This window comes from Pinus tabuliformis, chromosome 8, assembly GCF_031772625.1.
Source record: "Pinus tabuliformis cultivar Carrire ecotype Pingquan chromosome 8, CPIR1, whole genome shotgun sequence".
Taxonomy (NCBI): domain Eukaryota; kingdom Viridiplantae; phylum Streptophyta; class Pinopsida; order Pinales; family Pinaceae; genus Pinus; species Pinus tabuliformis.
Window position 1 is genome coordinate 251,484,958 of NC_142294.1, and position 288,358 is coordinate 251,773,315.

The 288,358-nt window shown below is 38.3% G+C and overlaps 1 protein-coding gene and 1 pseudogene across 1 annotated transcript; one reads left to right on the plus strand and one right to left on the minus strand.

Annotated features, from left to right (window-relative positions):
* Positions 1-78,952: 78,952 nt before the first annotated feature.
* Positions 78,953-81,940, minus strand: LOC149235097 (WAT1-related protein At5g07050-like). Its single transcript, XM_089461289.1, has 7 exons — positions 81,493-81,940; positions 81,217-81,279; positions 80,964-81,080; positions 80,606-80,864; positions 80,078-80,236; positions 79,756-79,907; positions 78,953-79,567 (listed from the first exon to the last, which is right to left on the minus strand). The coding sequence occupies exons 1-7, from the start codon at positions 81,675-81,677 to the stop codon at positions 79,366-79,368; spliced, it is 1,137 nt and encodes a 378-aa protein (XP_089317415.1). The 5' UTR covers positions 81,678-81,940; the 3' UTR covers positions 78,953-79,365.
* Positions 81,941-187,937: 105,997 nt separating this feature from the next.
* Positions 187,938-188,990, plus strand: LOC149235098 (transcription factor MYB44-like; annotated as a pseudogene).
* Positions 188,991-288,358: the final 99,368 nt, after the last annotated feature.

Below are 288,358 nucleotides of genomic sequence, written 5' to 3' on the forward strand. Positions count from 1 at the left end.
GACTATAGGGACATTAATCGAGCTTGTCCAAAGGACAACTACCCAACGCCCTATATCGATCAAATCATTGATGATTGTGCCAGCAGTGAAATATTTTCCTTTATGGACGGTTTTTCCGGTTACAATCAAATCAATATTCTACCTGCCGATCAACCAAAAACGGCTTTCATTTGTCCATGGGGGACATTTGCTTATTGCAAATTAGCTTTTGGGCTTAAAAACGCCGGACCAACTTTTCAAAGGGCAATGTCTTATGCGTTTCATGACATCAAACACATTGTGCAACCGTATCTCGATGATTTGCCCGCTCATTCATTACATCGATCTGATCACCTTGTCCACTTACGAGCAATCTTCATGAGGTGTAGGCATTATCGTATTCGGTTGAACCCACACAAATGTGTCTTCTGTATAGAAGTGGGACGATTGCTAGGATTTGTAGTTTCGAAAGCCAGCATTCGCGTCGATCCCTCGAAGGTAGAAGCTATCATCAAATTGCCTCCTCCTTCGAGTCTTCGCCAACTCCAAAGTTTGCAGGGGAAAGCAAACTTTTTACGACGATTCATTCCTAACTACGCCGAGGTTACAAAGGGTTTTACAAGGTTGTTGAAACAGAACGCTCAATTCTCTTGGGATGAGATAGCTCAGAAATCTTTTGATGCACTCAAACACGCGTTGACCCATGCACCGTTGTTGCATCCTCCCAAGTACAACCAGGATTACTTTTTGTACCTCGCTGCCTCCCATTCCACCACTGGAATGGTCTTAGTTCAGGAAGATGAATTCGGAACAGAACATGTGATATATTACCTTAGTAGGACATTAAATCCCACTGAGCTAAAATACTCACATGTGGAGAAATTGGCATTGGCAGTCGTTCAAGCTGTCCAACGTTTTCGTCACTACATTTTACTCCGTAAAACTACAGTCATTTCGGATTGCAACCCTATGATTTACATTTTGACTAAACAATTGCTAGGGGGCAAGTACTCCAAATGGATTGTTATCCTGCAGGAGTTCGACTTGGAGTTTGAGAAATCTAAGTCTAAGAAATCTTTAGTTTTTGTAGAGTTAATGTGTGACTTCCCGCGTGCTGACACGAAAACTGTGGCAGAGGAGCCCATTGCGGATGAATCTTTGTTTCTAATCAGCACTTTAGGTCCGTGGTATGGGGATATCATCATCTATCTCCAGACTCAATCCTTTCGGCCCGAAGCTTCAAAGTCGGAACGTCGGAAAATTTGATTCTAGTCCCAACAATACAAAATTATTGGAGATACTTTTTATCGCCGTGGGGCGGACTCTATCTTTCGACATTGCTTAACTCACGAAGAGGTAGAAAAGGTTCTAAATGACTGTCACTCTGGAGCGTGTGGCAGTCATATGTCTGGGTATGCCACAGCCCAAAAGGTTTTGCGTGCTGGCTACTTCTGGCCATCCTTGTTTAAAGATTGTATTACTGCGGTCCAAAAATGCCACAGCTGTCAAGTGTTTGATCGAAAGATGCGCGCTCCACCTACTCCTCTCCACCCTATAATTGCCGTTGGTCCTTTTGCCAAATGGGGTATCGATTTTATTACATGTAACCCTCACTCGGCTGGGGGGCATGCGTATATCATCCTTGCGGTTGATTATTTTACTAAGTGGGCCGAGGCGATGCCTACATTCGAGGCAAACGGCAAGACAACTGCAATTTTCATATTCAATCACATAATTGCTAGGTTTGGTGTCCCACAAGCGATAATCACTGACCATGGGCACCATTTTCGAAACGTTATGATCACAGAACTTACAGGCCAGCTTGGTTTGCGTCACGATAGTTCAACTCCTTATTATCCACAAGCGAATGGTCTGGTTGAATCTATCAACAAAGTTTTAGTTATCATGATCCGACGAATCATTGGTATTCATCGGTCGAATTGGCACAACATGTTATTTTCAACGCTTTGGGCGTACCGAACCTCAGTGAAAACATCAACAGGGTTCACTCCTTTCCAACTAGTTTATGGTTTGGAAGCTGTGCTACCCATTGAATGCGAAATCCCGTCACTGCAAATGGCCATCGAGTTACTTCCAGCTACTTCCAAAGAGGAGAAGCATTTATTATACTTAGCTCAATTAGATGAGAAACGACGTGATGCCGCATTGGCAATCGAGACTCACGCAAAATGGATGAAAGCTCAGTATGATCGAAATGTGACCCCTCGAAATTTTTCGGAAGGAGACTTAGTGTTATTATATGATCAAGCTAATCATAAAGTAGGTGCTGGAAAATTCGTTCTTATGTGGCATGGGCCCTATATTGTCAAGCGAAAGCTAGCAAAATGGGCCTATGAGCTGGTAGACTTTGACGGGGACTCTTTGGGTAAACCCAGAAATGGACTTTACCTGAAGAGGTATTATGCTTAAAAGATGGGTATGGAGATTTTAGTTAGGTTAGTTTTCTTTCTAGCTGGTGTGTTTGTTAGTTTAAACAGTGTGCTTAGCTTAGAAAGTGTGTTTTCGTCGTTATTCTGGCTTATCTTGGTTTTACTCTTGATGATGCAGATGTCGATGCCTCTACAAACATACATTGGTTTCGCTGATGGTGCTTGTCATAGTACACGGAATATCTCTTCCGCAGCTTCAGTTATCTATTCGCCCTCTGACGAGTTAGTTTCTATGCATGGGGTGAGCCTCGGTCAAATAACAAACAACATTGCAGAATACAGTGCAGTGATTGAGTTATTGTCTGAATCTATTTCATTTGGGATTCGGAGTTTGATAGTGAGGTTAGATTCTGAACTCATTGTATTACAGCTTAATAGAGTGTATGCCATTAGAAAACCAGTGTTATTAAGGTTATTTTTGAGAGTGCGTCTCTTGGAACGTGAGTTTGATTACATTGAATATCAACATATTCCAAGGTCTTTAAATACATTAGCAGATGCAATTGCTTCTCGAATGTTAAATAGACATTTGCAATAATCATCATGTAAATTTAAAAACATTCCATAACATGATTTACAAAATAAGCCGGTAATAATGATATATATAGATAGGAGTGTGTCAAAAAATACATCGTCTTCGATCATAGGTTGAAAAACACCTTATGATCGGCAAAAATGATAAGTACAAAAAACCAAAATGTCACGTGTCTACAAAAACGACCATCCAATCACTGGTGATGATCTCTATATGACACCATTGCACGGGCTACCCTACACAAGAACCTCCTAAAAGGTCCTAGGACCCCGACTACAAAGCGCTGAAGCCTGATAGGAATATCATCTATGGTAGTCTTCGGTATGTCTGCTGTAAGATGCTCTAGGTCATGCTCCAACTCAGCTAAAGTCTCTGTGGCCTCGTCCTGTGGGGCCGGTGCCGCTGCAACTGGTAGTCTCCTCTCGAAAGGCTAGAGATTGGCTGGACGATGTGGGCCTACATCTGCATTTTGAAAATTATTACTATCAGTTTTGAGACGATATAAAAACAAAAAAATACATAGTTTAAAACTTGTAGAAAATGAAGTTACCTGTATCATCCCATTGTTCTCCCGGTGGAAGAATCATGTCCGGATCTCCACGAAAATCAACTCCGGCATAAGGAAAATCCTGTATAGAAAATACCTGGTCCTCTAACCAGTGAAAGTACTCCGGAGTAAATCGAAGAACCTCCGTTCCCTCATCAGGATGACGGGCCATAACCGCAACCCATCGCATCAATTTGGGCTCTCGAGGAAACCCAACACCAACAGTGAGCTGCTGTGGGATCAGCATCGGAACCCTCTCTAAGCCAAAACTGACAACTAAAGGCCCATAACCGAAAGTCTTCAGCTGTCCGTTTTTGGCTTGAGTTAATTGTCCTTTTACATTGGCCAACACAGCATCACACCAGTTGAAAATGGTACCTCGATAGCAATCAATCGCCATTCGCATCTGGGACGCGGTGGCAATGTGCAAAGCGGTAGCCCTGCAAAGTCTGGTAACTGTAAAGGAAATCACCATAAGTTCAGGGCAGGATATAGTTTTGATCTCTATCCCCTTCTCCTGGTTCTGAGTGTTACAACACTCTAGTCAGAGACTAGCAATGGACTGGCCACCCGGCCTAGTCCCGAACAGAGTCAAGTGTTCGCCTCTCTTGGGCAAACCAGTGAGAAAGTAAATATCTGAGGGCTCTATCTCGAGCTGGTGCCCTCCAAGGTAAAAACATTGGTCCTGAATGTTCCACCTTTCTACCAACCACTCTAGAAATCTCACTTGGGCCCTCATGCCAGGTATGGCCCAGTATTTATAAAGGTCGCATGCCTTCAAAGCATCAATTGACGGTTGATGATTAATGGCAGCCAAATCAACATCTTCGTGCTCTCTCTCACGCCAATCAAGCATGGTGGGCAATCTACACACCAAAAAACATCTGTTAGATTCCATAAAATCAAAAAAAATTGGTCCATTTTGAAGAAATTGGGGTTTGAAAACTCGTTTTGCAGGGTAAGCACCCCGCCTTTATGAACAGAGCATGGGTACGCGGGTTCCCTTAAGGCAAGGTGCATACGCCCAGCATTTTCCCAATCGAGAAAATTTCGAGGTACGCGGGTCACTAGTGGAGCACCTGCGTACCCCGAAAGGCGGATCTTGAAACCCCAAAGCCTCCAAAAAATGAAACTAGGGCCTAAAAACGAATTCCAAATGGATGAAAATGAAGAGGAGGATGTTGTAGACTACCTGAAAGAGACGGCGTTCGGTTTCGACGGTCGGATTCTCCGCAATGTCCATGGGAAATTTCTTGCCAAAAGCCCTTTTTCTCTCCTCAATAGTAAAATGGTAAAAATGAATTGGTAAAAGCCCTTTTTATAGGTTTTTTGGGTAAATAAATGGTAAATTTGTTTATTTTTCACCATGAAAAGGTATTTTTCAAAGTATTTTTATCTATCGTCAATAGGTATGAGTAATGTGTTGGTTTTTGTGCAAGATAAAGGATTTTCAGGGAAAATTGTCATTTTTTACAAACAAAAACATCAGAGTCATCTTTAAGCCCTTTTCTGACTCCTAAAACATGAAAAGATTGTTGAGCGTTTCTTTTACACTCGTTAAAACGGAATTAAAAGACGGTCCTCTTATAGCCCTTTTCTGACCGTAAAAACATGAAAGGATTTCCGGATTTTTGTCGTTTCAAATTCGATATTGGAAATAAAACGACGTGTGCTTGATCGCTTTTTACTTTTCAGGTCAAAGACACTAATCATGAAAGTACTCCTTGGTCATAAAGATCAAGCGGTTCTCTCAAGTATTATTTTATACTTTTTCGGGCTTGGGAGACACAAACTTACGAAAAAGGTCAACCCTGGAGTCTTCTTAAGTTTTTCAGACTCTCTAAAATTGAAAAACGCCAAGTTTCTCCTATACTGGACTCGTTAAAAATTCACAGTAAAGGACCTGTTCGATTACAAACAGGAACAAACCACTCCTTCTTAGGGTTCGAATCTAAACTAAGATGGACTCATCCGAAGGATGAGCTTATAATCAAGCAAATGTTATCCTCCTCAAGCTTGTAAAAAATAAAGAGGTACTTGCCAGAAATGGTGGGGGAAAAGAGAGAAAAATGAGCCTATTTGTTATCCTTTGTCTCAGAGAAACCTTATCACCGCTCTTGAACATGACACTTTTCATTCACCTGGGTTGGGAAATCCTTTGCCTCACAGTTGATTAAACCACATTGAAAGTCTTCAGCTGGGTATTAACTTTGGGTCAATTGTCACCAAACCATCTGTCGTGTCGTTATGTGTTCAAGAGGTCACTGCAAATAAACCATTCATCTGCAAAATACCTGTCATCCATCTTGACCATCCCTGAGTCAGTCCTTACAGCTACATTTCTTCAACTTGATCTGTGATTTCGTGTTGTGGGTTTGCCTACGACAGATTGCTTTCTATCGACATCAGCACATTATCTAGAAAGATGATCTAGAAATCGTCAGTACCTTGAAGTCTGCATGCATCAATGGCAGGTTTCTCGCCTTTGACGACAGTTTACATCATTGACTTTCGATCAAAGGATTCCATGACATGTTCGACATCAACACATTCATTCACATCTCATGGATTGTACTGGGTACTTTGAGAACCATTGACATCACTGGTGGTCTCTCTCACACTTGTTAACAATTTACATCATTGACTGGTAATCAAGTGGTTTCTACCATGTTCGACATCAACTCATTTATTCGCATGGATAGAATCGTACTATTTCGGGAAATAGAAATGAAGACCCTGGATCTAGTTTCCACCATCCAGGCTGCGAGGAGTTTTGTATTCATTATATAGTAGAATAATTATAAACAGATGGCTGCGTCCATATTGTGTCTACATGAGTCTATGATTATGATGTACTGCGAAATCATTCCTGTATTAGAGCAGTAGTTAGTTTGTTAGTTAAAGTTTTTGATCTGAGTATGGGAATGCCTACCTCAGCGATGATATGATCTCATACATGTATTTTGTGTCGAATATTTGCAGGTTCCGACTGGGCTTCACCCTTCCTAGATGATATGAAACCCTAATCTACTACAGGCTTCGCACTTTAGGGGGCAATCTGTTACATTAAAATTTGTCACCATGACTATTTGCAGTTAGTATGGCTCCATCAATAGTCATACTGTCCTCCTTGGCAAGTCTTATACCTCTGCTCCTCATGTCAAACTCCAAGAAAGAGAGAAAGTCCTTAAAAGTCAATATAACTCTGGTTACGCAGTTTCTCTTAGCCTTACCTGCGTGTACGCATCTCAAGTTCATAACACCTGCATACTTGTATGCTCTGTCTGTAAAGGGGTGGGTGCGTACTCCTGTAAAGGTCAAAAGGCGCAAGTTTTACTCCAAAAAAGTTACTTGTGGTCGATTCTAGAGCATTCTAGAAGATGGTTTGACGTGGATTGAGCGCCTCCAGATGGTTCATGCATTCCTATGAAAGAGGAACTTATCCCAACAAGAGGGGAGCTATCCCATTGAAATAGGGGCTTATCCCATTGATGGTGGACCTGATTAACTTCCTCCAAAGCACTATAAATACAAGCATTGGGCCAGAGGGAGAGGAGGTTGAAAGTTGAACATTCCTAAGGGTAGATGCTGTTGAAATTAGGACTCCCTTTTAGAGCTTGAGAGGAGAGATTCCAATCCTTTCTTAGCTTCATTTGGAAGTGGGTGAGCTGATCAAAGTAAAGGAGAACTCTTGCTGGACCCTGGGAGGGACCTGCACAACACCAAGGCACTGGTTGTAATGGTTTCTTTTGTTTCCAATTAATACAATTAAGTTCATTTTTCTCAACAAGTTGTTATATATAATTTGTTTCATAAACTCCTTGGTCTTTATGATGAATATGTTTTATTATATGAGTTATTCAGGTGCTATGTAATCGTTTGCTTGTTAGTGAATGCAGGCTTCAAGGAGAAGGAGCTCATCTGGATCAGAGAGGCTGGACTACAACAAACAAGCGTTGGACTAAAGGTAAGCCTTAAACACCTGGTTGCTTTTATTTTAAATGCATATTTAGGGAAAGATAGTGCTTGATTGTTTTGTTTGTCACTAGAAAGCCTTATCTTCTAGGGAGGTCGGTTTTGTTCGCAAAATTGACTCTTTCCGTAGTACTCTCCTATGAAAGAGGAACTTATCCCATCAAGAGGGGAGCTATCGCATTGAAAGAGGGGCTTATCCCATTGATGGTGGACCTGATTAACTTCCTCCAAAGCACTATCTTTCCCTAAATATGCATTTAAAATAAAAGCAACCAGGTGTTTAAGGCTTACCTTTAGTCCAACGCTTGTTTGTTGTAGTCCAGCCTCTCTGATCTAGATGAGCTCCTTCTCCTTGAAGCCTGCATTCACTAACAAGCAAACGATTACATAGCACCTGAATAACTCATATAATAAAACATATTCATCATAAAGACCAAGGCGTTTATGAAACAAATTATATATAACAACTTGTTGAGAAAAATGAACTTAATTGTATTAATTGGAAACAAAAGAAACCATTACAACCAGTGCCTTGGTGTTGTGCAGGTCCCTCCCAGGGTCCAGCAAGAGTTCTCCTTTACTTTGATCAGCTCACCCACTTCCAAATGAAGCTAAGAAAGGATTGGAATCTCTCCTCTGAAGCTCTAAAAGGGAGTCCTAATTTCAGCAACATCTACCCTTAGGAATGTTTAGCTTTCAACCTCCCCTCCCTCTAGCCCAATGCTTGTATTTATAGTGCTTTGGAGGAAGTTAATCAGGTCCACCATCAATGGGATAAGCCCCTCTTTCAATGGGATAGCTCCCCTCTTGATGGGATAAGTTCCTCTTTCATAGGAATGCATGAACCATCTGGAGGCGCTCAATCCACGTCAAACCATCTTCTAGAATGCTCTAGAATCGACCACAAGCAACTTTTTTGGAGTAAAACTTAAGCCTTTTGACCTTTACAGGAGTACGCACCCACCCCTTTACAGACAGAGCGTACAAGTACGCAGGTGTTATTAACTTGAGATGCATACATGCAGGTAAGGCTAAGAGAAACTGCGTAACCAGAGTTATATTGACTTTTAAGGACTTTCTCTCTTTCTTGGAGTTTGACATGAGGAGCAGAGGTATAAGACTTTCCAAGGAGGACAGTATGACTATTGATGGAGCCATACTGACTGCGAATAGTCATGGTGACAAATTTTAGTGTAACAATATGCATCTTTGTATATAGTAAACCTGCATGTATAACCTGCGTGTATACCCTACTTGGTATATAGTGAACCTATGTATATACGTGACTTGGTACATAGTGAACCTGCGTATAACCTGCATATGTACGCGACTTGGTATATAGTGAACCTGCGTATATACTCTTCTTTCTTCATTCTTTGTAGTCCGATCATCAACTCTTCGCTACTGACCTGCTGCAATATAATCTGTCATCTTGCCATCAAGGACAACACTTGTATCATAATGCCAACAATCTCCCCCTTTGGACTTGATGGCAAAGCTAACTTGTCATACTGAGAACTGTCATCTGATTCCTTCTTCTGTAGATTCATCTAGATATATATATATATATATATATATATATATATATATATATATATATATATATATATATATATATATATATATATATAAGTGAGTTGTTCTTCTACGAGTGGGTTGCCATCAAGTACAATACATGCATCATAATGCCAACAATCTCCCCCTTTTGACTTGATGGAAACAACACTAAATCACTCTCCCCCTTTGACATCAAGGGCAAAGGGAAGACCAAGATATTCTCTTTCCTTGATAAACATTCCACTGTCCGTACTCCCCCTGAGTACCTGCTGAAGTGTCTAAATGAGCTCCCCCTTTGTATATGCCAAGGTGTACCAATCTGTCCATGCTCGCTCTGAGTACATTCTGAAGTCTTTGCTCTGCTGAAGTGTGATGTTCATGCTCCCCTTGACTGCAAGAAAGGTCAAAAAGATGTTCTACAACAGGAGCATGACACTATACATCATAAATGACCTTCCTATCACCAAAGACTCATACATACATCAAAGTGGGGATATACCAAAAGTTTACATGTGATAATACAAAGGTACAACATCACTCATCCCAGGCATAGTGGGGAAACCAAGATAGGTCGTTACATGACCTTCATAAGAAAGAAATACATGACTAAACTATTACATCATCCTCCCCATGCATAGAGGGGGTACAAATTACATCATGAGTCTTGATATGACCTTTACATGACATTTATAACAGAGACCAAACATCTAAATAAGATCATGATAGTCATCAGCAACTATCATACACAATATATGATCTGCTCCATAATCATCTAACAACAGCATCTAGACCAGCAACAAGGTATGTCTGCATCAACTCATCCTTTTGAATAGAATTCTGCATATGACATACAGAATCATTCACATTATATCATATGTGAAAAACACCATAGCCATCTCATCAACATCAAGATCTGCATGATCCAAGTATCATCACATGGGAACATTTGCATCAATCAACATATGTAAGTATCAACCTATCATCATATAGGTAAGAACTTATCATCATCATGTCTCCAACAATGCAACTTTGAGTAAACATTCATGTATCCAGCACTAAGTATCTTGAGCTCAATATCATTTGTCAAGACTTCTTGATATCATCAACAACAACAATCCTCATCCACATGAGCGTCAAGAACTATAGGAATCCTGCATCATAATTGTATTATATGATCTTCATGCATATGACGGCAGCAGCATATGTGATTTTGTCATGGACAACTCATAACCATATCATAGAAAGATGTATCATTTAGCCATATAAGCATCATCACTAAGGACTACTAACCATAATGCCAACAATGTATTATCAAAAGCATATGCTCCCCCTGAACCTGTGCCATCTTGCTTACTGTCAGATCTGATCATGCATATATCAGCAAGAAGTATCATCATCCACAAGTTAAGATCAAATCATTCCTAAACATCTTACAAGTATCAAGACATTTCCACACAACATCAACAAATTGTAACCATTATGAAACAAAGCAAATAATGGACTAAATCATATCAGACCCCTTTTCCTGAGCCTGTCCCATTTCTTTTCCTCAAACTAACATATACGCGACTGTGCAGTAACCAACTCGTGTATATACGCGACTTCCCTTTATGAAACTTGCGTATGAGATTTAGGACACCGAAGTTTTGCACTTTTAGGTCCCTCTGAGTCTGTTATGTTTGTATATTGTGCTGTGCCACATCTTTCTGACTGTAATTCCTTCTTCTTCCATATCTTCAAGTGTGATGATGTTTTCTCCTTTTGGTATGGTGCCCGTACTTTGTTCCTGCATTCCTTTGCTATATGTCCAAGCTTGTTACATGCATAACACCTTACATGTTTCATATTCCTTCTATAGCAATCAACATCTTTGTGACCAAACATATTGCAAACAAAGCAATATCCCTAAAAGTACCTAGAACGTGATGATCTTTCTGTGTGATGGACTTGAACCATTCTTCTTCTGCATCTAGCTGCAACATGTCAAAGATTATGATATACATAACATTCAACATTATTCATCGGAGGAGTGAAATATTTTCTTTGAAGATTTTCTTTTCTTGGCTATTGATGGGCTTGTCTTCTCATATCCTTGTTAATCATTTTGGATTTTACATTAGAGTTCCTTGCCTCTCCTTGTGAGCTAGATTCATATTCAACATATTCATAAAAACCAACGCCAGTTTTGATAGTAGGATACCTTTGACTACTAAGAATATCATCCAAGATCTTAGTACTATCTTGAAATTGTAAGAGCTTATCCTTTTCTTCTAAGTTATCTTTTAGAATATTTACCTCAGTCTGATGTTGCTATTCCTTTTCACGATACTATTTCTTCATGTTTTCTTCCTTCTTCCAATTGATATCTTAATTCAAGAACTTAGTTTTCTTGTTTTTCAAGAGCTTGGAGTAGTCCTTTATTTTGCTTATTTGATTCTTCAAGATCTTCTTTTAGTGAGAGGATCGTAGCTTCAAGACCTACATAGTAACTGGATCTTTCTATGAGTTTCTTGATTTTTGTGCTCCTTTCATTTACTTCATTTCTTAATGATGTCACTTCATCCTGCAACTTTTGACATTTTTCCTTGAATAGCTTCCTTACCTTGTTCCCTTCCTCTAGTTGAGCTTTTAGTTTGGTAGATTCTTCTTTGAAGGCACATTCCCTTTTGTTCAACAGATCTTGTTGATCCCTAATTTTGTTTGTAAGCCTTTTAAATTCTGCCTCTATTTGATATCTTTCTTGCTCACCCATAAGAGAAAATTCAGTTGTTTCGCTATCACTTTCATCATCTTCACATGGATGGATAAATGTATCACCAGAGGATAACAAATTCATACCTGATAGTTCTTGTTCATCTTCATTCTAAAGTGATTCTGAATTTGAAGTGCTTCTTCCACATATTCCCCAATCGATGCTCCCACTGTCATAGTTCTTCTGAGATGTCTTCTTCTTCTTAGGCACTTTCTTCTTAACCTTCTTTCCCATTGATCTACTGATCTCCTTCAAGCGATCAAGCTTCTACCAAATTACCTGCTCTGATACCAATTGCTGGAAATAATACTGAGAGGGGGGGGGGGGTGAATCAGTATTATTAAATCAATAAAACTTTTTCATTTCCATACTCAGATACATATATGCTACTTCAGTTAATAGAACACACGTGTATACGCAACTGTGTCTAATGCAACTAGCGTATATCCAGAATACTTATGATTCAGTTAATCCTTTAAATGTTGATCTTTAGTTAGTGCATCAAAACTTCATTAACCATATGAACAGTAAGCAGGTGCAGTAAGAAAGAATAGATCATCACACACAAGAAGCACACATGAACACCATGATATAAGGTGGAAACCCAATGTGGGTGAAAACCACCTGCTGCAAGTCGTCTCTATCTTCTTTTAATAAGAAACTTCATTTTACAATATTTCTGTACTGGTGCAGTATTATACCAGTACACAGGCTTCTACCTGCAGAAGGCTACAACCTTCTCTCATTCTCCAAACTCTCCTGGAAGGGAGCTACAACCCCCTTTGCTCTCGTACTAGCTGATCCATTTACTAGTACATAGGTGTTGGCCTACAGAAATGCTCCAACCTTTACTCGTTCTTCAGCTGCTACTGCAAGGGAGCTACCACCCCCTTTTCTCTTGTACTAGACGATGTACTAGTACATAGGTGCTGACCTACAGAAGGCTACAACCTTCTCTTTCATCCTCCAGGTACCACGTTTCATAAATTTTCAGACTGGATACTCCTGAAGCACAACACCATAATCTGAAAGGCCACGTTTCATCCAATTTTGATACTGGACCCATCAATATCATTGAAGCACACTATCAATCAACACTAGCATCATCAATCTCTAAATCACCCAATACTTAATCACTAAAACCCTGTCAACAAACTCAGTCAGCAAAACATAGAGCAGACAACAGAACTCTGCAATAACAATCAGACCCAACTGCAACTTCAAATATCATACTTCATAATGTATACGCTACTACGATGAACCAAACCTGCATACATACGTGCTTTTACCAAAGCTAACCCGGCGTACACATCTGAAAATATTAACTCAAAGCTTTGCAGCTGTTCTAGACATCAGTCATACCCAAATCATAACATTTATAGAGCATTACATGCATCAGTATAAAGATCTAGACTAAACAAGATCAAACCGTATAGAGACGATTCATTCCACGTCATTAGATCTCGATCTATCCTTAGATCTTGTTCTCCAACAACCATTGAGATTCCTCCTTAGCTTAGATTAAGCAATGCATCATAAACCCATAGCCTGCATACTGAATCTCATACTTCATTGGATGTTCAAGACTTTCTCAATACCTTTGCCTAATGATCTTCTTCTCCTTTTATAGTGTTAGGCCTTACTCAATACCATGGTCCAAAACCATTTAGAACCAATACTAGGGACCCAATACCTGGGTTCAACACTTCGGATGCAATACCAAGGTCCAAAACCATAAGTCTAAATACCACAGACCCAAAAGTAAGCTTTCCCACATGTACGCGCTTTTCCATGCATGAAAGTGCGTGCATACGCACATGCGAATTTTGATCAGCAATCTCGCGTGTATACGCGTCTTTGTATATAGTAAACCTGCGTGTATAACCGACGTGTATACCCTACTTGGTATAGAGTGAACCTGCGTATAACCTGCATATGTACGCGACTTGGTATATAGTGAACCTACGTATATTGTTGGGTCCCTATAATACTAGTGATTACCCCATTACTATTGTAGTTATACCCTTTTTAATATTCTTGTGCCCCGATTGCCCCCATATTGTTATTACTGTGCTCCATAGAATCCCTCTATTGTTATTTTTGTGGCTTTATATTATTATTGTTAGGTCGGCTGGATTATATTGTGACTCCTTAGACTCCTATATATAGAAAGTAGGTTTTGTCATTTGAATCATCCAAGAATTGTTCATTTATGTAATGTAAAGGAGGTTGCCCCCTCGAAGAGGCTGAAGTCTAAGGCATTTATCTATCTTTTCTATCTTTTCTTGAGCTGGTTTCACAAGATTTGGTATCAGAGCTTTGGATTCTAGGGTTTCGCTGCTCCAAACAGGTCATCGTGGAATTTTCACTATAACTTTTTTTATGGCATGTTTCAGAAGTTGCAAAAAAAACCCATTTGAGAAGAAATCGTAGTAAATCTGGGATCCAAATTTCAGAGATTTTCGCACTATATTTGAGGAGATATGATCTGAGGAAGTTGGTCTTTTTGCAGACTCCTGAATTACATTCCAAACAGGTGACCTGGGGAAAATCGTCATAACTTTCTCTCTAGAGATCGGATTGAAATTTCATAAGAAGGTACAGAAAGAGGATGGACTATAGTTTCTTTTATGCATTTTTCAGATCCAAAGGTCAAAACAGTGACTCGTGGCACGTCGTACAAGTTTGCTCTACTGAACTAGTCTATAATCAAGTCACTGTGGGAGATTTCGCATAACTCTTCCTTGGAGAATCCAATTTGGGTCAGACTAGTGGCATTGGAAAGAGGACATAGAAGGCTACTACAAGTCACAAATTTTGAACTGGATGATCTAAAATTACAGAGATACATCAGATTCAATATCGGGCTTCTACAAAGTGAAAAAAGGTGTGTAGTTTTTTTTTTTTTTTAAATTTTTGCGTAAGCTTGGTTTGAAGGAATTCAAAGGGCATAGTAAAGCATTATTATCGGTAACTGATGCCCCGAGGAAAGAAAATGCAAACACCTAGTAAGGAACCTGAAAGCTCTAGCATGACTCATGAAGAAGAGGAAGAAATGCTACATGATATATCAAAATTACAAGAACAAGTGCAACAAATGTCACGCTCACAAAAGCTAACAAAAGCTAAGATAAATGGTGCGGAATCTAAGATAAATGGCGTGGAATCTAAGATAAAGGGCATGGAAGCTAAGATGGATGATTCAAAGACAGATTTGAAGAGAGACATGGCAGATTTGAAGACAGATTTGAAGACAGACATGGCAGATTTGAAGACAGATTTGACAAATTGTCTACAAGAAATACTTACTAATGGTGAAAAGGTTGTAAAGGAAACTCATGATGTGAACAAAAAAAATGTTAATCATGATTCCATAGACTCTAATGTTGGATCGAAGACCCACCATATTCCAAAAATCGATATGAGGAAGTTTGATGGCAAGGATCCCGCCACATGGATATTACAGATGGAGCAATTCTTCGATCTCAATAATGTGCAAAACACACAAAAGGTACGTATGGAAACTTTATATTTGGAACCAAATCAGTTTGTATGGTATCAATGGCTTTTCTCTCGTAAACAATTTATCACTTGGGCAATTTTTACGGAAGAATTGATAGCACATTATGAGGATACAAAAAGCAACACTTTTTTTAGCCAATTGATAAGTCTCAAACAAAAGGGTTCAATAATGGAGCACATTGAGGAGTTCCAAAAATTGAACATAAGGGTAAAAGATATTCCAGAGGAGCATAGGATTGATGTGTTCATAGGGTCTTTAAAGGATAATATCCAACATGATGTTCGCCTTTGGGAACCTGATTCATTAGAGAAGGCATTCAGGTTAGCAAGAAAAATGGAAAGCAAAATTATGGCAACCAGGAAGCATACCACTCACAACTATAAAGACGGAAGTGTTGTTGCCCCTAGTCTTCCACAACCTATAAGGTTGACACCACAACAATTGGAAGAAAAAAGAGCAAAAGGGCTTTGTTACAGTTGTGATAGCAAATACACTAAAGGTCATAAGTGTGCTGAGAAGAAATTATTCTACATAGATTGTGAAGAGGAAGAAGAAAAGGAGCAAGAAAGGTCAAAAGAAGAGGATATACTCCAGGAACAAAGCCTAGATGAAGAACAAATAAATCCGACCATATCTTGTAATGCATTGGCGGGAATTACCACTCCTCAAACCATCAAGATAGAAGGACAAATCAAGAAGAAAAAGGTAATAGTGTTGATTGATTCAGGAAGCACCCACAATTTTATTCATTGTAAGGTAGCAAAAGAATTGAATTGCTTCCTATATCCAGCACCAGAGTGTCAAGTGATGATTGCAAATGGAGGAACAATAAATTGCTCTGGAAAGTGCCATAATATCAAGCTATCCATGGGAGAATATGTATTGACTAGCCCAATGCTTTCCATTCCAATGGGAGGTGCTGATGTTGTACTAGGAGTCCAATGGCTACAATCCTTGGGTACAATAGCTTTTAATTTTCAAGAACTTTTCATCAAATTTTCTACGAAAGGAAAGGAAGTTGAATTAAGGGGTATTGCAGGGAAACCAGGAAAGATAATCAGCTCTAATGGTATGACAAAGCTTCTAAAAAAGGAGCAAAGAGGTGTAATTGCACAATTATGTTCGCTAGATGTTTCCACATTGGAATCATCTATTTCTCCAGATCTCCAAAAAGTCCTGGACAATCATTCCAAGGTATTTGAGACTCCCAAAGGTCTCCCACCTATGCGTGATCATGATCATGCTATTCATCTGATTCCAGGAAGTGTTCCTCCAAACATCAGGCCGTACAGATATCCCTATGTCCAAAAGAGTGAAATTGAACGTATGGTTGCAGAAATGCTAGAGGCTGGTATAATTCAACCGAGTCAAAGTTCTTTCTCTGCTCCAGTAGTATTGGTGCACAAGAAGGATGGATCATGGCGCATGTGTCCAATTATAGGGAGCTCAACAAGCTCACTATTAAAGATAAGTTCCCCATTCCTGTCATTGATGAATTACTGGATGAATTGCATGGATCAATTTACTTCACCAAGTTGGATCTTCGTTCAGGATATCATCAAATCAGAATGAAGATTGAAGACATTCCGAAAACAGCATTTAGAACTCATGAGGGTCATTATGAATTTTTGGTCATGCCTTTTGGCCTTACCAATGCACCTTCAACATTTCAAGGTTTGATGAATTCAATTTTCAAACCATTCCTTAGAAAATTTGTGTTAGTATTTTTTGATGATATACTAATCTACAGCAAGTCTTGGAAGGATCATGTTGAACATGTTGACAGGGTGCTACAACTATTGGAGGAGAAACAATTATATGCAAAAAGATCCAAATGTTTCTTTGGAGTCCAGGAGGTGGAATATTTGGGTCATATTGTATCTCATGAAGGAGTTAAGGTAGACCCTAGCAAAATTAAAGCCATTAAGGAATGGAAAATCCCCACATCCATAAAGCATCTGCGAGGATTTCTTGGGTTGACAGGGTATTATCGCAAGTTTGTTAAGAATTATGGGAGAATAGCAGCACCTCTAACAACATTATTGAAGAAAGATGCATTTTCATGGACTCCAGAAGCAACAAAGGCCTTTGAACATCTTAAAGAGGCAATGTGCCAAGCACCGGTCTTAGCTACACCGGACTTCACAAAAACCTTTATTGTGGAATGTGATGCTTCAGGAAATGGAATTGGTGTTGTTCTAATGCAAGATGAAAGACCCATTGCTTTTGAAAGTCGTCCAATCAAGGGAAAGTTTTTAAGCAAAGCTATTTATGAGAAGGAAATGTTGGCAATACTCCATGCACTTAAGAAATGGCGACCCTACCTAATGGGAAGACACTTCAAGGTAAAAACGGATCATGATAGCCTTAAATACTTTTTAGAACAAAGATTATCCTCTGAAGAGCAACAAAAGTGGGTCACAAAGATGTTGGGTTATGACTTTGAAATCATCTACAAAAAAGGGAAGCAAAATGTGGTGGCAGATGCACTCTCAAGAAAGGATGAGGATGTGGAAGCATTGTTGTGCGCCATTTCTATTATCCAACCAGATTGGATAAATGAAGCAAGGGAGGAATGGAAGAATGACGAAGAAGTGTGGGCACTTATTCGAAAGTTACAACAAGATTCCAGTATGTTTGATACATTTAGCTGGCAAAATGATTCGTTATGGTACAAAGATCGCTTATACCTCTGTAAGAATTCCAAGCTAAAACAAAAGATTCTTATGGAATTGCACACTTCTCCCTTAGGAGGGCACTCAGGATTTTTAAAAACTTACCACAGGGTTAAGAAGGAATTTTTTTGGGATGGCCTTAAATCAGATATTCAAAAGTTTGTGGCGGAATGTTTGGTTTGCCAACAAAATAAAGTTGAAACAATTAAGACACCGGGTCTATTACAACCTTTATCCATTCCAAGCCAACGTTGGGAGGAGGTTTCAATGGATTTTATCACAGGTTTACCCAAGTCTGAGGGAAAGAGTGTCATCATGGTGGTAGTTGACAGACTTACCAAGTATGCACACTTTTGTGCATTATCACATCCATTTAAAGCCAGTACAGTTTCTACTGCATTTATGGAAACAATTCAAAAGCTACATGGAAACCCAAAGATTATTGTAAGTGACAGAGATCCCATTTTCACTGGAAATTTTTGGACAGAATTATTTTCTTGTCTTGGTACTCAGTTAGCTCATAGCTCATCTTATCATCCTCAATCTGATGGGAAAACTGAGATAGTAAACAAATGTTTGGAAGGATATCTTCGTTGCTTTGTATCTGATAAACAGACACAATGGGTCAAATGGTTGCCTCTGGCTGAATGGTGGTATAACACTTCCTTCCATACAGCAACAAAAATGACCCCATTTATGGCACTTTATGGGTATCAACCACCATCCATCACATCATATTTAAGAGAAAATTCTAAGGTTCAGGCAGTGGAACATCACATCGAACATCAACAACAAGTCCTCCAACTCTTAAAGGATAACCTCGTGTTGGCACAGAATAGAATGAAACAACAGGCAGATCAACATCGCAGTGAAAGAAGTTTTGATGTAGGTGATTGGGTATTCCTACGGCTACAACCATATAAGCAAATGTCCCTCAAGCAAGCTAAGAAGGATAATAAATTATCACCAAAGTATTATGGTCCGTACAAGGTGTTGCAAAAGATTGGTACTATGGCATACAAATTGGAGCTTCCTGCAGCTTCTCGATTGCACCCAGTTTTCCATGTTTCATGTTTAAAGAAGGTTATAGGTGACAAGCTCCCAGTTCAAACAATATTGCCAGAACTTGACGAGGAAGGAAAAATTATATTGGAACCGGAAGCAGTCATAGAAACAAGAACTCGACAGCTACGAAATCGATCAATTTCAGAGTATCTTATCAAGTGGAAGAACTTATCTGCTGAAGATTCCATGGGGGAGATGAGAATTTTATGCAGAAGTATCCAAAACTACTCAAGCGTTGAGGACAACACTTTTTTGAAGGAGAGGGGCATGTTGGGTCCCTATAATACTAGTGATTACCCCATTACTATTGCATTTGTACCCCTTATTAATATTTTTGTGCCCTGATTTCCCCCATATTGTTATTACTGTGCCCCATAGAATCCCTCTATTGTTATTTTTGTGGCTTTATATTATTATTGTTAGGTCGGCTGGATTATATTGTGACTCCTTAGACTCCTATATATAGAAAGGAGGTTTTGTCATTTGAATCATCCAAGAATTGTTCATTTATGTAATGTAAAGGAGGTTGCCCCCTCGAAGAGGCTGAATTCTAAGGCGTTGATCTATCTTTTCTATCTTTTCTTGAGCTGCTTTCATAACATATATACTCTTCTTTCTTCATTCTTTGTAGTATGATCATCAACTCTTCGCAACTGACTTGCTGCACTATAATCTATCATCTTGCCATCAAGGACAACACTTGTACCATAATCCCAAAAATCTCCCCCTTTGGACTTGATTGCAAAGCTAACTTGTGATACTGAGAACCGTCATCTGATTCCTTCTTCTGTAGATTCATCCAGATATATATATAAGTGAGTTGTTCTTCTACGAGTGGGTTGCCACCGAGTACAATACATGCATCATAATGCTAACAATCTCCCCCTTTGGACTTGATGGAAACAACACTAAATCACACTCCCCCTTTGACATCAAGGGCAAAGGGCACACCAAGATATTCTCCTTCCTTGATAAAAATTCCGCTGTCCATACTCCCCCCTGAGTACTTGCTGAAGTCTCTGAATGAGCTCCCCCTTTGTATATGCTAAGGTGTACCAATCTGTCCATGCTCCCTCTGAGTACATGCGGAAGTCTCTGCTTTGCTGAAGTGTGTTGTTCATGCTCCCCTTGACTGCAAGCAAGGTCAAAAAGATGTTCTACAAGAAGAACATGACACTATACATCATAAATGACCTTCCTATCACCAAAGACTCATACATACATCAAAGTGGGGATATACCAAAAGTTTACATGTGATAATACAAAAGTATAACATCATTTAGCCCAGGCATAGTGGGGAAACCAAGATAGGCCATTACATGACCTTGATAAGAAAGAAATACATGACTGAACTATTACATCATCCTTCCCATGCATAGAGATGGTACAAATTACATCATGAGTCTTGATATGACCTTTACATGACATTTATAACAGAGACCAAACATCTAAATAAGATCATGATAGTCATTAGCAACTATCATACACAATATATGATCTGCTCCATAACCATCTGACAACAGCATCTAGACCAGCAACAAGGTATGTCTGCATCAAGTCATCCTTTTGAACAGAATTCTGCATATGACATACAGAATCATTCACATTATATCATATGTGAAAAAGACCATAGCCATCTCATCAACATCAAGATCTACATGATCCAAGTATCATCACATGGGAACATTTGCATCAATCAACATATGTAAGTATCAACCTATCATCATATAGGTAATAAGTTATCATCATCATGTCTCCAACAATGCAACCTTGAGTAAACATTCATGTATCCAACACTATGTATCTTCAGCTCAAGATCATTTGTCAAGACTTCTTGATATCATCAACAACAACAATCCTCATCCACATGAGCACCAAGAACTATAGGAATCCTACATCATAATTGTATTATATGATCTTTATGCATATGACGACAACAGCATATGAGTGACTCATCATCAAGTGTATTCAAGCTTTGTACTTCTCTTTATCCTTATGAATATCACCATGTAAGCACCATATATGCATCCATAAATCTGATAAGAACACCAACTATGTAAACCCAAGAATCATATGTGATTTTGTCATGGACAACTCATAACCATATCATATAAAGATGTATCATTTAGCCATATAAGCATCATCACTAAGGACTACTAACCATAATGCCAACAATGTATTATCAAAAGCATATGCTCCCCCTGAACCTGTGCCATCTTGCTTACTGTCAGATTTGATCATGCATATATCAGCAAGAAGTATCATCATCCACAAGTTAAGATCAAATCATTCCTAAACATCTTACAAGTATCAAGACATTTCCACACAACATCAAAAAATTGTAACCATTATGAAACAGAGCAAATAATGGACTGAATCATATCAGACCCCTTTTCCTAAGCATGTCCCATTGCCTTTCCTCAAACTAACATATACGCTACTGTTCAGTAACCAACTCGCGTATATACGTGACTTCCCTTTATGAAACTTGCGTATGAGATTTAGGACACCGAAGTTTTTCACTTTCAGGTCCCTCTAGGTCTGTTATGTCTGTATATTGTGCTGTGCCAGATCTTTCTGACTGTACTTCCTTCTTCTTCCATATCTTCAAGTGTGATGATGTTTTCTCCTTTTGGTATGGTGCCCGTACTTTGTTCCTGCATTCCTTTGCTATATGTCCAAGCTTGTTAGATGCATAACACCTTACATGTTTCATATTCCTTCTATAGCAATCAACAGCTCTGTGACCAAACATATTGCAAACAAAGCAATATCCCTTAAAGTACCTGGAACGTGATGATCTTTCTGTGTGATGGTCTTGAACCATTCTTCTTCTGCATCTAGTTGCAACATGTCTAAGATTATGACATACATAACATTCAACATTATTCAGTGGAGGAGTGAAAGATTTTCTTTGAAGAATTTCTTTTCTTGGTTGTTGATGTGGTTGTCTTCTCATATCCTTGTTGATTATTTTAGATTTTCCATTAGAGTTCCTTGCCTCTCCTTGTGAGCTGGATTCATCTTCAATACATTCATAAAAACGAAGGCCAGTTTTTATAGTAGGAGACCTTTGACTAATAAGAATATCATCCAAGATCTTAGTACTATCTTGAAATCGTAAGAGCTTATCCTTTTCTTCTAAGTTATCTTTTAGAATATTTACCTCAGTCTGATGTTTCTCTTCCTTTTCATGATACTGTTTCTTCATGTTTTCTTCAGCTTTTCTTCCTTCTTACAATTGATGTCTTAATTCAAGAACTTCATTTTCTTGTTTTTCAAGAGCTTGGAGTAGTCCTTTATTCTGCTTATTTGAATCTTCAAGATCTTCTTTTAGCGAGAGAATCGTAGCTTCAAGACTTACATAGCAACTGGATCTTTCTCTGAGTTTCTTGATTGTTGTGCTCCTTTCATTTACTTCATTTCTTAATGATGTCATTTCATCCTGCAACTTTTGACATTTTTCCTTGAATAGCTTCCTTACCTTGTTTCCTTCCTCTAGTTGGGCTTTTAGTTTGGTAGATTCGTCTTTTAAGGCACATTCCCTTTTGTTCAACAGATCTTGTTGATATCTAATTTTTTCTGTAAGCCTTTTAAATTCTGCCTCTATTTGATATCTTTCTTTCTCACCCATAAGAGAAAATTCAGTTGTTTCGCTATCACTTTCATCATCTTCACATTGATGGATAAATATATCACCAGAGGATAACAAATTCATACCTGATAGTCCTTGTTCATCTTCATTATGAAGTGATTCTGAATCTGAAGTGCTTCTTCGACATATTCCCCAATCGATGCTCCCATTGTCACAGTTCTTCTGAGATGTCTTCTTCTTCTTAGGCGCTTTCTTCTTAAGCTTCTTTCCCATTGATCTACGGATCTCCTTCAAGCGATCAAGCTTCTACCAAATTACCTGCTCTGATACCAATTGTTGGAAATAATACTGAGAGGGGGGGCGTGAATCAGTATTATTAAATCAATAAAACCTTTTCATTTCCATACTTAGATACATATACGCTACTTCAGTTAATAGAACACGCATGTATACGCAACTATGTCTAATGCAACTAGAGTATATCCAGAATACTTATGATACTGTTAATCCATTAAATGTTGATCTTTAGTTAGTGCATCAGAACTTCATTAACCATATGAATAGTAAGCAGGTGTAATAAAATAGAACAGATCATCACACACAAGAAGCACACATGAACACCATGATATATGGTGGAAACCCAATGTGGGTGAAAACCACTTGCTGCAAGTCGTCTCTATCTTCTTTTAATAAGAAACTTCATTTTACAATATTTCTGAACTGGTGCAGTCTTATACCAGTACACAGGCTTCTACCTGCAGAAGGCTACAACCTTATCTCGTTCTCCAGACTCTCCTGCAAGGGAGCTACAACCCCCTTTGCTCTTCTACTAGCCAATCCATTTACTAGTACGTAGGTGCTGGCCTACAGAAATGCTCCAACCTTTACTCGTTCTCTAGCTGCTACTGGAAGGGAGCTACCACCCCCTTTGCTCTTGTACTAGATGATGTACTAGTACATAGGTGCTGACCTACAGAAGGCTACAACCTTCTCTTTCATCCTCCAGGTACCACGTTTCATAAATTTTCAGACTGGATACTCCTGAAGCACAACACCATAATTTGAAAGGCCACGTTTCATCCAATTTTCATACTGGACCCATCAATATCATTGAAGCACACTATCAATCAACACTAGCATCATCAATCTCTGAATCACCCAATACTGAATCACTGAAACCCTGTCAACAAACTGTAGTCACCAGAACACAGAGCAGACAACAGAACTCTGCAATAACAATCAGACCCAACTGCAACTTCAAATATCATACTTCATAATGTATACGCTACTACGATGAACCAAACCCGCGTACATACGCACTTTTACCAAAGCTAACCCGCGTACACATCTGCAAATATTAACTCAGAGCTTTACAGCTGTTCCAAACATCAGCCATACCCAAATCATAACATTTACAGAACATTACATGCATCAGTATATAGATCTAGAGTAAACAAGATCAAACCGTATAGAGATGATTCATTCCACGCCATTAGATCCTGATCTATCCTTAGATCTTGTTCTCCATCAACCGTTGAGATTCCTCCTTAGCTTAGATCAAGCAATGCATCATAAACCCATATCCTGCATACTGGATCTCATACTTCATCAGATATTCAAGACATTCTCAATACCTTTGCCTAATGATCTTCTTCTCCTTTTATAGTCTTGGGCCTTACTCAATACCATGGTCCAAAACCATTTAGAACCAATACTAGGGATCCAATACCTGGGTTCAGCACTTCGGACACAATACCAAGGACCAAAACCATAGGTCTAAATACCACAGACCCAAAAATAAGCTTTCCCACATGTACGCGCTTTTCCGTGCATGAAAGTGCATGCATACACATACGCGACTTTTGATCAGCAATCCCGCGTGTATACGCGTCTTTGTATATAGTAAACCTGCGTGTATTCCCTACTTGGTATATAGTGAACCTACGAATATACGCGACTTGGTACATAGTGAACCTGCGTATAACCTGCATATGTACGCGACTTGGTATATATTGAACCTGCATATATACTCTTCATTCTTCATTCTTTGTAGTCTGATCATCAAGTCTTCGCTACTGACCTGATGCACTATAATCTGTCATCTTGCCATCAAGGACAACACTTGTATCATAATGCCAACAACATGCACATTATTACCTACAAATAAACAAATATTTTCTTCCCTTACTTTTTGTTGTCAAAACTTCCTCTTGTGCTCCCTTGCTTTTTCCTTGCTTCGTTCTCCCTTGATTGTTCTCTCACTCTTGGAATTCGATTTCTTCCTTCGCAAAATTAAAGATTTCAAAGATGTAAAATCATCAAAATCTTTCAATTGTTTCTCAAGTGTCTTTTTATCATTGATGTCTAGTTTCTCTTCCTTTCCCTTTCCTCTTTTATTTCATTTTGCTTTATTTTCTATCCATTTTCCCTTGCATGCATATTCTTGTCTTTTCATCTTCCTTTTCTCCTATTTTCCTTTATTTCTTATATTAAATTTCCATTTATTTCCTTTTCCAATGCAAATTCCAATTTCCATAGCCATTAATTAACCATAAATGACCCACACTGTGATGTTTTTCTCCTCATTCAGCTTGGAATATGTGTTCCATGTGTTAGAGTCCTATAGTGATAGGATTCATAATTTTGAGTTGGCTAAGGTTAAGCCTTGTAATATAGTACATATCTTTGCTTTTTGCAAATGTTTTCCATATTAAAAATTAAAAAATGTAAAGAGGGTATGTCCTAAAAGAAATATCAAAGGACGAAAATAATAAGAAAAGATAAAAAAAAATGAAAATATATGAACCCCAAAAACAAAAATATATCATGAAAGTGTGCAAGTTAAATGCCACTACTATTTTACCACTTCAATGTTTTAAATAATGGTTGTATGCAGCTTGTCATACATGCCACAACCCATGGTAGTCAAACTGCTTAATCTTGACTATTTCATGCTTTGAATTTTATGTTTACAGTTAGAGAATAAAATCTGACCAAGCAGTTAAATCTTGGCAGATCATTAGATAGGTAGAGAAAATAAAAGGAGCTCATTAGTTTAATCTAAGCCCTTGGATGATATAAGGTTAGAAGTAGATAGTTTGTTTTATAAAAGAAAATGATAAGGGTCTGGTAACCTAAATGAACCGAAATAAATGAAGAAAAAATGTTAGGGTAAGTAATGGGTAAGTAGAAGAAAGGTTTCTAAAGTATAAAGTTGATTGGATAAAAACACATTTATCATGCTTAACCATATCTTTCAATGTGCATGATCAGTTAAAAAATAAAAATAATGGTTTACAACTTGATTTAATTAACTCACCCTCACTGATTTCATCCCTTTATTTACTAATTTCCCTTCCACAAGTAAGTTCTAGTACTAAAAATCCTTCAAGTCATAAAGGCTCAGAGCATTTCTCTAACTTTTGGTGGGAGCAGACCCTCAGCTTAATGACTTATGGACATCAAGTGTTAGAATTCACATCATAAAATTCATTTCCATTATTTCCTTAATAAAAACCCTTTTCCTAAGGGTAAACTTCATTTGCCTATGAAAAGTAAACAACCCCATGTTGAATTCCATTTCGTTCAAAATACCCACAAAAATATTTTATCCTAGGTATGAAGTGTATGTGAATAAAATGTGCAAATATTACATTTATGCTTAAGGGTGTGTTCACTCCCCTCATTTCATTTCATATTAATTCTTAATATAATACTATAGTTCCCAATATACCTTTACCCGAACCCTTCATTAGCTATAAACTATACTTTTACCCCATATTCCCGACAAAACCCACTTAATTCACCACTTTTAAATAAAGCTAAAGTAATCCCATCATTAAGCCCTGTCCGATCATTTAATCTGAGGATTAACTCGTAATTATTCCCAAACTACCAATGATTAAAGCCTTGGGCCCCGCGAAACCTATGCTCGTATCATCTACACACATTTGTCGCTTGATTACCATCCGATCATCATTGCCTACATCCGATGGTCCATAGCCATATCGAGTTCACCCGATTTCCAACCTTTACTCACCTGATAAACTGGTTTTACCTGGCCCCCCATCTTCTACGTGTCAAGCATTGGCATAGATCGGGTGACCCCTCCAAAATATTGCCTCCTCCATAAAAGTAGTACGATGGTTTGGAAAACCATCTCCTTGCCCAACCCAAAAAATGCCCACTGTTAATTTGTAATTTCCTGCTAAAAAGTGAGTGTTGTTCAATAAAAAGGCCGAGAAGCCCTATTTCGCCTTTTTCACTCATTTTTCTTTATAAACCTCTAAAAACCATTGTGACACCTGCAAATGCTGAAATGACCAATCGACCTCAAATTCCATTCTTGAAGAAGTTATAGAGATCCCAATCAAGCTCTCAATCTATACCAAAGCCATTCAAACTTATGCAGTTGCCGAGAACACTAAATTTGAAGCTAATTCACCCAAATTCTAGGTATTTGAAAACAAATTACCAGACACCCTTTCAAATTTGAAAACATCTAGCCTTTAAAGTGTTTTAACTAAGTAAAATTAATTGAAATTACTTTAAATTTAAAGAGCATACCCAAACCCTTCTGAAAGCTTCCAGTTTCTTGCAAAACCTTTGAATAAACCAGTATTGCCAAAATTCAAATCCACAAGAACTAAATTATGGCTGCCCCCATCGCTATGGATGTCAGACCTATCACAACTCCCCATTTGGACCTTGACCACCTCCCCCTGGCGGAAAGGGATTTTCAAATCAGACACAAGTTCCTATCAACTCCTGCTCAAAATTCATTGTTTGAGTAAGGACATATATCTAAACAAGTCTAATGCCATTGGCCTTTGGGACTCCAATTTTCCCAAATAACAGTTTCCACAAGTGCATATTTTTCCTGATTTTTTTCATATGTGCCATGCCTGTTACATTCCCAGCCAGAGAGCTATAATGTCCCCTGACCAAAAATTCTTATTTACTGTTATAGCTAAGTCAATCAATGAAATTTTACAAGTCCAACTAGGTCCAAACCTGACCCCACTCTCCATTAGGGATTTGTTAGACTAGTACACCAAATTTTGTCCATCTAGACTGGCCCAAGTATTCCAAACTTTCATTGTAGAAGAGCAACACATTCCTAAAGATGCCCCTCCATATGCTTTTGCCATTTTCTCTGAAAGGGGAAAGAAAATTATAAGCATGATATCATGCATTCTAGGCTGTACCACTGATGAATTTGCTGATGAGCTCATCCTGGCCTTCATTTCCATTTTCACCCCAAGAAAGCCTCCTGTGACTTTGTACAATTATGCCTAATTCATAGCTGAGAGGATGCATCAACAGTTTACCAGAATGGACAATGAAAGAGTATTCAAGTACTCATCTGTACTATACCACATGTTTTTGTATTATTAGTCAGACAGATTTCCCTTCACCATCCAGAAGTTGGATACTAAAGGCCAACCCAGGTCTGTCATATTTTGGACACCATTATTCCATAGGTGTTCTTCACCATACACTTACACAGACTTCATTGGCTCTTTTGTCCATCCAGTCATGACCATTCTGACAGGAAGTCCTCCACCCTGGATAAGCCAAGAAATCAAAAGAGTGCTCCAATTATCCAAGCAAAGTAAGGTGGGAGATTGGTACCTTTACCAAAATCACACCGAAATAAAAATCTATGGTTGGCAGCTTGCCCCATACAAACTGCCCAAACACCTCCCCATGAGGTTATTTTATCTAGAGTATTATAGGCTGATAATGAACTCTGATGAAGTCAACTTTGTCTCAAGCAAGAAAAGAACTCATTTCAAGGTAAAAAATTAGTTAGGCCCTTTCATTTGCAGTTCTAGAGAAGCAGGGTAGGAAGCAAATCAAATGTTGCAACAAATGAAGTTCCAAAACAGTTTCATGTGGAGGTATGATCCCTAAGGGTTTATGACCAAACTAAGACAAAAGGTCAAATTGGGACCTTACATTCATCACCCAATACCAGAGATAGAGAGATACGCCAATCAATCTGAGTGGTTAGAAAACACTCTTAGACAGGGATAGCACAAAGGTAGATGTTGAAAATACCTTGTTTGATTTAGAGAGACAACTTGATGAAAGTTCATTCTTGCAGGTACCAGAGCAAGAAGGAACCATGAGTACCCCTACTATTTTGCAGACTCCTCAGAATGAGGAAAAGAATCCCAAGAGGAATAGAGAGGGAGCCTCTAGTTCAGGTATGGACACATCCAATGTACAATATGAAGCCAGCCAGAGCAAAAGGCCAAGACTCAATCCTGTTTCAGAACAGGAAGACACAAAAGGCTCAGTAGAAATAACTGATACTGAGTTAAACATGAGCAAGGGCACAACTCCATCTGGGGAAACACAGGAGCCATCTACTTCACAAACTCAAATGTTGGAAAGGCAGCTCAGTGTAGAAGTCTCCTCATTTAACAAACCTACTGATAGAGATAAGGACATTAAGGATAGGTTCAAAGAAATCAAAATGAGAAATGAGAAACTAAACCAATAGTCTTATGAAAAATATCTCAAACTTACACCCACCAATCAAACTAGTTTGATGTCATCTTTTGACATCAATGAAGGAAATATGAAAATGTCCTTCATAAAGCCAACTATACAACAAGCAAGGACATCATCATATTTCAAGAAGATCGATTTTGAGGTATTGGCAAGGGATATCCATCCCATTGACCAAATTGAATTTGACAAACAGGTTAGAGAAATTATTTACTCCACCCTTACAGTGAAATCCATAGCTTCCCATCAACTGCAGAATTCATTGAACAACATTTCATCCCAGTATTAATTGGAAAAGGCCTCCTCACAGGCCAAAGACACTAGAATCAAGTCTCTGGAAGACGTGGTAATTGAATTGTTTCACGATCCCAAAGACATCAAAGCTACTGAACAATTGATCAAGAAAAAGAATGATGACATTGCAGCACTCAAGAAGTAATTGAAGATACCTCAGCTGCAACATCCCCGGACATGGGAAGTAGTGGAAAACCAAACATGACATGAAGAGTTGATGGACTTAGCCCTTAAACTAAATGATCAATCGAGGGGAAAAAAAAAGGAATTGGATAGCTTAATCCAATTGAAGCAAAGTAATCTTGGCACTACATCAGTGAACATCATCCTAGCAGTTACTACGGTTGTTCCTTCCACATTGGCAACCTCATTGGCTCCCACAGTTCAAATGGCGACAACACAACTAGTTTCCATAGAATCTACATAAGCAATAGGTACATCAGGTGAAGAATCAACAAGGTTGGTTAAATATATGGAAGAAATTTCCATACAGACAACAAAGATGAATAAGCTCAAAGAAAAGGTGACAAGCTTGGAAACTGATTACAAGCTTGGCAAAGTCATGCACAAAAAAGAAGTGCAAAAATCTACCAGGATGAGTGAGAGATTGAAAGCGATGGAGAAGAACCTAACACTAATGGAACCCCTTGGGTAGGCTATGGAACTACAATGGGCCAATATCATTGACTTTCTCAATGATATTTGGCCATCCATTCAGGTGATTTTTGAGAAAGTAGCGTTAATAAAGATGGGTACAGAGGCCATCCAAAGAGTAAAGGAAGAATTAGGAGAAATGCCAGAAGAAGCTACCAGAATTATCAAGTTCCTTAACATAAAGAATAAGTATGAGCTTTAGTAATCGGAAATAGAGGATAGAACAGAGACAATTTTGGAGGTTAAAAAGGTCCTCTCCAAGAGAAACTTAATGCAAAACTTGGAAGACAAGTGTCAGAATATGCAGGTAGCCATTAATAGATGTTGGGTTGTGTTATATTCTTTCCACGACTAGCCCACATAGTTAACTGGGGGGTTAGAAGGGGGTAGATCCCCCTTCATTGCGTCGATTGTGTAGCGCAGGGAGTCACAGGGGGTTTGAGGGGTGCAAGTAACCCCACTCTATGGGGTTCGGGGTAGCGCCCCTGAAAATTTTGGTTTTGGACCCTATATTAGGTTGGGTGGACCTACATATGGTTTTGTGCATGTTTTTCAGTCATGGTTTTGGATGTGATGGTTTTTGGTCCATGGTTTTGGACGCGATGGTTTTCGTTCCATGGTATTGGATGCTTCGGCATGTACAAATATGTATTGTAACATTGAATGGAACATAATGAAAAATCAAGCTGGTAGTCTCGGTTTTGGGATCCAGGGGAAAATCTCTGTGTATATGTGTTTTATGTGTTATGTTCTCACATTGTTTATTTTTTGTTTTTTAGAATTCGTATGCAGGTAATTTATGTATGGGATTAAAACCTACATTTGGTATCGGAGTTGTTTTGGCTTCAAGGGGATGCCTTTGTTGATGAGGGGTTTCGCTCGGGCCTGTGGTAGACCCTGTTCAGTGGGAGATCTGCTAGATCAATTCTAGCGGTGAAAGAAGATGGCAAGTTGTGGAAAGATAGAGATCGGGAAATTTAATGGTCAGAGTTTTGAGTTGTGGAAACTCAAGATGGAGGATCTTTTAGTGGACAAATATCAGTGGATCGTAGTAGATTCAGGTACTAAACCAATAGGAGTGTCTGATGAAGAATGGAAGAAGTTGGATTGGAAGGCAAAGAGCACAATACGATTATGTGTCTCAGATTCAGTATTGCTAAATGTATTAAGGGAACCTACAGCTAAGGCTTTGTGGGACAAGTTAGGGACTTTGTACCAATCTAAGTCTCTACTGAATAAACTGTTCCTACAGAAAAAGTTGTATAACCTGAGGATGAAAGATGGAGACTCAGTGACAGAGCATTTGAATGCATTTAATATTGTTGTAAGTCAGTTATTATATGTCGATATTAAAATTTCAAATGAAGATAAGTGCATCAGTTTGTTGTGATCTCTACCAGATTCGTGGGATAGTATGGTTATCATAATACGTAGCAATACAACTACCTTGCAGTTTGATGAAATAGTCTCATACTTGCTGATGGAGGAGATGAGATGGAAAAATATGGAGAGCCAAAATGGTGATGCCTTGTCTGTATGAGGACGGTCCCAGAAAAGAAACAAAAATAAGTCATCAGGTGGGAGATCTAAATCTAGAGGGAGATCTAAATCTCTAGGAAAACCTACAAAGGTGGTGTGCTGGAAATGCAGAAAGGAAGGGCCCTACAAAGGGGATTGTAAATCTAAACCTCCTAATAAAGGACAGGGATCTAATGATTCTCCTTCTACAGAGGCATAAACCACCTCAGATGAAGGTGGGGATGTGTACTTGGCTTCTTCAAGTACACATGTAGATCACTAGGCATGGTTGATCGACTTAGGTGCATCCTTTCACTTCACTCCCCATAGAGAGTGGTTCTGCGAGTATGAGAAATATGATGGTGGTGATGTCTTCTTAGGGGATGATAGGAAGGATAGAATCATTGGTCGTGTAAAAGTGAAGTTGAAGTTGCAAGGTGGAAGGGTTAGAACACTTTCGGGTGTTCTACATATTCCTGCATTGGCCAGAAATCTGATTTTTGTAAGCAAGCTAGATGATGCAGGTGTAAAAACAGTGTTCAAGAAGGATACCTGCAAGATGGTTCAGGGAGCACTGGTATTGATGTGGGGAGTTCGGATTGGAACTCTGTACAAGTTGCAAGGTAGCACTATTGTTGATGGGTGAAATAGTTTTGTAGTTCCTGAAAGTGGAGTAGAAAATCTAGTGGTCTCTGGAGAGAAGACCATGTTGTGGCATCAAAGGCTTGGACATATTGGAGAGAAGGGCCTTTGAATACTTCATAGTAAAGGTATGGTAGAAGGTATGAGTAATAACTCTCTGGATTTTTATTTCTATGAAAATTGTGTATATGGGAAGCAGAATCAGGTGAGTTTCCCCTCTGGTGGTAAGAGGGTGAAACAAATATTAGAGCTTGTGCACAGTGATGTGTTTGGACCTATGAAGGTTCCATCACTGGGTAATTCTATGTAATATGTATCATTTATATATGACTTCTAAAGGAATACATGGATATATTTCCTTAAGAAGAAATCTGAAGTCTTTGAAAGGTTTAAATAATTTAAGGTTCTGGTGGAAAACTAGACAGAGAAGAAGATAAACGTGCTGAGGATAGATAATAGTGGAGAGTTTTGCAGTAAGGAATTTGAAGAATTTTGTAAGAAGTGTGGTATAGCACAGCAGAGGACTAATCCATATACACCTCAACAAAATGGAGTTTCAAAAATAATGAACAAAATGTTGATGGAAAGGGCATGAAGCATGCTCAGTGGTGTCGGGTTAGGACATGAATTTTGGGTAGAGGCGGTGGAGACAACATGTTACCTGCTCAACAGATCATCTTCATCAATGTTGGAGGATAAGACTCCACTACAGGTATGGACTCGTAAGAAGCCCTCTCTTTCACATCTGAGGGTATTTGGATGTGATGCATATGTACATGTTCCAAAGGAGAAATGAACCAACTTGGATAGTAAATCTAAAAAGTGCATCTTTATTGGGTATAAGAATGGTTTAAAGGGTTATAAGATTTGGAACCCGGTAACAAGGAAGGTTGTGTACAGTTGGGATGTGGTGTTTAGAGAGGTAAAAGATGTTATTAAACGTGAAGTCAAACCAAAGGAACTTGAAAAGATAGAGTTTGAGCTAAAGGAGGAAGAATCAGACTCTACAACAGAGAAGGAATCAGAAGTTGAAGAGCCACAAACTCTGGGTGCGAGAAGATCAGTTCGAGAAAGAAGGCAACCAGAAAGGTATAGTCCATCTGCTTTCTATTCAAATTTTTCTTTGTCTATTACTGATGATGATCCCAAAACTGTGAAGGAAGACCTAGATTCAGAGGATAGAAAACTCTGGAAAGAGGCCATGGTTTATGAAATGACATCTTTGCACAAAAATGAGGCTTGGGATCTGGTGGAGTTGCCGGCTGGAAGGAAACCCATTGGCAGTAAATGGGTGTTCAAGAAGAAGACAGTTGCAGAAGGAAAGGTGGAGAAATACAAAGCTCAGTTGGTGGAAAAAGGTTATTCCCAAGTGTCAGGAACTGATTTTGGTGATATTTTTTCTCCTGTTGCCAAGGTAACTTCTATTAGATTACTTTTATCTATTGCTGTTGCTTTTGATCTTGAAGTAGAACAGATGGATGTGAAGACAACATTTATTCATGGGGATATGGAAGAGGAGATCTACACGAAGCAACCTGAAGGCTTTGCAGTGAAGGTTAAGAAAGAACTGGTATGCAAGTTAAAGAAGTCTCTGCATGGGTTAAAATAGTCACCAAGGATGAGGTATCAGAAATTTGATACATTTATACAGGGACTTGGCTTCACTAGAAGCAAGGAAGATCACTATGTGTATTTTAAATTAATTGGTGATCGTGTTATTTATCTGGTCTTGTATGTGGATGATATGTTGCTAGTTGGAAATGACAAAGAAATTATCCAGGATTTGAAGACCCAATTGTCCTCCAAATTCGACATGAAAGATCTTGGTGCTGCAAACTATATTTTGGGCATGGAAATTAAAAGAGATCGGACAAAGAGGAGGTCTGGTTAAACCAGAGGAAGTATGTTGAGACAATATTGCAAATGTTTAATATGCAAGATCGTAAACCGGTGAAGGTTCCTATTCCTCTATATGTAAAGTTATTTGTTGAATAGTGTCCCAAGACACAAGAAGAGGAAGAGGACATGTCCAGTGTTGCATATACAAGTGTAGTTGGTAGCTTGATGTATGCGATGGTTTTTACTAGACCAGACATTGCACATGCAATGGGAGTATTGAGTAGGTTTATGTCAAAACTAGGGAAGGAGCACTGGAGAACAATGAAGCAGGTTTCCAGGTATTTGTGTGGCACTAGTGATTATGGTTTGTGCTACCAAGGAATACCAGGATTGGAAAGAGAGTTGGATACTCGTGGCTTTGTTGATGCAGACTCGGCTAGAGATTTGGATTAGAGAAGATCTACAAGTGGGTATGTGTTTAACCTATTTGGAGGTGCAGTCAGTTGGATGAGTAAGAAACAATGTGTAGTGGCACTATCAACTATAGAGGTAGAATACATGGAAGCTGCTCATGCAAGAAAGGAAGCAGTTTGGTTGCAGAGATTGTATTCAAGTATGGGGTTAGTACAGGGAGCTATAAGGACAGACTGTGATAGCCAAAGTGTAATTCTCTTAGCAAAGAACACTGCATATCATTCAAAAACAAAGCACATTGATGTTCAGTATCACTTTGTGAAGGATATGATAGAAGACAAAAAGGCGTTCCTAGTAAAGGTGGACACTTTGAAGAATACTACAGATGCATTGACAAAATCTGTGAGCTCTGAGAAGTTCTCTTGGTGTAGAGAAACAATGGGCATTGTAGGGCTAGATAAATGACTAAGCTCTCTTGTGTCCCCCTGTGGAAAGAAAACAACAAGTGGGAGAATGTTGGGTTGTGTTATATTATTTCCACGACTAGCCCATGTAGTTAACCAGGGGTTAGAATGGGGGCAAAGCCTCACTTCGTTGCGTCAATTGCATAGCGGGGGGAGTCACATGGGGTTTTAGGGGTGCAGGTAACCCCACTCTATGGGGTTCGGTGCAATTTCCTATGAAATTTTGGTTTTGGACCCTATATTAGGTTGGGCAGACCTACCTATGGTTTTGTGCATGTTTTTAACACATGTTTTTAACACATGTTTTTGGACACGATGGTTTTCGGTCCATGGTTTTGGACATGATGGTTTTCAGTCCATGGTATTGGATGCTTCAGCATGTATAAATATGTATTGTATCATTGAAAGGAACATAATGAAAATTCAAGCTGGTAGTCCCGGTTTTGGGGTCCAGGGGAAAATCTCTGTGTATATGTTTTTTATGTGTTATGCTCTCGCATTGTTTATTTTCTGTGTTTTAGAATTCGTATGCAGGTAATTTCTGTATGGGGTTAAAACCTAAAATAGATTTATGGCTAAGTTCCAAATTTTGAGAGAAAAGGGATTACCCAATCCCTTAGTGATAAATGAGAAGCTCATGACACAGGACGATTACAACAAGAAAATCAGAGAGGTAGCAAAGGATCGGGTGAATACATCATCAATGAAGGCATTACCAACAAGCAAAGTACTCTACCAGACATTTGAAAACTTGTTTTACCTCCAACATGAGGTAAAACACTTGTTTGTCAATAAGCCTACTTTTGCCAAATACAGCAAGGCAGATGAAATATATAGGAGGATGCTAAAAATCCAATTACCTGATGCTGAAACGTGGGAGAAATTGACTGATTTACTATAGAAATATCTAGTAAAAAGGTTAATGTACAGTAAAAGTAAAACATCATCGTAAAAGGATGAAGACAGATCAATAATTTCAAAGTGTATCAGATGAAAGACTAATGTAAATGAAGCATCAGCATAAAAGATCAAACAACAAAGTAGCATAAAGGGCTAAAAATCAAAGCATAATAGCCAGCATTACCAAAATAAAAGGGACAACATGAAATAGTTCAATAACTGTCTCTATCTTCTTGCAAGAAGATATTTTTATTTCCTAGATTAAATCTCAAATTAGTTTGAGATATTTTGTAATAAACTTTTGTATAAATACTTCACAATTCGAAGTATGTAGTGTGTATTCTATTTGAGATTTATATAGACTTTTTGATCAAGAAGACCCAGAAGGTTATTGTATCAATTGATGAGCCAGCAAGATGGATTGATTAATAAAGATCATACTTTTCCAAGGATTCATGCATTGGGCGAATTTCAGACAAGTATTTTCTTGTATTATTGTCATTTTTCTCAAAGTTATTCATAATCTTATATCTATTTCAATCTAAATGCTATAACTAGAATAATATTTCACAACTTGTTTAAATCACACTCCATCTTAATAGTTAAGCATTTGAATGTTTCTTATGATATTTAAATTAAAGAATTCTTAATTTCTCTTTGGTTTAGATTGATTTCATGAATAATCCAGGTTAAAGGATTCTTAATTTCCCTTTGATTTCGATTACCCCTTCCTTCCTCATTCATTATCTGGGTCTGAGAACCCTTAACTTCGCTCTCACCCCGAGAAAAACCCTTTCATCCCTCTCTCTCAAACATTTGAAATACACTCTACTATCTTGCCCTTGGAACATCTCCTTTAGTGAGTTAATCCAGTTTTGCTTCCTTATTAGTTTACTCCATAGCCCAATGGTCTAAAAGACATCGATTTATCCACCTGTCTAAGAAGATCCCACCACCCAATCTCAAACAAAATAAAAAACCCTTTGAACAATCATAGCTAGCCTAAAACCATTTTAACTAAAACAAAGTAAAATCTTAAAGAGAGAGCCCTCTCTGAGCATTAGGAAGGCTAGGTCCTGATCTCCAAACAGGATAGTGGTTACCTTGGTCATTCCTTCTTATTACTTCAAAGGAATTATCAGAGTGATAACATTTATGGCAACCATACTGGGGACTTTGATCCTCAATCTCATAAAACTTTAAGGAAACCTTCAATCAAATCTTGAGCCCCTTAAGGTCATTACCTGAAGTAAGTTTTCGAATTTTTTTATAAAAATAGTTTAAAACTTAAAAAGTTGGCTCCTAAAAAGATTCACTACACTAGGGCCAACCCATATCCAAACCCTGCAACTGTAGTGGATGACCCAGAGAGGATTTTAAGTCAACCTAGAACAACAGAAATGCAAGCCAGTAATAGCCAGCTAGACAGAGCCAATTCACTCCCTGAGGTGTTTTTAACTTTAGAAGAAGCCCCTTTCGATTTGTCATTTGACTTCTCACTACTTAGAACCAAATTTGAGAATGATATCCACGAAACAATTTTAGCCCCTAAGTTTACTCAACTCATTCATCCAAATTTGGATAAATTTGTCTTAGACGCTTTTGACAAGTTAGAATCCTTGACCTCTATGTTGATTATTAATATAGATAGTGCTTACCTTCAGAAATCTGTAGAGCTAGTTGCCTTACTGCTGTTGCATCTCAAATTTCTTCACAGTCTTCACTCACTGTAAATCCACCTTCCTTTACCACAACTTCATCAATTGTATCTACCACAATTCAATCACCTAAATCACTTATTAATAAGTCATCTTCATCATCATCTAGTTCACCTCCATCAGTTTTAAGCCCTTCTTCAACCACCACAACTTTACCCGCAAGTCAAACTAGAATCACAGCAATGGAAAACAGGTATGCTCCTCTTGTTTAACTTGCCCAACTCCATCCCATGCCTGCAGATTATCAGAGTAAGATTTTCCTGTTTGATGCTACTAGTCATTACATTGCCCAACAACATGTAAACAAGATGTGTGATTTTTTTAATTACATGAAATAGATGAGGCAGATGTCAAAATGAGACTGTTTGCCCAAACTTTAATTGATGATGTCATGAAATCGTTCAAAGCCTTTCCTGCCAACCATATTGTAGACTTAGCAGATTTTCAAAGGTTATTTATTGATAGGTGGGAAACAAAGAAGAACCCATTGCAAATAATGTTTGAATATGACAATATTAGGAGAGCTCCCAATGACTCAGTTCAGGACTATTGCACCAGGTTTAATAATATCTATAATGCAATTCCAACGAACATTAAGCCCCCACCTAACCTAGTATTAATTAAGTTCCCTGATGGTTTTGATGCTGACATGTCATACCAGCTAAGGGGGAGAAATCCTAAAACACTTGAACAAATGCAGAGTAATGTTGTCAGTGTAGAAGCCAACTTGTTAGCTAAGAAGGCATGAATGAGGAATGAAAAGAAAGTTGTATTTAAATAAGAAGCTTCAACTTTAGATGGAAAAGTAGATATTTTAGCTAAAATTTTAGAAAGAATTATGGATAGGTTAGATAACATGGAGAGGAAAAATCAATGGGAGAATAAACAACAAAAACCCCTAATAAGAAACCCAAATTTTAGGAAGAACCCTAATACTGCAAAAAATGCTACACCAGACCAACAAATTAGGCCACCCTTCCAAGAAAACTATGTTGAAGAATCACAAAACCGAGAAGCAGAGGATGATACCCAAATTAACTTACAGGAAACCACAGAGGAAGACATTGTTTTTCTTACTCAAGAAGAATAGGAGTTATATATGCTTCAGTAGTTACAATCAGTTACTAGTGAATCTTTTGATTTTAAGCAGGGATATGAATCAACTATATATGAGGTACATAAAAAATATAGCTTGAGAAGTAAGAAGAATAACGAGACTCCCATTAAAAGATCCATCCAAACTCAGACTAAGATAATAAAAGAAGTTTCAGTTTAAAAAGTATTTAAAATTCTCCCTAAGGGAACACCTGAAACTTCAACCCCTAGGATTGTAGATATAACCTCCACTGAAACCCAATCAGAGACAATAATTGAAAACAATAAAGATAAAAGAAATCAAGGTAAAATAGTAGAAACACAGACTGAAATTCCTACCACTGAGAAACACGATAAAGACAATCAAACTATGCACATTAAGGAATATTTGAATCAAACAAACAAACCTCAGCTCCCTTTTAATATTAAAAATGAAGTATCTAAATTAAAGATCAATTCCTCTGACCGAAATGGTAAAGAATGAATCTTAGAGGTCACAAATAACTGAGACTTTGAACATAGGAGAGGGAGAGGATTATGTTAATTTGAATGATGACTAGCCTGAATTGTTGTTTGGCCCTGAGGCCAATGGATTTCATTAGCAATGGGGAGTTCCTCCTTTTCACATAGGCCTAAATATTCATGATAAAATTTTGCATAACGCTATGTTGGACTCAGGAGCATCCCACAATCTCATGCCAAGGGAAATAATGGAAAGACTGAACCTAGACATTAGCATGCCTTATAAGGATTTATTTTCTTTTGACTCTAGCCAGGTTAAATGCCCTCGTCTAATCAAAGACTTATGTGTGACTCTTGTCCAGTGCCCTGCAATGAGGATTCTAATGGACATTGTAGTTGTAAATATCCCACTAAAATATCGAATGCTACTATCTCGCTCATGGGGAGGAAAACTGCAAGGATCTTTGCAATTGGATATGTCTTATGCCACCATATCTGTTTTTGGACAACCAAGAAAATTATATAGGGAGACCTTAATGAAGTACACGGTCAATAGTGAGGAAAAGGCCCAAAATTTTCCCATATACTCCATGCATTCATATATTGATTCTTTCATCTTATACAATGCAGAAACTAATAAAAAGGAAATCCCAACCAAAGACCTTAAGTACAAAATCGCTAACAGTGAGAACATATTCCATGAGTCACTTTGGCATTTAGACATTGATGGGTCTGTAAATAGGTTGGGGGCTGGTGTGAGAGTGTGGATCCATAATATGGAAAATAACCATGCTGAGGGACATGCTTTCAGGTTAAACTTCAAATGCACCAATAACATGGCTGAATATGAAGCCCTGATTCTAGGGTTACAATTGGTTAGGAAATTGGGAGCCAAAAGAGTTTCTATCATGGGAGACTCAGAGCTGATTATGAAACAGATCAGTGGTGAATATTTTGTCAAAAACCCTAGGCTTGGTAGATATAGGGATGCTATTGTAGACTTGGTCAAGGACCTCCTGGAATCAAACTTTGTTGCCATTCCCAGGAAACAAAACATGCAGGCCCACAGTCTGGCTACATTTGCTAGTAGTTGTAAATTGCCATTTCAACCAAACCACCAGTACACTACAGAAGTCAAACAAAAGCCTGTTATACCAGATAACCTTAAGTATTGGTATATGTTTTTTCTAGGACTCTCATATCTATGATTTCATGAACAATTAAGGTGAATTTCGGAACTGTAAGATAGATACTGACTATACAATAAACAGTAATGTAGAAAGCAGCTTAGATGTAAACTTTTTTGATATATGTTGGGCCATTAATATGTCATTATTATTATCACTTTTTAACCCTTGTTTCATCCATTTCTACTCTTCTTTATCATGCTATTTATCATGATTTATCATATAATTCCATCTTATAATTATTTATGGTCTTATGGATAAATATTATTTCTTCTCCTTTATTTTTCATAAATTTATTATTATGCATGTTTTTACCAATGATGGTTTATTAATAAATTTGTTCACCATTCTAGCCTCCAAGATATTTTTCAGATTGAAGATTTGATCTCCAGCTCATCATTAAATATTCCAACTCAAAAATTTGCTGGAATAAGAAGTGACAATTTTGCAGTGGACATTTTGGGCAAATGGAGAAGAATCTGGAAAATATGAAACATGAGTTTTGTCCAGAATGGAGAAAATTAGTTTTGTAATGTGTCGTTTTCCCAAATTCGTCTGTACTAAGAGAAATGGAAGGTTCTCTGAAGACATTTTTCTTAGATTTGTTGTTGTGGCCGTTTTCAAAAATATCTCAATTGCAATGCCAAATTCGACATGTTCCTGTTGAATGATTGATGAAGAGATATTCCAAATAGGATCTTGTTTATCAATTTGTTGTGAGCAATCCAATTTTGTAATGAGAATCATATTATAATCATCTCTGTTGTAACTGCTCTCTGCTCTCTCTATATTTTAAATGAAAACAGAGATCAGAGAAGGGGATTCAAGATTCATGATTCATGATGGGATAGATTATGAGAGATTAAGTTAGGGATTATTAGAGATAGGATAGGATAGGATAGGAGGAAAGGGGGACTGTTGCATTACCATTGTAATTCTCAAGGCTTTTGTTGTTGTAATGATTTCATAGTTTGATGATTAATATATAATTTGGAGGTTCCTGTTCATTCCCTTATCTGAAGTAGCCCAATAGCATTCACTGGCGGCTAAGGGCCCTGGTGGATTAAGCTATTGCTCTATATTATATCTTTCTGATTTCTGCAAGTGTAGTTTGTTTAATGATTACCTTCTGCAATTGAATCCTGTTGCCATTTTCTTCCATCATAAAAAGATTATTATTCATTACAACTTAAATTGTTATGTTGTTCATTTTGGTTATAAAGCTTCGTTGTTGACTTCAGATTCTACCGTGCATTACAGGTTGCTGCTTATTTAGTATTGCTGCTCATTTCTATTAATTTTGTAGTTCTGTTCATTTCCATTTAGTATTGTTGTTCATTTAGCTTTGTGGTTCATTTCCATTTAGCATTGTTTTTCATCTTCAATAATTTAGTATTACTATTCCTTTCCATTAATATTTCATTTCTGTAAGATGAGTTTTGGTGTTCAATTCATTTTTGCTAAAGTTAAGCTTTGTTGTTCAACTTTTCAATACACTTAGTCATTCTTCTTTTCTGCAAGGATTTGATTTCAGCTTTTAATTGATATTGCAGCAAGTGTGTTTTAAGCATTTCCAATTGAATTGTCATTTCCAGTTATTTGCTTTAGTGTGGATTGAAAGATCAACAACTGTAAAGAACATTGACTATAGCTGTCTAAGTTCTCAGATTGGAGATCTTGCCTATGATTTATTTTCATTTGCATCAGTTTACAGGGGAGAGAGTTATCATTACAGAGTCGTCGACTGATGATTGTTTGAGTAAATGATTTAGTTCAAAACATTTCAGTTTCTTGCTGTTCCAATTAGATTTTGTTTCCAACATTCATTTATATTTGCATTTTAAAGCACTATACTACAAAACATTACTCTTGAGAAAGTGACTGCCTCAGACTGAGTACACTTTTGAGATAAAAAATTGTCCCTGGGTTGACAACTAATGTGAAGATAATTAGGAGTTAAAAAGACACCTTTTATCACTCAACATTTTAGCACTGTTACTGGGGAGAGTGTAGCCATTTTTAAAAGAGTAGTGTGCATATGATATGTGCCTGTTAGGAAATAATTGGGTATTAAAAACAAAAGGTAAGAACCTGCATACAGAGCATGTAAAAGCTTTGCTCTCCCGCTTGCTTTCCAGCAGAATTGTTAAAGAACTTAGGGTAGAAATAGATGTTTGAATTTCTGTGTGAATGACTAAGAAAAAGATATATATATATATATATAGATATATATATATATATATATATATATATATATATATATATTGAAAAACCAATCTCATGATTTCACTCAAGTGGTGATGTAAGCACCACCCATTTCACTAACCAATTGACAGGAAAATTTGAAAAAGGAGCCTCGAAGAAACACATGAAGAACATTTTCTATTATGGTAAGAAATGGCTCACATTTCTACTTTTGAATTCCCTATCAAAGATCTAGGAGGAGTGACACAAATGCACATAATTCCCCCATCTTCTCTACTAAATTTTCAAGGTTTGACAAATGAGGATCCAAATATATTCTTATTTGAGTTCGAAATACTTTGTAGAGGATATGATTATTATACTAACAATCAAAGGTTGAAAGTGTTTCCTCTTACTCTAAAAGGATCAACTCTCCGATGGTTCATGAGCCTAGGTGGGAACTGCATCCAAACGTGGGAGGACATGAAGAACATATTCTTGAAGAAGTACCAAGACTATTGCAAATCCAATGAAGATATTTTTGATATGATGCAAGGGGAAGATGAAAGCTTTGAGGACTATGTAGAGCGATTTCATTACAACCTTCAAAAATCAAAGCATAAGTATTTGGAAAAACAGATCTTAAAAACACTTCTTCTTAAAGGAATCAAAGATGAATTTTTAGAACTCTTCAATCTGATAGGAAAAGGTGATGTTTTTCAGTTATCATATGATAATGTTTGTGAATTGTGCATAAGGTACTCAAGAGGAATCTCCAAGGCTAGTAAGAATTCTAGAGACATTTGTTTTTTCTTTTCCAAATCTGCTACAAGAATAGGAGATATAAGAGCTGAAATCAATGTTTTATTTGAAAACTTTAAATTTGATTTTATTAGCTCTCTAAACTCAAAATTGGATGTTTTGCAGGTTCAGAAAAATCAAGAATTTTATGAAGTGTTTTTCCCTCATTACCAAAATGAGCATCCCATATATAGTTGTTCTAAGTCCTTATCTAGGATGGAAGTATCATTTCAAAGAGATGAAGAAGCTACAACAAGGTCAAAACCATGGAAATCATGGCCTACAGGTATGGTTCAAAACACTTCTTCTCCATTCTCTTATTTGAATAATCCATTATGGAATATTAATGTGTTAGGGCAACCATGTCAAACTCAATATAACCACCACCAATCTTGTCTACAATTTTGGCATGGTTCACCTTATGATTGCATGACTACTCTCCCTCATCTTGTAGCACAAACATATTCTCCATATTCTTCACCAGCTCTTCCACAACATCCTGCTTGCATATCAAAATCATCCACTCAACCCAATCATCTACATCATCAAAATGCTCCATTCCGTACACAATTTCCTGCTCAACTCATTCCACACCCTCACTATAATAAACCATTACAATATGCTTACAGTGTTGAACTGTAAAATTTACCCACCCTTCCCACCTATTCTATCTCACATGTGCCACTAGAGAAAACTTACAATGAGATTCAGAATGTTTCAAATTCAAAAATTGTAGAAGTTATGGAAAAAAATGAGGTTTCTCCTAGTTTGCATCGACAAGCCATTTTAAAATCTCAAGAACTTCATGATATGATAGCTATGGGAAATCAATAAAGTAAAGGATATGTTGAAGATTGGTTTCACTCCATCACTTGTTTGCAGCATCACTCCATACTTCAACAATTTTTGGCACCATCTTTTCAAGGAAAGTTGGCTTCTCATACCCTAATATTTATTAACATGCAATTTTCAAATTTGGGTATGTGCATACTTGAAGCCCTATTTTGAAAATGTTTCCACTAGAAGTACTCTTATACGTAATCATATTCATTTTTCAAATCAAAATAGGTTAGTGTAGAAAATAAAATAAACACATTTTTTTAATGTAAAAATAGTTGTTCTTGTCGCAACATGCTGTGGAAATCAACATTGGTGATAAGAGTTTTAATTCATTTGTGTATTTAGATAAATTATAATGGAAATAATATTTCTACAAACACTGATATTAACTTTTATCACCAATTTGGAAAAAATGCTTGAATATCATATTTTTTGGCTTGTAGGCTTAACGAAATTTCTGAAAACACAGTCGGGACAGTCATGTTTTGAGGGGCCAAAAGGGAATATTTTTAAAACATATTTCCATTCTAGGTAGACCTTGATGTATACTTTCCAACTCAATTTTAATTACTCAATTTTGAGTTGAAACAAAAAAGTTAGAACCAAAACATTGACAGGGTGTCTAGCGGGCAACTCAGGAACAGAGTTGGGATAGTCAATTTTTGGAGGCCTAAATGACCATATTTTTAAAACATATTTCTATGGTAGATTCCTCTATGAATATAGTTTACAATCCAATTAGAATCACTCATTTTTGATATCGTATGAGGAAGTTATGATCAAAATATTGATTGTCTATCGTAAATCAACATTCTTAAAACTCTGTCTTTCCAGCTGTTCCTTAGAGTATTTGACCTATCAATTATTATTGTATTCAAAACCTATTTCTATTGGAGATAAATAAATGAATATAGTTTCATTTTCAATTTGACTCATTCGAATCTGACATCAAACAAAGAATCTATCCTTAAAATATCAACTGTTGTTCTAAGTGGGGTAATCGAAAATGACTCTGTTATGTAGGTTGTTCTAAGTAAAATTGACATATCATATCATTGAATTTTTAAAACCTATTTATATTGGAGATATACCTTTGAATTAGCTCTCATATCACTTTGGAATCACTCAATTTGGACGAAAAACAAAAAAGTTGTGATTAAAACATTGCAGGTTAGCATGATTGGCCATTGCTCTTCCGCAAGTGACAAATAAATTTTACTTTGTTATTTTCTCCGTGCATTTGTTATAAAAAGTAACTAATTGTTATTTTTTTGAATAATTCTTGGATTAGGGGAGCCCGATCACCTTTCTTTCTCCATGATTTAATGTTTTATTGCAGGTAGACACTCATTTTTTTGGAGGTCCTAGGGGAATAAACAAGGTCAATTTATGGACGAGCGATTCTTGAAAGAAATTTTAACGAAACAAGGGAATTTCATCCAACTCATTACTCAACAGATTCATAATAGAAGAAATTAAGAATTGATTTCCATTTGAAGATTCATGTCATGTCACTGCTACCAAAACATTTTTCAAAGAGATCATTTTTTTCCTTGCCTTAAGAAATAACATCATAGTTGTTGTAACTTAATTTACATACTGTTTTTAAATAAAATGTTGTTTCTTTTCTGATTTCTCTTACATTTTTGTGTTTCACGTGTTGCTTCCTTCAAAATGTAACCCATCTTTAGCATTGATGCAGTGAACAACTAATTCATTTTTTGCGTGCCTTCATTTTAAGATTATGCATTTTTGCTGTTCCTTTTCGAAGGAACAACACTTTCACATTTTTTCTATTCCTTTTGTGAAGGAATAACACTTTCAAACTTTTGCTATTCCTTTCAAAGAAACAACACTTTCGCACTTTTGTTGTTCCTTTCAAAGGAACAACACTTCCGCATTTATGTTGTTCCTTTCAAAGGAACAACACTTCCGCATTTTTGTTGTTCCTTTCAAAGAAACAACACTTCCCCATTTCTGTTGTTCCTTTGAAAAGAAAATCACTTTCACATTTCTACTATTCCTTTGAAAGAAACAATGCTTTCACATTTCTGCTGTTCATTTCAAAGGAACAACACTTTTTGGGCAAACTAGTCAAAATGCAGCGCCACTTTCCACCTACTTTTGGAGGCCATTCCCTTAGCCAAATTGAGTGCACAATAGCTCGTTGGAAAGCTTGTCAAGTTTACCTTCCAGACCATCTTGAATTCTACAATTTGGAGTTAATTTTCTCTATCAAAACTCCAATCTCCCAAGACTGGTAAAAAATGAGCAGAATGAGGTTGCCGAAATACATAATGATGTTGCAGTCAACCTTTTAAGGCCTTCCTCAACTCCAAATTGAACTCATAATAGCTCATTGGAAATATATTTGTGTCTAATTATCAGTTGACTCATCAAGAAAGTCATTTGGGCATCTCATATAGGAGAAAATTTGATTTTACCAAGGTCACTCCAAAGGTGCACTAACCCTCCTAAGGCAACTGATGTTTCCGATATTTCTCCCAAACCATGAAACCTGTATCAAAAATAAAAGAGGTTTTTTATCGTAAGTCAATAATGGACAAAAAAATCTCTCACTTTTCTCAAATTCATCTTTTCTTGCCCAGAAACACAGTTTGAAGAAAGTTGTCCTTTATGTGTGTTGAATGGCTTGTTCCTTGGAATGACTTCTCGACAAATGATGGAGACCTAATGTTTGATAATATGAAATAGCCTCATAACTTCTGATATCCATCATACCTCCTCTACTCAGATATATTTGAACAACACTTTTGCGTGTATTCTCCTTTACTGTTACCTACAAGGAACAACACTTTTTTGAGTCTTTTTGTTGTTCCTTCAATGGAGAAACACTTTGGGAGTATTTTCGAGAACAATCCTTCCTCCCTCCTGTGGGATTATTCCTAGCTCATCTCAACCACATTTTATTGATTCCCCATCATGGCATGAAGTACACTACTTTTATGAGGACAAGAATTATGGATTCTATTGAAACAAGTTAATATCATTCATGTTATGATCCTTAACAGGACAACTCCTTGATGATAGATTCTTTTCAAAAGGGACACAATTATTTATATACTACTTTACAGCATTGTTTTCTGTTGAACATGATATTGATTGATAATCTTAATACCATGTTCATTCCACCCTTCCTGGTTATAATCTTCTCTGTCTGTAATAAATGAGATCATGGGTATATTTTTTTTCTATTGACATGTTCAACTTCTTCCACCATCCCTGCTCTTAAGGAGTACTGTGCCTCCCTCTTTTTTGTGTAATAATTGTAAAATTTTGTTTGCAGATGAAGGATAGGGGGTCTCATTATGAGCCATCCTACCATGTTCATAAGGCTGTAACAAAGTGACATTGCCATTATGGCCACCACACCAGGGTTATGATCCATTGCATAGCCAAATTATCCTTGGAACAGGAGGTCTCATCATGAGCTGGCCTAATCACTTTTGCTACATCCCAGTGAATGGCAGGGTGGTTATCTGGTTACCACGAGAGCACATTGATCTCTTCTGTAGAACAACACTGGAACTCTCTAGTTATAAATTGAGGATCCTGGCTCATATGGGTTAAAAAGCAACCCTGCCGAGGCTGTGGATGCCTGCTGACAGCAGAGGCTCTGCTTATAGTATTGAATTTATATCTTATCATCAGTTATTACTATAATACCATTTTCTTATTCTTACTTTTTATCAGAGAAGTTATTTCCTTAACTTTTTCCCTTTTTTGAACCTTTATGCATGAGAAATTGTTTTCAGATTAATCGCAACATTTTCAGCTAGAATACCCTCAGCAAAGCCTCTTTTTGGCATATTGCTGTCCTTTTTCTTTTCCGCATAACTTATCATCAATCCAAAGCATCCTATCTCTTATTAATAACTATCTTACCACACTCTACTCTCATTATAACCATAACTCTTGCTGTCCAATCATTGATATGTGTACTCTGCTTCATTTACTACTGTATTGTTCATTCCCTTGCCAGCACAAACATATTCTCCATATTCTTCACTAGCTCTTCCACAACATCCTGCTTGTATATCAAAATCATCCACTCAACCCAACCATCTACATCATCAAAATGCTCCATTCCGTACACAATTTCCTGCTCAACTCATTCCACACCCTCACCATAATAAACCAGTACAACATGCTTATAGTGTTGAACTATAAAATTTACCCACCCTTCCCACCCATTCTATCTCACATGCTCCATTAGAGAAAACTTACAATGAGATTCAAAATGTTTCAAATCCAAAAATTGTAGAAGTTATGGAAAAAAATGAGGTTTCTCCTAGTTTGCATCAACAAGCCATTTTAAAAGCTCAAGAACTCATGATATGATGACTATGGGAAATCAAGAAAGTAAAGGATATGTTGAAGATTTGTTTTGCTCCATCACTTGTTTGCAGCATCACTCCATACTTCAACAATTTTTGGCACCATCGTTTCAAGGGAAGTTGGTTTCTCATACCCTAATATTTATTAACATGCAATTTTCAAATTTGGGTATGTGCATACTTGAAGCCTTATTTCGAAAATGGTTCCACTGGATGTACTCTTATACAAAATCATATTCATTTTTCAAATCAAAATAGGTTAGTGTAGAAAATAAAATAAACACATTTTTTTAAAGTGAAAATAGTTGTTCTTGTTGCAACACGCTGTGGAAATAAACATCGGTGATAAATATTTTAATTAATTTCTGTATGTAGATAAATTATAATGGAAATAATAGTTCTACAAACACTCATATTAACTTTTATCACCAATTAGGAAAAAATGCTTGAATATCATATTTTTTGGCTTGTGGGCTTGTTGAAATTTCTGAAAACACGGTCGGGACAGTCATGTTTTGAAGCACCAAACGAGAATATTTTTAAAACCTATTTCCATTATCGGTAGCCCCTGATTTCTACTTTCCAACCAAATTTGAATTACTCAATTTGGATTTGAAACGAAAAAGTTAGAACCAAAACATTGACAGGGTGTCTAGCAGGCAGCTCAAAAACAGAGTTGGGACAATCGGTTTTTGGAGGCCTAAATGACTATATTTTTAAAACATATTTCTATGGTAGATTTCCCTATGAATCTAGTTTACAAGGAAATTTGGATCACTTATTTTTGATATCGTATGAGGAAGTTATGATTAAAATACTGACTGTCTATTGTAAATCAACACTCTTAAAACTTTGTCTTTCCGGCTGTTCCTTAGAGCATTTGACCTATCAATTCTTCTTTTCTTCAAAAAATATTTATATTGGAGATAAATAAATAAATATAATTTCATTTCCTATTTGAATCATTTGAATCCGACATCAAACGAAGAATCTATGCTTAAAACATCCACTGTCGTTCTAAGTGGGGTAATCGAAAATGACTCTGTTATGTAGGTTGTTCTAAGTAAAAATGACATATCATATCATTGAATTTTTCAAACCTATTTCTATTGGAGATATCATTTGAATTAGCTCTCATCTCACTTTGGAATCACTCAATTTAGATGAAAAACAAAAAAGTTGTGATTAAAACACTACAGGTTAGCATGATTGGCCATTGCTCTTCCGCAAGTGACAAATAAATTTTACTTTGTTATTTTCTCCATGGATTTGTTATATAGAGTAACTATTTGTTCCTTTTTTGAATAATTCTTGGATTAGGTGAGCCCGATTACCTCTCTTTCTCTATGGTTTAATGTTTTATTGCAGGTAGACACTCATTTTTTTGCAGGTCCTAGGAGAATAAAGAAGGTCAATTTATGGACGAGCGATTCTTGAAAGAAATTTTAATGAAACAAAGGAATTTCATCCAACTCATTACCCAATAGATTCATAATAGAAGAAATGAAGAATTGATTTCCATTTGAAGATTCATGTCATGTCACTGCTACCAAAACATTTTTCAAAGAGATCATTTTTTTCCTTGCCTTAAGAAATAACATCATAGCTATTGTAACTTAATTTACATAATATTTTTAAATAAAATATTATTTCTTTTCTGATTTCTCTTATATTTTTATGTTTCAGGTGTTGTTTCCTTCAAAATGTAACCCATCCTCAGCATTGATGCAATGAACAACTAATTCCTTTTTTGCGTGCCTACATTTTAAGATTGTGCATTTTTGTTATTCCTTTCCGAAAGAACAACACTTTCACATTTTTGCTGTTCCTTTCCGAAGATATAGCACTTTCACACTTTTGTTGTTCCTTTCAAAGGAATAACACTTTCGCACTTTTGTTGTTCCTTTGACAGGAATAGCACTTCCGCACTTTTGCTATTCCTTTCAAAGGAACAACACTTCCGCATTTCTGTTGTTCCTTTCAAAGGAACAACACTTCTGCATTTCTATTGTTCCTTTCAAAGGAAAAGCACATCCACATTTCTACTGTTCCTTTGAAAGAAATAGTACTTTCACATTTCTGCTGTTCCTTTCAAAGGAACAAAACTTTTTGGGCAAACTAGTCAAAAAGGCAGCGCCACTTTCCACCTACCTTTGGAGGCCATTCCATTAGCCAAATTGAGTACACTATAGCGCGTTGGAAAGCTTGTCGATTTTACTTTCCAGAACATCTTGAATTCTGCAATTTGGAGTTTATTTGCTCTATCAAAAGTCCAATCTCCCAAGACTGGTCAAAATGAGCAGAATGATGCTGCCAAAATACATAATGATGTTGCACTCAACCTTTTAAGGCCTTCCTCAACTCCAAATTGAGCTCATAATAGCTCATTGGAAAGCTATTTGTGTCTACCTATCATTTGACTCATCAAGCAAGTCATTTGGGCATCTCATATTGGAGAAAAAAATTGATTTTACGAAGGTCACTCCAAAGGTGCACTAACCCTCCTGAGGCAATTGATGCTTTTGATATTTCTCCCAAACCATGAAACCTGTATCAAAAATAAAAGAGGTTTTTTTTCGTAAGTCAATTATGGACAAAGGCCTCTCTCACTTTTCTCAAATTCATATTTTCTTGGCCAGAAACACAGTTTGAAGAAAGTTGTCTCTTATGTGTGCTAAATGGCTTGCTCCTTGGAATGACTTCTCGACAAATGATGGAAACCTGATGTTTGATGATATGAAATGGCCTCATAAATTCTGATATCCATCATACCTCCTCTGCTCAGATATATCTGAACAACACTTTTGCGTGTACTTTCCTTTGCTGTTCCCTACAAGGAATAACACTTTTTTGAGTCTTTTTGTTGTTCCTTCAATGGAGCAACAGTTTGGAAGTATTTTTTGAGAACAATCCTTCCCCCCTCCTGTGGGATTATTCCTAGTTCATCTCAACCACATTTTATTGATTCCCCTTCATGGCATGAAGTACGCTACTTTTATGAGGACAAGAATTATGGATTCTATTGAAACAAGTTAATATCATTCATGTTATGATCCTTAACAGGACAGCTCCTTGATGATAGATTCTTTTCAAAAGGGACACAATTATTTATATACTACTTTACTGCATTATTTTCTGTTGAACATGATATTGATTGATCATCTTAATACCATGCTCGTTCCACCCTTCCTGGTTATAATCTTCTCTATCTGTAATAAATGAGATCATGGGTATATATTTTTTCTATTGACATGTTCAACTTCTTCCACCATCCCTGCTCGTAAGGAGTACTGAGCCTCCCCCTTTTTTGTGTAATAATTGTAAATTTTGTTTGTAGATGAAGGATAGGGGGTCTCATTATGAGCCATCCTACCATGTTCATAAGGCTGTAACAAAGTGACATTGCCATTATGGCCACCACACCAGGGTTATGATCCATTGGATAGCCAAATTATCATTGGAACAGGAGGTCTCATCATGAGCTGGCCTCATCACTTTTGCTACATCCCAGTGAATGGCAGGGTAGTTATCTGGTTACCACGCCAACACATTGATCTCTTCTGTAGAATAGCACTGGAACTCTCTAGTTATAAATTGAGGATCCTGGCTCATATGGGTTAAAAAGCAACCCTGCCGAGGCTATGGACGCTTGCTGGCAGTAGAGGCTCTGCTTATAGTATTGAAGTTATATCTTATCATCAATTATTACTATAATACCATTTTCTTATTCTTTCTTTTTATCAGAGAAGTTATTTCCTTAAGTTTTTTCTAAAGTTTTGAACTTTTACGCACGAGAAATTGTTTTCAGATCAATCACATCATTTTCGGCTAGAATACCGTCAACAAAGCCTCTTTTTGGCATATTGCTATCCTTTTTCTTTTTCGCATAACTTATCATCAATATAAGCATCCTATCTCTTATTCATAAATATCTTACCACACTCTGCTCTCATTATAACTATAACTCTCATTGTCTTATCATTGATATGTGTACTCTGCTTTATTTACTGTTGTATTGTTCATTCCCTTACCTTGTCGTCAGCATAAAACATTTCATAAGCTTTATGGTCATGGAATCCCTTTTCCAATTGGAGGGGGGAATGTATGCATTATGGGATAGCATGCGATATGATTACTGCACTCTGCCATAACTTTTTGATTTGACAAAATATTAGTATTGCATGTATACAAAAGTTTTTCTGATTGAAATTTTTGCATGCATTTTATCTATTGCTATTCAAAACTAACACTGTGGATTCAAGAACATTGTATGGAAAACAACGATTTGTTTACTGGAGAACAACACGTATGGGGGGGAACTCTATTCGCAACATGACCACACTATTGCAACTAACAGAAGAGGCTCGAGCAACTCGCGCACGCGCATAATTCTTCAGACATGATGTGCTTGCATGTCTTCCACCTTTTGCATCACTTTCCACATCAACTTTGCCTACATCAGCTTCACGAAATGCTAGTCCATATATGTCATTCCACATTTTTTGGAGGTAAAACTTGAGGTAAACGAGCATAATTTTATGATTTATTACGAATTTAGGAGAATTTCATGAAAATCCATTTTAAGCATTATTTATCATCATTCATTCCACATCTTTACCATTTTTCAGCGACATATCATCTTTCATTTTGGATGAGTGTTGCTTTCATTCATTTCTTTCTTATGACCATGTCATTAATATTCTTTATCATCTATTGATATTCTTATTCATTCTCAACACCTCCCTTATTCCATGTTGTTTTACGCCAAGCATAGAATTCAACAGATGGTAGCGACCACCTCAATTTGTTTTCTAGCATTGCATGAGGGCATGCTAATTCTTCAGTTTGGAGGAGGAATTGCTACACATGATGGATGTTTTCTACTTTATTTCTCATTTAAATCATACAATTTCATTTTTATGTAGTGCAGAAATTGATTTCTATATATTTTTAAAACTATGAATTCAATTCTTGTGATTTTCGGATAACACAAACGTATCATTAAAATACACAAACCCAGATAATTTCAAGTTAAATTAGTTCATAAAATTTCGGAAATCATGCACTATCACCTATAGCCATTTTGTTTATATTTCATGATCTGTGCATCAAAACGATTTGATTTTTAGATCATAGAAGCATTAATATATTATAAATCTACTTGCAACATTTCAGCAAAATCTGGTTTGTAGTTTTTGAGAAAATGGTTAATGAAGTTGTTGTTACTTATATCATATTTTGCTGCAACTTCATATACACATAACTTGAACGTCAATGTAAAAATTGTTACGCCTTCATCAAGATTGCTAAAATTGAATATTTATTAATTGAGGAAGAATTCATTTGTTCTATCCATTTCATGAGTTGGGATGAATAATTTTGTATTGCTTGGTTAACATAAAGTCTTTAGGTTGCATGAGGACATGCAATATATTCAGTTTTGGGTTGCATGAGGACATGCAATATATTCAGTTTGGGGGTATGTTGGGCCGTTAATATGTCATTATTATTATCACTTTTTAACACCTGTTTCATCCATTTCTACTCTTCTTTATCATGCTATTTATCATGATTTATCATATAATTCCATCTTATAATTATTTATGCTCTTATGGATAAATATTATTTCTTCTCCTTTATTTTTAAGAAATTGATTATTATGCATGTTTTTCCCAATGATGGTTTATTAATAAATTTTTTCACCATTCTAGCCTCCAAGATATTTTCCAGATCGAAGATTTGATCTCCAGCTCATCATTAAATATTCCAACTCAGAAATTCATTGGAATAAGAAGTGACAATTGCATTGGACTTTTTGGGAAATGGAGAAGAATCTGGAAAATCTGAAACATGGGTTTTGTCTAGAATGGACCAAATTAGTTTTGTACTGAGCCATTTTCCTAAATTTGGTCCATAATAAGAGAAATGGAAGATTCTCTGAAGACATTTTCCTGAGATTCGCTGTTATGGCCATTTTCCAAAATATCTCAGCTGCAATGTGAAATTCGACCTATTCCTGTTGAATGATTGATGAAGAGATATTACAGAAAGGATCTTGTTTATCAATTTGTTGTGAGCAATCCAATTTTGTAATGAGAATCATATTATAATCATCTCTGTTGTAACTGATCTCTGCTTTCTCTGTATTTAAATGAAAACAGACATCAAAGAAGGGGATTCAAGATTCATGATTCATGATGGGATAGAATATGAGAGATTAAGTTAGGGATTATTAGAGATAAGATAGGATAAGATAGGAGGAAAGGAGGACTGTTGCATTACCATTGTAATTCTCAAGGCTTTTGCTGTTGTAATGATTTCACAGTTTGATGATTAACATATAATTTGGAGGATGCTATTCATTCGCCTTATCTGAAGTAGCCCAGCAGCATTCACTGGTGGCTAAGGGCCCAGCCTTTGGTGGATTAAGCTACTGCTCTGTATTATATCTTTCTAATTTCTGCAAGTGTGGTTTGTTTAATGATTACGTTCTACAATTGAATCGCGTTGCCATTTTCTTCCTTCATAACAAGATTATTATTCATTACGACTTAAATTGTTATGCCATTCATTTTGGTTATAAAGATTTGCTGTTCACTTCAGATTCTATCTTGCATTACATGTTGCTAATTATTTAGTATTGTTGCTCATTTCTATTAATTTCATAGTGTTGTTCATTTCCATTTAGTATTGTTGTTCATTTAGCTTTGCGGTTCATTTCCATTTAGTGTTGCTATTCATCTTCAATAATTTAGTATTAATGTTCCTTTCCATTAAAATTTCATTTCTATAAGATGAGCTTTTTTGTTCAATTCACTTCTGCTAACGTTAAGCTTTGCTGTTCAGTTTTTCAATAGACTTAGTCATTGTTATTTTCTGCAAGGATTTGATATCATCTTTTAATTGATATTGCAGAAAGCGTTTTTTAGTAAGCATTTCCAATTGAATTGTCATTTCCACTTATTTTCTTTAGTGTGGATTGAAAGATCAACAACTATAAAAAACATTGACTATAGTTGTCTAAGTTCTCAGATTGGAGATCTTGCCTATGATTGATTTTCATTTGTATCAGTTTACAGGGGAGAGAGTTATCATTACTAAGTCCTCGACTGATGATTGTTTGAGTGAATGATTTAGTTCAGAACATTTCAGTTTCTTACTGTTCCAATTAGATTTTGTTTCCAGCATTCATTTATCCTTGCATTTTAAAGCACTAGACTGCAAAACATTACTCTTGAGCAAGTGACCACCTCAGACTGAGCACACTCTTGAGATAAAAAAACATCCCAGGGTTGACAATTAATGTGAAGATAATTAGGAGTTAAAAAGACACCTTTTATCACTCAACAATGTACATAAACCAACTAAATTTACTAAGCTAGAAATAGATAGTTCAGAAAATGTAGAGATAGATGAGATAATGGATGATGATCTTGAGATTCTTAATTTAAAAGATAATTTTTTTCCTAAAGGATTAATACCTATAGAGGATTTATTTGATTCTAATGAAGTAGTTAGAAATCCTACGATGGAACCCCTAAGAGCTGACATAGAAGAAGTTAATATAGGAATTGAAGATAATCCAAAGCTCATTAAGATACCTAAAGCCTTACCCCAAAAGAAACGGTCAAATATATAAATATGTTTAAAGAGTTCCATGGTTTATTTTCATGGAGTTATGAAGACTTAAAATCTTATGAAACCAGCATAATCCAACACAAAATACCTCTAAAAGAATATCATAAACCTTTCAAACAAAAACATAGAAGTATAAACCCAATTCTTATGCCATCCATAGAAAAAGAGGTTAAAAGAATGTTTGATGCCCAAATAATAGCACCCATTAGATACTCAGACTGGATTTCAAACTTAGTTACAACTAGGAAAAAGATAGGTGAAATTAGACTTTGTGTAGATTTTAGAAACTTGAACAAGGTTTCTTTAAAAGACAACTACCCCTTACCGAAAATGGACCATATATTGCAAAGGGTAGTGGGCTCATCTAGGATTTCACTGTTAGATGGATTCTCTAGCTATAACCAGATATTAGTCCAACCTGAGGACCAACCCAAAACTGCATTTACTACTCCTTGGGGTACCTTCATGTATTTGAAGATGCCCCTTGGATTAATGATCGCAGGTGCCACATTTTAGAGAGCTATGTATATAGATTTTGTCAAAGAAATCCATGATTTCTTAGTAGTATACCAGGATAACATCACAGTTTTCTCTAAATCTGATAATGAACACTTAGACCACCTCAGAAGAGTACTTATCAAATTCAGGAAATTTGGGATTTCTTTAAATACTAAAAGGAAACTTTTCAGTCTTGAAGAGGGAAAGCTGTTAGGACACATCATATCAAAAGATGGGATTAGGATAGATCCTATTAGAATAGAAGCCATTGTGACTATTCCCCATTCCCGAAACATAAAAGAGCTACAATAATTTATAAGTAAGATTATTTTTCTTAGGAGATTCATCTCAAATCTAGAAGAATTAATTAGGGAATTAAATAACATGCTAATAAAGGACTCATCAATCAAATGGAAATTGGAGGCCAAACAATCCTTTGAATCTCTTAAGGAAGCATTAACCAAGACTCCAATCCTGATTAGTCCTGACTTTAAGAAAGATTTTATTATTTTTTCTTTTGCTTTGGAACACACCATTACAGCAGTCTTGTTGCAAAAGAACAATCAAGGATATGAACAACCAATAGCATTCTTTAGTAAATCCTTAACAGATGCCACACTTAAATACAATATCATGGAAAAACAGGCATTAGATTTGGTTAAAGCTATCAAAGATTTCAGAGTATACATTTTGTAATCTCACATTATTACTTATGTTCCAAACTAGTAGTTAAGGACATTTTGACTCAAAATGGGCCTGAAGGAAAAAGAGGAAAATGGATTGCCACAATATTGGAATATGACATAGAGATAAAACCCACCAAGCTCATCAAAGGCCAAGGTTTAGCCAAACTCATGGCTAAATCGAACTGTTAGGCCCTTGATATAAACTTCATTAGTGATTTGGATGATCAAAAGGAGATGGCGACTCCACAGATCAGTGAACCTTTTTCTGAATCACCATGGTATGCAAATATTATATTTGTATTACTAAACTTACAAGCTCCTCCTGGACTAACAAGAACTAAAGCTAGATTCTTAAAAATGAAGTCATTGAGATATTGTGTTATAGATAATGCATTGTTTTAGAAGGAAAGTAGTGGTATTCTGTTAACATGTTTACTAAAAGATGAAGCTAACAAGATTTTGCAAGAGTTTCATGCAGGGGACTGTGGAGGACACTTGTACTGGAAAAGTAATGCTGACAAGATTCTAACGACTAATTTCTACTAGCCTACTTTATTTGCAGATGTCAAAAAAGATGTGACCTCCTATCACAAATGCCAGATTTTTTAGGGAAAAAGGAAACTGTTACCCTTGCCTCTTAAACCAATTTCACTAAAATGCCATTTCAACAATGGAGGTTAGACTTCATTGGAGAAATACACCCCCCATCCTTAGCTCAGCATATGTGGATTCTAACAACCACAGACTATTTTACCAGATCGATAGAGGCATACCTTCTAGGCAAGCCACATACACTATCATAATCACCTTCCTGGAGAGTAATATCTTTTCAAGATTTGGATGTCCCCAAAAGCTCATTACTGATAATGCAGCAGCCTTTAAATAAAAAAGAATGATAGATTTCTGTAACAAATTCCATATCCCCCTTGGCCATTCCACAACCTATTACCCTCAAGGTAATGGACTGGTAGAGTCATGCAAAAAAAACCTGGTCAATATTATTGAAAAGTTACTGGAGGATAACAAAAATACATGGCATAAGAAGTTAGTCAATGCCTTATGGGCAGATAGACTGACTACTAAGAAGTCCATTGGAACATCACCCTATTAGCTGGTTTATGGGATGGATGCAGTTTTCCCATCATACTTGGGAGTGCTAGTCATGAAAATCCTTCAAGAACTACAGGTGGAACCAAATGATATCCAGAGAAGAATAAACCAAACTATACACCTACAACAGACCATGGAAGAAGTGTATGTAAAATCACAGGAAATCCAGGAAAACATCAAGAAAGTCTTTTATAAAAAGACTAAAGTAGATGATTTTCACATAGGAGACAAAGTCCTTAAGTGGGATTCAAGGAGAGAAGATAAAGGCAAGCATGGAAAATTTTATTTTTTGTGGTATGGGCCTTATGTCATTTATGGCTATGGAGGCGACAATGCCTTTTTCTTAAGAAACATAGATGGATTAGATCTACCAAGAGGACCTGTTAATGGTAGGATGTTGAAGCACTACTTTTCCACTGACTTACAATAATTCACTTTACTTTTCATCATTGTACATAACATTGCAGAGTGTAGATTGGATTGGATGGTAATCCTTTGAATTTGAAGCCTGGAGAGAAGGCCCTAAGCTTTGAAGGATTTATTTTCATAACTATCAATAACACAGATTCACAGAAGGACACTTTGCAAGGTAACGTCAGCCACAATTCAAAGGCTACCGATCTTTAGAGCCCTTGAAATTTTGATAATAAATTCCATCCCCATGTGGAGCCACTATTAGAGTCCTATAGTGATACGATTCATAATTTTGAATTGGCTAAGGTTAAGCCCTGTAATATTGTACATACCTTTGCTTTCTGCAAATATTTTCCATATTAAAAATTAAAAAATGTAAAGAGGGTATGTCCTAAAAGAAATATCAAAGGATAAAAAGAATAAGAAAATATTAAAAAAATGAAAATATATGAACCCAAAAAACAAAAATAGATCATGAAAGTGTGCAAGTCTAAATGCCACTACTATTTTACTGTTTTACTGTTTTAGATAATGATTGTGTGCAACTTGTCATACATGCCACAATCCACAGTAGTCAAACTACTTAATCTTGACTATTTCATGCTTTGAATTTTATGTTTATAGTTAGAGAATAAAATCTAACCAAACAGTTAAATCTTGGCAGATCATTAGATAGGTAGAGAAAATAAAAGGAGCTCATTAGTTTAATCTGAGCCCTTGGATGACATAAGGTTAGAAGTAGATAGTATTTTTTATAAAATAAAATGATAAGGGTCTGCTAGCCTAAATGCAGCCAAATAAATGAAAAAAAAAAATTAGGGTAAGTAATGGGTAAGTAGAAGAAAGGTTTCTAAAGTATAAAGTTAAATGGATAAAAGCACATTTATCATGCTTAACCATATCTTTCAATGTGCAAGAGCGGTTAACAAAGCAAAAACAATGGTTTACAACTTCATTTAATTAACTCACCCTCATTCATTTCATCGCTTTATTTACTAATTTCCCTTCCACAAGTAAGTTCTAGTACTAAAAATATTTCAAGTCATAAAGGCTCAGAGCATTTCTTTAACTTTTGGTGGGATCGAACCCTCAACTTAATGACTTATGGACATCAAGTGTTCGAAGTAACATCATAAAATTCATTTCCCTTATTTCTTTAATAAAACCCCTTTTCCTAAGGGCAAACTTCATTTTCTTATGGAAAGTAAACAACCCCATGTTGAATTCCATTAAATTCAAAATACTCACAAAAAGATTTTATCCTAAGTATGAAGTGTATGTGAATAAAATTTGCAAGTATTACATTTATGCTTAAGGGTATGTTCAGTCCCCTCATTTCCTTTCATATTAATTCTTAACATAATACTCTAGTTCCCAATATACCTTTTCCCGTATATAATTAAATCCCCTATATAATACTCCAACCCTTAGTTTAGCTATAAAATATACTTTTACCCCATATTCCCGACAAAACCCACTTAATTCACCACCTTTTGGAAAAGCTAAAGTAATCCCATCATTAAGCGCTGCCTGATAATCCTAGGATTAGCTTGTAAGTAATCCCAAACCGCCAAGGTTTAAAGCCCTGGGCCCCACGAAACCTATGCTCATATCATCCATGCACATCCGTCACCCAACTGCTATCGGATCATCAGTGCCCACATCCAACAATCCACAACCATATCAGATTCACCTAATGTCTAACCTTTATCCGCCCGATAAAGTGGTTTTTCCAATCCCCCCATTTGCTACGTGTCAAGTGCTGGCATAGATCGGGTGACCCCTCCAAAATACTGCCTCCTCCATAAAAGCGGTGCGATGGCTTAGGAAACCACCTCCTCGTCCAACCCAAAAAACTGCCCACTGTTCTTTTGTAATTTCCTGCCAAAAAGTGACCGTTGCTCAATAAAAAGGCCGAGAAGCCCTATTTCCCCCTTTTCACTCATTTTCTTTGTGAACCTCTGCAAACCATTGCGACACATGCAAACGTTGAAATCACCAACTGACCTCAAATTCCATTCCTGAAGAAGTTGCAGAGACCCCAATCAAGCTCTCAATCTGTACCAGAGCCATTCAAACTGTTGCAGTTGTCGAGAACACCAAATTTGAAGCTAATTCACCCAAATTATAGGTATTTGAAAACAAATTACCAAACAACCTTTCAAATTTGAAAAAGTTCAATCTTTAAAGTGTTTTAATAAAGTAAAATTAATTGAAATTACTTCAAATTTAAAGCACATACCCAAACCATTCTGAAAGCTTCCAGTTTCCTGTAGGAATTTACAGGGTAAGTTCCTCAGAAAGAACACCAAAAAGGACACCGCTCACAATCAGATCACAGATCAATACACCAGTATTTTTGACGTGGTTAAAACCCTCAAAGAGGGAAACAATCCACGGCCTGCGCCAACGTGGCTACTACAGGCAATTTATTAATCAAAGAATGAAAATTTACATAAGCTTCTCTCATGCACGGATTACCCGAACAATGACCCTCCATGCGCTTTAAATAGAACTCATGGACCAATCGGGTGTCAAGCCACGGATCAAGTGTCGGTAATACCGAGGAGAGAGTGAACCGTCGGATCACTACATATCGTGACCGTCGGATTGTAAGTTACAAAATGTACAACGGTAAAGAAACACACTTTACCTAACTCTATACCTAACTCTACACTAGACCAAGTTGAACTTAACTATATCCTATGTGTCGGAATATCCTAACATTTCCTACAAAAGCTCTAAATAAACTAGTATTGCCAAAATTCAAATCCACAAGAACTAAATTATGGCTGCCCCCATCGCCATGGATGTCAGACCTATCACAACTCCCCTTTTGGACCTTGACCACCTCCCCCTGGCGGACAGGGATTTTCTAATCAGAGACATAAGTGCCTACAAAATTCATTGTTTGAGTAAGGACAGATATCTAAACCAGTCTGATGACATTGGCCTTTGGGACTCCAATTTGCCCAAATACCAGTTTCCACAAGTGCATATTTTTCCTGAGATTGTACATATGTGCCATGCCTGTTACATTCCCAACCAGAGAGCTATAATGTCCCTTGACCAAAAAGTCTCTTTTACCATTATAGCTAAGTCAAACAATGAAATTTTGCAAGTCCAATTAGGTCCAAACTTGACCCCACTCTCCATTGGGGATTTGTTAGACGAGTACACCAAATCGACTCCATCTAAACTGGCCCAAATATTCCAAACTTTCATTGTAAAAGAGCATCACATTCCTAAAGATGCCCCTCCATATGTTTCTACCATTTTCTCTGAAAGGGGCAAGCAATTTATAACCATGATATCATATATTCTAGGTTGTACCACTAATGAATTTGCTGATCAGATCATCCTGGCCTTCATGTCCATTTTCACCCTAGGAAAGCCTCCTACTACTTTGTACAATTATGCCCAATTCATAGCTGAAAGGATGCATGAACGGTTTACTAGAATGCACAATGAAAGAGTATTCAAGTACTCATTTGTACTTGATCACATGTTTTTGTCTTATCAGTCAAACAGATTTGCCTTCGCCATCCAAAAGTTGGATACTAAAGGCCAACCCAGGTTTGTTATATTTTTGACACCATTATTCCACAGGTATTCATCACCATACACTTACACAGACTTCATTGACTCGTTTGTCCATCCAATCATGACCATGATGACAGGAATTCCTCCACCCACGATAAGCCAAGAAATCAAAAGAGTTCTCCAATTGTCCAAGCAAAGTAAGGTGATAGATTGGTACCTTTACCAAAATCACACTGAAATAAGAATCTATGGTTGATAGCTTGCCCCATACAAATTTCCCAAATACCTCCCCGTGAGGTTATTTTCTCTAGAGTATTATAGGCAGATAATGAACTCTAATGAAGTCAACTTGATCTTAGCCAAGAAAAGAACTCAGTTCAAGGTCAAAAATTAGTTAGGCCCTTTTATTTGCAATTCTAGAGAAGTATGGTAGGAAGCAGATCAAATTCTGCAACAAATGTAGTTCCAAAACAATTTCATGTGGAGGTATGACCCCCAAGGTTCTATGACCAAACTAAAACAAAAGGTCAAATTGGGACCTTACATTCATCACCCCATACCAGAGATAGAGAGATATGTCAATCAATTTGAGTGGTTAGAAAACACTCTCATAGACAGGGATAGCAAAAAGGTAGATGTTGAAAACACCTTGTTTGATTTAGAGAGACAACTTGATGAGAGCTCATTCCTACAGGTACCAGAGCAAGAAGGAACCATGAGTACTCCTACTATTTTGTAGACTCCCCAAAATGAGGAAAGGAATCCCAAGAGGAATAGAGAGGGAGCCTCTAGTTCAGGTATGGACACATCCAATGTACAATATGAATCTAGCCAGAGCAAAAGGCCAAGACTTAATCCTATTTAAGAACAGGAAGACAAAGAAGGCTCGGTAGAAATAACTCATACTGAGTTAAACATGAGCGAGGGCACAACTCCATCTAGGGAAACACAGGAGCCATCTACTTCACAAACTCAAATGTTGGAAAGGCAGCTTAGTATATAAGTGTCCTCATTTAACAGACCTACTGATAGAGATAAGGACATTAAGGATAGGTTCAAAGAAATCAAAATGAAAAATGAGAAACTAAAGGCACAATATTATGCACGGTATCTCACACTTACACCCACCAGTCAAACTAGGTTGATGTCAACTTTTGACATCAAGGAAGGAAATATGTAAATGTCATTCATAAAGCAAACTATAAAACAACCAAGGACATCATCAGATTTCAGGAAGATCGATTTTGAGGTATTGGCAAGGAATATTCATCGCATTGACCAAATTGAATTTCACAAATAGGTTGTAGAAACGATTTACTCCACCCTTACAAGAAAATCCATAGCTACCCATCAGTTGCGAAATTCATTGAACAACATTTCAGCCCAATATCAGTTGGAAAAGGCCTCCTGACAGGCCAAGGACACCAGAATCAAGTCTCTAGAAGACTTGGTAATTGAATTGGGACATGATCCCAAAGACAAGAAAGCTACTGAACAACTGATCTAGAAAAAGAATGATGGCAATGCAACACTCAAGAAGTAATTATAGATACCTCAACCGCAACATCCCCAGACATAGGAAGTATTGGAAATCCAAACAAGACATGAAGAGTTGATGGACTTATTCCTTAAACTAAATGATTAGTTGAGGGAAATAGAAAAGGAATTGGACAACTTAATCCAATTGAAGCAAAGTAATCTTGGCACTACATCATTGAATGCCATCCCAGCAGTTACCATGAACATTCCTACCACATTGGTAGCCTCATTGGCTCCCATAGCTCAAATGGCTATAGCACAACTAGTTTCTACAGAATCTACATCAACAGCAGGTACATCAAGTGAAGAAGCAGCAAGGTTGGTTAAAGCTATGGAAGAAATGTCCATACAAACAACAGAGATGAATAAGCCCAAAGAAAAGGTGACAAGCTTGGAAACTGATTACAAGCTTGCCAAAATCATGCACAAAGAAGAAGTGAAAAAAGTTTCTAGGATGATTGAGAGATTGAAAGCCATGGAGAAGGACCTAACGCTAAAGGAACCCCTTGGGTAGGCTAATGAACTACTATGGGCCAATATCATTGACTTTGTCAATGATATTTGGCCATCCATTCAAGTGATTTTTGAGCAAGTAGAGTTAATAAAGATGGCTAGAGAGGCCATCCAAAGAGTAAAGGAATAATTAGGAGAAATTCCAAAAGAAGCTACCAGAATTATCCAGTTCCTTAACAACAAGAATAAGTATGAGCTTCAGGAATTGGAAATAGAGGATAGAACAGAGACAATTTTGGAGGTCAGAAAGGTCCTCTCCAAGAGAAACTTAATGCAAAACTTGGAGGACAAGTGTCAGAATATGCAGGTAGCCATTGATAGATTTATGGCTAAGTTCCAAATTTTGAGAGAAAAGGGATTACCCAGTCCCTTAGTGATAAATGACAAGCTCATGATACAAGAGGATTACAACAAGAAAATTAGAGAGGTAGTAAAGGATCAGGTGAATACATCATCAATGAAGGAATTACCAACAAGTGAAGTACTCTACTAGACATTTGAAAAACTTTTTTTACCTCTAGCATGAGGTAAAACATTTGTTTGTCAATAAGCCTACTTTTTCCAAATACACAGAGGTAGATGAAATATATAGGAGGATGTTAAAAATCTGATTACCTGATGCTGAAACATGGGAGAAATTGATTGATTTACTATAGAAATATGCAACAAAAAGGTTAGTGTACAGTAAAAGTAAAACAACATGGTAACAGGATGAAGACAGATCAATAGTGTCAAAGTGTATCAAATGAAAGACTAAAGTAAATGAAGCATCAATCGTAAAAGATCAAACGAAAAATCAGCATAAAGGGCTAAAAATCAAAGCATAACAACCAACAGTACCAAAATAAAAGGGACAACTTGAAATAGTTCAATAGTTGTCTCTATCTTCTTGCAAGAAGATATTTTTATTTCCTAGATTAAATCTCAAATTAGTTTGAGATATTTTGTAATAAACTTTCATATAAATACTTCACAATTCGAAGTATGTAGTGTGGATTCTATTAGACAATTCTATAGACTTTTTGATCAAGAAGACCCAGAAGGTTATTGTATCAGTTGATGAGCCAGAAGGATGGATTCATTAATAAAGATTGGACTTTTTCAAGGATTCATGTGTTGAGCGAATTTTAGACAAGAATTTTCTTGTATTATTGTCATTTTTCTCAAAGTTATTCATAATCTTATATGTGTTTCAATCTAAATGCTATATCTGGAATACTATTTTAGAACTTGTTTAAATCACACTCTATCTTAATAGTTAAGCATTTGAATGTTTTCTTTTGATATTTAAATTAACAAATTCTTAATTTCTCTTTGGTTTAGATTGATTTCATGAATAATCCAGGTTAAAGGATTCTTAACTGACCTTTGATTTCGATTACCCCTTCCTTCCTCATTCATTATCCAGGTCTGAGAACCCTTAACTGCTCTCTCACCCCGAGTGAAACCCTTTCACCCCTCTGTCTCAAACATCTAAAATACACTCTGCTATCTTGCCCTTGGAACATCCCCTTTAGTGATTTAATCTAGTTTTTCTTCCTTATTAGTTGACTCCATAGCCCAATGGTCTAAAAGACATCGATTTATCCATCTGTCTAAGCAGATCCCACCACCCAATCTCAAACAAAATCAAAAACCCCTTAAATAATCATAGCTAGCCTAAAAACATTTTAACTAAAACAAAGTTAAATCTTAAAGAGAGAGCCCTCTCTGAGCATCAAGAAGGCTAGGTCCTGATCTCCAAAAGTGGATAGTGATTACCTTTGGTTATTCCTTCTTATTACTTCAAAGGAATTATCAGAGTGATAACACCATGAACTTGGTTTATTTTTTCCTTTTTACAAGAAAACATAACCTAAGGTTGTTACAATCTCGAACAAATGGTACAATGTTAACCGTAGTAGTAAGCTTGGTCGACACCATACAATAATCAAGTTGGTCGATCATGACAATGTTTCCTTCACCGGGAAAGTGAAGCACATGAAATATCAAAGACACAACAACACACATACCATAAAACTAACTATGACCAAGGAGTAGGTTATATTACAAGGGAGTGTCGATGAGTTCAACGTCAACGTAGGCAGTCTTATCCTCTAGCTCGATTGCAAACTTAGGAAAAACCTCTTGAGGTACAAAATGATGTCCATCAAATGCCTAAAGAGTGGTAGCAGAAATAGTGAGTGATGGAGAACTGAGATATTTCCAGAACTATGTTGACATAACACAGTTAGAATGCCCCTTCGATGAGTATTTTTGTGAAATATATGTCCACAAATATGAAAGAAAACTTGATGGAAAAGTCTACCATGAGGAACATTAACACCAAAGGTCATAAAACTAGACTCTAAGAGATCCACCCCTTTAATAGTAGACAATAAGGCTTTGCATTGTTGAGGGAAATTGTGTAAAATCTCTAGGACATACATGGCACATGGTGCTTGGGCAAGATCCTAAACAATACTATAGTGGTGGGGAACCCACACATTGGGGTTGTGTGTTGAATTTTGGACTACACCCTTAGGTGGGTGATACACTGGTTCAACAAGCTTATCTAACATGAGAGGTCAAAGAGAAGGACTAGGGGTCGTCAAGTCCTTAGGATAAGAAATCAACTTTGGAAGGCCATAGAAGTTCACTCATGTAGTCACATTAACATATTCTTGACACATAAGGACCGATACATTAGTAGTAGTAGCATAGAATTGTGGTGTTCATTAGTCATGCTACCAAGTCACTCTTGTGTTGTGCCATTATGTGTTCAAGGGAAGTCTCAGCCTATGCTTACCATCTACAGTTGCATGTTGACCCTTTTGAGTCAGTCATCCATGTCTTAGTTGTACTTCATCCATTCATTACGTCATCTTAGTTTGTGATCGGAATCTAGATTAGGGGCCAAAATTAGCTCAAAAGAAAAATTTCTCATATTGGCTCGAAACCTGAATGATTGCATCCATCTCATCAATACGACTGCAACACAATTCATTTCACTGAAAATCGAGTCTGAATGAAGGAGAAAAAGCATACTGTTTGTTTTCCTAAACAGCTAAAAAAATTGTAGAACATGACAAAATGATGACACGGTAATACAGTGAGCATGATGGGAATCTTCTTCAGTTTTTTCCCAATGACGCTGTGACAAGTGTCGCTTCTCGATTTGCCAGTTTGGTTGTGTGAAGGTGAAATTGCCCAATGTCCTCCAAGGTGGAATTGTTAGTTCATGATGAATATTATGTGGAAATTGTATTTTTTTTAGAAATATATATATATATATATATATATATATATATATATCCGCATATATAATTCCGAACTATAATGGCACATTTTAAATGATATGGTATGGTCAAAGTTATAAATTCACACACATATATATATCTATATATATATATATATATATATATATATATATATATATTTGTATGACAAAATGTATTAAGGGATGGGCGGAGGGCGAGTCGAACCTGTGACCTCACCCTCCCAAACTCCATTGCATACCATTGGAACACTGACGGACTTGTTAAACGGTGACCACGAAACTTCATTTATGTTGATAGCGGTGCTGACGGCGGAGCGAAGGGAGCTAGTCTCGTGGGCTAGCCCCCTCACCATATGACCACTAAACATAACCATGGGCCAACGCTAACGGATAAGCATGCTTAGTGTCGTGGTCCATATTTAAATTAATTAATCCATTTTTATGGTTGGCGGCCATTTTGGAGGTGTGCCAAATTTGGTGGAATTTCCAATTTCGGCAGTGTTAATTGGAGTCTTCTCTAGTTTTAGTAGGGTTTCCTAGGGAAACATTGACTGAAGCATATCTTGAGCAATTTTCGACCAATTTTTAAAACTGAATAGTAAATTTTGGATTCTTTTGACCTTCTGAAGAAAATGGAATAGGTTTCAGACGTAATAGAAGACTTCTACAAGTGATTTTTCCACAAGGAAGTTTAGGGAAGTCGAGGGCCACCATGGATGGAGGTCATGCCCAGCTCAGCCAAAGTCAATTTTCAGAGATATAATAGTCATTTTTGGGGTTTTTGCGTCTTTTGAACCCAATGGTATTGTTTTCAAATCCATTAAAGTGTAGAAGATTCTTGTAATCAGACATTGGACCAAATAATTCCAAAAGGGCCTAACCATTGAAGGAGGTCCAAGGAGATGTATCCCAAGAGGATGGGGTTGAACTACTTTATTAGTTGTGTCTATGATTTTTCTGTGTATTTTTTTTGCAATTTCATTTGTTGTACATGTTTTTTTAATCAACTAATTAACTCATTAATCACTCACATAAAAGACATAAAACTTGACACATAAACCTCTTTCATAACTAGGTAAATGAGATGATCCTAAACATAATTTTAACTGATGAGGGAGCTTGCATAGCATTTACAAGTTTTCCCAACATTTCAGATCAAGTTGGTATCAAAGGCACTTTTTAGCTCATTTGAACCCTGAGATGGTTTGCCAAGGTTAGCTAGAGAATTAGCTATTGGTTTTGAAATTGTGCAAGGATCATTTAACTGTGTGCAAGTTTGTCTGTAGAAGTTGAAGAAGGGAGAAGCTCAAGAATGACAGCTTGGTTCTAAAGTCACAGTAAATAGGCTTGTGAAGCTTTGTGAATTGTTGTGAAGCTCTTTAATTCATTACACTTGTGATGGCAACTTCAACAAGTGATGTCACTAATCTCTCTTCCTTAGCAAGATTCTTTGATGAAGAGATGTTGCAGGAGTTTTTCATCATGAGAGATATGGTGCAAGAGATGATTGAAGATAGGAAGGAGAACACTATACTTCAACAGCAGTTGATGGTCATGACGGAGGAGAAGAAAGCACTTCTTGAAAAGGTGCATGAGATGGAGATCTTACTCTATGATGCCAAGGAAACCCTAGACAAGTATGTGCATGAACAAGAGGTATGCCAATAAAATTTATCCTCAACTTACTCTAAAAATGAATGTTTTGGTTCTTTTGAAAGACACACTAGAGGAATAGGGTCCAAATTATTGATGAACATGGGTTATGAAGGTAAAGGGTTAGGCACACATGCACAAGGTATAGTTGAGCCAATTTTTGTTAAAGAAATGCCTAGGTATTTTGGTCTTGGTTATGGACAACATGATGGAGAATGTTCCAAATCCAAGGAGGCACATTAAGGTTTTCCAAGAAGAAATGTTGTTTTAAGTTCATCACCTCAAGCTTGTAAAGTTTGTGTTCATGAGGAATTCAAATGTTTTATACCCACTTTGCAAGAAAATGCTCATAAGCATGCAAACAATGGTTTCAATGAACAAGAGGATGTTGAAAGCTCTAAGGTTATTAACACCATTGTTGGTATTCCAAAGAGAAATACTACCTCTTCAAATTCACCTCCTCAAGAAGGTGACAAAGGTGAATGTTCAAGGTATAAATCTTTCTTTAATCAAGTTTCTTTTTATTATGTTGAACATGGTAAATATTCATGTAAGAATTGGAGAAAAAGTTCATGTCCCTTTTGTGGTTTGAATAACCATAATGTTCAATATGTTAGAAGAAAATGGCCACATACAGAAAACTTTCAAAGCAAAAGAGATAGAAAACCAGAGGTCCATTGGATAATGGAAACCATGTTGCAAAGAAGATGAAATTGATTTGCACTTATTTCCATAAGCAAGGTCATCTCATAGACAAATGTTGGACTTTCCATCCAACAACTCATCCACAAAATTTGAAGAAGGTGGAGAGAGACTTTGAAAAGAATGGAAAAGGAGATTCCATAATTGATGTGGGTCAAGATGATTCACAAGAAGATGAGAAGCTACAAGAATCGCCATTGAAATGGTTTGGTAAGAAGTGGTTTGATTTCTTATCCAAATAAGGCTTTCATTTCTTTTGTTGATAGATGAAATTATTTGCCTTAAAAGTGCATTACTTTTCTATTGAAAGTATGCTGCAACTTGTATGATGCAAGATGTTGAAAGTGGAGTTCTGTTTGACTCACTTTAATGTAGCAAAGAAGGTAATTTTTGGTTACAAGTTTGTATGTGAATGCATTTCTTTTGAAAGCATTCTTGATGTTGCATATTTTCGCAAGGAAGGTGTGTGAAAGTGGTGTATGTTACTCACTTTATTTGCAACAGGTTTGTCATTCTTGACGTTGCATATTTTCGCCATGAAGGTGTGTGAAAGTTGAGTATGTTACTCACTTCATTTGCAAAAAAATTGTCAATTCAGATTTTCTATACCCATACATGTTTTTGGGCTTATTGTACTTGTGTTGTACTTGACGGAGAGTTAAATAATTATATACATACATGAGAGTTTGTGTGTGTGTGAATAAGGAAACTAGATACATGCATAAGTGGAGACCTGTGTTGACTGTTGTTGCATGTATGTCATATCGACTTGGGAGAGTTGATTTTATCTCCAATGATGAAAGGGAGATTTGTTGATGTATTATTGCATGAGATGTGAAATTCTTGTTGTTTATGCAAAGAGTCATTAAGTTGTTGTATATACATTTGCTTGACTTGAAAGTCAGTTGCTTGAAGAAGAATGTTTATCGACTTATGTTTACTCGATGATGTTTTGTCGATTGTGTGAGTCAGTATTTTGTACACCAAGATGCAAGAGTACATGGTGATGTTACATGTTGTGACAATTGTTTCTTTGAAAGAGAAAAACAAGAGGTCGTCGATTTACAATTTATTTCATAATGTGTTTTTCCATTTAATGGGTGTTTCTTGTGACAAGATGTTACAGGATTGTGGAAGGTCCATTCTTGAGCGAGATGCTCATGCTTATCCTTCATTCTCAAATCATGACACGAGAAGCATATTGAAATGAAGTATGATAGAGGCAAGAAGAAACAATGGACAAGATGCCAAAAAATTTGCAGTTATGGAAGACTGATGTTTTTTGTTGACTCCAAGAAGCAAAAGAGATAGTGAATGCATTCTTCCAGATGTGGAATTTGGAACCGTGGAGGTAAAAGAATGGTCATTTCTTTTCTTGTTGTTACTGATATTGGAACTCATTATTATATTTCACTCAGATGGGCTTAACTTGGAAAAGTGGTTTCCAGGAAGAAGCTTGCATTGAATGCATGTGCTGCAAAGGAGGAACATGATTCTCAATGGGAAGGTTATTAGTTAGTTTTCCAAGCACCGAGGGATCACTTTGGTACAACAGGGTGTATAATCAGTCAAGAAGTAGCCAACAACTGTTGGATTGGATCAACAATAAAAGAAGAACAGTGGTTGAGGGACATAGCCATTTGCAATGATAGGCATGGCAATGTACCCAAGTGGTTTTCATGGAGACCTTTCAAGTCGAATCAATTGATAGAACTTGGGAAGGAAAATAGTATTAAACTCTTATCAGATAACCAACTTTTGTGGGTCAAAAAGCCTGTCAGTGGGAAGGAGTGATCAAAATCAAGATTAGGGGCCAAAATTAGCTCAAAAATAAAAGTTCTCATATTGGCTCAAAACCTGAATGACTACGTCCTTCTCATCAAGATGATCACAATGAAATTCATTTCACTGAAAATCGATTCCAGATGAAGGAGAGAAGGCATTTTGTTCGTTTTCCTAAACAATTAAAAAAAATGTACAACATGATAGAATGATGACATGGAAGTACAGTCAGCATGATGGGAATCTTATTCAGTTTTTTCCCAATGAAGTTGTGACAAGTGTCACTTCAAGATTCACGAGTTTGATTGTGTGAAGATGAAATTGTCCAATGTCCTCCAAGCTGGAATTGTGAGTTCATGATGAATATTATGTGGAAATTGTATATATGTATATATATCTATATCTATATATATATATATATATATATATATATATATATATATATATATATATCTACAAATCCAAATATATAATTCTGAACTATAATGTCGCATTTGAAATGATATGGTATGGTCAAAGTTATAAATCACATATATATATTTGTATGGAAAAATGTATTAAGCGATGGGCGGAGGGCGGGTCGAACCCGTGACCTCCCCCTCCCAAACTCCATTGCATACCATTGGACGACAGATAGAATTTTTAAACGGTGAACATGAAACTTCATTTATGTTGACTTCGGTGCCAATGCTGTAGTGGAGGGAGCGAGCCCCACAGGGCAACCTCCTCGCCATATGACCACTCAACATAACCATGGGCCAGTGCTAACGGATAAGCGAACTTAGCACCACTAATCCACATTTAAATTAATTAATCTATTTTTTCATGTTTGCAGTAGCTTTGGAGGCACTCCAAATTTGGCAGAATTTCCAATTTTGGCAGTGTTAACTGGAGTCTTCTCCAGTTTTAGTGGGTTTTCCTAGGGAAACATCGACTGAAGCATATCTTGAGCAATTTTTGACCAATTTTTGAAAATGAATAGTCAATTTTGGATGATTTCGACCTTTTGAAGATAATGCAATAGGTTTCAAAGGCAATAGAATATTTCTATAGGTGATGTTTCTACAGGGAACTTTAGGGAAGCTTGAGGCCACCAAGGAAGGAGGTCATGCCCAACTCAGCCAGGGTTAGTTTTGAAAGATCTAATAGTCATTTTTCAAGGTTTTGGGTCCTCTGAACTTAATGGTACAGTTTGAAATCCATTGGAGTGTAGAAGATGCTTGTAATCGGACATTTGACCAACTAATTCCAAGAGGGCATAGCCATTGAAGGAGGTCCAAGGAGATGTAGCCCAAGAGGATGGGGTGAACTCCTTTATCAGATGTGTGTATGATTTGTTGTGTATTTTTTCTGCAATTTTTTTTTTGTACATGTTTTTTTAATTAGTTAATTAACTCATTAATCACCCATATAAAAGACGTAAAAATTGACACATAAACCTCTTGCATAACTAGGTAAATGAGACTATCCTAAACATAATTTTAACTGATGAGGGAGATTACATAGAATTTATAAGTTTGCCCAAGATTTCAGGTCAGTTTTTTCCATGTAATTTGGTTGGGGATACATTAAGTCCGTCATTCGACAAATCTTCTCCTATCAACTTCAACTCATTATCCAAGAGCTTGATCTAAGAACCAGTAGTACCTTGGAGCTTGCGGACCTTAGTGGCAGGTTTCCTCACAATCAACAATGGGTTTACATCACTGAATTCTGATCGGTCGAGTTTTTGAGTGTTCGATATCATCTCATCTATTAACACTTAGTGGATTGTACTAGGTACATTGGGATCCATTTTCATCATTTGTGGGTCCCCTAATGTCTATTAATGATATACCTCATTGACTGGTAATGAGGTGGTTTCTACCATGCTTGACATCAATGACCCTAGGATAGGGGTATCTCACTCTTATATGGCACATTTCCCAGGTTATGTTGGAGTTATGTATTCATTATGTACTTTGAGGAGTAATTTGGGACACCTCCTATTTTTTATGTGTCTAGAGTCCTATTAATGCATATTGTGACATAGATCGACACTGTATTTGTTGATGGTTATGATCTATTTTTTGAGCTATATGGATCCACTATGTATTTTTCGTGGCCATGTCTTAGCATTTCATGTCATGGATTTGTAATATATGTTTATATGTTTAACAACCATGTTTAATATCTCCTTATGACTGAGCATGAGTATGTCTTCCTCAGGGATGTTATCAATTGATTTGAGACTCTACCACCTGAGTTCCTCCAATCCAACTCCGAAATCTTAGCTCCTTCCTCCCATTTTGAGCTTTGAGTTTTTTTGTAATTCATTTTAACCATTATTTTCTCTTTTTACCACATGCATTAGGGGGAATTTGTTATAACCCTATCTGCCACTCCATTTTAGTGAGAAAAACCCAAGTTCAACTTACATCAGTTGCTAGCTAGAATACATCACCTTTGACCTGTTATTTGACTTATGTGAGGTTTATTCCATGTTAAAAGGGTGGAATTACATGATTGAGTAATTTCTCATAATTATTTTTCCACAATTTTAAATTATGAGATAATAATTATTTCATAATCGAGACAATTGAGAAAAAGCTCATAATTGTCAAAAAGGTTTCTAGACTTTGTCATTCCCAAGGAGATCAACTTGAACCACTCGTGTATGAGTTGGATAGGGGTCCATTATTATAGAATTTTCCTAACTTTTCAAGCCCCTAGCTATTTAGATACATTCTCCGAAAGGATATAATGAGCCTATATAATCTTACCAAGATGAAAGGGAGTAAGAGGAGTATCCATATTATAGTGCGGGAGCTCTGCTACATTGAGAGAAGGAGGCCAAGTTGCAAGTTGGAGGAGAGGTCTCTCTTGTTTGGAGGCATACACCTTATGTATTATCATTTTGGATTAATATAAATTATCTTCCTTTTCTATATCCATGTTTTGAATATGCTTAATGCTTGCATATGTTGGTTTTAAGCAGGCATGTCCTCTGTGGAAAGGCCATTATTTTCTTCTTTGTTGGTGTTCGTGTAAGGTCTTGTTTTACTGCAGATGGAACAAGATATTCATGTGTAAGTGGTCTTCCTCTTCATTATACCCAAGAGACTCCACCGACCTATGGGGATACCAGGTTTCATCTTATGATCTTCATATTATCATGTACAAGTGTTAAATGTATTTGTTTGGGTAGGAAAGGATTGCAGTGTGACTCTTTGATCTTGTTCATGATAACACACTCACATTTGGGTACATCATAATCTGAGCTAAGGAGACATAGTGCCCCTAGCTTCGAATTAATCTCCTAGGTAAGGTAAGCCTCTAGAACATAAGCCAGGGTTACAACAACTGAACTAGGAAAGTTCGGCTCTAGTCGCTATGAATATAAGCTATTCCATGCAGCTGGAGGGCTAGAACTGTTGTGTCATACACTAGGTCTCGTGACTGTGGAAAAACCTAGGTTAAAGGAAGGGTCAAATCTTAAGAAAGTGGTCAACATTAAAAGGACTGATGTACTAACTCTACGGAGAAAAATAAGTTAGTAACACAAAGGAAGGATACTTTATACATAAGCTTTGTTGCATCAATTTTATGACAACAATCTCCCTAACAATTGCCATTTTTAGTTGTTCATGTCTCACATTTTATGTGATTGAGGCCTAAAATGCAATTGTCTTCCTCTTCCCTAAACAAAGTAGAATGTTGGAGGTGAATTAGTCCTAAGTGGCATGGGGTGGGAGGAATTTAGATGGTGGTTGTTAATGGCGTCAGTAGTAGAGTTAGGTAAAATTGTGTTGTACTATCATTAATTATGAATAAAATGGAAAATTTTCTTCTTTCCCTCCTCTAGGTAATAAGATTTTGCATCTCTTTGATATCATCCAATTTCTAGGGGTGGTTATAACTCTCTTAATTGTAGTTAGATTAGTTGTTTCATAGTTTATTTATTACTTCCAATTATTTTCTTGAAGGTCACTTGTTCTTATTAGGTAAACATGACTCGGTGAAAGAGTCAAAGTTACTCGGCCTATAGTGATGGTTTTGGGCTTCTGGAATGCATGCAACGGATCCTTTAAAATGCTTGAGAAAATTTCATTTTAATGTGCCACGAAGGTGAGAAGTGAAGGCTCACTTGGGCAGCTTAATTGAGTTTTGGCCAAGGGACTAATAGAATTATGTTAGTTGGTTTTTCCCCCGGATTGGGTTTTTTCTAGGACAAACATTGAGTTTATGATTTATGATTTGTTTTTTATTATTTTTAATCTTTTTTTAGTAAATTTAAATTTTGTTAGGTAAACTTGACTCGGTGAAAGAGTCAAAGTTACCTGATCTAAAATGATGGTTTTGGGCACATGTTTTTGGTTTCTCATAGATTTGTGCCCATGGAATGCATGTAATGAAGCCTTTAAAAGGACCAAGAAAATTTCATTGTAACGGACACTATAGTTGATTGATAAAGGTTCACTTGAAAAATATGGTTAGGTTTTGGCCAAGGAAAACGATTGAATTATGTTAGCAGTTTTTCCATGGATATGGATTTTTAGGATAAACATTGTGTTCACATGTGTTTTTTTATTGCTGGTAAATTTATTTTTCATAATTAATGTCTCTTACTAATTTTTTAACATGGTATCAAAGCCAAGGTTTATTTATTGATTGGCTACTTGAATCTATGGATTTATCAAATATAAGTGTTTTCTTCATAGGGACACCTTTGTTGTTAATGGATTATTTGTCCTCATGAATGTGAGAGAGAACAAGAAGAAAGTGAATTCAATGAAATAATTGAAGGAAACACAAGGCTTGTGGAGGCTAGATCAGGTTTGTGGTGTGGTTCATGTTGTTGTGTGTTGTGTCAAAAGGCATATCATCCAGGTTGTGCAAGTAAGAGGCGCATATGATGAGCATGAAGCATAGGAACATGGAACTAGAAGAGAAAGTCATAGGATGGTGTGCACAAGTTTAGAGAGATAACAAACACAAAAGATGGATTTGGAGAGTAGAGAACCGAAGATGATGGCCATAGTAACAATGAAGAAAATATTATTATTTTATAATGAATTTGAAATTTTTATTGCATGCAAAGGGGTATATTGATGCTAGTAAGTATGAACTTAGACCTGGTGATAGGGGGTATGTTAAATTATACTTGAGATATACATTTTGAGGGGGGTAGGGCATGGAGGTGAGAAAATTGGTTTACTTCGTTGGTTTGGCCAGATTTAGTCAAGGGAAACCCCAAGTCAAGTTTTAAGTGGATTGTTAGTTAAAACTCGACTTTGTGAAAGTGTCAAAGTTATTGGGTCTATAGTAGTGGTGGTTCTGGGCACATGGTTTTTGTTTCAAATCGTTTTGAGCTTGTGGAATGCATGTAATGAAGCATTAAAAGCTTGAGAAGACTTCATTGCAAATGCGAGAGGAGGTGAGTAATGAATGATAACTTGGCTCTATTTTGGGGAAGGATATGAATAGAATTATGTTAGCTGGTTCAGTTTTGGAAAGGACACTAAAAGACTTTTTCTAGTGGATTGGGGTTTTCTAGGATAAACATTGTGTTCATATGTTGTTTTTTGTTGCTTCTAAATTGATCTATGTCATTTAATTTCTATTGCTAATTTTTTAGTATTTCCATGTGTGAAAATGATTTCAAGAAAGAGCAAGGGTATTGGAGTTCGTGTGATCCATCTCCAACCTATTATTCAACTTGGTGAGTCCCTTGGACCAATAGGTAACTATTTTTGGATCGTTCTAACCTACTTAAGAAAAGGTTGAGCATTTTTCCTCGAGTTTTTTTAATCCATTATGGTTCATCCCTAGCCATAGGATAGATATAATTTATTAGCAAAGTAGTCATAATTATGCAATTTTAGGTTGCATACATGTTTTCATTTTCCTAAACCAGTGAAGTGATTGAGAAGATGGAGGTCTTGTCACTTTGAATGGTGTCTTCATGCCTTGGACATTTTGGAAGTCTAAGGCCTCCCTATAATACATGAACATAAATCAGGAGGAATGCCAAATTTTCTCTAAAGTGAAATTGAACCAAGACAACAAATAATTTTTGTTGCTCTCTCGATCAACCAAGGGTAAACCATGACCAAATGACCCCAAAGAGATTGAAGGAGAAATCATAGAGAAAAGAATCCCAATTACCAGTAAAAGACACAAATCACAAACAATACAAACCTAGGAGAAGACTATACCTTTTTATCTCAATGATGCAACAAAAGTTAATAAACCAACAAGAAAACTCATCATGTAGAAACCAATATTTGATAGCTAAAGTGTGGCATCATGAACCAAAATCCCTTAAGAACAAGTTTCAAAGGACAATCCATATAGAAAAGAAGGTTTCAATATCAATTCCATTATCCCACCACCAAAATAATAAACCTTAGTAAAATATGCATTCAACACCAAATCCATAGCCTCACCACCAAAACAACAAACCTCAATGCAACATACATTTAACACCAATTCCATTATCCCACCACCTAAACAATAAACATTTGCTAAACATTCAAACGACATGTCTAGTTAAAAGTGAATTTGCAAATAGTTGATACAAACTAATAAGATGGAGGGTATCCGACATAATTAGATAATGAAATGTTGCTTTATTGCTGGAATATCATCTAAAAGACCAACAAAAAACTAGTTTTTTTGAAAATATTTTTTTTTTTAGATTTAATTACAACTTAAATGGAAAAATTAGATATTTTAAAAACAACCAACTTCATTTTAAAATCTAATCACAAAGACAAAACAACCAACTTCATTTTAAAATCTAATCACAAAGACAAAAATTCTAAACTTAAACCCCTTATAATTATTAAACTAAAGTATTAAAAAAAAACATAAACATAAATATGAATATTTTAAAATTCCATGGCTCCTAAAAAATAATCCTTTAGTTTTTTTTTGCAAAAATAATCCCACACTACCACCTTATTAGGTCATTATTTTGTTAAATATTAACATTAATAAATACTTTATTCTTAATGAAAGTACCCAACATGACATGTCGAATATTTAAATAGAGCAAAGAGACGAAGAATACTCCAATCAAATAAATGCACAATTATAATAAGTATGTCTTATAAATATTCATATCCCCTCCCGCACATCTTATCGCTATATAATAAAAACATTATTGTCCTCCTACTCTATTAGATTAAGGCTACCAACTACTACATCATAACCCTCTTTATTCTATTACAATAGACCACTATTTGTTACTTTAAAAGCATTGTTGAGGGGCTACAGTACTGTTTTGTTATCTCAGGATACATCCCGATTTGTCACGGTAATATCTCTTCATGAGCAACAAACAACCTGATAATATCTACTACCCTATCATAAGAAGTCTGAAGCAAAGATAAGTGTAAATCAAGGCTCTTACTATTCCAAAAAAGTATTGAAGCAATGGAATAAGTTCTTTTAACACCTGCGTCTGAGTGAGCCCAAACTACAAACACTATGTGTAGTTGTTTCAAACTACCGAAATGGCCGCGTCTCCAGCTTTGGATTGATAAGGATGAGCTTCCTTGGGGGCAGCTTCTATACCCTCCATCTTGTTATGAATTTCGTGGAACAGCTCTGGTAAATTTTTATCAGTTGGGATCTTGCTATCCTTCACTTTTCCCCAGAGAACAGCGTATAGCCCTATTACGATCAGAACTCCTCCCAACACACTGAATTCAGCGGATAAGTGCAGTTAGCATCTTGTTTAGAAAAAAGCCATTCAGCTCAATTTCAATTTAAGTAGTTAAATATCTGTTAATTTTAAGTTCCAGTGAAACAATTAAACATTTTTAGTCACCAAATTCGAAAATATTCCTATATCTACAATCTACCCATTAAAAAAGGTGGAGAAATAAACCTGCCCAAGAAGATGTTCTGAGAGAGAATGATGGAATCCATAATTGCCACGATTATCATCATCAATGGGCTGAATGCTGACGCAAATACAGGTCCTTTTAAGCGCATGCACACACCTTGTAGGTAGTATGCAATTCCCGACGTCACAACTCCCTGCACCCAGCAATATTAATTTGTTGTACTATATAGTATAACTTGGCATCCCAATCTCCAGCTTTTCAATTCAAGCCCGAAGAAAAAATATTTGACCTATTTCCCTGGACGAATTAAGAAAAAATATTTGACCTATTTCCCTGGACGAATTAAGAAAAAAACAAACTTACAGAGTAGACTGCAGCGAGAAGGTTGATGTCCCATCCCAACGCCCAATCGGAAGGATTATGAACAACAGCTAAGCCGAGGACGGCTGCCTGTAACGTACCTAGGAAACACACTAAGGTGACAAGGGACAGTTGAGCAGAGTATTTCTTCAATACTGCAGCCTGCACATTCAAAAAAAATCATAGTTAATGGAAGTCATTTCTAATTTTAAGATGATTAATAATTTACATTTATATATGTATGATTTTGCGTATGAATGTGAGATTATTAGAGAGGTTAAACAAATTTTTAGAAATTAAACAGGCTGATTATTTGTAAATTAATTCTGAATATTAAAATTCTGAAAGCTAAAATTGGTAATGCTACTTTTACTTTTTCATATTGCTTATATCCTTTTTCACTATAAATTAGAAACTTATACACTATGAATTACAAACTTGTAAGTAACGGCTTCCAGAAATTTAAAAGGGAATGAGACTATTTTATATAGATATCTCAAAATAAAAAGCACGTCAAAGATAAACGATGACCTGCAAGATGAATACGCCTGACCAAGCAAGAGTGGCCACAATGATGACAAGGGAGCCTAATATCCAGTTTCTACGATCAACGAGAGTAGCTGACGACGTTCCACTTGAAGATTTCTCGTGGGAGTGATGATGTGCAGACCAAGGCATCTTGACAATTGGTCCATTGTACATCGTCATAAGCATTGCTCCCCCGACGCACACAATGGTTCCCACTATCTTTGCTTGACTGCGTAGCTTTTTGATGTTCACTCTCTCCATCCTATGGCAATAAATATTTTCCATCAACACCATAAAATAAAGTAATGGATGACGATGATTAACCGCTAGACTATGTGATCCATCATTGTGATTTGGTTACCTGAATATGAGAGCCAACACGAAAGTCATAGCGGTGAGAAGATTACTCAATGCACAGGCATAGGTTGGAGATGTTAACTTCAAGCCCATGTAGTACAAATTCTGGTCGAGTACAGGACTGCAGACATGCATTCAGAATATTCCATATCGAGATTAAATTACTCGCCAACAATTTGCAGAGACACGATCACAAATGGAATGGAAGTGATGATATGAAAGAAGCAAAAGACATGAAATTACGAAATAATACATACCCTAACAAGCCCAGTAAAAAAATTTGGCAGAATGTGAAAAAAGTGAGTTTGGGTCGCACTTTCCTGCAATTTGTTGCAAGTTAGTGAACACATCAGCTAATTACCTAGCTAGGTATTGAGTGCAGAGCTAGGTTGCAAGGACATGTAGTTCCGAAGCTATAATTTGATGATTATTTGTGGAGATTTGGTCCCCAGTGAGCAAGACTATATAAACCTAAAAACAGCTCCAAGCAGATTTCTTAGATTAAAAAAAATGCATGAATAAAATAGCTTTACCTCTCTATGAAAAAGGCAAAAGGCGCAAGAGCAATCGTAGCAGCAGCGTGCCTGTAAACTACAAGCACGAAGTGATTAAACCCTTTGTTAAGGCAGGCTTTAACGATAATATTCATCCCTGCATATCCAAACTGCAGGGATATCATAATCACATAGGGTTTTGATTTCTCAATTAGCATCCCCATTGATAATCAAAATTTGCAGGAATTTCCAAAACACCCTGCACTACCCTAGCCTACCTTTCCCTTCCCTTCCCCTCCCTATTTTCAAGTTGCAAATGCGTCCCAGTAATTAATTACTGGAACTTCTCTTCTTGCCAATGCGACCGAGTGAGTAGTCCTTCGAACTTCTCCTCTGCGCAATCGCAAGATGGATTTCTCAACTCGCGACCCACATTTATAGGTCAACAAGAACGAAGCGGATCAGATCCGCCATCGTAAAATAAGAGTTACGGACGGCCACGGTAGGAAAGCCGTAATATTGCCATCTGAGAAATGCGAATTCGATTCCATGCATACTTTTCTACCTGATCAGCATCCCCGGAACGGAAGGAAACAGTGGCAAATATTGTTTTTTAAATATTTTAGTGTAATAGTTGAATATTTTAATTAATAGTGGTGTAATTATTAAAAGTTTCTGTGATAATATATTATTGATGAATAGTAGGGTTTGGAGTATGTGTTTTTGTTATATTAAGAGTATGTCTTTTAATGTAAAGCAATAGGTTAATAGCTTAAGATCTTAAGGTATTTGGTAAGATTGAAAGTTTGCTTGATTGAGAATCACCAAAATTATTCTAGAGAACTTAGTTTTCTTTAAATATTTGTAATAAATCATTGTATTCACTATTAATAATTAAAAATATCCATCCTCATTACTATTTTGATAATTAAATTACTATAAATTTCCTATTTACAAAAATATCATTTATAAATAATTTAAAAGAAAAAAAATAAGTTATAATACTTATTGTTGATGGAAACTTTTAACGTCAAAATCAGTCATTATTGATAAATGATTAATAATATTATAAGTGTAAAGTGAAATATTTTAAAATGAATTAACGAAATAAAAATGATTTGATACGCTAGTCATATCCATGATATGCGTGATGAAATATGATTTTCCAACAGTAAAAATATCATTTTCCAATAGTAATGTTTTTCCATTTTATCTAATATTTAAAATATATATATAACAAATACTATTAAATATCATTTAATTAAATATCAAAAGATATATAATTATTCCAAATATTAAAAACCATTATATTACATAATTGTTTGTATCTAAATAATTTGTTGTAATTTTTTAATAATTTAAATATTTATGATAATATTAAGTACCATAAAATTATAGTTAAGAATATGAGTGATAAATTTGAATGAGCTTTATGGTTATGAGGTACAGTTATGTATGTCTTGATAAGTCAAATAATTCCATGGAGTTAGGGGTTTTAATTGGAGGTGTCATCTTAAAATTAGATAATAATAATATAATATTGGTAATTTAAATACTAAAATATTATTTCTCATCGTAAAAATTTTCATATATATATATTATTCAATATCATATATATATATATATATATATATATATATATATATATATATTATTCAATATCATTTAATTAAATATTAAAAACCATTATGATACGCAACTTTCCTTTTTGGTGGGGGATTTGAACCAGTGACCTATCCCAAAGAGTGCCTTAACAATGCACCCATTCACAATCAATCCAAAGCCCTATGGGAGATTATTACGATATATAATTATTTGCATTAGAAATTTTTTATATTTTAAACATCGAATAAAAATAAAATAAGTATAAAACTTAATATATAAAGTTGATATAGTTATTAAGTCTAGCTTGAATAGGTATACTGATTAAAAATATGTGTTTTTCTTAAGATGTTTAGAGTGGGAGAAGTATGTCGATCTATCTGTGTGGATATATGTTAATCATAAATCAAAATCTCATAATATTTTATATAATATGTTTTCCAAGTTGGAATTTCTAACCAATAAGATTTAACTTTTTTTAATAATTTTTTCATTTGTAAGTGTATTATAGGAATTTGTCATTAATATTTTTTAATTTATTTGTTTAACTTAAGAAATAATTAATTAAATATTAATATTTTGAAATTTTTTTATTCACCAAGAAATAATAATTTTAAATATTTTAATTTTAATTTTAAATATAATCTTGATTTTAATTCCGTTTAAATACATATAAACAAAATATTTAAACAAAATGCATAATCTATTTGTAATTTGATTATCTTATTTCATAAATTTATATTTTAATAAATGTTATTATATGAAGTTTTAGGAGTATTGTTTTTTAATAATGATGTCTTAATAGGTAAAGTCATGTTATCGATTAGGGTTTACCATAAACATTGAAGATGTTGTGATTATTTATTTATAGTTGTTTATTATGATTATGTGACAAGAGTTGTACATTGATTTTTCAATTTGTTGAAATTTTTTATAGCACCTATAAATTTGATAGAAATAAATTCTATTGTTGTAATTAATACTTTATACATGACCTGTGTATCAAAAGCGGTGGGGGTGGGTCAACATTTTTTTTATCCCCTTTTGAGATATTTCAAATTACAGAAAGATTCGCCTGATCTAGAACAAATAAATTTATTTAAAGTCTAAATCAGACTTTTTAATAATGGTTATTAACTTATGCCAAAATTTTTGCTAGGTAAACTTGACTTGGTCATAGAGTTAAATGAGTTTAGTTTATAGTAAGTGGTTTTCAAGCACATTGTATTGGTCAACCATGTTATGGCATAATGAATCCTACAAACATGCTTGGTATCCTCCACTCGAAGGTGCCTTTTTCCATGTAATAAATCTATTACCATCTGATTTTTTCAGAATTGGGTTTTTTCCAAGATAAATTTTGTGTCACGATTTATATGTTTATTATTGTTTTATTTCTCTCTCTAAAAATTTTAATCCTAACATATGATTCTCATGTTAATAAGGACATAGGGTTTTGAGTAACCATAAGTGAAGATCTAACTTTGCTCTAAATTATAATCCATATCCTTAGGCACATTGAATTCTTCAGGTTTCTTAGAAGCCTCGTTTATTCATGCAGCATGTTGTAGGGGAGTAGTGCACGAATTTATTTCTCTCATGAATAGAGAGGATGTAAGACCAAGTTATGGAATGAACGACTTGGATAACTACAAGGGTGTTATGTGTACTTGTATGCTATCTTGACATTGTTGGAGATGTTGAATCTTTGATTAAAGAGGAATGCGTGAAATCATATTCAAATGTGATATGGTTGGGACTAATTTATGATTAAACATGCGATGTAGTTGCATGAATGTAAGAAAATAAAAAAATTAGAATGAGGTAACTCAACTTTTGACGAATTTGCAAGCCAAAGATGCAAAGGTTGTGCAATACTTGATGGAACAAATGGAAAGGTCAGAGAAAAATGAAATTTGTATGTGTAAGTAAAAGAAGTAATGGACATGGTGAGTGCAATCCCATGGAGTTGTGAAGTAAATAACAACACTAAAAAAAATATTACTTCGAAGATTACTTTTTTTGTATCACATGTATATGGGCACATGACTGTAAGACCTGGTTAGGCATAAATACCCCTAGTAAATTCTAGAATAATAAGGGGGCATACAAATTTTTTGAATTAGATCTGAAGAATTTCCCCAAGTCAAGTTTAAATAGGGGACTTTTAGGGAAACTTGATCTAGTCATAAAGTCAAATGAGTTTAGTCTAAAATACATGGTTTTAAGACACATGGTATTTGTGACCCATGGTATTGACCCATGTTATGTTATGTAATGAAGCCTATAAATAGGCTTAGCATCCTTCATTATAAGGTGCATTTTGGTTGTTTCCTTGATTGGGGTTTTCTAAGATAAATTGTGTTTCATGATTTATGTGTTGTTGCTATATGTTTTATTATTGTTGATTTTTTTTTCTCTCTCACACATTTTTAATCTTACAACTTTGTAAATATATATATGGAAACAAACAAGATGGTGGTACATACATATGATATTAGAGTTATAAAAGTTATAAGATCGATACTCAAGTCACCACCAACGTGGTGTCATTTACTATCTGCATTTATTCAATAGTGTTAGTACTCATAATCCATCTTTGCAGTGTTCCTTATGGTCAAACAAAAATGTATAGGATGAATAAATAACAAAGTGCCATACTTACCCCATTTATAATAATCTTGAAAACCTTGAAATTTTCCAATTGAGGGTGGGATGCTCAATCATTTTATGGTGTCATTCTACATTGGAATATCCCTTAATTAGATTATCACTATCCTTAGTCCAAAATATTATTGCTAAGAAATACACATTTCCATAATAGTGGACTATGTTACATAGAAAATATTGTGGATATCCGTGATAAGGATAAAATATTAAAATAATTTATCTTTCTTTCACACTTAATCAATCTTATGTATATTTTTTGGCCACATTTGACTAATCAATAACATTCTTATGGCATTTAGAAAAAATCATTTCAAGTGTTAATTTCAAGCTATATATTACGCGACATTTAGTAGATGACAATGAAATAGGTTAAATTCAATGCATGTACATATACATGGCAAAAGAAATGATAGGTGGTAGAATCATGTTGGAGCGGAGGGTAACCAAAGGAAGAGTTCTACAAAATGTTCTAATTTTGGCTAAGAATGGGAATTTTCGTTAAACAAGGGATGAAGGAAATTTTGGCTAAGTATGGGAAGACCACATATGATACCACAAACTACAAATAATTGCGAACATCTCAAGTAGCACCATAGTAAGTAGGGATACCACATAGATATGTGATGGGCAAAGGAACGACTGCAATGGGAACCACACAAAGTGGTCACCAATAAGTTAGTTATAGCCCATTGACTTGTTGGTAGCTCATCCCGATGAATTTGATTCGCAAAATTTGTCTACTACACATAGATCAATGTCATTAGTAGAAACTTGTTTAGGATGTTAGAGTTAGTTAAGTTGTATTCATTGTTGTTAATGATAGGTTAATGTAGAAGTTGTTATGTTTATTGCGAATAAATCCTACTAATCCTTTGATGGAAGAAGAGAGTTGTAATGATAATTATAATAGTAAGAGAGGATGAGAGAGCGATGAGAATGAGAGGATGCATGTATGTAAAACATATGTATTGTTGTGAAGTCAAAGATGAAGTATCTACATGTAGCTGTATATTGAAGATCTTATTATGACGAGTAAAATCTCAAGTGATGGGTTTCTCCAAACTCTTGTGATATACATATATGTCTATGTAATGGAAGACAATAAAGAATGCTGAATTTTATTTCTCTAACTTAATGTGTAATGTGTATTCCTTTGAATTTTTTTGACATAATATATCTGCATTTAGATAAATATGAATATTTTTATTATGTAATTGGTTATATCTTCACTATATGTTGAACCTTAGTGGTAGGATGAATTAGTCTAAGATAGATCATCTTTGTATCCCCTTTTCTTACAAAGCCCTTCAAACATTATTGCAATCCATTATGATGCAACAAGTGAGACCTCACCTACTCATGGGTGTTAAATATGACAGTGTTTGAAGGGGTTTTATTAGCGAGTTCATGAACCCTAGGTCACCCTTGTGTGCACCAAAAAAACAAAATAAAGAAACATAGAATGGGCCATCCACATCACTCTCTCCCATTTAAACACCATAACATCAAATTTAGAGGAGGCCTTTAAAATATAAAGTTTGTGATTCTTTATTTGTTTACTGTTGGGATGAATGCACGATTTGAACCCTTAACCTCTTTAAGCTTTGAGTTCTCCAAAAGTATGCAACCATCTATAGCTTTATAGGTCAAGATAGGTTTTTCATGTACCCCATTGTATGGGAGAGGTTTTTAGAATACATAAATTATCATCTTTGCTACAATATCAAAAGCTTCAACAAATTAAAGCTACTAGATATAAATTATGTTGGAAACAGAAAGGAATTATACTTGAAATATATTTTGCACACTGAAATCACATGTCACTATTATTTATTATATAAATGGATTAAATATAAGAAAAAATGTCTTTGTTTTTCATCAAGTAAGATTTGTTGATGAATATAGCTAGAAATGGATGTTGAAGAACATCTCTAAACTTTTTGTCATTGATATCTAATCAAAAAATGACAAATATTTGGCCTCTTTAAGGAAATATAAAGTCGATATCGATATATGAAGATGTTTTTTTTGGAAATATTGGTATAGTATTGATTTTGAAAGAAGGAAACTACTTTTAACAGAATAATGTTAATGTCATGTCTACTAGCTTGAGAAAAAGAAATTATTATTATGATTTAAGGTGAACGTTATTCTCTTTTAAGTTTTTTCGAAGAGAACTCAATGAAAATAGAGATACATTACCCTTAATTAATGAATTGAGTTGGATTTTTCATTATTTAATGCTCTATATATAGAATATTTTCATCTTAATACTAGGATCTCATGGTTTTTGAAGGATGTTTTGCTTTGGAATGATTCTTCTTCCATCACAAATTTCTATTTGCGTTGATGTTGGGAGACATTTAAATATCTAAATTCATCAATTTTAATAAATGTGTATCAGTCATAGTTCTATAAAATCTCTCGTTAGATATGAAAACCTTTACATATTAATTTAGGATTTATTTTATATGAGTTTCCTTCCTATTATTGTAGAAGCCCATGTTGTGTTTTTCACTTATTTAGTTCCTCTTCATTTGTTATGTTGGATTAATGTTTTAAGTAGGCAAGGGATACTGAAGATACATGATGTAAAGTAGAGTGTAATGGTGTGCTTTGTTTTAACACACAATTTGAATGGGTAGTGATACCAAGATCTTGAATTATTACAACATATCAATAGTGAAAGGTTATAAGAAAAAGTTTTGTAAAAAATGTATAATATTGAAACATTTTGGTAATAAGTTTATGATGATCTAAATATGCCAATAATATAATATTTTTTGGAAACAAATCATGCATAATGATCTCATATTTTCCTCATGATGACACTTAAATATAGTTAATCCATATACAAATTGCATGTTAATTATAAAACCCCTTATTAAGCCCTCAATGTTGAGTTATTACATTTATATTGTTATATTGTTTAGTTGGATGGAACCTTTTACTATAAAATTTCATTATAATTGTATCATTTTCCATATATATATATATATATATATATATATATATATATATCAAGGATTCTTAGTTTTAGGATCATCAAATATTGTCTTATACATTGTATCCATTGCAAATGGAGGTTTCCACCTAGAATTGGACTATATTTTTTAGTTTTTTTTATCATTTTCAGATGTATGAGTCATAGCATTTGGTATCAAAGCTATGATCCTAGGGATTTTTTGCTTTAAAAAAACCATCTTATAATTTTATCTATAACATGTTTTTGGGTTGTTTCATAATATAAAATCTTGATAAGATAAAGAAGACATCTAAATGTATCCTTGGTAAATTTTTATATTCTCATTTAGTATACTTTTATAGATATTGTTACATGTAATTTTGTCACATTGAATCAAAAGGCCTGAAAAATGGGATCAATCAACATCCTTAATAATTTGTAATTATCCCTTTGCATAGCCCTAAGCATTACCTCTCCAAAAAGTTTGAGTTCCTACTCTAAAACCATGTTTTTTTGCCCCAACACACCCCACACTTCAATGTACCTGCATTGGTTGCAAGTTGGATAACTGAGCACCTCCACTAACTGGGGTAGGTTGCCCTCCTTTTCAAGTGTGATGATTCTAGGATTGCAGGAAAAATAAACATGTTTACCAAACTTATCCTTCCAGAAGCTTCTAAGGTGGTTTTAACCATTTTCCATTGATAGAGATCTCGAATTCCTACTCTAGAGGTCTTATCTCTTATAAAACCTCTAGAGCAGCAATTCGAGATCTCTATCAATGGTAAATGGTTAACACCACCTTAGAAGTTTTTGGAAGGAGAAGTTTCGTATCTATTTTTTTATTTTTACCAAATTATAGAACTATCACACCTGTAAAGGAGAGCAACTTGTGCTGGTTAGTGCAGGTGCTTAGTTATGAAACTTGTAACCATTGTAGGTGGACTGAAGTGTGGGGTGCGCTCGGGCCAAAGACATAGTTTTTGAGTTGATTGACCTAGAAACTCATACTTTTTGGAGAGATAATGCTTAGGGATTTGCAAAGGGATAATGAAAAAGTGTTAAGGAATTTGATTTATGTGGGTTTTCATACGTTTTGAGTGAATGCGACAAAATGACCTGTAACAGCTTAAGCCTTAAAGTACAAAGTGAGAAGGAGTGGTTGAGAATTGAAGTGATTTATCTTGTGACAAGTTTGGATCAAGAATAAATGGATCAAGATCATCATCTGTTACAATACATAATCATCATGATATCATAACTAAGGGAGGCATACCCATACACAACATATAAGCCATTATACATGTACAATGATTAAGAAGTATTGTCCACTAATGACAGAGAGTGGATCCGTGCTCAGATGACTGTGTTAATGATCATAGCTATCATACTTTTTAATCTTAAATGAATATTGAAATCGCAACCCAAATGGATGGAACTAGATCCCAAATATTCTATATCTACACTCGACAGTACAAGTCTAACCATGCGAGTAAATGAGTTGGACTTGAACATGGCATACACCATCTGATTATTGACCGATGATGTGAGTCGTTAATAAACGTGAGAGGAACCACCAATAATAATAATGACCCTCAAGGTACTATAGTACAATCCATGAGGTGCAAATGAATACGTTGAAGTCAAACACCACACATAATCTCTCGGTCGAAGGCCAATGATGAAAACCTGTCACTTAAAGCAAGGACACTTGCCATTGAGGTATGCAAACTCTGAGGCAGTAAAAAGATTTTCTAAGTCAACTTCCTAGATAATGAGCTGATGTCAACATGAAGCAACCCTATATCCTTGGAGCATGATTTCAATTTGGAAAGGAAAACCGAAAGTAAAAATATGACTACTAGAAGAGTGTTCAATAAGAACTATAAAGAAGATCATGCTCCGTGTCCTAAGCCGAAAAAGTTAAAATCTTAACAAATGGATGAAAGAAGAGAAAAGAGACTATGTTTCAATTTTTAAAACAAGTAAAATAAGGGGAAATATAACTATGTGAAAGATAACTATCTTCGTCCTATGGGAAAAATGGGATTGTGAATAAAAGTTGATATCTATGGTGCTTTGCACATGATAAACAAACACAATGGCTCAAGTAGTTGTCCTTGGAAGAGTAGTGGTACAACATATCCTTCCATACTTCATAAAAAATGTCCCCATTTATGACACTCTATGGATACCATCCTTCATCCATCACATCACTATTGAAAGAGATCATAAAGCTAAAATACTAGAGGATGACATAGGAAAACTTGATTATAGTATAAAATAGGATGAGTTGGCATGGGTTCATGCTTATAACAACTCAAAGATGTGTTAGAGTGAATTCGTGCATTAGAGTGATGCTTCTTTAAGCTTGATGATATTAGTTGCACCTCACCTCAACATACTCTAGAGACCTTTTGCTAACCACACTTATGATAAATACAAAAAAGAAAACATATTTACTAATTAAACATGCTCTCCGTAATAAACAATAAACTAAAAGAATTTTAGAGTTACTCTGAATCTTAAAAAAATAGTAAAATAGAATTCATTCATAACATTAAACCAGTTCCATTTATTCAAAATGTTAAACACTAATCTTAATGTATTAATGGAGTATTGCTAAAATAACATGTGGTGCTGTCAATTATTTTTAAACAGTTTTATATTTAATTGATTTTCTTTTTCTAACCCCACCCTTTAAAAGATAGAAAATCTATTCCACCATAACTAAGTTCCAGTAATCTTTCGTCTTAAAAAACTATTTTTTATTCTTCCCAAAATTAATTAAATATAAAATATATCCAAACCAATGGAAAATTCAAGACATTTGACTTAGAAACGAGTACGATATATGCTACTGAAAGTAGGTCACATAAAATAATAATTAAATTAAACGCAAAATGATCAAACGAAAACAAGAACTTGTGGGGAGGAGAAGCGATGGAATGTGACAAAGCCCAATCAAAAGATTTGTGGGGAGAAATTATAGTGGAAATCGGTGGGAAACATTAAATTACTCCTCCCACCATAGCCATAGTGCCATATTTTTTTATTTTTGTCGTCCCTGCTTTTTAATTTGGCGTGGGAGAGAAAATAGACCATGTGACAAATGAGCGGTTTCCATATGATGTCCCGTGAAAGGGCAGCCCCGAGTGACGGCTGACACGTTGGGTGCTTTACAACACAACTTTGACGAATAAAAAATGGAAGGGGATATGAGAAAAAGATTCGGAAATTAATTATACACACAAATTCCCTTTCTTTTTTCGGCGAGACAAACAATCATTATGGAGTCAAGGCAGTCAATTGAATTGAAGCGAGGAATTTTGATGACGTTAATCAGACCAAAACAGTCTAAGGGATCCATATATCCGACCAACAAAATATCATACAGGTAAGGTTCTCTCCATAACAGTTTTTTTGGTGTGAATTTTGATCAAAAGGTTTGTGGTCTTGTGAAGCTTTTTTTCCATAAATAATGTACATAAATAATGCATATAAACGGTGCATTTTCAAGTTATGAATGTTTTTATAAGAAGGGCATTTTATGATGAAGTGTTATCAGGTTTCAATGGCTCTTTTTCCATAAAAGATATAATTTTTAATTTTTTAAGAAATTATTCATGTTTTCTCATCTAAGATGATGGGATTTCGTCCTTAGTTGTGTTATTAAAATAGATCTTTTTATTATGCAATCATTTTGGGTTGAAATTATTGACATATATCTTTTTTTTACCGTCAATTTATTTTTCTCACATAGCCAATTCTAATTTTTCAAGTACTTAAATTTTTTATTTCCACCTTACGATTAAGACAGTCCTGACAATTGATTCCCCATTTTTCTATCCACTTATCATCTTCTTCTAAATTTTCTTCCGACTCATTAACTCTTCTGCCACAATCAATTTTAACCAGACTTATTCATCCATACCATCCACCTTTTTTAAATACATTGACAAATAAATGATTAAAAAACTTCCAACTAAAACAAACTAGCATCCGACAGCAAAATCTCATATCAAACAATAAATTTAACTTTAAAATATCAAACAATAAATTTAACTTTAAAATTTCTAGTGATTAAGTATTTTTGAATTGTTTATCCCTGTCAACATTTATTATCTGACCTGCTACTCCCCAAATTTCACACCCATAGACGACAACCGAAGTAGTACCATGCTTACTTTTTATTTCTTTTAATCATAAAATGGAACATTTCTGTAATTTCGATAAATAGACATTGTGCAATTTATAATACATGCATAGCATTAGGGTTAGTGGAATGCTTACAAACAGCCGCGAATTTAAGCGAATCGGGTAGTGACCTGTAATTACCTATCTTTTAATACAAATGTAGATATTTTTGTATGTGGTGAAGCTTGATAAGTTGGTGATTTATAACGATTATTTAAAAAAATAATTTTATATAAAAAATGAGTTGGTGGGTAAATTTATCATGGTTATTTAAAAATGGTTATTTTATTTGACAAAATTATTTGGTGGGTTTCAAAGGATACAATTATATTGTTTGACTGTGTTTCCAACTTTAATTTAATAAGTAAATACTTTATTTAATTAAAAGTAATTTCAAATTTTATTTCTAGAGTTTGTAATTTTATATAGTATTTAGAAAAGAGTATTTATTTATTTTTAAATAATTGTGGTTAGGATTGTTTCAATAAAATCATATATAGTATATTAATATCTAATTTTAATTATATATATATAGATATATAAATTTATTATAATTTAATTATTAGATTACTAGAAGGGATAGTCATTATTAATTATTATAATAGTGTATTACTATTGTTATTTAAAGAAAACCATATTAAGTGAGAGGCTTTCTCTACTACCTTATGAGTCTAGATATTCAGCTATTAACTTCTTTCTTTACCTTCAAAAAAACAAACTCTTAGCTAAATATATATATATATATTTTTAATGTCACTAAATCTTTTAAACACTAGTGCAACTACATTAAAAATATTATTGTGGTTGATATATCGGAATGATTTATAAATATAACGCAATAAAAAATCAGTGCAACACTAACGATGCATTGCTAATGTACACATTTACTTATTAATCATGTAGAAAAAAGTTATATGTCAACTTTAACTTGAGAAAAAAACGAATTACACATTTTATTATAAAGTAGACCATTTTTGATAAATAAAATTTTGCTATATATTCATTTCCCCATCTAATTAGAATTGGAATAATATCAAATCCCTAGGAAATTGGTAGGCAAGGAGCCAGAAAAAAAAAACTGAATTACACATCTTATTGGAAAATGGACCATTTTGCTAAATAAAATTTTCTTATATATTAATTCCTCCATCTAATTAGAATATGAACTTATTAAAATTGGAATAATCTCAAATCCCTAGGAAATTGGTGGGTGGGGAACCATGTGGCACTAATCTTTTTTTTTTTTAATTTATTAAAAGTCAATGCAACCCAACAAACTTTATAACACATTACAACCATTGATAAGCATTAAGACTAAGCATATGCTAACCATATCCCCTTGAAAATCAATCTAGATGGTTAATTAAAAAATTAAAAAAATTCAAAAAATCATTATCCACCTTAAATTGAAATAAAAACCTTCGAAAAATATATAACACTACTAACTATATATAAATAACTAACATTTTTTCAAATAATAAAATTAAACACATATTATACTAAAATATTAAATATTAATACCATCAACTTGGATAGTTGTGCTTATTTGATGCCTTGCATCATAATATATTTCATTATAATACGTTCGAGTCTAGGGTGTTAAAAAGAAATACAATGCACATTTTAGATTATTTTAAAATGAAAAGAAGTTTGTAATTTTAGATAGTATTTAAAAAAGTTAATAACTTTTTTTTAAACTATTGACACTACTTCAATAAAATCATGTAAATATGGATAATTGTGATTATTTGATGCCTTGCATCATAATATATTCCATTATAATATGTTGGAGTCTAGGGTGTTAAAAAGAAATACAATGCACATTTTAGATTATTTTAAAATGAAAAGAAGTTTGTAATTTTAGATAGTATTTAGAAAAGATAATATTTTTTTTTAAACTCTTTGACACTATTTTAATAAAATCATATATATATATATAATTTTTAGTTTTTTAAATAGTGAAAAAGTTTATTATAATTTAATTGTTAAAGTAGTAGTGGGACAATTATTATGAGTTCTTATTAGTTAATGTGCATTAACTTATTACTATTATTTAAAAAAAATCATGTTATTTAATAGTCAATAAAAAAACAAATTTTCACTCATATAAAATAAGTGTACATCTTGAACCATTACCCTATTTTTTTATCTCTAACCTAAACAAACTCTTAACCAAACATAAACAATTTTAAAACATACTCATCCTCTTATATATATATATATATATAAAACATTTTTTAAATAATAAATCTAAACACATCCCAAGAGTGACAATAAATTATAATACCATTCACTTAGATAGTGTTGATTATTTGATGCACTTGCGTCACAATATATTCGTTATAATATGTGGAGTGCAGGGTGATATCTTTCTTTATGAAAGTAAATACAGTGCACATATGAAGAATTCTTGTTACCGTTAAAAGTTTTACTTTCTATTTTTTATATATACATATAAATCCATTAGGTCTTTTAAAATTAAGTTCCCCTCCGCAATTGAATTTCAATTTGAAATTCTAATAAAAATAAATTTTAAATTAGGTTATTATTATTCTTGAAAATGACATTTTTATATAGGTAGAGATTAAAATCTCTGTAAAATATGAGTTAGCAATAGTGAGATTGAAATTATATTTCAAAACTAATTGAAATTATATTATTAATATGGTGCAAAATGATTTTTTTTCAATATTTTGACATAGAAATACTAGTTTTGAAAATTTGTTAAATGTTTTGAAAGATAGCTCCTATTTTTTGCTTCCCATAAGATTTGAACTTGTGACTTGGTAGAGACAAAACTCCACACAAATAAGTTGATTTACACCTCATGGGTGATAGATAAAAACAAATTCTAATTGGGCATATGTTAATTGATGATCATAACTTTTTTTTTTTAATTTTGAGTCTTATTCAACCAAGAAGGTTTTATTCATATATTAGATCATGATTGCAATCTCAAACCATAATAGTTTTGATCTTCGGTCATAATAGTGAGATTGGATCCTAATTTAGAGCTATTTGTGTGAAGTAGGTAAGAGTAATTAATATACGAGTGGAAAGTTCATGTGATAAGGTCTTGACCATCAGCTATAGTTAATGAAGGGATAAATAAAATCAGTAACTTAGAAAGACCTGATAATTACTTTGAAAAGAAAAAACTTTAAGCATCAAGTGATATATAAACAAATATATAGCATTATATAGAAAAATTATGTGAAATATATATTATATAAGTAGATCAAGTGAGTGGGGTTTAATAGTTAAGAATGTGTGTCTTTTCCTAAGAGGTCATAAGTTGAAACTTAAGAAGGATTAGAGTATGTACACCTATGTAGACTTTGGTAGATCTCTTTTCTCACAAACAATAGGATTTCATACACTAATAAATAATGTAATAACAACTTCTTGAAGTAATATGAATAATGTATTAGAGAACGTGATCAATAAATAAAGGGGTTCAAAACATTGTAATTAGTTATATCCATTACTATCATAAACATGATAAAGAATCTATGATAAAGAAATGATGTAGGAAGTAGATGTTCATAATATACATGTATGTGGATAAATTATAAATGAATATTAGTAAATAATTTTTTAAAAACAAATGACTTCATAAAGTAATTGCAGTTCACATCCATATAATATCATTACTATACAATATAGTGGACCTTCCCTCTATATCCTTAGTAGATTTATCATCTTGAACAAACAAACAAAAATGATGAAGTATGAACAAAATCCTTCAAAGAGGTTTGAATAATTTTTGGACGTGTTGGTCATTATTGATGTTTTGTCAAATATTTTTCATTTATAGCTCATTATTTGTTTTTATTACTAAGTAACAATGATAAATTTTTGTGGAAAAATAGATACCAACATTCTTTCAAAGAACTGAAATCCAAACTATCCAAGGTTCCTTTCTTGAGAGGGCCCAATTGGTCCCTCCACTTTCACATATCCACATATCCATTACATAATGCTATTGTTGTTGTCTTGGGGAAATAAGAAAAAAATCATTTGTACAGAATTTACTTTATTAGTAAAAATATCTCTCCTACATAATTAAACTATACATTTTTTTGTTGTAATTCATGCTATTAATAAATTTTGGCACTATATAATTGGATACCCTATAATCTTAGATAATTACCATGCTATTATTAAATATTTAATGAAAAATCTAGTTAATAATGGAAAGGTAGCTATCTAGTTTCATGTTACTACAATAATTTGACATTGCCATCTTAAATAAAGTAGGAAAAGATAATGTAGTGGTATATTTTATTTATAGGATTACAAAAAATGAGAACAAGCTACATGTTGAATATTAATTTACTAATGAACATCTCTTTGTGGTATCTGCTAACTCATCATGGTTTGCAGATATTGCTAACTATTTTGCTGTAGGAAAACTCCCACCTCACCTATCCCCTAGAGAACGACAAACTATCATTAAACAAAGTTGGATATTTTCATGGGTCAACAGATGCCTCTTATATACAAGGCTAGATCTCATTATCTAGAAATGTGTGAGAGAAGAAGAGATCCATGAAAGACTAAGGACTTTACATTATGGCTCTCGTGGGGATCACTTTGCAGATAAGAGGACTGAATATAGTGTACTCCATCAAGGGTACTTTTGGCCCACAATATTTGGAGATCTAGGCAGTATTTAAAGAGGTATGATAGTTTTAAATGCATTGAAAGGCCAATAAACTTAGATGATATGACCCTACAAGCATAATGAGTAATATAACCCTTTGAGAAATGAACTCTTGACTTTGTTGTAGCTATCAACCCGCCTTATTGTCACAAATCCTACATCATGGTTTGCACAAACTACCTCACAAAGGTTGATGGAAGAAAAGGAACTCTTGGATGCAACAGAGAAAACAATCATAGGTTTTATCCATGAATACGTGTTTACTAGATTCAAGACACCATAGGAGATCACCATTAATGGAGGAACACAAGTGACTTCAAAGCTCAATGAGTGTGTTGATCCTTAAGAAACCAATTTCCCGACTGTAGGGAAATTGTGCTTAAGATATTAATAAATATTATTTATTATCACTTATTTATCACTTAGATATATATGTTGTGTCTTTAAATGAAGGACCTGGAGACTTGGTCTTTAACCCTTAGTACATGTATGACCAGAACATATTAGAATGCCATTTGTTGCTAGATATAAATGATGAATGAAGAAAGCTTGAAGGAAAAGTTAAAGATAATATGCTGATCTTTCACATAAGCTATTATCCATCACTTAGAAGAATTATGAAAATGAGAATTAAATCATAGACAATATGCTACTTAATACAGAAACCACTATCTGTGACTCTAGGAGAAGTTAAAGATAATATGCTAGTCTTTCACAGAAACTATTATCTATAACTTAGAAAAGAAGGTGGAAACTTCAAGTATAGGAGCACCCTTTTAAGGAATTTTAACTTTATCTACATAAGCAAATAAAGACCTGCAGCTTCATTACTATACTTGAAAGAAGAAAACATAACATGACACATGACAGAGAAAATTACAAAATCATACCAAACAACTCATGGAAACTTCTGATTCTTTCATTAATCAATGATGATATCAAGAATACATTGGCCTAGTCTCCGCGTTCTCCAAAATTCCAAATACCAACCTCTTCTCTATAAATTTTCCTCCTTTTATACAATTTTGAAACAGTTGCAGATCTCTGAAACTGTAAAACTACTAAATTGTTTCCCTATCTATCTGAATTAAAAACTATTACAGAATTTTACAGAGCTTAAAAGACACCTCAAAGAACATGAAATAATAGGAAAATAACTGAACTTCAAAGATGACATTAACTGCTGGCTTTCTCTGTTAATCGACCGCTGGGTTCTTCTGTATATGCTTAAATAATGTCTGATCCATTTTCGTCGTGATAAATTGTGTTAGCCGTGCTTAAATATAGACTTATGTATGTATTAGGCATTTTGATTGGCCAACACACCAAGAAATTTGACCAACTGCCCTTTTCTTCAAATTTGGCTTTAACACTGGTTTTTTCGTTTACACAACAAAATCAACGCAAAACACGCAAAGCGGAACTGAAAGGAATTAACCCAATTTAATAAATCTATCGGATCCGCCTATTCAATGCTCCATTGACTTCACATTATAAATCGCAATCGGCACTATCAAATGTTGTATTGACCCAATACTTAACAAAACCGCGATATAACAGATGTGCCAAAGTTATAAAACATAATGTATAGACTATCGGGTCTGGAAACTTTATCGCAAAATGCAATCGGTGATTGAACTAACACCCATTGCTTCGTGGAGCCATTGAGCTTTTAAATATAATATATATATTTCGGGTCCTACCCACAATCACAAATCGCAATCGATATAGCCATATACATGTATATTAAGTGTTATGCGATATTGCGGACCCGCCGGGGCTTATAAAACATAACATATATATGTTTTGGGTCTGCCTATCGCAAATTGCAATCGGCAGAACCTAACATATCTATATCTATATCTATATCTATATCTATATCTATATATATATATATATATATATATATATATATATATATATATATATATATATATATATATATATATATATATGTTTTGGGTCCGGCCATCACATATCATAATCGGCAGTACCCAACGTTCATAGTTATGCGGTGCAGCAGACCCGACAAACTTTATAAAGCATAATATATATATTTTAGGTCCGAGCCTTTAACATTAACACTTGTTTCCTTTGTAAATCCGATACATTTATGCTTTGCGATATATATATATATGACCATTGGCTTAGTCCTTGGCTATACTGGGGCCGATTCTTTTATTTTTACTTGTTCCTTTACAAAGAAAACATACCCGATATACCATTATTACTCGTTCCTCTTGCTTCTATCTATTTTTGAAATATTTTCAAGTTCTTGTATGAAAAATGAATACTACAAGAAACAAAAATGCATGTTACAACATCTAGCTCCACTTGGGGATAGTTATTTTGCCACAGAAGCACTAAGAACTGTAGATTAGTGCCTTATCCATTGGACATGGAGTCATATATTGCTTCACCAAGCTTAACTGTGTGAAAATTTGTATAGTGAACACACACCAATATCTGTAGTGATAAGGTGCTTGCCCTTTGATAACAAAATATTGAGAATCATAGATGAGTAGCCTTAGTTAGGCACGGAGTCCAAAACGGTGAAAACCCTAAAATCTAACAACTAAAACTTGAAAGTCCTGAAGTTTGACACCTCTGTAAACCAGTTCCAACTGGGAAAGTCACTCTTATTCATAAACTAATGATTAAACTAAAGAACTGCAACTGGAAACCAAATTCTCAACACCTGAGCTTAGTTATTTACAAGTCCCTACATATGTACATGACTGACATCAATCAGGTGAAATCAATCTTCCAATGATACCAAATTAGCATTTGAGTGCATAATATTAAGCCATTCTACCAGTGAATTTTTAAAATACAATTCATCCTGAATGAAAAATAAACTATGCATAAAGGCAACTCACAACAAAAATTAGAAGAATATCTAAAAAATGATATGTGTAGACTGCTGATAAATTCTTCCATGTAATCTGCCACATGATCTTCAGAAGTATAAGAAAAATTATGATCTTGATCAACTCCAAAAAAGTTATTCTCTATGTGTGAAGGTTCTTGCCCAAATAGACCTTATGTTGGGATAATATGATTAACAAAACAATCAGCAACATCTTTAAGAAAATGATCTATGTCACAAGTTCATATCTCCACTTTTCATCTTTAATCTTTGATTGAAAATAATTTGTAATTATAACCTTAGGAAGAAAAAGAATTTTTTTCACATCAATATATGACATACGATCAACTTCAAATAGATTGTTTACCTCTAATTCATGGGCATCATTGTGTTCTTCAATGCAATGATACACAACCTTCAGCTTCCTTTTTACATGAAATAGCCTCTTTTGCTATGATAGATGGCTCAATATATTGCTGTCTAACATATTCCACCTACTGGTTTCTTACTATAGGTTCAACACTCAACTAATGAACTTGAAGAGCTTCATCTTGTTCCCCATTTAAACCAATTTCATTATAGATAGGAGGATCCTCAAATTTAACAAAATAGAAACTCTGGGGATTTATTTGCAACTTAATTATTTCTTCCTCTTCTTGACTGTTGAGCTGAAATTCTTGATTCATGCTTGAACTTTCCTCCATCTGAATACTTCCTTGATTTGCTTCGAACAGAGTCAACCAATTCTCTACTTGGGATATCATTGGAGAGAAATGGTTTATAAAATTCTCCACATCATCTTGAGAAAATTATGCTCAATCTGCTTGGAACATAGTCAACCAATTCTTTTCTTAGGAGATTATTGAAGAGGAATGCTTTATAGACTTCTCTACATCATTTTTAGAAAATGATAGTTCCTCACTTTCTGAGACTTACTCATAGTTAATATGGCTATAATCTCTCTGAATGCTCGATATATTATCAACAATATCATCAGTTTCCTCAACAGGATTATCTTGAGCTTTTAAAGTTTCTTTAAAACCATAATATTCACAACAATTTTCAAAAAGAAACTTGTGTGGATAATAAACTCTACAAGAAGAATTGAATAGTGAATGGAAGTCTCTCAAAGATGAAATGCTTGAATGAGGCAGAGTCCTGAACCAAGCCCTAGCTTCTTGGTCCAAAGAAAACAAAAATAACTTCATCTTCACATCTTCATGAATGATGCCATGCTGCTCCATACATTCATGAAACTCTTGGAGATGTTGAGCTGGATCTTCATATTCTATTCTACTAAAATTTGGAAGATACTTATCCCTTTCATAAAATGCAGGCATATCATGAGGATAGATGGTGATCCCAGTAAAATCAAATGGATCAAATTTATGGGCTAAGAATGTAGGAAGAGCCATTAAAACCCAAAAAAGAAAACTTCAAAGCACAATGGAGTCGCCAATCAATGTGGTAAGTGAAAATCACAAGTGTGAATGTATAACCAACTGCTAAAACTTGTCACTCTCAAGAATCAGCTTCAAACTTAATGAGTTCAAGAAAAAGTGTTCTTATTCTATTGCTTTACAGCCTGTGGTATTTTTTACAATGGAGTCACCCTTTATTTCTTATATTCAAAACAGCCAAGTATTTCCTACTCACTGAACAAACAAAGGAAAACATGAAAAACCCAGGGAAAAGTGTTCTTCTCTTCTCTCCCCGGCAACGATGCCAATTAATGTTGATCCTTAAGAAACCAAATTCCTGGCTATAGGGAAATTTTGCTTAAGACATTAATAAATATTATTTACTATCACTTAGATATATATGTTGTGTCTTTAAATGAAGGACCTGGAGACTTGGTCTTTAACCCTTAGTACATGTATGAACAGAACATATCAGAATTCCATCTGTTGCTAGATATAAATGATGAGTGAAGAAAGCTTGAAGGAAAAGTTAAAGATAATATGTTGATCTTTCACAGAAACTATTATCCGTCACTTAGAAGAATTATGAAAATGAGAACTGAATCATAGACAATATGCTGCTTAATACAGAAACCACTATTTGTGACTCTGTGAGAAGTTAAAGACAATATGCTGGTCTTTCACAGAAACTATTATATATAACTTAGAAAAGAAGGTGGAAACTTCAAGTATAGGAGCGCCCTTTAAGGAATCTTAACTTTATCTACATAAGAAAATAAAGACCCGCAGCTTCATTACTATTCTTGAAAGAAGAAAGCGTAACACAACACATGACAGAGAAGATTACAAAATCATACCCAACAACTCATGGAAACTTCTTATTCTTTCATTAATCAACGATGATATCAGGAATACAGTGGCCTAGTCTCTGGGTTCTCCAAAATTCCAACCACCAACCTCATCTCTGTAAATTTTCATCCTTTTATACATTTGTGAAACAGTTACTGATCTCTGAAACTGTCAAACTACTAAATTGTTTCCCTAACTATCTGAATTAAAAACTATTACAAAATTTTACAGAGGTTGAAAGATACCTCAAAGAACATGAAATAACAGGAAAATAACTAAACTTTGAAGATGACATTAATTGTTGGCTTGCTTTGTTAATCGGCTGCTGGGTTCTTTTGTATATGCTTAAATAATGATTAATCCATTTTAGTCATGATAAACTATGTTAGCCATGCTTAAATATGGACTTATGTATGTATTAGGCATTTTGATTGGCCAACACACCAAGAAATTCGACCAACTACCTTTCTCTTTAAATTTGGCTTCAAAATTGATTTTTTCGTTTACACAACAAAATCAATGCAAAACACACAAAGCAGAACTGAAAAGAATTAACCTAATTTAATAAATCTATCGGATCTACCTGTTTAGTGCTTCATTAACTTCCCATTATAAATCACAATCGTGCTATCAAACATTGCATTGACCCAATCCTTAACAAAACCACGATATAACGGATGTGCGAGAGTTATAAAACATAATGTATAGACTATCGGGTCCAAAAACTTTATCGCAAATCGCAATCGGCGATTGAACTAACATCCATTGCTCCGTGGACCCGTCGGGCTTTTAAATATAATATATATATATATATATATTTTTTGGGTCCGGCCCGCAATCGGCATAGCCATATACATATATTAAGTGTTATGCAATATCGCAGACCCGCCGAGGCTTATAAAACATAACATATATATGTTTCGGGTCCACCTATCACAAATCACAATCGGCAGAACCCAACCTGTATATATATAAGGTGCTCTGTTATATTGTAGACCCGCTGGAACTTTACAATGTAATATATATATATGTTTTGGGTCCGGCCATCGCATATTGCAATCGGCAGTACCCAACAATCATAGTTTTATGGGGGAGCAGACCCGACGAACTTTATAAATCATAATATCTATATTTGGGTTCGGGCCTTTAACTTTAACACTTGTTCCTTTGTAAATCCGATATATTTATGCTTTGTGATATATATATATATATATATATATATATATATATATATATATATATATATATATATATATATATAGATATATATATATATATATATATATATATATATATATATATATATATATATATATATATATATATATATATATATATACATATATATACATATGACCACTGGCTTAATCCTTGGCTATACCGGGGCCTATTCTTTTATTTTTACTTGTTCCTTTACAAAGAAAGCATACCCGATATACCATTATTACTCATTCCTCTTGATTTTATCTATTTTTGAAATATTTTCGAGTTCTTGTACGAAAAATGAATACTACGAGCAACAAAAATGCATGTTACAACAGAGTGTCTAATGGAAGCATAAAAAATCAAACATAGAGTAACAACGCCATATCATGTGTAAGCTAATGGACAGGAAGAATGGATGAAGAAGATCCTAGAGGAAATTATAAAAAAACTATATAATTATACCTCAAGGACTAGGAAAACCAATATTTTAAAGAATTATGGGCCTACTAGACAAAATGGAAAAATACTACTGGTTGCAAACTATCTGAGCTAATGTATTGGAAGATATTTATTTTTGAATAGAAATAGAAATGTAGACCCTAAGGATAGCAGTATAACTTGTTATGGACCTATATGAAGAAAAACAGTAGATATTTGTCCATGTCGGTTCATTGAATTCTTCGTTAGACCTCCCTACAACAAACAAATATGATCTAGAATCAGAGAGCAATGCATGACAAGTTCATTAAGAAGAACTTACGCAAAGTTTGAGACTAGGCCTTACTATTTGAATTGAAGTTCAGGGACTAAGAGGAAAGTTGCACATCTTCTAGCTCAGACCCTATGAGATTAACACTATGTATGAAAATGGGGCCATCAAGCTTTGTACAATTGATGAGGAATAAAATCCACTGATGGAATATGGACATCTACTTTGGTTTATTATATAAAACTATCAAAATAAAACTTGTTACGGAATATCACTACGGAAAGGGTCGAAAGTGACATGGATATTTTCCATAGGAGAGAAATCCATGTTGGATGATTTACTCCTACACTCATTTACAAAAAAAGAGAAAAAACATATATGTGTGTGTGCGTGTGTGTGTAATGAAGTCCACCTGTAAGAAACCATCAAAAGGAACACTTGGGCACATGGCATGTGAAATCCAACCTTTTTGGAACATGACATATTATATATATATATATATATATATATATATATATATATATATATATATATATATATATATATATATATATATATATATATATATATATATAGAATAAAAAATTCATGAGTAGAAGGGAATTTCATTGTTTCTTGATGTTTATGTCAACATTTTCCTACTCATGTGATGTACATGTTCCTTTTATTTTTAAGAACTATTACTAAATTTTTCTCTAGTATTGCGTGACAAGCATATAGGGTATGAACTTGTTGCTGCAACACAATGCTTAAATGCCATGCATGGGATAGAAATAATGCGTTTCTCGTAGCATGTATACTACAATACCCCCTGAATGAGTGGACTCCATGCCCATTCTACAATACCATCTAGGTCAATGCAATGGTATTGCTTCAATACATTACTTCCAACCTTCTAGTCAGGCAAAATGCTACAGTGCTAGCTTGGTGTAGGTGTTGTGACACTAGTTCATACAATGATGCAATACCTTGTGCTATAACACCCAATGCTGCAACATGCATGCTACAACACCCTTTCCAACATGGAATAGAATAGCTCTATGAACAAGATGACATCATAAAAAGGTATAGGGCATGACACCTACTGTCAGCAACTTGAAAAGGATGACAATCCTCAGTAATTAGTGAAGGTATGTAGTTCATTTTTTATAATGAAAGGAATTGATAGACACAATTTTCACTTACATTGACAAGACCACATGCATTGTTCACCATAACACTTCACTAATACCATTATCCTATGACATGATCTACACCATCAACCCATGATTACCGTACCTCACATAAAAATTATCATCCACAACAAACAACTGATGTATACTTGCATATAGATTATTATTTGGGTACCCAGTATGAATAATGAGAGGTTCATTGAGTCATGGAAAGCCCATGGAGAATCTTTTGTTACAAGTCTATGAAAACATTTGAGAAAATCTTCAAGCCATGGGATGGATAGGGTGTGTTGAGCGATTACAAGGGTATGATGATGCCATTACCCTAGAATTTACACTAAATTTCCAACATGATAGGTCTACCTTAAGAGGAAAAATGGTCCAAATTGATTAAGAAACCATAGCCATAGTTTTGGGTTGCAACAAATAAAATAATGATGGTATTCTAGGAGGAATCAACAGAATGAATTGTTGGAGTAGTATTCTAAGCATGGAGAGGGTTTGGTGAAGAAATATAGTGACTTTGGCAAGAGGCCTTTGATAAAACCTTGGTAAGATATAACTACCATCATACATATATATTTCAATATGAGGGACACCATCAGGGAATTTTTAATATCATTTGCGGTTGTTGACCCACCTGAAGCACTAACACCTAGTCAACATGTTGTTATTCTTCTAGAAGACACTCTACTAGATGAAATTTAGTGTTTATAGATCTAACAAGTCAAAAAGGTCCCTCTCCCATCAATGTTGATCAAGTTATTGGTCGAAAACGCACTCCAAATATATAAATACTATTGGAATGACATTGTTGGCATTCTGGCTAAAGTGTTGTCCTTGATGGCAACCCATTCAGGTGACAGGTCACTGTACTTCAAGTCAGCAGCAGAAGTTGATGATCAGCTACCAAATATTGAAGGAAATAAGGAGGACGCAGGTATACCTTACAGAAAGTGCGTACCCGCAGGTACACCATGCAGAAGCCGTGTCCAGGGACGCAGTCCAGCCGTTCAGAAGGTGCGTCCACCCAGTGCACACTTTTTAAGGTAGAGAAAAGCACACGTGGGGGTTTCTTGTGATTTACTCCTGGTATCTAGCCGACGGTATTGTGTTTTTAAGGTGTCGGCTCGTGGTATTGTTCCTTGATTTGAGGAGGAGCTTGCCTATATAAAGCAAAGGAGATCATTTGGTTTGTGTATGTCTTTGGTTGAATATCTTATTGGGTGAGATCTAGTCTAAATCTAAAGAAGGCGAATCTACTGAAGGACTAAGATCTCTTTGGCGCATGATCAGATCTGTAGATCTGTGTGTTTGGGTTTCTCTTAAAGTCTTGAAATCATTCATACCCGAAGGCACGCAGGTACAGTGAAGGGAAAGTGCGCCGGGACGCAGCGCAGCAGAGAGAGACCTGCGTGGGGACGCAGGGCAGACGTGGCTCAGGTGCGTCCGGGACGCAGTTCAGTAACGAGAGATCTGCGTGGGGATGCAGGACAGACCAGGTTCAGGTGCGTCCCTGAGGTAAAAAGACGCGGCGCGATAGTATCTCTCGGTGCGTCTTTTGAGAAACTCGACGCAGCGCGATAGTGTTTTTGGGTGCGTCCCTGCAGCAAAAGGACGCAGAGCAGTTGAAGGAACGGTGCGTGAGGACGCAGTGCAGCAGAAGGATCTCTGCGGGTGGTCGCAGGAAAGCAGAAGGTGAACTGCGTCTATACGCAGGCCACAGAAAGGAAAACTGCGTCTCTGTTCTATTGATTGTATTTCTCTGTTGATAAGGTGTTCTGGGTTAATTTTGTTATTGCTGATCTGATAACTGTAGTAGACAGTAACTGTTCTGTACTTGATGATCATTTGATGCTTTATGAAAAGAAGTAGAGAGTTGTAGCTCTCTGCAGGTTGCAGCCTGCGTACTGGTAAATGACTGCACCAGTAGAAAATCATTGTAAAAGGAGTTTCTAATTTGAAAGAAGATAGAGACATATTGCAGCAGGTGGTTTTCACCCACATTGGGTTTCCACCTTACATCTTGTGTTCTTTGGTGTGACTATCTGTTTTCTTTGTTCATGCTCATTATTTTATGGTACTGATATGCAAGAATAATTCAAAGATCAAATAAAGAAGATTTGTTAAATTGCTAGATAATACTAATTCACCCCCCCTCTCAGTATTATTTCCAACAATTGGTATCAGAGCAGGTCCTTCAGAGAAGCTTGATCGCTTGAAGGTAGATCGTTCATCATGAGCAATTACGAGAGAGAAGCATCAATCAGGCCACCGGTTTTCGATGGGACAAACTTCAATTATTGGAAGGTAAGAGTTATTGCATATCTTCAATCTCTTGGTACAGAAGTTTGGGACATTGTAGAAACAAGCTATGCTTTTCCTTCAACTACTCCTACAGATCCAGCTGAGAAAAAGAAGTATGAAACAAATGCAAAAGCAGTCAGTACTCTATTAGGAAGTATATCCCAAACGGAATTCATGAAGGTAATGCACTTCAAATCAGCAAAAGAGATATGGGACAAAATGGTCACGAGCTATGAAGGAGATGAACAGGTAAAGCGAGCTAAACTTCAAACTCTCAGGATTCAGTATGAGACTCTCAAGATGTATAATGATGAAAGTGTGGCTAATTATTTTCTTCGGGTAGATGAGATTGTTAATTGCATGAAAAATTTGGGTGAAGAAATAAAAGAGGCTATAGTAGTTGAAAAGATTCTAAGATCATTATCCCCCAAGTTTGAATCTAAAGTATCTGCAATAGAAGAAAAGGAAAATCTCCGAATTCTCACTATGTCCCAGCTACATGGAATTCTAACTGCTTATGAAATGAGAAAGGGAGGTCCATCAGACAGAAGGGAAGTTGCTTTCAAGGCATCAGGCAAAGAAGATTACTATGAAGCAAGACATGTTCCAGAAGAAGAGGAAGAAGAAACAAATTTTGTCAGAAATCTTCAAAGGGGTTCTGGAAGGTTCAGAGGTAAGCTACCTTTCAAATGCTTTGCTTGTGGAAGAGTAGGTCATTATGCTGCAAAATGTCCCTATAAGGATAAAGGTAAGGAACCTGCTAGATGGAACAAGAAACAAAGTACAAATAAGAAAAGCTACTACACCCATGAAGACAGTGATGGTTTATCAAACAGTGATGAAGATGAACAAGGTAATAAATATAAGTTGTTAATGGCATTTGAAGATGATGATTATGAGGATGCTGTAGATGTGAATAACCTCTATGATGAAATTACTAGACTCAAGAGGTGTATAGAAGAAAAGAATGTGATCATTGATACTCTACAATTTCAGATTGATGAAAAGGAAAAACATCTTGAAAAACTAGAAGGTGAAATTGTTGGTCTCAGAAAAGAAATTGAGAAAACAAAAGCTATTAATCTTAAGTTTGTCAAAGGATCTGAAACTTTGGATGAGATTATCAATGTGCAACGGTCTCCTCTAAACAAGACAGGTTTGGGTTATAATGGAGAAACCTCTCAAGCATCCACCTCAAAAAGTTATCTTGATGCGGCAAGAAGAAATGAGCAGAAGAACAATGAAGATAATCAGGTGAAGCAGGGACGAAATACAAACAGAAACTATCAAGGGCAATCCATCTTAAGGGTGAACAAAAGCTACAACCAGCCACAGGTAAAATCTTCTCAGTTTGGTTCAAGAATAAATGAAAATAGAAATTACAATCAGTTGGCAGGTAGATTCATTAACTGCAGAAGCTTCTTCAATGGACAATGCTTTTCTTGCCATAATTTTGGTCACAAAGCAGCTCAATGTGTTGCATATAAAACAATCATGAATAGGGAAGCTCAAAAACAAAGAAGCATGACAGGGATTACAAAAATGACCTATAACAACTTTTCGGCTCTTGAAAATGAAGTTGAATGTTCCATTTGCAATAATTTTGGTCATGAAGACTCTGAATGCAGGAGCAGGTTTCAGGAGAGAAAGGAACAAGAGCGGAAAAAGGAACAAGCCTCAAGCACCAAAACATGGAGAATAAAGGAACCTCAAACAGAAAGATGTGGGATAGCATTCTATGCAGAGGGACAGGAAAATCTATGGTATATTGACAGTGGATGTTCGAAGCATATGACAGGTGATAAAGAAAAACTTGAGTCTTATTCTACTTTAGAAAAGGGAAAGAAAGTCTCTTTTGGAAATGATACTCCTGCAACTATAAAAGGAAAAGGTATTGCTCCTTTAAAAGAAAATGTCAAGGCTGGAAATGTTTTGTATGTTGATGGATTGAAACATAATCTACTAAGTGTCAGCCAGATGTGTGATCAAAGAACCGAGGTTATATTCAGATCAAATGGATGTCTTGTTCGTGATCTTGATACAGGTAAAACAGTACTCAAAGGCAAAAGAACTCCAAATAATCTGTACATATTTGAAGAAGGACAACAACAATGCTATCTGAGCAAGGATGAAGAGCACTGGTTATGGCATCGAAGGTTGGGACATCTAAGCTTCTCACAAATAAGGAAAGCATGCAAATATCAGGCAGTTCGCGATCTTCCAGATATCAAAATTCCTGACAACACCATATGCAGATCATGTCAGTTTGGAAAACAAACCAGAACTAACTTTCCAGAGAAAGAAGGATCAGCTAGCATGCCTCTTGAGCTAGTACATACAGATACATGTGGTCCATTCAGGAAAAGAACACCTAGAGGAGAGGAATACTTGATATTATTTATTGACGATTTCTCCAGGTTTGTTTGGTTGGGACTTATGAAGCACAAAGATGAAGCATTCGAAAAATTCAAATCCTTCAAAGCCTTGGTTGAAAATGAATCAGGTCACAAAATTAAGTGCCTCAGATCCGACAGAGGTGGGGAATTTACTTCAAATGAATTTTTCGATTTCTGTGATGAACATGGGATAAGGAGAGAATTTTCTACAGCTAGAACTCCTCAGCAAAATGGAGTTGTTGAAAGAATGAACAGAACAATCCAACAAATGGCTCGTGCTATGCTTTATGAATCAGGAACTCCCGCAACTTTCTGGGGTGAAGCTGCACATGCTGCGGTCATTATTCTCAACAAAACAAATGTCCGGGTGAACAACACTCAAACTCCTCATGAGCTTTGGAGTGGCAGGACTCCTGCGGTAAAGCACTTCAAAATCTTTGGGAGCAAATGCTATATCAAGAATACTGATGAGCAGCTTGGCAAACTTGAACCTAGAGCAGATGAAGGCATTCTTCTTGGTTACTCTCCACATAGCAAAGCATACAAGTGCTACAATAAAAGACTTGGCAAAATTGTTGACAGCATTGATGTGGTGGTTGATGAGAAGGGATACATTCCTAGGCAAGTACATCGGGAAGATATCGAAGAAGATGAAGGCTACCCTCAAAGACAGAATGATGAAGAAGAAGAACCTCAAGAAGAACCTCAAGAAGAACCAGAGGAGCAAACAAGAATAGAAGAAAAGACTCCATCCATATATGTTCAGAAAAACCATCCAGAATCTCAGATTATGGGACAGAAAGAAGCAGGTGTACAAACTAGAAGAACAGTTGCAGAAGCCTCAAGCTATTTGGCATTAATCTCCTCGACTGAACCACAAAATGTGAAGGAAGCATGCAAAGATGAATGTTGGGTGAAAGCAATGGATGAAGAACTTGAGCAGATCGAAAAGAACAACACTTGGGAGCTGGTTCCTAGACCAAAAGATAAGAATGTTATCGGGACAAAATGGGTCTTCAAAAACAAATTGAATGAAAATGGAGAAGTAATTAGAAACAAAGCCAGACTTGTTTGTAAAGGGTACGCACAGCAAGAAGGAATAGACTTTGAAGAAACTTTTGCTCCTGTTGCAAGACTTGAGGCCATCTGAATGTTCCTTGCTCTCTCAAGTTTTCAAAACTTCAAAGTATTTCAAATGGACATGAAATCAGCCTTTCTGAATGGAGACTTGGAAGAAGAAGTGTACATTGAACAGCCAGATGGGTTCATTCTTGGAAATGACCCAAATCTTGTATGCAGATTGAAAAAGGCTCTCTATGGTCTTAAACAAGCTCCAAGGGCTTGGTACTACCGGTTGGACAAATATCTTCATCAACAAGGTTTTTCAAAAGGTTCAGCAGATAGCAATCTGTATATAAAAGTTGAAAATGACAAATTGCTAATACTTGTTGTGTATGTAGATGACATTATTTTTGGCAGCAATGAAGAAGCTATGAGTCAAAGCTTTGCCTCGGTCATGCAGAAAGAATTTGAAATGTCCTTGCTAGGAGAACTGACATATTTCCTTGGCTTGCAAATCCAACAAAAAGAAGGAGGAATCTTTTTATCTCAAACCAAGTATCTCAAACAGATTTTGAAGAAATATGGCATGGAAGATGCAAAACCAGTATGTACACCCATGGTCACCGGATGTAGTCTCAGTGCAAATGATGAATCTGCAGTAGTACATCAACCAACCTACAGATCTATGGTTGGAAGTTTACTATATTTGACAGGTACCCGACCGAACATCATGCATGCAGTTGGAATAGTTGGAAGATTTCAGGCAAATCCGAAGGAGACTCATCTTCAGGCAGTGAAGAGAATTTTCAAATATCTTCAAGGGACTCCAAATTATGGCTTATGGTATCCTAGAGATACAGATCTTACTCTTCATGCTTATACAGATGCAGATTGGGCCGGAAGCGTGGATGACAGGAAAAGCACAAGTGGTGGTGCATTCTTTATGGGTTCCAGACTGGTATCTTGGTTCAGCAAGAAACAGAGTTCGATTGCCTTGTCTACAGCTGAAGCGGAATATGTTGCTGCTGCATCTTGTTGCACCCAACTTCTTTGGATGATGCAGACTTTGCAGGATTTTCAAATCACTTGTACACCACCTATCCCCATCTTATGTGATAACACAAGTGCAATCAGCATCTCAAAGAATCCGGTTATGCATTCAAAAACCAAGCACATACCAATCAAGTATCATTTTCTCCGGGAACAAGTGCTTGAACAGAAGGTCAAGTTGGAGTATGTTCCTTCTAAGGAACAAGTTGCTGATATTCTCACCAAACCATTGCCCAGGGACACTTTTGAATACCTCAGGCAAAAGCTGGGGGTTGTTGATGCATCATCTTGTTGAATCTTTTCTGATTGATGGTACAGGTTCAGGGGGAGCATATAATGCATTGTTGGCATTATGGAGGATGGTCAGAAGGAGGTCTTGGAAATAGCTGCAATATGTCTCTATCTCTTTCATGGTGGATTATGGTTCTTTGTTGCAGATCTGGTTCATATTCAGGGGGAGCATGTCCTTAGGGGGAGCATACCCCTTTGCCCTTGATGTCAAAGGGGGAGAATGAAGCTGAAGGTTGTGAGGTTGCCATCAAGTCCAAAGGGGGAGATTGTTGGCATTATGGCTAAAGTGTTGTCCTTGATGGCAACCCATTCAGGTGACAGGTCACTGTACTTCAAGTCAGCAGCAGAAGTTGATGATCAGCTACCAAATATTGAAGGAAATAAGGAGGACGCAGGTATACCTTACAGAAAGTGCGTACCCGCAGGTACACCATGCAGAAGCCGCGTCCAGGGACGTAGTCCAGCCGTTCAGAAGGTGTGTCCACCCAGTGCACACTTTTTAAGGTAGAGAAAAGCACACGTGGGGGTTTCTTGTGATTTACTCCTGGTATCTAGCCGACGGTATTGTGTTTTTAAGGTGTCGGCTCGTGGTATTGTTCCTTGATTTGAGGAGGAGCTTGCCTATATAAAGCAAAGGAGATCATTTGGTTTGTGTATGTCTTTGGTTGAATATCTTATTGGGTAAGATCTAGTCTAAATCTAAAGAAGGCGAATCTACTGAAGGACTAAGATCTCTTTGGCGCATGATCAGATCTGTAGATCTGTGTGTTTGGGTTTCTCTTAAAGTCTTGAAATCATTCATACCCGAAGGCACGCAGGTACAGTGAAGAGAAAGTGCGCCGGGACGCAGCGCAGCAGAGAGAGACCTGCGTGGGGACGCAGGGCAGACGTGGCTCAGGTGCGTCCGGGACGCAGTTCAGTAACGGGAGATCTGCGTGGGGATGCAGGACAGACCAGGTACAGGTGCGTCCCTGAGGTAAAAAGACGCGGCGCGATAGTATCTCTGGGTGCGTCTTTTGAGAAACTAGACGCGGCGTGATAGTGTTTTTGGGTGCGTCCCTGCAGCAAAAGGACGCAGAGCAGTTGAAGGAACGGTGCGTGAGGACGCAGTGCAGCAGAAGGATCTCTGCGGGTGGTCTTAGGAAAGCAGAAGGTGAACTGCGTCTAGACGCAGGCCACAGAAAGGAAAACTGCGTCTCTGTTCTGTTGATTGCATTTCTCTGTTGATAAGGTGTTCTGGGTTAATTCTGTTATTGCTGATCTGATAACTGTAGTAGACAGTAACTGTTATGTACTTGATGATCATTTGATGCTTTATGAAAAGAAGTAGAGAGTTGTAGCTCTCTACAGGTTGCAGCCTGCGTACTGGTAAATGACTGCACCAGTAAAAAATCATTGTAAAAGGAGTTTCTAATTTGAAAGAAGATAGAGACATATTGCAGCAGGTGGTTTTCACCCACATTGGGTTTCCACCTTACATCTTGTGTTCTTTGGTGTGACTATCTGTTTTCTTTGTTCATGCTCATTATTTTATGGTACTGATATGCAAGAATAATTCAAAGATCAAATAAAGAAGATTTGTTAAATTGCTAGATAATACTGATTCACCCCCCCTCTCAGTATTATTTCCAACAGACATTGTGCAAGAACTAGGGTTAGGATTCAAGGCATAAGTAGTATTTGCTAAAATTTCCCTAGAAGATCTAGTTGTTTCAACTTCATCAGAGGTTGCAGTGCTAAAACTCCCAAAAAAATGATGTTACAACTCTCAAAACAAGGGTAGCTAATGAGTTTCACCCATAAGAAGAAGAGGCCAGGGAAGACCATAACACTGATCTAGAATCACTGGAAGCATACTACCAACAAGGAGATTGAGGTGTATGGCTTAAAGAGATGCACCCACTGTTGTGCCTAAGAAAAGGAGAACAATATATAACAAGAAATAAAATTTTACATCATATGCTACAAATGAGTCATCAACCTCTACTACAAAGAAAGAACCAATAGGGGTGGAAGAAGAGGAAAAACCCCCTTTTGTAACATAAGAACTAGAAGAGATAGAAGAAGTAAATTCTACAGCATATATAGGCTTAGAATAAATATGAACCCTTGATATAATACCATAACTATAAGTGGTTTAAAAAATAAAGAACATGCTGCAAAATAGGAGGAAGAAGAGGAAGGCCCAATTGAAACACAAAAACCAACAATAAAAATTGAAGGAAAGGAAATCCTTGCTAAACCACAAGATCTAGCAGGGATGGAGGAAAGGGATATTGAAGCCTATATTTCAACATAAGAACCAACATAGGGGATCTTGTTGTAACAACACTAGTGAAAATTCCATATAATAAAATTTAAAAACAATAACCACAGATGAATGGGACACTTATTCCAAGCTAAATGTTGGGAAATACATCCTAGGGGGTGTTCATTTGGTTGTTTATGGTAAGGAAATTGGAAAAGGAAATGGATAAGCCACTAAAAGGAATTTTGACACATTTATTTATGAAGATAATGGAAATTAGGAGAAAAAGGAGGTGAAAGGTCACAGGTTTCATGTGAGGAGGAAAATGGAGAAAAATAATGGAAAATGAAGAAAATAGAGGCCTCATTCATAAAAAGGCTTCTATGGATCAATTGGTAACCTTTTGTTAGTTTGGATTTGGAGCTCTCTCATTATTATCTCTCTCTCTCGTACTCTTGGACACTTAGAGCTTTCTTGGGGCACTTTCGCATTGGAGCAAGAAAGGCAAAGAAGGCAAGAGGAAGCAAAGATTAAGTAGGGAAATGTAGGATCAAGCAACTAGAACAGGCTTCATTGCAGCAATCAAATTGCATGCATATTTTCCTTGCTAGATTTTTCATTCATGGGATTTCATGTGTTTCTTTTCTACCATGGCTTGGGTTTTTCCATATGTGACAGTATTTTTAGCCTAGCGTTTCCATTTCCTGTAGCTTTAATGACATGGGTTCTCTCATGTGGTTTATGTGGGATGCCTGGATTGGATTCGAAGCTGAGTGGGGTGGGTCTATGAATTGACAAACAAATGGTGGTATTGGTCTTTGAACTAGAGAGAGGATGCACAAATTCATTGGCCTAGTAACCCTTGAACCAGACTGTGGGTTGTGGTAAAGCCATATTGTGTGCCTCGGTGGGCCTAGGAATCCTTGCCGGTGAATGGAAAGATATACTATAAATCCAAGAGGTCAATTTTCTCTTTGTTGGGCATAGTTATTCCAGGATGGAATGCATGGTAAATCTTGGAGCACATGTCTTAGTGTAGGGCCTAGTGATCCCTGGATCGGACCGCAGATGCATGATAAAACCTAGGAGACTAGGAGGCACTCAAATTTGTCACAGTGTAGGTGGAGAACTCCAGTGGAATCCACATTGATTGGTGTTTTTGATGTGTTCTATGAGTCCCACATTCATGTTTGAAAAATGGCACAGGGGCGATTGGCTGAAGAGAGTCTTGGCTCAACTAATCTATGGTTGGGTGGAATGTGGTAGTCCCATCTCGAGTTGGTTCATTGCATTGATTAATGAGAAATTCATTCCTTTGATTTTCATGGGTAAATGTATCGATGTATATATGGATTTTGATGGTTTTTATGTTCAATGTAGTTTTGTTCCTATTATGCTAGTTATGTGTACATTTTCTGGAAATAGCTATGTTTGGATCTTAACATGTTTCTAATTGTATTTGATTGGATATTGTGTTTATGACCTGATAAGTGATAAGGCAAAAGATGACGTGAGGAAACAATGGTCCATGGTGATTCTCAGATAAGTAAGAGATCCCTACACTTAACTCTGTTATTTACACCTATATATTACATGTTGATGATATGTTTGACGAAATTCCTTTCATGGCTAGTAGGGATCTAGTCAAGGTCTTGAACAAGTATTTTCTTTAGTACCATCATTGCCATGTTACTTTATTGATTTGGAGAGATGGATCAGTTCTAGGAAATGACCTGGGTTCTGGGCTTGAAACAATGGCTCAAATCTCGGAGTCACTAGCACAACACTAATAATTCTGGTCCACACTCACTGGCAGGTAGGCCTGTGAGAGCGACTATGTTGTTGGTCACTCCCTTTCCCATAGTGTGAGAGAGACTATGGCCCAAAAGACCTAAAACAACAATGGGACCCAAGGATAGGCTATCTGAGTAGATGAATTATCTTTGAGGGTTTCATTGATGATGTTGGATATCTATATGGTGTGTTTCCATCAGTTCCACTTCCTTATTGTGACTTAGGAGGTCGACTCTTATCATAGTGGCCTCTCGTCACATGTTTAGCCTGGCTAGCCAGTTGATTGGATAGATGTTGAAGGAGGGCGTTACAAAGTGGTATGAAAGAATGGTTCAGTTCTCAAAATGAATGAGTTGGATGTAGTAGTCATGCATGCATGTGAGTTACATGTGTGTCTCGTACATGCATGCACTTGTTTCATTTGCTTGATGATGGATTAGGGTTTTAGTATGGTTATCATGGAGAATTTGATGTTGATTTCACAAAGAGTATTTGACATGAGTATGTGAGTAATTGTATATGGCTATTTGTTTCTTACATGTTGATTTTATATCACCTACTTACATCCTTGCATGTTATGTTACATTTTGAATATTTTTATTACATGCATCAGTCTTGTAGTTTGATTACAAGAACTGATTGATTATGTTCGACTACATGCGGTTATGTGTATTTGTGGTTGGTTAGGTATTTCTTATGCATATTGTCAATTGCATGTAGCAATATATATAATGGGGTAATGGTTGCTATCATGCATGAGGTCATAGCATGCAATGTTGATATGGCCTTGCATTAATGACTGGATCCTAGTTAGAGTGATGTTTATGTGTTGATTCATTTATTTGTGCATCTATATATGCTGTTATGATTATGTTATACATGTATCACGCTGATTTGGTGATCTTGTAGATAAGGTATCCTCCCCAAGCTATACTAAGGTACATCAATTTATTGTCATTTGGTTTGTCTGACATATTATGCATTGCAGGAAGAAAGAGATCTAATGGGTAGTGAGATGGTTGAATATAAAGATACTCCCTATGAATTTGAAGAGAAGTATGGTGTTGGTTCTGATTTGGCACCTACACTAAGAGATTGAAGGGAGAGATAAGGAGTTGTAAGGCATATAATGACTAGATAATATAGGCACAAGAGAAGCAAGCAGAGTTTAATTCTATACTTCTTTAGAGTTTGTCGGACTTGTAGTGACAAGGGATGCTTTGGATCAGTCATGCACATGAGGATGAAACTAATGGAGCATATGGTAGTAGATCTCCTGGTAGACACAGGTCATATAGATTTGACACAATGACAGATGCTAGGTTTTTGGAAAGTCTGGTTAGGAAGGGAAATGGATACAGGTATTATTATAGTTCTAGTTCTGATAGACATCGTGATCGTCATCGCTATCATATTTACAGGACAAATTATAGGGGTACTTCCCAAATTAATTCAAGAAAGAAAAATCACCTACTTTTCATGGATATGTGAAGAATCCAGAAGATGTAGAGGCTTGGATACTTGATATGAACAATTTCTTTGAGTTACAGGAGTACATAGACAACATGAAGGCCCAGATAACTATCTTTATCTTGAAAGGTAAAGCAAACATCTGGTGGGAAGATGTTAAGTGAGTTAGAGACATCAGGACAAATTACTTGAGTTGGTGGTAATTGAAGAGGCTTTTCAGAACGCTGTACTTGTCAGAAAGGTACTACGAAAGTAAGGCTAAAGAGTTGTATGAGTTAAAAATGGGGTCAATGAAAGATGAAGAGTATACGACCAAGTTTCTTGAGCTATTGAGGTATGTATGTATCTTACTAATGAGAAGGCTAAAGTTCAGATATTTTTCAGTGGTGTTCCATTAGCATTTAGAGATCGGATTGAGTATGATGAGCCTCTGTCCTTGAGGAAGTAATTAGTAAACTGAAACATTTCTATGATAAATCAAAGTGTAAGAATGAATCTCAACATGGATGGAAAGGAAAAGACAAAGGTAGAGGTAAATGGAAACCTAAGAGGAGAAGGCCTCAACATGAAGATGGGAAAGAAAACATGGCACATCAGAAGAGATTTAATGCAAGTAGACAGGGACATGGGCCACAATAACAACAACAATATAGAGGTGAGGGCACTGGTTGGTTGGAGTGTTGGACATGTTGTTATTAAACCAGCTCAAGAAAAGATAGAAAAGATAGATCAACGCCTTAGAATTCAGCCTCTTCGAGGGGGAAACCTCCTTTACATTACATAAATGAACAATTCTTGGATGATTCAAATGACAAAACCTCCTTTCTATATATAGGAGTCTAAGGAGTCACAATATAACCCAATCGACCTAACAATAATAATATAAAACCACAAAAATAACAATAGAGGGATTCTATGGGGCACATTATTAACAATATGGCGATAATAGGGGCACAACAATATTAATAAGGGATGCAACTACAATATTAATGGGGCAATCACTAGTATTATAGGGACCCAACATGCCCCTCTCCTTCAAAAAAGTGTTGTCCTCAATGCTTGAGTAGTTCTGGAAGCTTCTATGAAAATTCTCATCCTCCCATGTGGAATTCTTCAGCAGATAAGTTCTTCCACTTGATAAGATACTTTGAAATTGATCGATTTCGTAGCTGTCGAGTTCTTGTTTCTATGACTGCTTCCGGTTCCAATATAATTTTTCCTTCCTCCTCAAGTTCTGGAAATATTGTTTGAACTGGGAGCTTGTCGCCTATAACCTTCTTTAAACATGAAACATGGAAAACTGGGTGCAATCGAGAAGCTGCAAGAAGCTCCAATTTGTATGCCATAGTACCAATCGTTTGCAACACCTTGTACGGACCATAATACTTTGGTGATAATTTATTATCCTGCTTAGCTTGCTTGAGGGACATTTGCTTATATGGTTGTATCCATAGGAATACCCAATCACCTACATCAAAACTTCTTTCGCTACGATGTTGATCTGCCTATTGTTTCATTCTATTATGTGCCAACACAAGGTTATCCTTTAAGAGTTGGAGGACTTGTTGTTGATGTTCGATGTGATGTTCCACTGCTTGAACCTTAGAATTTTCTCTTAAATTTGATGTGATGGATGATGGCTGTTATCCAGAAAGTTCCATAAATGGGGTCATTTTTGTTGTTGAATGGAAGGAAGTGTTACACCACCATTCAGCCAGAGGCAACCATTTGACCCATTGTGTCTATTTATCAGATACAAAACAACGAAGATATCCTTCCAAACATTTGTTTACTATCTCAGTTTTCCCGTCAAATTGAGGAAGATAAGATGAGCTATGAGCTAACTGAGTACCAAGACAAGAAAATAATTATGTGCAAAAATTTCTAGTGAAAATGGGATCTCTGTCACTTACAATAATCTTTGGCTTTCCATGTAGCTTTTGAATTATTTCCATAAATGCAGTAGATACTATACTGGCTTTAAATGGATGTGATAATCCACAAAAGTGTGCATACTTGGTAAGTATGTCAACTACCACCATGATGACACTCTTTCCCTCAGACTTGGGTAAACCTGTGATAAATTCCATTCAAACCTCCTCCCAACGTTGGCTTGGAATGGATAAAGGTTGTAATAGACCCGGGATCTTAATTTTTTCAACTTTATTTTGTTGGCAAACAAAACATTCTGCCACAAACTTTTGGATATCCGATTTAAGGCCATCCCAAAAAATTCCTTCTTAACCCTGCGGTGAGTTTTTAAAAATCCTGAGTGCCCTCCTAAGGGAGAAGTGTGCAATTCCATAAGACTATTTTGTTTTAGTTGGGAATTCTTACAGAGGTATAAGTGATCTTTGTACCATAAAGAATCATTTTGCCAGCTAAATGTATTAGACATACTTGAATCTTGTTGTAACTTTCAAATAAGTGCCCAAACTTCTTTGTCATTCTTCCATTCCTCCCTTGCTTCATTTATCCAATCTGGTTGGATAATAAAAATGGTGCACAACCATGCTTCCACGTCCTCATCCTTTTTTTGAGAGTGCATCTGCCTCCACATTTTGCCTCCCTTTTTTGTAGATGATTTCAAAGTCATAAACCAACATCTTTGTGACCCACTTTTGTTGCTCTTAAGAGGATAATCTTTGTTATAAAAAGTATTTAAGGCTATCATGATCTATTTTTACCTTGAAGTGTCTTCCCATTAGGTAGGGTCGCCATTTCTTAAGTGCATGGAGTATTGCCAAAAATAAAGGTTTTTGTGAACTGTGGTGTAGCTAAGACCGTGCTTGGCACATTGCCTCTTTAAGATGTTCGAAGGCCTTTGCTGCTTCTGGAGTCCATGAAGATGCATCTTTCTTTAATAATGTTGTTAGAGGTGCTGCTATTCTCCCGTAATTCTTAACAAACTTGCGATAATACCCTTTCAACCCGAGAAACCCTCGCAGATGCTTTATGGATGTGGGGATTTTCCATTCCTTAATGGCTTTAATTTTTCTAGGGTCTACCTTAACTCCTTCATGAGATACAATATGACCCAGATATTCCACCTCTTTTACTCCAAAGAAACATTTGGATCTTTTTGCATACAATTGTTTCTCCTCCAATAGTTGTAGCACCCTGTCAACATGTTCAACATGATCCTTCCAAGACTTGCTGTAGATTAGTATATCATCAGAAAATACTAACACAAACTTTCTAAGGAATGGTTTGAAAATGGAATTCATCAAACCTTGAAATGTTGAAGGTGCATTGGTAATGCCAAAAGGCATGACCAAAAATTCATAATGAACCGCATGAGTTCTAAATGTTGTTTTTGGAATGTCTTCAGTATTCATTCTAGTTTGATGATATCCTGAACAAAGATCCAACTTGGTGAAGTAAATTGATCCATGCACTTCATCTAGTAATTCATCAATGACAGGAATCAGAAACTTATATTTAATAGTGAGCTTGTTGAGCTCCCTATAATCTAGACACATGTGCCATGATCCATCCTTCTTGTGCACTAATACTACTGGAGCAGAGAAAGAACTTTGACTCGGTTTAATTATACCAGCCTCTAGCATTTCTGCAACCATATGTTCAATTTCACTCTTTTGGGCATAGGGATATCTGTACGGCTTGATGTTTGGAGGAACACTTCCTGGAATCATATGAATAACATGATCATGATCAAGAATAGGTGGGAGACCTTTGGAAGTCTCAAATACCTTGGAATGATTATTCAAGACTTTTTGGAGATCTGGAGAAATAGATGATTCCAATGTGGAAACATCTAGCGAACATAATTGTGCAATTACACCCCTTTGTTCCTTTCTTAGAAGCTTTGTCATACCGTTAGAGCTAAATATCTTTCTTGGTTTCCTTGCAATACCCCTTAATTCAACTTCCTTTCCTTCCACAAAAAATTTCATGAAAAGTTCTTGAAAATTAAAAGCTATTGTGCCCAAGGATTGTAGCCATTGGACTCCTAGTACAACATCAGCACCTCCCATTGGAATGGAAAGCATTGGGCTAGTCAATACATATTCTCCCATCAATAGCTTGATATTATGGCACTTTCCAAAGCAATTTATTATTCCTCCATTTGCAACCATCACTTGACACTCTGGTGCTAGATATAAGAAGCAATTCAATTCTTTTGCTACCTTACAATTAATAAAATTGTGGGTACTTCTTGAATCAATCAACACTATTACCTTTTTCTTCTTGATTTCTTCTATCTTGATGGTTTGAGGAGTGGTAATACCAGCCAATGCATTACAAGATATGTTCAGATTCATTTCTTCTTTATCTAGGCTTTGTTCCTAGAGTATATCCTCTTCTTTTGACCTTTCTTGCTCCTTTTCTTCTTCCTCTTCGCAATCTATGTAGAATAATTTCTTCTCAGCACACTTATGACCTTTAGTGTATTTGCTATCACAACTGTAACAAAGTGATTTTGCACTTTTCTCTTCCAATTGCTGTGGTGTCAACCTTATAGGTTTTGGAAGACAAGGGACAACAACACTTCCATCTTTATAGTTGTGAGTGGTATGCTTCCTCGTTGCCATAATTTTGCTTTCTATTTTTCTTGCTAATCTAAATGCCTTTTCTAATGAATCAGGTTCCCAAAGGCGAACATCATGTTGGATATTATCCTTTAAATACCCTATGAACACATCAATCCTATGCTCCTCTCGAATATTTTTTACCCTTATGTTCAATTTTTGGAACTCCTCAATGTCCTCCATTATTGGACACTTTTGTTTGAGACTTATCAATTGGCTAAACAAAGTGTTGCTTTTTGTATCCTCATAATGTGCTGTCAATTCTTCCGTAGAAATTGCCCAAATGATAATTTGTTTACGAGAGAAAAGCCATTGATACCATACAAACTGATTTGGTTCCAAATATAAAGTTGCAATACGTACCTTTTGTGTGTTTTGCACATTATTGAGATCGAAAAATTGCTCCATCTGTAATATCCATGTTGCGGGATCCTTGCCATCAAACTTCCTCATATCGATTTTTGGAATATGGTGGGTCTTCGATCCCACATTGGAGTCTATGAAATCATGATTAACATTTATTTTTTTCGCAGCATGAGTTTCCTTTACAACCTTTTCGCCATTAGTAAGTATTTGTTGTAGAAAATTTGTCAAATCTGTCTTCAAATCTACCATGTCTCTCTTCAAATCTATCTTCAAATCTATCTTCAAATCGTCCATCTTAGCTTCCATGCCCTTTATCTTAGATTCTACGCCATTTATCTTAGCTTCTGTTAGCTTTTGTGAGCGTGACATTTGTTGCACTTGTTCTTGTAATTTTGCTATATCATGTAGCATTACTTCCTCTTCTTCATGAGTCATGCTAGGGCTTCCAGGTTGCTTACTAGGTGTTTTCATTTTCTTTCCTCGGGGCATCAGTTACCAATAATAATGCTCTACTATGCCCTTTGAATTCCTTCAAAATAAATTTTCAAACCAATCTTAAGCAAAAATGTAAAAGAATCTACACACCTTTTTTTCACTTCGTAGGAGCTCGATATTGCCTCTGATGTATCTCTATACTTTTAGATCATCCAGTTCTAAAATTGCGAACTGTAGTAGCCCTCTGTGTCCTCTTTCCAATGCCACCAATCTGATCCAAATTGGATTCTCCAAGGAAGAGTTATGCAAAATCTCCCACAATGACCTGATTATAGACTAGTTCAGTAGAGTGAACTTGTACAATGTGCCACGAGTCACTGTTTCGACCTTTGGCTTTGAAAAATATATACAAGAAACTACAGTCCGTTCTCTTTCTATAACTTCTTACAAGACTTCAATCAAATGCTCAGAGAGAAAGCTATGATGATTTTCCCCAGGTCACCTGTTTGGAATGAAATTCAGGAGTCTGCAAGAAGACCAACTTCCTCAGATCATATCTCCGCAAATGTAGCATGAACAACTCTAAAATTTGGACCCAAGATTCAGCGTGATGTCTTCTCAAATGGGTTTTTCTTGTAGCTTCTGAAACATCACATAAAAAAAGTTATAGCGAAAATTCGACGATGCCCTATTTGGAGCAGCGAAACCCTAGAATCCAAATCTCTGATACCAAATGTTATGAAACCAGCTCAAGAAAAGATAGAAAAGATAGATCAACGCCTTAGAATTCAGCCTCTTCGAGGGGGAAACCCCCTTTACATTACATAAATGAACAATTCTTGGATGATTCAAATGACAAAACCTCCTTTTTATATATAGGAGTCAAAGGAGTCACAATATAACCCAACCAACCTAACAATAATAATATAAATCCACAAAAACAACAATAGAGGGATTCTATTGGGCATAGTAATAAAAATATGGGGATAATAGGGGCACAACAATATTAATAAGGGATGCAACTACAATATTAGTGGGGTAATCGCTAGTATTATAGGGACCCAACACATGTGGTGAGGAGCAGCTTAGGAGAGATTGTCCGTAACATCAGGGTGGAAGGCCTAATATATAGTGTACAGGAGCCGCAGAATGTTTGGGATGTTGGTCAGAGTATTCCATGTATCTATGCAACAGTGGACAATGGGCAAGTAGAACACCAGGAATCTATCGTTGAGATGGATGGTGAGCTTTGTGACCAAGTTATTTATATTTTAACTAACCCTGGATCTAATTATAGCTATGTTAGTCCTAACTTAGTGGATAAGTGTGGGTTGAATATGTATTTGCATGAAAATTATTGGTTAGTACAGTTGGCTACAGGTACGAATAAGCAAGTTCATAATTTGGTAAGAGCTTGCACATTTGAATTAAATGCTATGCCTACAGTATCCCATTTGAATGTATTACTGTTAGGTTCATACAATATGTTATTGGGCATTGATTGGTTGTATATTCATCGAACCAAGGTTGGCTGCTATGAAAAGGCCATTAAATATGTTGATGACAATGGGGAACCAAGAGTCTTGCAAGGTAAGAAGAAGGCCACATCAGTTAGGGTGGTGACAACTATGCAAGGAAAGCATAGTGCAAGCTATTTTTAGTACAAATTTCTAGTGATAAGGGTAAGGAGGTTGAAGATGCAAATGTGTTAAATAGGTACCAAGTGTTACAATAGTTTTATGGTGTATTTCCTGATGACATTACAGAGTTTCCACCTCAGAGGGAGGTAGAATTTTCAATTGAGTTAGTGCTAGGGGTAGCTCCAGCATCGAAAGAACCTTACAAGATGAGCACACCTGAGTTGTTTGAGCTAAAATTATAGCTGAAGGGAATGTTGGATAAGGGATACAATAGGCCAAGTTTATCACCTTGGGGCTCACCGATATTGTTTGTTAGGAAGAAAGATGGTACCCTTAGATTATGCATTGATTATAGGCAGTTGAAAAAGGTGACTATCAGGAACATATATCATTTTCCGAGGATTGATGACTTGTTCAATGAGCTAAATGGAGTTGTAGTGTTCTCGAAGATTGACTTGAGATCCATATACCATTATGTACACATCAAACAAGAGGACATTTAAAAGACTACATTGAGAACCAGGTATGGGCATTATGAGCTTTTTGTTGTTCCATTTGGCTTAACTAATGCTCCAGCCACATTCATGTGTTTGATGAATAGTGTGTTGCATCCATATTTGGATAAGTTTGTTATTATGTTCATTGATGATATACTGGTATATTCTAAAAATGAGGAAGAGCATGATGAACACTTAGCAGTAGTGTTGGGATTGTTGAGAGAGCGTCAGTTGTATTCTAAGCTCAAAAAGTGTAGTTTCCTTCAGACTAAGGTGCACTACTTGGGACATGTTCTCTCCAAGGAAGGCATTGCAGTAGATCCAGAAAGATAAGGGCCATCATGGAGTGGGTATCTCCTAAGAGTGTGGATGAGTTGAGATCTTTCATGAGTCATGCAGGCTATTATAGGAGTTTCTTCAGGAACTTCTCATAGATTTTTTATCCTATCACATCATTGCATACGAAAGGTAAGAAGTTCGAATGGACCAAAGAGTGTGAGGCTATCTTTGAGCAAATTAAACAATTGCTGACACATGCACCAGTACTATAGATTACAGATGTAGACAAAGAGTTTGCAGTATGTACAGATGCTTGCAAGAGAGGACTTGGTGGAGTCCTTATGCAAGATTAACAGGTGGTATGTTATGAGTCCCATAAACTGAATGAGCACAAGCAGAACTACTTGACGCATGATCTTGAGTTAGAAACGATTATACATGCACTGAAGATGTGGAGACACTATCTTCTTAGTCGGTTGTTTGTGCTTATGAGTGATCACATTGGGTTGAGGTATTTGCTCGACCAGCTGAATTTGAATGCCAGGCAGGCTAGATGGTTGGCCATGATCAACGAGTTTGACTTTGAGATTAGGTACATTAAGGGTAAAAGAGAACATGGTGGCAGATTCTCTCAGTAGACGGGTATAGGTACATCACTTGGCAGCTATGAACTCCTGTGGGACGAACTTACAGGATAGGATCTTACCGGCAGGATAGCAGGATGTTAGGTATATGGAGATTGTACACAGGTTGGAACAGGGTGATCATACGGGGACATGTATAGGTATAGGTATAGGTACATGTAGTGGTGTAGTACATGCAAAGGTACATGTATAGGTGCAGGTACAGGTGCATAGGGCATGGACTATTGTCTTACACTAGAGGGATTGGTCAGGGTCCAAGATATGATATATGTACCGAATAGAAGTGAACTAAAGAAGGTGATCTTGAGGGAATTTCATATGAAACCTTATTTGGGTCACCCAGGTTATTAGAAGACACTCACAATGATGAAGAGATATTACTATTGGCCGAATCTAAAGAGGGATGTGGTGGATTTTATGGCTATATGTTTCAACTATCAATGAGTGAAAGAAGAGTGCAAACATCCAAGTGGATCACTACAGCTGATCACGATACTGGAGTAGAAATGGGAGGTCATTTCCATGGATTTCATCAAAAGGTTTGCAAAGACATTGAAACATCATGATTCTATCATGGTCATTGCGGATATATTAACAAAGGTTGCACACCTTGTTCCAGTGAAGTCTACGTTCTTAGTTAGTGATGTGGCACATGTATTCATTGAGACATGGTTAGAATACATGATTTCCCAAAGAAGATTGTGTCAAACAGGGATGCAGAGTTCACTTAAAAGTTCTGGAAGGAGTTATTTGCAGGTTTGGGCGTCGAGTTGGCCTTCAGCATAACTTATCATCCACAAACAGATGGACAGACAGAGAGGGTCAACATGATATTGGAGGACATGTTGAGGATGTATGTGATGCATTAGCAGAGGAAGTTGGAAGAGTATCTCCCTTTGGCCAAGTTTTCATACAACAATAGTTATCAAGAGTCACTAAGGATGAGTCCTTTTGAGACATTATATGGGTGGAGTTGTAACACTCGCATTAGTTGGAGTGATCTGGTTAGAAGAGTATTGATTGGACCAAATATGTTAGTAGGCATGGAAAAGGAGATGCAATTGATTAAGAAGAATCTAATGGAAGCATAAGATAGGAAGAAGAGTTATGCAGATAGGAACATATTGTTCAAGGAGTTCCCAGTTGGGAAACAAGTGTGATTGTGCATCAAAAAGAAGAAGAGATCCTTGCGGGTTGGATCATGTGCCAAGATGGCACCATGATTTTGTCGACCCTTTAGTATCATTAAGAGGATTGGGCTAGTAGCCTATTGACTTGCACTGCCTCTAAAAGTGAAAGCCCACGATGTTCTCTATCTATCTTTTCTTAAGAAGTATGTTAAGGATGTTGATCATGTGATTGATTGGTCTATATTGCAGGTGGAACCAGATGGAGAATTCCAGCTGGAGCCTCAGTGTATACTGCATAAAAAGGTGCTCATGCTCTGGAACCAAGAAATAGAGAAAGTTAAAGTGTAATGGAAGCACTTTGGGCCTAATGAAGCTAAATGGGAGATTGTGGATCAGATGCAGGCCATGTATCCTTCCTTGTTTGCTAGTTGAGGCAAAACAACTTTGATATAGTGGTTTGGTAATTACTTATGGTGGTTAGCAGTTGGTTTATGGTGGTTTAGTATTTCCTTATGATGGCTTGGTATATGCTTTATGGTGGTTTGGTATTTGTTTTATGTTGGTTTAGTATATGCTTTATGGTGATTGATATGCATTTGATGTTTTGATATATATGCTTAGATATGATGTTAGTATATGTTTGATATATGATATGGGATATGTTTTGGTATATATATTTTGATGATGTTGCTATATGTACACTCATGTATGGATGTAAATACCATAACGAGTTGAGTTATAAAGCTCCAGTATGCAGTATACGTGTTATGCTATTATGTTATCATGTCGTTATGTTATCATGATGTTATGATGTCATATGAGTTGGCACTGAATAGGATGATTATTGTAAATATTGTAATGAGATGTGTTATAAAGATCCACTATGCAGTATGTTGTCATGTTGTCATGATGTTTTGCCTTGAGCAGATTGTTACACTAAAAAATGTCACCATGGATATTTACAGTTGGTATGGCTCTATCAACAGTCATACTACCCTCTTAAGCAAGTCTTATGCCTCTGCTATCCATGTCAAACTCCAAGAAAGAGAGAAAGCCTTTCTAAATGTATTTATCTCTGGGGACGCAGGTTCTCTCAACCTTACCTGCGGGGACGCACCCAAGGTTCACAAAAGCTGCGTCTTTGGACGCTATGTATGTAAAGGTGCAGGGGCGTCCCCCTGAAAAGGTTAAAATGCGCAAGTTTCATCTTTAAAAAGTCACTTGTGGTTATTTCTAGAGCATTCTAGAAGGTTGTTCGACGTGTATTGAGCACCTCCAGATGGTTCATGCACTCCTACCAAAGAGGAACTTATCCCATCAATAGGGGAGCTATCCCATCCAAAGAGGGGACTATCCCATTGATGGTGGACCTGATTAACTTCCTCTTGAGCACTATAAGTACAGGCATTGGGCCAGAAGGAGAGGGGTTGAAAGCTATACATTTCTAAGGGTAAATGCTGCAGGAATTAGGACTCCCATTTAGAAGCTTGTGAGGAGAGATTGCCATCTTTTCTTGTTCTATTTGGAAGTGGGTGAGCTTTTTCAAAGTAGAGGAAGACTCTTGTGGACCCTGGAAGGAGCTTGCACAACACCAAGACTCAGGTTGTAATGGTTCCTTTTGATTACCTTTAATGCAAATTGGTCCATTCTTCTCAATAACTTGTTGTTAATGGGTTATTTCATGTACTCCTTGGTCTAGGTGTTGAATATGCTTTGTTTTATGTTATAGTCAGGTGCTATTTAATTGTTTGACTGTTGGTGATTGCAGGTTTTGGAGAAAGGGAGGAGCTCATCCAGATCAACAAAGCTTGGACTTCTACAACAGCGTTTGGACAAAGGTAAGAACGAAACACTTGATTTCTCATATCATAATGTATGTTTAGAGAAGGATAGCTCCAGTTTGTTTTGTTTGTCATTAGAATGTCTTAGACTTCTAGGAAGGTCGGTTGTGTCCGCACTCTTGACTGATTCCGTGTGACAAATTGGCGACTCGGCTGGGGATAGATTCCATTGATGAGAAGAGTTTTTCTTTTGTGTGAACTTTGCTTTGAGAAAATTGGTTTATTTTTTTGGTTTTGGCTCTGTGACCTTGTCTCTGGGTGGGTTAGCTTAGGATTAGTTTTATTTTGGGTTTTCTTGAGTTTTTCAGTAGGACGCACCCTCTGAGTGCTGCACAGTGCGTCCCTGGACGCACTGTCGCTGTGTGCACAGTGCGGGCCCGCACCTGTCTTAACGGGTTGCCTGCGTCCCCTGTTAAAATTTGAGAAAATTCCATTTTTTGCATTTTTTGCTCTTAGATTTTGTTTTTTCTACCCAGATCCATTAGTCTCTTGTCAAAGATCTTCACCTAATCTTGTTTCATCAGCATTCCTACTCTAAGCTTTCATCAATTGGGTGTTTTGAGTCTCTTTTTTGAAAAATTCTTGATTTGATTTCCTTTGGTCATTACTTGGAGGTTTGTCTCAGTCTTTTCACAATTTTGCATCTTTTTGCTTCTGTTTTTGCAAAAAAAATTCCTCACCCAATTGTGTATGAGTGTTAATCGCCTCTGAGTGTTTTTATTTTTTGATCTTTGGAACTCTCACCCAATTTTCTCGACTTGCACATGATTGGTTCTTAGATCACATTAGAATCGTCTTGTGTTTGAGAATTCTCTTGCATAGATCACATTTGCATAATTAGAATTCTCATTTTCAGAATATGAATGAAAAATGTGCATAGATTACATTTGCATGCTTTTCAAGTGAATTGTGCATAGATTACAATTGCATAGTTTACATTCTGAAAAAATCAATCGTAGATTTAGATCAGCTTTCTTTGATTTGAATTTGCACAAAAATAAAAAAATTGGTTTGGAATTGATTTGCATTAGTTTTTCTTGATAAAATTAGTGCATTAGAGAATTTGTTATATTTTCTCTTAATGATCAATTTTTTACATTGTTGGAAGTGAATGGAAACTCTCTCCTTACTTTAGTTAGGATTCATCGAATTGAAAAGATTACATTATCATATTCGATTGCATTCAGTTGAGTCGGGTCATAACACCATTGGTTTCATATCCATTTACCCATTTGAGTAATAACAGCCTTAATAACACAGCGCTTAATTAAAATTCATCTAGTAATTTTTACATTTCTAGGGCTCTGAAGCACCAACATAGCTTAGGCTAGTGTCTTGGAGTAGGTGAGTACTTAACTCTCCAAGACAGTAAAACCAAACAAGTAGCTGATCTTGTGATAGAATCAAATCCAATTGTTACATTTACACTCTGGGAAAGCTCCTCTTAAAGGAGAAGCACGAGCTCGTGTCCGAACCAGTGAGGGGATCCATCCTCCCTCGTTGGGAAAGACGCCAGACACGCACGTATTACAAACGGTAAACCTCAGATTAACCATTGTCGAGGAGCCAGGGGTCACTTATCGGTAAACCTTGGATTACTGTCAAGGAGCCGGTAAGGGGATTGAGCTTGCTACTTTGCCCTTGCGTGCTGTCGGAGTTTAGACTGTTCCCCCAGGTGTACTTGTGGCCGTTGGTAACCTTAGTGACCATAATCTTTAGGATTCTACCCAAGGTGACGGTGGAGGGAAGATCCCACTGTACCTGGAGCAGACGTCGGTTATACTCACTTGGATTTTCCGGGGGGTTCACTTCACTTCGAGACGGTTAAAGTGGAGGAACGTGTGCTGGTCTATTCATTAAGCAGGTTGCCGGGGTAACTGTTCCACCCGCCATTTCTGTACTGAATTCTGCGAGGTTGGGCTTCATCACCAACTAGTGTTTTCGGTCCGGAGAGCTTACTGTTTGTGTGTGGTTTGACTCCTAGATTTGATAGCGCGTGTTAATTTGTTTGTTTTTACTTTTAGAGACCATAGGTGTGGATTGTGAATTTTAATTGTTAGGTGTGAATTGTGAACTGTTAATTTTAGTTTTAAATTGTTAATAAAATTCACTGAAGTTGAATATAATGGCAAATGTTCCGGAATTTATCAACCTAGGAACCCCTCCTAATGAGAATCCTAGTACTTTTCCTTACTTTGGGAATGTTGGTCCTCCTTATATGGCTACTTTGTCATTACTTGGATTTACAATAGGTTTACCGATATGGTTATTTTCAACTTCGTTGGCCCAAAATACTCCAATTGTTCAACCTCAACCGAATGCTTCTCCTTCACAGAGTTCACCATCTCAACATCACCAACCTTCTGTTGACCCTTTACCTTCTTCGCCTAATTTTTCTTCCTCCATTTCTTCCTCTTCGCCTGGTAAAAGCCTTGATGCTAGTAACCAGGAGGCTAAGAAGAAGAAGAAAGGGAAGAAGAAGAAGAAGAAGAAGAAGAAAGATAAGAAAGAAGTCAACCAACCAACCATGGCTGTAAGTGTTAGTTCTGTTGAGGAAAATTCCGACATGCACCGTAAACCCAAATACCCTTGCAGGCTTTGTAAGGGTGACCACTTCCTTGTCAATTGTCCTAGTATTCCAAAGGTCTTGGAAGTATGGTCAGAAAAATCTCATCAACTTTCCATTGATCCATCAACCAGTGATAGTCAGGTTCCTGGGAAAAAGGGTAAAGTTAGGTTTCCTTGTAAGTTATGCAAAGGGAGTCATCAAACTCACATTTGCCCTCACATGGATGAAGCCTCAAAATTGTTGGAAAACCTTACTGTTCCATAGCAAGAATTTCCAACTGGTTACCATAAACTTTCTCCCAACCTACCGTCAACTGACGGAGTGATTGATCTAAATTCAAGTACAGTCGATCACACTCTTCCATTGGAGAGTGAAACTCATGTCACTCAGGTTGATGATCCATTAGTTGATCAAGTGGTCGATTCAATTTCACATTCAGTCGATCACACTCTCCCTTTCGAGAGTAAATTTCATACCGCTGATGTTCTTCTCGTTACATCGGATTCTTCTATGCCGGGGGGCATTTCACCTGTTTCTACAGAACCCCCTCCAAGTACTGAGGTCTTTTCCTTTGATTGGAATAGACTGACAGAACCTCGTCTTCCTCCCTCCACCCCTTTCCAAATCATTGTCAAGGCTGGTGGTAGGGACATACATCGTACACAGGTAGATGAAGGTGCTTCTGTTAGTATTTTATCCTCAACTGTTTGAAAAGCTTTGGGTTCCCCTCAGTTTGCGCCTATTACGCAGAATCTGAAAGCTTTTAACCGAACCATTAGTGAACCTTTAGGGATCCTTCCTAAGTTTTCTATTACCTTGGAAGGTAAAACTGTTTGTATTGATCTTATGGTAGTTCGAGGTCCCTTGGATTTCAATTTACTCCTTGGGCAAGACTATGTTTATGCAATGAAAGCTGTCGTATCGACACTCTTTCGCGTGATGTCTTTCCCTCACAATGGCAGTATTGTGACTGTAGACCAGCTTTCGTTCCCTAGTCCTGTCTCAACTACAAATAATATGACACCCCTAAATGTTCTTGATTCTAAAGTGGTATCTACCCTGCCACGGGTTAATTATGTGGCAACTGGTCCCATGTTTTCAGTTACCGATGTAAGTGAGCCTCTCACTGTTGATTTAGATCCGGTAATTGACATGGAAAACTCTATGGGATTATTTGAACACGATGTTCTTATCCCTTTTGAGTCCCTTGACATGTGTTCCTTCCAAAGAACTATTCTTCCTTCTGATGAAGACCTCTTGGAAGCCATGATCAAGGTGTGTCCATTGACATGTCTTTCTTCCAGTTGGAAGCCATGATCAAGGATTGTCAGGATAGTTTCTTCTAGTCTCAACCTCGTTAAAAAATGAAACTGGAAGTCATGAGCATAGTTCCTTGTCTTGTGTCAAGCTCATTAAAAAATGAAACAAGGAGTTGTGAGGAAAGTTCCTTTTACTGAGTCAACCTCGTTAAAAAATGAATCAGTATGTAACGAGGATAGTTTGTTCCTCTCTCAACCTCGTTAAAAAATGAATCAGGAACAAGGATAGTTTTTTCCTGTATCAACCTCGTTAAAAAATGAAACAGGCTAGTATGAGGATAGTTCTTTTACTGAGTCAACCTCATTAAAAAATGAATCAGCTAGATTTTAGGATATTTAGGTAGATTGTAGAAAGTCAGGTTTTGAGGACAGTTCCTGTTACTGAGTCAACCTCATTAAAAAATGAATCAGGTTTGAGGACAGTTCCTGTTACTGAGTCAACCTCGTTAAAAAATGAATCAGGCATGAGGATAGTTCTTTTCTTGTGTCAACCTCCTTAAAAATGAAACAACTCCCTTTTCAAGTTAAATATTGAAAGTAAACCTTCATTTCATCCAGCCGGTTGAATGCAATGAAGCCTGGGGGGCATGTACCTAGCTTTGCATCATTATGGAGGCATGCGAACTTTTTGAGCATAGTTCCTTGTCTTGTGTCAAGCTCGTTAAAAAATGAAACAAGGGTAGGTTAAGTAGGTAGATTGTAGAGAGTAGTCATGAGCATAGTTCCTTGTCTTGTGTCAAGCTCATTAAAAAATGAATCAAGGTTTTTAGAGCATAGTTCCTTGTCTTGTGTCAAGCTCGTTAAAAAATGAATCAAGGTTTTTACAGTAAAGTTTTTGTTAGGTAGATTGTAGAAATAGTTATGAGCATAGTTCCTTATCTTGTGTCAAGCTCGTTTAAAAAATGAAACAAGGGTTTTGAGGATAGTTCTTTTCCTGTGTCAACCTCACTAATAAATGAAACAACTCCCACAAGTCTTTCCAAGATCTTGAAAGTAAAGCTTCATTCCATCCACCTCATTGAATGCAATGAAGCTTGGGGGGCATGTACCTCGATTTGCGTCATTATGCTGGGGGCATGTGAACTTATAACAAGCATAGTTTTTCATTTCAAGCTTGCGTAAACATGAAACCGAATCCGAGCATAGTCCTTTTCCTGTGTCAAGCTCGTTAAAAAATGAAACAAATCCTCCTCTACTTGAGTCGAGAGATTGACTAGATCTCGTAAATGTTAAGTTGTATATTTAGGTTAGTTTTTTACGTAGTTTAGGTTGAGTCTTTCAAATGATCTCGTAACTCAACCTTCATTTCATCCAACTGGTTGAATGAAATGAAGCAGGGGGGCATGCGCTCTAGCAGTTACGCTTAGGGGGCATCAAGCACAGTTTTCTCTCTGTTTCAAGCTTGTGAAAAAATGAAACTACTTTGAAGCATAGTTTTTATATGTTTCAAGCTTTTGTAAAAATGAAACCTATTTCGAGTCAATTTCAGTTATTTTCAAGACTCGTTAAACTCATGAAAATCTCGAGATTATTTTGCCATCTTTCATTCTCGTAAAACAAATGAAAATGCCGAGTTCTTTCCGTATTTTCCTGCTCGTAAATTAAATTGAAAGTCGGCCATATGAGTACATTTTTATCCCTTTTTCGAACTCGTTAAAATTTACGAAAAAGTGAAAACCATGAGTACATTTTTATCATTTTTTCGAACTCGTTAAAACTTACAAAAAAGTGAAACCTCAGAGTCATCTTTTAAGCCCATTTCTGACTCCTAAAAAATGAAAAGATTGCCGAGTGTTTCTTTTAAACTCGTTAAAACGGAATTAAAAGACGGTCCCCTTATAGCTCTTTTCTGACCGTAAAATCAGGAAAAGATTGCCGGGTTTTTGTCGTTTCAAACTCGATATGGAAATAAAACGACGTGTCCTTGATCGCTTTTTACTTTTCAGGTCAGTGGCACTAATTATGAAAGTACTCCTTGGTCGCAAGATCAAGCGGTTCCCCCAGGTATTATTTTATACTTTTTCGGGCTTGAGGGACACAAATCTACGAAAAAGTTCAACTTGGAGTCTTCTTAAGTTTTTCAGACTCTCTAAAATTGAAAAACACCGAGTTTCTCCTATACTGGGCTCGTTAAACATTTCACAGTAAAGGACCTGTTCAATTACAAACAGGAACGAACCACTCCTTCCTAGGGTTCGAATCAAAACTAGGTTGGACTCATCCGAAGGATGAGCTTATAATCAAGCATATGTTATCCTCCTCAAGCTTGTTAAAAATAAAGAGGTACTTGCCAGAAATGGTGGGGGAAAAGAGAGAAGAATGAACCTGTTTGTTACCTTTTGTCTCAAAAGAAACTTTATTACCACTCTTGAACACGACACTTTTCATTCACCTGGGTTGGGAAATCTTTTACCTCACAGTTGATCAAACCACTTTGAAAGTCTTTAACCGGGTTCCGGGGATTAACTTTGAGTTATTCGTCACCAAGCCATCTGTCGTGTCGTTATGTGTTCAAGAGGTCTGCAAGCAAAACTTTCATCTGCAAAATACTTGTCATCCATTTGACCATCCCTGAGTCAGTCCTTACAGCAACATTTCTTCAACTTGAACAATGATTTCGTGTTGCGGGCTTGCCTGCAACGGGTCGCTTTCTATCGACATCAGCACATTATCTAGAGAGATGACTTAGAAATCGTCAGTACCTTGAAGTCTGCATGCATCAATGGCAGGTTTCTCACCTTTGACGTCAGTTTACATCATTGAATTTCGATCGAAGGATTCCGTGAAATGTTCGACATCAACTCATTCATTCACATCTCATGGATTGTACTGGGTACTTTGAGAACCATTGACATTACTGGTGGTCTCTCTCACGCTTGTTAACAGTTTACATCATCGACTGGTAATCAAGTGGTTTCTACCATGTTCGGCATCAACTCATTTATTCGCATGGCTAGAATCGTACCAATTCGGGAAGTAGAAATGAAGACCCTGGATCTAGTTTCTACCATCCAGGCTGCGAGGAGTTTTGTATTCATTATCTAAGTAGACTAATCATAAACAGATGGCTGCGTCCATACTGTGTCTACAAAAGTCTATGATTGTGATGTACTGCAAGATCATTCCTGTATCAGAGTAGTTAGTCTGTTAGTTAAAGTTTTAATCTGAGTATGGGAATGCCTACCTCAGTGATGATATAATCTTATACATGTATTTTGTGTTGAAAATTGCAGGTTCTGACTGGGCTCTCCACGGGATAATCCTTGAAATGATAAAGCGCTTCACCCTTCCTAGATAATACAAAACCCTAATCTATTCCAGGCTTTGCACTTTAGGGGGCAATCTGTTACACTAAAAAATGTCACCATGGCTATTTACAGTTGGTATGGCTCTATCAACAGTCATACTACCCTCTTAAGCAAGTATTATGCCTCTGCTATCCATGTCAAACTCCAAGAAAGAGAGAAAGCCTTTCTAAATGTATTTATCTCTGGGGACGCAGGTTCTGTCAACCTTACCTGCGGGGACGCACCCAAGGTTCACAAAAGCTGCGTCTTTGGACGCTCTGTATGTAAAGGTGCAGGTGCGTCCCCCTGAAAAGGTTAAAATGTGCAAGTTTCATCTTTAAAAAGTCACTTGTGGTTATTTCTAGAGCATTCTAGAAGGTTGTTCGACGTGTATTGAGCACCTCCAGATGGTTCATGCACTCCTACCAAAGAGGAACTTATCCCATCAATAGGGGAGCTATCCCATCCAAAGAGGGGACTATCCCATTGATGGTGGACCTGATTAACTTCCTCTTGAGCACTATAAGTACAGGCATTGGGCCAGAAGGAGAGGGGTTGAAAGCTATACATTTCTAAGGGTAAATGCTGCAGGAATTAGGACTCCCATTTAGAAGCTTGTGAGGAGAGATTGCCATCTTTGCTTGTTCTATTTGGAAGTGGGTGAGCTTTGTCAAAGTAGAGGAAGACTCTTGTGGACCCTGGAAGGAGCTTGCACAACACCAAGGCTCAGGTTGTAGTGGTTCCTTTTGATTACCTTTAATGCAAATTGGTCCATTCTTCTCAATAACTTGTTGTTAATGGGTTATTTCATGTACTCCTTGGTCTATGTGTTGAATATGCTTTGTTTTTTGTTATAATCAGGTGCTATTTAATTGTTTGACTGTTGGTGATTGCAGGTTTTGGAGAAAGGGAGGAGCTCATCCAGATCAACAAAGCTTGGACTTCTACAACAGCGTTTGGACAAAGGTAAGAACGAAACACTTGATTTCTCATATCATAATGTATGTTTAGAGAAGGATAGCTCCAGTTTGTTTTGTTTGTCATTAGAATGTCTTAGACTTCTAGGAAGGTCGGTTGTGTCCGCACTCTTGACTGATTCCGTGTGACACAGATATTTCACTGTAAATATTGCATCACGCTGAGTTATAAAGCTCCATAAGGAGTATGTCTTCTTTCAACAAGTTGCTGAGGTATATGTGTGATTGAACACTGAGGATGGTGTCCCCCAAGGGGGTGGGTTCTGTAACAACCCTGGTGAAAATTCCCTGTAATAAAAGTTAAAAAAAATAATCACGGATGAATGGGACACTTATTTCGAGTTCAATGTTGGGAAAGACATCCCAGGGGGTGCTCATTTGGTTGTTTATGGCTAAGGAAATTGGCAAAGGCAATGGCTAAGGCATTAAAAGGAATTTTGGCACATTTATTTATGAAAATAATGGAAAGTAGGAGAAAAAGGAGGTGAAAGGTCATAGGTTGCATGTGAGGAGGAAAATGAAGGAAAATAATGGAAAATGAAGAAAATAGAGGCCTCATTCATAAAAAGTCTTCTGACGATCAGTTGGTAACCTTTTGTCAGTTTAGCTTTCAAGCTCTCTCATTATTATATCTCTCTCATACACAGAGAGTTTTCTTGGAGCACTTAGGCATTGGAGCAAGAATGGAAAAGAAGGAGATATGAAGCAAAGATCAAGGACGAAAAGGCATCATCAAGCAACTGCAACAGGCTTCATTGTAGGTATCGAATTGCATGTGTATTTTCCTTGCTAGATTTGGCATGCATGGGATTTCATGTGTTTCTTTTCTACCATGGCACAGGTTTTTCCAAGTGTGATAGTATTTTCAGCCTAGCCTTATCATTTCCTGATAGCTTTGATGAGATGGGTTCTCTCATGTGGTTTATGTTGGATTGCCAGATTGGATTCGAAGATCAGTGGGGTGGATATCCAAACTGACAAACACATGGTGGTAGTGGTACTTGAAATGGACTAAGGATGCACAAAGACACTGACCTAGTAACCCCTAAATCAGACTTTGGGTTGCAATAAAGTGAGATTGTGTGCCTCGATTGGCATATGAATCCCTGTCAGTGAATGGTGGGATATACAGTAAAGCCAAGAGGTGGATTTTCTCTCCGTTGGGCCTAGTGATTCCAGGATGGAATGCACAGTAAAGCATCGAAAGTATATCTTGGTGTAGGGCCTAGTGATCCCTGGATTAGACTGTGGATGCATGGTAAAGCCCGAGAGACTGGGAGGCACTTAAATTACTCACAGTGTAGACATAGAACTCTAGTGGTTGTTGGGATGGGGTCCCGTGGGTCAAATTTTGTTAAGTTTTGTGAAAAATTGTAAAGTGTCCACATTTTGAAGAGTGGAGCACGAGTAGCATAAGTTGATAGGAGTCAAAGGGGCTTTAGGAAGGTCAAAGTCACTTAATTTTTTTAAATTCAAGTAGTTTTCAGACTTGCCCACGGTTCACGGACCATGGTATTGTAATGAAGAAGAATATAAAATGAATTCATAGAAGAGTCATAGGATAGGATAAAAGTAAGATTAGTGTATGATTTGGGTCTGATTTTATCTATTCTATACTTAGTCAAAGGGGAAGGCTCCTAGAGTTGTGTGCACAGAGACCTTGGTAAGTCCACAACTGAGTGTGTGGGCCCCTGCAACTATGTGGGCAAGGTTGGGAAGAACTGTAATTGAAGATCTGAAGCATAATAAAGGATTTTTTTGAAGAACTATCTGTGTATCTATGTATCACTATTTTATATCTGAATTTACTAGTTTTTTTTAATCTGTTGAATGCAATTAATCAGGAAAGTACTTAATATATTTGTGAAGACATTGATTTGTTTATTTATATGATGTTATGCATGTTTAGTGAAATCAGCAAAGAACATAAATTTGCTAACTGTTAATTACTATAAATTCTGAGTTTCAAGGGTTAGGGTTCGCAAAGGTCAAGATAAAGCCCTAAGTGTGGTAGAAACACATCACATAGTCCTTTTGATGAAAAAACTTGCTTCTAGCATTCCCCCAATACTGCCCCAAGTGAGGCTGCAGCCTGCGCTATGAGGGTTGTTTCCGAAAGGTATGATAGTGTAGGTTTTTTTAGTTATCGCAACTAACTCTGAAGCTGGGTCCAAGTCCCCTCAAGCCAACACATGGTTTCGTTGCTGGGACCAGGATCTATCTAAGGGACATGTGATGTGGCATAAGTGGATACATACTAAAAAGGAAATTGAAAAGTGGATAGATCAGAAGTTGCACGAGTTTGCAGCTCACTGAAATAGGAATCTTCTCCTGTCGAAAGAAAAGTGGTTGCAGAGATACTTGTATATAGAGGAACATGAAGTTTCTTCTTCTCTTTTTTGTGTGAATTATATGAATGGTTGGATAAACTGGCAGACAGTGAACCTACCTGGAAGTTGGATAACCCTATTGAGTGGACTCCAGAGTTAGTGAAGCACCTGGAAGAATCAAAAAACAAGGTTGTGAAGGTTGTTGATTATTTGATCGATAATATATTGGGTGAATTTATTACTGAGGTCATAATTGATACATGTACCTGTTATAGCAAAGCTGAACATCCGCTTTTCAAAGTACAAGAGGTAAGTATTTGAAGTCTCTGAAAACTTTGATTAAAATTATATTGTATGAGAAACGAGTTATGCCACTAAATTGATGTTCAGATGAGACTCGATGGGAGCTATGCAAAGTGGGAAACAATTTAGAAAAGATCTAGATACAATTCTTGAGTACAATCCTTTATTGGGAGAATCCGACAGTGAAGAAGAAAGTAATAGTCCAAATATGCCCAGAGGTGCACCTTAGTCGGTAGATCAAAGGCATTGCAGGAATACCACATCCATCCACTCCACCTCTACCATCACCCTCGCCTCACACATCTACGCCTCAACCTCCACCTCCACTAATAAGTATGGCGAACACTATGAAGATGCCTATATTCAGGGGCCTAGGGATAGAAGACCTTGATAAATTCTTATTTTTAGCAGATGCTATGTGGAAGTCATAGTAGATAACAGATGACGATGTGAAGAAAGCGCAGCTGGTCACAGATTTGCAAGACAAGGCGATGAGTTGGTATATTAAGTATAGTACGACTCATCTAGCTGCATAATTGAAAGACACAAAAGATGCACTGAATAATGAATTCAAAAGGCCTATGTCTCAAGACTATTTTGTGAATGAGGTCAAAAAAATTAATCAAAAGGTGAATGAATCTGCATGGGATTTTGATCAAAGGTTGAAATTTCTACTGCAACATGCTAATCTATAGATCTCGGACAAGCAACATAAGGATTGGTATATTGCTTCATTGTTACCTCATTTGAGATTAGGATTATCACATTAGAAGCTTGGAATGCAGGCTGAAGCACTGGAAATTTATATGAAGTTGGAGGCTTTGCCTATTCAAGGTGCGAATTTGGGAGTGCAATAGATTTAGTCGCAGTTGGCTAGCCTACATATGGAGTTGTAGGATCGCAAAAAGGGGAAAGGGGTTAAAAATGAGACCCATTCTAAAGTATGGTGCTTAAAATGCAAAGGAAATGGTCATGGCAAGGATCATTTCCTTGTATATCAGAACTATCTAAATGGGGGAGGTCCTATTCCCTTGAAGCCAGAAAATACACTGGATCGAGTAACAGTGTAGTGCCATGGTGCACCCTGAGGCTATAAAATATGCTGGATCGAGCAATGGTGTAGTGCCATGGTGTACTATCTACCAAATAATAGGAAAACACTCAACAAACAATTGCCATTTATTATAGAAGTTTGTGAAGACTCCCCAACAACTATTTTGCAATTTTTGTAAGTCTATAGGCCATGATGAGTGAAATTTCCAAAGCTATGAGTTAATGATGGACAAAACTCCGAAATATAGAGTACAAGCTGAGACACATCCGCTTCAGGATCAAGGCACAACTGCAACGTGTGGTGTATTCTAGGGATGAGGAAAAGGATGAGGGGGAGGAGCTACAAGAGGCGGCTGACAGATTATTTGTTATAATTGTGGGGAACTAGGCCACTTTGTGCGAGATTGTCAAAACTCGACACACCCCTCTTATCAATATTTCCGATAGTTTGGCTGCGTTATAGAAGATTATCCTGTACTCATTGCAAAAATGAAAGAAAATAAGAACTAGCAACCCACACATAAAGCAAGAAAAGAAGAACCAACAACCCACTAAGAACATCTAAATGATGAAGTCAGAATCATGCGAGGATGACCCTAGCATTAATATAGTTATGTGAAGCAGTATAACTACTAGGGAAGATAGAGCCACAGGGAAACAACTAGAAGACAATCCTTGGGTGCACAGGGATGTTGACAAAGATACTGAATTTGATTTTCATAAGGAAAAAGAAACATTTATGGAGGCGGAGAATAGCTTTTTGGATTCAGGAGCTTCCACATCAAAGAATTAGAATGCACGAGAAGAAAAGATTGAAGAAGTCGTTGCTGTGTAGGAAACAAATCCTTCAGTATTGACATCCTTCTTGCAGACTTGCATGAAGCTCTTAAGGGACTAGAAATCGGTGGAGGGACTGCAAGAGTTAATAGACAATTGTGGTGGGAAGGGTAAACTATTGCCTCAACACCGCGTGGTACATAAAGTAGAAAAAAGTAAGAAAAGGACTGGTCAGGAGATGAGATTGACTGCAAAAATTGGAGAATTTGAAATGAACCAAGTAATCTTAGATTTGGGATCTGATGTGAATGTTTTTCCTAAACAAACTTGGGAAAGAATGGGAAATTCGATGCTACAACATTCCCCAATATCACTGTGAATGGTGAACCAATAAAAGATTATTCCTATGGGACACTTACATGGAGTAACTGTGGACAATGAAGGATTGTGCACTATAGATTATTTTGAGGTAATTGAAATAGTGGATGATATTAATCCCAACCCTATGCTACTTGGAATTGATTGGGCGTTTGATATGAATTTAGTCATCAACTTGAAGAACCGCAACATGAAGTTTGAAAATAAGGATCTAAGAGTCATTGTTCCATTAGATCCAATAGAGGGTGCATGATGTACTAAACCAGTTCGAGATTACTCTAAGGAGGATGATATTGAGCGGATCTACAAGCTTATTGCGTGGAATGAGGATTCGATCAATCCTATGGTGGATGGAAGAATTTCTTGGGAAAGGGACAACTCTTACAAATCAAATTCAGATGAGGAGCTCGAGCATTGATACAATAGATTGCATGAAGTCTCAATGCTATGTTGTAACAAACTTACTAAATCACTCTTGTGTATATCCACTGAGCTATGCAATTTACCATGTTACGATGGCTTAGAAGATGTAATTTTTTTCTTGATAAATTTGAAAGGGATGTACCTAAGGAACATCGGTTCCAAGCATTGGACATTGCGCTGAGAGGTGCTGTTGGGTCCCCATAATACTAGTGATTACCCCATTACTATTGTAGTTATACCCCTTATTAATATTGTTGTGCCCCTATTGCCCCTATAGTGTTATTACTGTGCCCCATAGAATCCCTCTATTGTTATTTTTGTGGCTTTATATTATTATTGTTAGGTTGGCTGGATTATATTGTGACTCCTTAGACTCCTATATATAGAAAGGAGATTTTTTCATTTGAATCATCCAAGAATTGTTCATTTATGTAATGTAAAGGAGGTTTCCCCCTCGAAGAGGCTGAATTCTAAGGCGTAGATCTATCTTTTCTATCTTTTCTTGAGCTGGTTCCATAACATTTGGTATCAGAGTTTTGGATTCTAGGGTTTCACTGCTCCAAATAGGTCATCGTGGAATTTTCACTATAACTTTTTTCTGCGATGTTTAAGAAGTTGCAAAAAAAACCCATTTGAGAAGAAATCGCGCTGAACCTTGCATCCGAATTTCAGAGGTTTTCGCGCTATATTTACGGAGATATGATCTGAGGAAGTTGGTATTTTTGCAGACTCCTGAATTACATTCCAAACAGGTGACCTGGGGAAAATCATCATAACTTTCTTTCTGAGCATCAGATTGAAATTTTGCAAGAAGGTAAAGAAAGAGGACGGACTTTATTTTCTTGTATATATTTTTCAGAGTCAAAGGTCGAAACAATGACACATGGAACTTCATACAAGTTCGCTCTACTGAACTAGTCTACAATCAGGTCACTACGGGAGATTGTGCATAACTCTTTCTTGGAGAATCCAATTTGGATCAGACTAGTGGCATTGGAAAGAGGACACAAAATGATACTATAAATCACAATTTCAGAACTGGATGATTTGAAATTACAGAGATACATCAGATTCAATATCAGGCTTTTACAAAGTGAAAAAAGGTGTGTAGTTTTTTTTTAAATTTTTGCGTAAGCTTGGTTTGAAGGAATTCAAAGGGCATAGTAAAGCATTATTATCGATAATTGATGCCCCGAGGAAAGAAAATGCAAACACCTAGTAAGAAACCTGAAAGCTCTAGCATGACTCATGAAGAAGAGGAAGAAATGCAACATGATATATCAAAATTACGAGACCAAGTGCAACAAGTGTCACTTGCACAAAAAGGAACAGAATCTAAGATGGATGGTTTAAAGAAAGATGTAGAAGCTAATATGGATGGTCTAAAGAAAGGTGTAGAAGATAAGATGGACGATTTGAAGATAGATTTGAAGACAGACATGGAAGAATTGAAGAAGTTGCTACAAGAAAGGGTCACTAATGGTGAAAGGGTAGTAAAGGAAACTCATGATGAGAACAAAAGAAATGTTAATCATGATTCCATAGACTCTAATGTTGGATCGAAGACCCACCATATTCCAAAAATCGATATGAGGAAGTTTGATGGCAAGGATCCCGCAACATGGATATTACAGATGGAGCAATTCTTCGATCTCAATAATGTGCAAAACACACAAAAGGTACGTATGGAAACTTTATATTTGGAACCAAATCAGTTTGTATGGTATCAATGGCTTTGCTCTCGTAAACAATTTATCACTTGGGCAATTTTTACGGAAGAATTGATAGCACATTATGAGGATACAAAAAGCAACACTTTTTTTAGCCAATTGATAAGTCTCAAACAAAAGGGTTCAATAATGGAGCACATTGAGGAGTTCCAAAAATTGAACATAAGGGTAAAAGATATTCCAGAGGAGCATAGGATTGATGTGTTCATAGGGTCTTTAAAGGATAATATCCAACATGATGTTCGCCTTTGGGAACCTGATTCATTAGAGAAGGCATTCAGGTTAGCAAGAAAAATGGAAAGCAAAATTATGGCAACCAGGAAGCATACCACAACAATTGGAAGAAAAAAGAGCAAAAGGGCTTTGTTACAGTTGTGATAGCAAATACACTAAAGGTCATAAGTGTGCTGAGAAGAAATTATTCTACATAGATTGTGAAGAGGAAGAAGAAAAGGAGCAAGAAAGGTCAAAAGAAGAGGATATACTCCAGGAACAAAGCCTAGATGAAGAAATAATAAATCCGACCATATCTTGTAATGCATTGGCGGGAATTACCACTCCTCAAACCATCAAGATAGAAGGACAAATCAAGAAGAAAAAGGTAATAGTGTTGATTGATTCAGGAAGCACCCACAATTTTATTCATTGTAGGGTAGCAAAAGAATTGAATTGCTTCCTATATCCAGCACCAGAGTGTCAAGTGATGATTGCAAATGGAGGAACAATAAATTGCTCTGGAAAGTGCCATAATATCAAGCTATCCATGGGAGAATATGTATTGACTAGCCCAATGCTTTCCATTCCAATGGGAGGTGCTGATGTTGTACTAGGAGTCCAATGGCTACAATCCTTGGGTACAATAGCTTTTAATTTTCAAGAACTTTTCATCAAATTTTCTACGGAAGGAAAGGAAGTTGAATTAAGGGGTATTGCAGGGAAACCAGGAAAGATAATCAGCTCTAATGGTATGACAAAGCTTCTAAAAAAGGAGCAAAGAGGTGTAATTGCACAATTATGTTCGCTAGATGTTTCCACATTGGAATCATCTATTTCTCCAGATCTCCAAAAAGTCCTGGACAATCATTCCAAGGTATTTGAGACTCCCAAGGTCTCCCACCTATGCGTGATCATGATCATGCTATTCATCTGATTCCAGGAAGTGTTCCTCCAAACATCAGCCGTACAGATATCCCTATGTCCAAAAGAGTGAAATTGAACGTATGGTTGCAGAAATGCTAGAGGCTGGTATAATTCAACCGAGTCAAAGTTCTTTCTCTACTCCAGTAGTATTGGTGCACAAGAAGGATGGATCATGGCGCATGTGTCCGGATTATAGGGAGCTCAACAAGCTCACTATTAAAGATAAGTTCCCCATTCCTGTCATTGATGAATTACTGGATGAATTGCATGGATCAATTTACTTCACCAAGTTGGATCTTCGTTCAGGATATCATCAAATCAGAATGAAGATTGAAGACATTCTGAAAACATCATTTAGAACTCATGAGGGTCATTATGAATTTTTGGTCATGCCTTTTGGCCTTACCAATGCACCTTCAACATTTCAAGGTTTGATGAATTCAATTTTCAAACCATTCCTTAGAAAATTTGTGTTAGTATTTTTTGATGATATACTAATCTACAACAAGTCTTGGAAGGATCATGTTGAACATGTTGACAGGGTGCTACAACTATTGGAGGAGAAACAATTATATGCAAAAAGATCCAAATGTTTCTTTGGAGTCCAAGAGGTGGAATATTTGGGTCATATTGTATCTCATGAAGGAGTTAAGGTAGACCCTAGCAAAATTAAAGCCATTAAGGAATGGAAAATCCCCACATCCATAAAGCATCTGCGAGGATTTCTCGGGTTGACAGGGTATTATCGCAAGTTTGTTAAGAATTATGGGAGAATAGCAGCACCTCTAACAACATTATTGAAGAAAGATGCATTTTCATGGACTCCGGAAGCAACAAAGGCCTTTGAACATCTTAAAGAGGCAATGTGCCAAGCACCGGTCTTAGCTACACCGGACTTCACAAAAACCTTTATTGTGGAATGTGATGCTTCAGGAAATGGAATTGGTGCTGTTCTAATGCAAGATGAAAGACCCATTGCTTTTGAAAGTCGTCCAATCAAGGGAAAGTTTTTAAGCAAAGCTATTTATGAGAAGGAAATGTTGGCAATACTCCATGCACTTAAGAAATGGCGACCCTACCTAATGGGAAGACACTTCAAGGTAAAAACGGATCATGATAGCCTTAAATACTTTTTAGAACAAAGATTATCCTCTGAAGAGCAACAAAAGTGGGTCACAAAGATGTTGGGTTATGACTTTGAAATCATCTACAAAAAAGGGAAGCAAAATGTGGTGGCAGATGCACTCTCAAGAAAGGATGAGGATGTGGAAGCATTGTTGTGCGCCATTTCTATTATCCAACCAGATTGGATAAATGAAGCAAGGGAGGAATGGAAGAATGAAGAAGAAGTGTGGGCACTTATTCGAAAGTTACAACAAGATTCCAGTACGTCTGATACATTTAGCTGGAAAAATGATTCGTTATGGTACAAAGATCGCTTATACCTCTGTAAGAATTCCCAGCTAAAACAAAAGATTCTTATGGAATTGCACACTTCTCCCTTAGGAGGGCACTCAGGATTTTTAAAAACTTACCACAGGGTTAAGAAGGAATTTTTTTGGGATGGCCTTAAATCAGATATTCAAAAGTTTGTGGCGGAATGTTTGGTTTGCCAAAAAATAAAGTTGAAACAATTAAGACACCGGGTCTATTACAACCTTTATCCATTCCAAGCCAACGTTGGGAGGAGGTTTCAATGGATTTTATCACAGGTTTACCCAAGTCTGAGGGAAAGAGTGTCATCATGGTGGTAGTTGACAGACTTACCAAGTATGCACACTTTTGTGCATTATCACATCCATTTAAAGCCAGTACAGTTTCTACTGCATTTATGGAAACAATTCAAAAGCTACATGGAAACCCAAAGATTATTGTAAGTGACAGAGATCCCATTTTCACTGGAAATTTTTGGACAGAATTATTTTCTTGTCTTGGTACTCAGTTAGCTCATAGCTCATCTTATCATCCTCAATCTGATGGGAAAACTGAGATAGTAAACAAATGTTTGGAAGGATATCTTCGTTGCTTTGTATCTGATAAACAGACACAATGGGTCAAATGGTTGCCTCTGGCTGAATGGTGGTATAACACTTCCTTCCATACAACAACAAAAATGACCCCATTTATGGCACTTTATGGGTATCAACCACCATCCATCACATCATATTTAAGAGAAAATTCTAAGGTTCAGGCAGTGGAACATCACATCGAACATCAACAACAAGTCCTCCAACTCTTAAAGGATAACCTCGTGTTGGCACAAAATAGAATGAAACAACAGGCAGATCAACATCGCAGTGAAAGAAGTTTTGATGTAGGTGATTGGGTATTCCTACGGCTACAACCATATAAGCAAATGTCCCTCAAGCAAGCTAAGAAGGATAATAAATTATCACCAAAGTATTATGGTCCGTACAAGGTGTTGCAAAAGATTGGTACTATGGCATACAAATTGGAGCTTCCTGCAGCTTCTCGATTGCACCCAGTTTTCCATGTTTCATGTTTAAACAAGGTTACAGGCAACAAGCTCCCAGTTCAAACAATATTTGTAGAACTTGACGAGGAAGGAAAAATTATATTGGAACTGGAAGAAGTCACAGAAACAAGAACTAGACAGCTACGAAATCAATCATTTTTAGAGTATCTTATCAAGTGGAAGAACTTATCCACTAAAGTTTCCACATGGGAGGATGAGAATTTTATGCAAAAGTATCCAAAACTACTCAAGCGTTGAGGAAAACACTTTTTTGAGGGAGAGGGGCATGTTGGGTCCCCATAATACTAGTGATTACCCCATTACTATTGTAGTTATACCCCTTATTAATATTGTTGTGCCCCTATTGCCCCCATATTGTTATTACTGTGCCCCATAGAATCCCTCTATTGTTATTTTTGTGGGTTTATATTATTGTTGTTAGGTCGGCTGGATTATATTGTGACTCCTTAGACTCCTATATATAGAAAGGAGGTTTTGTCACTTGAATCATCCAAGAATTTTTCATTTATGTAATGTAAAGGAGGTTGCCCCCTCGAAGAGGTTGAATTCTAAGGCATAGATCTATATTTTCTATCTTTTCTTGAGCGGGTTCCATAACAGGTACGCTTGCCAGATGGTGGGGTACACATAAGAACAATTTTGCAGATTGGAAGGAGTATTGAAGGATGATGAAGCTATGGTTTGGATATGAAAATATCCGTACTTGTGAAAAATATACAGGGAAGGATGATATGTGTGACCATCCAGTTGGATGAAAGCATGGGGAGAGGAACCATACCCTGAATGGGTACATATATTCTTCCATACCTTGGATACTATTATGATGAATTGGTACTTAGAAACAATGTTGCACCATGGAACAGTGGAGTGGGAAGTTTTGAAGACAAGATTTATGCTCACATTCAATTTCTAGGATGGATTCTAATGTATTGATGAAGCATTACAGGAAATCAAGGAAATGATATTCAAAATTCATATAGATCCTATCATGTGGGTAGAACTAGACTGGAGTATGCAGCTACACCATGCTATGGAGTGCTACAATGTTACCACAGAAGAAGGCGATGAAGACCCTAGGAATATCAGTATCCCTGAGTCAGAGGACAACATGAAGTCATTGGGCCTAAGGTAGATGTTCCTAACATTTCAAAACCATTGAAGACAAAGCAAGTGAAAATTGGGTCAAAAGCGCAATTGAAGTTCGCTAATATATGAGATTACTAGGATGAGGACACAGTTGACAATGTCACAGAGTTATTGCAGGAATATCAAGACATGTTTCCAACAAATTTCTTTGATCTAAAGGGGATAGTATGTGATTTGCACACTATGAAGATCAATCTGAAGCCAAATGCAAAGCCGGTCAAGTAGCACCCATATCGATTGAATTGCAAATAAAAAGAAAAAGGTGTGCGAAGAGCTAAACAAGATGCTCGCAGTAGGAATTATTGAACTTGTAGAGGAATTAGAATGGGTTATTCCTATGGTGGTTCAGGAGAAGAAGAATAAGAGTGAAATACAGATATATGTAGATATGAGGAAGCTGAACGATGCATGTGTACATGATCCATTCCCTACGTCGTTTACATATGAAATCTTGGAGAATGTTGATGGTCAAGAAGAGTACTCTTTTACAGATGGATTCTCAGGATATCACCAGGTCATGATCGTGCTAGAAGATCGAAGTAAGACTACCTTTGCCACAGAATGGGGCTCTTTTTAGTATACATTTATGCAAGGAAAATTTTAGGGACTAATATTCGTAGGTGGGCTAATTTTCCATGCTTTTTCCAAAACAAAATATTTGGCATTTTCCTTTTTTTCTAAAACGATTCACCCAAATTTTATAGTACACCATTATTTTACGTTAAAAATCGCAAAAATAGTATATCGACTAATATAAAATCATTAGAAATCTAAATGTTTCTAAAAAAATATCACCAAAAATTTTACATTTCCATATTAGGGACTAGTAGGATTCACCAAGGCTTCTAAACTTTAAGATAAACTTCTAGTCTTAAAATTTTCACTGCATTTATGCCCTTTGGACTTAAGAATGCCCCTACGATCTTTTCTAGGCTGGTAGTCGCAACCTTTAAGGAATATAGTCACAAATTTTTGGAGGTATAGTTTGATGATTGGACAATGTTCAGGTTAGTTAAAAAGAATGTTTCAATTCTTCGCTGAATGCTGGATACTTGTAGGAAGTGTCAGATCTCCCTCAATCTGAAGAAGTGTATATTTTGCATACCATATGGGATAATTTTGGGCCACATATTTTGTAAGCAAGGGTTGCTGGTGGACCCTGCTAAAATTGTAGTGATTATCAATATCTATCCTCTGAGGAATGTAAAATAGTTGTGCACAACATTGGGCCATATAGGATACTATAGAAAATTCATAAAAGCATATGTGTAGATCACTGTGCCCATGGAGAAATTATTGAAGAAAGATGAGAAATTTTTTGGGATGATGATTTCTAGAAAAACTTAGATGTTTTAAATGAAAATATGGTTACAACACCTATTCTAGTGTTCCCTGATTGGAAGAAAGAATTCCATGTACATGTGCATTCGTCTTGCATAGCTTTAGGAGAAGTTTTAACCCAACCAAGTGCAGGGGATATCAACCATCTAATTTCATTTGTGATTAGAAAACTGTCTAAGGCAAAGAAGAATCATTCAACCATGGAGCACGAAGGATTGATGATGGTATATGTGCTCTCGAAGTTCAAACATTATCTGATGGGTGCACACTTCAAAATGTATACAGACCATTCAACTTTGAAGTACCTAGTCAACACACCTGTGTTGGGGGGGGGAGAATTTATAGGTGGTTATTTCTATTTTAGGAGTATGATTTTGAAGTTATCGTGAAGGAAAAAAGATTAAATGCTACACCTGATCACCTTTCATGGATTGACAATGGCGAAGATCCTACAATACTTGATGAAGGATTGTGTGATGCGCAACTCTTTGTTGTGCCCGTTTCCGATGCAAATTTTGCAGATATCATCTAATTCTTGTCTACAGGTACAACCCCTGAAGGATATACGATGCAACAGAAGAAGGAATTGGTGGTCAGGTCTGCATATCTTTTTGTAATTGCATGGAACTTGTATAAATGGGGTCAGATGAAGTTCTGCACAAATATGTACTAGATTATAAAAGATAAAGTATCCTCGCTGAAGCACATGGAGGAGTTGTTGGAGAAAATTATGCAGAAAGAGAGACTGCATAGAAGATCCTATGAGCTGGGTTGTGGTCGCCAACTTTGCACAAAGATTCCAAGGAGTACTGTAGGGCATTTGATGTTTGTAAGAGGACTGGGAAGTCATCACGAAGGGATGAATTTCCTTTAAACTTGCAGGTCTCATTACAGGTATTCGATAAATGCGCAATAGATTTTGTGGGACCTATTTAGCCACCAAGAAAGAAGATAGGAGCAACTACATCATCACAAAGACAAAATACTTTACCAGATGGGCTAAAGTGTAACCCGTGATGGATTTCAGCGTAACTATAACTGTGAAGTTTATATTTGAACACATTATATCTAGGTTTGGCTGTCCTAAGATTTTGATGAGAGACATGGGTTCATATTTCTTGAATGAAACAATTGTTTTTTTCTTGATGAATTCTAGATGTATTACCAGAAAAGCACCCAATATCATCCTCAAGCAAATGGAACAGTTTAAGCTTTCAATAAAATCTTGGAGAATTCTTTGAGAAAGATCTATAATGAAAATAGGAACGATTGGGATGTTGGCATGTAGAACTACCTGTAAGAAGTTGACTAGAAAAATACCATTTAAGTTGGTTTATGGACAAGATGCATGGATGCCAATGGAGTACATAGTTCCTAGTTTGAGGATTGATGTAGTCACAAGGATGGCAGATCAGGATATCATGGAAGAACACCTTGCACAGATACTTGAGTTAGATGAATATTGCTTCATGGTAGGCTTTCATCAAGAGGTGTAAAAGCCTCAAGAAAAGGCCTGGCATGATCGCAACACTAAGTAGTGCACCTTTAAAAATGGAGATTTAGTGTTGATGTTTGATAACAAGTTTACTAAGTTTCCAGGAAATTTTCAGATGCATTGGTTGCGACCATACATTGTCAAGGAGATTATGGATGAGAGTGAAGTTCAGTTCGTGAAGCTGAATGGGGATTTATTTCTAGGAAGAATCAATGGGATCCGGTTGAAGTTGTACAAGGTCGATCCCACCCTTGTGTAATGACTATATGGATGAAGGAAAGCCTTAGTACTTTAGACAGTTGCAAGGAAGTGTGGGTCTATAAACTACGTTTTCGGGAGAAACGTTTAGCAAAGAGATTGTGTTGTGTGACGATTAGGAGAAAAGTGCAGATGGAAACTGCATCAACGGATTTGCACTAGCACAGTGCATCTCGTGCAACCTGGCTAGAAGGTGATCATTGAAAACACTATAGGTGATTGGATGGTTATTTTTCCATTAAAGGGAGGGGGGAAGCATTTAAGGAGAATCTATTTGTAAATTGGCTGCAAAAAGAGCATTAATGAAGGATATCTAGAGGGATTCAATGGATTTGAATTCAAAAAGGGCTATAAATATAGCATCCCGCTACACATTTGAACACTGTTTTTCCCAAGAGAGTGCTTGGAACTTTTGCACCTAAGTTCAAGATGAGACAATTGCTGCATGTCTGGATGAGATTGGCAATAGGTAGAGAAGGAATTTTCGTAGCAAGGGCTTGGGTTTGAGGCATATTTTTCCTAGTGGTAGAAGAAACTATTCTAGGAGAGAATTGACAAAATGACTCCAACACCACTAGTCCCTACCACAGCACCTGGGTCGCAGAGGCCAAAACCTACTACCTCTGTGGTAGGAGAGAAAATGTAAAAGAAGCCACAAAAGTGCTAGTACGGTAATTGCCATGAAAAAAAAAACTGAGGTTAGACAAAAGGGTTAGATGGATAAAAGAAAGCAACTGACAAAACCCCTGGACCTAGATGAAGAAGAATTGACTATGGGGGTTAAAGATATCGAGGCAGAGGAAGCAATGCCAATTACTCAGCTACCGCCTTATGTACCCCCTAGAAAATCCTCATTGAAATATAAGGTATTCATGCCATTACTGCTAGAGGACATACATTTTGATGGTGACTTGTTGGCTCGGGTATTATTTTTGAAGATGGAGGACTGCGATCTCAGTGATCATGCAATTTTTTTGCAATTAGAACCCAATAAATACTCGAAATCAGCCTACTATGAGGAGGTGGATGTCACAAGGCTTAAGCCAATGAAGAGGGTGTCCAGAATTGAGCACGAAGAATTTCTCAATATTTTTTGGGTTACACACTTTAGCCGCAACGTAATTAATACTATATTTGTGCATCAATTTTTGGCATTGGTTCATGATGCATGCCTTTGGCTGGGAGGGCCCATTCCAATTGACGATATGTTGGTCGAAAGAATCACTCTGTTAGCTTATCAGGGCACGAACTCTGCATATGCTTTTGTGGGGAAGTCACAGGAAAAGAAGCTTGTAGACGAGATGAAGAGTAACTTTGGGTTGGTGAAGAAGTCACGTGGCTATCCCATTAGCTCTATCTGGGATGGTGCTATGTATTTTGCTGCACAGATCTTGGTAGGAAAGATAATGTGGAAGTGTCGTGCTAAGGAAGTGCTGGCACCAATGGTATCTTTAACTGTGTAGTGCAGCCAAGAGGTCAAAGTCAAGTGGGCTAATTACCTCTTTCATGAGCTATTGGAGGATATTTATGAAGCCCATGAGGATGGAAAGGTGTTGCACTACACATGGTTATTGCTTCTGATCCTGTTGGTAGCCTGGAGTACGCATGAGGATAACCAGTTCCCAACACAGGATCTAGACTTGTGCGAGGCTACGAAATTCACCTCATCATGGGCGATGAAGGATCCTGACCACATCATTGAAACAAATATGTTCTGGGTATTATTCAAGTTAGAGTTACGGATGGTGATCAACCAACGGGCACGGTTGTCACTTAGTCTCCATGTGCAGTACAAAAATATTGCATAATTCAATGTAGATTTTCAGAATCTGTCCATCCACGTGAAGAAGGATGCTGCAGGAACATGGCACAAGTTGCCTTTTTTAGTCGCTGAGAATGAAATTATGGGGGTCATCAACAAATGTCTGGGCAAGTGGCTCACCCCATCTCGCGATGCTATAGAAACAAGTAAGGTAGCAGAAGGAGATACAGGGAAACCAATAGCTGCAAAAATGGCCCAAAAATGCAAAGAGAAAGAAGCATAGAAGGCTTCTACAAAAGAAAAGGCATCAGAGAAGGAAAAGGTTTATGTGAAAGAGAAGGAAGCGCAAAAGGAAAAAGTTGTGCAAGAAGCAACATTGCAAGTCACTATTGACCTCGAAGAACCTAAGACAGAGCATGCTGACGTTGAGGTTGAAACCGAAGGTGAAGAGGATGAGGGCGCAAACCCTTATCTCAAATCGAAGGACTTAGAGTCCCCCTTTAGGGGCGAAAAGAGACAGAAGCAAAGTTCGACGGGACCTCACAAGAAGTAGAAGTCTAATAAGTCTGTGAGTACGAAACTATTGGTCCTCATGGAGGGGGACCTTGATGAGATAGGTGATGTTGTTTGCTCTACCACTGAAACCATATGGGGACACATCAAGGACCAGTACCACTAGGAATTGGAAAAAGTATAGCAGAGCCTGAAATAATTTTAGGTCTAGATAGGAGTGAGCCGGGTGAGGGTGGGACAAGTGAGTGCAGATCAGGTGAGCATGCAAAAATTTAGTTTTGTTGAAATCACATGGGAGCTCCGGGTAGTACCACTACCGGGGGCTCCCCCCAGTTCGATACAATTGAAGATCAGGAATGCACACAGTAACAAAAAAATTGAAGTATCAACCTTGCAGCACTGCTGATCTAGACCTTGCATGACTAGCACCAAGAAGTTTCAGATGAGATTTGTGTCCGATAGAACTGAGCGTTGTTGATTATTGATGAGGTAAAAAATAATAATCAACATATTTTTATAGAAAGAGCGCAGGACTTAGAGGCACGCAACAAGGTGATGGAGTGGAATCAACAGTTAGAGGAAACCCTACCCAAGTATGCAGCGAGCTCCTTGAGATCCAAATTCCAACAGAGGTAGCCTTAGTAGAGAAAATTCACAATTTAGCTGTTGCAGTGAAGGAATTGAAGGAAGAAATTGGAAAGGTACGGTTTAAGTTGCAGTTGCAGATTTCAGAGCTTCAACTAAAGCTGTTTCCAACCACTCCTCTGGAAGTTAGGGAGTAATGTGAGGCTGTTATTAAAGTATACATGAACACTCTGGAAGCTACATTCAATGATTGCAACCAATTTTTTGAGCAGGAAATGGAGATGTGTACCTTACTACAGGAGGATCAACACTTGCAGACAATCGAAGCTGACATCAGCGAAAAGAAGCTGTAGTTTGATGAGATCAGGGCGATAGTGCAAACCTTAGCACATGTGAAAAGGTTCAAGAGATTTAACCAAAGGAAATTCATTCAGAGCCAGATTAATGATCTATGTTTGAAGGATGCTACTATTTCCTCACGAACACAACCATGGGCTAATGAGGTAAGGAAATTATCATAGACCATTAAGAGAAAGATCAAAGCTCTTTAGAAGACACAAAGAACCATGGGCCTTGTAGTCGAAGGTCCAACCATGGAGAAATTGGTTAAATAATTTCATCGAGCCATTGCACAAGGAACAACAAATCTTTAATCGTTGAAGAAAGAATTCAGCAGCCTGCAAGAAAAGCTTCAGGCAACACAAGCAAAGTGACTCAGGACGAGTCACGACTTTGTGTTGGGGGCCTGTTGGGATTGTGTCCCTTGGGTCAAATTTTGTTAAAAATTATTAAGTCTCCACATTTTGAGGAGTAGAGCACAAGTATCGTAGGTCGATAGGAGTCAAATGGGCTTTAGGAAGGTCAAAGCCCTTTAAGTCTATTAAAGTCAAGTAGTTTTGAGGCTCAACCATGGTTCGCAGACCATGGTATTGTAATGAAGAAGAATATAAAAGGAAATCATAGAAGAGTCATAACAGAGGATAGAAGTAATAATAGTGTGTGATTTGGGTTTGATTTTATCTATTTTGCACTTGGGCAAAGGGGAAGGCTCCTGCAACTGTATGCATGAGACCTTGTTAAGTCCGTAGCTGAGTGCCCGAACCCCTGTAGCTGTCTGCACAAGGTTGGGAAAAACCATAATTGAATATCTGAAGCATAATAAAGGCTTGTTTTGAAGAACTATTTGTGTATCACTGTTTTACCTTTGAATTTACTCTATTTCTGATCCGTTGAATGCAATTAATCAGGAAAAGTACTTAATAGATTCGAGAAGACATAGATCGGTTTATTTATATGATGTTATACATGTTTAGTGTAATTGATGAAGAACATAAATCTGCCAACTGTTAATTACTCTAAATTCTAGGTTTCAAGCATTAGGGTTCACGAAGGTCAAGATAAAGCCCTAAGTTTGGCAGAAACACAAAACATAGTCTTATGGATGCAAAAACCTAGTTCTAGAATCACCCAATAGTGCCTCATGTGAGAGTATGTCTACGATACACAGGTTGTTGCCAAAAGGGCTGGTAGTGTAGGGTTTTGTTGGTTAGCGTAGCTAACTCCGAACCTGGGTCCAAGCCCCCTCAAGACAACAATGGAATCCACATTGATTGGTGTTTTTGATGTGTTCTATGAGCCCTGCATTCATGCTTAGAATATGACACAGGGGTGATTCGCTGAAGAGTGACTTGGCTCAACCAATCTAGGTTTGGGTGGAACGTGGTGGTCCCATCTTTGGTTGATTCATTGCATTGATTAATGAGAAATTCATTCCATTGATTTTCATGTGTAAACGTATTGGTGTATATATGGATTTTGATGGATGTTATGTTTAATTTATTTATGTTCCTATTCTGCTGGTTATGTGTACATTTTAAGGAAGCATCTTTGTTTGGCTCTTAGCATGTTTTTTACTTATATTTGATCGGATATTGTGTCTATGACCTTATAAGTATAAGGAAACAAATGACATGAGGAAAAATTGGTTCATGGTGATTTTCAAATAAGTAAGAGATACCTACACTTAGCTTTGTTATTTACACTTGTAGATTACATGTTGATGATATGTTTGACGAAATGTTTGTCCTAGCTAGTAGGGGTCCAATCAAGGTCTTAAACAAGTATTTTATTTAGTACTGTCATTTCCATGTTACATTACCGATTTGAAGAGATGGATCAGTTTTGGGCAGTGACCTAGGCTCTGGGCCTGAAAAAGTGGCTCAAATCCTGAAGTCATTGGCACAACATTAACAATTCTAGTCCACAGTCACTCGCAAGTAGGCCTGTGAGAGAAACGTAGGTCACTAGTCGATCCCTTGCCCATAGCGTGATAGAGACTATGGCCCAAGATACCTAAAACAATAGTGGGACCTAGAGACAGGCTATTTGAGTCGCTGGCTTATCTTCTGAGGGTTCTGTTTATGATGTTGGATGTTTGTATGGTGTATTTACATTGGTTACACTTCCTTAATATGACTGAGGAGGTCGAATCATGTCATAGTGGCCTCTCGTCGCATGTTTACCCTGGCTGGCCAGTTGCTTGGATAGATGCGGGAGTAGGGTGTTACACTTGTGAGGAGATTTTGTTGCAAATTGGGATGAAGGAAGAGATACAACACCAAGTGATGGAATATAAGAATAAATTGCATCTTCCTAAACTAATAATCCTACACAAAGCTTGAGGAATTTTTTTTAAGGACATAAAGCAAAAAATATATGTAGATACTTTGCCTTTCAATCCCTTACATTTATTTATTATCATGAAGAATAAAGTTCTAAAAGAACCAAACAAGGACTTGCAAGCCAAAATCAAAACTTTAGAGGCCAAATTGATAGGACAGAAATCCTACGAAGGATTACATTTCATTCCCCAAGAATTACAACTCCTAGACACAAGCGACAAGGAAGAGCTTACTTGCGATGTAGACATAACAATTCAAAAGGAGGAAATTCTTTCCCAATAAGATGTTTTCCAAATTGAAAATTACATACATGAAATTATAGTAGGAACCACTCAAATAGAGCCTAATTTGATGGAAGACAATGTTGTATAGATAGACCTCTAAGATGTGTGGGAAAAATAGAAGGATGACAAACGGAAGGAATGATGACATCTTATGAAGAAGAGGTACTACCCATCAAGAAACTCTAATAAGTTTCCAAAAACCTCAAGGAGAAGTGGGTATATAATTTAGAAGTTATTTATGACTTTTAATTACCTTTCTAATTTCTTAGAGAAATAATTAAAAGACTATTTATTTACTATCAGCCTAGGGTTCACATATAAACTAGTGAACTATCATACACCATATATTCTAGTATAAACATGTATGTGTATTGAAGTTTTAGTAACTAAATGATTGTCATAGTTCAATATATAAGGATGCTTTTACAATTCACCATGTAATCTAAATCAAAACTTCAATCCAATCCACACTTGCAAGATTGTAAAATCACATTGTGTAATCTATGTTGTAGGAAAGTAATTTGTTGCAAAATAAATCACACATGTAGGAGAAGTAATCAAAACATCATTTAAATTCGAATTTCTCATGTGTTAATAATGATATTAAATTGTGTAACTAATATGCAATTGCATGTGCAATGGAAATTTCAATTATAAACCATTAACTTACACTTTATTGTAATGAAATTGAAATCATAAACCAAATGACTAAAATAATTGATCCAAATTATTCACGAAAACAAAATTGTTAAGATTGTGAAACATAGTAATGTTAATGCTACAACAAAGTTACAACAATTACCCTAAGTTATGACATGTTGTAATTCCTTTACAAAATCAATTGGTGAGTGAATAAAGGTAACATTGACACCTAATATCCAACAATACACTAATAGTTCAGAGTTTTAGAAATGTAATCTATCATATTTTCATCGATTAGTAATTTATCGAAGTTACATCCATTAAAAAAACATAGTACACTAAAAAATGAATATAAAAAAAAATTATAACTACAACTATGCTATGGATACAAATAGTACATGACTAAGGAGTTGATCCTACCTGCTTATATGAGAAATTGGTTAGAAAAGTAATAAAATTTGAATGCTAAGCAAAATATTACTCAAGTTGGAGAAATTGAAATGTATAAATAACATCCTCAATTTTGATTACAAGATACTAGCTTAATTCTTACAAGTCCCACATGGATCAAGGAGAGTAGGGGGGTTTTATACAAAATTTATTCTATTTAAAATAGACCAAATAGGTGAATGGGAAACCATGAAAGCTAGGTAATTTATACTATTACATTGATTTATTCAGAGAATGATAAAAATAGGAACGAATTGACTCAATTTAGTTGTGCGATAGGGGGTGGATGAGTTCGTTTCGTTCATTAGTCATCTGATTGCTTCTATCATATTCCTATATTATAACTTGTTTTTTAACTCATGTCATTGGTACAAAACTAAAAGTTGGATGGTTAACTATTGCACTAGCTCAACATGTTTGGAGTTGTGAAATTGTTGCCAAATTTGTAGTAATGGGTAAAATAGAGAGTTGTAACAATTGCACCACTACTAGGGGAAACATGAGTTGCAACAATGATGTTAGGGATATCATGAGTCATAGCAACAAGAATAAATACATGATAGTTGTAACAATGATAATCAAACCCCAATGTTGCAACAACAATGAGGAGTTGCAGATGTAGTGAGTAGCTACAACAATTGTGAAGAGTTGCAACAACAATGGAGAGTTTCAACAACTTTGGTCACATCTAGGAGTTGTAGCCATTGAATCCTACATGAGAAAAGAGAGTTGTATATTTTCAATACCTACACAGAGTTGTAGCAACTATTGAGACCCTACACTGAGTAGTACTTGTGTATTCCTTGAATCTTGTATGTCGTTTATAGTACAAAAAAACAACAATTTCTTGAAAAATGTGTACAAATAATCATTAAAATGGAACATAGAAGGATATTCATATATTGACCAAAATTGTAGCAATGTGGATGGAAAAGGTGATAATAAAAGGATGGAAAATGGGAAAATGGTGGAAAAAATGTTATTATATGGGTGCTAAAAATATGCCAATTTAGGAACCCATCATCACCCCCTAGTCGAACTCATTGCATGTACTCATGAAACCAACAATCAGTCCAATTCACAGAAGGCATGAGTTTTTTGGAGTTTAATAAGGCTATAATCAGTCTGTCCTACCTCATCTACATGAAAATATCCCTCTCTTTCCTTGATTTCCCTCCAACAAATTACTTCTTCCTTCCTGGTTAACTTATAATCATTCTTGTACTTGTTGGTTGGAATCTAGATCATATGATAGTAAAAAGTCAACCCAATCCAATCATTTCCACAACTCTCCATGCATTGAATGTGTTTGTGCACTCCTTCGATGTTATCTTTAGATTTCTAGGGTTGAAAGGGTCTCTTTGCTAGGTGTCTTCTATAGCTTGCTTCCATCTTTCCACACATCCTTCCATGGTTTCTTTCTCCATTGTCTCAATTTATACAATACAGTGTGTGATGAAAACCTATCTATTCTTAGCTATAAACTCTTCATGTTAGGTAGAGGAAGCCCACTCCATATGAAAGTTAATCATCTCTAAGGGTATGTTATTCTCCTCCACACAAAAAATTACTAGCAAAATTATGTTGTGATATTTTATGGGTTGCTTCCCAAGAAACATGCTTATTAACTTAGGACACAAACTCTCCCAGATGTACATCCCCCCACAAAGTTATTGGAGCTCTCAATATATCATGAAATAACATGACCATTTTGCTAATAAAGTGTAATAGACCTCATTAAGAACATGTTTTTTCACACACACACACACATATGTGTGTATATTCATATATACATGTATTCATTTTGTATCGATTTAGAGAACCTATACTTACTTTAAATTCCCTTTTTTGTAAAATTTTCTCTAAAATATAATTTTTATTCTCTATTTGTATTTGTTTACCCCAATCAGTAGAAGTGCATTCTACCTATGTCATCCATTAATTTCCTAACTTTATTACTCACAATGTTATTTTCTTTATATAACCTTTATATAGTTTGTATTGATTTTGTCTTATTAAATAGAAAAATATCACTTCTAATAATAATAATGGTTTTCCTATCCATCTTCATATTTCTCACCATGATACCATTACTTCCCTTACATAGGTCTTTAAGAAGGTAATTTCGACTTTACAACTATGAATTGTAATAAAATTTCAATCCTAAAATTTGTTGGATATCACCAACCTCCAACTGCAAATGTAATTATCCACCTTTCCAAGGTTATCATTGTACAAATTGTATATACATATATAATAGTACCGAGGCTTGGAACCATTCTCACAACAATTGGCACATGTATTATCCCGTCGTGTCCTTATAATATTGTAAATCTTGGCATGACTATTGAATTTGGTTTTAATATTGCTATAGCTCAATGTATAATTCTCATTAGTTCACCCTTAGCGTTTTATTATGAACCCTTCTAGATATTTCTATAGGTGTATATGTGTGATCCTTCGGGTTCTCCACAATTGGTACCTTTGACCTATGCATGTCATGCTCCGGGGAATCCACGTCTAATAACTTTGACCTACCACTTTGACGATATAGATCTACTCTGATTAAATCAACGATTGTGATCAATTTTAAGGTTTTTCTTGGAGGTAAAATTCTATTCCAACATTATTACCCTACGATGCTCCGAGAATGGCTTGCTCTGCAAAACTCTGTGACCATGGTATTTGTTTTAGTGTGTGATGGTTTTGTCGTAAATTTGTCCACCAGTGATAGAATTATTGAGTTATATGGACTATCAACGGCCATTTCAGTTCAAATATCATCAATTCCTTCTCGAGGTAACTCTGCAATTGTTTTTGGCAGTTTTTTCTTTCCAAACCTATTCTTTAATAAACATCTAATGAAGTTTTTTTCGCTCATCTTGGAATGCAATTTAAGGAATACATAATTTTCTTGTTTTCAAGGTAATTTCTGTAACATTTCATTCTTTAACCCAAAATATCTTTTCTTACGACAAGGTTTTCTCCTAGGTTTATTTACTAGTTGACGATGGCTGTCAACTAAGCGGGTTTTTCTTGTATCATACTCCACTATTCCTAAGCTAAAACCTTATTCTCTTACATTGTTTCATTTGCTGTACTTAAATAATAATAGAAATGAACTGATATGGCTTCTTTTTATTTACGTTGGTAGAAGTATAGTTAAAGGTATTAAAATAGAAAAAAATATCAAGGATTTCGTAACCCTTACTTCCCAATTTTTTGTAATTACTATACGACTTCTCTTTCATCATTTTTATTTATAAATTTACATTTATATTTTGGAAGGGTTTAATAGCCCTCAACCCTCTATATTTCCTGTCAAGTCTTTTTTTAAAATAAAACTTTACGAGTGGCCCATCTTAGTTATAACTTCTTTGTTGAATATGGTAATGTTATTTCAAATGCTCAGGTTTTTAGTTTCCAATTTAAGGTCTCTCTGTTCCTTGTTACCCATTACAAGATTCAATTCTTCTGCATGACTAAAATCATTTATAAAATATTATTTGTGTATGGATTTAAATTATCATTTTCTTTCTTCAGAGAGGGTTTGGATTCAGTTTCCATTCATGCATAGTCTTGTACTAGTATACATAATTGTTCATTTCTTAGTTTTCACAATATAATATTTAAGTGTTGTTGTGTGTTTGTTTCTAGTTTCCTTTATGATCTAGGGAGATAGCTCTTGTTGATAAGAGGGATTTGGGATTTTCTTTCCCTGAGCTTATTTCATTAGAATTGTAAATATAAGAGTAGGAGAATGAGCCTCTTACCTATTTGCGAAATGTTTGATGAATATACCTACTCTCTCCCAATGAAGCTTCTCGATGCCTGATGCTCAAAAAGACTTGCAATCATAGGCATAAAAGAGATCAAAGGAATATGAAATCATAACAATTCAAACAAGCTTAATATAATGATCAAGGAGATTAGAAATTGAGATTATCCTACAGAATATCAAATGAATCGTAAATCATTCATCATTTCAATAAGAAAACACAATGGAAAAAATCATTCATTTGTATCAATTCATGGATAAAGAAGAGCCTTACAACGTCTTCCTTGATGTCATGGGGTTCCTCCCAAATGCCTCTAAACCACTTCTTAGCTCATAAGCCTTCCAATCTAAATCCAAGAACATAAGTGTATCCTTTTTGAACCTCCTAATCCCTCTATCATCTAGTCAATTTATATGCCAAGAGGAAGAAGTTTCAGATCTATAAGACAAGGATGAGATCCTCTAATTGAGGAATTAGGGTTCCCTGATGAAATGGAATTAGCTCCATGAGCTGAGGGGCATGGCTTGAATAGATATGATCTAGAAGCTTTCAGTTGGGATATATTCAAACAACAATTCTTCTCAAATTCACTTTTTATTTTTATTTTTCTTTGATTTACCTTCACGGTTTATAGTGGAAGATAGAGAACAATTTTGCGCAGTTATCAAGGATAGAAACTGCAAATGTGCACTAACTTACTAGGAAAAACATGCAGGTCACACTAACAATTCATAAATCCATTTTACCCAAAATTCACATCTTCTTCAAGGGTTTTTGGTTGTTTGACTTCTAAGGTAATGTGATAGAACATGTTTATGGATGGCGAGAGATCCATTTTAAGGGTTAAGTGTCATGGTGACAAAATCAAGTGTAACAATTGTTTAATACTGCTAAAAACCATATCCACAGTCTGAATAAAATGGCTAATATTTTACTTCAATTATATAGGTAGAGTAGACACTTGGACCTTTATACCTCAATCTCAAGTAGTTTTATTCTAACCATATATGCATTTATTCTCTAAACTCCTAAACCATTCTTTGTGTTTTCTGTGCAATTATTAACACTATGCACTCATTCAGTTTGTGAATTTTTTTCTAGCTATAGGTACAAATTCAACCGTAGCATATTCAAGCAAATGTCTCCAGGTTTGACGACATTCTATTTTGACTTAACCATCTCCTTTACCGGGTCAGAGGTTCCCCAACTCTTGGTCTTTTCCTTTGAATGGATGATATTTCTCTGTTTGAAGACCAATATCCAAATTGTTTGTTCCTGAAGTTGTGTATTAGATAACTTTTTTAATGCCTTATATGGCGTATAGTTCCTTCAAGGCTAATGTTTTTATAATACGTGAGGAGCCTCTACTGTATTAACATTTTATTTCCATGGTGAATAGAACTTCTTCGTTTCTTATTTGTATATATTCAATACAATTCTCATGAGTTTGTAAATACCTCCTTTTATAATTTTTTTCGTAGAGTAGTATTACCAAAATCCAAGAAAATTTGGTACGCTTATTTTGAGTAGTTAATATTATAATGTTCGATACACAAGTACTCTCATATTTTCCTTTTTACTATATTTTTCTATATCTCGTATTGTTTACAATGTTAAACCAAAAGTTACAATACTAAGGCAGATTTTATATAGTTTTTGGTTTATTTTCGTGCTTTAGAAGAAAAGAATTTACTGAATTCTTTAATGTTCTTTTAATTGTTTGCGGAAGAGATTTATATGAATAGAAATATCTTCACACCAAATATATATATATATATATATATATATATATATATATTTATTGTAACCACCCTTCCTATATCTATCCAATTTCACTAGCTTGTGAGGGTAAACATGAGAGGAGGAGCTAATGTGACATGACCCTACCTCCTAGGGCCCATTAAGGAAGTGGGTTCAACTTTAGAATACAAATTAACACCTAATAACATCCTATAGGGGCTATAGTTCACTCAAAGGCTAAGTCACCGCCCAAGTGGCCAAAACCTAAGTTGGACACCCTTTTCTCTGACGTAGGTCCCCAACCACACCCACAGCAAGCCCTCCATATGGTTGAAATCCTCCAACTACATGCAAAAGCTTGCAGCCATGTGGTTGCAACCACAACGTTCCAGGTCAGAGGTAGCAATCCTGGGTTATGAGCCTAAATTCTAGGTCAACTTCAAGACCACTTCCCATAACTCAATGAGACTTTGCAGAATGATAATTGACAGTAAGACAAAGCCATTCATACAAAACTTGATCAAAGACTTGACCTAACCAGGCCTAACCATGATAGTCATTTCGTACAACATATGATGAACATGTAAGCTACAAGTCATGAATGCATATCTAATCATAATAGTTTGAGATTCACTAAAAAATCACCAAGAAGACCCTACGCCCTCTCCACATAGCTGCAACAACACTTCTTAGTGCATGCATTCATTAACCATTCATATGTTCATCAAACATCTCAATATCCATATACAATATATATCATAGAATCACCATATAACCAACAAATAACCAACATATAAACCATGGCAACTCAGCCATAATATAACCAACATAATCAATACATGTGATCTATACATGTGCTCATAGATCACAACAGAAAATACCTCATATTAGCATATGAAAATGCCAACCAAGTCAGGGACTTTCACATACCACCTGACCATAGATTGAGTTGAAACAAATGTTTCTTTCAGCCAATTACCCTCGTGCCATATTCCAAGCATGAATGAGGGATCTCATAGAATAAACCAGAAAAAAACCAAAACAAGTATTCCAAAGGCCAAACCTCCTCAACTGTCAACCAATGAATCTAGCTCATGGTCATACATCACTAACACCAACTAGATCGGTCTCTACCCCAGTTGCCTAGGGCTCCAGGTCATTTCTTCCAACCGCGGCTCCAAGAACTAATAACTGAACCCACAACCTTCAAGGGCTTTAGAGTGTTTGTCCAACCCGACTCCAGGGGCTAGTAACCAAACCCACAAAGGGCTCTAGATAGTTTGTCCCAACCTAGGCTCTAGGACTACTAACCCAACCCAAGTTTTTCCAGGGCGATGTCTCCAAGAACTAGTAACTCAATCCATAACCATTAGGAACCTGAGCACCACTTAGAAAAGAACAATTGGGAAAAAAACCCACAACACCATGGATATCTAGGAATGGAAACGCTGGGCTAAAACCACTTTCAATCCAGGAAAACCTCCATGTCAGTGAAAATAAATAACCAAGAAACCACATTCATGTACCATGCATGCCAAAAATAGCAAGGAAAGCATACATGCAACTTGTTACCTGCAAATCAATCTAGTTGTAGTTGTTGATCCAACTATCCCCTTGTAATTTCCTACTTTAATTTTCCTTCTTTATCCAAATCATAGTGAATACTAGAGTGCCCTAAGCATGCTCCAATAATGTTGTAAGTGCCCAAGAGTATGAGAGAATAGAGAGATCCAAAGATAAACTGACAAAAGTCTGTAAACTAATCCTTAGAAGCCGTTTTATCATTGACACCTCTATTATCTTCATTTCCCTTCATTTTTCCTTCATTTTCTCTCTCATGAAAATCCGTGACCTTTCACCTTCCTTTTCTCCTATTTTATTTTATTTCATAAATAAAATGCCAATTAATGCCTCTTTTCCTTTGCCAATTTCTTTAGCCATTAATAAACCGAAGTGACACCCACTAGGATTCTTTTCCCAACATTCAACTTCGAATACATGTTCTGTGACCTTGGACTTATGTTTTTTTACATGGAAAATTAATTATGGGTTGTTAAAAACCCCTCCCCTTAGGGGAACACCTTCCTTGATGTTCTATGACCCCTATAACCAACAAAACACTCAAAACTAAACATAGTACCCATGGAGATTTATAACATAGTTTGTTGCATGATTTACAATGACCACTGCTGAAAACATGATAATCATATCGTTTACTTGAACGTTATAACCCAACTCATTACGTATTTCCAATAACAACCACATATACTCATGCACATTTTTTTAACTAACAAATATTCATACCATCTATGGAGCTTTATAACCACATCTCGATTTACAATAATATACACCTATACATATGCACATTTTCTCAACAAGCAAATAAATGGATACGATGCCCACATCAACAATAAGAAAATCAAGAGGTTCACACCTCCACCCAAGTCAAAAGTAGTACTAGGATTCACCTCCTTTACAAGAAGTCCAAAATACCCTCCCAAAGTCAAATATGCATCTAACGTCTAGCAGAATGATCCTTTCCCTACTTTTTCTCTCATTTAACAGTTACCAACTCATTGTTCCAAGGCACACTCCCACTGTGCATCTAATTCCATCTGGAAATGCTAATGACTAAAACAAATTCATTCCCTGACCTTCCCTTCTCTTCTACACAATCCCTCAAAAAATATAGTCACCCTTCCATGCAGTCATACACCTTCCAAGTTCCACTAGCATCCCCTACTCTACTACATAGTCCCACAAGAGATCCATCCCTTGGAAATGTTTCTCCACATTGAAAGGTCCAAAAACCAAGGCATATCCCTGCCTCAACACCATCATATCGTCATAACATGCTCATGGAAATCGATGGATACTATTGGGTACCAATGTCCCACAATGGCCCTTCTCCTGAATGCTTTACCAACATACTATTGCTTGTCCCAATTCCTTTTAATGTTGCTACTAATTTTGGCAGTTGGTTTCAACCACCCAAACAAGGAATTTCCATGTTTTCTTGTACCAATCACATAGTTTCCATTATATTCAAAATAAATTGAAATAAAATCAAAGGATACATTATTGATATCTTGTTAATAAGGTACACCTGCAATTTTGTTTACTTCCTCTCACAACAAGTCAAAATAGCTCTTTGTCTATAAACATATTGCATCCGCTTAGCTCATCACACAAGCATTATAAATCATAATCATAGATCACATGTAACCATCATAAATCAAATTCATATATGACATGCCTAATTACAACTAAAATAAAATACTGATACTTATCTTTCCATTAGTTCTTTGCTTTTTCCTTTGTTCTATGTCCTTTTCATACCCACACCATATCAGTTGCCACACCCAACAAGCACCCAGTTCTTTCTGTCTTCCTCAGTTATGTACCCATCCACACAACATATACACCCACACATGGTGTACAACACTATACAATACATACACCCACACTCGGTGTATAAGAAAACACATATATGTACATAGAGTACAACACAACACAACAAATACACATGTCACAATACAACAACTACACGTAACACAATACCACATGTACACAACACAACATGTACACAATACTACATGTACGATAGTACCACATGTACAACAAGACCGCATGTAAAACATGTACACAACACCCCTTGCACACCCTGTAAACAACACCACCTACACAATGTGTACAAAACATGACATCTACATAACGCCACATGTACAACATGTGAACAACACCACATGTACAAAATGTACATAGCATCAGATGCACACAACACCACATGTACCACATGTACAAAGCACCACATGCACATGACACCACATGTATACCATGCACACAACACCATATGTACACAACACAACATGTACAACATGTACACAATACCACATGTACAACAGTACCACGTGTACAACAACACCACATGTACCACATGTACACAACACCACTTGCACAACTTGTAATGAACACCACTGACGCACTGTGTACACAACACCACCGGCACATGTGTACACAACATCACATGTACGCAACACCACCTGGACAACGTGTACAGAACACCACATCTACACAACACCACCTACATAATGTGTGCACAACACAACATTTACAACATGTATATAGCACCAGATGCACGGAACACCACATCTACCACATGTACACAACACCACATCTACCACATGTACACAACACCACATCCACCACATGTACACAACACCACATGCACACGGCAACGCATGTATACCATGCACAAAACACCATGTGTACACAACACCCCATATAAAACATGCACGAAACACCATATGTACACAACACCACATATACAATATGTACACAACACCATATGTATACAACACCACATATACAACATGTACAAAACACCATACTTACACGGTACCATAGATACAACATGTGCACAACACCATGTGTACACAACACTGCGTATGCAACATGCACACAACACCTGTACTACACATCCAGAGACCAGACTGTCTCTACCAGGCAACCTCGCTTCCAGTATCTTTCCACTAGCCATGCTTGTCCCAACATGTTGCTGATCATACTACTTTCATTCCGCTAAAGTATCCTTCAACATTACTTTCCATAGCATAAACATAGGCATAGTACAAACAATTAATATCAATTATTATCCACATTATATTGAACTCATATATCTTTCATGGCGACTCTTCCCACTTGATTCTTCATAAACCATGAACCTCTTCATGACATTCACCTACATAAGTAATCATTCCCCCACAAGAATGATCTTAAATTACTCTATCAGGCAATGATATACATACATACATACATACATACATATATACGTATAAACATTAGCATGAAACAATCATGATCCTTGTTGACCTTATCAGACAACAACATACATATATACACACACATATATGTAAACATAAATGTTGGTATGATCATGATCACATTAATTACCAAGTATCATAAAGTCAAGGTTAAGAGATATCCTTTTATCCATGTGTCACATGCTGAACATCAAGAAAAACAATTCCCAATATAAGTAAGGCATCTGACACCTCAAATCCATTTACTTTATCTTTCTCATAGTTGTCCTTCCACTGCCCATTTATCCCAATGGACCTAACCAATCTAACTAGTTATCATACTGTTGCCTTCAACTGTGCTTACTCATGCACTGAGCTTCACCTGATTCTTACATTACATGTTGAATTTCATTCATCGCTTCCCAAGTCCCATTAAATTTCCTCCTCCCCCAACTAATTCTCAAGACCCTCAAAGTACACAAGGAAATAATGAAAGAAAACCAGAATAAAAACCATGAAAAATCAATAGTAATATGACACCATAAACAAAGTGACATGGTGATGCACCAAACATAAAAAAAAAAAAAAAAAAAAAAAAGAAAAAAAAAGAAAAAAAGTGCAAACACATCACAAAGCATTGAAAGCACAAAACTAGAAACAAACACCATGAATCAACCCCATGGGTTCCCAATGCTTCAAAGGGAAAGCTCAACCCAAGCCTTCTTCAAGTTTGATGGTAGTCTCTTTTGCCATGTGAGCCCTTGCATCATACTACCATAAATACCTAACTGTCAGTGCATAAATAAACATAAAAATATACCGGTTACCATACCTTGTTGTGCTAAGCATGCTACCCTGTAGCTAAACACATAAGTATATCATCAGTCAAGGGTCTCCAATTACTTGATGAATTCAATCATAACTAAAAGCCAACTGTTATACATGTCAAATGCATGTCGATGAATCTATCACATACTGTTATAGACATTTTTGTGCCCTACAACTCCAAGCATGAAATGTCCATAAACCAAGGGCTCCTAAGTCCCTAAAAGTGTTGTTCTATCCCCTAAAGGAACAAGGTCAACAGATTACAACTTCTCCCAGAAGTTCTCCACCAGAAACTGCATAGAATTGGTCAAAACAGGATCATTGCAGCTGCTCCATTGGCTAAGTGTGTTGCATCTCACCTAAATACACTGTGAGGGTGCGTTGCATTTCAAAAATCCCTTCTGTGGGGTGCGATGGGCGAGAAATGACAAATGGCAGTGTCATTCCGCGAGGTGGAGAGGCAATGGAAGCTTCCAGAATCTTCTCCTGTGACACTTGCCTCACTGAATTCGACCAAGGATGAGTAAGAGGCCCTTAGTCTCCAAGTGGAAGCAAGAACTGACAGAGAGAAGACACTAATAAAATCACAAACTGACTCATCCCCCTTATAGATATCTATATATGGATCCATCATCCCAGAGATCCAGAGGCTGGAATTTTTCATATTGTAAGGAATTGTTGTTGGTTTCTAGAGACAAACATCAGATTGTTGGGTGATCTATGCTTTGTTTGAGGTGAAGAGGGGCTTCTTTGCTGGGAGGTTGATGCTGGGTTAGAACAACTGGTTGTAACTCCTCTTGGATCTTTTCTTGTTTATCAATAAAAGCTATTTGAGTTTTCCTCCATGCTTTTGTATCATTTATGCTTGTTACATTTGTATGGTCAATTTAAATCTGATCCTAAGTTGTTTATGAATATAGATCCATGCCTTTGTATAGTGCTATGCTTCTGTGATCTTACAGGTACTTTTTGAAGCTGGGCGTGCAAGGGCGCAGGTAGCTGAGGACTATCAAAGAAGAGAGGGATCGAATCGAAGGATTAACGCAAGACAGAGGTTAGTCTTCCTGTTCCTCTCTATCTATAATTCATAAAGGAAAAACAAAAGTAGTTTTTCTCTGTTTGTTTCTAAGGCAGTTGTCACACCTTAGTGGTATAGAGGAGTTCTATATAGACACTTTTCCCTGTAACAAAATGGCAACTCCACTGGGGAGCTAATTAGTTTGTTTGTTTATCATTCTTTGTTGTTTGTTTCATAAACTTACAAGTAGCATTCGAACTGCATTTGCCATAACAAATGCAAAGTAGATAACTGCTACTTCAATCCATCTACTGGATCTGTTTATGATTTAAACGACTGATTCACAAACTATCTGATTGCCCTTGTGATAGCTCTTAGATCCTCCTTAGATCTACCCCTGATTGTTGCATTACCGATTGCTTTTTACTCGGCCAAAAACCAAGAACTGAACTGCAAACTGTGACCCGAAACCCGAACAGAGTCTCATTTCTGGTCCAGCGTAGGCACTGTTTAGAGATTCTGAATTTCAACGCACTTCCCGAGTGGACAACCTGCGTTGCATTTCATACTCTCTGTGTTACAGGTGCGCTGATCAGACTAGCTCTGTGCAACTGTGGCTTCTGTGCTTCATTATTTCCAGTTCTATTCCTGTATTTTGCTGCCTGTGATCAGTGTATGTCTGTTTGGAACTCCTTTTCCTTACTGTTATTCCGCCTCCTTTGTACAAAAGAACTATAGATGTTTTCGTGTGTTGGTTTAGTCATTTACAGTTCTCCTTTGCAAAAGTAGCATAGTCGTACTATCGTCCTTTGATTCGAATCTGTCGCAAGTGTCGATTTCAATCGTAGGAAAAAGTTTGATTGTTGTTGATGGTCGATTATCCTGTTACTATTGCCTTTGGTCTGAATTTGTAATTTTCTAGTGTCAAAAACAAGTATTCATTTCAAAATCGTAAGGTGTCGTAAACATCTCTATTTTTGATTTCGAAAAGAAGCTTGTTTATATTTGTCGCTTGAAAAGAATTTCAGATTTGTACATCAACTTTATTTTTAGTATCCATATACTAAGAAAGTTGAAAACAAATACATGCATGTGCATTTGCATATAGACAGTCTGTTTGGCTTGATTTAGGAAAGTGCATTTACAGTGTACTCTTTGCTCTTTGTGAAAAGGTTTTGTCTCTCTTTTCCCTAGTAGCTAGGATTTTCATTGCATAAAAGAGATAAAAAGTTTGTTTATCATCTTTAGATTGCATTTTAGGAATTACATCTACATCTCGTGGTGAACCCGAAAGGCAAACTTCATAAGCAAGATCAACTTAAAATAAATTCAATGAATCTAACAACGCTTTGGAAGTTAACGCACAACATTTAGAGGTCTAGGCTAGAGACGTATTCCGGCATCGTAAAGCCTGGTAACTGTTGTTCTCACTGATGGTTGGGTGATTCCTCCACTTTGAGACGATAAGTGCCAGTACAGACTTGTGCTCCCACGTACCGTCGAGTATATTTTGGGAGACCCCTATAGGCTTAAAACCTTTATCCATAGGAAGTCGTGTCTGCCGCCCTATCGATCGCAATGCACTGAACACAGCATTCGGGAAGATTGACTGCCGTACCGTAAAAAGTATTCTGCAGTTTTGCGATTGGTTTGGTACTCCCTCTACCTAGACTTCCAGAGCAGTCCCTTTCGTTCCTTTTCAGACTCCTTAACGGAAAAGGTCCATCTGAGCACTTGTCACTTCAGGCTCATTAAAAATCGAAGGAGACTAGAGTCATCTTTTGTTTTTTATTGACTCTTAAAAACTGAAAAAACAAGTTTTGTCAAAGCGTCTAAAATTCATTTAATTCGGAAACATACTTCCCCTTTATTTTATTTGATCGAGTAATCCGCAACCGTGGAAGAAAGTCAATTGAAACCCCGTCGTTCGTGGAGGCTTACGAGTCAACCATCTTTGTCTCCGGAATCAAAGCCAGTATGGACAAAGCGAACTCATTTAACCGGTTCCAAATCTCCTATTAAAGTTAGAACAAGTGTTCCAACGACATCAGAGACTCCGGTTACTCCAAACATTTCTAGAATCCCTGCCTCTACAAAAGAATTTCAGCAGCCACAGAAGGACAGTGATACTGATCCTAGTCTGAGAGTAAACACTTGTGTTACCGAACCAGTTCCATCTACAACCGGTTCGGGAGTCTTGCTCTTCAAACATCTGTCGCTACCGATTTCACACCTTCTTCGGCACCAGAAATATTCTACAGACCTGACGGTCTTCCCCTTCCACCTGGTCTGATTGCCATAGAAGAAATTGTAGAAGATCCTCAAACAAGTACTCCAACGCAATTTGGAGTCGGGGTCACTCTATATCCTTCTTCATCAGAAGTTAGCCTACCACCAGCGGAGGCTCCTGTAGAATCGCTAGGTAATCTTTTGGATAGATTACAAATGTCAGAACAATCGTCAACATCTAGGACTGTGTCGTCTGACACAGCGACGACAGAACTCCCTGCTATCACTTCGACAATGTTCGCCAGTATACCATCTGTCCCAACTAGCTCTCAATTGCTAGAAGGAGTCCACTCAGGGGCTATTTCGACAGTATGGTCTATTACTGTTTGTTCATCTGGAATAATATCCGGAAATTCTTATGTTGAGTCTCAACAAGTTGATCCATTTGGAGGTCAATTTGGGCAGTCCGGTCCCCAAGGGCAAACAATTTCCTTGAGTTCTGGATTACCACCGTATGGGGGGTAGTATACCCTTTCATTATCCCCTCCGGGAGGATATCCATACGGGAGTTCACAACAACATTTTGGTTATACTGGAATTACGTCAAGCAGTTGGGTACCTATACTACCTCAACAACCAAGAGTTGTATACTCGATGCAACAATGCTTACCTATGTCAAATATCCCAACTACGCCAGCTATTGTGACGGTGTCGCAAGTCCAAGCGATGCCTGTTGTATGCCAACCTCAGGTTTCTTAGGTTGTAATGCAATAGCCCCTTGACCCTACGACTCAACCACAATCGCCGACTGGTGGAATGACACAGGTTCAGACGGGTACAATTACCCCTCATCTTGGTCAAACTGTTAGTATTGGTCAATAGCACATGGCTTCACAACCATGGCTAGTACAATACCAACAACCACAATTCCAGAAAGTATACCAAGGTTCTCAGCAACAAATATTTGCTAATAGTGGACAACCGTACATTCAAAACAATCAAAATCAACCGTTTTACAATGGTCATGCCCACCAACCTTACCAAGCATACCAGCATCAAATGCATTATGCCGGTATGCAAAGACCAACTGCTTAGACAATCCCATATTATCCTGGGTATGCTTCACCTAACCTGAATCAACAGTTACCCTTTGTGGCAACTTTAGAGTTACCTGGTTTAAATCGGTTAACAAATGATCCTATCGCTTACGCCCCTTGGTGGCCAGCGATTCCGCATAAACTTCCATCAGATATTCCTAAATTTGATGGAAATCCGGGTGAAGATCCATCGAATCACGTGATGACCTTTCATCTATGGTGTTCATCAAACACCCTAAATGATGATTTGATAAGACTTCGCCTCTTTCAGAGGACGTTAACGGGTCCGGCGGCAAAATGGTACATCGAATTGCCTAGAGCTTCGTTCGACAACTTCAGTACCTTAGCCACAACCTTTTTAACCCATTCAGTTACCAATAAGGTACGAAACGGAAACAGAACTTCTTACCAACTTCAAGCAGACAACGGCCACTCACATATCTGATCATATACATGAGTGACAACGTCGTCGTAGGATGGTAAAAACGTATGTCCCCGATTAGCTCTTAGCTGAATGGTTTATCAAGTCATTACTGCCTTCCATCACGAAAGATGTGGCAAAGGGGGGAGTCGTAATAGAAGAGCAAGTTATCACTTGTGCACAATATCTGGACTTGATTTACACTCAGTCTGGCACGCTCTACGATAAAATACCTGACGCCCCTAGACCGGAATTCTCAATTCCTCCTCCTCCTAAATCGAACAATGACTCTCATGCTGGCGATGGCGTGATTGGCACAATATACACGAAATCGACAAAGGCTACATCCAAAAAGGCCCGTAAGATTTCAAGTCAAAATGCAAAAGATGAACTTCTTGCTTTGGAAGTAAATGCCGTATCGACAGACAAAGGCAAAGAAACCAAACAACCAGGGAGCAAGAAGAAAGGCAAAGGGAAGAAGAAGAAACAGGAGGAATCATCACCTGAAAAATCTTCTTCAAACCATCTTGGAGATAGGAAACCAAAAAATCCATGCCTTATATGCGATGAGGATCATTGGACGCAAATTGTCCACATAGAGTTGAGGTTAAAAAATTCTTCAAGAATTCGAAAACCTCCGCAGTGTTAACTGATCCGTTTCCAAATCTAGGAACAAATATGGTTGAAAGTGAAAATGCTTCCCCGTCTCAAGTGATGATGTTGTCGGTTTCAAAACAACAAAATGATGCTTTGATATCGACAAAGAACAAAGATTATGGGAATCCACAGCTGTCGAACAACAAGGATGAAGATCAACCTAGTAGTTCAACAACAACTTCGATAGAATTTGCACCACCCATCATTCCTGAATTGACAATAAAACCGCCAAAGGGGTACACAAGTCGACGTTTAATCCCCGTGCTAGAGCGGCACGACATTATAATATAGTGGAAGATTTGGCACAATCTCCATCCGCTATGTCGACACTTGAAGTACTACAGAATTGCCCAACCCAATGGCAGGCTTTATTATCAGCCGTTGGTGGGATAGACCCAAAGGATTCCAATCTTGTATCCTTTGACCATAAAGGATACGATCCTCAATTACCAGCTCAACTAGCTTTCCTTGTTCAAGTGAAAGCCCTCAACAAAACTGTTCATCGAACAATTATTGATGAGGGAGCATCTACATGCATTATGTCGATGAGTTGCTGGAAAACTTTAGGATCTCCAACCTTGTCGCGATCTTCGACGACATTAAAAGCATTCGACGGAAGAACATATACCCCATATGGTATTCTAAGTAACTTGAAAGTTGAACTAGGAGGGAAAACGGTAGAAATAGATGTTGAAGTAATCGATGGAAATCTTGATTACAACATCCTACTAGGAAGGCCATGGATATATGCTATGGCGGCTGTTGTGTCGACCTATTTTAGGAAGATTGCATTTCCCTTTCAAGGAGGGATTACAATCGTCGATCAACAAAACTTCCTCCCCAATGGTTCTCAAGTTATAGGAAGCATTCCCATGATCCATGGAAGCCCCCATTCGCTTCAAAATATCGGAGTAGGCCTATTAAAAGATCCTATACTAATGGGAACTTTCGCCCTTCCACCTCCAACCAACCTGGCGGAAGTAGCGTCGATAGGAACCTGCAACATGATATCTTCTAAAAAGATCTCAGAAAACGATATCAACATGGATCATGCAATGGTTTTGCCCCCAAGCCCAACGGAAATATTGTAGCAATCAATGTTCCTAGCATAGGGGGAAAATCCAAATCAACGCTCATCAAGCATTTGGATAGATAGGTCTAAAGAATATGGTACCCCTTCAGATCCTTGGTCGCAAGTGCATGTCACCAAAAAAGGAATTGTCCAATCAATGGTAATTGAAGGAGCACTATGGAATGATTCCCACCATCATTCCCTTATTCTGGATTGTGGAGAAGATACTCAAGATGACCTTTATCATCCTTCAGTCTTTGATTTCCTATTAAATACTGTAAACACGGTGGATTCCGAGCGAAACTTGTCCAATATTGAAGAGACTATCGCCATAAATATCTCGACCAAAAAAGATGTTGTAGAGAATATTTATGTTGGCAAATGTTGTTCTCCTTCAGAACTGGAAATATATAGCGCTCTTTTTCGTGAATTCAGAGATGTCTTTGCCTGGTCATACAGTGAAATGCCAGGCATTGACTCGAGTATCGTTGAACACGAAATTAAGATGTATCCAGATGTCAAACCAGTGCGACAACGGCTAAGGCAGGTGCACCCCAAGAAAGTTGTTGCCATTAAGGCAGAAGTTGAAAAACTTCTCCATGCTGGTTTCATCTACCCGGTTCCTCTAACCGATTGGGTATCGAATATTGTCCCTGTTATGAAAAAACAAGGAACAATTAGAGTGTGCGTCGATTATAGGGATGTAAATCAAGCTTGTCCAAAAGACAACTACCCTACACCCTTCATTGACCAGATAATTGATGAATGCGCCGGATGCAAAATCTTTTCATTCATGGATGGATTCTCTGAGTATAATCAAATAAATATCCGCCCACAGGACCAGTCAAAGACTGCATTTATTTGTCCATGGGGCACATTCGCATATCGAAAATTACCCTTTGGTTTAAAGAACGCAGGGGCGACGTTTCAGAGGGAAATGAATTATGCCTTCCATGACATCAAAAACATCGTTCAACCATACCTCGACGACCTTCCGCCTCATTCGCAAAAGCGGACTGATCATCCGCAACATTTAAGAGCGATATTTCTACGTTGCCGACACTACAAGATACGACTCAATCCACACAAATGTGTATTTTGCGTCAGTTCTAGTCGTTTACTTGGCTTTGTAGTCTCCAAGGATGGGATTCGTCTTGACCCATGTAAGGTCCAGGCAATCATAAATTTGCCTCCACCTTCGAATTTGCTTCAGATTCAGAAACTCCAAGGGAAAGCAAACTTTCTGAGGAGGTTCATTCCAAATTACGCTGAACTTGCTAAAGGTTATACACATCTTTTGGAAAAGGAAGTACCCTTTTTCTGGGATCAGGTTGCGCAAGCTTCCTTTGATGCTTTAAAAGAATCCCTAATGAAAGCATCATTAATGTACGCTCCTGATTATCAAAAAGATTTTAACCTGTATCTGGCTACAACAGATACGACCATCGCAATGGTTTTAGTTCAAGAAGTCGATGGAATTGAACATCCTATATATTATTTAAGTAAAAACTTAAATGATACAGAAAGCAAATATTCTTACGTTGAAAAGCTAGCACTTGTAGCTGTTCAAGCGATACAGAGATTTCAACACTATGTCCTCTTTCGGAAAACTGCCATTCTGTCAGATTGCAACCCCATGACTTATATATTGTTGCGACAGTTGCTGGGGGGAAATTATTCAAAATGGATAGCAATCCTACAAGAGTTTGATCTGGAATTTGTAAAATCCAAGTCGAAGAAAGCTCTAGCTTTTGCAGAATTATTGTGCGATCTCCCATCATCGTCCAATGATGAAACATCCGAAGAAACAATCGTGGACGAAAATTTGTTTATGATATCTACAAGCAATGAGTGGTATGGGGATATAATCATTTATCTCCAAACCCAAAAGTATAGGCCAAACACCTCCCACTCCGAACAAAAATGTATTCGATACCAAGCAAAAGACTACATGATCGTCGGTGATACACTTTACCGTCGTGGTATCGATACAGTTCTGAGAAGGTGCCTCACCCATGAGGAGACCGAAAAAGTCCTGAATGATTGTCATTCAGGCGCGTGTGGGGGGCATCAATCTGGATATGCTACAACGCAAAAAATCTTACGAGCAGGATACTTCTGGCCAACAATGTTCAAAGATTGCATAACCGCAGTCAAAAGATGCCATGCTTGTCAAATTTTCAATAGCAAAACCAGAAGACCACCCGCACCTCTGCAGCCAATATTTGCTGTTGGGCCATTCGCCAAATGGGGCATCGATTTCATGACATGTAACCCCACCTCGGCCGGGGGGCATGGGTATATCATAGTCGCAGTTGACTATTTTACCAAATGGGCCGAGGGGATGCCTACATTAGATAATACTGGTGAAACAGCTGCCCTCTTCTTTTTCAATCATGTAGTCGAATTAGCTGCCAAACTAGGGTTGTCTCACGACAGCTCTACTCCATATTATCCGCAAGCCAACAGACAAGTTGAAGCAATCAACAAGGTCCTGAAACGCATGCTGCAAAGGATGATTAGAGTTCACAAAAGAAGATGGCACATAATCCTGTACTCAGCTTTGTGGGCTTACCGAACATCGATAAGGAATGCAACCGGGTTTACACCTTTCCAACTGGTATATGGCCTAGAAGCAGTCTTACCAATCCAGTGTGAAATCTCGTCTCTTAAAATCGCAATTGATCTCCTCCCCAGAACTTCAGAAGAAGAATCTTGTTTCTTGGAATTAATCCAATTGGATGAAACCCGTCGTGATGCCACTTTGGCTAATGAAGCCCATAAGAAGCGAGTCAAGGCGTAGTTCAACAAAAATGTCAAACCCCGTATCTTCTCAGAAGGTGACTTGGTCTTACTTTACGACCAAGAATCCGACAAATTGGGAGCAGGTAAATTTAAGTCTTTATGGATGGGCTCCTATATTGTTAAACGGGTGTTAGCAAAAGGAGCCTACAAGTTAATGGATTATGACGGAATTCCACTGGCGCAACCTCGTAATGGGTTGTACCTCAAGCGTTACTATGCGTAATGGTAACCTGTATGTTTTTGTTATGTTTTTGTTTTCGCTAAACTATTTATTTTGGTCAAGTAATCCACTTTTTACATTTGTCGCAGATGTCAAACCTATTGGAGTCATGTGTTGGATATGCCGACGGAGCGAGTCGTAGTTCGCGGTACCTATCTTCCACAGCCTGGGCTATTTTTGATCAAAGCGGCGAGTTAGTAAGTTTCAGAGGGGAATGTATTGGTCGATCAACAAATAACATCGCTGAATATAGCGCGTTTATAGAACTTCTCTCTGATGCCATCACACATGGTATACGCCGACTAATTGTGAGGCTAGACTCACAACTCGTAATACTACAACTCACTGGTATTTATTCCGTCCGAAACCCAGCTATTTATCGCATGTTCCTAAGGGTTAAGATTTTGGAAAGACAATTTGATTTTATTCAATATCAACACATTTCCAGAAACTTAAACACATTAACGGAAGCATTAGCAAATTATGTGTTAGATAGACATTTACAACATTTATAAAAAGAAACATACCATGAATGTTTACATTTGGATCATGTAACTTAACCAAAATAAAACTTCGAAAATCAAAAATATATATAATTGTTTATGGTTTACACATAATGTTCTGTAACCAAGACAAAATTGGTCAAATGAACAAAAAAAAAAACTCAAAATGCTAGGGGGCACCCTAGTCTAATGATGCTCGTGATAGCAAGTCACAGCCTGTGCGATCATGCGTAAGAGACGAGTCCATCGTCTGGGCACACCAGTAGTATGCCGCTGTAACCTCAAAGGTAGCTCGTCAGTCCTCACATCTGGAATACCAAGAGTGAGGCCCTCAACCTGCTCCTGTAATGTTGTGAGAGTCTCGGCCACGTCGAGGTCACGAAGGATAGCCCTTCCGACAGCCTCTCCTGTTGGGGCAGCAGCTGGTACTCTCAGGCAAACTGCTGGACGAACAGGACCAACATCTGCATGTACACATGAGTTTGATTAAAGTCTTGATAGAATAAAGCACAAGGAAATTATAAACAAAAACCATAAACAGGAATATGGTCAAAAATTTTACCAATGGCGCCCCACTGTTCGCCATCCGGCAGTACCAAATCTGGATCACCCCGGAAGTCCATGCCAGCGTATGGATACTCAGAATAAACCATCTCCTGACGATCAAACCACCTAAACAAGGTATCAAAAAATGAAATTTGAGACTGGCCAGCATGCCTAGACATATGGTCAACCCATCTCTGCATACGTGGTTCAGTAAGAGAAGGTAAATTGAGTGCAATATACTGCGACTGCATCAGTGGTATCTTCTCCAAGGCAAAGCGGTCAAAATAGAACCATACCCAAAGTTATTCAACCTCCCGCTCTTTATCTTGGTTAACTGTTCTTTCATCACAAGAAGTATTACGTCGCACTAGTTGAATACCTTCGGTTGGAGGCATTCCAAGGCATACTGCATATAAGATCGGTTGGCTACATGAAGAGCCGTACCACCGGCCATCCTACCAAAAGTAAACAGAATAGTCCTAAGGGACCTGTCAGTGACATCACGGATGATGATCTTGTTGTCTTTACTCAGCTGAGATCCTTCTCTGCAATACTGGCGAACATAATCTCTCACCGAGTCACCTCCTTGGGCCGAACCTGACAAAGAGATGGGGGCACCCCACCTCGACAAGCCAGTCAAGAAATAGATGTCTACTACAGTCAAGGGGATAGATTTGCCCCTGATCTAGAAAACCTGATTAGTAGGATCCCAAGCATCGAGCAAATACTGCAGTAAGTTGATCTGTTGTCTCATGCTAGAAATGCGGAAAAACTTCAGCAAGCCACAGTTCCGCAATGCGTTTTGCTGTAACTGGATCATGTAGGGAAAGCATGTCCTCTTCTTCATGCTCACGTTCTCGCCATGTAATGGTCATCTTGCTCCAAAGATCTATGAAAAACAAATGAGGGAAGAGTTAGATCCTGATTTTGGTAAGAAACAAGCAAAATTTCCATCAAAAATTGTGCACAGAATTCCTTCTCTGCGCCCATCGCACCTGCAACAGTACTCTGGGTGCGTTGCATGTTAGATGGCCTTTAGAATGGCCAACATTCAATGCACCTTTCGATACACAGAGGGTGCGCTGAAGGCAGAACGAGCTTTTCAAACCCCAGGGGCTCAGAGAAGCTAGGAATCAGGCTCAAAATGAAAAATGGAAACCATGAAATGAAAGAGCTCAGGTTTAGCTCCTACCTGGTCCAGACGGCACCGAGAATCATCCACAGAATCTCCCAAAATCATCTGGTGAAAATCAAGGAGGGAAAGCACCTCCAAAGCTCCAACAAACCAAAGTTCAAATGAAATGGTAAAATGAGAGGTAAAAACAATTTTTCATTAGTTTTTACATAGTTCAAAGTAAAATATTGGTGTTCTAACTCGTTTTCAAGCATATATTGTTCATTTATGACTAGTTTGATGAAGCAGTTGAAAATACAGTACTATCTTTGAAAAGAAACAGAGCTATCTATGGTAAAATAAAAAAGGGACCATTTAATCGAGCAGTTTTAGCACATAGTTCAAGCTCATTAAAAAATAAACATAAGACATGAGCAAATGTTTCCACCCGCATTTAAGCTCGTTAAAAAATGAACTATTCCTCGGTAAATAACCATCGTGAATGTAGTACTTCAGCCATTAAAGCCTTGGTCGTGTTTGCACTGTCACCTCCACTTTTTCATTGGCTGATCATTCACCTCCATTTGATTATTTACCCATTTTGAGAAACAACTGCGAAGAGTGATTTCACTAGCCATCCTTGTGACACTGCCGTGATTGGAAAATTCCAAACCTTACCTGGAATCAGCTGCTACCCGTTTTATCACTCGTTCCTCAAAAGACGAGTCTCCTTTAAGCTCTTTTCAAATGACTCGTAAAATATGAAAAGATTGCCAAGCCATTGGCCTCTCCAGCTCGTTAAAGGGACAGGAAGTGCTATCCCTCCTCTAGATTTTAATATTTTTGGACCTGAGGGATTATTACACAAAACGATCGAGCGCTTGTTTTGTTCGACTTGTTAAAAGTATCGAAAATTCATCCCTTCTGTATTGTTTTATACTTTTTCGGACTTAAGGGATTAGATGACGAAAAAGGAATTTTGGAGCTACCTTTACGTTCCTTTTCAGACTCTCTAAAATTGAAAAGGACCGAGTTATCTTTGTCGTTAAACTCGTTAAAAAGATTAATAGCGACAAACTTGTCTATAGACGAGAACGAGTTTCACTATCGCTACGCTCGTTAAAACATAGCGATGGGTTTTCCCGAAGGGCAAATTATAGAACAAGCATATGTTATCCTCCTCAAGCTTGACAAAAATAAAGAGGTACTGGTCAGCAATGACTGGGGAAAATTGGGAAGAAAACTCAAAGAAACTTTATTGGTAGCAAGTCGCTCTTGAACATGACACTTCCACTCCGTGTCCGAGTTGGGTTGGGTTGCTTCATTCACCGGTCACATCACCATGGTCATGCCATACCATCCGCATTTGGGGTTAATGCTACCAATCCATCACATCAGTGTCACCGATATGTTAAAGAGAAGTCATTGAGAGAATTCACCTGTGTCTCACCCACTACCATGCATTATACTCCATTCTTTCATGACCGCCACCCTGAACCTTATATCACCAGATCGTTTTCACCTCCATTAAAATCATTTGCTCCGTTCCGTGTCATTGATGTGGGATTCATTAAGGCCCTCCTGTGATGGATCACTACTTGTCGACATCAGCTCATTATCCAAGAAGTTGATCTAGGAACACCCCATTCAGTACTTTGAAGCTTGCATGCCTCAATGGCAAGTTTCTCACTTTCGGCGACAGGTTTACATCAATGACCTTCAACCGAAAGATTTTGCGTGGTGTTCGATGCCATGTCCTTTATTCAGACCACGTGAATTGTACTGCAGTACCTTGAGGGTCATTATCATTATAGTGATTCCTCTCGCGCTTGTTAACAGTTTACATCATTGACTGGTAATCAAGCGATGTCTTTCCATGTTCGACTTCAGAACATTTCTCACATGGATCGACTTGTACTTCGAGTGAAGATTGGACGAGATTAAAGACCCCAGATCTAGTTTAATCCATCCGGGCTGCGATATATATATTCAGGGAAAATAAAGACATTAAATGTACATCATTGCTGCACAGATAATCATCCACTCAAAAGGATGATGGCTCTATCAGAATCATCAGTCTACACTTAGACGATTGTCTGTCCTATGTACATGAAAATGAATTTATAAAGCTGAGCATGGGAATGCCCGACTCGGCTAGATCATGAAAATATTATGAAGATAATGTATTGTATTGTATCTTATTACAGGTCTCCTCCCAGCATTGAAAGAACTTCGGATCCTCATAATAAAGCATTTCACCCGACACCAAAAGGTTAACGGCCTCATACTTTAGGGGGCAACTGTTATAGACATTTTTGTGCCCTACAACTCCAAGCATGAAATGTCCATAAACCAAGGGCTCCTAAGTCCCTAAAAGTGTTTTTCTAACCCCTAAAGGAACAAGGTCAATAGATTACAGCTTCTCCCAGAAGTTCTCCACCAGAAACTGCTCAGAATTGGTCAAAACAGGATCATTGCAGCTACTCCATTGGCTAAGTGCATTGCATCTCACCTAAATACACTGTGAGGGTGCGTTGCATTTCAAAAGTCCCTTCTGTGGGGTGTGATGGGCGAGAAATGACAAATGGCAGTGTCATTCAGCGAGGTGGAGAGGCAATGGAAGCTTCCAGAATCTTCTCCTGTGACACTTGCCACACTGAATTCGACCAAGGATGAGTAAGAGGCGCTCAGTCTCCAAGTGGAAGCAAGAACTGACAGAGAGAAGACACTAATCAAATCACAAGCTGACTCATCCCCCTTATAGATATCTATATATGGATCCCTCATCCCAGAGATCCAGAGGCTGGAATTTTGCATATTGTAAGGAATTGTTGTTGGTTTCTAGAGACAAACATCAGATTGTTGGGTGATCTATGCTTTGTTTGAGGTGAAGAGGGACTTCTTTGCTGGGAGGTTGATGCTGGGTTAGAACAACTGGTTGTAACTCCTCCTGGATCTTTTCTTGTTTATCAATAAAAGCTATTTGAGTTTTCCTCCATGCTTTTGTATCATTGATGCTTGTTACATTTGTATGGTCAATTTAAATCTGATCCTAAGCTATTTATGAATATAGATCCATGTCTTTGTATAGTGCTATGCTTCTATGATCTTACAGGTACTTTGTGAAGCTGGGTGTGCAAGGGAGCAGGTAGCTGAGGACTATCAAAGAAGAGAGGGATCGAATCGAAGGATTAACGCAAGACAGAGGTTGGTCTTCCTGTTCCTCTCTATCTATAATTCATAAAGGAAAAACAAAAGTAGTTTTTCTCTGTTTGTTTCTAAGGCAGCTGTCACACCTTAGTGGGATAGAGCAGTTCTATATAGACACTTTTCCCTGTAACACATACCCACATATTGTCAAATAGAATCAAGGTCAAGAGTACTTCCTGTATTCATGCAAAGCACTCATTTGTTTGGAATTGCAGTTTCCAAAGTTAACCAATGGAATTCTCACCCAATCCCTTTCTTTTAACCTTTTCCCTGCTACAATTGAGTCTTATTATGTGCTATCACATCACCTAGTTGTTAGTTATATAAAAAAATTAACTTTTACCTTGTCATGCTAATACCCATGATTTTTCCCTACAACTATTCACAAATGTCAGTCACATGTTCCCAAGATCACTGCATCAATTCTATTAATTTTAAATCATCCTTTACCAATACTAATATCCATGTCATAATCTACAATCAAATCACAATCATAAGTCATAATACTATAACTAGCACCCACTTGCACTCAAGCACATATTAGTTGTGTCGACACATAATGTGTCAATACAACCATCTTAAAACAATATCATTCCTTCATGCAATATTATATACATAAACTCATATCATGCAACTAATCAAAAAATGAAACAACCTATAAACATACCATGTTAGCGAAACCAAATAGACAACATAATCAAACACATACCTTAATATATGTCAGAGAAGGCTATCACATCTTCACAGTTCAGTCCAAATTAGTACAACAAAATATCACAAATATATTGAATCGTACCTGAGTATCACAGCCATAACCATATTCACATGCCAATCCAAATTAGCATGATACATATAACATCAAGATCTTAGCTACAATGACCATAATCATCATGTGTACAATCACAATGCATATAACAACAAGTTAATACCATTCATGACTATTCGATGCATATATATATGACCGCACTAATCATTAGCATCTATCATGAGCGTAACCACAACAATAATATAATGAAAGGCATATACATATAGATAATTTTTATAATAACCATTAACCAACTTAACCACATGCCTGAGATACAAACCTGTATAATGATTGACGCTTACCCCGAGGTCTAGTGCTGCAACCTTAGTATAATAATATGCACCTCATGCTCCATATTAGATAACATATTAGCATCATAACCACCAACAACATCATACTAACAGAAATTTCATACAATTACCTCACAATGCATATCTGACCTACTGTGCATGCATAACCATAACCATATGCTTAACAACATGCATCTAGCCCATCAAGTCCACGTATTTGAATGATCCGAATGGAAATCCACCCATGGTATTTACCCATGGTAATGATACAAATGGAAATTAGCCCATGGTATTGTAACTAAAAAAATGTTATAAATAATGAGCCTCTTTTTGTAAGAGGAGATTGTCTAGCACAATGTAGTTGCAACTATCATTTTCTGATCTAATAAAAGTTTGTTCATGATTTACTTTTCTGGTTTGAGTTATTTTTGTTCTTTTCTTGTTGTGGAAATTACTTAGATCTTGGGGCCCTCCCCAAGATCTGGATCAATGGTATCAGAGTGGGTTATGATTTCATGAAAATTGGGACCTTAAGGGTTTCTACTAGAAGTTCTCAGATTTGCTCATAATTCTTCGTTGCAAACATTTGTGGAATCATGGTAGAAATCGATCCATAATGGCAGTAGTTTTTCTCATCACACATTTTGGCTTCACCACACAATCGTGTTACAATATCCCGGTAACCACCATAATACCACAATGATGAAGGTGTTAATGGAATGAAATGCCTTATTTATGTATTGTGTTATGGTTTTGTATTTCTAATTCTAAGATAAATTTAGTGCTTGGTGATAATGGTGTGGTATTAGGAACTTCTCCAGCGCCTGAATCCACCAAGTCTATGATGCCTGCTGCTAGCCCTAAGCCCAAGACTAGAAAGACCAAAAAGGGAAAACACAATGCCCCTTCTTGTACTCCCATTCATTCTGCAACAAGTCCTCTTAGGATCTAAACGATCATCACGAGATGAAATTCCCTTCAGAATGGGATTTCTAAGATTCAATCCTTGATTTGTTGTTATGATCTGATCACATTTTATTGGGGCTTAAGGGTTTAAGCTTTCTAATCTAATGGCATCGATGAAAGGAAAATATCTGGGCCATGATGAACCCGATCGGATCAAGGAGCCTTGGAGTTCCGAGGAGGATGCAACATTACAAAATTTCATCCATAAATATGAGCCATGCAAATGATCCTTGATCAACAAAGTGATCCCCGACTGATCTAGAAAGTCTTGCAGGGTCTGATGGTGCAACTAGCTAAGCCCACAAGTCGAGCACCACCCCTTCACTTCGGGAGAGGACACCACTATTGTGAGATCCCACACACAACAAAACAAAAAATGGGCCACGATTGATGCATGTTCAGTGAGAGAAACGAAAATGCTATCAAGAACCACTAGAACTCCACTCTCAGGAGGAATTTCCAAGGTCAAGACACCCTCGTCATCAACGATGAGATCTCCAGTGACATTGATGAGTTTCGAAAGTAGAACTTGAGTGAAGAACTCTATGCCAGCCATAATTCAAGAAGCTCAACCTCGGGACCCCAATAACAACATGAACACAAAGCCTAGCACCTCCTCGACCTCGGATCATAGCAACTCTAGTCTGGTATTTGGCTCCCCGCATTTCCATAAACCATTGCCTCGTGTATCTCCTTTGGCACTGACTAGTGAACCCAATTTAGACCTAAATAACCACGAGGCCTCTTTTTCAAGGGCTGACCCATCGACTTCTCTTTGTCTATCATTACTCAATACTGAAGCCCCTGCAAGACCTAACATTGCTCCTAATGCCCTGCCCTCGCCTGTCACTTCTTCTCCTGCCACTCCGCCTGGATACATCAAGGCCAAAGAAGCCATGGAATGGATGAAATTTTCCATAAACACCACATTCACTAAGGTGTTTACCCCTTTTCTAGCCCCCACTCATTCACATGGGATAATGCCTGAAACCCTGGGCTCCTCTGGTTTACTGGCAGTAATGCAAGAGATGGTGGCCAAAGAAGTATGTAATTACATGTCTTCAAATTAGTACCGCAACAACAACAACATAAATTTCAGCGGTTGTGTGGCCTCTCCTCCTCCTCCTATGGGATTTCATGTCTCTAACTCCAATGCCCTGGGTTAAATTAAGCCAAGAAGATAGAAATCTATCAGAGTGATATTTTGGCTTCTACTTCTCAACATTGAAATCTATATGGTGGATCATTGGTTACAAAGTTTTCCAATTAGATGCCTCTATCCTTATCACAACTTTCTTAAATGGTACCATCTCATTACAATTGTTTGTTGTCATGTTAAATGGAGCCACCTTTCTAGCAACTTATTTTTCTTATGCATTCTTGGAAAATTGGTGGAGGAGGATGGAGAATATTTTACATGAGATGGAGAAAATAGTGGTTCATGGCTCATTATTTCTAGAACAATAGTGTATGTCAGAAATTTGTATTATGATTTTCTAGTAGCTAGGGGTGTTTATGGTGATAAGGTTATCTTTTATTACTATCTTGAAGCATATTTTTGGTTGCGACAAAGTACCCCTTCTAATGCCAAGGAAATGTCATGGTGGGCCTATCAACTCACAACCATGGGACTAAAAAATGTGAAACTTGATTACTTGGATGACGTCTTTACAACATCTCATTGGATGGTGAGAATCTACAAAGATAAGCCACCAGATCTCTACCGGATAGGTCGATAAGTGATCACGAGGTCCATTATAGGGTATCTCTATCCTCAAATCCTCGTTCATTATGGTTATGGGTCAACCACACAAAACTATTTTCCAACAAAGCCTATTTTCTTGACCACACACTTTCTACCTCAAAATTGGCCTACCAACATTACAAGGTATTTCTATCCTCGACTCTTTGTTCATCATGGTTATGGGTCAACCACATAAAACCCTTTTTCAACGAAGTCCATTTTCTCGGCCACACACTATCCAAATCACAGTTGGCCCACCAACATTACATGGTATCTCTATCTTTGGCTCTTCCTTCATCATGGTTATGGGTCAACAATGCAAAACCATTGCCAACAAAATCCATTTTCTTGGCTACACACTGAAGATATCACAATTGACTCATAAGCATTACAGGGTATCTCTATCCTTGGATATTCGTGCGTCATGGTTACAGGTCATCCAAAAACCATCAGTTATGGTTTAACCATGAAAAACCCTTGTCTTTGACAACAATTGGTCATCCACAACTCATCTTTGACAAAAGATTCTCCACATGGAACTTCACGCAATGGGGACCATTGCTTCTTGAGGATGAATGAATGATCCGAATGGAAATACGTACATGGTATTTACCCATGGTAATGATTCGAATGGAAATCTGACCATGGTATTTTTCCACCCATGGTAATGTAACTAAAAAAATGTTATAAATAATGAGCCTCTTTTTGTAAGAGGAGATTGTCCAGCACAATGTAGTTGCAACTATCATTTTCTGATCTACTAAAAGTTGGTTCATGATTTAGTTTTTTGGTTTGGGTTATTTTTTTTCTTTTCTTGTTGTATAAATTACTCAGATCTTGGGGCCCTCCCCAATATCCAAATCATTGAACTAGGCTATGATGCCATTCTATAAACACTGCTCCCATATCTACCCAGTTTCACCAGCCTGCCAGGGTAAACATGAGAGGAGGAGACACTATAACATGACTTGACCTCGTAGGTCACATTAAGGAAGTGGGATCGACTGCGGAAGAATAAATAACATCTCATAAAATCCTATAGGGGCTATAGGTCACTCAGAGGCTGACTAACCACCCCAAGTGGCCAGAACCTGATTTGGACACCCTTTTCTATGACCTGGGTCCCTAACCACACCCAAATTTTTCATTTCATAGGTAGCAGTACCTAGTTATGAGGCTAAATTCTCGATCAGCCTCTAGACCATTGCCCAAAACTTAGTGAGACTTTCCAGAGTGATAATTGACATCAAGACAAAGCCATTCATACAAAACATGATCAAAGACTCGACCTAACCAGAGTTAACCATCACAATCATTTCGTCAAACATATGGTGAACATGTAAGCTACATGTCATGAATAGATATTTGATCATAATAGCTAGAGATTCACCTAAGAATGATAAACAAGGCCCTATGACCTCTCCACATAGCTGCAACAACACTTATTAGTCCATGCATTCATCAAACATGTCAAGAGCCATATACAATATACATCATATAAACAACATATAGACCATGGAAACTCAACTAGAGTATCACCAACATAATTAATACATATTCTCATAGATCACACTAGAATATATCTCATATTAACATATGAAAATTCCAACCAAGTCAAGGAATTCCACCTACCACCTTACCATAGATCGGATTGAACCAAATATTTCTTTCATCCAATCATCCCCGCACCATATTCAAAGAATGAATGTGGGATCTCATGGAATAAGCCAAACAAAAACCAAACTAGGGCTTCCAAAGGACAAACCACCTCAACCCTCAGCTAGTGATTCCACCTCATGATTGGAAATCACTAACACCAATGAGATCGGTCTCTACCCAACCTATCCAGGGCTCTAGATCATTTTTTCCAATTGCAACTCCAAGAACTAATAAATCAACCCACAACCTTCTAGGGCTCTAGAGCATTTGTCCAACCCAACTCCAGGGACTAGTAACTGAACCCATCAAGGGTCCAGAGCATTTGTCCCAACCTAGGCTCTAGGACTAGTAACTCAACCCAAGTTTTTCTAGGGCTTCCAAAGAATTTGTTCCAACCAACAACTCCAAGAACTAGTACCTCAATCCATATCCATAAGGAACCTGAGCACCAATCAAAAATCAATGTGGAAAAAAACCCCACAACACCATGGCTATCTGGGAATGGCAAGGCTAGGCTAAAACCACTATCAATACATGAAAATATCCATTCTAGTGACAACACATAACCAAGAAATCACATGCATGTACCATGCATGATAAAACTAGCAACGAAATCATATATGCAACATGTTACCTGCAAAGTAATCCAGCTGTAGTTGTTGATCCAATTGTTCGCTTGCGCTTTCCTACTTTCCTTTCCCTTCTTTCTCCAAATCCAAGTGAATACTAGAGTGCTCCAAGCATGCTCCAAGAATCTTATAAGTGTTCAATAATATGAGAGAATGAGAGAATAGAGGAGAGCTCCAAAGCTAAACTGACAAAAGTTTGTGAACTGATCCTCATGAGCATTTTTATCATTGAGGCTTCTATTTTCTTCATTTTCATTCAATTTTTCTTCAATTTCCCTCTCATGCAAATCTTTGACCTTTCAGCTTCATTTTCTCCTATTTTCCTTTATTTCATAAATAAAATGACAATTAATGCCTCTTTTCCTTTTCCAATTCCTTTTCCAATTTCCTTAGCCATCAATAAACCAAAGTGACACCCACTAGGATGTTTTTCCCAACATTCAACTTGGAATACATGTCCCAAGACCTTGGTCTTATTTTTTACATGGAAAATCAACTAGGGTTTGTTATATATATATATATACAAGTTTCCTAATATGATTTTCTCTTATTGTTTCACAGAGAATTATTCTATAAATGACCATACTTGGTCTAATACCTATAAACATGTATAAACAATTATGTATATTTTATAAAAGAAACATTGATACATGTAGGTAATTTATTTATCATAATAAATGATTCTTTAGATATTTATGCCTAGTCTAACACATATAAATATATACCCGCACTTACATTTGCCTTCATATTTTTCTTTTTGCTTGGTAAATTCCACTTCTATCTAGCACTATAAAAAAAGTTTCTATTCTCCGAAGTCATACTCTATAACATAGACCATTTTATTTTGTTCTTTCATTTTTCTATACAAACTTTCAAATATAATATAATAGTGTATTTTCCTTTTTCCAAATCGTGTTTACTATTTAATTTACAATGTACAAAGTAAATAAATGAAAGATAGCATTTTAAACTTCAAATAATAATCAATTTTCTTTTCTCTTTTCTTCCATTGTATAAAAACTAGGTATAACACATAACCTGTTTGTTTTCTCTCGACAATAAATTGAATACAGAAGTTAGAGATACTAACTCGAAACAATTTTCATGGAAAACTAATAGTCAAGTACTTGGCTCCTCCCAACCTTGACACTATAAAATAGCTAATGCGCCCCCAAGCATACTAGGCTTGCAAATTCCTTTAGTTTTTATTTCTTAGTTCTCTCTAGTGTCCTCTGCTCTTAGAATGAGACAAACGTAAGAAAACATAATATTTTTATCCAATTTTCATCTACCACTCTTGTGGTGATTAATAACTACCTCCACCTCACCGATAGGTGGCAGGAAGTTATTAAGTCATTAACGAGCTTCTTTTTCCCACTCCTGAAGACATCTCCCTATCTTCTAGGAAACAATTAATAAGACAATATCACATTTCCTCAATTACATATAATCATCCATATTATATGCATGGGAATTATTGATGGGCAATGAATATTCCATAATCATTTGAAGCCTCATCTCTTTCAACCATTTGTACTCAAAAACTAATTTTCCATATTTTATTTATTTACAAAATAAAACATCATAATTACAAATTACAACCTATTATTATTAGTAATAAATTTTGTGATAATTAAAAATTTTAAATGTCTTTTGAACTAAAACATTTAAATTGAAACACACATATACATACTTTGATTACATAAATTATCAATCCAAGGGATATCACATCCTCACCCATTTAATTTTGACACCATCCCGATGTCTAATCAATATTATTTTGGAAACACATTCTAATTTTCATCAAAATAGAGAGGGATATGCTTCTTTGAAAGCATCCTCCAACTCCCAAGTTGCCTCATCTAGACTGAAATGTTTCCATTGAGCCTTTAGCTGCACTATATATCTATTCGGGAGTGTGGCTACTCTTTGGTCTAGAATACGAAGTTGTTCTTTTAGGAACTCTCCCTCTAGTTCCACCTATAAAACATTTCAATCAATGATGTGAGTTAGATCATGAATGATTTTTGAAAAACAGCACATGAAAAACATTGTGAATTTTATGTTTGCTGGAAGGGAAAGTTCATAAGAAACAGGTCCAATTCTGGCTAGGACTTCAAAGGTTGACAAGATCTAGGTGATAACTTAGCACAAATGCTATGTCTAAGTGTACTCTTCTTGAGTTTCACTTTCATATATACATGATTTCCCACACTAAACTCTCTTGGTATTCTTTCTAAACATGTATACCTATTTTTATGTTCTTATTTTATTTTCAAGTTATGTCTAATTTGTTTAACCACCTCTCCCATCTCCTTTAACGTGTCTAGACCCAACACTAATCGATCTTTAGGATGATCCCAACTTAGACGTGCCTTGCATTTTCTTCCATAGAGTATTTAAAAGGGACCCATGTTTAAAGAAGTTTGGTACCCATAATTATAAGCATACTCAACCATGTGAAAGTAATCTTCCCATTTGGTTTGTTTTTCCATAACATATATTCTCAACATGTCTTCTAAGATCTGGTTAATTCTTTTTGTTTTTCCATTAGTTTGAGGGTGATAAGTTGTACTAAAATTTGGCTTTTTTCCCATTCTTTCAAACAATACCTTCAAACATTTTGAAGTAAATTTGGCATCGTAGTCTAAAATTACTATTTTGGGTATACTATGAAGCCTAAATATTTCCTTCATTAATATTTATGCTAGGTTGATAGCTTCGAAAGTACACTTAACAAGAATAAAGTGTGCAGTTTTACTATGATTATCTACCACTACCTTTATTGAGTCATGCTATTTTCTTGTTTTTTAGAAAACCAATAATAAAATCCATGGATATGGTTTCCGATTTTGATTATGGTATTTGAAATGGTTGCAGTAAACCTGTTGGGTGCTGGTTAGATTCCTTTTCTTTTTGGCATTCCAAATATCTAGCCACGTATTCTGTTTCTTAAAACATCATGCTTGGAAACTAATAATCTCTACTTAACACAATTATCGACTTTTGATACCCAGGGTGACCTATTGTGATACTTTTATGTAATTCATCTGACATAAAAGTTTTTAATCCTTGGTCATTTTGAAAGTAAATTGTGGCTTTAAACAATAACAAATATGCATTATTTAGAGAAAAATAAGTCTCATTTTCACTTAATTGTTCAATTTTCAACAACTTCCTTTTGATCTATAGATACTCCTCATATAATTTTGCTATTGTTTTTATCATTTTAATCAATTTTGTTTGCTAATTATCTGATGAAAGCATGCAAATATGATGTATTTTTCTACTCAATGCATCAACAATTTTATTTTCCTTGTCTTTAATGTGCACAATTTCGAAATCATACTCACTAATAAGGCTAACCATCTAGCTTGTCTTCCATTTAGATTATGCTGATCAAAAATATATTTAAGATTTACATTGATTGTCCTTAACTAAAACTTCCTCCCAATCAAGTAATGTCTCCACATATTTAAAGCATGTATTATAAATGGCAATTTTAAATCATGTGTAGGATAATTCCTCTCATGAAATTTGAGCTTTCTGGACTCATAATTGGTCACATCTTCATATTGCATTATAACACCTCAGAAACCTTCTTTGAAAGCATCCATACAAACAACAAAGCCTTTTTTTGGATCAAGTAGTTTCAGGATAGGAGTGGTAATTAGTCACTACCTCAAATTCTCAAAGTTGTCATTGGGAATGGGTCCCCTGGGGTAAATTTTGGGGTTAAAAGCCCAAGTTTTGGGGTTAAAGGCCCAATTTTTGTGTAAAGTATGTGAAGTCTCCACATTTTATGGCCGCAGAGCACAAAGATGTAAAGGGTTACTAAGGGTTTCTCGCCCTTCTTTTGTATAAGTCATGTCGGCCACGGACCATGGGATTGTATAAAAAAGACGTCTTAGAGGAGTCTAAGATAGTTCAGTTCATAAGTTTTCGGTAGAAGTCTGAGTTTGTAATGGGTTTGTGAGAGCTAAGAGTGAAGATTCTTAGCGTAGGAAGAGGCTCTACAGCTGAGTGCGCGGAGGCCTAGGGTAGAAGTCTGCAGACCCCTGCAGTTATGTGTGCAGGGTAGTCAGAGTTTGTACTGGATCTTTGAATCAATAATAAAGAGGAGTATTCTGAAATTACCTGTGTATTTTACTTTTGTTCATTGCATGTGATTATGTTATGTTGAATACCAGGTTTATGTTTTAATGCTACTCTGATGCGCGAGTCTATATGTTTCTTTGTTTTATATCACCGCAAGTAGAGATATATGTTTATGTGAAGATAACCACAATTGCATGTTAAAGTAATCAATACTTAAGTGAATCTGGGTAGATACAGAAGTAAGAGTAATTACAAGGGTGCGTAAGTGCCTAATCTATCTATTTAGGGCTAGCAAAGGATTACTAGAGACTTTTGCAGAGGCTTCGAGGACGAATAATAGAAGTACTTTGATAAGCCCTAAAGGGCTTATTGATCTGCGTGAAGGAAGGTTAGGGAAAATCACCGACATCACAACCATCTTAGGGTGCAGAAACTTGGTTCCTACATCCCCCCATATTGCTTCAGGTGAGACTTTAGTTTGTGCTCCATGGATTGATGACGAAAGGGCCCGTAGTGTAGCGATTTGCTTGGCTGCTTAACGTTGAACCTAGGTCAGGGCTCATCAAGCCAACAAATGGTTCCATTTCTAGAACCAGGATCTGGATAACGAGATGTGTGATGTCGCATCATTGGAATCCAACTAAGAAGGAGATTGAAGACTGGTTCGATAGGAAGGTCCATGAATTCACGGTGTAAGAAAAGAAGAATAAAAAATTGACGAAAGAATAGTGGTTAGACAGATATCTATATACAGAGATACATGAAATCTTCTTATTTTCCTTCCTAGTTGAATTATACGAGTGGATCGTGAATTTGGCAGATGGCCAAGGGAGGTGGAGGCTTGACGGTACGATTTTTTGGACCCTGGAGTTAGTGCGGAAATTGGAAGCATCTAAAGATAAGGGTGCATGCATTGTCAATCATTGGATCGATTGTATCATAGGAGGGTTTGTGACAGAGTTCACAGTCGATACTTCGGTCAGTTACAGTGAAGTAGAGCACCGCTTCTTCAAGGGGCTACGAGGTAAGTATTTAAAATCATTAAATACTTGGATTAAGATGCTCTTGTGTGAAAATCAGGTTATGCAGTTACCTTGATGTTTGGGGCTACATGAAGTGGAAAGACTTTCAGGGAGGAGTAAGAAAAGGCCCTGGATATAGCCCACTGATTGAGCCTCCTCTGAGTGATGATGAAGGAGCAGCACATGCTTCTCCGCTGAGCACTATTTAGTTGATAAGACAAGGATTCCCGTGAATACCTACACCGCCTCCACCCTCACCTCATCCATCCACATTGCCTCCATCCTCACCTCCACCACTTACCCCCTCACCCACACCGCCGCCACCTCCACCACCATTCAACATGGCGAACTCCATAAAGCTACTTGTGTTCAAGGGTGTAGGAAATGAAGATCCATACCAGTTTTTGTTCGTCACGAAGGCTGTGTGGGAAGCTAAGGGTATCACGGATGATCAAATGAAGAAAAAACCATTGGTTAGTGCTTTGCAGAACCATGCACTAACATGGTACATTAAGTACTGCACTAATAATCTGACGTCCACGTTGGCCGATATCCAGACTGCGCTGAATAAGGAATTTTGTAGACCTAAGTCTGAGGCTCAATCAATTGTGGGATTCAAGGAGATCATGATGAAGCCTAGGGAGACACCTTGGAATTTGGAGCAAATATTGAAGTGTACGATCCGTGAAGCCAACATGAATATGACTGATGGGCAGCACCGCGAATGGTTTGTGGCCTCGCTCCTACCTCAGCGAAGGGTTGCGCTATCACAACAAAAGATCGGGACCCAATCAGAAGCTCTGGAAATCAAGATGAGATTACATGAGACACCAATTTAGGATGTTAATATGGGGGTTTAGTAGATTCACACACAGTTGCAAAACCTTTGCCTATTAATGCAAAGTCTGAAGAAAGACATAACAACTCGGCTAGAGGCACGCAAAGAAGCGTGGTGCCTAAAGTGAAAAATCCAAGGGCATGACAAAGATCATTGTCGTGTTTTCACAAATTATGTTGCATCCGGGGGACCAATGCCTCTGAGGACGGAAGCTGCAATAGGGCCAAGTACAGGGCCCACGCTATGGTGTGCTATCTGTCAGGTAACTGGGAAACATGCGATAGACAATTGCCATTTGCTGTAGAAATTCATACAGACACTGCAACGTATCTTCTGCAAATTTTTTCAATTTGTGGGTCACGATGAGCACAATTGCCAAAGTTACGAATTAATGATGGATAGGACACCTGCATACAGGGTGCTAGTAGAAATGCGACATCCAGACCAAGGTGTTAGAGAAGCACAAGGTGAGTATCAGGGGCGTGTCCAAGGTCGATGTGGAGGAGGACATGGTAGAGGTCGAGGGCAGATTATTTTTTACAATTGTGGAGGACCAGGACATTACGCACAAGACTGCTTGAATCTGACGCGGCTGGTATGCCGCTACTGTACTCAGCTTGACCATGCGACGAAGTATTGCCCTATATTGTTAGCCAAGATACATGAGAGGGGGGCACAGCCTCAACAACCCACTTATAACCTACAAATGATGAGGGTTGAGCCTCGTGAGGAAGAACCCAAGGTAAATATTGTATTACAGAGTGGAGTGACGACTGGTGAGTATAAAGGGAAGCAACTCAAAGAAGGTGAGTGGGTCTGCAAAGCACCTTAAAAGGAGACCAGGTTTGATCTAGAATGCATAAAAGAAACATTTATTGAAGCAAAGAAAAGTTTCACTGAGGCCTCTACCTCAAGGAGCCAGGAGAAAGTGGTTGAAGAAATGGACCTATTGTGGAGGTAAATCCTCTCTGCGGACAGAGACGATCCCTACTAGCCCAGACCGGGTCTAGCAACAATCACACAATGCTATCACGCAAGTTCCTAATTGCAAATACAAAGTGGATGGTGAGAACGTACTTGGATTCCAACGCTAGTGTTCGTAGAAGAGATGTCACGCTCGTTCCTTTGCTTTGGCCGGTCACGATCCCCATGATCTCCGTGATTGGACACCTGCACATGCAAAGAACAACATGAAAACAAGCGTAAAATCTAGTAGATGCAATTATATATCAGTCAGAAAAGATATAACTCAACATCAAACATAGGACAATGAGAGTGGAACCATAATGATAGTCATCTATTATTAATAAGTAACAAAGAAGAATACAACCATTGTTCTGACGTTAAATCCTCCTTTGGCTAGGTAGTCAGCTACACAAGTCCTGCAAAGCTTGTTGGGATGAGGAACAAGCCTCTCTCTCTTTGGGTGACAAGAATCTCCTTACTTAGATTTGGCCTTATGGGTGCAAAGAAGGCTCTTGCAGCTTCAAACTCTCTATCACTATGCTAGAACTGGAGCTATTGTAACTATGACTATGACTAGCTTGCTCAAGGCATAGAGGCAAGATTTTATAGATAGAGAAGAAAGAGATAGGATCAACCACATTATTCATGGGATTGGCTTTATCACTTGGAAACTTCCATGAGAGGTGGCAAACCACTTTCCCTTCTATGGAGATTCAAAGCCAAACCATCCTAGCTCAACATAGATTCAGTTGGTGAATGTGTTGAAGAGAACCTTCGGGAGTTTGGTGGTTAAAAACTTTACTCAATTCGGTTGGCGCGAGTGCAACTCTGAGACAGAGCACCAATAGCGCACCCTTTTTAGAGGATTTCCCTCATTGGCGCGGGCAGTGAACTGCGGACCCGCGCTAATGCAAAAAGAGCTGTTTTCATGGAGATTTTGTAGGAGATGTCTTCAAGGCAAATGGAGCTCATACTCAGAGGAATATGATGCAAGTGGTTTCAGGTCATGTCACTTCTCACAGGTCCCGGAATGAGTCCTCCAGTGTGCGGGTGAGGGGTAAAAGGGACGGTGACAAATGGTGACAAATTGCTGTGTAACAGACGCCCCCTAAAGCATGAGGCCCAAGAGAGAGGGGTGAAATTCTTTACAAGAACATGCGTGACTGAAAACACAGCTGCCGGAGAACCTGCGTAAAGAAGTACAACTGATATCTCAAGTACATGATGTATGTGGTATGGGCGCAACCATCCATAATAGAGTACATAACGATCTAGATCCAAGGTATGGACGCAGCCATCCAGAGAGGATCGATAAATAGACTCAGGCATGGTCGCAGCCATCCAGTGAATGAGTCATGTAATGATCATAATAAGCCACAAATCGCAGCCTGGATCCCAATAGACAAAATCCAGGGTCTTGCGCTCCATCTCGACCCGAACAGAGTACAAGTTCAAGCATGTGAATACATGAGTTGAAGTCGAACATGCATGAACATCGTCTGATTACCAGTCAATGATGAAAACTGTTAAAAGACACGAGAGGTACCACCAATAATGACAATGGCCCTCAAGGTACTATAGGTACAATCTAAGACGTGCGAATGAGTGAGCTGGTGTCGAACACCCGTAGAATTATTCGATCGGAGGCAAATGATGAAAGCCTCTCGTCGAACACGAAGAACCTGCCATTGAGGCATGCAGGCTCCAAGGCACCGAAGGGAGTCTCTAGATCAGCTTCCTGGATAATGAGCTGAAGTCAACAGGAAGTGACCTTGATCAAAGGTGGGCCATAATGTTTCCCACATCATTGACACGAGACAGAGGAAGAATGTTGTGGTGAATCAGAATTATGTGAGGGATCAGAGGGAGGTTGTAATTCTGCAGAGGTCAACTTCTCTTAAACATATCGGCGACACGATAGTGGACTTGGCAGTATTTGACATCAAATGAGACCAGGTCATGGTGATAATGAAATGAGCAGATGAGAAGTCAAGAAGGATCACCCAAACCCACGGAGGCTAATGTGAAACAAGATGAGATGTTCCCACCCAGACACGAATGCAGACTAGTGCCATGTTCAAGAGCGACATACTGCTGACACGACAATGATTATGGATCCATTTTCCCCACCATTTCTAGTGAGTACCCCAGTTATTTTTAACAAGCTTGACGGGGATAGCATATGCTTGTGGGCGTCATTACGACGGAATCTGATGTCATTAAGTTTTAACGAGTCTGACAAAGGGAGAACTCGGCGTCTTTTCCTGTTTAGAGAGTCTGAAAAGACAGCAGAAAAGTAAACTCCAGGGGGGTCCTTTTTCGTAAAGTTGTGTCTCTCAAGCCCGAAAAAGTATAAAACAATGCTCGAAAGAACCGCCCGACCATTACGATTGAGGAATACTTTTCATGAGTAGTGATATTGATCTGAAAGAGTAAAAAAGCGATCAACATCACGTCATTTCGTAACCATTAACGAACCCGAAACGACAAGGGTCCGACGATCTTTTCGTTTTTACACGGTCGGAAAAGGGTTTAAAGACGACTGCCTCTTATTTACATTTAACGAGTAAAGAGGGGAAGCCCGACAATCTTTTCATTTTTAGCGAGTCAGAAAAGAGCTGAAAGATGACTCCATAGTGACTTTTTCGTGTATTTACCGAGTCCGAAAAAGCATAAAATACAACTCATTTCACCATCGAAGTTGCAAAAAGGACATGTCATAGCACCAAAAGCAAGCGTAAAATCCATTTTCGACCAAAAATATATTAAAATATTCAAAAAAGAACTCTTTAACCCTAATTACAAGTCAAAAAGTCTATAAATATGGTTAAAATGTAAAAAATAGAATTACTTTTACTTTTTACCCCTTGCATAGTGGTGGTGGTCCATTTGGGGAGCAAACTTCGAGCAGCGATAACGGCCAATCCGTGCAACCATTTGAGACTCCGCCAGTTTTAGGTAAGAGGCGCTTCCCTTAGCTCCATTTTCATACTCTTTTTATGCATTTTGTTCCCGGATTGAGCCTCCGCAAGGGGGATTTCAAAATTTAGGGTTGCGCCCCATTGGCGCGGGTATCCGGCACGGGTTTGTGCCAATGGGGTGATTTACCCAAAGGTGCCGCGCTATTGGCGCGACTGTTTTAGAAACAGTCACGCCAACCGCGCGACCTAACTTTTTATTTGAATTTGCCCATCATTTTTGAAATTTGTCCAGTTTGTAAGCCTACCAGGGTTTCATTAATGATTTATTCATCCTTGTGGGTGCAGGAAACAAGCAAAAATGGTGGTGGAATGGAAAGAAAGGGAGCATGATGCCGTAGATGCCTTGGCCATAGCGGATGAGGGATGTATGAATGCTTTGAGAGACTGTGGTCTCAAAAAGTTCTTCCTCACCTCTTATCTGCGAGCTCAACCGGAGCTATTACAGTTCATAGTGGATGCTTGGGATGTCGATGACCAAGTATTCCGCTTACTGGATCAGACCTTAGAGCTGGATGTATCTGATGTGTACTTCATTATTGGGCTATCACGGAGAGGGGCGAGCCCTATTTTCACCGGAAGCATGCCTTCCGGGGAGAAGATAGGTGAAGTGAAAGCTCGTGTGTGCCCAGAGGCACAATTTGGGAAAAACAGTGCTAAGGTGGATATTGCCACCATCCATGACTTGGCTCTTAGGGTGATACTGTTCACTATCATGCGTGCAGCTGGGGTACAGGTGCCCCATGAGGCAAGTAAGAATCATCTGTTACTAGCGACAGAATGCCTTAGCCCCACCATTTTTGACTGGGCTACAGCGGTGACTGCAAATATCAAAAGGCAGCTTACAAAGTGTAAGCGCGGGGGAGTGAAATAGTTCAGGTATGGCTCGATTGTGGTTTCGTTCTTCTTGGAACGATTTCCGCTCTTCCAGTACCAGGGAGCTATAGTGGCAGACCCATTGCCACGAGAGCCTAGGATGGCTCGCTGGGCAACATTGATGCCCAGAGGAGGAGGGGGCCAACAAATGTCATGGCGGCCCGAGTTCTTCATATGGCTTCGCCGTCAGCTGATTGTGGTAGAGGATTGGCCATACGCGAGAACCAACCTCATGGGGGACCGAGACCTCCCACTGCCAGAGGGAGAGGAGTGGGAAGAGGAGTTAGGTATGATCTTCTCTTTTTGGTGTTTTATGTATTTTCATTTTTTTTTGTCAATACATGCATGTTCTGATGACAATTGTATGTATATGCAGATGTGGGCCTAGAGCGACCAGCCGGCTTGTCTCCTATAGCGCGGAGGGACCAACCTGCAGCTGACCCTCAGGCAAGGGGAGCCGTGGGGGAAGAGCTGGTGCAGAATCTCGAGGGACTTACCTAAGGGATTCCAGGCTACGCTAGATTGGCGGACGTGCCCTTTGCATACCAGAGGCACACAGTGGGGGTTCCGACCCACATCCATCGTCTGTTGAGATGCTTGGTGCGCGCGGTGACGTGCTATCATGAGCGCCACCACGAATAGACTCCTAGGCTTCTTTCATGCATATTTTTTGAGGGACATGTTGTCCGAGGATGTATCAAGATGAACATGTATTGTTTTTTGGGGTTTTGTAATGCACGCGGTGCAAACATTATGACACACATATATATATACATATGCCTATGGTTTATTATTGTGCTTTTATATGCTTGCTTGTATAATGTTTTGATCATAAATTACGCAAATGTCTATCTAATACATGATTGGCCAATGCATCAGATAATGTGTTTAATCATCGTGGAATATGCTGATATGTGATAAAGTCAAAATTCCTTTCTAACAATTTAACACGTAAGTACAACCTTAAAATGTGACGGTCTCTGACGGAATATCGCCCATTGAGCTGATGGACGACAAGTTGAGAGTCTAGGTTAACAAGCAATGTATGAATACCGAGATTAATTGCCTCGGTTAATAATTCAATAACAGCGCTATATTCAACAACATTGTTTGTAGTACAACCTAAACAAACACCTTGAAGATCTATCAACTCACCGTGAGGATCGTAGATCACCCATGCCGCAGAGGACAAATTACGAGTACTGCGGCAGGCACCATCAGCGAAACCAATGTAAGGTGCACCCGACATCTGCACAAGAAACAAAAAGACACAATAAGGGGCAATCACGCTTTCACACCAAACCGAAAACATGAAAACTCATTCACACACACACACGCATGTACAAGTCGAAGTGCATGAATCATGCATAGTACTTTTTCAAGTACATCCCATTGCGGGGCTTATCAAGAGGATTACCTTCGTAGTCAACTAGCTCGTACGTGCCTTTTCTCAATACTCTCTTTACAATGTAAGGGCCTAGCCACATGGGTTCGAGTTTGCCTACCCCCAGCTTGTCATTTGCTTGGTCATATAGCAGGACAAGGTCTCCCTCAACAAAGGAACGAGGATGAATAGTATGGTCAAAATGAGTTTTAACCCTCTTCTTTTGAGCTTCAATGGCTAGAGAGGCTAAATGCCGGGTCTCGTCTAACCGTTCTAGATAAAGAAGTCGTTCCTCTATCGGAGTAGTGTTGGGAAGCAACTCGACGACTATTTTTAACGAAGGAATTTCACATTCTATAGGAAGGGTAGCCTCCAGTCCATAAACTAGTTGAAATGGAGTGAAACCGGTGGCGTCCTTCACAGAGGTTCGGTAGGCCCACAAGGTGGGAAACAACATCAGATGCCAATTAGACTTATGCATGTCCATAGTACGTTGAAGCATCGTAACCAGAATCTTGTTAACGGCTTCAACCTGACCGTTAGACTGAGGATAATACGGGGTCGAACTATCGTGCCGTAAGCCTAGTTGGGTTGTCAGCTCGGTCATCATGTGATTATGGAAATGCTTTCCGTGATCTGTGACGATGGCCTGTGGAACTCCGAACCGCGTAATAACATGATTGAACAAAAACTGCGTCACTGTATGACCGTCTTCAGTTAACATGGGCATCGCCTCGGCCCATTTTGTAAAGTAATCGACGGCAACGATAATAAACCCATGCCCCCCGGCCGAGCGAGGTTTACAGGTTGTATAGTCAATGCCCCATTTTGCAAAAGGGCCTACCATCACTACAGGGTGCAGCGGGGCCGGTGGCGCACGCATCTTCCGCTGGTATATCTGGCATGCATGACATGAGCGGACAGCAAGAATGCAATCCTTAAAAATGGAGGGCTAGAAATAACCAGCCAAAAGGATTTGTTGAGCTGTGGCATATCCGGACATATGGCCACCATAGGCGCCAGAGTGGCAGTCATTCAGGACTTTCTCAGCCTCCTCGAGGGTAAGACGTCGACGGAGAACGGAGTCAACACTGAGACGGTACAGGGTGTCCCCTATGATCCGTAAGGGTTGAGATTGATGGTGGATCTGCCACCGAGCATCTTTGGATACAGCGGGGCAGAAAGAGGACGTTTGTAAATAAACAATAATATCCCCGTACCAAGGATCGAGGGTGCTGATCAAAAAAAGAGTTTCGTCCGGGATATGATCCTCCAAAAGAGAGGGTGCAGAAGGAGACGGCAAAGAACAGAGTAATTCAGCAAAGACCAGAGACTTCTTAGACTTGGTAGCAGTAAATTCCAAGTCAAACTCTTGGAGGATTACGATCCATTTTGAGTATTTTCCCCCCAGCAACTGATGCGACAAAATGTACGTCATCGGGTTGCAGTCAGAAATCATGGTCGTGGTGCGCAACAGGATATAATGCCGGAAACATTGGACGGCGCACACAGCGGCCAATGCCAACTTCTCAACGTAAGCGTAGCGAGTTTCCGTATCCAGGAGGTTGCGACTGAGGTAATAGATAACGTGCTCATTGCCGTCATCATCATCCTGCACTAGAACCATGCCGATAGTGGTATCGGCGGCGGCCAGATAGAGAGTATAATCACGATGGTATTTCGGAGGTCTCAATAATGGAGCAGAAGCAAGGAGAACCTTGAGACGCTCGAAAGACTCCTGGGCAGTAGCATCCCAATGAAAGGGTGTGTATCGCTTCAGTAATCGTGTGAAACCCTTAGCCACCTCAGCATAATTCGGAATGAATCGTCTGAGGAAATTTGCTTTTCCCTACAAGCTTTGCAACTGCTGCAAAGAAGCAGGGGGAGGAAGATTCAGAATGGCCTCAACTTTGAGGGGATCCAGACGGATGCCTTCTTGGGAGACGATAAACCCGAGTAGTCGGCCTGATTCAATGCAGAAGACACATTTATGAGGATTGAGCCGAATATGGTAGTGTCGACAGCGGAGAAATATTTCGCGAAGATGGGAAGGATGGTCCTGACGCTTAACTAAATGAGCTGGAAGATCATCCAGGTATGGCTGTACAATGTGACGAATGTCATGAAAGGCATAGGACATTGCACGTTGGAAGGTAGTGCCAGCGTTCTTTAAACCGAAAGGGAGTTTCTTATAGGCAAAAGTGCCCCAAGGACAGATAAAAGCCGTCTTATGTTGATCAGCGGGCGCAATGTTGATCTGGTTATATTCAAAAAAACCATCCATAAACGAGTAAATTTCGCTTCCTGCACACTCATCAATAAGTTGATCGATGAAGGGTGTAGGGAAGTTATCCTTAGGACAGGCGCGATTGATATCACGGTAATCAACACAGACTCGAATAGTGCCGTGCTTTTTGTTCACAGGGACTATATTAGAAACCCAATCCGTTAGTGGAATGGGGTAAATGAAACCAGCCTTGAGAAGCTTTTTGACTTCTGCTTTGATGGCTACGGCCTTTCGGGGGTGCACAGGGCATAGGCGCTGACGAACAGGCTTAGCACCTGGATATGTAGGTATCTCGTGCACCACTATACTAGGGTCGATGCCGGGCATTTCTTCGTAAGACCAAGCAAAGACATCACGAAATTCGCGAAATAGGTCAGTGTAGAGTTGAACTTCCTCTGGAGTGCAAGTGACCCCAATGTAAATGTGCTCGACAATCCCCGATTTCACAGAGATGTCAATAGGTTGGGTTTGCGTAATGTTTCCCATATTGCCCTCAGAAGATACTTGGTATATTTGAATAGGTGTTTGAAGGGGCGAGGATGGGATACATGAAGCAAACCGTTCAAGACATGCGATCATTTCCTGATGGGCAGGAGAAATGAGGAACGGTGGTGATGATCCGACCAAGGGGGTTCCTCAGGAGACATGGTCTCTATGATGGCTTCATCGGAAGGAAATATTTCCTCTAATGGATCCGAAGTAGCATCATCTCCAAGGCAAGGGAAATGAACATACGAATTGGGAACACCGCTTGGAAGAGCATGTTCGGGAGGGGGAGCCGATACAGCAACGATTTCGACGTAGTTGAGCTCGGCAGGGCTCAACGGCATCATATCGCCCCAGGATTCTACCTGATTAGCGGGAGGGAGGTCCCACGGATCAGAACGCATGGAAATCATGTTAATAGGGGCGAGATTCGGAGGTGGAAGGGGAAAGACACCCATAAGAGCAGGATCCTTAAAGAGTCAGGCTCCCACACTCTCGAATGATTTAGAGGTATGCTCCACGAACGGCACATTACCTTCGCAAGAAGAGGTGAAGAAGGAGAGCTGGTCCACCGTGACAATCTTCCCTTGATGAGGGAAATGAATGACACGAAAAGGGAGGAAGCCACGGCTTGCATGGCGTATGTCCAGCTACGTTCGAGGAGGAGGTTGTAGGTAAGATTAGCGTCGACAACTTCGACCTCCACTTCTACCGTCTTCCCTTCCAAGGAGATGGGCAAGCGTTGGAGGATACCGTAAGGACAGGACTCTCTTCCATCAAAGGCTTCTAACGTCGTAGGAGACTGGCTCAATGTTGGAGAACCAATAGCTTTCCAGCAAGCAACAGACATGATGCAAGTTGAGGCACCTTCATCAATGACTGTACGATGAATCGTTTTACCATTGATGATGACCTGTATAAGGAAAGCGATTTGGTGAGGCAGTCTCGGCGTATAGCCCTCGAGATCAAAAGAAATCAGATCCGAGTCAGCCGGGTCTATGCCACCGATGGCCGATAGCAAGGACTTCCTCTGGGAGGGGCAGCTCTGGAGGACTTCTAGAGTGGACATAGCAGACGGAGCCTGAGCTAAGTCCTCAACAATGCTGTAGTGCTGAGCAGCATGAGCATTCGGGTTGTAAGAAGACTTCCGGAGTACACCTTTTGGAGGGGGTCGGATCGTCGTCTCAGTGCTAGGTCTTTCGATGTGGAGAGGACCAGAACTGGATGGAGGAGTGCTGGAGGGGACCTCCGACTCTTTCCCGGCATGAGATGGATATTATTTCGCTCGAGTAGTGACATGAATAGGAATCGTCCCAGCCATGAAGACTTGAGAGCCGAATGAAGAAGAGGGTTGCGATGGATCTGCCACCATTTGAGTTTGTTGTGAAGGGAAAGGTTCTTTAAGCATAGCAGGAGTCCCAGGAGCACCTTTCAATAATCGACTAACTTCGGACCACCTAGGGCAGTCTTTAGTGTAGTGATCCTCATCACAGATAAGACAAGGATACTTAGGTTTCCATTTGGCTCCTTCCTTGGGTGGAGGTTTAGGGGAGTCCTGTTTGGGCTGTTCGGATTTATTCTTGGATTTCCCTTTCTTTTTCCCTTTCGAGGATTTATCCGCCGTGGTGGACTGAACGGCGTTTGCCTCGGAGGTACTTCTAGAATTAGATTGACCCTGAGAAGTGTTTCCATTAGAAGCATTATGTTTTTGCTTCCCAGAGTTCGCGGATGATTTCTTTGAAGACGCGTTTACAGAGCCAATAACACCGTCAACAGATGGTTTTGGCGGAGCTTTGGATGTTCCGGGTCTCGGGGCGTCTGGAAAATAATCATATAAAGTACCTGACTGAGAATAGACCAAGTCGAGGTACTGAGCACGCACGATAGCTTGCTCTTCAGTTACACAAGCTCCCATGGCGATGTCTCGAACGATCGCAGGGACAAAGGAAGTCGTGAACCAATCGGTTAGGAGCTGATCAGGAATCCAAAATTTGATCAAGCGACGATGCCATCTCCATTCATGTATATGATCGGATATACGCGTGGCCGTGTCCTGTTTGAGAGACGTAAGGAGATGTGTCCCTGTCTCATACCGAATGGGTAACTGAAAATGAGCTAGGAATGCCATAGCCAGCGAGTTGAAGTCTTGAAATGTTCCACGATTCAACTCAATATACCACTTAGCAGCCGAGCCGGTGAGAGTCCTTTGGAAGAGGCGGAGCCAGATGGAGTCATCAAGCCATGAGTTGGATGAGCACCAAAGGTGATAGGTCATGACATGGGTTTGAGGGTCCTCACCAGCTTTGCCGTCGAATTTCGGGCAATCACCAGGTATCTTAGTTGGAACTGGTGGCCAATATGGATTATGAAGAATGGGATCATTCGTCAACTTGGACACATCTGGAAGTTCCAACGTCGCTAAGAAGGGAAACTGAGGATTAAAGGAAATTTGTGGTTGTGGAAGAGAGGTAGTACCAGGGTTCCAACCAGGTGGTGGTTGCCCCCATGGACTTTGTCCGGATGGGCCTGGCCCATAAGGGTTCTGCCCATAGGGATTTTGCCCATAGGGGTTCTGTCCATAAGGATTCTGTCCATAAGCAGACAGTTGACCCTGGGTCTGCCCCCCAACACCCCATGGATTAGCAACTTGTCCTGCAGGTGCAACGTACTGTTGCTGATAATTCTGGTAAGGAGTGACCTGCATCTGTTGATAATTTTGATAAGGGGTAAATTGAGTTTGCCCCTGGGGTTGCTGGTAGCCATACGTTTGCTGAGCTCCATACTGAGCCTGATAAGAAGGTTGCGCTTGGTAAGAAGGTTGGGGTCGTGGCCCACCTTGCATTTGATAACCAATTTGAGTCTGGGGCCCAGAAGGATGTCCTTGAACAGGTTGAGCTTGGACCATCTGGCCGGAAGGTTGGCCTGGTTGGGCTTGGGACGCACCTGTTTGCCTAGAAGGATGTGCTTGCTGGGTACCAGGTTGTCCCTGTGCAACCAGGGGTTGTCCTTGCGGAACAGATGGTTGAGCAGGTTGGACGGCCGGTTGACCTTGTGGAATATAAGTTTGTCCAGCTTGTCCAGAGGGATAACCCTGCTGGATACCAGGTTGGCCTTGTTGGATGTAAGGTTGTTCTGGTTATCCAGACGGGTAACCTTACTGGGTACTAGGTTGCCCTCGATAACCAGAAGATTGATTCAGATAAGTAAAATATGGACCACCAGCGGCCGAAGGTTGTCCCTGATAGGGTTGTCCTTGTGGGCCCCCAGATTGTCCTGGGTAAGACTGGCCATAATATTGCTGCCCTTGGGGGGTTTGTACATAAGATGGCTGGCCTTGGTTAGGCGATCCTTGAAGCTGTGCAGGAATTTCTTGGCCTCCATGGAAAGAGGTGGTACCAGGGTTCCAAGCAATGGATAACAGTACCGAAACCTCAACGAAAGGTTGAGTAGGAAAGGGTTGAGAAAGTTGAAGGTATTGGCCAGTAGAATCATAATAAAAGAATGGACCTTGTGCATTCGGATCCTAAACATCTTGTCCAGAAGCATCATATGGCCCCCCTCCTGTAATGGGACTAGAAGAGGGTGGAGCACTTTGTGCAGGGTGGACAACTCTAGGCGAGAGTGATGGCTGGCCATTACTCACTTGACTGTGAGGGGGACCAGCACCAGTGTTCAAGGCTGAAGATGCTGTTACGGCACTAACAACCGGAGTTGAATGCGCTACACAAACAGTTGGATTCGTTGGAACTGAAGTGACAGGTGTAGTGTGGACTTGTGAAACAAAAGATCCCGTGGTGGGAGTGATATGGGGATCCCACATGGTCGAAGTGGGGGTCCTGGCACTTACCCTATCCTTCAACGACTGATAGCGTGGGGGTAGTGGAGAAGTAGCTGGGATGGGAGTGTCAATATTCGACAACACAGGTGTCTCACTCACCCTAGGAGATGTCTCATCCATGTGAGAGGTAGACATTGGAGACGAAACACCAGGGGGGGTAAAAGGAATATCGTCCTCGTCAGGCTCCCAGATGGGGTTCCAATGAATTTCGTAACCTTCGTCGTCCGAAGCGCGAGAGTTGATCAGTTGGATACTTGGGATAACAGGAAGAGTATCACTTACAACCGGTACCTCAGAAGCAGTGGATGACGGAGACCCTTGCTCACTTGGAACGTGAGTCGACAGTTCAGCCAGGATGAAAAACTTCGAACAAAACCTAAGGGAGTCTAACGATAAAGGACCCTACTCAAACTAATGCACACAAGATCTAACCAGGTAATGTTTATCGCGGCCAAATAAATTTTAAGACGCAAGGACACAACTTGACCTTTTCATGTTTTAAGAGTCGAGAAAAGGACAAAAAGGTGACTCTAGTCGCCTTGGAATGTTTTGTGAGCCCGAAGTGACAAACTGCTTAAGTGAGCCTTTTCTTTTAAGGAGTCTAAAAAGGATTGAAAGTGACTACTCTAGAGAGACTAGGCAAAGGGTTTACTAAAAAAATCTGTAAAACTGCATATACACCTTGGAAATCATATGAAAACCAAGGACTTCCCATACGACAGTCAATCTTCCCGAATGCTGTGTTCGGTGCGTTACGGCTTGTAAGGCGGTAGACACGGCTTCCTGTGGATAAAGGATGATAACCTAGTAGGGTCTCCCCTATATACGCGACGGTACGTGGGAGCTCAAGTCCATGCTAGACCAATATCGAGTCACAAAAAGAGGAATCACCCAACCATAGTGTGAAACAACAATGACTAGGTTTAACAACGCCGGAGCACGTCTCTAGCCTAGACCTCTAATTAGTGAGTGTTATGTTCCAATGCGTTTTTAAGTTCATTCAGTTCATTTTATGGTTGATCTTTAGTTAAGTTTCAATTTCCAGGTCCTACCGTATGTAATCTCTCACAATTCCCTAAATGCAAGCTATATGCCAAAGAATATCATTTCGTTCGATGAATACTAACTACGAGAGAGTTGAGAATTTTTCAAACAAAATGACCACAATCAAGAAGCACTCTAATGCAGCTAATGACAAATAAACGAAACTTTTCTTTGTTTTAAATCACTTAATCAATGAAAAGCTTCTAATTTCAATTAACTAATGCAACGCAAAAGAGATTATTTGTTTTTCTTTTCAATGGCAAAGTGCACTAAACAAATTTTGAGAGATAGTAACACCGAGAAAAAGATCAATTTCACTCAATGAGAACACAATCGAATCCCCAAAACACCAAAACAGTCCTTCAAACCAAGAAGAAAGCACAAAGACCTCTATGAGCTATGTGATCTAAGCCCAAACGAAGCCAAGCGAAACCCAAGCGAAAAAGAAACAAATCACTTGAAAAAAAGCTTTGACAACTACCGAGCAAATGCAAAAAGTAATCACAAAGTCGACTGGACGATCAAAGAACCCAAGACTCCTACAGAAGGCTCGATGCACAAAGCCACTAGATGCCCTAGGGCTAAAAAGTGTAATCAATAGAAAGAGGAAAACACCCGAAGGATGAAGGTATAAAACCAGTCAAACAAGGATCAAACACACTCCAGTAATTAAAAAAGATGCGGCAAAATACAAATCCAAGCTCAGAGGGCTTGAAGACAAGCGAACTGGAAAAGTTGACAGGCCTGTCGCGACTGTTAGGCTGCAACTCACGCTTTTATGGGATTGGCGCGGGTTGTTTTTGAGCAACTTGCGCCAATTGGCGCGACTGCAAGGCTAAAAAGCGCGCTAATCAAATTTGCTAAGTCAAAAACAAAAGCAAGCAACTCAGGGCTCGAAGACAATATCTAGGCAAACCAGGAAGCAAGAAACAGCAAGAAATCCAACCCAGAAAGCTATCTAAGCAATCAAAGCAAGAAAAAGCAAAGAGACAAGACAAACTCCAAGTTGTTTAGTCCGTAAACCAAACCGGAGATTGACTGAAGTGGCGTTGATCTACTTCACTAATGCAAAGCAATAGCGTTTCGAAGGCTATCTGGCCGTACTTCAGGCTCCGTCTAAAGTTTACAAATCAAACAACAAGATCTCCCCAGCGGAGTCACCAAATTGTTGTGGAGGTAACTCCTCTCTGCAGACAGAGATGATCCCTACTAGCCCAGACTGGGTCTAGCAACAATCACACAATGCTATCACGCAAGTTCCTAATTGCAAATACAAAGTGGATGGTGAGAACTTACTTGGATTCCAACGCTAGTGTTCGTAGAAGAGATGTCACCCTCGTTCCTTTGCTTTGGCCGGTCACGATCCCCACGATCTCCGTGATTGGACACCTGCACATGCAAAGAACAACACGAAAACAAGTGTAAAATCTAGTAGATGTAATTATATATCGGTCAGAAAAGATATAACTCAACATCAAACATAGGACAATGAGAGTGGAACCATAATGATAGTCATCTATTATTAATAAGTAACAAAGAAGAATACAACCATTGTTCTGACATCAAATCCTCCTTTGGCTGTGTAGTCAGCTACACAAGTCTTGCAAAGCTTGTTGGGATGAGGAACAAGCCTCTCTCTCTTTGGGTGAAAAGAATCTCCTTACTTAGATTTGGCCTTATGGGTGCAAAGAAGGCTCTTGCAGCTTCAAACTCTCTATCACTATGCTAGAACTGGAGCTATTGTAACTATGACTATGACTAGCTTGCTCAAGGCATAGAGGCAAGCTTTTATAGATAGAGAAGAAAGAGATAGGATCAACCACATTATTCATGGGATTGGCTTTATCACTTGGAAACTTCCATGAGAGGTGGCAAACCACTTTCCCTTCTATGGAGATTCGAAGCCAAACCATCCTAGCTCAACATAGATTCAGTTGGTGAATGGGTTGAAGAGAACCTTCGGGAGTTTGGTGGTTAAAAACTTTACTCAATTCAGTTGGCGCGAGTGCGACTCTGAGACAGAGCGCCAATAGCGCGCCCTTTTTAGAGGATTTCTCTCATTGGCGCGGGCAGTGAATTGCGGACCCGAGCTAATGCAAAAAGAGCTATTTTCATGGAGATTTTGCAGGAGTTGTCTTCAGGGCAAATGGAGCTCATACTCAGAGGAATATGATGCAAGTGGTTTCAGGTCATGTCACTTCTCACAGGTCCCGGAATGAGTCCTCCAGTGTGCGGGTGAGGGGTACAAGGGACGGTGACAAACGGTGACAAATTGTTGTGTAACAAGACCCATCCATGATTACCACGTTCTTGGAGACCTGCATGAAACTACTTAGTGATAGTAAGGTTGTGACGGAACTGCAGGAGCTAATCAAAAGGTGCGCTGGAAAGGAAATCGCTACTAACGGACTGTGCATACTTAGGAATATTGATAAGCGTAAGGCACAAATTGGATGTGAGATGAGACTCACCACATAGATAGGAGAATACAAAATGGACCGTGCTATCTTAGACCTAGGGTCCGACACGAATGTTTTGCCAAAACAGACATGGGAAAGAATGGGGAGACCTATGCTACAGTGGTCTTCAATTTAGTTAAGGATGGAGAATCGGCAAAAAATCATCCCAATGGGCCACTGACATGAATGGGGTAATCAACCTGAAGAAGAAAAAGATGATATTTGAGAAGAAATTGCTCCGTGTAGTGGTGCCACTGGACCCTGCAAAAGGACCACGCTATACTGAACCGGTTCGCGATTATGAAAGTGATGAAAATTTGGACCAGATTTACAAGATAATGATGCGAGATCAGGATTGGGTGAATCCCACAGTAGACGAACGTATTGTATGGGACCACGAGAGCTCCTGGACATTAGATTTAGATGAAGAACTATAGCACTGGTAGAATTGACAGCATATAGTATCTAAGTTGTGCTGTAATATGATGACCAAGTCGTTGCACTGTGTATCATCAGAGGTAAGAAATTTACCTTACTATGATGGGTTTACTAATGTTGATCACTTTTTGGATGCATTTAAAAGGGAAGTACCAGAGAAGCATCACTTCCAGGCATTAGATTAGGCGCTTTGCACTACACTCACAAGATGGTGGGATATGCACAAAGATAGTTTTGATGATTGGCACAAATATAAGAGGATGATGAGGGTATGGTTTGGTCATCTGAACGTGCGATTAAAAGAAAAATATGATGGGAGAAATGATTCATGTGACCATCTGCCCAAATGGACTGAAGTGTACAGAGCGAAGCCTCAATTGGAATGGGCCCATCTGTTTTTTCATACCTTGGATCTTATGCCAACGAATTGGTACTCGAAGATGGAACTTCGCCACAGCATCAAAGAATGGGATATTTTCCACCAGGGATTTTTTATGATGTTCAATTTTGAGGATGGATTTGAGTTATTGACGAAGTGTTACAAGAGGTTAAGACAACAATTTTCAGGATACCACAAGATCCTCTAGATTTGATTCAACCTTATTGGACCACCCAGCTAAGCCATGTGTTGGAGTGCTACAATGTCACAATGGAAGAAGAAGACAAAGACACGAGGAAGATTAATATTCTAGAGACTGAAGGACACCGCGAAGTTGAAGGACCACAACTAGAGAGCCCAAAAATAATTGAGCCACTCAAAACTAGGCTGGTGAACATTGGCATGGAGGCAGAGCCAAAGTTTACAAATATTGGGGACTACTGGGATGATGCAGCAGTAGCTAAGGTCGTCAAACTACTCCGCAAATATCAGGATCTGTTTCCCACAAAGTTTTTAGATCTGAAAGGGATAATAGGGGACCTCGGTGTCATGAAGATCACCCTAAAACCAAACGTGAAACCTGTGAATCAAAGACTTTACCACCTTAATCCGAAGTTTAAAGAAAGTGTCCACTTAGAGTTAGACAAGATGCTCGCGGCAGGTATTATTGAACTAGTGGAAGAATCTGATTGGGTAAGCCCAATAGTGGTTCAGGAAAAGAAGCAGAAGGAAGAAATAAGGATATGCGTAGATCTCAAGAAGTTGAATGATGCCTGCGTGCATGATCCCTTCCCAACTCTATTCACCAATGAGGTCCTGGATAATGTTGGTGGCTAGGAATCATATTTGTTCACTGATGGGTTCTCTGGGTACCATCAGATCAAGATTGCGCCGAAGGATAGAAGTAAGATGACCTTCGCGACTGAATGGGGATGCTTCCAGTATACGGTGATGCCTTTTGGGCTGAAGAACGCACTGGTGATCTTTTCATGCGAAGTCATCGTGACGTTCAAGGATTTAATTCATAAATTTCTAGAAGTATACTTTGACGATTGGATAGTGTTTGCATTAGTGAAGTGCCATGTGGCAAGTATACCCTTGATGCTAGATACATGTTGGAGGTACTAGATCACGCTCAATTTAAAGAAATGTTTGTTTTGTGTCCCTTTTTGGATCTTGTTGGGCCATGTGGTATATAGACAAGGATTGATGGTAGACCCTACGAAGATCGCAGTCACAATCAAGTTGGAGGCGCCAAGGAGTGTGAAACAGTTGCGCATAACGTTGGGGCATACGGGATACTATAGGAAATTCATCAAGAGATATACCAAGATCACTGCGCCAATGGAAAAATTGTTAAAGAAGGATGTTACATTATCTTGGAATGAAGAATGCCAAAAGATCTTGGATGTGCTAAAGGAGAAAATGGTCACCACGCTGATCCTAGTCTTCCCACATAGAAAGAAGGAATTTCATGTGCATGTGGACACGTCATGTATTGTGCTCAGAGCAGTACTGACATAGGCCGGTGAAGGGGATTTGGATCACCCTAGCATTTGTAAGTAGGAAGCTATCCAAAGCTAAGAAAAATTATTCCATGCCAGAGCGCGAAGGACTAGGTATGGTGTACACGCTCCAGAAGTTCAAGAATTATTTATTGGGCAAACATTTTAAGATGTATACAGACCATTTGACATTAAAATACCTGGTCAGCAAGCCTGTGTTGGGGGGGGGAAGATATGTAGGTGGTTGTTGTTGTTTTAGGAGTATGATTTTGAAGTTATTGTGAAACCAGGATGCTTGAATGTTGGACCAGATCATCTGTCATGCATTGAAACAAGAGAGGAACCTACGAATTTGGAGGAAGGACTACCTGATGCATAACTCTTTATAGTAAGTGGCACAGACAACTACTTTGAAGATATTATACACTTCCTGATGACAGGTATGGCTCTGGAAGGATATACAAGCCAATAGAAGAAGGAATTGGTGGTGCGCGCAACAAACCTTTTTGTCATTGCAGGGAACTTGTACGAAATGGGATTAGATGAAATATTGTGACGTTATGTGCCAGAGTTTGAACGAAACAACATCCTCAATGAGGCTAATGGTAGAGCTGCAGGAGGTCATTATGCAGAAAAAGAAACAACGCAGAAGATTCTACGCGTTGGGTTATAGTGGCCGACCTTGCATAAGGATTCAAAAGCGTATTGTAGGGCATGAAACACATGCCAAACGATAGGTAGACCCTCATGTAGGGATGAGCTACCACTAAATACGCAAGTATCATTATAGCCCTTTGAGAAGTGGGCGATTGACTTTGTAGGACCAATTCATCCTCCAGGGAAGAAGACAGGGGGGCGATACATCATCATCATGACTAAGTACTTAACCAGATGGGTGGAGGCACAACCTATGAAGGACTTTACAAGTGCAACATCAACCAAATTCATCTTTGAGTACATGCTGACAAGGTTTGGTTGTCCAAAAATTTGAATAAGCGATCGTGGTACACACTTTCTTAATGAGATGATTAGCGCAATGACATCTAGGAATTTTAGGTCTACCATTAGAAGAGCATGCCATATCATCCAAAGGCTAATGGGATGGTGGAAGCGTTTAATAAATATTGGAGAGCATGCTCACAAAGGTTTGGAATGCTCAAAGAAATGGCTGGGATATTCACATGTGCATGGTGCTATGGGCTTATAGAATGAAATGCAAGAAGTTGATTGGACAAACACCATTCAGACTAGTTTATGGCGTGGAAGCTGTGATGCCGATGGAGTACATTGTACCTAGTTTGTGCATAGCAGCATTCACATGAATGGTAGATCGCAGAGCCCTGGAAAAGAGGCTCGTGCAACTAACAGAGCTTGAAGAAGATAGATTTCTAGCTGGATTCCATCAACAAGTTTAAAAGGAGTGCGAAAAGGCATCGCACGATCGACACATCAAACTTCGCACCTTAAAGGTAAATGATTTAGTTCTATTATATGACAAGAAGTTTGATAAATTTCAAGGAAAATTTTGGATGCATTGGCTGGGGTCATATGTCATCAAGGAGATTACTGATGGTGGAGAAGTTTAGTTGGTAAAGTTGAATGGAGAACCATTCCCAGGGTGAGTGAATGGCAGCTGACTGATGCCATACACCGACGATCCGACTAGATGACTACGTGGTGGAAGCATAGTCTTAGCGCTCCAGGTAGCTGAAAGGAGGCACAAGACTATAAACTACACTGCCTAGGTTGGGGAACTGCGTGGAATGGAGGAATGTCATAGTGTCAGCAGAAACGCGCGGGAAGCTGCGCTACCCAAGAAGGGATTGCGCAGGGCAGTCGGAAAGTGACCATTATGGTCACTTTTCATGACTTGACAGTGGGAAAATGACTAAATGGAGTGGGGGGGCGGCATCTAAGTCAGAATTTTAGGGAAAGATGTGTGAAAATCTACCACCAATCAAGCATTTATCAATGAATTTTGGGGGGAATGGTTGGATTTGAATTCGAAAATGCCTATAAATTACAGGTGGCTACCCAGTGAAAAACACTTGGCATTTTGAGAATTGAGGTGTTGAGATCTCAGGTGCGCATGAACCATGAGAAGTTTGAAGCTTTTTTAACGAGTTCAGTTTTTGAGAGGTTTCCAAAAGAGATGCAGGAGTGGTTGTCTAGTATTATGTCGACACTCGCAGAAACCGTGAGTGCAGGAGAAACAATGGTGGCTGAGGGAACTGCCCCAGAAGTAGCAATGGCCGCTAAGGAAGCTGCCCCAGAGGTTGAGAGCGTCGAAGTACTGTCAGAAGTGCCTAAATCATTGAGGACACCTAGGCCAAGGCCTATGCTGACCCAAGAGTGTCCAAAATCAAAGAAAGATAAGCAAAAAGCATCACAGCCGGTGTGCGCATCACCCAAAAGGCACTCACAGAAGGAAAATCCCACCGTACAGGAGAAGGGAAAGCTAATTGACCTTGAACCTAAAGAGGATGTTGAGGAGATCCATATGGACAAGGAAGACATTGACATTAGGTTGGAGGATGTTGACATTGAGGGGTCTGACCCTATCTCTAAGATTCTTGAGTACATTCCTCTGCACAAACGCAAGACAAAGGTTCTGAAGGACATTGCTGAAAAAAAGGTCATGCTGCATACACCCTTGCTACTGGACAAAATCATCTTTGAAGGACCATGCCTGGGTCACATCCCCCTATTAAAATTGGAAGATTTGGATTTGGCTGATATAAAGCACTTTCCCCACTTAGCCACAGATCAACTCATGCACCACATCTTCTACAAAGACTTTGGAGTGACCATGTTGGAGCTAAGAAAGTGGGTAAGAGAGGTGGATAAGGCTGGTCTGTTAAACATGTTGTGGGTACCCCATTACAACCGCACACCCGTAACCATGATAATGATCAAGCAACTACTATGCTTGGTGCACGATGGCTGCCAGTGGCTAGAGGAGCCAATATCGATCACTGACATGCTAATCCATAGCATCACTCGGCTGTCGCAGGTAGGAGAAAATCTGCCCATGGCATTTGAAGGAAAGGCTAGTGAGCACAACCTCGTTGAAGCAATGAAGGATAAATTTAAACTCACAAATAAGCTGCGTGGCTACTCCATCGCTAGCATAAGGATCTTTGTAGTCAAGGTAGCTGCTTAGATCCTAGCAGGAAATATTATGAGGAAGTGTTGCGTAAATGAAGTGTCGACACTAGTAGTGTTATTAGCAGCCCAGTGCACAGAGAGTGTACAGTTCAACTGGGCGCTTTACATTTGCAGTGAGTTCCTCATGAATTGTAGAGAGGTGTAGGATCAAAGCAAAACATTTCACTATGCATGGCTGCTGCTGTCCATAGTGTTGGCCGCGTGGGAGTTACTAGAGGATAGTCAATTTTCTATTGTCGCAAAAGACCTACCAAAAGCAGCAAAGTTCACTTCACTCTAAGCTATGAAGGACCCCCAAAGGGTCAAGGATAGCAAGGTCTTTTGGATCTTGATGGAGATGAATATCCACGTGGCCATCAACTACAAACCATGGTTGTCGCAGATCGTTTATGATCAGATTGCAGAGTATGTGGAGTTCAAGGAAGACTTCCACCAGGTCTCCATGCACGCATAGAAGGATCCTGAACAAAATTGGTATGACCTTCCATACCTGGCCACAGACGATGCGATCATGGAAGTCCTTCATCACAGGCCAACAGATTGGCACACCGCTTCGGACTTGATAGCTGGGTTGAGCAAGTCTGCAGTGCAAGGAAAGAAGGAAGAGGCCAAGTGGAAGATGGAACAACTAGCAGAAAATAGGAAGAAGGAGACTGAGGAGAAAGATAGGGCAGAGCGCACTAACGAAAAATAGATAGAGGAAGAAGAGGAAAGTGACTCTGGCAGGAGTCAGAAGTATCCTTCCTCAGAAACCAAAGAGGAGGAGGAACAATAGTTAGGGAAGGGAGGAGCGAACCCGGAGACTACTCCGTTCTAGATTAAGTGCAATAGGGAACCAGAGAAGGTAGGGCCATGGAAGAAGTCCAAGGCTAGCAAGACTTCCCTCGAACCATTCACCATGACAAAAGGTGATATGAATGAAATTGGTGATACGGTGAGGGATGCCACCTCGGAACTGCTACAGTAGTTCAAGCAGCAGTTGAAGTAGGCCTTGGGTGCCATTCAGACGGGTCTATATGAGCTGTAGATCTAGGTGTCACAAGTGCATACCAATGTGGGTCATAGTAGCGCAGGGTCAACCATCTTGGCACCTAGGATAGTTGAAGTAATCGAAATGGTTCACCCCTTGGACTGCCAGTTTATCGCGCTGCAAGATGGAGCGCTGACTGTGGAAGCAGAATATCATCAGGCCACTATACGCACCCTCTAGAAGGTTAGGCTAGACTTGGCCATGCTTCCAAGAGAATCCCTTCACACCTTGCATGATGGTGTGAACGTAGAACTTCAGGCTCGTGAACAACAAGCATTGAATGTCATTAGTGAGCAAAAGGTGAACAACGCCCAAATGTTTTCCGATAAGACTTCTACCATTGAGCTCTTTAAGGCTATCACGAAGAAGAATGAGCACACTACCAAGGTAGTAGTGGAGGCATGCAGGTGTGTCCCCAAGTTGGGTTTTCCTGAAGATGTGCTAGTGGACGAACGAATTTGAAAGCTCGTTTCTGAAGTGCACGAAGTAAGATCAAAGCTAGCCAAGCTTCAGCTGGACCTGAACCTTAACATCACAGAACTTGCGTTGAAGGACCAGCCCTCGACTCCACTAGAAGTAAAGGAGTAGCACGAGGCTGTTGTCAGAGATGCAGCAGCCACTGTGGATAGTGTAGTGAAGGAGTGCACAATGTTCTTCGAGTAGCCACTCAAACAGGTTACCAATTTGCAGGAGGATACCACCTTGCAAAGGTTAGAAACGGAGGCCCCAAAGCTACAGCAGAGATATGATGAAGTCAAAGCGACGGCGCGCACCATCGCCCTTATGCAGAGGCTAGAACAATTATAGTAGGCAAAGGTGCTAAAGGAGCAGGTTGATGCAGTGCAGTGCAAATAGGGCGTCCTCAAGGCTAGAATAGGGCCTTAGCTTGATGAAGTCTATGTGCTCAGAACTACCATCGAAGGAACACTGGCTAGTCTACAAGGAATGCAGTGGAAGGTACAGGAAGATGGTGCAGGGCTAGCAACAGAGCATCTAGTCAAATAGATGAAGCAGGTGGCAACACAGTGCACCGCTGAAGTTGCAGTGTTACAGGTGGAGATGGGAGGTCTTAGCAACAACATCTTCACGCCAGCAGAGTGACTCGAGGGCGAGTCACCAGATTTTTGATGGGGACCTGTTGGGAACAGGTCCCCTAGGCTGAATTTTGTGGTTAAAAGCCCAAGTTTTGGGGCTAAAGGCCCAAGTTTTGTGTAAAGAATGGGAAGTCTATGCATTTGTTGGTTATGGAGCGCGAGGATGGAAAGAGTTACTAAGGGTTTTTCGCCCTTCTTTGTATAAGTCATTTTGGCTTTAGACATGTACCCATGGTTTGCAGACCATGGGATTGTATAAAAAGGAGGTCTTAGAGGAGTCTAAGGTAGTTAAGTTCATAAGTTTTTTTTAGAAGTCTGAGTTTGTAACAAGGATAATTTTAGGGGCGAATGTTCACCCTTTGGCGAAATTAAGGGGTTTTAAATTTTTAGTGGGCGAATATTTTGTATCATAGTACATTTTTACAAATCACCTCAAATAGCCCACCTTATTTTAAGGGAGAGGGTAAAAAAGGTAAATTTAGCCCTTGAAATTAGGACTTACAACCTTCCATTTGCCCATTTTCAAGAATAGGTTTTATTTAAGTGAATCCATTTGCCCATTTCCAAGAATAGGTTTTATTTAAGTGAATCCTATGGGCCAAATACCATATTTATAAAAGAGGTATGGTAAATTAATAAAAATATAAATAAATGAGAGGTATGGTAAATAAATAAAACATTTTTTATATTTACTCCATAAGTCACCTTGTATACATGTAAGGGTGTAAACAAATAAAAATATAAGTAAAGTGGAGGTATGGTAAATAAATAAAACGTCTTTTTATACTTACTCAAAAGGTATGGTAAATAAATAAAAATATAAATAAACTATACGTATCGTAAATAAATAAAACCTCTTTTTATATTTAGTCCATAACCCTCGTTCTATTTATGAAGGCTCAAGAAAGAGGTTTTATTTAAGTGAATCCTATGGGCCAAATACCATATTTGTAAAAGAGGTATGGTAAGTTAATAAAAATATAAATAAATGAGAGGTATGGTAAACAAATAAAACATTTTTTTATATTTACTCCATAAGTCACCTTATATTTACGAACACTCAAAAAATGGGTTATATTTAGGTGAAACCTATGGCCAAAATACTATGGGACAAATACCATGGACTAGATTGTTATTAATACCATGCAAAAAACCATTATTAACCCTAATATTAGAATTAATAAAAATAAAAATGGCACATGGTATTGACCCATGGTATTCACCAAAATGGCACATGGTATTGACCCATGGTATTCACCAAAATGGCACATGGTATTGACCCATGGTATTCACCTGGAATGTAGCCTATTTAAATGGGGGAATTAAACCAGCATGTAGCCTATGCTAAGATTCACTAGGACTTTACAAAGTTTTATTATTTAGTGAAAGACTCGCCAAGATCTTACAAGATTTTATAATTGACTAAAATATTCACCATGCCTGGTGAGAGATTCGCCAAAAAATTATATATACATATTATATTATTGATAAAATCGCCTTCTATTTTTCCTATATACCATGGAGATTCGCCCATTTATTATATTTATAAATTTAGGGGGAGTTCTTAAAATTTTCCCTGGTTTGTAATGGGTCTGTGAGAGCCAAGAGCGAAGAGTCTTAGCGTAGGAAGTGGCTCTACAACTAAGTGCGTAGAGGCCTATGTTATAGACATTTTTGTGCCTTACAGCTCTAAGCATGAAATGTCCATAAACCAAGGGATCCTAAGTCCCTAAAAGTGTTGTTCCGGCTCCTAAAGGAACAAGGTCAACAAATTAGACCTTCTCCCAGAAGTTCTCCACCAGAAACTGCTCAGAATCAGTCAAATCAAGATCATTTCAGCTACTCCACTAGCTAGCTACGTTGCATAGCACCCAAGTACACTAGCTAGGTGCGTTGCAACGCACCTAAATGCACTACCAGGGTGCGCTGAGCGGGAAATGACAAATGGCAGTGTCATTCCGCAAGGTGGATAGACAATGGAAGCTTCCAGAATCTTCCCCAATGACACTTGCCTCACTGTGAAGAGATTCTGCATTTAAACGCAGTTCCCGAGAGGGCTACCTGCGCTGCAATTCAGTTTCTCTGTGTAACAGGTGCGCTGATCAGCCTAGCCCTGTTCAGCTGAGGTTATTTGCTTCATTTTTTCAGTTTTGTCTCTGATTTTGCAGCCTGTGATCAGTGTGTGTCTGTTTAAAAACCCCTTTTCTTTGCCTTAATTCCGCCTCCTTTGTACAAAAAGACTGTAGATGTTCTTTGTGTGTTTGTTACATCATTTACAGTTTTCCATTGAAAAAGTAGAATAGTCATACTGTCATCCTTTGATTTAGATATGTCGTAAGTGTCGATTTTGATCTTAGGAGAAAGTTGATTTGCTATTGACAGTCGATTATGCTTTTACTTTTGCCTTTGGTTTGAATTTGTGACTTTCTAGTGTCGAAACGAGTGTTTATTTCAAAATCATAAAGTGTTGTAATCTTCTCTACCTTTTGATTTCGAAAAGAAGCTTGTTTGTGTTTGTCACTTGAAAGCAAATTCAGATTTGTACATCAACTTTCTTTTTAGGCATCAATATTAAGAAAGTGAAAACAAATACATGATATGTGCATTTGCATATTGATAGTCTGTTTGGCTTGATTTAGGAAAAGTGCATTTACAGTGTGCTCTTTGCTCTTTGAGAAAAGATTGTGTCTTTCTTTTCCCCTTGTAGCTAGGATTTTCATTGCTGAAAAGAGATAAAAGTTTGCTTATCATCTTTAGATTGCATTTTAGGAATTACATCTACATCTCGTGGTGATCCCAAAAGGCAAACTTCTAAGAAAGATCAACTTAAAATAAATTGAATGAATCTAACAACGCTTTGGAACTTAACGCACAACATTTAGAGGTCTAGGCTAGAGACGTATTCCGGCGTTGTAAAGCCTGGTAACTGTTGCCCTCACTGATGGTTGGGTGATTCCTCCACTTTGAGACGATAAGTGCCAGTACGGACTTGTGCTCCTACGTACCGTCGAGTATATATTGGGAGACCCCTATAGGCTTAAAACCTTTCACCCATAGGAAGCCGTGTCGGCCGCCCTACTGATCGCAATGCACCGAACAAGCATTCGGGAAGATTGACTACCGTACCGTAAAAAGTATTCTGCATTTTTGCGATTGGTTTGGTACTCCCTCTACCTAGATCTCCAAAGCAGTCCCTTTCGTTCCTTTTCAGACTCCTTAGCAAAAAAGGTCCATCTGAGCACTTGTCACTTCAGGCTCATTAAAAATCGAAGCAGACTAGAGTCATCTTTTGTTTTTTCTCGACTCTTTAAAATTGAAAAAACAAGTTGTGTCAAAGCGTCTAAAAATTTATTTTAAACGGAATACTCATACCCTTTTCCTACGTTGATCTTAGGTTGAGAAAATGGAGTCTACCAACCAAGGAATTCCCCTTGGTGGAAATCCTAGTCCCTTCTCCTCTTGGGGAGATGTTGGTGCACCCCATATGGCCACATTGTTGCTTCCAGGACTGACAATTGGCTTGCCAGTATGGCTCTTCTCAACCAATGTCATTCAGAACACCACTATTTCGGAACAATCGAATCAGCAATTAGACGAGTCCAGAGTTGCCCACCAACCTTCTACTTCCTCTAATTCTTCCTCTCCTCCTTCCTCTTCGCTTGATGGGGCTGGCAAAGCCAAAAGTCAAGTTCCTAAGGAGAAGAAGGAGAAGAAGAAGAAAGAGAAGAAGAAGACGGAGCCAAAGGCGAATGGGGGAAAACGAGTGTCGTCTAACGAAAATCCACACACTGCACCGACCAGGCCTAAATCGCCATGTGTCATTTGCAAATGAGACCACTTTCACAGAGATTGTCCTTGCATCCCTTGGATACTAAGGGACTGGTCTCCTCGTTTGCACAATCCGGTGTCATCAACCTCTGATGATCATGTTGAAAGCACACCGTCAACTAGCGAAAGTGAAGCCCCAGGACAAAAAGGGAAAGCTAGATTTCCCTGTAAACTGTGCGAAGGCAATCATACTGTCCACCGTTGTCCCTTCTTAGACAAAGCGAAAAGAGTTTTGGATGATCGTCCGGTTTCACCGTTACGACTTCCTCCTGGATATAAAAAACTCTTGCCGAGTCCGTCGCTAGTTGAGAATCCAGCTGGCCCGCTCAAGTGGTCGGCTGAAGCGCCTATCATCGAAGATAAACCATCTGAATCCATACCAGACGAAAGTCAAAAGGTCGAGGCGGCAGTTTACCCGGTTTTGCCTTCAGAGGTTTTATCTTCGGATGATACAGTCACTGAAGAGAACAAGGATGACACCGTCCAAATTCTCTTCATCAACACAGACTCCGACGAACATGGGGGCAATCTACCCATTCCCTTACCGCAGGAGGGAAGTTCGTCAGAGCCATACCCGGCCGTCTACTCGGTCCCACCTCCAAGCAACCTAGTTGTCTCCTTCGACTAGAATCAACTAGGCAGACCCTGTTTACCAGCAAGCATACCATTCCGAATTATCTTTCAAATATATAGAATGGTCATGGCTGGTACCATCATACATGAGGGGGCTTATGTGAGTATCGTTTCCTCTACTGCTTGGAAAGCGCTTGGTTCGCCATCACTTTTGCCTGAGATGAGAAATCTGACAGGCTTTGATAAAGGAACCAGTCGACCTTTAGAGATCCTTCCCAATGTGCCCATAACATTGAGAAGGAAGACAGTTCAGATGAACGTAATGGTTGTTCAAGGACCCTTGGATTATAACCTACTCCTTGGACGAGACTATATTTATTGCATGGGAGCCATCGTCTCCTCACTCTTGAGAGTAATGTGTTTTCCGCACAAAGGAAGAGTGGTCAAGCTCATGGACCAGCTTTCATTTCCCGGATCACGCATAGCAAGTAGTCATATACCATCCCTAAATGGTCTCTTCACGCAAGAAATGTCTCAATCTCTAGTCTGTCCTCCCGATGAGCGCGAGTAATTAGGAGGGATATGACTGAAACCCAGGGGGCATGCATCCTGGTCTGCTTCGACATGAAAACTTCGGGTGTAGGGTAGGTTTCCGCGAGAGAATATGACTAGTCTGTACCTCGTCCGTCGGTGGAAGAGGGGTTATTCTAGAATAATATTCTCTTGTCAAAGTTATGTGAGTTGGCAGAACTGAGTCACTCACCCTTGTTTATCTCGGTAGACATCGCCGAAGAAGTGTTTTGTTTGCACCGCGAATAGAACAATCTTTGGGTAACCTGTAAGAGGTAGGCCTTTCCTGATAGAACAAATGTTTTGTCTGCAAATTGAGGGGTAACCTTGAAACTATATTTTATACCTAGGGGCATGCAAACCTTTTGGAGTGCAAGCGAGGGGCGGCTATTTCTTTTTTAAATTTTTAGGACCTCTAACCCTTTAAACTCGTAGGATTAGTTGTCACCTAACTTGCATAAAGAAAGGATGTGGGGCGAAAATCTAAAAATTTCCATTTTTATATGAGACTTTCTTATCATATGACTGGATTAATCGAGCAGTTTTAGCACATAGTCTAGGCTCGTTAAAAAATAAACATAAGACATGAGCAAGTGTTTCCACCCGCGTTTAAGCTCGTTAAAAAATGAACTATTCCCCTGTAAATAACCACCGTGAATGAAACATTTCAGCCATTAAAGCCTTGGTCGTGTTTGCACCGTCACCTCCACTTTTCCATTGGCCAATCATTCACCTCCATTTGATTGTTTACCCATTTTGAGGAACAGCTGCGAAGAGTGATTTCACTATCCATCCTTGTAACATTGTCGTGATTGGAAAATTCCAACCCTTACCTGGAATCAGTTGCTACCCATTTTATCACTCGTTCCTTAAAAGACGAGTCTTCTTTAAGCTCTTTTCAACTGACTCGTAAAATATGAAAAGATTGCCGAGTTTTGGCCTTCCAGCTCGTTAAAGCAACCGGAAGTGCTATCCCTCCTCTAGATTTTAATCTTTTTGGACCTGAGGGATTATTGCACAAAACGATCGAGTGCTTGTTTTGTTCGGCTTGTTAAAACTATCGAAAATTCATCCCTTCTGTATTGTTTTATACTTTTTTGGACTTAAGGGATTAGATGACGAAAAAGGAATTTTGGAGTTACCTTTACGTACCTTTTCAGACTCTCTAAAAATGAAAAAGGACCGAGTTATCTTTGTCGATAAACTCGTTACAAAGATTAATAGCGACAAACTTGTCTTTAGACGAGAACGAGTTTCACTATCGCTAGGCTCGTTAAAACATAGCGATGGGTTTGCCCGAAGGGCAAATTATAGAACAAGCATATTTTATCCTCCTCAAGCTTGACAAAAATAAAGAGGTATTGGTCAGCAATGACTGGGGAAAAATTGGGAAGAAACTCAAAGAATCTTTATTGGTAGCAAGTCGCTCTTGAACATGGCACTTCCACTCCGTGCCTGAGTCAGGTTGGGTTGTCTCATTCACCGGTCACATCACCATGGTCACACCATACCATCCACATCTGGGGTAAATGCTACCAATCCATCACATAAGTGTCACCGACATGTTCAAGAGAAGTCATCCAGAGAAGTCATCCATGTCCCATCCACTACCGTACATTATACTTCATTCTTTCATGACCGCCATCCTGAACCATATATCATCAGATCGTTTTCACCTCCATCAAAATCATTTGCTCCGTTTCGTGTCATTGATGTGGGATTCATTAAGGCCCTCCTTTGACGGGTCACTTCTTGTCGACATCAGCTCATTATCCAAGAAGTTGATCTAGGAACACCCCCTTCAGTACTTTGAAGCTTGCATGCCTTAATGGCAAGTTTATCACTTCTGGCGACAGGTATACATCAATGACCTTTGACCGAAAGATTTTGCGTGGTGTTCGACGCCAAATCCTTTATTCACACCACATGAATTGTACTGCAGTACCTTGAGGGTCATCATCATTATCGGTGATTCCTCTCGCGCTTGTTAACAATTTACATCATTGACTGGTAATCAAGCGATGTCTTTCCATGTTCGACTTCAAATCATTTCTCACATGGATCGAATTGTACTTCGAGTGAAGATTGGACGAGATTGAAGACCCCGGATCTAGTTTCATCCATCCGGGCTGCGATATATATTCAGGAAAATAAAGACATTGAAATGTACAGCATTGCAGCACAGATAATCATCCTACCAAAAAGGATGATGGCTCTATCAGAATCATCAGTCTACCATCAGACGATTGTCTGTCCTATGTACATGAAAATGAATTTATAAAGCTGAGCATGGGAATGCCCGCCTCACATAATTCATGAAAACAGTATGAAGATAATGTATTGTATTGTATCTTATTACAGGTCTCCTCCCAGCATTGAAAGAACTTCGGATCCTCCTAATAAAGCATTTCACCCGATAAACGACCTCATACTTTAGGGGGCAATTGTTATAGACATTTTTGTGCCTTATAGCTCTAAGCATGAAATGTCCATAAACCAAGGGAACCTAAGTCCCTAAAAGTGTTGTGCCGGCCCCTAAAGGAACAAGGTCAACAAATTACAGCTTCTCCCAGAAGTTCTCCACCAGAAACTGCTAAGAATCAGTCAAATCAGGATTATTTCAGCTGCTCCACTAGCTAGCTGTGTTGCATAGCACCCAAGCACACTAGCTAGGTGCGTTGAAATGCACCTAAATGCACTACCAGGGTGCACTGAGCGGGAAATGACAAATGGCAGTGTCATTCCGCAAGGTGGACAGACAATGGAAGCTTCCAGAATCTTCCCCAATGACACTTGCCTCATTGAGTTCAACCAAGGATGAGTAAGAGGCTCTCAGTCTCCAAGTGGAAGTAAGAACTGACAGAGAGAAGCCACAAGTCAAATCATAAGCTGACTCATCCTCTTTGCATACATCTATATATGGATCCCTCATCCTAGAGATCCTGAGGCTGGAATTTTGTACATTGCAGAGAACTGCTGTTGATTTTGAGATAGAGATCAGAGTATTGGGTGATTTATGCTTTGTTGGAGGTGAAGAGGGGATTCCTTTGCTGGGGGGTTGATGCTGGATCAGGAATCATCAGTTGTAACTCTTCCTGGATCTTCTTGTTATATCAATAAAACTATTTGAGTTTCTCCTACATGCTTGTGTATTAATGATGTTTTGTTATATTTGCATGTTTAGCTTAAATCTGATCCTAAGCTATTTATGAATATAAATCCATGTCTTTGTGTAGTTTTCTTCTTCTGTGATCTTGCAGGTACTTGGTGAAGCTGGGCAAGTAAGGGAGCAGGTAGCTGGATGCTGTCAAAGAGGAGAGAGATTGGATCAAAGGACTAGCACAAGACACAGGTTGGTTCATCCTATTCCTCTTCGTTTATAGTTCATAAAGAAGAATACAAAAGTAGTTTTCCTTGTTTTTTTCTAAGGTACTGTCACACCTTAGTGGGATAGGGGCATTCTGAGTAGACACTTTTCCCGTTAACAGCCTAGGGTATAATTCCGCAACTGAGTGCGTGAACCCCTGCAGCTATGTACGCAGGGTAGTCAAACTTTGTACTAGATCTTTGAACCAATAAGAAAGAGGAGTATTCTGAAGTTACCTGTGTATTTTACTTATCTTCAATGCATGCAATTATGTTATGTCAAATATTGGTTTTATGTTTTAATGCTACTATGATGCATGAATATATATGTTTCTCTGTTTTATATGACTGCAAGTAGAGATATATGTTTACGTGAAGATAACCATGATTGCATGTTAAAGTAACCAATACTTAAGTGAATGTGGTTAGATACAGAAGTAAGAGTAATTACAGGGGTGCGTAGGTGCCTGATCTACCTATTTAGGGCCCATGAGGGATGACTGGAGATTTTCATAGAGGCTTTGAGGACTAATAAGAGAATCACTTTGATAAGCCCTAAAGGGCTTATCGATCTGCACGAAGGAAGGTTAGGGAAAATAACCGACATCACAACCATCTCAGGGTGCAGAAACTTGGTTCCTGCATCTCCCCATACTTCTTTGGGTGAGACTTCAGTCTGCGCTTGATGTATTGATGCCGAAAGGGCCAGTAGTGTAGGGATTTGCTTGGCTGATTAACGTTGAACCTACGTGAGGACCCATCAAACCAACGGTTGTCCTGACACCTTTGATTCCATTCAAATTTTAGCACCTTATTTTGTAAAGAAGTAATATGATAGGAAAACTTAAAAAAAAACTTTTATAAATCTTCTATAGCATCTCGCAATCCCCATAAATGACCTGACATCAACTACATCATTAGGTACTGAGCACTCAAAAATGACTTTAATCTTTTATCGATCCACAATAATATCTTATTTTGACATTGCATGCCCTAAATATTGATTTTTTTCGAATGAACATTCGCTAAATTTAGCATACACCTCATTATCTCTAAGTGTTTGAAGAACAAACTGTAAATGCTTCTCATGTTCTTCTTTACTCTTAAAGTAAAATAGAATATCATCTACAAATACTATGACAAAATTGTCAAGATACGGACTCAACACACTATTCATCAAGCACATGAAAGTTGCAGGTGCATTAGTAAGTCTAAATGTTAGAACTACAAATTCATGTTGTCAATATATTGTTCTAAATGTTTCCTTGTGTATGTCCTCATCCTTGATCCTTATTTGATGATATCCCAACCTTAAATAAGTTTTTGAAAATATTGATGCTCCTTGAACTTGATCAAACAAATCATCAATCCTAGGTAGGGGATATTTGTTTTTAATTTTCATTTTATTCAGCGATTTATAATCAATATATAGCCTCATTGTTCCATCCTTTTTTTGATAAACAAAACAGGTTCACCCTAGATAGACATATTAGGCCTTATGTACTTTTGTCAAGCATCCCTTGTAACTGAATCTTTAATAACATTAATTAAGGAATAATCATTCTATAGGGAGATTTGGACACTAGAACAACTATGGAAATGACATCAATAATAAAAAATGTCTCTCTTCTAATGGACAGTTGATTAGTTGCTCAAAACATAGCTCAAAATTTAAGGTTGTTGGATTAGTGTGGAACTTTAATCACCGTGTAGTGCTCATCATCCTAAATCTGGTGCAACTCATTTCGTGCGAAACAGACACCATATGCTCCCATAAACATGTTCTATTTGTTTTCCTAAATAGGAAAATAAAAGAAGAAAATGAAGACAACCCAGTCAACAGTCTATATAGCTAGCGTGGCACTGATTGGGCATGCATATGTAGTAGGATGACTATGAAACTTCGGAAAATTGTGTGGTTCCAAATGACACGATCTGATTGGTTCGGTATTGGATGAATGCTATTGGTCAAAAGGTGGCCAACCACACGCAGGAACATGGCCTAGCCAGAGGCCGCCGCCTGGTAGCCTAAGGGCGACAGTAATTTTGGTTAAGGTCTTGGCAATAGCGGCAAGGGTAGAACCCATGACCTCCAAGTATCAAGACCAAGCCTCCTACCAATTCACCACAACAATAGCTCTTAACCATTATAGTCTTCAACATTTATTTGAAGACTATGTCCACACTAATCTAGAAAAGGGCCAGCCACGGGGCTAGCCCTTGGGCACATGCCACCCACGGAACAATGATGGAGAAGAAGGAGGGCCCAATTTGCGGGGGCGAGCCATTGAACTTAGCCTCGGGCACGTGGCCCCGATGTGGCCCAAAAATTGCATAATTTAGGCATTAGAGCCTATTTAAAGCGTCCAACAATTTCACCTAGAATTCAGCGAAATCGATACTCCATTAGCACAATTTGGGGTGAATTTATAAGATGGTGGCAAAATTTGGGGAGTTTGTAGAGCGAATAGTAGAAATACTTGGGGAAACGATAACTTCTTTAGTTTTTGACCAAATCAAGAGTAGAAAGAGGCTAGAGAGATATTTTTGGGCATTCTGGAGCCATTGGAACATGTTTCAGAGCTAGCTGAGAATTATAAACTGATGTGTTCACACTTTTGAGCATAATAGAGAGGGCCAAGCTATTGGAAGCTGGACCAAGGAGACGTAACCTAGGAGGGGTGAACTCCTTCATCACGTGTTGTTGTGATACTATTTTGGTGATGTTCATGTCTGTTATATACTATTGTTCAGTGATTTGTTTATGTTAATTTGTACATAAAATTTACATAAAAAACACTCAAAAAATCATGTTTAAACTTGCAATTAACCTCATGAATCCTTAAGCAGTTTTACGTATTTGGAAGAAGAATTTAGCACAACAAAAATAATTTTCCCATTCAGATCAAGTTTGGTATGAGAGCTCTCGGTTTTCTTTGTGCAAGAAATATTTAACCATTTGCAAGTGAATGTGATGCTTACAAGGTTGAAGCTCAAGAGAGGAGAAGGAAAGCTAGTTGAAAGTCCCAAAGTTTAGTCAAGGAGAAGGAGTGCAAGGTTGCAACAATCTCCACCACCAATTCTTCCTCAAGTTGCAGTTGAAGCATTAGTGCATGTCACATGAAGAAAAACCTACAAATATGAAAGAGGATGAGAAGTTCCTTATAAAGGCTTTCTTTGACATGATAGAGATGGTGAAAGTCCTTTATGAAGAGAGGAATACTAGACTACAGGGTGAAAGCTCCAAGCCTCCAAAAGGACAAGGTTCTTTAGGAGATGGAGGTAAACCTCCAGCCTCTCCACCATCATTTTCCTATTCATCTTCACATGAATATTCACCCTATTCTACTAATACAGCCCCTACTCATACTCATTAACATACCTCAAAAGGAACTGGTAAAACACCCCTATTAAAACTTGATGTTAAATTTGAACTGCCCACGTATATTGGTGAAGTGAATGCAGAGAAGTTTGAAAAGTGGGTTCATCAGTTGGAGGTCTATCTTAGAATTCAAAACCTTCAAGATGACGAAATAATGATTCATCTAGCTTCCTTGAGGTTGGAGGGTGCAACACTAGTATGGTGCGAATCCAAGACACAAGAAGAGATAAAAAGATAGTAAGATCTCAATTTCCTAGTCTGATATCGTTGCTCCAATTAAAAGACAATTGATCAAGGTGGATATTGGTGGCCATCTGCCTATTCCAATTTTACCCCCAAATCTATCTATTTTAGTTTTTTAGTCTCCTTAATTATAGCACAATTTACTATTTTTGGGAGTTTTTCGGGTCCTGAACTCTCGGAGCTGTTTTGAGGCCATAAACAACATTTTTAGGGAAAATGGAGAGACGAGGAATGTTCGACATTGGCATGCCATTTTTTTTTGGCCTTTTATTAGAGATATTATAAACAAGGTATTATGATAGACAAACGGAGATCGTGTTCCAAAGTTACGACCCCGGGAAGCTGATGTACCTATTTACCCAAACGAGGTCCACAGTTTTGGGACTTCATCTCCTAGGTTTAGGTTGTTGGATGTTTAGGGTTTTCCATTGTTTCTCAATAATAAATAGGCCTTTGAGCATCAATGTAACTTAGTTCATAGGCATGTAGCCACCACATCTCTTCTCAGAGATAAGCTACCATCACTTGAGCTAGTCTTATTTCCATTCTGTTTGTAAGCATACTTAAGTATTTTTCTATTAATGAAAGGAAGTGTTATTTCTGCCGCATCTTTGTATTTATGATTATATCTATAATTTGTTGTGTTCCTGTCTAAATACAGATTAGTGGTATCAAATCAGTATGCTCTTTCTCTATTTTTCTTTGCATGTCCCCAATGAGGTCGAGATATAAGGAGTTAGGGCTCGATCTGGTTGAACCTTTGCAAGATCAGCCTTGCCTCCCATGGTAGATGAAAAGAAAAATGAAGGTGTAGATGATCCTATCAATATATTGCCCGAAGAAGCCCTCGAGCACCAAAGGAATGTTATGATGGACAACTTTTCCCAAATCCTTCAGCAGCTACCCAGCGACTACTCTCGAAGAGCCACACCCTTTAAGGTACAAGTTAATTTTGAAATTCCCATATTTGAGGGTCAGATAAACGCATATGCTGTAGATAAATGGTTAAATATGGTAGAAGGATATTTTTTTGTTCATGATTTTCCCAACTTGGAAAAAATCAGTTTTGCACTTCTCAAAGCCACCCCCCACATCAAGGACTAGTGGGAAACCTACTGTGAGCAGAAGGATGAAAGTACGTCCTCACTATTTTCAACCGCACCCACTTGGAATTCACTCCAGGATGCCATCAAGGAGCAAAACTACCCTGTCATAAGCTATGAGGATAAATACATAAAGTGGATCACGCTGCAGTAGGAAGGGGCCAAGACATGCTGGAGTTTACAACTACTTTTCATACCCTTCGCACAATGTTGGGTATCAAGGATTTGGAGCAGAATTTGGTACTCAAATATCGCAACTGCCTACATAGGTACATACAGGATGAGATGGAGTTCTCGGTTATCGCATCACTTGGCACAACATATCGATACACTGTCAAGATCGAGTAGAAGTTTAAAAAAGAAAAGCAAGCCTTTGGATTTGCGAATCAGAAGAGAAAAGGACAAAGCCAAGGCGGAGTGACCGAAGACAAGCCATTGAAGCTGTAGGAAAATAACACTGCCACAAAGTCAAATAAGGATATAGGAAAGTGGTGTGAGTTCCATAAGAGCCCCACTCACAACACAAGTGATTGTCAAAGCAAGTAGTCATTGGTGGCCGAGTTGAAGGCTCCAGAATTAGATGCATGTTCCGACATTGAGTCAGAACCTGACAAGAGGAATGAAAAAGGGAAGTAGATTATTAATTCGGAGACCAACGCCACTATTGCCACGGCCAAGATCCAGAAGAATGAGCCCAACGATCCAGAGGAGGGGGAGCATCTTTGCCACTCACAAATGTAGTTGAAGGGTTCGCCGCTGCAATTCATTGTCGATAGTGGTATCCAAAAGAACCTCATTTCAACAGAGTTCATGAAGCGGATAGCCTACTAACAACACCACACCCGCTACCATACAACATTGGGTGTCTTCACCAAGGATGAGATCTCCAATTCAGCTAGCAGTGCCACCTTCCCTACAACATCATGCCCTTCATAGATGAGAAATTGTGTGATGTTGCTCCTCTTGATGTTTTTGATGTATTATTAGGAAAACCATACTTGTGAAAGTGACATTTTGTATATGAGTCTAGACCTCGCTATGTGATTGTTTCTTTGGGTAATACGTTATACAGGATACCAGAGGTAGCCCCACCTACCACCACCTCTTTGATGTCTACCAAAAATGCAGTAAGATCATCTCCCAGACTAGGAAATTTATTTTCTTTCTGGTTTGCTCTCAAGGTAAAGAGAAGATCGTAGCCACATCCATGGATCCCAGGAAGGGTTCCTCCACAAAGAAGAAGTAGGTGGATATAGTCATCAAAGAATACAAGGTCATCATCTTCTCCTCACCCACAGTGGTACCGTTGCAATGCCAGGTCAAGCATTCGTTTGATCTGACTCCCAGAGAACCTCTACCCAACGAGCTGATATATCACTGCTCCATTATGGAAAATGTGATGCACAAGAATCAACATGATCAACATCAGATGCCACACAAGTATCAGGTGGGTGACAAAGTCTGGTTACATGTGTCGAAAGAACATGTTACAAGATCCCATTCGAAACTCAAACCACTCCAATATGGTCCTTACACCATTACCAAGACTATGGGAAACAACTTTTTGGAGCACCACATTCCTTCATTCCTTGGCCTACAACCGCCCTCGACCATGCTTCCCACCATTACTGGACATATCAGAGATTGCAAAACATCTCACCAGGGACCAAGTTTAATAGAAATTTCCTCATCTCATGGAGGCACTCAACGCGATGCGGACCATCGCTTCCTAAGGGGGGAGGAATGATCTAGGTGGATATTGGTGGCCATTTGCCTATTCTACTTGGACCCCTGACACTGTCTCTTTCAGTTTTTCAATTTCCTTAATTATAGCACAGTTTACTATTTTTGGCATTTTTTCAGGTCCTGAACATCCGGAGCTATTTTGAGGCCCTAAACGAGGTTTTTAGGGATAATGGAGACATCCGAAAATGTCCCAATTTGGCAAGCAAATTTGTTTTTGGTATTCTCTTTGAGATATTCAAAATGAGGTATTATGATAGCCAAACAGAGATTGTATGCCAAAGTTACAACCTTGGGAAATTGATGTACCAATTTACCCAAACGGGGCCCACAATTTTGGTGCTTCATGTTGTAGGGTTAGGTTTTTCGATGTTTATGGTTTTCCATTTTTTCTCAATAATAAATAGGCCTTTGAGCCTCATTGTAACTTAGTTTAGAGGCCTGTCGCCACCACATCACTTCTAGGAGATAAGTTACCATCGCTTGAGCTAGTCTTATTTCCATTATATTTGTAAGCATACTTCAGTATTTTTCTATTAATGGAAGGAAGTGTTATTTCTGCCGCATCTCTGTAGTTATGGCTATATCTGTAATTTGTTGCATTCCTGTCTAAATCTGGATTAGTGGTATCAAAGCAGTCTGCTCTTTCTCTATTGTTCTTAGCATGTCCCAACGAGGTCGGGATATAAGGAGTTAGGGCTCGATCTGGTTGAACCTTTGCAAGATCAACCTCGCAAATCCCGACGGCCTCCCATGGTGGATGAAAATAAATACGAGGGGGCAGAAGATCCTATCAATATATTTCTTGAAGAAACCCTCGAGCGACAAAGGAATGTGATGATGGACAACTTTTCCTAGATCCTTCAACGGCTACCCAAGGGCGATTCATAGACTTCGAGCCTCTAGAAGAGCCACACCCTTTAAGGTACAAGTTAATTTTGACATTCCCATATTCGAGGGTCAGATAGATGCAGAGGCCATAGATAAATGGTTAAATATGGTAAAAGGATATTTTTTGTTCATGATTTTTCCAGCCTAGAAAAAATTAGTTTTGCACTTCTCAAAGCAGCCCCCACATCAAGGACTGGTGGGAAATCTACTGTGAGTAGAAGGATGAAAGTACATCCTCACTGTTTTCAGCCACGCCCACTTGGAATTCACTCAGGTATGCAATCAAGGAGTAGTACTACCTTGTCATAAGCTATGAGGATAAATACATAAAGTGGACCATGTTGCGGTAGGGAAGGGCCCAAGACTTGCCGGAGTTTACAAATATTTTTTATAACCTTCGCGTAAAGTTGGGTATCAAGGATTCAGAGCGGAATTTGGTACTCAAATATCACGGATGCCTATGCATATATATCTAGGATGAGATGGAGTTCTTGGACATGCCGTCACTTGGCACAACATACTAATACGCTATCAATATCGAGCAGAAGTTTAAAAAAGAAAAGCAAGACTTTGGATCTGCGAATCAAAAGAGAAAAGGACAAAGCCAAGACGGGGTGACCGAAGACAACCCGTTAAAGCTACAAGGAAATAACACCACCATGAAGTCAAAGAAGGATACAGGAAAGTGGTATGAGTTCCATAAGAGCCCCACTCACAACACGAGTGTCAGACTGAGCAGTCGCTGGTGGCCGAGTTGAAGGCATCAGAATTAGATGCATGTTCTGACCCTGAACCAGAACTTGACAAGAGGACTGAGAAAGGGAAGTATATTATTAATGCGAAGCCCAGCGCCACTATTTCCACCACCAAGATCTAGATGAATGAAGTTGACGATCCAGAGGAGGGGGAGTGTATTTTCCACTCACAAATGTGGGTGAAGGGTTTGCCGCTGCAATTCATTATCGACAGTGGCAGCCAAAAGAACCTCATTTCAGCAGGGTTCATGAAGCCACTGGGCCTGCTAAAAATACTACACCTACAATTGTACAACATCAAGTGGCTTCACCAAGGACGCGATCTCTGAGTCAGCTAGGAGTGCCACCTTCCCTACAACATCAAGCCCTTCACAGATGAGGTATTATGTGATGTTGCTCCTCTCGATGTTTGTGATGTATTATTAGAACAACCATACTTGTGGAAGCAACATGTTGTATATGAGTCTATACCTTACTCTGTGATTGTTTCTTTAGGTAATACGTTATACATGATACCAGAGGTAGCCCCACCTAGCGCCACCTCTTGATGTCTCCCAATAAATGTAGTAAGATCATCTCCCAGACTGGGAAATTTATTTTCTTTCTGGTTTTCTCTCAAAGTAAGGGGAATATCGTAGCCACATCCATGGCCCCCGAGAAGGGTTCCTCCATGTAGCAGAAGCAGGTGCATACGGTCATGAAAGAACACAGGGACATCTGTTCGTTGCACTGTCAGGTCAGGAATTCGTTCGATCTGACTCCTGGAGAACCTCTACCCAACGGTTTGATATATCACTGCTACATTGTGGAAAATGTGAAGTACAAGTAGCAACATGATCAACATCGAGTGCCACACAAGTTTCAGGTGGGCGACAAAGTCTAGTTGCATTTGCAGAGAGAAGCCTTACAAGAGCCCATTGGAAACTCAAACCACTCGGATATGGTCCTTACACCATTACCAAGGTTGTGGGAAGTAATGCTTTGGAGAAAATCATTCCTTCATTCCCTATCCTGCACCTCCCTCAACAATGCTTCCCACCATTACTGGACATATCAGAGATTGCAGAACATCTCACCAGAGACCAGGTTCAATAGAAATTTCCTCATCTCATGGAGGCACACAACGTGATGGGGACCATCACTTCCTAAGGTGGGAGGAATGATCCAGGTGGATTTTGGTGGCCATCTGCCTATTCCACTTGGATCCCCAACACTATCTCTTTCAGTTTCCTTAATTGTAGCACAATTTACTATTTTTGGTAGTTTTTCGGGTCCTGAACTTCTGGAGCTATTTTGAGGGCTTAAACGACATTTTTAGGGAAAACAGAAAGACCAAAAATCTTTAAAATTGACTTTCCAATTTTTATTCAAGATTCTCTTCGAGATCTTAGAAACGAGTTATTATGATAGCCAAACAGAGATCATACACCAAAGTTATGACCTCGGGAAGGTGATGTATAGATTTACCGAAACGGGACCCACCATTTTGGCACTTCATCTCTTAGGGTTAGGTTTTTGGATGTTTAAGGTTTTCCATTGTTTCTCAATAATAAATAGGCCTTTGAGCCCCAATGTAACTCATTTCAGAGGCATCTAGCCACCACATCTCTTTTCAAAGATAAGTTACCATCGCCCAAGCTAGTCTTATTTCCATTCTGTGTGTAAGCATACTTCAGTACTTTTCTATTAATGAAAGAAAGTATTATTTATGTTGCTTCTTTGTATTTATGGTTATATCTATAATTTTTTGTGTTCATGCTTAAATCCGGATCAGTGGTATCATAGCAGTCTGCTCTTTCCCTATTTTTCTTTGCATGTCCCCAATGAGGTCGGGATATAAGGAGTTAGGGCTTGATCTAGTTGAACCTTCTCAAGATCAACCTCGCAAATCCTGATGGCCTCCCATGGCAGATGCAAAGAAAGATGATAGGGTAGGAGATCCTATCAAAATCTTACTCGAAGAAGCCCTCGAGCGACAAAGGAACGCAATGATGGACAAATTTTCCCACATCCTTCATTGGCTACCGAGTAGTGACGCATCGACTTCTAGCTACTCTGGAAGCACCACACCCTTTAAGGTACATGTTAATTTTGAAATTTCCATATTTGAGGGTGAGATAGATGCAGATGCTATAGATAAATGGTTAAATCTGATAGAAGGATATTTTTTTGTTCATGATTTTTCCATCCGGGAAAAGATCATGTTTTCACTTCTCAAAGATGCCCCCCACATCAAGGAGTGGTGGGAAACCTACTGCAATTAGAACGATGAAAGTACGAGCACACTATTTTCAGACGCACCCACTTGGAATTCATTCTGGGATGCCATCAAGGAGCACTACCCTGTCGGAAGCTATGAGGATAAATACAGAAAGTGGACCATGCTGTGATAGGGAAATGGTCAAGACATGCAAGAGTTTACCAATATTTTTCATACTCTTTAGAAAATGTTGGGTATCAAGGATTTAGAGAGGCATTTTGTATTGAAATATCACGACTGCCTACATAAGTACATACAGGATGATATGGAGTTCGTGGACATCTCCTTGCTTGGAACGACATACCGATATGTTGTCAAGATCATGCAGAAGTTTAAAAAAGGAAAGCGAACCTTTAGATCTGAAAATCCGAAGAACAAAGGACAAATCCAAGGCAAGGTGACCGAAGACAACTCGTCGAAGCTGTAAGAAAAGAACACAACGGGGAGGAAAAAGAAGGACATAGGAAAGTGGTGTGAGTTCGATAAGAGCCCCACTCTCAACACAAGTTAGTGTTAGGCCAAGGATTCGCTGGTGGCCGAGTTGAAGGCTTCAAAATTAGATGCATGTTCTGACCCTGAGTCAGAACCCGATAAGAGGAATGACAAAGGGAAGCAGATTATTGATGAGGAGTCCAACACCACTGTTGCCATTGCCAAGATTTAGAAGAATGAGTCCGACGATCCAGAGGAGGGGGAGTGTATTTTCCACTCACAAATGTGGGTGAAGGGCTTGCCACTACAATTCATTGTCAACAATGGCAGCCAAAAGAACTTCATTTCAGAAGAGGTCATGAAGTGGATGGGCCTACTAATAATACCACACCTGCAGTTGTACAAAACTGGGTGACTTCACCAAGGATGAGATCTCTGAGTCAGTGAGTAGTGTTGCCTTCCCTACATCATAAAGCCCTTTAGAGATGAGGTATTGTGTGATGTTGCTCCTCTCGACGTTTGTGATGTATTATTTGGACAACCATACTTGTGGAAGCGACATGTTGTATATTAGTCTAAACCTCTCTCTGTGATTATTTATTTGGGTAATACATTATACAGGATACGAGAGGTAGCCCCATCTATCGCCACCTCTTTGATCTCTGACCAGAAATGCAGTAAGATCATCTCCCAGACCAGGAAATTTATTTTGTTTCTAGTTCACTCTAAAAGTAAGGGGAAGATCATAGCCACATCCATGGCCCCTGAGAAGGACTCCTCCACACAGCAGAAGCAGGTGGATACAGTCATAAAAGGATACATGGACATATTCTCCTCACCCACAGAGGTACCATTGCACTGTCAAGTCAAGCATTCATTTGATATGACTCCTAGAGCACCTCTAGTCAATAAGCCAATATATCCCCGCTCGATTGTGGAAAATGTGAAGTACAATCAATGACATGATCAACATCGGGTACCACACAAGTTTCAGGTGGGTGATAAACTCTGGTTGAATTTGCAAAAAGAGCACTTTACAAGAGCCCATTAGAAACTCAAGCCACTCTGATATGGTCCATACACCATTACCAAGACTGTGGGCAACAATTCTTTGGAGCACAACATTCCTCCATTCCTTGGCTTACACTGCCCTTGGCCATGCTTCCCATTATTATTGGATGCATCAGAGATTGTAGAACATCTCACCAAGGACCAGGTTCAACATAAATTTCCTCATCTCATGGAGGCACTCAACATAATTGGGACCATTGCTTCTTAAGGTGGGAAGAATGATCGATGTGGATATTGGTGGCCATATGCCTATTCCACTTGGACACCCAATGCTGTCTCTTTCAGTTTTTCAATTTCCTTAATTGTAGCATATTTTACTATTTTTGGCTATTTTTCGGGTCCTGAACTTTCAGAGCCGTTTTGAGGTCCTAACCGAGTATTTTATGGAAATGGAGAGACCAAAAAAGTCCCAAACTGGCATGTCAATGTGTTTTCAGCCTTCTCTTTGAGATCTTCGAAAAGAGATATTATAATAGCCAAACAGAGATCATATGCCAAAGTTACGACCCCGAGAAGTTGATGTACCAATTTACCCAAATGGGGCCCACAGTTTTGGCGCTTCATATGCTAGGTTTAGCTTTTTCGATGTTTAGGGATTTCCATTATTTCTCAATAATAAATAGGCCTTTGATCCTTAATGTAACGTGGCTCTAAGGCATGTAACCACCACATCTCTTCCAGGAGATTAGCTACCATCGCCCGAGCTAGTCTTATTTCCATTCTGTTTGTAAGCATACTTCAATACTTTTCTATTAATGAAAGGAAGTATTATTTTTGCTACATTTCTATATTAATGGTTATATTTGTAATTTGTTGCATCGCTATTTAAATCTAGATCAACAATTGTACCCTCTAGCATATATGCAAAAAGCCATTATGAATTGGCAGAACTTTAGGCAACTAAAGGTCAAAATGTGCAATATTACACCCAAGAATTTAGAAAAAAGTCTCTAATGTTAGGTGTAGATTTGAAATCACAAGACACATTGATGAAGTATATAGGGGGTTTACACAGTTACCTTAGGAATACTATCCTTACGTTTAATCCCAATAATCTAGATGAGGTGTGTCTGCAAGCCACTCATCTTGAGGCAAGAGGGAAAAATACTCCAGAAGAGGGTAGTAAAAATCCATTTAAGGGTAAAGAAAAAGAAAATGGTTTCAAAGGAAAGAAAAATGCATCCATTAAAAAGGAAGGAGAGAAAACAATATGTAAACATTTTTCCAAAGAGGATCACAATAAAGCTCATTGTTGGAAGCTTCATCCTGTGACGAGGCCTAACAAATTCAACAAAAAATGGAAATAAAAGACAACTGCAATCATTCAAGACGATTTCAGATCTGATTCAGGTGATGAAACTAAAATTACAAACATGGGTATAAAAGGAAAATAATTCATTGCTAGCACTAGTATATCGAATTGTCACACTAGCACTCCAAATGAAGAGACACAGATTGACTTATTTCATGTGAGGGTAATCTCAAAACATACAAAAATTGACACATTATTTGATAGTGGGTCTCAAGCTAACTTGATATCTAAAGACTTAGTCAAGAAACTTAAACTTGAAACCATTCTACATCCCAAGCCATATCCATTTGGTTGGATATGCAAGGACGCAAACGTACAGGTTACAAGAAAATGTATTCTTCAGTTTGCAATCACCACAAACTTCAATGACGAAGTTGAATTAGATGCCATACCGCTTGATATTTCAGGAATTGTTTTAGGTAGCCCTTACCTCTATGATAGAAAATCAATCTTCTATCATCATGAAAACAGGTACCACTACTTCAAAGTTGGTGTCGAGTATATTGCGAGAGGTCATCGCAAGAAACTATATCTTTCATTAGTTAATGTAGGGAAAATAAAAATATTAGTGAATTCAAGCAAGAATAATTAGTGCTTCTTATGATAAAAAACAATATTGATGCTGATTATGAAGCATTTGATGGTTGTGATTCAAAATTGAAAATTGATTTGGTTGATGTAGTTAACCATGATTATGAGGTTTTTAAGGAAGCAAAGGGATTTCCTCCCAAGAGGATAATCCAACATGAAATACCATTACAACGAAAGTGTGTTCTTCCTAACATTGACATGCACCGAATGTCAAGAAGGGAAAGTGCAGAAATAACAAAGAAAATCCTAGAGTTGTTAAACAAAAGGATCATTCAACAATCTCCTTCACCATGTGGTGCACTTATTGTTTTGGTTCCCAAGAAGAATGGAAATAATTTCATTAAATGGGAATCAAGGAGTGGCTATCATCAAAGTATAGTTGTTGAAGAAGACATATGGAAGATGACATTCAAAACCAAACAAGGTTTGTTTGACTATCTTGTTATGCTTTTTGGTCTTTTCCATGCTCCTACTACTTTCATGCTTATGAAGAAAGATGTATTGAAGCCATTTATAAACATCATAGTCTACTTAAATGAAATTTTCATTTTCAGAATATTTTATTATGAACATGTCATGTATGAGAAAAATGTACTTGATGTCGTAAGTCAAAAACATTTGTTATTGAAGATGTCAAAGTATGAGTTGGGTAAAACTTCTTTGATGTACCTAGGCTATAATATTGGAGAAGGTGAGATGAGGTTAGACCTCTCCAATATTGATGCCATTATAGATTGGTCAACGCTCAAGATAGTCATCTAGATAAGAGTTTTTTTGGGAGCAGCCCAATTTTGGAGGAAATTTTCTGTTAATTTGTCTTCTATTGTAGCTCCTTTGCATTCATTCGGAGTTGTGAAAAAGGTCTTCCATTGGGGAGGAAAACAACAAGAGGTATTTGATTCTTTGAGACAAAAGATCAATTCATCCCTTATACTTTCTCTTCTAGAGTTGAAAAATTCATTTGAGTTTCAGGTTGATGTATGTGACTATGCCATGGGTGCAGTCCTTATGCAACATGGTTAGCCCATTTCATTTCATTCAGAAATTTTCAATGGTGCAGTGATTAAGTTGCAACGACAATGGAACTTTCACTGGATGGATTTTCTTCTACTATTCCAATTGGTCAAAAGGAATGAGAAAGGTATAAGTGACAAGTTTGTTGATATGCTTTCTAGGCCTATTTTTTGTGTAAATACTTTCCTCAACCATCATTTTGTTTTGCATGAAAGTTATGATCAGCAAAATACAAACTTTGAAGGTGTACATTCAAGTTTGAGTCAAAGGAACCAAGTAGAGGAATTTGTTCACCATTTGCATCATAATGTGTTGTATCATCTTGGTAACAAGGATGTTTCTATTGATGGTAACATGGAAAAAGCCAAGGAGTTAACTGAATGACTCCAAATGGTACATCAAACAATGCAAGATCATCTTGAAAAGAGCAATGGTAAGTACAAAATAAGGAATGACAAGCATCGAGTAGATCACAAGTTCCAAGTTGGTGATGAAGTTTCGCTTCACATTAGAATAGAGAGGCTTGAAGAAGAAGGTAAAAAGCTAAAACCAATTAGATATGGTCCATTCAGAATTCTAGAAAATATTGGTGACAATGCCTTTAAGTTGGATTTGCCTTCACATATGCAAATTTATGTTGTTATTACTGTGGAAAATTTAAAGTTGTATGAGCCTCCCTTGATTGAAGATCAAGGAGAGAATGTTCAAATTCCTTCCATTGAATTTTTTTCTCCTGAATACCTTGATGAACTACAACAAGGCACCATTCTTGGCAGAAGAACAAGGTCTTCAAAAAGAGGGAATGTGGGTTACCTTCGTGTGGGGCTCAAGGGAACAAATCCTTCCAAGGCCAAATGGATCGAGATTGGAAAGGTAAGGGAACTGTACCCTCACCTGCTGGACAAATTAAAATGATATTTTGTGGTCCAAAAGGCTTCTAGTGGGGAGGAATGATCAAGTGCACAAAAAATAGCTCAAAATTCAAGGTTGTCAGATTGGTGTGGAACTTCAATGATCACATAGTGCTCATCATCCTGAATCCCGCACAACTCGTTTCACACAAAATAGACACCGTCTGCTCCCAGGAACATGTTCTATCTGTTTTCCTAAATAGGTGAATTTAAAAAAAATTCATACGACCTAGTCAGTAGTCCGTGCAGTTGATGTGGCACTAATTGCGCATGCCTATGTGGCAGGGTGATTGTGCATGTGACTTTGCAACTCTGAAAAATGGTGTCGTACCAAGTGGCACGATGTGATTGGTTCAATTTTGGATGAATTCTATTGGTTGGAAGGTGCCCAACCACAGGCTAACATGTTGCCCAGCCAAAGGCTGCTATGTGGTAGCCCAGGGACCACCAAATTTTGGTTAAGTTCTGGGCAGTAGCGGCGGGGGTCAAACCCGCGACCTCCAAGTATCAAGACCAAGCCTCCTACGAATACACCACAACAATAGTTCTTAACCATTATAGTCTTCAACATTTATTTGAAGACTAAGTCTGTGCCAATCTGGAAAAGGGCTAGCCATGGGGAAAGCCCGTAGGCATGTGCCACCCAAGGAACCACGGTGGAGCAGAGCAGGGTCTCGGCCGTTTGACTCAGCCCCAGGCACATGGTCCCCATGTTTCCCAAAAATTATGGAATTTAGGCGTTAGATGCTATTGAAAGCGTCTGACAATTTTACCCTGAATTCGGTGAAAGTGACAATCTGTTAGCACAATTTCGGGTGACTTTGTAGGATGGTGCTAGAATTTAGGGAGTTTGTAAAGTGGATAGTAGAAAGACTTGGGTAAGCCATACGTTCTTCAGTGTTTGACCAAATCAGGAGCAGAAAGGGGCTAGACAAACATTTTTGGGCATTATGTTTCATAGTTATCTAAGCATTGTAAACTGATGTATTGACACTTTTTAGCATAATAGAGAGGGCCAAGCCATTTGAAGCTAGACCAAGGATCTGTAGTCCATGGGGGGTGAGCTCCTTCATCATTTGTTGCACTAATACTATTTTGGTGATGTTCATGGTTGTTATATGTTGTTGTTCAGTCATTTGTTTATGTTAATTTGTACATAAAATTTACATAAAAACACTCAAACTCTCATGTTTAAACTTGCAATTAACCTCATGAATCCTTAATCTCTTTTACATATTTTGAAGAGGAATTTAGCATGACAAAACTAATTTTCCCATTTAGATCAACAATCTTGGTATTTCCTTGGGACAAACATCTTTGAACTGCTGTAACGTAGGTTAATTTTCTAAAGATGGCTTGTTCTTGTTTTCAACTAATTATTCAATCTAAACAAAAAAAAATTGTGAGCCCTTAGAAGCACATTTATTCAGTTGTAAAATAGAAATTCATGTTACTGAAACTATTCTTGCTATTCCTCTAACCATGTAGTCCTCTCCCTCATAATTAAAATAGGTAAAGGATTTCTATAGGAAATTTAACATTACTTTATGTGACTCTAACCAATCCATCCCAATTAGCATGCCATAAGACCTTAGAGGTAAAATATTTAAGTTCAATTGTGTATTCATTCTATCTAGATTTACTAAATAGTTTTTGTTGATCTTTGCTACCTTTATTTTTGTTCATGTGGCTAACTATAGTAACAAAGGTTTACTTTGTTTTTATTTCTTATGTTCACACTTTTCAATTATAGTAGGGGAAATGTAACTTAAAGTTGATCAAAGATATGATAACACTGAAACTCTCTATTCAAAAATTGTACCTTGGACTTTCACCATCACTAACTAGTGGTCTTCTTGCCTTCCATCTAATTTTGTATTAATCGTTTGTATGTTACAAGCAATGTCATTTACAGTTGAAGATTCTTGCAGATTATTTACTATTCACCTTTTATATACTGGTTTTTGTGAAAAAACTCTCCGTAAGTGATTTTCATTGCATTCCCAACATTTAATTGACAATATGTTTACTTCTATAACATTTTTATTCCCCATTCCAACTCCCTTTTCAACTTTTTTTCCAAAATTCTTTCGCTAATTTACAATTTTTCTACTTTATTAATTTTGGGAATATTCGAAAAAATTGGTTTCTTGAACTGTTTCTTCATGTATTGTTTTTTTTATGCTTTTTAGTCATCCAAATTTTAGAATTATCACCCTTCCTCTAATTCAGAGAAAATCACAATTTTTCCTTTGTTATGGTTTCGTCCATAGTCTTTGGTTATCAAACTCAATTCTTTCTATGTATGAGAATAGTAGACAACTAGAAAATCTTTGTAGCTCAGATTTTTCTTATTTTAAGCAAAGACATACCTCAATACATAAATTTGTTAATCAATTCATCCCTGGTAAACTGTGCCAACCTCAACTCATGAAATTCCCTAGCTTTTCATCAAAATATATCTGAGTTAGATACTTATTTTTCAATTCTTTTCTAAAAAGCTTCCAAGTTAAATTTTCACTTATGATCCTCTTGATAACTTTGTTCTCCTCCCACTATAAGGATTCCTTACCAGTCAACTAGTAATTTTCTAGTCTATTCTTTAGGTTGGATAATTATACACTTCAAAATATTTGGACATATTGAGGAGCCATGCCTCCGCCCCTTCTTCAGATTCACCATCAAAATTAGGAGGCCTAATTTTGTTAAATTCTCCCTGCATCTAGAATGTGGTCTTCTTATTTCTATATGTGGAGGTGCTACATTCATATATTTGTTCTTTTTCTTCTTTAAACTCATCATACTCATCTCCATTATAAGTGATAGACTCAATAGTATCTGTTGATTCAGTCCTAGCTCTCTTCTTACGCGCCTTTTTCATTTTTTTTATTGACTTTGTGTTATCCAGTTTCCTCAATAAGTAGTCATTAATTTATTCATGTTCTTCTTTGGCTTTAGACAACCTTTCTTTATTTTCCTTAATATCATCTAGGTCAATCTTTAATCTTCGTATTACTTGTAGTAATTTTGTAACAACACTGGTGAAAATTCCATGTAATAAAAGTTAATAAAGGAAAAACAATAACCACAGTTGATGGGACACTTATTCCAAGTTGAATGTTGGGAAAAAGCATAGTGATGGGGATCACTAATGATTGATTGATGGCTAAGAAAATTGGCAAAGGAAAAGGCAAAGGCTTTGGAAGGGAAAAATGAAATTATGGCACATTTATTTATGAAAATAATGGAAATTAGGAGAAAAGGGAGGTGAAAGGTCACATGTTGGATGCGAGGAGGAAATTGAAGGAAAATAATGGAAAATGAATAAAATAGAGGCCTCATTAATAAAAAGGCTTATCAGGATCAGTTCATAGACTTTTTTCAGTTTGGTTTTGGAGCTCTCTCTATATTCTCTCTATCTCTCTCATGCTCTTGGACACTTAGATTTTTCTTGGAGCACTTTTTTAGAGTGTGGCATACTTGGAGTTTTGGAGCAAGAAGGAAAAGGAAGAGCAGGAAGGTGCAAGAGGACATCGAGATCAATAACTACAGTGGTGTTTTCTTGTAAGTACCAAGGTGCATGTATGTTTTCCTCGTTAATTTTGGCATGCATGGCATATGCATGTGGTTTATTGGTCATGATCTGTCATTGGAATGGAGGATTGCTTGGATTGATAGTGGATTTACTTAGCCTTTCTATTTCCTAGATAGTCATGGTGTTATGAGTTTATTTCTTTGTTTTTCTGGTTGGTTCTCATGTTTCCTTTATCTTGGGCTAAGTTACATGTTCCAGGAACCCCTGGTTTGGCAAACGCTCTTGAAGCTCTATAAAAACTTAAGTTGAGCTACTAGTCCTGGAAGCTTGGGTTGGAAAAATTATCTGGAAGCCCTTGGTGGGTTGAGTTAGTAGTCCTGAAAGGCCTAGTTAGACAAACCCTCTGGAACTCTATCTATAGTTGTGGGTTGAGTTATTAGTCCTAGAATCCTTGGTTGGAGCAAACACTCTGGAGCTCTGGAAGGCTTAAGCAGAGACCAATCTAGTGACAGTTTTGTGATGTCCGACCATGAGGTGGAATCATTGTTTGATTGGTTAAAGTGGTTTTGCCTTTGGAACCCCCGGATGGTTTTTATTGATGTGTTTTATGAGATCCCACATTCATGCTTGGAATATGGCATGGGGGTGACTGGATGAAGAGAGATTTGGATCAACCATGTCTACAGTAGGGTGGTTTGGGGAAGTCCCGAACCTAGTTGGCCTTTGCATCATTAATATGAGGTTATTTTCCCTTGTTATTTGATGAGTATTATACTGGTTTATATGTGGATGATATGGCTGTAATTTCGATGGTCTTTCTATTGCTATTATGCTAGTTATGCACATGTATTATGATAGTAGTTATGTACAACTCTCATCCTGTTTTTACTTCTAAATGAATGAACAATGTATCTATGGCCTAATGGATGAAACTGCAGCTAATGTGTTGAGGCATCAATACTTCTTAGTGATTCTCATATGAGTATGAGACCCCTATGCTCAGATATATTGTTTAAACCTGTAGATTACATAATTTTCACATGTTTGATGAAATGCTTGTCATGGCTAGTAGGGGTCCAATCAATTCCTTATTCAAATAATTTCATTTGTATCATTTTTCTGTTGTTATCTTTCAGTTCTAAAGTGTCATTTAGTTCTGAATAGTGACGTGGGTTTTGGCCCTGAAAAAATGGCTCAAATCCTAGAAACGCATGCACAACACTGGGCATAAAAGTCTTTAGATACATCCATACTGATGAGCGGTAATATTGCAGAAAGAATGTTGCAACTCTTGGGCTACCGACTTTACTTTATCAACCCAGGGTTTGTACAAACTTGGAGGTGACAATGTTGTATACACAAGTAACAGTGATGGTTCTACCTTTTGTCATGGTTCAGCTGGTGACAGACCACTCAAGTTTCCAAGCCAGTCTTCTATGGAGTTAGAAGAAGCTTGGTTTCTTGATGGAAGAAAGGGAAATATGCTCTAAGGGATAGCTACTCTGCTGCAATAATGGAAAAGAAAGAAATACAATGCTAAATCATACCATTTCCTAATAACTGCCAAGAGACTATTCTTTGCAATAATGCTAAATTATCATGAACCAAATGCTACTATCTAAGCATTGAAGTAAGAAGCATAAATCATCACTAATCTGCAAGTAAAGGGACTGAAATAAATCTATTTTTGTCTTTTTGTCTTTTCATGCAAAATCAAGTATGAAAACTAATGTCTTTTCATGATGTGGTAAGTGAATTAAGGATGTTGGAGGATGGATGGAAGGGTTAGGAGATGGTTGGATGGTGTGGGAGACCCTTGGGAGTTTTGGTGACTTCCTATAGGTTTTTCCTCAATTTGGCCTCAAAACAGGCCATTTCAGGAAAACCTACAAGATGTACTAGAAACCTACAAGATTCCCTGTAAACCTACAGCATACAACCGAGAGCAAAATGCAAGGTGTTGGAGGTGATGGAAGGCTTAGGGAAGGTGGTATATGGGTCGAATGAAGTGAGGGAAGGTCTAGGATCACTCAGAAATCAACAACAAATATAGAGGATGGTTGGATTCCCTCAATGTTCTTGGAAGAATTTCTATGAAAAATGATGAAAACTAGTGAAGGCAATGGTGAAACAAGGAATTGTTGTGGTGGACGAAATGGAAGGTGGTTGCTATCTATGAAGTATTTTTCTACTCCTGGAGTACCTACTCTGCACAAAACATGTATATTTTCCAAAAAGCTATGTAAACAAGAAACATTCTCATAAACTAGAAAAGCAGAATTAATGAACTAACTGCCTACATTATGCATGAGGAAAGTTGCTGAAAGGAATGAAATCATGGATGAGATCTACTGCAAAAATGAAGATGAAAAATATGACAATGAAGTCCTACTTTGCAAAACTGATCAAGTGCTAATTTAAAGACAACAAACTCCAAAGCTTATAAAAGAAATATAAATCTGTGTTTTTGGGGCTGCATAAGGGTCCCTTCCTCAAGTCATGATCCCAGAGGGAGGAAGTGAGGCCGAGACACCTGTTGACAACCTTGTGATGCTCCTTTTATCCCTGCTAACCTGCTACTAAAGTAAGGCACAAATGGAAGAAAACTAATAAACAACCAATCCAATCTACACTACTTGCAATGGAAATGCATCTAAAAGAAAATTAACAATGAAGCTATGAAACTAAACTAAACATACATATATAAGAAAGAGGAGCCTTCGATGATAGGGTTGGGCCCTAACCCAAGAGCTTCAGCCCTTTGAGTTAATTGAGTGTTGGCTCAAAACAAAACTCATTCTTATTACCAAAACAGAAAATTACATCAATAAAAATTTCACAAGTCTGGAGCTCGAAAATATCTTAGAGTTTTAAAACAAAAACTTGAATCCTAGTGAGGCTCTATGCATCTCTACTTATATAACTAAAGTCCCCAATGAATTCCTTAAAATCAGGTAGGCTCGGCTCCCGAACTCAATATAAACTAGATCTTTTTCTCTCACTTTCTCGACTGCCTTCTAATCCTCATGGCCTGGTTGCTTGCACTCTAAGGTGATGTGATGGATGGAGGAATATTTGAATGGGGGATAAGTAAATGAGGAAGATTTACATCCTGAAATCACTCTCCCTTGTACCATTTGATTTTTAACCTTAGTATTTGCGAAAATTCCTTGATTTTCTCCTTCAATCCTGCATTCAATGCATATTAGTCCACTAGGCATAATATCAAACTCTAACTCATCTCATAAAAAATATATAATCAAAAACATGTAATAAGTTGTGAGAAAAGTTGGTTTGACTAAGCCAGGAGGTGAATTAAGGCCCATGTAATTACCCAATGATGAGGCTCATTATCACCCCCCCCACTGAAAGTGTTGCTCATCCTGTGAGCAACTCAATCAATATCCATATCCTTCATAGCTCTACTGGCCTCCCTGACGTCCCATGCCTCTCCTGTGGTTTCCTCTTCTTGTTCATAGAACCCTGCTTTCCTTTCTACCTCCTCCCACTTCCTCTTTTCTTCTTCTTCCTTTCTTCCTTCTAGCATTCCTAAGAGTAGTGGAGGACTGAGTTTTAGGCCAATCCAATTGACTTTCAGGCTTTGCATAGATTGCTTGTACATGGGTGTCCTGTTTAGTCCTTCTCTCAATATTTGAGGAGAGTGGTACTCTCTTATATTTAAGTTGTATGACAATGTGTTCCATCTCCTCAGGCAAGCATGTATTCTATCATCCCCTAATAGCCTGAATATGTCCTCAAAATGTGAAATTGCTTGCTCTTGGGCAGCAAGATATCTAGGTGCAAGCTGAGGATCATTTGCAATCAAATTATGGGTACTGATGAGAGCCATGGGATCTGATTGTACAACTATAATCATAAGAGGTTCAATTTGCTCTCTTGCCAATGTCTTCTTCATCTCTGCAGCCCTTGATTCCTCATGGTTCATCCATGATACCAAAGCCATCAACTGTAAATCTCCTAGCTTGGCATTACGGTCCCATACATTCATGTCTGTTAAGGCCATGTTGTGCAAATAAAACTCAGACATCTTGGCCCTATCTTCTAGTGTGTTGTGATCCCAAAGATCAATGAACTACCTGTAGTCCTGAAATGGCATGGTGCCTCTTTGTGCTAAGGTCTTGATCTGGAACTGTAGCCACTATTCCTTGAGGTATAGGGCATAATATTTAGCTGGGATCCTACACTGGATTACTTCCAAAGAGAGACTAGCCATACATGCCAATTGATTCTCAACCATGCATTTTCTATATCTAGTTGATTTTTCATTATGACCTCTCTATCTCTCAATCTACTTAGCTCCAAATCTCAATTCTTGAAGAAGCCTAAAATGATAGCCATAAACCACACTATACCTACCCTCACATGAAATGTATTTGATCAGTTGGTAGCTTATCTCATTCCAGGGATATGGAAAACTTTCTCTCCTTACTCCATTTTTGCCCTCAGAGGGTTCCTCATCTTCTAAAAAGAATTTCCTTTTGGTAACCTGGTTATCTCCTTTGTCTTCCTTCCTCCATGGTACTCTTAGGGGAAGTGTGGTAACTCTGCTAGTGAGTTTAGGGGGGAGTTATATGGAGAGGCCTCTTACCACAACAATGGCATGGACTCTGGTAAGTGGAATTAGGGAGAGAGAAAAATCTCGGGCCACCTCATCATCATACCCCCTTAATTTTCTGAAAAACCCCATCCAATTATGCCTTGTGAAGATTTCTAGTACGTGAGGGTGTTGTTGAATTCTCACAGTGTTTGTGGGATCCCTCTTATTAAACCCTCCTGCCATCTTGGTTGATGAGGTTTTGAGGAGATGAGATGGTTGATATAATTTTCAAATGCAAAAATAAAAAAAATGAGATGACTTTGTGGACAATTCTCTTGCACGACTCCCAAATTCACTCAAACTAGAGGATTTTTTGATCAATTTACTTGGAAAGAGGAATGTAATTACAGAGCCTACCTCTCCATAATGTTTGTTGTGGTCAACCCCCAAGATTTCCCCTCTGAAACTCTTCTCGACCTATCCTGTAGACTGTCTCTGTGTAACCTGTAGGGATTCATGTGCACGATCCTGCAGGAATTCCCGTGCAATCCTGTAGGAATTCCTATGCAGTAAAACGATGGAGTTTTTCTTTTGTTAGGTTTCCTGGGTATGAGAGCGAGCCTCGAGGTAGTGAATGCATGAATTCATGGGGATGATGATTATTTCCTCTTACGGTCATTTGGGGTGAGGTGGTGTGCTGGCAACCGAGGTACATTTCCATTTTTGGACCGTTGTTCCCCACTACCACCTCTTCATTCCCCACAACTCGTAAGCAGCTCCCACCTTATGAATCCATATCTTTAACTTCTTTTTTCCTTCTCCTTCTCTATTTTCTAGTTGACAATTGCCACGTGTCACAGGACACCCTGTTTTGTCTTTGTTGAGTAAGCGAAGGTGGCCAAGTTAACTGGCCACTTTTTCTCTTATAAACCAACTTACTCGTAACCTTTACATTTTTTTTTACTACATGATGCATATGAGAGAGTTATTGGGATAGTTACCTGTGGTGCCAATACCTTGTTGTAGTTGTTGAAGACTGGAGGTGCTTGTTGTGTGTATTGGCTACATGCTATTCTTCTTCCCTTTCTTGTTGTTTTTTGATGATCCCTTTGTTTGTGCAGGTACCTATTGTTGAAGATGGTGGTGGTGCTGTTGCTTTGGAGCTCCTTCTACCCTTGGATCATCATGATGGAGGCTTTCTACTCTTATGATTTGTATTCTGTGGGATAGGCTGCTACAGGATGTCCTATAGCTGCTTCTCCCTCAGAACTCTTAATCATACTCTTTTCTGGGGTTGTGAGGATGGTGACATGTATGGAGAGAGAGACTAGGAGTGTGGAGAATGAGGAATACTTAGGTGATTCTCTCTATTGCTACCTATTTCCATTTTTTCAAAGAATCTCAAATTTTTTTTACATTGATTTTGTTTTTAAGGGTGAATGCAGGGGTGATGATGGTGGGTAAAGTATGGTGATGGAATGATGATGATGGGGGTGTTATTTCATTGACATAGCAGGTTATTTTTTCCTTTAGGGTCGCTTCCTGTAGGATTTATAGGTCACTTTGATTCCTACAGGATCATCCTGTAGGTTTTCAGGGGATCTTATAGGTTTACAGGGGATCCTTTAGAAAACACAGCCCCCTTGTAAACAAAAGGAAATGAGTGGGAAAAAAATAAGAGAAATGGCAGAGTGATGAATGAAAATGAGTGGAAAAATAAAATGTAAGTGAAATAGGTCCCTTGGTGACCCTCCTTTGCTCTCTAATCATGGGACTCAGGCGCCTCATGGAGATTTTCACTTGAGTCCTTATTCTTTTTATTTTCTTCCTCTCAGTGATTTGATGAGCTAGGAGTTGAAATTTGCTCCACCACCACCACGATTTTATTGATATCACCAATGAATTCTTGTTTTGACAATGGTATCTTATAAATTTTCAATCGGTGTCCATTAAAAGGTAAAGGAAGGGCCTATTCATCTATGGTTCTGATCTGTACTGAACCATTATCATGGCATCTTTCTACAACACAAGGTCCTAGCCATGTTGTCCTTAACTTGCCCTTGAAGTATTTATACCTAGAATAATATAACAAAGCCCAATAACCTTCTTGAAATTTCTTTTCCTTGATGTTCTTATCATGCCATATCTTCCTCTAAAGTTCAATTACCTCTGTATGTAGGAGGGCCTACATTCTTAACTCATCCAAACCATTCAATTGGAACAATCTCTCTTTTTTCACACTGCTGAGATCTAGATCTAGTTGTGTTGCCAACCTTAATGTGTTATACTCAAACTTAATGCACAACAGGGCCTTTTTCCCATAGACCAACTGTTGTAGGGAAAAGTATCCGACTCGGATGACCCTAACCCACTCTAAGGGTGACAGTTCCTTAGCAACAACTGTAAAACAAACTACTGAAGGTTTACTTCTTTATGAAAGCAAAAAAGGATGGAGAAAGCACTAACCATTGCCTTGCGCTTAATGTCGAATCCAAACTCTCCTCTTTGGCCGCTTGTTCCTAGCTCTTTGTCCTTCTGCTCGCCCAGCTACAATGAGATCCTGCACAATGACAAAGAAGGAAACTACAAGAGGCATGCAATCATAACTGGTTCATGGATTAGTGTAAACCAAACATACAATCATCACAATATATAACTGAAACAAGAGCACATAGAAGAACCTCAATAGCTTTTATTAATGAAGAAATAAAGGTTCTGAGAGGATTACAACCATTGCAGGCTGCAACCCAGCAACACCTCCCAGCAGAAAGAATTGCTCTTCTTCACCTCTCTCAAACAATCACCCAATAACTCAAGAATGAAACCAACAGCATATCATTACTTTGCACCAAATTCCAGCCTCCTGAGCTCATAGGAGAGAGCTCAATATATAGATGAATTGAGAAAGGATGAGTCAGCTTGCAACTGATGTGTAGCTGCCTTGTGTCCTCTCTCTCTTCAGTTAATCTTCAGTTGATCTTCAGTTCTTGAGTCCACTTGGTGAACCTTGCTTCCACTTGGAGAAACAAAGCCTCTGACTCATCACAAGGCGAAATACCTGACCCAAGTGTCATTTTTGGAAGATTCCAAAGCAATGACTCACTGTGCCACATGTCCAAACTCGCCCAACGCAGGTGGGCTTTGTTCTACCTGCTTTGCAACGCAGGTACACCATGGAGCAGTTGTGTTTCAGCGCAGAAGCCTAGTGGAGCACCTGCTTTGATTTCAGGATTGCTTGTTTTTGAGTGTTTTCAAGTGGAGAACTGATCTGAGAGCTGTTGGTTTGCTGACCTTGTTCCTCTAGGGGTAGGAACATCATGTTTAGGGAACTTTGGATCCCTTGGATTATTGACAATTCATGCTTATTGCTGTAAGGCACAAAATTGTCTATAACAAATGCCCCCTAAAGTATGAGGTCGTTTATCGGGTGAAATGCTTTATTGAGAGGATCCGAAGTTCATTCAATCTGCTGAGAAGTGTCCTGTAATAAAATACAATACAATACATTAATTTTCATACTTTTTTCATGATCTAGCTGAGGCGGGCATTCCCATGCTCAGCTTTATAAATACATTTTGGTACATAGAACAGACGATCGTCTGATGCTAGACTGATAATTCTCTGCCGAATTTATCATCCTTTGAAAAGGATGATCATCTGTTGCAATGATGTACATATCAAATGTCTTTATGTCCTGAATATATATCGCAGCCCGGATGGATGAAACTAGATTCGGGGTCTTCAGTCTCTTCCGATCTTCACTCGATGTACAAGTCGATCCATGTGAGAATTTCTTGAAGTCGAACATGGAAAGACATCGCTTGATTAGCGGTCAATGATGTAAACCGTTAACAAGCGCGAGAGGAATCACCGATAAGGATGATGACCCTCAAGGTACGGCAGTACAATCTACATGGTGGGAATAAAGGACTTGGCGTCGACCACCATGCAAAATCTTCTGGTTGAAGGTCATTGATGTATACCTGTCGCCGGAAGTGAGAAACTTGCCATTGAGGCATGCAAGCTTCAAAGTACTGAGGGGGGTGTTCCTAGATCAACTCCTTGGATAATGAGCTGATGTCGACAAGGAGTGATCCGTCAAAGGAGGGCCTTAATGAATCCCACATCAGTGACCCGAAACGGAGCTAGTGATTATGATGAGGTGAAAACAAACTGTGATGTATGATTTAGGGTGGCGGTCATGAAGTGGATGAAGGATAATGTATGGCAGTGGGTGGAACACGGTTGACTCTTTACAGAACCACATCTCTTGAACATATAACGACACTGATGTGATGGATTGGTAGCATTACCCCAATGGTGGATGGTGTGGCGAGGACCATGATTCTGCGACCGGTGAATGAAACAACCCAACCCGATGTGCTACGGAGGACAAAGTGTCATGTTCAAGAGCGACTTGCTACCATTAATGCTGTGAGGTTCTCCCAATTTTTCCCCAGTCATTGCTGACCAGTACCTCTTTATTTTTGTCAAGCTTGAGGAGGATAACATATGCTTGTTCTATAACCTGCCCTTCGGGCAAGCCCATCGCTATGTTTTAATGAGCCTAGCGATAGGGAAACTCGTTCTCGTCTAAAGACAAGTTTGTCGCTATTTAATCATTTTAACGAGTCTAACGACAAGGAAAACTCGGTCCTTTTCATTTTTAGAGAGTCTGAAAAGGTACGAAAAGTTAACTCCAAAATTCCTTTTTCGTCATCTAATCCCTTAAGTCCGAAAAAGTTTAAAACAATACAGAAGGGATGAATTTTCGGTTGCTTTAACGAGCCGAACAGACAAGCGCTCGATCTTTTTGTGCAATAATCCCTCGGGTCCAAAAAGATTAAAATCTAGAGGAGGGATAGCTTTTCGGTCGCTTTAACGAGCTGGAAGGCCAAAACTCGGCAAACTTTTCATATTTTACGAGTCAGTGAAAAGAGCTCAAAGAAGACTCGTCTTTTGAGGAACGAGTGATGAACAGGGATAGCAGCAGATTCCAGGTACAGGTTGGAATTCTCCAATCACGGCAGTGTCACAAGGATGGCTAAGTGAAATCACTCTTCGCAGCTGTTCCTCAAAATGGGTAAACAAACATATGGAGGTGAACGACTGGCCAAATGAACAGATGGAGGTGATGGCATATAAACACGACCAAGGGCTTTTAATATGGCTTTCAAAGGTTACATTTCTCGAGGTTGTTTACCGGTTCATTTTTCTGGATGAGCTTGAACTGCTAGGGAAAGATTTCTCACAATTTACGTTTATTTTTTAACAAGCATGAACTTCTGCACAAAAACTGCTCGATGATTGCTTTTATTTTTTTAACGAGCATGAACATTGCTAAAACTGCTCGATAATATGTTTGCATGCCCCCAGCATAATAACGCAAATCGAGGTGCATGCCCCCCAAGCTTCATTGCATTCAATTTTGTTGGTTGGAATGAAGGTTTACCATTGAGATCTGGAAAGGGGATCGTTTCATTTTTTAATGAGGTTGACATAGTAAAAGAACTATCCTCATTGCCCACTGTATTTACAGTACTCGATAGAAAATCGAAAACTGAAGGATGATAAAGGTTATTTTGAGTATCTTCCCCACAACCCGGGAGAAGGGAACGATGATGGGAATCATTCCATGGTGCCCCATCAATTACCATTGATTGGACTATTCCTTTGTCGGTTCCATGCACTCGCGACCAAGGACTTAAAGGGGTGCCATATTCTCTAGACCTATCTATCCAAACGCTTGATGAGCGTTGATTTGGGGTTGCCCCCCAGGCCAAGAAAATTGATTGCTACAATATTTCCATTGGGCTTGGGGACAAAACCTTTGCATGATCCATGTTGATATCGTTTTCTGACATCTTTTGTGCGGAAGATATCATATTGCAGGTTCCTACTGTCGCCACTTCTCCCACAATGAACGTTGGCGGAAGGGTGAAAGTTCCCATTAATGTAGGATCTTTTAGTAGGCCTACTCCGATATTTTGAAACGAATGGTCGCTTCCATGGATCAGAGGAACGCTTCCTATAACTTGTGAACCATTAGGGAGGAAATTTTGTTGGTCAATGACCGTAATCCCTCCTTGAAAGGGGAATGCGATTTTCCTAAAATAGGTCGACACAACAGCTTCCATGGCATAAATCCATGGTCTTCCCAGTAGGATGTTATAGTCAAGATTGCCGTCGATGACTTCAACATCTATTTCTACTGTTTTGCCCCCTAGTTCGACTTTCAAGTTACTAAGGATACCGTAAGGGGTATATGTCCTTCCGTCGAATGCTTTTAATGTTGTCGATGATCGCGACAAGGTTGGAGATCCTAAAGTTTTCCAGCAACTCATCGACATAATACATGTCGATGCCCCCTCATCAATAATTGTTCGATGAACAGTTTTGTTGAGGGCTTTCACTTGGACGAGGAAAGCCAGTTGAGCTGGTAACTGAGGATCATATCCTTTGTGATCAAAGGATACAAGATTGGAATCTTTAGGATCCACCCCACCAATTGCTGATAACAATGCCTGCCTTTGGGATGGGCAATTTTGCAGTACTTCAAGAGTCGACATAGCAGACGGCGATTGCGCCAAATCTTCCACTATATTATAATGCTGTGCCGCTCTGGCACGAGGATTAAATGTCGACTTGTGTACTACTCCCTTTGGCGGTTTTATTGTTAATTCATGTGTGATGGGGGGTACAACTTCTGCCGAAGTTGTTGTCGAACTGCTAGGTTGATCTTTACCTTTATCGTTCGACACCTGTGGATTCCCGTAATCTTTGTTCCTTGTCGAAATCAAAGCATCATTATGTTGCTTCGATATCGATAACATAAGCACTTGCGACGGTGAAGCATTTCCACTACCAACCAGATTTTTTCCTCGATCGGGAAACGGATCAGTTAACACAGCTGGAGTTTGCGAACTCTTTAAGAATCTTTTTAGATCAGCTTTGTATGGACATTCTCTCGTCCAGTGATCCTCATCACATATCTGACACCCATAAGGTGGTTTCCTATCTCGAGGAGGGCTGGAAGAATTTTTTCGAGGAGATGACTCTCCTTGTTTCTCCTTCTTCCCTTTGTTTTGATTCTTCTTGCTTCCTGGTTGATTGGTTTCTTTGCCCTTATCTGTCGATACGGCATTTACTTCCGAAGCAAGAACTTCCTCATGCGCATTTTGATTCGAATCCTTACGGGCCTTCTTTTGATTGGTCCTTTTCAGATTCGTGTTTGCCGTGCCAATCACGCCATCGCCGGCATGGGAGTCACTATTTGATTTAGGAGGAGGAGGGATTGAAAACTCTGGTCTAGGGGCGTCTGGTATTTTGTCATAGAGTGTGCCGGACTGAGTATATACTAAGTCCAAATATTGTGCATGAGCAATAACCTGCTCTTCTGTTACGACCCCCCCCTTTGCCACATCTTCCGTTATGGCCGGAAGTAACGACTTTATGAACCACTCAGCTAAAAGCTGATCAGGAACGTATGTTTTAACCATTCTTCGTCGACGTCGCCACTCATGTATATGATCTGATATATGAGTTGCGGTCGTCTGTTTGAAGTTAGTCAATATCTCTGTTCCCGTTTCGTACCTTATTGGTAATTGAAAGTGGGTTAAGAATGTCGTGGCAAGGGAGCTAAAATTGTCGAACGAAGCTCTAGGCAATTCTATATACCATTTTGCCGCTGGACCTGTCAATGTCCTCTGAAAGAGGCGAAGCCTTATCGAATCGTCATTCAAAGTGTTCGACAAACACCATAGATGAAATGTCATCACATGATTCGACGGGTCTTCACCTGGATTTCCATTGAATTTAGGAATGTCGGATGGGAGTTTGTGCGGAATCACTGGCCACCAAGGGGCGTAAGCAATTGGATCGTTTGTTAACCGATGTAAATCAGGCAACTCTAAAGTCGCCACGAATGGTAACTGCTGGTTCAAGTTAGGTGAAGCGTAACCAAGATACGATGGAATCGCCTGAACAGTCGGTCTTTGCATACCAGCATAATGGAGTTGATGTTGGTATGATGAATACGGTTGATGGACTTGGCCAATATAAAGTGGTTGATTTTGACCATTTTGAATATATGGTTGTCCAGTATTCGCAAATATTTGCTGTTCAGAACCTTGGTACACTTGTTGGAATTACGGCTGTTGGTATTGCATTATCCACGGTTGCGACACCATGGGTTGTTGCGCTACACTAACCATTGGACCAAGATGTGGGGTAGTCGTACCCAACTGTACTTGTGTTGTCCCACCAGTAGGTGATTGTGGTTGGGTCGCAGGGTCAAGTGGCTGTTGCATGAGAACCTGAGCAATCTGAGGTTGACACACAACAGGCATTGTTTGAACTTGCGACATGGTCACAATAGCCGGTGTAGTTGGGATGTTTGTCACAGGTACACACTGTTGCATAGAATATACAACTCTCGGTGGCTGGGATAGCACAGGTACCCAACTACTCGTTGTAATTCCGCCATAACTTGAATAAGGTTGAGAGCTCCCGTATGGGTACTGCCCCCCATACGGTAGCAACCCAGAACTCAAGGCAACTGCCTGCCTTGGAGGACTGGATGGCCTAATTAGATTCCCAAAAGGGTCAATTTGATGAGCCTCACCATGAGAGTTACCAGACATTACTCCGGAACAAACAGGAACAGACCATACTGTCGAGATAGTCTCTTGATGGACTCCTTCTAGCGACTGCGAGCTAGTTGGGACAGATGGTATGCCGGCGAACATTGTTGGATTTGCAGCAGGTAATTCTGCCGTCGTCGTGTCATTCGACACAGTCCTAGATGTCGACGGTTGTTCAGACATTTTTAGTCTATCCAATTGATCGCCTAGTGATTCTACAGGAACTTCCACTGGTGATGGACAAACTTTTGTTGTAGCAGGAAATAGAGTGACCCCTACTCCAAGCTGAATTGGAGTGGATACTTGCGGTTCCTCTATAATTTCCTCTATCGCAATCAGATCAGGTGGAAGAGGAAGACCGTCAGGTCCGTAAAAGATTTCCGGTGCCGAAGAAGGGGTTGTATCGACTGCGACGGATGTTTGAGGAACAAAACTCTCTGGACCGGTTACAGATGGAACTGGTTCAGTCATACGAGTATTTGCCCCCAGACTAGGATCAATATTACTGTCCCTCTGTGGCGATTGAACTTCTTCTATTGAGGCAGGGTTTCCAGAAATGTTTGGAGTGACTAGAATCTCAGATGTTGTTGGAACGCTTGTTCTAACTTTTAAAGGAGATTTTGAACTGGTTTGACGAGCTCGCTTTGTCCGGATTGTTTTCGATTCCGGAGACAAAGACGGTTGACTCGCAAGCCTCCGAGAACGACGGATATTCAATTGACTTTCTTCCACGATTGCGGATTACTCGATCAACTAAAATATGAAGGGGAAAATTTGTGTTTCTGATTTGAATGAATTTTATTAGACGCTTTTAAACATAACTTTGCTTTTTCATGTTTTAAGAGTCGAGAAAAAGCTAAAGATGACTCTAGTCGCCTTCGATGTATTAACGAGCCCGAAGTGACAAATGCTCGGTTGGACCTTTTCAGTTATAGAGTTTGAAAAGGGCCAAAAGAAACTGCTCTGGAGATCTAGGCAGAGGGTGTGCCAAACCTTTCGCGAAACCACAGAATACGTTTTACGGTACGGGTGGTCGATCTTCGTGAATGTTGTGTTCACTGCATCGCGATCAGTAGGGCGGCCGACACGGCTTCCTATGGATAAAGGATAATTGCCTATAGGGGTCTCCCAATATATACTCGATGGTACGTGGGAGCACAAGTCCGTATTAGTGCCACCGACTCTCAGGAGGAATCACCCACCTTCGTAGAGATCGACAGTCACTATGTTTAACGACGCCGGAACACGTCTCTACCTAGACTTCTAGATGTTTGCGTTATGTTTCAAATGCGTTGTTAGGTTCATTCAGTATATTTTAAGTTGATCTTTTTAAAGTTTGCCTTTCAAGGTTCACCACGAGATGTATATGACAAATTCCTAAATGCAGCCTAAGATGAGAAGCAAGCTTTTTCAAATCTTTTTTACTGATGAAAATCTTAACTACTGAGAGAGAAAGAAGGAAAATTCTTTTCACACAGTTCATACAGCACAAACTAATGCACTTTCTCCTAAATCATCATGCAAACTTTTTCAAATGCAAAATGCACAATGCATGTATTTTCTTTTCCCTTTCTTAATGTGGATGGATACAAAAAGAAAGTGGTTATATAACTTTGATTTCGATTTAAAGCGAAAGTAAACAAGTTTGTCCAAAATCAAAAGACGCCTTAAGATTCACTTGCTTAATCACTAGAAATACATGAAATCAAACCATACTAACGAAAGTAAAATGACTAATCAGCTATGGACAGCAAACAAGCTAACTCTTTAGACCAGCAAAACGCCTAACACAGGTTCAGATCTAAGAGGCCAAAAGCATGACTAGTTTACTTTTCGTTATGGGAAATTGTAAATGAGCAAGAAATACAAAGAACAAGTACAATTTCGTTATATAACAGAGGCAGAATGATGGCAAGTAATATTGGTTTCAAAACAGGCACAAGACTGACACCTAGCAGCAAAACTAAGTGAAAACAGGCAAGAGAAAGGAGGAAACCCCAAATGCACTAAGCAAATTTGGGTCAACGCAGGCTCTGCACAGTCAAACTGGCTCTCAATGCAGGTAGCTAGTTCGGGACCTGCGTTGCAAAGCAGGTAGCCTGTGTACTACCTTCTTTGGAAAACGAGAGTTGCGTTTTCACAGTTTCCGGGTCATAATTTTCTCAAAAATGCACGGCTTTTGCTCAAATCAGAAGCATTCAGTCAAGCACACTCAAAGGGATGATTTAGAAGGTGCAAAGCTATCACTAAGAGCTTACAAGGATCTTTGTAGATCAGCTCTTCAAATCATGAATCTGCTCAGAAAATGAGCAAGAGTAGCTGCCCTCTACTTCGCTTTTGATATAGTCAAAAGCTTTTCGATTTGGTACTCTTTTGTTCAGGAAATGAATAGCAAAAATACTACAAACACAATCAAATGGATACGATCCCCAGTGGAGTCGCCAGTTTGTTGTAGGGAAAAGTATCCGACTCGGATGACCCTAACCCACTCTAAGGGTGACAGTTCCTTAGCAACAACTGTAAAACAAACTACTGAAGGTTTACTTCTTTATGAAAGCAAAAAAGGATGGAGAAAGCACTAACCGTTGCCTTGCGCTTAATGTCGAATCCAAACTCTCCTCTTTGGCCGCTTGTTCCTAGCTCTTTGTCCTTCTGCTCGCCCAGCTACAATGAGATCCTACACAATGACAAAGAAGGAAACTACAAGAGGCATGCAATCATAACTGGTTCATGGATTAGTGTAAACCAAACATGCAATCATCACAATATATAACTGAAACAAGAGCACATAGAAGAACCTCAATAGCTTTTATTAATGAAGAAATAAAGGTTCTGAGAGGATTACAACCATTGCAGGCTCCAACCCAGCAACACCTCCCAGCAGAAAGAATTGCTCTTCTTCACCTCTCTCAAACAATCACCCAATAACTCAAGAATGAAACCAACAGCATATCATTACTTTGCACCAAATTCCAGCCTCCTGAGCTCATAGGAGAGAGCTCAATATATAGATGAATTGAGAAAGGCTGAGTCAGCTTGCAACTGATGTGTAGCTGCCTTGTGTCCTCTCTCTCTTCAGTTAATCTTCAGTTGATCTTCAGTTCTTGAGTCCACTTGGTGAACCTTGCTTCCACTTGGAGAAACAAAGCCTCTGACTCATCACAAGGCGAAATACCTGACCCAAGTGTCATTTTTGGAAGATTCCAAAGCAATGACTCACTATGCCACATGTCCAAAATCGCCCAACGCAGGTGGGCTTTGTTCTACCTGCTTTGCAACGCAGGTACACCATGGAGCAGTTGTGTTTCAGCGCAGAAGCCTAGTGGAGCACCTGCTTTGATTTCAGGATTGCTTGTTTTTGAGTGTTTTCAAGTGGAGAACTGATCTGAGAGCTGTTGGTTTGCTGACCTTGTTCCTCTAGGGGTAGGAACATCATGTTTAGGGAACTTTGGATCCCTTGGATTATTGACAATTCATGCTTATTGCTGTAAGGCACAAAATTGTCTATAACACCAACTCATAGGGTGTGAACCCAGTGGTGGTCCTCCAAGTGGTATTTTAGGCCTAGGTTGCCTCAACTAGTCTATCTTCCCAATCCTTCATGTTATTGCTTACCACTTGGGTCAAGATGCCCTCCAGTGCTCTGTTGGTCTCCTCCACTTGCACATTAGTTTGTGGATGATAGGGAGTGGAAGTTCTATGCTTGATCTTGTGCTGGCTGAGCAAGTATTCAATCATGTTGGAGGTAAACTGGCTGCCTTGGTCTTTGACTAGCTCTCTAAGGTACCTAAATTTGTAGAATACATTCTCCCTTGGGAACTCAGCTACCTTCTCCTCTGTTGCTACCTTAATTGCCTTGGTTTTAGCCCACTTAGTCAAATAGTTAGTTCACACAATGATGTACTATTTTTTCTTGGAAGGAGGGTCAATAGACCTAATGAAGTCCATGCCCCACTTGTCAAATGGCTCGAAAGTCATTTCAGGTTGTAGAAGCATTTCATCTCTTGGAGTAGGCCTTCCCATCCTTTGGCACCAATCACACACGCTAGTATATCATTTCACATATTGATGAAGAGTGGGCCAATAATAGCCTTCTTGTAACACTTTGAATGTTGTCCTCTTTGCTGCAAAGTGACCTCCACAAGGCCTATCATGACAGGTTAGAAGGATTGCAAAGACTTCCTCCTCCCTGTCACACCTTCTCAAGATTTGATCTAGGCCAATTTTGAAGAGATTGCCCCTAATCCAAGTGAAGGGGGTGCTCTTCCTCACTATCGTGCTCTTCTCTTTGGAGGACAAGTTTGGTGGGTACTGTGCAGATACCAAATAATTTTCTATATCAGTAAACCATGGAGAGAGAACTTAAATAGAAAATAAGTTCTCATCTGGTAAGTTGTCATCAACCATTCCTTCTTCACCTATTGGAAAATTCAATTTGAACAAAAAGTCTTTAACAACATTTTCCTTACCAGGCTTATCAACAATAGTTAGATCAAACTGCTGTAATAAATGTAACCATCTTATAATCCAAGCATTCACATCTGGTTTATTCTTTAAATATTTGATTGTAGCATGGTCAGTATGCACAAATGTTTGATAGCCTATAATATAATGCCTGAATTTGTTCAATGAATGCACAATAGCCAGGAGTTCCTTTTCGATCACTGTGTAATTTAGTTAAGCCTTTGATAGATTCTTACTGATAAAGTAGATAGGATAAGGAAATTTTTCGTCTCTCTAACCTAGGGCTGCTCCTATGGCTTTGTTTGAGGCATCAACATGAATATGAAAGGGAAGGGCCCAATTTTGGCCTTGGAGAATTGGTGCAATGATTAACTTGTCCTTTAGGGTGTCTAAAGCCTCTTGACAGCTTTTTGACCATAAAAACTCAGATTCCCTAGCCAACAAACCAAATAAAGGAGAGGCCAACTTGCTGAAGTACTTTATGAACCTTTGGTAGTATCCATCTAACCCTAGGAAACTTTTGACATCTCTCTACTTTTGAGGAGGTGGGACCCTTTGGATGATAGCTATCTTGTTTGGGTCCACCTACAATCCTTGCTGAGATATTGAATGACCTAGCACAGTCCCTGTAGTCATCAAGAATTCACATTTTTTGGGTCTAAGAGATAGGTTCATTTCAATGAATTTGTTCAGTACTTTGCCTAGGTTGGATAGAGCCTCTTGAAAATCACAACCATAAGGTGTAAAATCATCCATATAAATTTCCATCGCATCATGGACTAACTCGACAAAAATACTCAGGAATGCTCTCTGGAAAGTGGCAAGAGCATTGCATAGCCCAAAAGGAAGGACCCTATAGGCAAAAGTACCCGAAGGACAAGTAAAGGCAGTTTTATCCTGGTCTTCTAGGCTGATCTAGATTTGGTTGTACCCGCTAAATCCATCTAGGAAAGAGAAAAACAAAATTCCTGCCAGGCCATCTAGCACTTGATCAATGAAGGGTAGAGGGAAATGGTCCTTCTTTGTGGCTTTGTTCAACTCCCTATAATTGACACAAATCCTCCGCTTACCATTTTTCTTTGGAATTAATACCAAAGGAGAGACCCAATCACTGTTAGAGATAGGCTAAATGAATCTTGCATCTAGAAATATTTGCAGTTTGTATTTGACTATATCTTTAAGAGCTGGATTCATCCTCCTTTGGGGCTGGTGAACTGGCTTGAAACCCCCTTTTATGTATATGTGGTGAGTACACACTGAGGGGTGTACTCCCTTCATTTCTTTGTAACTCCAAGCGAATGCTTCTAGATGTTCCTTTAGCATGTTGCATAACTTCTCTTCGTGGAAAGTAGAAAGAGATGGATTGATTTTCAAGGTTCTCTGAGGGCCAAATTCTACGGTTTTGACATGAAGGGGGTTGGAATCAGCCAAGAATAGGTCAATTGGATGATTTTTCTGGGTTTCCTTTACTACATATTTTAAGGGCAATGTACTCGGAGTTGGACTATGGAGTAGTCGTTCAATCAAATCATCTTCATCTTGGTATCCTCCTCCCATGGTTGTCTCTAAAGCATAAAGTTGGGCGAAATAAACTTCATCTTCTTCCTCCTCCTCCAACCATAAAGGTAAATCATGATCTAGAGATGGTTGAGCAAGAGGGTATATGACTAATTGCTTAGACATATGCCCATTATTGATGGTCATATTCCCATCTTTGCAGCTAATGTAAGCATTGGCAGTGGCCAAGGAGGGTCTACCAAGGATAAGAGGGTGACCAGTAAGCTTAGCCTTAGGCTGAAGAACTAGGAAATCTGTAGGGTACTCCCAAGAGTCAATGGAGACCATCACATCCTCCACAATCCCCTCAGGGGTTATTGTGGAGCAATCCGCAAGTTGCAAAGCTGTTGTGGTCTTCCTCAATGAACCTTGGAGGTTGAGCTTGAGAATTGTGTCCTTGGTCATCACATTAATGGTAGCCCCAAGATCGATCAAAGTGTGTGGGACAATGGTGCCATTGATGTGCACATCTACTACAAGGCTTCCAGGGTCCAAATACTTTAGATAGATTACCTGGCCCAACATTAAGTAGGATAGTTGTCCAATGACATTAATGGTAGGGGCATCCCTTCTTCGCCTCCCTGGATTCTTGAAGCACTTCTCCTTAATCAACTTATTGTAAATAGGAACATATTTTATTACTTAATGAAGTGGAATCTTTACACATAGATTTTTCAATTCTCCCAGAAGTTCAGTCTCTTCTCGGGTAGGCTAGAGTGGTTCGGTTAATCTCTCAGGAAAGGGTGGATTCACTTTAAGAATGCTTTCCTCTCTTTCTTCCTCAACCTCTCTAGCTGGAGATGGAGGTTGGTTATCTAGGAGAACTTTCCCAGATCTCAAGTTAATCTCCTGAATTTCCACATCATAAGCTGGATATGATGTCTCTCCACTGTATACTTGTGGAGCCTGTCTATTGTTTAGGTTCAGATTTGGCTGGTCATGCATCTGGGGTTGCTTGGGTGGAGCATAGTGTAGCAGCTATGGTTGGGTAGGTGGTGGAGGCAGTAAAGTTGGAGAATTGTTGTATTGGGGCCTCCACCCTTGGGGCGGTGCATTCCACTGAGGTTGTGGTGGAACATATGGTTGAGATGAATGGCTGGCTAGCTAGGAGTGATACTGAGATGAAAAGGACCAAGGAGGGGGTGTAGACTAGGAAGGATGAGTAGGGGGTCGCCAAGAAGGTATGGTTGTGGTTTGGTTGGGGTTGTAATATGCATGGGATGACCCTTGCATGCCCTACTGATATGGTCTAGGCGCATGAGGTCTCCTTCGGTTTATGTACCAAAGCTGCTCAGTGACCCGTTCAACTCCTTCATATATAGCTTTGATTCCAGGCAATGAAGGGAACTTGTCTGTCGAGTGGTTTTCTTCACAGACTGAGAAAATTTCAATAGAATTCAATGGAAATTCATTCCTATGATGCCTCTTGGTGCATTTAGGAGAAAAAGTGGCCAAGGCTCTCTCTACTTACTCATGCTTTCTCTTAATGTTCACAGTGTCCATTTGTAAGGCAAGGGTTTGTAACATCTCACTTTTGAAATCTTCCAGCATGTTTCCAATTTCACCATTGATGGATGAGTTGGAAGAGGATGTACTGACCATAGGATTACTACCCCTACCCTTTTTCCTAGCTGCCCTAGAATGATTTCTAAAGACAGTCTTGATATCCTCATAGGGTAATTGGTAGATATATCATCCTGCTAATAAGTGTAGGGTATCTAGAAGATATTCCCTTACTCCCCTAAGTAGGACCAACTTTAGTGACTCAGGGTCAAGTGTGCACATGGCCCTTTTGTAACTAAGCTGGAATATTTCTTTGTAATCCTCTATGGATTCATCGTTGCCTATGGTCATCCTAAAAATTTCCTCTTTAGTATCCTTTGACCGACAATAGTCTTGATACTTGTTAAAGGCTTGCTGCATTTGAGCCTGAGTTGTGATGTTATTCTCAGGTAAACCCATGAACCAGTGCAATGCTGCATCCTTGAGGGTAGATGGAAATAGTTTTGACTTCTGCTCATCATCTGTATAGTCATAGGTTTGGCATATAACAACAAACTCAAATAGGAAAGTGTCAAGGTCTTCTGTGGACAATCCATGGAAATGAGGTAGGGCTGAGTGGCATATATGTTTCATCTTAGTGTCCCCATTGGTTTCCCTAATGGGGAAGGCACCCTCAACTCTCTCTATTCCCTCTGTCATTTCTGTAACTTTCAGCCATTGGTTCAGTAGGAATGGGTTCTTCTTCTTCTTCTTCTTCTTCCCCTGTAGATTCTTCAAATATGTCAGGTTGCTCACTTAAGGGTTCCTTGAGTTCACAGCCATCGAATAATAGGGAAGGTTGGCTATTTGATGCAGTGGGGGTATTTGGCAAAAATTTCCCTAAGTTATCCCTATTGCTACGAGGCATGAAAGGAAATGTTTTTGGGTTGGTTTTGTGTTTTTTTCAAACTTGGAAATTACTTTGCAAAATCAAAATTTTTGATTAAATGAAAACTACTGACTAAGTGAAAAACTACTTGCTAAATTGAAATCTTTCTTGAAAAAATGGAAAGGAAAGTAGAAAATGTAGAATGAAAAAGGAAGCAACTAAATTACTTTTGCATAAATAAACTAATGGAAAAATATTAGAGACAAGAAATAGAAGAAAGAAGCAGTATTCACATATTACTCAGACACCTCCCTTGCAATGGTGCCAAAAAGTAATGAGCGCAAGTATTGCATCAAGAATGCTGCAACTCTTGGGCTACCAACTTTAATTTATCAACCCGGGGTGCGTACAAACATGGAGGTGACAGTGATGTTTACACAAGTAATAATGATGGTACTGCCTTTTTTCAGGGTTCAGCTAGTGAGATACCACTAGGGTTTTCAAGCCAGACTTCTATGGAGTCAAAAGAAGCTTGGTTTCTTAATGGAAGAAAGGGAAATCTACTCTAAGGGGAGCTACTCTACCGAAATAATAGAAAAGACCGAAATTCAATGATAAATCACACCATTTCCTAATTAACTGCCAAGAAACTATGCTTTGAAATAATACTAAATGATAATTAACCAAATGCTACTATCTAAGCATGGAAGTAAGAAGCATCAAACATCACTAACATGCAAGTAAAGGGACTGAAATAAATCTATTTTTGTCTTTTTGTCTTTTCATTCAAAATCAAGTATGCAAACTAATGTCTTTTGGTGATGTGGTAGGTGAATTAAGGATGTTGGAGGATGGATGGAAGGGTTAGGAGATGGTTGGATGGTGTGGGAGACCTTTGGGAGGCTTTTGGTGACTTCTTAGAGGTTTTTCCTCAATTCGGCCTCAAAACAGGCCATTTCAGGAAAACCTACAAGATTCCCTGTAAACCTACAGGATACAGCTGAGAAAAAAATGGAAGGTGATGGAGGTGATGGAAGGCTTAGGGAAGGTGGTAGATGGGTGGAATGAAGTGAGGAAAGGTTTAGGATCACTCAAAAATCAACAACAAATATAGAGGATGGCTGGATTCGCCCAATGTGCTTGGAATAATTTCTATAAAAAATGATGAAAACTAGTGAAGGAAATGGTGAAACAAGGAATGGTTGTGGTGGGTGAACTGGAAGGTGGTGGCTGACTATGAAGTCTTTGTCTACTCCTAGAGTACATGCTCTGCAAAAAACATGTATCTTTTCCAAAAAACTATGTAAACAAGAAAAATTCTCATAAACTAGAAAAGAAGAATTAATGAACTAACTGCCTACAGTATGCATGAGGAAAGTTGTTGAAAGGAATGAAAGAATGGATGAGATCTACTACAAAAATGAATATGAAAAAGATGACAATGAAGTCCTGCTATGCAAAACTGATGAAGTGCTAACTTAAAGACATCAAACTCCAAAGCTTATAAAAGAAATATAAATCTATGTTTTTGGGGCTACATAAGGGTCCCTTCCTCAAGTCATGATCCCAAAGGGAGGAAACAAGGCCAAGAAACCTGCTAACAACCTTTTGGTGCTCATTTTATCCCTACTAACCTGCTACTAAAGTAAGGCACAAATGGAAGAAAACTAATAAACAACCAATCCAATCTACACTACTTGCAATGGAAGTGCATCTAAAAGCAAATTAACAATGAAGCTATGAAACTAAACTAAACATACACATACAAGAAAGAGGAGCCTTGCCTACTAGGGTTGGGCCCTAACCCAAGAGCTTCAGCCCTCTGAGTTAATTGAGTGCTGGCTCAAAACAAAACTCATTCTTATTACCAAAACAGAAAATTACATCAATAAAACTTTCACAAGTCTAGAGCTCAAAAATAGTTTAGAGTTTTACAAAAAAAATCGAATCCTAATGAGGCTCTCAACCTCTTTACTTATACATTTGAATTCCCTAGTTCCTTCCTTAAAATCATAGAGGCTCAACTCCTGAACTCGAGATAAACTAGTTCTTTTTCTCTCACTTGCTCGGCTGCATTCTAATTCTCATGGCTTGGCTACTTGCACTCCGAGCTGGTGTGATGGATGGAGGAATATTCGAATGGGGGATAAGTAAATGAGGAGGATTTACCTCCTACAATCCCTCTCCCTTGTCCCATTTTACTTTTAACCTTAGTATTTGCAAAAATTCCTTGATTCTCTCCTTCAAACCTGCATTCAGTGCATATTAGTCCACTAGGCATAATATCCAACTCTATCTCATCTCATAAACAAAATATAATCAAAAACATGTAATAAGTTGTGAGAAAAGTTGGTTTGACTAAGCTAGGAGGTTAACTAAAGCCCATATAATTACCCAGTGATGAGGTTCATCACATACCCATGCTATGGAAGTGTTCGGAGCCTCCTGGATGCATCCTTGTTCATATCAATATAGAATATGGGGGTTTAATGGTCTAAAACCCAGTTGGACCAAGGGGTTGGTTACCTGAGTGGCTGGTATGGATTTTGTGAGTTATATTGTTGATGTGGAAGGTATGTGTGATGTGTTCTACCAGTTCGACTTCCTTAACTGACACATAGGGACTCAAATTATATCATAGTAACTTCTTGTCATATGTTTACCTTGGTTGGTCGGTTACTTGGGTATATGTGGGAGGAGGGTGTTACAGAGTGGTATTAGAGCATGGTTCACCCCTTCGACTGGATGGGATGTGTGTTAGTCAATGAGTCATGCATTCATGTCAGTTGCATATGTGTTTCTTGGGTTGTAAGACTACGTGCTTGTTGTATTTGTATGATATGGGTTATGGTTGCATTGATTTTGCCATGGCAAGTTTATGGTGTTGTTGTGGAGTGTGTTGTCATGAGTGTATGGTTGATTATGTGTTGTTTATGCATGTTAGTATTCACATGTGGTCCAACGTACAATGATGTGGTGGTTTGTTTCATGCATTAGGTCATGGTATGTGTAGCTCATATGAACATGCATTGATGATTGCACTCTAGCTAGAATAATGGGTATATGCTTATATGCTTATGTGTTATATTTCTATATGGTATCATGATTATATTACACATGTATTACATTCAAATTTTAATCTTGAAAATGAGACATCCTCCTCTAATTATGCTAAGATGCATTGGTTTATTGTAATTTGGTTTAGATGACATGATACCCTTATAGGAATAATATCCAATATGACTAGCAAGATGATAGACTACAGTTCTTGAGACTATCCCTATGGATTAGATGAGCAGCGTGGTCTTGGGAACTCTTTTGATTTCACAGACACATTGTGAATATTAATGGCATAAATAAGGAGTTGTAAGGAAGACAATGTCAAAATCATATAGGCATACGAGAAACAAGCAGAGGTAAATGCAGTAATACTTTAGCGTTTGTCAGAATTGTTGGTGGGCTCCAGTATTGTAGCAATAATGCTACAACTCCTGGGGTTTCCTATCTCTAATTTTATCAACCCGGTAGTTCGTACAAACTTGGAAGCGACGGTGCTGTATGCACAAGTACTAGCTCTTGTCGCAGCTGTCACTTGGTCAGCTGGCACAAGTCCGCTAGGGCTCAAGCCAACTTCTATATGCTCTCAGAAGAAGCTTGCTAAATGATGGACGAAAGCTATCTCAAAGAAGACTAATCTACTTGGCAAAAATGAACTGAAAGCCAACCAAAACATGGAAACCCTAGTAAACCCTAATCTGACTAGTCTAACCTCTATGATGCAATAGTGAGAGTGCAAATGTCTAAAGATGATGCCATTACTTCTAGTGATGTGAAATGCATGAAATTAAACTACTTGCATCTGAAAAGACATGTTTTTGTATTTTTTCTCAAGTGGATGGAGTGATTGTGATTTTTTTCTTATTAGGGTTTGGTTGTGCAGAGGTGGTGCAGAGGGAAGGAAAGCTTGGGAAAGGTTAGGGAGGCTAGGAGAGGTCCGAAGGGATCCTTAGCATCAGTCCGCAGAGGTTCCTCACGTTCAGATGCTCAGCAACCGAGTGTGTGGGCTCCTACAGGATGTCTGCAGGGGATCCTACAGGAAACTCAGGAATTTCTACAGGAAGTCTGTTAACTTCTACAGGATGTCCTACCGTGGGAGTTTTGGGTGATGGTGAAGTGATGGAGTGGTATAGGGGGATATGTAGGATGGAAATGAGGTGGTAATGGCTCAGCAATAGTGAGGCGAGGAGATGAGGGTGAGTGTAGAGGCAGATTTGTCTTAGAGGAAATAGAGGGAATGGAAGGCAAAAAACAGGGGATATGAGCAGTGGGGTAGTTGAGGAACAAAGGGCTTCGTTGGAGGATGGATAGTTGGTCTGGGCACGGTTCGGGAAGGTAGGAGAATGATGGAGTAGCGTTGCATGGTGTAAATGAGACAAATCATCCAAGTCCTGCAAGTAAAAGTTATTAACTTATGCCAACAACTTATTAAACCAATGAACAACAATGTATTCGTGAAGGAAACTGATATATGGTACTGAAGCAATGAAGCATTCCAAGAAATTGACACTCATGGACACTTCTATCCATCACCAAGACTGCGTTCAAGAGAGCATTAACATGTAAGCAAACGTTTCTGAATGGGCAGCATAGTCTGCGATCCCTGCCTCTAGAAAGAGGTGGATCATGAGCATACAGTCAGCCTGTTCTTTTTTAACTGTTATTCACTCTAATCTACTCAGCCTACTTCCAAACAACTACAGCAATTCTAACTGATAAAACCAATCTGTTTAACTTCTACAGGAAATCCAAATCAGCAACTGTTTAACCACTACAGGAAATCTAAATCAGCAGCTATACTCGAATGCATGTAAAGGAAAATGGAAACGAAATGCTAAAGGAACAATATTGATACAAAGGAAGGAGGCCTGAGCTCTCAGGTTGGGCCCAACCCCGAGAGCTTTAGGCTCCTTTAAAAACTCAGAATTTGATCCAAAACTGCTTGCTTTTATTCATAATCAAAAGTCTAATGTCATGCCAAAACTGGCTTACAAAGAGCAAAAACCAAATTGACTAACTAGCTGCTACGAAATGACTAACCACTAGCTACAAAAATGACTAACTACTAGCTAACCAAAATGACTAACTGAAATGAGGTCTTAAGCCCTCTTATTTATACAATTTGAGGACCCAACAGTCCTCCTAAAATTTAGGGACTTGGCTGCCCAAGACTTGTAGTTAACAGCAGTCCAACTTGACTTGCTTGGCTGCCCTTGAGCTGATTGATTCGGTGGCCCTTGAACTCCAAGCTGATGGTGGAGAATTCGAGGTAAGGGCCCATAAATGAGGGGGACACCTTCCTACAAATCCTCTAGCTTGTTCTCCCACGAATTTGGCTGCCAAGTGCTCATTAAGACCTTCAATTTTGTCTCCAAGTTGACCAAAAAGGCTACACAAAGCACCCATTAGATTTGTTGGCATAATGACTAACCAAATTCACTCTATTAACATAAAAATAATCAAAAACATGCAATAAACAAATGAGAATGGTGGACTAAGCCAAATTAGGAGGTTGAATGAGCCCAAATAATTGTATATTTTTGGGGCTCATCATCACCCCCCTACTGAAGGTGTTGCTCATCCTCTGAGCAACCAATCTCTCTCCTTGTCTTTGATGGCCCTGGTGGCTTCTTTGGCTAACATCTCGGCTGATTTCTCCTTTGGCTTCCCTCTTTTCAAACTTTCCTGTAGAAACTGTTCGTTGGCTTCCTGTAGAAACAGTCCTCTGTCTTCCTGTAGAACAGTCTCTGTCTTCCTGTAGAAACAGACAGCACCACTGTGTCCTACTTGGTTGTGGGTGATTCTCCTTTCAGCTGGGCTGCGGCAGCCTTCCTCTTCTCCTCCTTCCTGCTCTTCTTCCTCACTGTTAGAAGGACTGATATCTTTGGCCAAAATTCTTCATTCATTTTTGTGGCACATTCACTTAATGACTGTAGAATAAAATAGGAAATGCTTAACTTCTTTTATGGAGGTGAATCAACTCCATGTCTACGTGCACACAGCAACCTAAAATGATAACCATGGATAATGATGAATTGAGAATTCCCTTAGCATGGTGAGATTTCTCCCTTTCCTTATGCTTTGGTTAGAAAAGGGAATGTTGTTGATGGTCTCCCCTTGGACTGGCTGTGTGATATTAATGGACAAAAATTGCTCCAATCTGCCAATCTAGCAGTCCACTAGTCCATCAGTGGACTGCACATTAGGCTCATCCACTTCACCCAACTTTCAACTATCACACTTCCTTCAGGTCAACTTGTCACGGGATACTTTGGCCTGCCAACACACTGCCCTCCACTGGTCCGATGGCATCCAATCCAATCACTGCAAGATCTGCTCCTAGTTGAGGTCTCTAACTGCCCAATTCAACCCCAACACATGGCTCCCACTTTCTGCATCAAAACTTCATCCACTTAGTAAACACTGCCAACAAGAAAGTGACCAAACATACCCTCTCTTGACCACTGGTTCTGTGTATTTTATCTTGAGATGACAATCTAGTACTGTCCCAAACATTGCTGTAAGTCTCCTGTGTATGGCTCCAGATCTGCTCCTACACCTTTGTTGTTTCTCCCTTTGACTGCGACCTAGCCAAATGAGGTCAGCTCTCTCATTACATCTAAAGCTGAAACCAACTCCGGAAGGAGCACTGCCAGACTTGCCCTTAGAATCTCCGATTGATTTTGCACTTGCAGTTGAGGAAAAAGTGGAATGAGCAACTTCCTCTAGCTTCATATTCACTTGCTTGGAAGGATTCACATTCTGGTCATGTAGATGTAGATCTTTAGAGAGCAAAGGATGATAAGCAACTTGTGTATCCAGTTTCACTGGCATCTTGTCCTTTTTAGGAACCGAAGAAGATGGGGTACCTCTTGCACCCATATGCTTGTTCATGTCATTAGCAGCTACCTCAATAGGCTGTACTCCTGTGGAAGCCCTTTTGTCAGTGTCGGGCTTCCTGTAGAAGACCCTTTCTCTGTTTTCGGGCTTCCTGTAGAAGCTTGTTTCTGCTTTCCTGTAGACGACTTCACCCGTTTCCTGTAGAACGTGATTCGGCCTTTGAGTGAGCCCGCTGCACTAGAGAAATTCGAAAATAGGTAGGAAACTCAGCGGAGGTCGATAGGTTAAGCCGATTGTGGATGCAGAGGATGGATACTTTGGTTTAACATGATGCAAGTGCAAGTTGACTAACAGTTCATGACTTCCAGCTGAGCGCTCATTAATTCTGCGTGATTTTTGGTGGAGTGAGGTGGCAAAACATGTGCGCTGGCTTTTTAGAACTGCAGTAATGTTATGAACTGCATGTCTTCATCTATCTGTCAATCAGCTGATGTCCTGTGCACTGGAGTTCAACAGATCTACCACTAACTATTTTTTTCTTTAATTTTCACGTGAATGACTGATCATGCTGCGTGATTTTTGCCTTGCTGAGTGCAATTGAACGTGGCTCTCTTCTTGGCTGAATCCACTCATCTCATTCATTCATGCATTGATTTAGATTAGATCTATGAAAACAGATGAACAAGGTTTAGTCACGTACCTGAAATCAAACGGCTGCTTGTGAAGCTTCTTGCCGCTGCATGCTTTGATTCTTTGATTGCATGAGGGCGTGGCTGATGACTTTGATTGCTTTCCCTTGTGCAGGTGTCCTCTGGCCGGATCTGAGCTGCATGCAATTGTTTCCACGTTCAACTCTGCCCGTTCAAGCTGCTGCTGCTGCATGGTCACAAAACCAGAACTTCTTTTTGCCATTTCTCCCAAATGGTAGATCAGATTGATCTGAAACTTGGTGAGCATGTTCCTACCATCATTATGCATCTCCCATAGAAAATTCGTGATCAATGGATGCACGGATTTCGAGAAAAATGGAAAATGGCTGAAGATTTCAGAGGTCGATTCTCGGAAACCGGGCATCGGAATCGGCTGAAACTGCTTGGGTAGGCTACTATCACCCATGTGCATCTCCCCATGAAATAGGTTTTAAAACGGATGCACGGATATGGAGAAAATGCAAAAATGGCGGATGGTGATGGAGGCTGATTTCTTGGAAACCGTGGATCGGAATTGCATGAAACTGCTCAGGCATGTTTTCATCAACCTTGTACAATTCCCCATAAAACGGTTTTTCAAATGGATGCATAGTTTTCAAGTTATGGCATAAACAAATTCTGCTCTATGTGTTTTTGCTTCAAGGCACTTTGCATTTTGGTTGCATGGGATGACAAAATGAATTTTGGCTGTGATGCAGGTATGGAGATGATGGAGGAGGAGTTGGAAGATTGCATGAGGGCTTCTGATCCCTTGAGGAAGCTATCATGCTTGCCAAACCACTTTTTGAAATGCATGCCTAGTTTCCCACAATTTCTACAGGAAGTTCCTGTAGAAGCACAACGAGAAGCACAAGGAGGTTAAAAAATGATGGATGAAGGCAAGGGATGGACACACGAGTGCTTGTAGGCCTAATCAACAGATTCCCACCATCAGATTCACTTTTGAAATTGGATTTGGCTCGTCTAAAGGCTCTACAGGATGTTTCCTGTAGAAATACAGAGCTTCCTGTAGAAGGCACAAGAAAGAGTCCTTTGACCTTGATTTGAGTGCTCCTCCTGTCATGAAACGTCCTTCTTTAACCTGCAATGTCATTGCTGCAACATGAACTTATTCAATGGAGATTAGCTTTATTTTTCTTTTTCTTTTTTTTCTCTTTTTTTTTTGAAAAACAACTAGGGCGCCTCATGGAGGTTTTCACCCTAATTGCCTGCCCTGGGCGCCTCCAAGGGAGGTTTTCACCCAAAGATCTTATTCTCTTTTCTCTTTTTTTTTTTCAACCCATTGACCGCCTCATGGAGGTTTTCAATCAATGAGCCAATCTAAGGCGCCTCCGAGGAGGTTTTCACCTTAGATTTTTATTTTTCTCTTATTTTCATTTTTTTTCTTTTTTTTTTTTCTTCTACCCTACCCTACTTGAAAAACAAAATCATTTTCAAGTATAATAATACTTCCAATGGAGCCATGTGCACATCGAGATTAGAGAAAAAATGATGTGAAGGCTCGAAATGCATGCTTGGACAAGTATCCAGATCTCAGAGACCAAATTATCTGGCTTTGAAGGGATCAAACGAAGTTGAGGAAGAAAGTACTGCTGCAACTTAGTGACCTTCTGAAACCATATCTCAATATAGCTTTGATATCCTTGGTTCTTTTGCTGATCTGGATCATTCTTCATGTCACCTTCTATCATGACCTTCTGATCTTCCTCTTTTTGTTGATCTTTCTCTTGAATACATGGAAGATTTGATGGTAACCATGAAGGAACTCTCTCGATCTCTGATTCTGATCTCTTCTCTTCATTAAGTGCAGCCCATGGTTCTTTGATCTCCTCTTTGGAATCTTCTTTTGCTTTTGGTCCTTCAATGTTGTTAATAGATTCTCTCTTTTGCAACACTCTTCCTGAGCTTTGGTGAACATCATTGAGCTCAAAAGGAGTCATTTGCACATGTTGTGCCTCAGCTTTGCAATTGGGTTGAGCTGCTCCATTGCAGGGTTTTGGAAATGGAGGTACGGGTAGCTGAGTGGGGGTGTGAAATTGAGATGGAGATGGATGGCATTGTGGTTTGGTAGGCATTTGGGGTTGCCTTGGTGGAGGAGGAGGCGATGGTTGTGGATGAGCAGGTGGTGGAGGAAAATGAGCGGGATGAGAGTTGTACTGGTGCCTCCACTCCTGATAAGGTGCATTCCACTGAGGTTGTGGCTAAGCATAAGAGTGAAACGAATGAGCAGCTGGTTGGGCATAATATGGATCTGTGAAGGAATAAGGAGGAGGTGTGAACCAGGAAGGATGAGCAGGGGGACCCCAAGAAGGCATGAAGGTGGCTTGGTAAGGGTCATAATAGGTCTCGGGTTTCCCTTGTAGTTCCTGCTGGTAGGGTACGGGTCCATGTGGCCTCCTTTGGTTCATATAACAGAGTGATTCAGTGGCTCCCTTGGCTCTTTGATATGTAGCTTTGATTCTGGGCAAGGAAGGGCACTGATCTGTAGGATGGTATTCTTCACAGATGAAACACACTTCTAGAGGGTGCATTGGACATTCGTTCCTAGGATGCTTTCTAGTGCACCTAGGACAAAAAATGGCCAAAGCCCTCTTGGCTTCTTCTTGCTTCTTTTGGATCCGCAAGGTATCCAGTTGCATGGCAAGAAACTGCCTCATATCACTCTTGAAATCTTTGATCTGATTTGCAAATTCATCTTTGGACAAGGGACTGCTCCCAACATTTCTGCTTGTAGCCATTTGCTTCAGAGGAATGTTTCTTCTTCTTCTCCCCTAGAGGTTCTTCAGATATGTCTTGATGTCCACCCAGGGGTTCTTTCATCACAGCCATCGAAGAAGAACGTTGGCTGTGTGAAGCAGTGGGGGTGTTTTGCAATCATTTTTCTAACTTATCTCTACTCCTACAAGGCATGAAATAAAATCTTTTTACTTGATGTTTGTTTTTTTTCTACTTCTACTTGCAAAACTGAAATAAATTGAACTGCAACTAACTATCTCGCTAAAAGGAACATGCGCAATTGAAATGAAAGCAGGAAAAGACTAATCTATTTTGCTCAAATGAAATTGCAGGAATGAAATGCTAGTCTACGCTTGCGGAATTGAAATTGCGGAATTGAAATGCTAATCTAGGAAAGCGGGAAAGGCTAATCTATGAAAGCGAGAAATTCTAATCTATGAAAGCAGGAAATGCTAATCTATGAAAGCAGGAAATGTCTATGCTACTTTTGCAGAATGGAAATGAAATAAACTACTGAGCAGAAGGTTGTAGTAGAAAATAGAAGAATAGCAACAATCACCAATACTCTGTCGCTTCCCCGGCAACGGCGCCAAAAAGATGGTGGGCTCCAATATTGTAGCAATAATGCTACAACTCCTGGGGCTTCCTATCTCTAATTTTATCAACCCGGTAATTCGTACAAACTTGGAAGCGACGGTGCTGTATGCACAAGTACTAGCTCTTGTCGCAGCTGTCACTTGGTCAGCTGGCACAAGTCCGCTAGGGCTCAAGCCAACTTCTATATGCTCTCAGAAGAAGCTTGCTAAATGATGGACGAAAGCTATCTCAAAGAAGACTAATCTACTTGGCAAAAACGAACTGAAAGCCAACCAAAACATGGAAACCCTAGTAAACCCTAATCTGACTAGTCTAACCTCTATGATGCAATAGTGAGAGTGCAAATGTCTAAAGATGATGCCATTACTTCTAGTGATGTGAAATGCATGAAATTAAACTACTTGCATTTGAAAAGACATGTTTTTGTATTTTTTCTTAAGTGGATGGAGTGATTGTGATTTTGTTCTTATTAGGGTTTGGTTGTGCAGAGGTGGTGCAGAGGGAAGGAAAACTTGGGAAAGGTCAGGGAGGCTAGGAGAGGTCCCAAGGGATCCTTAGCATCAGTCCACAGAGGTTCCTCATGTTCAGATGCTCAGCAACCGAGTGTGTGGGCTCCTACATGATGTCTGCAGGGGATCCTACAGGAAACTCAGGAATTTCTACAGGAAGTCTGTTAACTTCTACAGGATGTCCTACCGTGGGAGTTTTGGGTGATGGTGAAGTGATGGAGTGGTATAGGGGGATATGTAGGATGGAAATGAGGTGGTAATGGCTCAGCAACAGTGAGGTGAGGAGATGAGGGTGAGTGTAGAGGCAGATTTGTCTTAGAGGAAATAGAGGGAATGGAAGGCAAAAAATAGGGGATATGAGCAGTGGGGTAGTTGAGGAACAAAGGGCTTCGTTGGAGGATGGATAGTTGGTCTGGGCAAGGTTTGGGAAGGTAGGAGAACAATGGAGTAGCGTTGCACGGTGTAAATGAGACAAATCATCCAAGTCCTGCAAGTAAAAGTTATTAACTTATGCCAACATCTTATTAAACCAATTAACATCAATGTATTCGTGAAGGAAACTGATATATGGTACTGAAGCAATGAAGCATTCCAAGAAATTGACACTCATGGACACTTCTATCCATCACCAAGACTGCGTTCAAGAGAGCATTAACATGTAAGCAAACTTTTTTGAATGGGTAGCACAGTCTGCGATCCCTGCCTCTAGAAAGAGGTGGATCATGAGCATACAGTCAACCTGTTCTTTTTTAACTGTTATTCACTCTAATCTACTCAGCCTACTTCCAAACAACTACAGCAATTCTAACTGATAAAACCAATCTGTTTAACTTCTACAGGAAATCCAAATCAGCAACTGTTTAACCACTACAGGAAATCTAAATCAGCAGCTATACTCGAATGCACGTAAAGGAAAATGGAAACGAGATGCTAAAGGAACAATATTGATACAAAGGAAGGAGGCCTGAGCTCTCAGGTTGGGCCCAACCCCGAGAGCTTTAGGCTCCTTTAAAAACTCAGAATTTGATCTAAAACTGCTTGCTTTTATTCATAATCAAAAGTCTAATGTCATGCCAAAACTGGCTTACAAAGAGCAAAAACCAAATTGACTAACTAGCTGCTACGAAATGACTAACCACTAGCTACAAAAATGACTAACTACTAGCTAACCAAAATGACTAACTGAAATGAGGTCTTGAGCTCTCTTATTTATACAATTTGAGGACCCAACAGTCCTCCTAAAATTTAGGGACTTGGCTGCCCAAGACTTGTAGTTAACAGCAGTCCAACTTGACTTGCTTGGCTACCCTTGAGCTGATTGATTCGGTGGCCCTTGAACTCCGAGCTGATGGTGGAGAATTCGAGGTAAGGGCCCATAAATGAGGGGGACACCTTCCTACAAATCCTCTAGCTTGTTCTCCCACGAATTTGGCTGCCAAGTGCTCATTAAGACCTTCAATTTTGTCTCCAAGTTGACCAAAAAGGCTACACAAAGCACCCATTAGACTTGTTGGCATAATGACTATCCAAATTCACTCTATTAACATAAAAATAATCAAAAACATGCAATAAACAAATGAGAATGGTGGACTAAGCCAAATTAGGAGGTTGAATGAGCCCAAATAATTGTACATTTTTGGGGCTCATCAATTGTAACGACAGGGACCACTTCGGATCATCCATGAGAACGAGGATAAAAATAATGGGGCATATGGAAGTAGGTCTCATGCTGGTCATAGGTCAGGTAGAGATGACACAATGAGAGATGGCAGTTTGTTGGATACTCTGGATAAGAGAGGTGATGGACATAGGTACTACTCCAATTATGGTTGTGATAGGCATTATGGTTATCATCATTATCATCCTTAAAGGAGTTATAGGGGATACTTTCCAAATGAATTTAAGAAACGAAAGACACCTAAATTTGATGGATAGATGATGAAATCATAGGTTGCAGAGGCATGGTTTCTTGTTATGAGGAAGTTCTTCAGGTTGCATGATTATTCAGAGAACATGAAAGGCAAAATAGCTACAATCATTCTCAAATGTAAAGAAAATATTTGGTGGGAAGATGTGAAGAATGGAAGAGGTATTCATGAGGAGGAATTGACTTAAAATGAGTTTGAGAGACTATTCAAGAAGAAATACCTATCAAAGAGATAATTTGATGACAGAGCAAACAAATTCTATGAGCTAAAAATGGGATCGATGACAGATGAGGAGTACACTACCAAGTTTTTGGAACTATTGGGGTATGTACCTTACCTCAAGGAGGAGAAGGCCAAGATTCAGAGATTCATTAGTGGATTTTCGATTGCATTCAAAGACAACATTGTGTTTGATGAGCCAATATCATTGGAGGAGGCCACCTAAAAGCTAAAGCATTGCTATGAACAATCAAAGCACAAATATGAGACTAAGTCAGATTGGAATGGAAATGATAAGAATACAGGAAAATGGGATAAGAAGAGAGCAAGACCTTAGGGCACAGGCAATAAAGGGAATGGAACTCCATCTAAGAAGTTCAATGCATTTGACAAAGGACAGAGACTTCGGTCCGAGGAGCAGAACAAGGATGAAGGATGGAAGCCTATAGAGTGTTGAACTTGTGGCACAGATCATCATAAGAGAGATTTTCCACAACATCAGGGTGGTAGACCATAGATCTATAGTTCTCAGGAGGTACAAATAGTGGGAGATGTTTGGTAGAGTATTCCTAGTATCTATGCAGCAATGGATAACAAACAGGTAGATCACGAGGTGTTTATTATCGAGATGGACGGTAAGATTTGTTATCAAGTTGTTTCTATTTTGATTGACCCAAGATCTGATTATAGTTATCTTAATATGAACTGGTGGATAAGTGTGCTTTGAATAAATAAGTGCATGTAGATTCTTGGTTAGTGTAGTTGGCTACAACTACAAAGAAGTGAGTTCACCACTGGGTAAGAGCTTATACATTTGATTTGAATGGTATGCCTAGCTCAACACATTTGAATATATTACCATTGGGATCATACAATATATTATCCGGAATGGGTTGGTTGTATTTTCATATAACCAATGTGGATTATTATGACAAAGCTATTGAGTGTTTGGATGACAATGGAGAATAAAGAGTCTTGCAGGGTAAGAAGAAAGAAACATCTGTTAGAATGGTGACAACTATGTAGGCTAAGCATAGTCACAGGAAAGATGTGTGTTATTTGTAGTGCACATTTCTAGTGACAAAGTTAAGGAAGTTGAGGATGTATTTTTTGAGAAGGTACCCAATTCTACAGTAGCTTCAAGATGTATTTCCTAAGGATATATCATAGTTTCCACCTCACAAGTAAGTATACTTTGCTAACGAGTTGATGTTAGGGGCAGCTCTGGCATCAAACATTAGGGGAATTTTAAGGTCTAAAATGGGCATCCTAATAAAAATTTACAAAAAAAATAAAAATTAATAGAATCAATAGGATTCAAGTTGATGATGTCAACCATGGGGGATGATTTACCATTTTTGGAGTAAAAAGTAAAAATATTAAAAACTGATAAAATAATAAAATTATTTTTTCAACTCGTATTTTGAACTTATCTCCCTGTGGTCTTACTAAAATTTTGAGTGGGAGAACTCGTTGGATACAAAATTTAATTCCTCATCCAAGGAGTATGCATGTTGCATACTTTCGATGGACCATGCTACATGAAAATGAGAAATACATGAAAAAACATGATTGCAATCAGGTTTTTCATGTATCTTTTATTTTTCGTGTAGTAGGGTCCATTAAAATGATGCATCATGGGTACTCCTTGTATGAGGAATAAAAAGTTTCATCCAATGACTATTTTCCCTCGAAATTTGAGTAAACCCATAGGGAGATAAGCTGAAAATACGAGTTGAAAAAATAATGTTTTCTTTTTTCCCTCTAAAATTTGATGATGTCATCTAATCTTATTTTATTATTTCTACTATTATTTTATAATTTCCTTAGGAGGCCCATTTTAGACCTCAAATTTCCCCTAATGGGCACCCTACATGATGAGTACATATGAGTTGGTAGAGTTGAAGATATAGTTGAATGAAATGCTTGATAAGGGGTAGATTGGGCCAAGTGTATCACCATGGGGTGCATTGGTATTGTTTGTGAAGGAGAAGGATGGTACTCTCAGAATATGCATTTACTATAGGCAGTTAAACAAAGTGACCATCAAGAACAGGTATCTGTTACTGAGGATTGATGACTTGTTCAATCAGTTGGAGGGAGCAACCTTGTCATTGAAGATTGATCTGAGATTTTGATATCATCAGGTACACATTAAAGAAGATCACATTTACAAGACAACTTTCTAGAACTGGTATGGGCATTATGAGTTTGGTTTAACTAATGCTCCAAATACCTTTATGTTCTTGATGAATAATGTCTTCTCTCCGTATTTGGATAAGTTTGTTATTGTGTTCATTGATGATATATTCTATTCTAAAAATGAAGAAGAGCATGTTGAGAATTTAGTAGCAGTACTGAGATTGTTGAGAGAGAATCAATTGTATGCTAAGTTGAGAAAGTGCATTTTATTTAAGATTGAGGTACACTACTTGGGACATGTAGCTTCGAAGGATGGCATAGTATGGACCTATAAGCAGTAAGATTTATCATGGAGTGGGCAACTTCAAGGAATGTGGATGAGGTGACATATTTCATGGTGTTAATAGGTTATTAGAGGAGGTTCATGATGAAATTATCATAGATTTCTTATCCTATCACATCATTCTAGAGGAAAGGTAAGAAGTTTGAATGGACAGAGTAATGTGCAACTAGTTTTGAGAAAGTCAAGTAGTTGTTGACATAGGCACCAATTTTAAATATTTCATATCCGAAGAAAGATATTGTAGTATGTATAGATTCTTGCATGAGAGGAATTCATGGAGTCCTTATGTAGGATGGACAAGTGGTATGCTATGAGTCATGGAAACTGAATGAGCACGAGAAGAACTACCTGACACATTATCTTGAGTTGGTAGTGATCATATATGCATTGAATATGTGGAGGCATTATCTCCTTGGCAGGAGGTTTGTATTGATGACTGATCACAGTGGTTTGCAGTATCTATTTGACCAACCGAAGCTGAATGAAAAATAGTCGCGGTGGTTGGTCACGATCAGTGAGTTTGACGTTGAAATCAAGTATATCAAAGTTAAAGAAGAATAGGGTGGCATATGCTCTTAGTAGGTGGATACCGATAAATCACATAGCCACTATGAGCTCCTATGGGACAAATTTACATGATAGGATCATACAGGTAGGTGAGCAGGATGTTAGGTATATGGAGATTGTTCATAGGTTGTAGCAGAGTTTAGGTCATAGTACAGGTAGTGGTACAGGTACATGTATAGGTAGTGGTACAAGTACAAGTACAGGTGGAGGTGCATAGGATGTGGACTATTGTCTTACAACAAGTGTATTGGTTAGATTTATAGATAGGATATATGTGCCAAATAATAGTGAGCTCAAGAAGGTGATCTTGAGGGAGTTTAATGAAAAATCATATTCGAGTTACCCAGGTTATTAGAAGACGCTGACAACAATGAAGAAATTTTATTATTGGACGAATTTGAGGAGAGACATAGTAGAGTTTATGGAAAGGTTCTTGGATTTCCAGTAGGTGAAGGCATAGTGTAAGCATCTAGGTGGACTCATATAGTCAATTCCAATTCCAGAGTGGAAATTGAAGGTCATTTCCATGGAATTTATCATATATTTGCTGAGGACAGTGAGATAACATGATTCCATCATGGTAGTGTTGAACAAGTTGACAAAGGTAGCACATTTCATTCCAGTGATGTCTACACTCTCACGGAGTGATGTAACACATGTCTTCATTAGGGACATGGTCAAGTTGCATGGTGTTCCGAAGAGATTTGTGTCAAATAGGGATGTGAAGTTCACTTGCAAGTTTTGGAAGGAGTTGTTTGCAAGTTTAGGTACAGAGTTGGCCTTCAGTACAAC

What these genes read in the sequence shown, in the direction of transcription:
- LOC149235097 (XM_089461289.1), bottom strand. Translation starts at nt 81,677, where the DNA reads ATGGGGATGCTAATTGAGAAATCAAAACCCTATGTGATTATGATATCC. An exon ending in GTGTTGGCTCTCATATTCAG is followed by an intron (nt 80,865 to 80,963) that starts GTAACCAAATCA and finishes TTATTGCCATAG; the next exon opens with GATGGAGAGAGTGAACATCA. An exon ending in TTCTCGCTGCAGTCTACTCT is followed by an intron (nt 79,908 to 80,077) that starts GTAAGTTTGTTT and finishes TGCTGGGTGCAG; the next exon opens with GGAGTTGTGACGTCGGGAAT.